General features: G+C 36.8%; 10 protein-coding genes and 3 long non-coding RNA genes across 20 annotated transcripts; 4 read left to right on the forward strand and 9 right to left on the reverse strand.

Moving 5' to 3' along the window:
- The first annotated feature begins 37244 nt into the window (after positions 1-37244).
- Positions 37245-37860, forward strand: LOC147643085 (uncharacterized). Its single transcript, XM_086836671.1, has one exon. The coding sequence runs from the start codon at positions 37390-37392 to the stop codon at positions 37735-37737; it is 348 nt and encodes a 115-aa protein (XP_086692797.1). The 5' UTR covers positions 37245-37389; the 3' UTR covers positions 37738-37860.
- Positions 37861-43837: 5977 nt separating this feature from the next.
- LOC147643086 (uncharacterized) lies at positions 43838-46302 on the reverse strand. Its single transcript, XM_086836875.1, has 4 exons — positions 46078-46302; positions 45319-46019; positions 44895-45248; positions 43838-44645 (listed from the first exon to the last, which is right to left on the reverse strand). The coding sequence occupies exons 1-4, from the start codon at positions 46300-46302 to the stop codon at positions 43838-43840; spliced, it is 2088 nt and encodes a 695-aa protein (XP_086693001.1).
- Positions 46303-48704: 2402 nt separating this feature from the next.
- LOC147643087 (uncharacterized) lies at positions 48705-56181 on the reverse strand. Its single transcript, XR_015272544.1, has 4 exons — positions 56092-56181; positions 49278-49547; positions 49038-49224; positions 48705-48974 (listed from the first exon to the last, which is right to left on the reverse strand). It is a non-coding gene; the product is annotated as an uncharacterized LOC147643087 (long non-coding RNA).
- A 9058-nt stretch (positions 56182-65239) lies between these two features.
- LOC147643088 (uncharacterized) lies at positions 65240-66467 on the reverse strand. The gene is made up of 2 exons (XM_086836876.1): positions 65322-66467; positions 65240-65257 (listed from the first exon to the last, which is right to left on the reverse strand). The coding sequence occupies exons 1-2, from the start codon at positions 66465-66467 to the stop codon at positions 65240-65242; spliced, it is 1164 nt and encodes a 387-aa protein (XP_086693002.1).
- A 6953-nt stretch (positions 66468-73420) lies between these two features.
- On the forward strand, positions 73421-150701 carry PRY (polycystine-related-Y). 7 transcript variants are annotated; one of them, XM_086836665.1, is made up of 6 exons: positions 73421-74162; positions 74216-74367; positions 74425-74638; positions 74692-75326; positions 120076-122566; positions 122626-122666. In XM_086836665.1, exons 1-5 carry the CDS (start codon positions 73553-73555, stop codon positions 122557-122559), a joined length of 4095 nt encoding a protein of 1364 aa, XP_086692791.1. In that variant the 5' UTR covers positions 73421-73552; the 3' UTR covers positions 122560-122566; positions 122626-122666. The 7 variants fall into 7 exon arrangements, with proteins under 7 accessions (XP_086692791.1, XP_086692792.1, XP_086692795.1 ...); XM_086836666.1 differs by having other exon boundaries at positions 73421-73760; positions 73830-74162; positions 120076-122666; XM_086836669.1 differs by lacking the exons at positions 120076-122566; positions 122626-122666 and adding an exon at positions 150590-150701.
- mia (meiosis I arrest) lies at positions 77335-79571 on the reverse strand. Of its 2 annotated transcripts, XM_020956595.2 has the most exons (4): positions 79063-79571; positions 78159-78993; positions 77927-78096; positions 77335-77861 (listed from the first exon to the last, which is right to left on the reverse strand). In XM_020956595.2, the coding sequence occupies exons 1-4, from the start codon at positions 79254-79256 to the stop codon at positions 77435-77437; spliced, it is 1626 nt and encodes a 541-aa protein (XP_020812254.1). In that variant the 5' UTR covers positions 79257-79571; the 3' UTR covers positions 77335-77434. The 2 variants fall into 2 exon arrangements, with proteins under 2 accessions (XP_020812254.1, XP_020812253.1); XM_020956594.2 differs by having other exon boundaries at positions 78159-79568.
- Positions 129379-134631, reverse strand: LOC147643089 (uncharacterized). Its single transcript, XR_015272543.1, has 2 exons — positions 132841-134631; positions 129379-129887 (listed from the first exon to the last, which is right to left on the reverse strand). It is a non-coding gene; the product is annotated as an uncharacterized LOC147643089 (long non-coding RNA).
- Positions 150702-178186: 27485 nt separating the features above from the next.
- On the forward strand, positions 178187-193619 carry LOC147643090 (uncharacterized). The gene is given in 5 exon segments (XM_086836877.1): positions 178187-178979; positions 179081-179236; positions 179239-179445; positions 193280-193371; positions 193452-193619. Coding segments are annotated over 5 exon segments (1416 nt in total).
- Positions 193620-201446: 7827 nt separating this feature from the next.
- On the forward strand, positions 201447-201920 carry LOC147643091 (uncharacterized). The gene is made up of 3 exons (XM_086836878.1): positions 201447-201493; positions 201581-201610; positions 201682-201920. Exons 1-3 carry the CDS (start codon positions 201448-201450, stop codon positions 201918-201920), a joined length of 315 nt encoding a protein of 104 aa, XP_086693004.1. The 5' UTR covers position 201447.
- Positions 201921-211743: 9823 nt separating this feature from the next.
- LOC147643092 (uncharacterized) lies at positions 211744-212341 on the reverse strand. The gene is made up of 2 exons (XR_015272546.1): positions 212260-212341; positions 211744-212203 (listed from the first exon to the last, which is right to left on the reverse strand). It is a non-coding gene; the product is annotated as an uncharacterized LOC147643092 (long non-coding RNA).
- Positions 212342-217098: 4757 nt separating this feature from the next.
- Positions 217099-217680, reverse strand: LOC147643093 (uncharacterized). The gene is made up of 4 exons (XM_086836879.1): positions 217662-217680; positions 217545-217574; positions 217250-217473; positions 217099-217197 (listed from the first exon to the last, which is right to left on the reverse strand). The coding sequence occupies exons 1-4, from the start codon at positions 217678-217680 to the stop codon at positions 217099-217101; spliced, it is 372 nt and encodes a 123-aa protein (XP_086693005.1).
- Positions 217681-266061: 48381 nt separating this feature from the next.
- Positions 266062-269259, reverse strand: LOC147643094 (uncharacterized). The gene is given in 3 exon segments (XM_086836880.1): positions 266062-266088; positions 266144-267873; positions 267909-269259. Coding segments are annotated over 3 exon segments (3108 nt in total).
- Positions 269260-279649: 10390 nt separating this feature from the next.
- On the reverse strand, positions 279650-280501 carry LOC147643095 (uncharacterized). Its single transcript, XM_086836881.1, has 5 exons — positions 280483-280501; positions 280366-280395; positions 280071-280294; positions 279923-280019; positions 279650-279801 (listed from the first exon to the last, which is right to left on the reverse strand). Exons 1-5 carry the CDS (start codon positions 280499-280501, stop codon positions 279650-279652), a joined length of 522 nt encoding a protein of 173 aa, XP_086693007.1.
- Positions 280502-288358: the final 7857 nt, after the last annotated feature.

Below are 288358 nucleotides of genomic sequence, written 5' to 3' on the forward strand. Positions count from 1 at the left end.
AAGTTGCAATACTATGAATTTCACAAGATTTTGCAATGCTATACATATATACATATATATATAATACTACACGTATTAATTTAACTTCTATATGGCATGGAATGGGCCTATAACCTATTGGATTATGTAGATAATAAACACCGTTTAGACGTTGATGCACTATGGTCAGTACATTCAAGTGGCCCGTATGACACCAGGCACGTGCCTGTTTGGGTTAGGTGTTAGTAGGCGCGATGGAAAATATAGGACAGAACACGAGGAAATTGACTACCGGCGTGCTGCCAGATTGTTAGGTTGCATGCTTACTAAGTGTGTTAGTATTAAAGATTTTAATTTGGGAAGGGTATCTACGTTAGAGATTAGTGTGTACAAATCATTATAATTTGCACATAGCACTCTAAAAGGTTCATGCAGTTCAAAGGAGGTTCTACAGTGGCGCAACACTAATGGGATATAGAATCTAGTAGTTCTACATGGTACATGGAAATTAAGCTGACTCAACAAGTCAGCACTTTCCCCATCACCATGGATAAGGTCAAAAATAAAGGTTATCCCTAGCATCGTTCTACGATTGGCTAAGGACGGAAAGTTTATTAATAGGAGTCTACTAGAGTAGGAAGGTAATCTTTGGTTTGCATCCCAATTTAAACCGCGTAGAGCGAAAAGTAAAAAGTTCTTTTGAACCGACTCAATGCGTTTACTATGGACGCCGTACTGAGGGCTCCAAACGCAGCATCCATATTCTAAGATAGGACGAACTAAGGAAGTATATAAGGATTTAGTAACATAGGCGTCATTGAATTCCTTCGACCACCGTTTAACAAATCCAAGCACACCCCTGGCTCTATTCACCATAGATGAAATATGATCAATAAAGTCAAAGTTTGGGTCCAAGCGGACGCCCAAATCATCAACAGAATTAATTCTTTCCAAAGAGCAGCGTGTAAGTAGCAAGCTTAGGAACGAAACGAAAGAATGTCATTAGCTTGCATTTCGAGCCATTTATATTTAATAAGTTTACACAGCACCAAGTTTGTTAATTATTGAGATCTGTTTGTAAATCCGACTGGTAGGCAAAGTCATTATATTGCACGCAAAGCTTGACGTCATCCGCGTACATAAGCACTCTGGAGTTAGTCAAGACTTTGGGCAGGTCATTTATAAATAATGTAAACAATAAGGGTCCCAAATGGCTTCCTTGCGGGAAGCCAGATGTAACCCTTAGAACATTGGATAAATTATTCTTGAAGAGGACCTTTTGCGTCCTGCCATTCAATTAACTTGAGATCCAATTAAGAAGATCACTTGGAAAACCCATTGAATCGAGTTTTCTAACAAGGAGAGAATGGTTAACAGAGTCAAATGCTTTACTGAAATCAGTATATATTACATCTGTCTGACAATTATTATGGAAGCCCCTTATAATATAGGAAGAGAGCTCCAAAAGATTTGTTGTTGTTGATCTTCGCTTAATAAAACCATGTTGACATGAAGAAATAACCGATCTACAAAGTTGTTGTAAGTGACGGGTGATAATGTTTTCAAATAATTTTGGGATGGCCGACAACTTAGAGATTCCTCTATAATTGCTGGCATCCAGTTTGCTACCTTTTTTGTGGAGAGGAATAATAAACGATTCCCTCCAAATAATGGGAAAGTGGGAGCTTTCTAAGGACAAGGTAAACAATTTCAGAAAGGGATAGCATAGGGCGTCGGCACAATACCTGAGCACACAGCCAGGAATTCCGTCGGGACCTGGCGAATAAACTGGCTTGACACGATGAAGATCTAAAAGTAGAGAGCTTTCGTTTAGGCTAGGACAGAAAATTAAGTTTGATTTGGGTATGTCGTAGGAATAAGTCTGGTGTAAATACGAAGAGCATGAATAGGTTGTTTGAAAAAACTGCGAAAATAGATCGGCTATTGCCTGATCATTATTTGCGGTAGTATTTTCAAATGATAGCGAGGAAGGATTTGTTTTAGACTTACATTTAGTGTTAACGAAATTATAAAACTGTTTTGGGTCCTGTGAGAACTGGGCCCTACAACGAGTTAAATAGTTTTTATAACACTGCGCGTTCAGCACGGTAAAGTTTGACCGAGCTGATAAATAAGATGAAAGGGCAGATTGAGAACCGGTGATTTTAAATTTAGCATACAGTCTAGATTTTTTATTTTTAAGTCGGCTCAACTCTTTAGTAAACCACCGCGGTTAATTCGAGCTTGTCGGATAGTATAACGGAACACATTTAGTAAAAAATGAATTCATGGCACTGTAAAAAATATCCACGGCAACTGCCATGTCAGTGCACACGTATAAATCGGACCAATTGAACTCGTTTATTTAATTATTCAGCCGTTCAAAGTCCGTCTTGCGAAAACTTTATCGGCCTTTATCGGCTGGACGGTCAGAAATATTCTGTACGTCACACCCGATATCAAGGTTCACATCGAAAGTTGGGTGATAAGGATCTTCGGGCTGCGTCACAGGCGCCACCCTTGCTAAACTGACTCTCGCAGGATCAGAGACGAAGCAAAGATCGAGCAAGCGCTGTAAGAAATTTCGAACATGGTTGACTTGAGACAGCGAAATGTTGATCAAGCCAGCGATAAAGTCATGTTGTGTAGGTGTATGGAGAGTATTGGTGGAATTATTTGAGCACCAAATAGCACCAGGGATATTAAAATCTCCTAGAACTACCAACTGGTCTCTATCCAAAAGTCTACTGGAAACCATCTGAATAGCGGAAAGGTGATTCCAATAAATAGGAAGTTCCGACAGTGGAGGTATGTAGGAACAGGTCATAAAAATTGAGCTACCTTTGAAAAATAGCTTCACACAGAGGAAATCAACAACGTTGCATTCCTCGAAGGTTAATAATTCTGACGTGAGTGAGGAGTCCAGCGCTATAAGAACTCCACCCCCGCGTCTGTTAGGGCGATCTAGCCGATATACCGTAAACACAGCTAGAAAAACTTCGGAGCTCAGAATCTCCGGCTTTAACCAGGTTTCTGTGAGCACAATAACCTGAGATGCAAACGAAAGGCTATCAGAATACAAGTTAGGAAGATTACTACGTAAGCCTATTGCATTCTGATAGGAAATACCTAGGGAGTAAGTTAGTTTGTTGGGTCGGGATTGGAAGACGTAGAAGGCGCAGTGGTATGATCAGGCCTGGGAATAGTTATTCCTACAGGCCGCTTTTTCTGTTTCTTCGCTTCGAACTCCTTAACAACAATGTGCTCTGGCCAGAAGTTGGGAGAGCAAATAGTGTTAAAGAGCTCGTTAGGGACATTTATTTTGAAAGATGAAATGTCCCTAGCGTAAGAAAATTTGAACTTTTTCACCTTTATCTTAATTTTTTCGGCTCTGGTTTTGTCTTGTATAAAGGCGCGAACATCTTCCGATGTTTGCTCAGGGGAGAGCCGCGAGACAAAAATATGTCTCGTCGGTGGAACCGCTATAAGGGCTTTTGGCAAGGCAGATTGGTTATCTGCGGTGCCATTGTCGGCCGGTATTCCGGGCCTAACACCCTGGGCAGATATATCGTTAAACACGGGACTTTGAGGGGTCAATATTTGCGACCCCCAGGGGATAAAACAGAAATCACCGGCGGTACGGCCACTCCCGCTGCACATTCGGGTACCGAATCTTTTCTAGCGCTCGATCTCAGCACTCTTGGAATTAATGCTGAGGTCGAGGGCTGTGCCGAGGGAGGCTGCTGCTGAGAGCCCGTTGCAGGTAGTTGGGGTCCGTCTACATGCTGCCCACCAGTAGCAGTTTTTTTGCGCCTAGGAGACTCATTTAACGCGTAAGGCTATTAAATTGGGTTTCCAGCGCCAAGAACATATCACGAGTTTTACAAAAACTCGTTAAAATGCCCTTAAAACCGCTTTTTGTTTGCCGCATGAAAGACATCATCTCCCTTTCTACATCGCGACAAGCCTCACAACAGTAACGCAGGCCGGTGTTTTTTTTTCATTGTCCACCGTCCAAGCTGCAACTCCAATACACTTGGCGTGCATGACGTTGTCGCACAGCCAGCAGCCGATGGTAAGGTCACGTGCAGAAATAGCCTTCTTGCAGGTTTTGGCGAAACAGACAACATTTACGGACATTATAAGGACTTACCCCTGTACTTGTACTTGGAAAAAAAAACACCAGAGCTATGAAGATAAGAAGTGAAGAGTCATAGCGAGAGCGAGAGAGCGGGAGAGCGTATGAGATCAGATAAAATTAGAAGTGCAGCGGCACAGCTAAAGCGAGAGAGTGGTAGAGCGCGGGAGATAAGTAGATAGCAAAAACGTTTGGCTAGGTTTGATAACACCCGCCTTTTATTTATTTTCTTATTATCTTTCAATTTAACTGCAAATTTAAACTCATCTTTAAAAGGTTCCCATTGAAGCCCCAAAGTTTTTACAGATTCCGTTTCCTCTATGCTCAATATATTTTTTTCGCCGGCATTTTCAACTGTACCAATAATATCTTTCTGGTTGGAGATCCATTTTCTTAAATTCATTCCTACTTTCTTCAGCTCCATTGAAATCAGGCATACTATTTTCTTGAACTCTTCAATGCTGTCTGATCCAGTCATTAAATCATCCATATAGAAATCGTTTATAATAACCTCTTTAATTAACTGATCCTGACATCGATTTCCTATCACAGCTAACACTATGGTTGCTAAATACGGAGCTAATGCCGAACCATATGTAACTGTGGTCAGTTTAAAATCCTGTTTTTTGTTTTTGGGGGAATTTCTCCAAAGTATATGCAAATATTCTTGATCTTTTTCCGAAATATTAATTTGTCGATACATCTTTTCAATGTCTGCTGAAACTACATACTGCCATTTACGCCATTTTAAAATAATATCGAAAATATCTCTTTGCACTCGAGGTCCAATCCACATAATGTCGTTAAGGCTTTATTATTAGTTGTTTTTGCAGACGCATCAAAAACCACTCTTAACTTTGTTGTTAAACTCTCATCCCTAATAACGGCTTGATGCGGCAAGTAATATTTTCCTTCTGACTTAGATTCAATCATATGCCCTAAGTCTATATATTCAGTTATAAACTTACAATATTGTTGTTTTAGATTTTCATTTTTACTTCATTTTTTCTCTAAATTTAAAAACCGTGCCATCGCTTGGTTTTTGAATCCCCCAAAACTTGATCCTCTTTAAAAGGAATTGATACTACATATGGACCTGACGAATCTTTTTTGGTTGTTTTCATCAAGTTTTCATCGGATATCTGAAATTCTAAGTCATCCGTACTCTCTTCTTCTAATTCCCAAAATCTATCCATATCTTTGCACTCAATCATGGTTGCAACTATTGTGTTATCGCCTTTCGATTTTGTGCAGCCTGACACTATTTATTCAAATTCAGTATTTTGACCTAGGAGTCCAACTATTTTTTTTATTCCATTTTTAAAGATGTGTGCATATAGATCTGCTCCTATTATTAGGTCCACCCTACCTGGCTTGTTGAATTCGGGATCAGCAAGTCGGTATTTATTCCACTTTGCCGTGTCAATGTTAATCATTTGACCTGGTAGTGCCTTCATTAATTTTGGTAGGATTATCGCATCTACCTTCAAATTATTTTTATCCTATTTTTGTGTTTTGATTTTGTAAATTTACTGTGTGCCTTGAAGTGCATGTTTTACTTGTGGAAACCCCACTAATTTCTGTGTATTTTTTAATTCTCGGTAATTGGAGAATTTGTGAAGCTTCCCCTGAAATTATAGTACTTTGAGACCCACTGTCTATTAAAGCTCTTAATTTTTCGAAGCCACCATTGCCTGATTTCACTTCAATCAGGGCTGTAGCTAACAACGCCTGCTCCGTTGTTCTACACGTGTTCACTTTCTCTTGGATCCTAAAATGGAGAACCATATGGTGAGGTTTGTTACAAGTCACACATAGCTGCTCACTTGTGCATCTTTTCAAATTTTGATGCCTCAGACATCTTGTACAAATATGATTCCTTTTTGCCCAGTCAGTTCTTTCTGCTCGGTTCATTTTTTAAATTTATAGCACTGGACTAAATAATGCCCTGGTAATTTACAACATGCACAATTTTCGCTATGATTATTAGCCATTGTACTAATATCTTTCTTTACAAGCTTATCTCCCTGTGAAAATGATGATATAGAATTAAGTCTTTGTTCTAAAAATTCCATAACATCAGAAAGTGCCTTTTGTCTTTTTGACATGACTTTCATAAAAATTTAAATAGTCTTTATTAAAGTTTCGCAGAATAATGAGCGCAAACACGGCATCGACCTCTTCGGATAAGTGTGCTTTTAACTTTATAATGTATATATAACTTTATAATATATATAGATTCATTAATCGTGTCAATGAATCTTCTAATTTGCTTATCCGATTCCAAACTTAAATTTTGCATATCCATAAGCCTATTCATATGATCTGAGAATATTTTTATTTTGTTCTCATACCGCTTGGTTAAACACTCCCAAGTGGCTTCGTAATCACATTCCTGGCTTCTCCTTTTAATGCTGACTTCAGATAATTAAATTTTAGAGGGGGCTTAAATCCTCTCTTGTGTGGATGAGCTCTGTAAATAGCTCATAAAACAGATCCCATTCTTTGGAATCACCAAAAATTGTGGGAATCTGGATTTTAGGCAGGGTTGGTAATTCCTCCGCCTTTACCATCATCGACACATCAGCATGCGTATTTACTCTGCTGCTTATTGTTGTAATTTTAGGTTGAGTAACACAAATAGTTTTATTTAGGAGAAGTTTTAATGAGAGATTAGGCTTTTTGCTGTTTATTTATGTTCTAAGCGATGGAGAGGTGATGGTACATACAAAGACTTAGGGATGCTACTTATTCGATAACAATATATATATATTCGTAAATTATACGATCACTGTGGTAATGATATACCAGGGATGTCGATCAGTGCGCTGCCAATTGTATTTCCAATATTTCCCCCCAATTGCATAGGTGTTGATCGACGCAATGTATACCCAACGATGTTTTGCAGGTGTTGTGCTTTGAAGCCTCAAGTCCTTTTGTCAATATGTCCGCTGGCATTTCGGTCATTGGAATGTAGTTTACAGATATAGTTCCTTCTTCAACAAGCTCACGGATGAAATGGGGTCGGATGTCAACATGCTTGGTACGTTTGTGAAATACCGGGTTGCGTGTAAGTTGACCTGCTCCTTGATTGTCGTTGTGAATGACAGTTGTACTCAGTTGGCCCAAAACCTCTTCTAGAAAGCTTCTTAGATGAACTGCTTCTTTCGAGGAATCAGATACGGCCATGTACTCTGCCTCTGAGCTTGAACATAAAAGCAAAACCTGTGAAGGATCTGCGATCGTCAATGTTGGCGGCCCAGTCAGCATCTGCGTATCCTACTAGGTCTCGTCCACTTCGTTTGTACAACAAGCAATGGTTTTGGGTGCCTTTTAAATAACGTAATACCCTTTTTGCTGCAATCCAGTGTTGTTTCCCAAAATTGGTATTATATTGGCTCAGTGCACTTACTGCAAATGCTATATCAGGGCGCGTTGATACTGCCAACCACATCAAGGCTCCTATCAGACTCTGATATGGCAAACTGGAGATTTCTTCCTTTTCGCTTTCGGTGGTTGGGCACATTTTTGTCGACAATTTTTCACTCGTGTTAATTGGAGTATTTACATTCTTGCAGTTCTCCATGTTGAAACGTTTCAAGATGTCTGCTATGTACTTCGTTTGAGCCATAGTACACTCTGTCTTGTCCTGGCTTTGTTTAAATTCGATGCCCAAACAATACGATAGTTTACCCAAATTCTTCATCTGGAACTTGTTGGACAATTGGTGTTTCAACTGGGAAAGCATTCGGGTGCTGTTGGTCGCTATTATGAGGTCATCTACATAAAGCGATACGATCAAGATTCCGTTTTCGTCACGTTTCAATTACACGCATTTGTCGGCGGCAAGTGGCTTAAGGTTCAGTTCTTTGAGTTGATTATCCAGCTTTTTGTACCATTGGCGCCCATTTTGCTTTAGGCCATATAAGGCTTTTCTTAACCTGCACACCTTCTCGGGCCCATATATTTTCTTATCTTCTTCTGTCAAGATTTCTTGAAACTCAGGTGGTACGCTAATGTAAAGCTCTTCCGCAATGTCTCCATTTAAATAGGCGCTGTTAAAATCGAATTGATGAATATCTAATCCGAGTTCCGTAGCTAAAGCTATTAAAATTCTTATTGAGCTCATTCGGGACACTGGAGAGAAGGTCCTTTTGCAACCAGCCGAGCTTTTCGGCAACTTATCTTTCTGTCGGGCAAATATTTGGTTCGAAGTACCCATTTTGTTTCGATTACTCTGTGATTTTTTTGAGGATCAACTACTTTCCAAGTATTGTTCTTTTTCAATGACCTAAACTCGTTTATCATTGCCTCCTTCCATTCGATATTATTCGGACCTTTAAATCCTGCGCTTGCAGTTGGTTCATTTGGGTTTGTTGCGAGTGATGTAGCTTCATAAAAAACATCTTCTTGGTCGGAATCGGGCTGCTCGTTGTGTGTTTCGGTTCTGTCTGCAATTATTTGATTGTAAATTAATTTTGAACTTCGTTCCCAAAAAGGTTTGTGAAAACGACATCTCGACTTTTAATTATCGTTCGAGTTTTCACATCATTACATATCCAACGAATACACATTTCTTGGATTTTGAGCTAAATTTACTCTTCGACCGTTTGTCCAGCGAGTACGCAATTTGACCAAACTTCTGCATATGCCTGATCGTTGGGATGCGATTATTCCACAGTTTGAATGGTGTTTCTCCAAGCAGACTTCTTGAAGGACATTTATTTCTTATGTAATTTGTTTACAGCCTCGGCCCAGTAACTCGCAGGCAGTCTGGCCTGTACCATCAGGCAGCGAGCCATTTCGACAAGGGTACGGCTCTTACGTTCGGCTGAGGAGTATATTCTACAGAATACTCGTGCTTTATTCCTTGGGTTGTGACATAATTTTTGAACTCATTGTTAGTGTACTCAGTGCCGTTATCTGATCTTATTGTTTTTAGTTTCTTTCCAGTTCGCCGTTCAACGAAATTTTTAAATTCCTTAAATTTCTGGAACACTTCAGATTTGCTCTTGATAGTGTAGAGCTCGCACCATTTTGATGAGTCGTCTATGAATGTCACAAAGTAACGGCTGCCTCCGTGACTGCTTACACGCATGGGCCCGCATACGTCGCTATGGATTAGTTCTAGCACATCTCTTGTCCTTGAATTTGATACCGGAAATGGCTTTGTAGACTGCTTCCCCTTGATGCATATTTCACAGATGGGGAGACTCTCCGTTAGGTTTATCCTGGCTCCTTGTACTTTGCCTTTTCCAATCAGTTCTTTTAGATCGGATTAATTTAGGTGGCCGAAACGCTCATGCCAATCTTGTATGCTGTTTTTCTTCATTAAGGCGATCTGGTTGCTTTCATGTGCTGCTTTGATCTGGTACAAATCCAAATTTCGGGGAGCGGTGAAAACTATTTCTCCCCCTCTAGCCCTAACTATCTCAGCTTTCTCCTTCTTGAAAATGACGTTGAAACCGTGATCGCATATTTTTGAGACCAATAATAGATTGGTTCTTAGATCCGGTACGTAGAGCGTGTTTTTCAGGCTGGCGCTGAACTTCTTGTTTGGAGAGAACTGGACGAATCCATATCCTTTTATTTCTGTGGCCTCGTCATTTGCCAGTTTGAGCATTGGGCCTTCTGCGGGCTCTAGATTCTCAAACATACTTGTCTGTGAGCACATGTGGGATGTTGCTCCAGAATCTAGACACCAGTTACTGCAATCAATGTTTGTATGATTAGCTATGTTTATATACATGCTATCATTCTGGTTCTTTATTGGCTTTGACCTGCACTCAGCCGCACGGTGACCGACTTTTCCGCAGCTGTAACATTTAAACTTGAACTTTTGATTAGTATTTCATTGTTTCGGTTTGCTGGGATTATACTTCTTGTGCACTAATAATGCTCCGGGCGTCGACTCGTTTGGATTTCTGTTTCTTGCCTCGTATTCGTCTAATAACTTTATTTTTAGGGCCTCCGTTGAGATTAGGTTTTCCTGAGTTTCGATCGCGATTCGGAACTGTTCGTATTCTTCTGGGATACTGTATAGCAGCAAAATAGTTAACAAATCGTCGATATTCAAAAGATTTACTTCGTTTATTTTGTCTACCAAATCAGAAAACATAACTATATGGCTTCTCATGTCTTCGCCTGCATTCATTTTTAGTAAAATCAGGAATTTCAACAGTGCTGCTTTACGGGCTGGCCCCGTGGACTGGTAAGTGCTATGCAGCTTCCTCCATACGTCGTTTGAAGTTTCGCAGTTTTTGGTGTGCCTTAGCTCCGACGTTGACATCGCCAAAATGAGATTGGACTTGGCCTTTACATCTTCGTTTATCCACAGCCCGAAGTTATCTTCGGGTTTTAAATGAGTACCGTTTACATACTTCCACGAGTCGTTTTTTATTAATAAGGCCTGGATTTGTATTTTCCAGGTGTCGAAATTGTCTTTGCACAAAGGCTCTATGCGTATACTAGCAAGACTAATATTTGTTTTACTTTGCGTTTAGTTATGCTTCACAAGTAACCATTTACGAAGCTACACAAGCAACGATTTTTACGAAGCTACACAAGCAACGAACACACCTCCATATTTTTTGTTTGTTTTTGTGTTGCCAATCAGGCGCCTTTCATAGCGTCCTCGGAAGTCTTAACTCTCGCATGTCGGCAATTTCATCACAAATTGAAATTTGCCATTTAATTTCATTAGTTTTGCACTATCCTTGTTCTAACTATTTTCCTGCGCAGTGGAAGCGTGCTGGGCCCAAACCCTGTTGTAATTTTAGGTTGAGTAACACAAATATTTTTATTTAGGAGTAGTTTTAATGAGAGATTAAGCTTTTTGTTGTTTATTTAAGTTCTAAGCGATGGAGAGGTGATGGTACATACAAAGACTTAGGGATGGTACTTATTCGATAACAATATATATATTCATTCGTAAATTATACGATCGCTGTGGTAATGATATACCAGGGATGTCGATCAGTGCGCTGCCAATTGTATTTCCAATACCTTTTTATTGCAGCTAATATGTTTTGCGCATCAAACGCAATATCACATATTTCCTCCTCCAAAACCGAACTTTCAAAACAAGTATTCACCTGTTCTATTAAGTTCTGTACTTTTCTAAATAAGAACTCAATTTTGTTCTTCCTTATATTCAGAAAATCTGGACTATTATCTAAGAGAGTCGTCGCCTCATTTAGATATTCTTTTAACTTGCCTACCTGACTTCGAAATGTCTGCTCTATTCTGGATGCGTTTGAACTTCCTAGCAACTCAATATCTTTTTCCGTGTTTTTGGAGGTTTTTGCTGTGGGTACAAACTGAACCGCTGGCTTATTATTTGAAGACTCTTTTTCAAATCTTAATTTGATTTGAGCCAACACCATCATTATTATCATAATCATTATAATCATGATCGACAACGCCGATCTTTAAAAGGACAGAATGATTCGCGATGAAGAGTTTTTGAAGCTCTTCCGACCTTATTATGTCTTGTTCTGTTATTCCTACGTTTGCTTCTAACTGCCTTATTTCCATAATAATTCCGGAATGAGCCTTTAACAATTCTAATGTTTTTTCTGACATCATTTTGAAATTGTATGTATATATATTTTTTTTTATTTAAATTTAGGTATTTGTGTATCTGTATGATTCAATATGTTTATATCTATATATGTATATGTATATTATATGTATAATTTTCGCTTATCTGGATTGGATGTTGACAATGCTGCTCCTGTTGCCGGCCTCTTCTTTCTTCCATCCGCTGACTTCCGTTGGTACTGTTTGGCTTCTTTAAAGATGATTTTATTTATATATTTTATATATATATTTATTTAGTCTTTTTATTTATTTATTTTTTATTTTTTTGACTATCCGAACTCTTTTCGGTTACGTCCAGGCTCCTTGCCTTGTTATTTTAACTTTTTAATTGGCACTTAACAACCGTCGCGTTAGGTATTTTTCTTTTTATTTATTTATGCACTCTTTATACTGATGTTTATAGACTCAAGCACGCCTTACGAACTTTTCGTTTTTAAATTTGTAAGCTACCTTTAGCTCAACTACAAGGTGCTTGTTTGTTAAAACAAAAAATATTCTTTTGTATCTTTTTGCTTTTTTATTTTATTCTCTGTTTCTTACCTCGTGGGGGAAAACAAGAAATCTTTATTTTCGGTGCCTTAATATTTTAAGGTGCTATTTTAAAACTCTGAACCTCTTACTACGGGGGAAAGTTGCAGGGCGGCAGAAGGACGAAAATGTTAGAGAGACTGTAAATGAAACACGCGTCTAACACTGTTGAGTTGATATTTCAAACTGAATTTAATTTCTTAAAGTCCTAGCTAAGGTAGCTAACTAGACTAGAGCTAACTCTCTAGACCCACGGATCGGTATATCCCCGACCGCGGGGAAACATTCTATCTCTCTTATCTTTAACATGTGGTGACCACTCGCAGGAGGTCATATAACCCACCAAGTGTTCCAGGTATCTAGTTGAGTTGGGTATGCACACATGTGCTAGAGTGCAGGATATCTGCACGCCAGACGAAACACCTTGGTGTAGCTACATTTCTCTTGCCTATACATAAACAAGCTCTTATCTCTCTGATATAAGTATCCAAATGTGTGTTCTTTCTGAACAGTCGAAGATGTCCGACTAGTTCGATATTCTATTGTGCGGACTGCGGGCATTGGGTCGAACCCAGCCCTGGGCCTCAAGAGCTAGCCCGTCCTTTCCCAAGGAAAAGGCAGTTCCGTAACAAAATCTTCAATTTTCAATTCATCGTCGTCAGCGGGAGGTGCTATTTATAGTGTATGCCGACTTCGAATGTATACTGGAGCCGACGACTATATCAGTTAATGAGAAATCACAAATTATAAATAAGCATATAAATAAGCCTCTTTCATTTGCATACTATATAAAGTGTGCATTTTATTCTAGGTTAGGTAAGTTAGTACTAAAGACAGATGCGAATGTTAGTCGCACTTTCATAGAAAATTTAACATCCGATTTGTCCGAAATTTACCAGAGTCGTATGTCTAATATAGTGCCATTACATATGATTCTTTAAGATAATGCTAAATTTAATGAGGCTCTAATTGTCACATATGTGAGGGTGAATTAGGAAATGATAGAGTGAGTGAGCTCAAAACGAGTGCAACCTCAAATTCAAAACAGGAAATTTCATTCCCGTCTTCCTTCACAATTTCTCGAAGTACGATTTGTGAATGAGCTCGGGGAAACAGAGTGCGAAATTAGGGTAATTCCTTTGAATAAGGATTATATATTTCAATTTCAAAATATATTCCTTTAGGGGATAATGACCTAGAAATTAGTTTTTTTATATTCGATCAGATTCATGTCCTCTAGTCTAGATTCTCTTGCAAACAATTTAAATGATGAGCAGTTGAAAATTTAAAAAACGCTACCCACAAAGTGAAGATTTCTCTCTTCTTCGTAAGAAAGGTGTTTTCCCCTACGAGAATTCAGACTCATTTAAAAAACTAGATCATTTTTCTATCCCATGCCGCGGAAAGTTTTATGGCAGTTAAACAGAAACACACTGCTCGGAGGTTGATTATCTGCATGCATGTAAAATATGGAGTCATTTCAAGTGTGAAATACCTCAGGACTATCTAGAACTTTACTTAAAATCGGATGTTTTGTTGTTGTCCGATATTTTTAAGAACTTTAGAGGAGTTTGTTAAGAAATCCATGAACTCGATCCTAATCATTATCTCACTATCCCAGGCTTGTCTTGGGATGCTATGCTAAAAAGTACACAAATAACCCTCGAATTTCTTACTGATATGGATATGATTAGATATATACAGTACGGAATTCGAGGGGATTTAGTACAAACTAGTCATAGATATTCTAAGGCAAACCATAAGTACCTTAAAGATTTTGATTCTTCGAAAGAATCAGAATACTTAGTGTATGTGGATGGAAATAATTTTTACAGTTGAGTTTAAATGGGTTGAAAGGGAGGTTGTAAATACATTTAATATTGAAAACATTAGTGATGATAGTGAGTTTAGTTATATTCTAGGGGTTGACTTCGAATATCCATACTCACTACATGATTTACATAATGACCTCCTTTTTTGTTCAGCCAACAATTTCCCCTCCATAAATTCAAAGGTCAAAAAGCTAATAGCAGATCTCCGGGATATGGAAAAACTAAATCATTCATTATAAGACATTAAAACAGTGTATGAAGAATGGTTTGACCCTTTACAAAATACACTCAAATATATTGACATCAACACAGAGCATAGGACCAGGGCTAAAAATACTTTTGTGAAAGACTTTTTAAGCTTTTAAACAATAGTATTTACGGTAAATTCCTTGAAAATAATGAAAAGCGTGGTGATGTCCGCTTAATTACTGAATGGGAAGCTGCACCCATTGGTCCACAAGGCGGTCGTCCATAGCGCAACAAAATTTACAGACAATCTGTATGCAATTCAATTGAAAAAGTTACGAAATGTTTGTGATAAACAGCTATACTTAGGTACTGAAACTAAATTATATGGATACTGAATTATTTATTAACTCAATGACAACAAATGATTTGTATGCAGACATTAGGGGTGATGTTGAGTTCAACCTCCGATACCTCCGAGTATTCATATGAATTGGCTAGGCTTTATAATTTTTGTACACTCAACAAAAAGCGCTTAGGTTTCTTTAAGGATGAGTTGAATGGTAGGTCGATGACTGAGTTTGTAGGGTTGCGGTCAAAGATGTATGCATACACATCTGAAAGTGTAGGTAGTCAGCCTCAAAAGTGTGTAAAGAAAAATAAAGGTATAAAACGTAGTAAGAAAAAATAACATTTTAGGGATGCAAAAAGTGTTTATTTAAAGGACAGCAAGAATGTTACGTATCACGATGCTCATGTTTAGGTCTAGAGGACATGAAATAAGCACCATTAAAATTTCGAAAATTGCATTAGATTAAGTTGCGGATTGGGTTGCTAAGATTAGCGACACTTGTGCTGGTCTTAAGATTAGGCTAGTCCACGCCAGGGAGATCCCAAGGAGACCTTGAGCTCGCATCTGGTTACCGAAGGGGCAAACCGACCACGCCAGGGTGATTGCCTGCTTGAGGGCCCAAAGCCCAGACGTCCATACAGAGGACTGGACCATCCTCAAAGCTGAACAGGAGATGAAGGTGAGCCAACCTTTTCTCCTGCTGATAAACCAGTGTTGCCTGCTTCAGTTGGAGGCCAATGATTACAAGGTCCGGTACGGCATCAGGAAGGCCAAGATAAAGGTCTTCTTGCCCGAGCCGGACGAGATATTGGAGACGGTCGATGACACCAACAAACTGTTGGACGACATGGTCATCGACGATTAACCCCCTGACGCTACCCCAACCAACATCGATGTCGAAAATCGTGCAGATTAATCGACATCGGTATGATACAGGAGCCTTGGGCCAGGGACAGTCATGTCGCTGGACTAAAGATCCCAGGATACACTACTCTACGCAAACTCGAATTGTAGATCGAGAGCTTGCATAGTAATTAAGAACCAATTTAATGCTTTTCTCTGTCCCAATCTCAGCACACCTGACCTAACTGTGACCAGATTCGTGACGGCGGATGGAAGCGGAATTATGATCGCATCGGTGTTCACACATGAACACGTACATATACATATATATAAGAATTCTACGTAAACATCAAACCGCTGCAGTACTGTACTGTTAAGCATCTGTATGCATATCTATAAGTTGACAACCGCTTCTCGGACCTTAAGTATACCTGCGATATGGGACCTCCTGCGAGTGGTCACTACATGGTTTTATAGATAATGATATCGGGCAGCGGAAATTCACCGCTTGTACCTGAGGGGATATTTAGAAATAAGAGTCTAGGCGATATTACTGTTAGCAACCTAAGTTAGGACTTTACGGAAATAAAACAGTTTAAAATATCAACTGAACAAATGTAGACGTTTGCTTTATTTGCAGCCTCTCTTACATTTTGGTCAATCGAGCCTTCAAAGAATATTTACTTTGAAAAAACTCTGCAGTTTCCCCCTATATGGTAAGGGACTCTGAGAAGGCCAGCTCCTTTAAGCATAGCAAAATTACACTTGCAGCTAAAGGTAGCAAAAATAATTAACTCTAGTTTCTCCCTATATGGTAAGGAACAGAGTATCACATAAAAAGCAAAAGGATAAACAAGAGTCCTTATTGTTTAAAAAAATAAATGCATTATTTTTCCAACTCAACAAATTGGTGGGTTTAATAAAAACAATTTTGTTAATATTCATTTTTGTGGTCGAAAAATCGGCAAAATACAAAATTAAACAAAAACAAGAAAGGAAGCTAACTTCGGCACGCCGAAGTTTATATACCCTTGCAGATAGAACTTCTATGAATAGGAATCCATACAATATAAATTATATATATTTGTGTTAAAAAACAATGAAGTAATACCTGCTTTCATTTCATTCACCTATACATATTATATTTGCAGTTTTACATTCAAAGACTTGCATTTTTCCTCTACATCAAACGATCGTTTGTATGGCACCTATATGATATAATAGTCCGATTTTCATGAAATTTGACACAAAATTTAAGACTAATATAAAATGCCTATACCTAAAATTTGATGAAAATCAGCTGAAAACTAAAAAAGTTATAAATTTAATTGTATTAATTTCTCGATCGTTCCTATGGGAGCTATATGATATAGTCGTCCAATTTTCATAAAATTTTACACAAAATTTTAGAATAATATGAAATGGTTATATTTCAAATTTGATTAAATTCTGTTTAAAACTAAAAATGTTATCGCCACCGTGATTGTCAGTCTTCCGACAACAGCCACCGCCATTCTCATTCCTCTCAAATTTCTCGATCGTTCCTATGGGAGCTATATGATATATTAGTCCGATTTTCATAAAATTTTACACAAAATTGTAGAATAACATGAAACGGCTATATCTCAAATTTGATGAAAATCTGTTGAAAACTGAAAATGTTATACTTTTTAATTGAATTAATTTCTCGATCGTTCCTATGGGAGCTATATGATATAGTCGTCCGATTTTCATAAAATTTTACACAAAATTGTAGAATAATATGAAATGGCTATATCTCAAATTTGATCAAATTCTGTTGAAAACTAAAAATTTTATAATTTTTTTTGTAAAACTTTTCCGATTATTCCTATGACAGCTATATGATATAGTCGTCCGATCCGGCCCGTTCCGACATATATACGAGTGAGAGTATATAGAAGACTAACTGCAAAGTTTCATTCAGATAGCTCCAAAACTGAGAGACTAGTTTGCGTAGAAACGGACAGACGGACAGACGGACAGACGGACATGGTTAGATCGACTCGGCTGTTGATCCTGATCAAGAATATATATACTTTATATAGATCCGGCCCGTTCCGACATATCAGATAGCTTCAAAACTGAGAGACTAGTTTGCGTAGAAACGGACAGACGGACAGACGGACATGGTTAGATCGACTCGGCTGTTGATCCTGATCAAGAATATATATACTTTATATAGTCGGAGGTGCCTCCTTCACTTCGTTGCAAACTTCTGACTGAAATTATAATACCCTGCAAGGGTATAAAAAGTGGAGGCGTGCTAAGGCTTTAACATTAACAGTGAGTGTAAATGTGAAAAAATAAAAAGTTCCTAAAATAACAAAAATTGATAAATAAATAAATACCATAAGAGCATAAAAATACTTAACTGACGTTAAGTTAAACTGGAACTTAGTGCCAACATCAAAAATAAAGTTCCAAATTCAACACAGACACCTCCAAGCCAAGACTAAAAAACAACAAACAAAAAGAAACTGAAACCAAAAGAAAACGACATTAGAAGGAAGGATGATCGCAACAATAACAAAAGCAGCAGCATCAACAACAAGAAAAGAAGCTAACTTCGGCACGCCGAAGTTTATATACCCTTGCAGATAGAACTTCTATGAATAGGAATCCATACAATATAAATTATATATACTTGTGTTAAAAAACAATGAAGTAATACCTGCTTTCATTTCATTCACCTATACATATTATATTTGCAGTTTTACATTCACAGATTTGCATTTTTCCTCTACATCAAACGATCGTTTGTATGGCACCTATATGATATAGTCGTGCGATTTTTATGAAATTTTTCACAAAATTTAAGACTTATATAAAATGGCTATACCTCAAATTTTATGAAAATCTGTTGAAAACCGAAAAAGTTATAATTTTTAATTTTATTAATTTCTCGATCGTTCCTATGGGAGCTATATGATATAGTAGTCAGATTTTTATAAAATTATATGCAAAATTGTAGAGTATAGTTAAATGGCTATATCTCAAATTTGATCCAATTCCATTGAAAACTGAAAAAGTTAAACAATTTTTTATAAAAATTTTCCGATCATTCCTATGGCAGCTATATGATATAGTCGTCCGATCCGGCCCGTTCCGACATATCAGATAGCTTCAAAACTGAGAGACTAGTTTGCGTAGAAACGGACAGACGGACGGACGGACATGGCTAGATCGACTCGGCTGTTGATCCTGATCAAGAATATATATACTTTATATAGTCGGTGGTGCCTCCTTCACTGCGTTGAAAACTTCTGACTGAAATTATAATACCCTGCAAGGGTATAAATATAGCAGCAACTTCAAAAATAGCAACAACACCAACAGCAGCAGCTACAAAAACAGCAGCAGTAGGAGACGACAACGGTAACGACAAGGAGCAGCAGCTAAGTTAACTCAGAAAAAAAAAGTATACATATACATATACTTATTTAAATACGCGCATACATATAAGAAAACGCAAAGGCTGGAAATAATAATATTATAAACCCTTTCAAACAGATTTTGCAAGTTGCTATATTGATTAAAATGTTGTCCGAAAAAACGATTGAGTTGGAAGTTAGAAAGTTGGAAGCAAACCCAACGATAAATTCCAACGAATTCGCAAAGCTAGAGGAGTTTAGGAATATTTTCGTTTCTAATCATACAGATTAATTGAAGATCGGCGTTGTCGATCACGAGTATTTTAACTGAAAACAGTATGATTTGATTACGATGGTTTTGGCGCAACTAAAAATTAAATATGAAAAGGCGATAAGTAATCCCAGTGAGCAAATAATGCAAAATAAAAACCCTGAGAAAATGGGTAGTTCAGGGAAAAATTTGAAATCTGCCGTTCAACAAAAAATAATGGCCAATGAAAACCCTGAAAATATGGGTAGTTGGAGACACAAATAAATTCTAAAAATGCGAGTGACAGACTTCCTTAATATAAAGAAAAATAAAATAGAATTCCTTTGGAATAAGGTGGTTAACATAATCGTGCAAGTTAATACCTATTTCGAAAGTTCGGTGTTCGATGAAGAAATAAGCGAACTGGATTTCGATAAACAAAATATTTTAACAGCCATCAATAGCCGACTCACCGGTATAAATAATATTTTTACCAACTCCCAAAAATTCAAATTCCCACCTTCTTTGGGGATTCCAAAAAATGGAATTTGTTTAATGAGCTCTTTACAGAGCTCATTCATACAAGAGAGGATCTCAGTCCTTCTCTTAAATTCAATTATTTAAAGGCAGCATTAAAAGAAGCCAGGAATGTGGTTACCCATTTGTTGCTTGGATCTGGAGAAAATTATCAAGCCCCTCGGGATTTCTTAACCAAGCGGTATGAGAATAAAAGACAAATTTTCTCAGACCACATAAATAGGCTTATGGATATGCCAAATTTAAATTTAAAATTAAATAGTCAGTTTATGTAATAAAACTAAAGGCACAATTATCCGAAGATGTAGATGCAATTTTTGCGCACATTATCCTTCGAAAATTTAACAATTAGTCAATTTATTTTTACGAAAGCCATGTTAAAAAGACAAAAGAAATCCAATCACTGTCTTATGTCATGGAATTTTTAGAACAAAGGCTCAATTCAATTTCTTCATTTTCACAGGAAAACAAATCTGTTAAGAAAATTGTAACAAATATTACTTCTTACAAAAATTATAGTGAAAATTGTGCGTGTTGCAAGTTACCGGGACATTATTTAATTCAATGCCATAAATTTAAAATAATGAGCTCAGCAGAAAGGTCTGATTGGGTAAGAAAAAATCGTATTTGCCTTAGATGTCTTAGGCATTCATTTGATAAAAAATGTACAAGCGAGCAGCTTTGCTTGACTTATAAGAAGCCCCACCATACATTACTTCACTTTACAGGGCATAAACAGGAAAAAGTGAATACCTGTAGGACAACAGAGCAAGCGTTATTAGCCACTGCCCTGGTCCAAGTAAAGTCAAGGAATGGGGGGTTTGAGATATTAAGAGCTTTGATTGACAGTGGGTCGCAAAGTAGAATTATACCTGAGGAAGCTTCACAAATTTTGCAATTAACTAGAATTAAAAGTTATAGACAAATTAGTGGTGTTTCCTCCACTAAAAATTGCATTTCTAAGCATAAAGTGAATTTGCAAATTAAAAGAAATGAAAGCAAAGGTAATTTGACAGTAGATGCGATTATTCTTCCAAAGTTGATGAAGGCACTACCAGTTCAATTATTAAATATAGACACTTCCAAGTGGAATAAATTCCGGCTTGCTGATCCAGAATTTAATAAGCCAGGTAGAGTGGAACTTATTATAGGAGCAAATTTATATTGGGTTAAAGAAAATAGACGGACTCCTAGGTCAAAATACCGAATTCGGTTGGATTGTATCAGGCTGCACAAGATCTAAGGACAACATTACGATAGCTGCAACCATTAATTCTTTCCAAAGAGCAGCAGTTCAGCGTGTAAATAGCAAGATTAGGAACGACACGAAAGAATGTCATTAGCTTGCATTTCGAGCCATTTAAATTTAATAAGTTTACACAGCACCAAGTTTAAAAATTATTGAGATCTGTTTGTAAATCCGACTGGCAGGCAACGTCATTATTTTATATATTATATTATATAAATATAGTCAAGACTTTGGGCAGGTCATTTATAAATAATGTAAACAATAAGGGTCCCAAATGGCTTCCTTGCTGGACGAAAGATGTAACCATTAGAACATTGGATAAATAATTCTTAAAGAGGACCTTTTGCGTCCTGCCATTCAAATAACTTGAGATCCAATTAAGAAGATCACTTGGAAACCCATTGAATCGAGTTTACTAACAAGGAGAGAATGGTTAACAGAGTCAAATGCTTTACTGAAATCAGTATAGATTACATCTGTCTGACAATTATTATGGAACCCCTTTATAATATAGGAAGAGAGCTCCAAAAGATTTGTTGTTGTTGATCTTCGCTTAATAAAACCATGTTGACATGGAGAAATAACCGATCTACAAAGGTGCTGTAAGTGAGGGGTGATAATATTTTCAAATAATTTTGGGATGGCCGACAACTTAGAGATTCCTCTATAATTGCTGGCATCCAATTTGCTACCTTTTTTGTGGAGAGGAATAATAAACGATTCCCTCCAAATAATGGGAAAGTGGGAGGTTTCTAAGGACAAGGTAAACAATTTCAGAAAGGGATAGCATAGGGCGTCGGCACAATACCTGAGCACACAGCCAGGAATTCCGTCGGGACCTGGCGAATAAACTGGCTTGACACGATGAAGATCTAAAAGGAGAGAGCTTTCGTTTAGGCTAGGACAGAAAATTAAGTTTGATTTGGCTATGTCGTAGGAATAGGTCTGGTGTAGATACGAAGAGCTAGAATAGGTTGTTTGAAAAAACCGCGAAAATAGATCGGCTATTGCCTGATCATTATTTGCATTAGTATTTTCAAATGAAAGCGAGGAAGGATTTGTTTTAGGCTTACGTTTAGTGTTAACGAAATTATAAAACTGTTTTGGGTCCTGTGAGAACTGGGCCCCACAACGAGTTAAATAATTTTTATAACACTGCGCGTTCAGCACGGTAAAGTTTGACCGAGCTGATAAATAAGATGAAAGGGCAGATTGAGAACCGGTGATTTTAAATTTAGCATACAGTCTAGATTTTTTATTTTTAAACTCTTTAGTAAACCACGGCGGTTTATTCGAGCTTGGCGGATAATATAACGGAACACATTCAGTAAAAAATGAATTCATGGCACTGTAAAAAATATCCACGGCAACAGCCATGTCAGTGCACATGTATAGATCGGACCAATTGAACTCGTTTATAAAATTATTCAGCCGTTCAAAGTCCGTCTTGCGAAAACATTAGAGTTTATTGGCTGGACGGTCAGAAATATTCTGTACGTCACACCCAATATCAAGAGTCACATCGAAAGTTGGATGATAAGTATCTTCAAGCTGCGTCAGAGGCACCACCCTTGCTAAACTGACTCTCGCAGGATCAGAGACGAAGCAATGATCAAGCAAGCGCTGTATGAAATTCCGCACATGGTTGACTTGAGACAGCGAAATGTCAAACAAGCCAGCGATAAAGTCATGTTGTGTAGGTGTATTGAGAGTATTGGTGGAATTATTTGAGCACCAAATAGCACCAGGGATATTAAAACCGAATCTTTTCTAGCGCTCGATCTCAGCACTCTTGGAATTAATGCTTAGGTCGAGGGTTGTGCCAAGGGAGGCTGCTGCTGAGAGCCCGTTGCAGTTGGGGTCCGTCTACATGCTGCCCACCAATAGCAGTTTTTTTTTGCGCCTAGGAGACATAATCTCGAATATTATCTTGTTTTTCGGATGTGACATCATCAAATATCATAATGGAATTGTTTTTTGCATCTTCCGGTGACTAAACACTATCATTTGACGAAAATGTGTAATATCCATTCCTCGTATTGGTTGGTTGGTATAAACTCTTTAAAAATACATAAATATTTTCAAATTTTAAGCCATTTGGACTTTCGATTAAACTTATCATTACATTGGTTTTCCCAAAATTGGATGGTCCAACAATTAAAGCTCCTATTGTGTTCGGTAACAATGAAATGTGTCGTGGATGAGTAATTTCCCCATGTACGCCACCTTCAATGTTTCTTACTGTGATACTTTTATTTTGTCTTAATAAACGCATGATTTAAAGATATGTTAATTGAGGTTGATATAAAATGGGGAAACATTTTTATAATATAATCAGTCATAAATCAACCGTGAAACAGGGAACTGGTCTCATAAATAATTTAATAAACACTTTACCCTTTGAGGCTCATATACCTAGGTACAATTACTGTGGACCTGGCACAAACCTTGAGAAACGATTACTTCGTGGTGTCCGAGGAATCAATGGTTTAGATGAGGCTTGTCGGGAACACGACATAGCATATTCAAATAGCAAGGACTTGACTGAACGACCTAAAGCAGATTCCATCTTAATTGATAGGGCTCGGGATCGTGTAAAAGCATTGAATAGCAGTATTAGTGAAAGAGCTGCAGCATATTTTGTGACCAACGTGATGAAGCTAAAGAAAAAATTTGGGATGGGAACAAAGCTGCAGAAAAAGAAAGTTGTAAAAAACTCTTGCCTCAATCATCAGAAAGGAAACAATCGAATTGCGAAAGAATAAACCTCTTGACTGAATGAATGAAGTAAAAGTGGCTCGCTCTGCAGTATCTAACTCTATGGGGTGTAGCAAAAATGTTGTAATTCCACGGGTTGTAGCAGTCCATAAAATTGGTGGCTTTTTACCATTGGTACCTATTTTAACTGCCCTTAGAGCTGTGGGTAGTTTAGCATCAGGTAGCGCTGCAATTGTAAAGTCTATTAACAATGCAAAGATGGCAAAGGCACAACTTTAGGAAAACCAGAGGTATAGTTGAAAAATGAAATCGGTAGCGTAAGTCGAGGGATTGTATTTACAAACATACCAGAAAGATTACGGTATATCATTTTCACAAAATAATAATATCAAAAAACAAAAACGCAATATAAAAGCTACTAAATGAGCTACCTAACAGAGAGTTATCGAATTTTTATGCATTGAAGTTCACCTTTATTAAAATATTCCTAATTTTCGAGGAGTTTATATAAAAGATGAGATACCGAAATTACATCATCATTTTGAATGTGGAATAATAAATTTAGCAGACTCGACATCAGAAAATCTGGCGAAAACTGAAGAAGTTATAATTGTTAATTTTATTAATTTCTTGATCGTTTCTATGGCATCTGTATTATATGGTAGTTCGAGTTTAGTAAAATTTTACACAAAATTTTAGAATAATATTTGATAAAAATCTGTTGAAAACTGGAAAAGTTATAATTTTTAATTGTATTAATTTCTTGCTCTTTTCTATAGCAGCTGTATGATACAGTCGTCCGATCCGGCCCGTTCCGACATATATACGAGTGAGAGTACATATAGGGCTAACTACAAAGTTTCATTCAGATAGCTTCAAAACTGAAAGACTAGTTTGCGTAGAAACGGACAGACGGACAGACGGACATGGCTAGATCGACTCGGCTGTTGATCCTGATCAAGAATATATATACTTTATATAGTCGGAGGTGCCTCCTTCACTGCGTTGCAAACTTCTGACTGAAATTATAATACCCTTCAAGGGTATAAAAATAGACAATTTTTTCTAAATTTAAGGGTAAGCTGTCTTGAATTAAGAAAATCTGGCTTGAGATACAAGAATATATTTTCTTCTTTTCGGGATGAATTTTATATTTTTAAAGGCTAGTCGCCTTGAAGACAAACACAATTTTTTGTTGCTGTTTTTTTTCTTATATTTTTTTTTACACTTACATACATATATTTATATAAAGATTTTTGCACTTAGTACACATATAAATATCTAATCTTAAAAATAAAATTATGGTTTAAACAATTTTCTATTTCCCAGATTGTGAGTTTCGTTGGGTGGGAATTTGAGATCTTTTAGCTTAACTATTTTTTTCCCCTATAGTTTATGAAACTTCATAACTTGTGAAGTGGTCATTTAAATTAACTTCCATTTCATCGCAAAAAAACGATATTTCTTTGTAATAGGTACAAATTTTTAAAATTGCGTACACTTTTATATATGGCAGAAATGTATATACAATCATTTTTTGTTTGTAAATAATATTTCTTTGTTTAATATAAGAATAGCAAGTGGCGTTTTCTAAATGTAAAAAAGAATTACCAAGTTCATTCCTATATATAGAATTTGTAGTCAAGCACTTAGACTTGCTTAATATTAAGTCTTTAATATTGAAATCTTGAATTAGGCCTGCAAAATTTACATTACATTATTACATTTTTCCGTGAAGTTATATTTTTAGCATATGTTTTTAATGCTTTATGCCTGGCCTCAAAAGGAAGTGTTTACAAATCCTTAATTAGCCCTGATTCCTGAATAATTTTATAATATTGTAATAAAAAATGGTGTTTTGGCTTGAGATTGTCATTAAATAGAATAGTATATTCCCTGTTGTGATATTTTATTATTTCTTTTAAACACTTCAAGTCATTTACTGTATATTCTGAGTATGTTATTATGTCAATTAATTTGAGCAGATTTTTAACGAATTTCCAATTTTCATCATCGATCGCAACTAAGTCACCGACCATTATTGGGAAGAATGTTGTAAAGGAAAGCAGCTCACGGGCAGTGTGTAACGAATCGCTACACTAAAAACAAATGTCACAGGCAAGATGTTAGCTCGAGATCGGAGCGCACGCAAGATATTTTTCCGGCTTCGGCTCGTCGGCTACGGGAGTGATGGTCTTGCTCAGATCTCGGGTTGCCTTTGCATAATTTTAAACAGAAATAAATGCGTGCTACAACAAGCTTAAACCGGGACAGAGATACAGACAACACATGAATAAAAGTTGAGGAAAATTTAACTCTCTTCGGCTTACTTGCCCTTTTTAGCACTCCTGGTGTTCTGGAGGCTCTAGTTTGCCCACCCTTCCTATGGTCGCTCCCATCCTCAAAGCTATATAGCTTGAGCGACCCCTTCGACAAGTGCTACCCTACATCACAACGCATGCCAGCTGCGGCCAATACTCGACATTTTAAAACATTATAATAATTTTATTTAAAACTAGAAAGATATAAATTCATTACTTAAACTAGAAAACGTAGATAGACAATTAAACATTAAAACTTAGAATACCAATGATAAATAAATATACGCCCTTTGACTCAATTTCGGGCCTTAATTAAAATGATGGCAAAACAATTTTTGGCAAGTTGGAGAAAAATATTATTCGCGCCGTCTGAAGTTAAATTTACATGTTGCAATAACAAAAATAATAATTGGAATTGGAGAAGCATAAAAGATCTCAGCATAAATAGCCTTAAGCGCAAACGCCTTATGTATCAGCGTTCCTCTATTCTTTCCCTTTCCCTCTTCGTTTTCTGCCGTTGGTTCGGTTGAATTTCGATCTTTCTTTTACGTTAACGGCTCAAGATTTGGGACATTTTTTCATTCCAATTCATTTCTTTTTCTTTCTTTCTTGTACTTGAAATTATTTAAATTATTACTTCGACACTCACCATTTTCTTAACTCCACCGATGAAAGCGCTTTCCTCGGAAGCTAGCTGAAAATTGGGATGAAAATGATACATGCAAAAAGAAGAAATTCATATCCCTAAAAGAGATCACGAAGATGGGGGGAAACTATAAAAAAAAGACGCATACGGCCCGCGCTATTTAAATCGATCTTCTCATTAACTTTCACCGGAATGCAACGAATTAACATTTCTCTTTGCCGCACATTGCTCTTTACATATGCCTATGTTCATTTCACATCATTCTTTTTTCCTTGCAATTTTTCCGAAATTTAACCTAACTTAAAATTTATATTTTTTCTTACGCTAATTTTCCATACTATCTTCACTGACACTGGAACAAAATGGGGGTCGAAAATTCCCTTTTTCTTCACAATAGTTCGTCGCGATGAGGCAGGAGGCTCGAATTAAATGTACTTTGGCCGGGATCGCATTGCGGCGGCGAGTTCAAAACGCCCGAAAGAATTACATTAAACTAATCGCAATGCTTTGCCGAAGCCTACGCCTACACCGACTCTGGCATAAAAGCTCGTACGATTGCTACCGAATTCTCTGCTTAGTTGTGCTCTCTAGAGCTGTTCGCCAAGGGGACAAAGGTCGTTCTACCGCATTCGGCGATTAATTATTCTTCAACCCCATAAAATTATATAAAAAGTAATATTTTCCCCAGCTCTAGTGAGCGGGGCGACGGGGAAGTCCTCCTCCTAGAATTCAGATCCAGGCGTTTAAAAGAATCCAAGAAGCTGCGCCGGCGTCGTTTCGTTGCCTGCCCCTCGCCTCTCCTCGGGCCTTCGAGCGGTACAAACTGCAGCCTTTAAAATTCATAAATAAGTTCACGCTGCCTATGCTTTTCCCTATCTGTACGCTCACCTTTCTATTCGCGGCTCAGTGGCCAATAAGCAAAATTGTATTCTCAACACTTTGAACACTCGCGATTACTTTTTTTTCGAATTTTTGTCGCCAGTCGCCAAATATAGGAGTCACTACACTTCCGCAGCCAAAAATGGAATGCTGGAAGATGACGCCGGAAAAGTGGCGGTAACCCAATGTGAAAGTGGGGGAAACGGGGAGACCGTTGACAAATGCCTCTGTTACTCTCTCACCCGATCTTTCGTGCCCTAGCCGACCTACGCTTGCTACACTGGCAAAGCCGCCTTTCGACATATGATCGACCAACAGATGGCGCTAATAAAAAGTATCTTATACCGAGCAAGCGCTACAAGTGGCTTTTATATTACATTTTTTTAAATTATTTAATTGGTAAGGTGGACAAATATTTCCGATTTCAGATGTTCCATATTGAAAATTTTTCTTCCTTAAGTTCAATGTTTCTAGTCAAATGTTTTTTTACTTATGTAATGCAGAATAATTTTTGAAATATCATATAGTAAAATACCTTCCAATACGTCATGAAGAATATCTACCGAAAAATAATTGATTGCTGAAAAATAAGGGAGCACACTCGTGACTTTATTCCTGTAAGTGTGACGTCAGATTTTCCTAAGTCCTTTTTGTAATTATCTTCAGTTCGAAATGTTTCAAATTTGACTTCATATACTATTGCAGTTTCTTCCTTACTCAATTTACAAAATGTACAAAAATTATGGCTAGAAATTGATGTAGTTAAACCTAAAACGCTGTTAAGCCCCAGATTATCTCCTAAAATAAACCCCAGAATAAAATATAATTTGTGTAGCTCACCGTTAACTGTTACTTCTACCCCATCATTTTCTAGATCTTGTAAGAGCTCTATTAAAATGTACAAACACCGTGAGTAGCCTAATGACTTAATATCTGCCGAATTGAATAGTGCAGCGCAAAAAATATTATTATATTCTATTGGAGCTGTGGGAAATGACAAATATGTATGTAGAAAATAAAGTAATCTATATATTTCTCTCTGTTACAATGCACGCTTGTATACATATGTATAAGAAAGATACCACAAAGAATATATATTTGTCTTACTCTAAGGGATACAGAATAAGAAAATATGTATACTCATTTTTTGTTTCTCCTTTCAACTTCAAAGTCTGTCGCGAATAAAATTCCGCAGCATACACACGGTGTTCTAATTTGTCGGATAGAATTCTTTCGCTCAAGAGGTTATGGGCCCAGGCACTGGAGAATTCAAGTTAGGCGGTGTGTGACTTGAGATTAAGAACAATGACTACTCTTTATCAAATTGATAAGTTAGAGGAGACGAACTATGTATGACACATGTAAAAAAATACATATGCGATCTGTATTGGTGCATTCCGGTTTGTGGGGGGCTACGTCTGGAGAACTAACTGAAACGAATGTTCCAGAACGACAAGAGTTTGAGGCCTTGGACAGTAAGGCGTTGGCAACAATAACATTGAGTGTTAAGACATCTCAATTGGCCTACAACAAGAATTGTTTGACGGCTGTGGAGGCATGGACCAGGTTGAAGGAGGTTCATCAACCAAGCGGGCCTGTACGAAAAGTACAGTTATACAAGAAACTGCTTAACAAACGGATGAAGCAGGGGCAGAGCATGACGACCTACATAAGTGAATTCGTGGAAATTCTGGATAGTCTAACTGGAGTTGGAATAGAGCTAAACGACGAACTACGCAGTACAGTTTTGCTATCGAGCCTTCCAGATCAATTTGAATATTTCGTGGTCGCTATAGAGACACGAGATCAGTTGCCTTCGTTCGAGGTTCTCACCATAAAGTTAAAGGAGGAGAGTGAATGAAAAGGAATAGCAGATGAACGACTCGACAATACTAAGGCATTCGCTGCAACACAGAAGCACAACTCACAGACGATCCTATGGACAGAAGAAACGAAAAACCATCGTTTGTTTCAAGTGTGGTGATCAAGTGCACATTAAGTACCAGTGTCGAAGTGAGAGTGAGGGAGATCACCGCATGACACCAAGAAATGTGAATCGCCAAAGCAGCTTGCTGCACGCCTGTGACGTCAACAACATTGACAATTCAACATGGTGTTTGGATAGTGGCGCAACAAGTCATATGTGTTGCACAAGAGAGCTATTCACAAAGTTTAAGAAGCACACTGAAAAGATCGGACTGGCCGATGCCAGTCCAGGCCAAAGCTGGTTTCCTTCCAGAAGGTATAGGTGACGTCAAGATACAGACCGTCCTATGCATGTTGACACTTAAAAACGTTCTTTATGTTCCAAAGATGACCGAAAATTTTTATTTCGTGAGCAGTGCTGTAAAGAACAGGTAAAAGGTGAACTTTGACATATTTCATTTCATCTTTCCAAGTGAACGGACGTGTTTTTTTTCTTGCGCTCTCGTTTTGTATTAAAGATTGATTCTAACCACCGGGGTTAACTTAAATTTTCTAATTTGTGTTTATAACTTCCCGTTCACTTCGCGTGTGCATGCAGCTATTCTAATTTGTGTACATAATTGGCTTTATTTTCCAATTTAGTTGTGCTGCTAGTGTTAGCTTTTGCATATTTTGCATTCCTTTTTGTGCCTTCTTCGTCTAGCTTTTGTTTGCGCCGTCGCAACAGCTAAACGTTTTATCTATCCATCTCCCACGCTCTCTCACTCTCTCGCTTTAGCTGTGCCGCTGCACTTCTTATCTAATCTGAACTCATTCGCTCTCCCGCTCTCTCGCTCTCGCTGAGACTTTTCACTTCTTTCTTAATTGCTCTGTTTTTATTTTTTCAAAGTACAAGTACAGTGGTAAGTCTATACAATGTCCGGAAATATTGTCTGTTTCGTCAAAACCTGCAAAAAGGCAATTGTTGCAGGTGACCTTACAAACGGCTGCTGGCTGTGCGACAACGTCATGCACGCCAAGTGTATTGGAGTTGCAGCTCGGACGGTGGACGATGTAAAAAAAAACATCGGCCTGCGTTTCTGTTGTGAGGCCTGTCGCGATGTAGAAAGGGAGATGATGTCTTTCATGCGGCAAACCAAAAGCGGTTTTAAGGGCATTTTAACGAGTTTTCGTAAAACTCTTGATATGTTCTTGGCGCTGGACACCCAATTTAATAGCCTTACGCTATTAAATGAGTCTCCTAGGCGCAAAAAAAGTGCTACTGGTGGGCAGCATGTAGACGGGCCCAAACTACCTGCAACGGGCTCTCAGCAGCAGCCTCCCTCGGCACAGCCCTCGACCTCAGCATTAATTCCAAGAGTGCTGAGATCGAGCGCTAGAAAAGATTCGGTATCCGAATGTGCAGCGGGAGTGCCCGTACCGCCGGTAATTTCTGTTTTATCCTCTGGCGGGTCGCAAATATTGACCCCTCAAAGTCCCGTTCACACAAGTATATCTGCCCAGGGTGTTAGGCCCGGAATACCGGCCGACAATGGCACGGCGGATAACCAATCTGCCTTGCCAAAAGCCCTTATAGCTGTTCCACCAACGAGACATATTTTTGTCTCGCGGCTCTCCCCTGACCAAACATCGGAAGATATTCTCGCCTTTATACAAGGCAAAACCAGAGCCGAAAAAATTAAGATAAAGGTGGAAAAGTTCAAATTTTCTTACGCAAGGGACATTTCATCTTTTAAAATAAATGTCCTTTACGAGCTCTTTAACACTATTTGCTCTCCCAACTTCTGGCCAGAGTACATCGTTGTTAAGGAGTTCGAGGCGAAGAAAAAAAAAAAACGGCCTGTAGGAATAACTCTTCCTAGGCCTGATGATACTACTGCGCCTTCTACGTCTTCCAATCCCCACCCAAAAAACTAACCTACTCCTTAGGTATTTCCTATCAGAATGCAAGAGGCTTACGTAGTAAGCTTCCTAACTTGTATTCTGATAGCCTTTCGTTTGCATCTCAGGTTATTGTGCTCACAGAAACCTGGTTAAAGCCGGAGATTCTGAGCTCCAAAGTTTTTCCAGCTGTGTTCACAGTATATCGGCTAGATCGCCCTATCAGACGCGGGGGTGGAGTTCTAATAGCGGTGGACTCCTCACTCACGTCAGAATTATTAACCTTCGAGGAATGTAACGATGTTGAATTCCTCTGTGTGAAGCTATCTATCAAAGGTAGCTCCATTTTTATTACCTGTTCCTACATACCTCCACTGTCGGAACTTCCTATTTATTGGAATCACCTTTCCGCTATTCAGATGGTTTCCAGTCGACTTTTGGATAGAGACCAGTTGGTAGTTCTAGGAGATTTTAATATCCCTGGTGCTAGAATAATTCCACCAATACTCTCAATACACCTACACAACATGACTTTATCGCTGGCTTGTTTGACATTTCGCTGTCTCAAGTCAACCTTGTGCGGAATTTCATACAGCGCTTGCTTGATCATTGCTTCGTCTCTGATCCTGCGAGAGTCAGTTTAGCAAGGGTGGTGCCTCTGACGCATCCAACTTTCGATGTGACTCTTGATATTGGGTGTGACGTACAGAATATTTCTGATCGTCCAGCCAATAAAGTCCTATGTTTTCGCAAAACGGACTTTGAACGGCTGAATAATTTTATAAACGAGTTCAATTGGTCTGATCTATACATGTGCACTGACATGGCTGTTGCCGTGGATATTTTTTACAGTGCCATGAATTCATTTTTTACTGAATGTGTTCCGTTATATTATCCGCCAAGCTCGAATAAACCGCCGTGGTTTACTAAAGAGTTTAAAAATAAAAAATCTAGACTGTATGCTAAATTTAAAATCACCGGTTCTCAATCTGCCCTTTCATCTTATTTATCAGCTCGGTCAAACATTACCGTGCTGAACGCGCAGTGTTATAAAAATTATTTAACTCGTTGTGGGGCCCAGTTCTCACAGCACCCAAAACAGTTTTATAATTTCGTTAACACTAAACGTAAGCCTAAAACAAATCCTTCCTCGCTTTCATTTGAAAATACTAATGCAAATAATGATCAGGCAATAGCCGATCTATTTTCGCGGTTTTTTCAAACAACCTATTCTAGCTCTTCGTATCTACACCAGACCTATTCCTACGACATACCCAAATCAAACTTAATTTTCTGTCCTACCCTAAACGAAAGCTCTCTCCTTTTAGATCTTCATCGTATCAAGCCAGTTTATTCGCCAGGTCCCGACGGAATTCCTGGCTGTGTGCTCGGGTATTGTGCCGACGCCCTGTGCTATCACCTTCTGAAATTGTTTACCTTGTCCTTAGAAACCTCCCACTTTCCCATTATTTGGAAGGAATCGTTTATTATTCCTCTCCACAAAAAAGGTAGCAAATTGGATGCCAGCAATTATAGAGGAATCTCTAAGTTGTCGGCCATCCCAAAATTATTTGAAAATATTATCACACCTCACTTACAGCACCTTTGTAGATCGGTTATTTCTCCATGTCAACATGGTTTTATTAAGCGAAGATCAACAACAACAAATCTTTTGGAGCTCTCTTTCTATATTATAAAGGGCTTCCATAATAATTGTCAGACAGATGTAATCTATACTGATCTCAGTAAAGCATTTGACTCTGTTAACCATTCTCTCCTCGTTAGAAAACTCGATTCAATGGGTTTTCCAAGTGATCTTCTTAATTGGATCTCTAGTTATTTGAATGGCAGGACGCAAAAGGTCCTCTTTAAGAATAATTTATCCAATATTCTAAGGGTTACATCTGGTGTCCCGCAAGGAAGCCATTTGGGACCCTTATTGTTTACATTGTTCATAAATGACCTGCCCAAAGTCTTGACTAACTCCAGAGTACTTACGTACGCGGATGACGTCAAGCTTTGCGTGCAATACAATGACATTGCCTGCCAGTCGGATTTACAAACAGATCTTAATAATTTTCAAACTTGGTGCCGTGTAAACTTATTAAACTTAAATGGCTCGAAATGCAAGCTAATGACATTCTCTCGTGTCGTTCCTAAGCTTGCTACTTACACGCTGAACTGCTGCTCTTTGGAAAGAATTAATACTGTTGACGATTTGGGCGTCCGCTTGGACCCAAAACTTGACTTTATTGATCATATTTCGTCTATGGTGAATAGAGCCAGGGGTGTGCTTGGATTTATTAAACGGTGGTCGAAGGAATTCAATGACCCCTATGTTACTAAATCCTTATATACTTCCTTAGTTCGTCCTATCCTAGAATATGGATGCTGCGTTTGGAGCCCTCAGTACGGCGTCCATAGTAAACGCATTGAGTCGGTTCAAAAGAACTTTTTACTTTTCGCTCTACGCGGTTTAAATTGGGATGCAAACCAAAGATTACCTTCCTACTCTAGTAGACTCCTATTAATAAACTTGCCGTCCTTAGCCAATCGTAGAAAGATGCTAGGGATAACCTTTATTTTTAACCTTATGCATGGTGATGATTTGTACACACTAATCTCTAACGTAGATACCCTTCCCAAATTAAAATCTTTAATACTAACACACTTAGTAAGCATGCAAGCTAACAATCTGGCAGCACGCCGGTAGTCAATTTTCCTCGTATTCTGTCCTATATTTTCCATCGCGCCTACTAACACCTAACCCAAACAGGCACGTGCCTGGTGTCATACGGGCCACTTGAATGTACTGACCTTAGTGCATCAACGTCCAAGAATGCCAAGGTGATGCAAGATGGAGAATGCATAGTGAAAGCAAAAAAGATTGGTGACTTATACGTGTTTGAAGGTGGCTAAAGTAAATGTTTTGCCGTGCCAGTTGTTGATGGGATTTTGATACGTAAGAGATATGGTATCTAAAGGGATAGTTCAAGGGATAGATAATATCCGGTTGCCAGAGAGTATTATTTGCAAAACGTGTATGGCTGGCAAAATCCATGTCCAACCTTTCCCAGCAGCAGCAAGTAATCGGGCTAATGAGCTTTTGGATCTGATACACGCAGATGCTTGTGGACCTTTCCCAACACTATCTCTCGGAGGTTCCAAGTATTTTCCGACTTTCATTGACGATAAGTCCAGGAGGATTTTTGTTTACTTCTTGCGTGGGAAAAACGAGGTACTATACAAGTTCATCGAGTTCAAGAATCTTGTGGAACGACAGACAGGAAGAAAGCTTAAGTGCCTGCGGAGTGATAATGGCGGAGAAATTGTCAATAAAGAGTTAGACGCATGTCTGAGGAAGCATGAAATTGACAGACAGCTAACAATAGCGTATACTCCCCAAGAAAATGGAGTTGCGGAACGGGCAAATCGTACGCTAGTGGAAATGTCGAGATGCCTTCTGTTCCAGGCGGGACTCGGAGATAATTTTTCGGCAGAAGCTGTCAACACTTCGGTTTATCTGCGAAACCGCTCGCCTACCAGCGCATTAGAAAGTATGACTCATATGGAAGCGTGGACGGGTAAGAGACCTTGTGTAAAATACCTAAAAGTTTTTGGATCTTTTGCAGTTGCTCTGGACAAGGGTCCGAGGAAGGGCAGCAAATTTCAACCTAAGGGCAGAGAGTACATTATGGTTGGGTACTCAGTAGCAACCAAAGAATATCGGCTATATGAACAAGCAGCGCAACAATTGGTGGAAAACCGGGATGTTTTGTTTGATCAAAATCATGACGTGACATCCAAGGGTGATGCTGTGACGATCGAGCAGGAGGAACAAGAGGAGGCCCGCCAGCAGCAGGAATTCGGAAGCCATGGCAACCATGGCTGCCAACCAGACTTGGCAGGTCACAGATTTACCCAAAAATCAGTGAGCAATTGGATGCAAGTGGGTGTTCAACGTAAAGCGTGATAAAGATGGCCAAATAGAACGCTTCAAGGCTCGATTGGTTGCAAAGGGATGTTCCCAGCGTTTTGGTGTTAATTACCAAGAAACTTTTTCACTGGTATGCCGATTGGAGAGTTTGCGTTTTATTATAGCACTTGCGGCGGAGCTCAAGCCACATCTTCATCAAATGGATGGGTGTACCGCGTATCTAAACAGCGATCTTAGTGAGACGGTCTACATGAAGCAGCCAGAAGGGTGCTCAGATAAAATGAATCATGATAAGGTATTGCTGTTGAAGAAGGCAATATATGGTTTAAAGCAGTCAGGAAAGGCCTGGAATGAGAAGCTGAATGGCGTATTGGTGAACAACGAGCCATATTTGTACAAACAATGTGGAGAAGGTAATATTGCACTTATCCTTGTATATGTTGACGATTAGCTATAAGCAAGCTATAAGTAGCTTACCAATCGCATGAGGATCTGCTGAAAATCAAGAGCAGCATATCACAGCCATTCAAGTGCGTTGACAAAGGTAAGCCTAACCATTTTCTGGGCATGGAAATCGAACGAGACGGCGATCTCGGAGCGATAATTTTGGGACAGAGGCAATATATCAAGGACTTATTGCATGAACGATCTGTTTGTAGTTCCCTTACTAATGGCGTTGTAATGTATTTTTTAATTTCACTTTGCAACTTGAATACGTCTTGACGAGGAATACTTAGTTTTGCGCATAGGGATACGGTAAACTTTTCGGTGTTATTCAGCAAATTTGTACTAGTCGGTTTGCAGTTCAAGGGCACATCTGTACTTAAATTGATTTCTATTTGGAACTCAGAGATCTCATTTGTACTCGATTCGGATGATTGGCTTTGGAATATTTCGGATATTTGTAGAAAATTAAAATACATTATTATTTTGGAGGCTATTGCAGTGAATGTTTTTGTTCTGTATGTTTGTGCAACGATTTAATACTGGAAAATGATTGATTGCACGTTAAAAAACAGCAAGGTAAGTCATTGAGGACACTAAAAGTATGAAATTCTCGCATATGGGAAAGAAAATCATAACTAATAGAGAATTTATAAATAAAAACTTATAGCCTACAATGACTAGGAAGTCAAAATATATACAAAATATTAAGCAACGCTGTTCTTTAATACTATATTTTTAATGTCATTAAAAGGCTCTGAAAGGGCCCTGCCTTGCAAATCAGTGCTTAACTCAATTTTATATATTACTCTTTGAATAAATGTCCAAACTAGTTTGCATTCTTGTGAATACTCGATATGCAAAGCAAAATATATCTTGAAGCATATGTCGGGTTTTCCTCAGATTGATTATTATCCATGTTGTTTAATTATTTTCGAACTGTGCCAATTCTTGCAAGTTCCCTGGCGTCTGTACGTGTTGCTCGCAAAATTACTACTGCCGCTTCTTATTTCACAATCTGACGATCTGCCTCTCTCATATTGCAAACATATATAGTCATCTCTCTCGCACTAGGCGAACGAAGCGATCGGAACGATCGAGGCATGGCTTTCGAGCGCCGGCCTGGAACTAGCGGCGCACAAAACGGAGGCAGTCCTGATCTCGAGCAGGAAAGCGGTGGAAACGGCCGAGATCCGGGTCGGTGGAACCGCGATCAGATCGCAGAGGGCGATCAAATACCTCGGCGTCCTAATCGACACACTGCTGTCATTCAGGGAGCACCTGGAGTATGCCCAGAAGAAGGCCAGCGGGACGGCAGGACGTCTCGCCCGCATACTGCTCAACACCAGAGGGCCCAAGCAGATCACCAGGAAGCTTCTGACGAGCGTCGTAACATCACAAATATTGTATGCGGCGCCGGTGTGGGCAAAAGCAGCCGCGACGAAATCCTATATGCGGGGCGTTGAGGTCACCTACAGACTGTGCGCTGTTAGGGTGGCGAGCGCGTTCAGGACGGTTTCGGACGACGCCGTTCTGGTGATAGCCGGCATGGTCCCCATGAGGGAGCTGGTCCGTGAGAAGGCGGAGGTTCGGTGTGCGCTGAGAAGTCACGAAGGACCAGGAGGCGGCGCTAAGGCCGAGGCGAAGAGCGCGGCTAGAGGAAGGAGCTACGAGAGCTGGCAGGCGAAGTGGGACGCCTCGTCCAAAGGGCGCTGGACGCACAGGCTGATCCCCAACCTAGTGGCATGGATGGAGCGGAAGCATGGTCAGGTGGATTTCTACCTGACCCAGGTTTTGAGCGGGCATGGTTGCTTCCGTAGCTACCTCAAGAGGTTCGGTCATGACGACGAGGATGGTTGCCCGGAGTGCGGTTCTGGAGTCGCGGAGGATGTATACCACATAGTTTTCGAATGCCGCAGATTCGACGAGGAGAGGGCCGCCCTGGAGGAGGTAGCAGGAGCGGAGATCAGGGTGGACACGCTGGTGCCGATGATGTTGGAGAATCCCAGGTTGTGGGAAGCGACAGCAGCATTCTCTGCCAAGGTGCTGAAGGCTCTCAGAGTGCTGGAGAGGGGTAGAAGGGAGCGGACGGGCTAAGAGGCCTACTATTGTGCGAAGCATTGCTTTCCGGCCGTACCGCACAATAAGGGCCCTTGCCTCGTTCCTAGTCTCTAAGTATTAATGTTACGTTAGGTGTTGTTTTATAAATAAATACGAATATAAAAAATCTCTCTCGCACTAACAGCACCAGGGACCTCGCACAGCAATAGCTCTCATAGTTTCTCCTCTCAATGTTCTCTATCCATACTAATTTCACACGACCAAAACAAGGATGAGGATAGAAAGCAATAGCAACTAATAAACATAGAGAACAAAGAGCAATGATGAAAGAGCGAATTTACAGTTAAACTACATTCCATGTCACGACAAGGCCATTCTGACTAACACACGTCCTCGTGTAGTTTTTGAATTCATTTGATTTATAACAAGATTTTTTTCTTCTTCTTTTCTTTAATTACATTTCAGCAAAATACTTTCAGACACATTCATTTTGTTACATAAATCTTACATTTGACTTATTATAAAATTAACTCAACTTATTTTATTTTTATTATTTTATTTTTTTTTTTTTTTTTTATCGTAAATCGGTCTTCTGCCAATACACCATTGTTTACATCAATTTCATCGTCTCTCTTAGACGGATAACCATTTCATCGTCAAATCTGTTTGATAACACGTCCCACATAGACGGTTCATACTTCGCCTCACATGGACGGTTCATACTTCGCCTCACATGGACGGCTCACACATCGTCTTGTATAGACGGATCACACATCATCGCACTTTCTGTCCCAATTGGACTTTCTGGCAGGCTCAAATCAATTTCTTCAATATCTAATTCTCTGGGTATTTGCCCATCTGGCATTTTTCGAACATCATCATGACAATATTTATACAAACGATTATTTTTCAATGACTTCAATGTGTACCTGTCGCCATCCAATACTTCTACAACCAAGAACGGGCCCTTAAATTTCGGATCTAAATTAGTTTGATGCCTTTCTTCGCTTCTTAACAGCACATAATCACCCACATTGTGCTTAACAACAGTCGCTTTACTTCTATCAAACCTGATCTTATCATAAGTGGCCAAGGATTTCATATTTTCAGATGCACGAGCTCTAACACTCACCAAATCGACCTCACACTCAGTTTCACAAGGGGGAACTAATCCTAAAGGTCGAGCTTCTTTTCCAATCAGCATTTCTAGCGGGCTTGCCTCGGTTGCGCGACTAATTGTACATTTCAATGCGAGTTGTACCTCGCCAAGAGCATTTTGCCACGATTGACCACTTGATTCAACTGCAGTTAATAAATTCTTTAGCGTGCTCATCACGCGTTCAACTTGACCGTTCGCGCGGCTCGCTCCTGTTGCAATTAAGTGGAGCTTCATTTTTTACGAAGAACAGAATTCCGAAAACTTGGAACTAGAGAAGCACCTGCCCTGGTCAGCTATAACACGAGTAATACAAGGAAATAGAAGACTTTATGGCTTTAATACTGCTTTCAGCATCTAACTTCAAAGTGTGATATAAATAAACGAATTTTGTGAAAGCATCAATTTGTACAATGACATACTCTTTCAGATCGCTTTTGCCACTTAGCTTTCCTGTTATGTCAATATGAACTGTATGCCAAGGTATATTAACTTTCGGAATAGGATGAAGTTCTGCTTGGATTTTTCCAGTAGGAGATTTGGCGGATCTGCAAGTTATGCAATTAGAAACAAATTTACGAACATACTTATTCATTTTGTCAAACCAATAATATTGATAAACCTTATCAAGTGTCTTTTGCCATCCCAAATGCATGATTGATTCGTGTACTTGGTTTATAACTGACCATTTAAATGCTCGCGGCACAACAGGGAGACAACGTGTTTTACCAGCTCTTTGTACTTTAGCCAAATCCTCAGAGAACTCGTTCGAATTTAGTTTATTTACAATTTCAACTATATCAGGATCTAAACGCTGTTCGGCAAGAAGCCAATCACTAGATATCTCAGCCAAGTTTATACGTTTTTCAGGGACTTTCTTTAATATCAAGTTGGAATCTGGCGATAACGGATTCCTTGATAAAAAATCAACATGGGCCATACGTTTTCCTTCTCTGTATTCAATCTCAAAATTGAATGATTGTAAGTAAGCCCACCAACGATGAACCCTGGGAGTCAAATCACTTTTAGTGCGCGAGGCTTTTAGCGAATTACAGTCGGTATAAACCACAAACTTACGCCCAAGTAAATAAAGCCGAAAATGTTTCACGGACTCAACAACAGCTAAAGTCTCCAGTTCATATGAATGATATCTAGATTCTGCAGAGGAGGTTGTTTTACTGTAATATTCAACCACGTGGGGCATATTTTGAATTCGATGTAAAAGCATAGCACCATACCCAAGAGCACTTGCATCTGTGTGCAACTCGATTGGGTATTGTGGATCAAAAATTACTAAGACTGGCTCATTTGTCAGAATAGTCACAATATTCTTTCTGGCTTTCTCCAACTCATCCGTCCAGGTAATATTGCCTTTTCCTGAGGAAATAGAGTACAAGGGTTTCATTATCTGAGAGAAATTGGGAAAAATTTACGAAAATATGATGCCAGACCGACAAACTGTCGTACACCAGAAACTGTTTGCGGAGGGGGCAAAGAGCTCAACGCTATTATCTTGCGTGAATTTGGTCGAACTTCCCCAGCTCGAACCTCATATCCCAAATAATTGACAGATGTTTTTAAGAAACTACATTTAGTCAAATTAAATGAGAAACCAGCTTGAATAAGGACATCTAAAACTATTCTCAGTCTCTCGAAGCCCAACTCTTTTGTTGGTGATACTACCAAAATATCATCCATGTAGACTATGACATACGAGTGAGCCAAATCCCCAAGTGCTTTCATAACTGCTCGCTGGAACACCGATGGCGCATTTTTGAGCCCAAACGGCATAGTCAAAAACTCGAATTGGCCATCAGGAGTCACGAAAGCAGTGCATTCCACAGAGTCAGCATGTATAGGAATCTGATGGAACCGGCTTGCCATGTCCAAACATGTGAAATAATTAGCGCCACGAAGTCTATCTATTTGGTCGCTAATTAGCGGCAAAGGGTATTTATCTGAAATTGTATTGGAATTTAATTCTCGATAATCGACACACAAACGATCCGAGCCGTTCTTCTTTTTGACAAGCAAAATTGGACTGGCAAAAGGGGAACAACTAGGGCGAATAATATTACACTTCATTAACTCATTCAATTTGCCACGAACTATTTCCCTTTCCTCAGGACTAAGCCTATAAGGACGCCTCTGAACTGTTTTGTTAGGGTCAACTAAACGAATTTTCATTACTGTACTGTACCTGTACTGACTCGGGTACACGGTGTCCCTTTAATAAATGCTGTAGAATATGTTTCAAGTAATTTAATCAAGTCATTTTTGCCATTGGCGTTTAAATCGGTATCAACATTGGTTAAACTGGCAGGCTCTTCAATTGTGGAGCAAACATTTACATTTTTTGATTTTACAATTTCAAACTTGTTTGATGATACAATAGCATTAAAGCCCTGATTGAGAATCTCTCGTCCAATTATTATATCGTCTTTCAAAATTTTATCTTGTACAACATGAAATAATATTTCAATAATGTTTTCGTTAATTAAAACTTCACTTAAAATTTGCAATGTGCTGCATATGCCAGCATCACCTATACCCTTTAACACTACAATATTGCTAATATATGCTAATTTCTTACTGATATTTTCGCTTATCAAAGAACACTCTGCTCCAGAGTCAAAACTAATTGGGTAGATCTCACCTCGTTGTACCATGTTTCCTTTTGGTTGCGACACAATACATTGGTTGACTGTCTTCTGTTGTTGGATCGCTCCTTGTTTGGATGTTGATCCATTGTTGGAACACTGGCTTGAAATATGCCCTGGTTGGCCGCATCGGTAACAAGTAACGCTCGACTTTTCACGTTGTGATTTCGTCTCGCCGCTGTGTCGCATTTTAATTCGGCATTCCGCAATTTTATGTCCCGCTTTTCCACAAAAATGACATATTACAGACAGAGTTCTTCTTCTTTTGTGGTCAGATCCAGATCCAGCAACATCATCGCGGCCGGCATGGCGCTTCTTATCAAATGTGAATGCCTTCAATTCCGATTGTAATTGGCTTCGTGTATGCACATTGGATGTAAGAATAACACGTTGCAAGCGATGATCTATATTTGCCATGTGCGCAAATACAACAGAGACAGCAATTTGCTCAGCATTCATATTTCGCCACTTCGAAGACAGGGCTGTCACCAACCGACTTGCGTAGACTGCATGACATTCGCCGTCAGTCGGGCGACTATTCAGAAAATTTAGGAACATAGCCGCTGGCGTTTCGTCACTTGCGAAGCGTTGTAGAAACAATTCTTGGAACTCCTTCCATTGCATGCCTGGGTACGAAATTTGTGTCAACCATTGCGAAGCAGTGCCATCCATGGAATTGCTAAGTGCCATAATTAGCTCACTGCCTTCCAAAGGCCGCTCCGATAATATTATGTTAGCGTCTGCGCCAGCAGTTTCAGGGTTGTATTTCGGCAAATTAACGCCACGTTTTTGCTGGTCGCGACCCACAGTATGCATAGTTTTTGCAAATTCCATCAAACTTCGGCTTTGCATTTCCAAGATAACGCGCCACTGCTCTTCCGAAAATGTAGGGGGTGGCACAGATCCCACTTCTGATGTCGGGTTTTCCTCAGATTGATTATTATCCATGTTGTTTAATTATTTTCGAACTGTGCCAATTCTTGCAAGTTCTGTACGTCTGCTACGTCTGCTACGTGTTGCTCGTCTGTACGTGTTGCTCGCAAAATTACTACTGCCGCTTCTTATTTCACAATCTGACGATCTGCCTCTCTCATATTGCAAACATATATAGTCATCTCTCTCGCACTAACAGCACCAGGGACCTCGCACAGCAACAGCTCTCATAGTTTCTCCTCTCAATGTTCTCTATCCATACTAATTTCACACGACCAAAACAAGGATGAGGATAGAAAGCAATAGCAACTAATAAACATAGAGAACAAAGAGCAATGATGAAAGAGCGAATTTACAGTTAAACTACATTCCATGTCACGACACATACATACATCTATACTTTTTTGGAAGCTTTGCAAACAATAAAAAATTCCAGTTACATAAATGTAAAAATTTGTTAAATCAAAAATACCACTTCCGATGCAGCAAATGAAGGGTTGAAGTTTTGTTCCTTCAGCGTAGCAATTTTCTGTTCGCTCTTTTATATATCCTTGGAGCTCAGCTGCAGAAAGCTTCACCACGTGGAACGCATTCCTGGAATCGGCGAAAGTGTGCTTTGCTGCTGTTTTGTTACCTTTCGTTTTCTTTCCTCTTGTGGTAGGTATTAAAAATGTGTAGGGGGCGTCCTGCCGCAAGATCCTGGATAAATGTAGCCCAAGTGAAATTTCCCACGTCGCAAGCGAAGTTGAAGAGTAAGGCGGGGGCGTCGTGGGTAATTCAAATCGTCAGCTTTATTGCGCTGCATACATGGTACTAAATACAAGCTTAAACTAAAACCGAGCTCCCGGCCGCTTTGCTCTCCCAAAACGAGCGCGGGAGATCGCCGACGGTCGGCAACTTAGACCTGAGAGTCGGAGCGCGAGAGCAAGGGAGGCGCGCGCGGCAGAGCTCAGAAAGCTCCGCGAGCAGAGGCGGCACAGTGGGCCCCCCCCCCCCCTTGCAATCGCTCGGGTTGCAACAAGGTCGTTGCGGCTATGGTTGGTGGCAGGCTCCGGAGACGACCCATCTAAAAACGGTGCTTTGGGCCACTGGCAGTCCGTCCTGGATTTTAACGAACCCTGGCTGCATCACTCGCGGATACATGTCCGCGCCGAGGACCACAGAGATCGTAGCCGGTAAGTAAAAACGCTCGTCCGCCAACGTGATGTCCCGGAAGTGGGTCCGCACCGATTCAGGCATGCTTCTATCTTAGCCAAGAGGGTGGACAGCTCTTCAAGGGTGTATTTCCATGTTGCCGTTTTGACACCTGCTTCCCACAGGCCTCCCATGTGGGGGGCTCCCGGAGGAATGAAATGCCAGATAAGCTGTTGATGGCTATAGGCACTCGTTACACCCCCTTTAAGCCTTGAAGAAAATCACGGGAGAGTAGCGTCGCAGCCCCTACAAAGGTCTTCCCGTTGTCCGACTGCACTTGACGGGGGCATCCTCTTCGGGACACGAACCGAGCGAAAGCGGCGAGGAATTTCTCCGTCGTAAGGTCCGAGGTAGGCTCTAAATGGATGGCCTTAGTTGAGAAGCACACGAACACCAAAACATATCCCTTTGTAATGAGACAGGCCCGGCCCGTGTAGTTTTTAATGTCGAAGGGGCCGGCGTAGTCCATACCGGTGTAGGTGAAGGGACGCGAGAACGACGTCCGTTCCTTGGGCAATTCTCCCATGAGTTGCGTCTGCACCTTCTTCTGGTGAATGACACACACTTTACACGAACGGATGACGAACTTCACCAGATTCCTTACCCTCGGAATCCAAAATTTGGAGCGGATCAGACAGATCATTAGCTGATTACCGCCGTGCAGTGTTATGCGATGCGTAAAGTGGACAAGTAGTCGGGACAAACGGCAATTGTACGGAAGGATTAGCGGATGCCGCTCGTCATATTGGAAAAGATCGGAGGTCGTGCCCCGGCCGCAGGCTCTCATGAGCTCCTGTGCGTCAATAAACGGGTTCAAATTTTGAATGGGACTGGATGCCGGTAGTGGTCGATCGTGGCTTAAGCAGCTGATCTCAGGGGTGAACGCGCTGCGATGCGCAGCCGCCACCAGCAGTCGTTCGGCCGAGGCAATCTCGGTAGCCGTCAGGGGATCCTCAGCCGGAACCTTCGTCAACCAGGGGGTCCCATGCCACCACAGCTGACTGTTTGCGAGGTCTTGAAGCGTTAAAGACCACCCACACCTTGGTGGTCGTACTTTCGGGTTTGCAAACCGCGATCATGTGCCCCAAGTCAAGGTATTCCCGAATCACCGCGTCATACCTGGCTTTTAGGGGCGGGTCCCTTTTCAGGCGCTGCTCATTACGCAGGAATTGGGCAAGAGCAAAGGATCGTGAAGATGCTAATTCAGAACCATGGTCTCAGGGTCACGCAAGGGAAGCGACACGACATACCTGCCACAACCGTCCCTCTCAATAGTCCGGACAAAATTGAGTTCGCAGACTTCATCCGATTTTGGGCCGATTCGTGTTGACACTTCCTCCACCTGCCAGAATTTGGTCAGGAGCTTATCCAGCGAGTCGGCCGGGGCGCAGGACACTCGTGTGGAAAAGGCAGACAGACTGCGGGGAGTGGCCGGAGACAAGGGCCCTGTCAACACCCATCCAAAAATGCTCTCCTGGCCGAGAAGCGACCCGCAGATGTTAGCCTTGAAGTTGCCGAGGAGGACTGACAGGAGAATGTCAGCTCCCGCGGAATCGGGTACGAGGGCAGATTGCCGGACAGCTGCGGGAGAACGTAAGCTGCGGCTTTAAGTTGTAACCCGGGTCTGACTGAATAGAAAAATGGCACATTTTGGTGGACTGAGCGGACACAGACTGATTAAGGCCGGAAACTTGGGCTTGGATCGTCTTGAAGGGAAGCTTAACCAGGTTGAACAGCCGCTCCGTAATGAAAGTCGCCTCGGACCCCGAGTCTATTAAGGCTCGCGCTTGGAAACTGCACCCCAAATGGCACACAGTGATAAGGGCGGTGCCCAACAGGACGGCTCCTGAGCCGGAAGCGAAACACACCTGTACATCTGAGTGCTCGTCTGTATCTCCCGTCCCTCTGGTAGTAGGCCCGGGCCGGGGCCTGGTCGACGCCAACGGATTTGGACCGGTTGCAAACGGATTACCGCGGTGCAGAAGCGTGTGATGACAGCTGTGGCAGGTGGAGCAGCTGTGAGCACTGGGGCAGTCCCGCTGCTGATGCCCTCGTGCAAAACAGTTCAGGCAGAGCTGCTTTCTCTTAATGTATTCGGAACGCCCACTCACGTCCATCTCAAGGAACCGTGGACATAAGCGCACGGGGTGGTTATCTTGGGAACAGAGATCGCACCCCTTGGAGGCTGGAGCCACTCGGGTCTCGTACGAGTTGAGCCTGCGAACCGGAGCGCTCGTGGGTGCCAATCTGACATCGTCGATGGCCTCCAGAGTGCTATGACGCTCGGTCAAGAAGGCATCCAACTCCTTCCAGGTCGGGATCTCGGCTTTGTTGTGGATGGATTGTTCCCACAGAGAAAGGGTTACTTTGGGAAGCTTTGAGGAAACCATATAAACCAACAGACAATCCCAAGCCTCAACTTGAATGGAGGACATTTCCAGCGCGGTCAGGCAGCTTGCCTTGCAGTTCCTTCAGCGCGACTGCCGATTCTTGAGGGACAGCCTGGATGTTGAAAAGGATTTTCAACTGGCACATGTAGGGGGAGAATCGTTCAGTCTCCAGGGCGCCCGGAGTGTGGATCGTAGCCTCGAAGTGGCTAACCCGATCTGTGGTGGCAATGAAGCGCTTGAGAGCGGCATCTATCGCATTCTGAGCCATTTTTGCAGCTGACCGAGTTGTTACCGGCGAGGAACCGCGAATGGTATCGACAGACTCGTCGCTTTTTGCCCTTGAGATGGCCGTAGTAGCCCTTGGCTTCAATTGGGACGCCCGCGGAGATGCGGATTGGGACCTGTCCAAACGGATGGATGGGATCGGACGCGGTTTTTGTCGTCTCCCGTGGGCATTCTCGGAATAGAATGCTGTAGATCAGGACTTGTCGACTGTAGGACGAGAGGACGGTCACACTAACGCGCAGTCTGGGTCGCCCAAAACGGATAAAGTGGAGAAAAGAAAAAAAATAGATGAACCTCGACCACAAGGCTTGACGCTCGGATCGAGGAAGCCGACTGAAATGTCAACAACCGCCTCAGTCGCAGATCGTGGGGGGGGAGTTCGGATTCGAGTGGTAATGGGAATTGTCTCGCAACCCGAACACAAAATAATTTTTTTTTTTTAATTTTTAATTAGCCGCGAATGTCTCTGGTTTGAAACCGTGTGGAATTAAAAAAAAACTCGATTTTTTTTAGCTGAACTGCTTGCTGGGTGATGCCGTCGGCAAAGCAGTGTATATTTGAGGAACCCAATAATTAAACGGCCAAACCAACAACAACTCGCCGGCTGTGACGACTAAGTGTAAATATAATTAAACACCTGCCGTTGCAGTAGCAGATCGTGTGGGCGGGAGTTCAGATTTTTTTTCTCTTTTGTATTGGTAACTGTCTCGCAACCCGAAAACAAAATAATTTTTTTTTTTAATTTTTAATTAGCCGCGAATGCCTATAGTTAGAAGCCGGAAAGGAGGAATTAAAAAACTCGATACTTAGTAGCGGAACTGCTTGCTGGGTGATGACATCGGCAAGGCAGTGCGTATGTGAGGGGCCCAAGAATTAAACGACCAAACTAACAACTCGCCGGCTGTGGCGGCTAAGTGTAGAAACAATTAAACACTTGCCGTTGCAGTCGCAGATCATGTGGGAGGGAGTTCGGATTTTAGTTGTGTTGGTAACTGTCGCGCAACCCGAAAACAAAATAACTTTTAATTTTTAATTAGCCGGGAATGCCTATTGGTTGAAGCCGTAAAGGTGGAATAAAAAGAACTCGATTCTTTGTAGCGGAACTGCTTGATGTGTGATGCCGTCAGCAAGCAGTGCGTATGTGAGGGACCCAAGAATTAGGGCAACAACAACACGGCCGTGTCGGCGGCTAAATTGACGACAATAAAAAAAAACAAAAAAAAAAACAACCCTCGTTTGTGTTTGGGTTTTGCTGCTCCGCTCAGAGTAGTGCGAAGCTTGCCCGATATATGTACGTATGTAAAATGATTGATCGCGCGTAGCTTGCCCAATAAATATGTATGTATTGTAAATTTATATAGATAAAAGATGGGATAATTTTAAATCCTTGGTTCATTTTATTTTCTTTAAAAATTTGTAGGTGGCGGATTTTGTTTCGTCGGCATTGTTCGGCTGTGGAATGTATCAGTGCAGGTGCTTGTACACGCTCTAGGCACAAAGAGGAGACTAGAAAAAAAAAAGACAAATAATTACTTGATATGCCCTTATGCGGGCGTGTGTATATGTATATGGATGTAATAGCTGGGAGATCGGTGCTCAGCGCAGAATAGCGCGAAGCTTGCCCAATATACATATATGGATGTATGTAGAATATGTAGGGTTTGTATTGGCACAGTGGAGCGTCGAGTAGTGGACTGTATTGAATTGTGCGAACAAAAAAAATTTGTAGAGAAAATTAGCGAAAAGAATAGCGTGACAGCGGCGGACTGTTCGGCGAGCAGGGTGAATTCCGCAACAAGCGCACACCGGCTGCCCGATATTAATTATGCCTTTCTTTTGGTAACACAGTTTCCCTGTTCACGGAGGACTTTTTTTTTTGTACGGAAATATTAGCACAAGTGTAGAATGCGTGTGTGTGTATGTTTCTGCACATAGGCCTAGACCGTTGGCAAGTGGATGAGCAACGGGGAATCGAAGAGACGGCGAGGAAGATGGCGGCGCACACAAAACGGACACGGATGGAAAATTTCGAAGTTCGGAGGCGAATAGCAAGTGAAATTTCTCACCGCCGCGGTGTCAGGAAAAAAACTCGGACGGGGAGTTGACACGAAGAAAAACAATAAATTTTTCAGCGGTGCGACCGAATTTAAATATTCGGCCCACTGTTACAAAACCGGCAGCGAGAACGAAAAACGGAAGAGGTCGTACTTATCTTGGCGGCCAGTTGCCGGGAACTGCTGGTAAGACGGCGGAAGGATATCCTGTAGAAATTCGGCTCGAAGGACCAAAATGTGTAGGGGGCGTCCTGCCGCAAGATCCTGGATCAATTTAGCCCAAGTGAAATTTCCCACGTCGCAAGCGAAGTTGAAGAGTAAGGCGGGGGCGTCGTGGGTAATTCAAATCGTCAGCTTTATTGCGCTGCATACATGGTACTAAATACTAGCTTAAACTAAAACCGAGCTCCCGGCCGCTTTGCTCTCCCAAAACGAGCGCGAGAGATCGCCGACGGTCGGCAACTTAGACCTGAGAGTCGGAGCGCTAGAGCAAGGGAGGCGCGCGCGGCAGAGCTCGGAAAGCTCCGCGAGCAGAGGCGGCACAGTGGGCCTCATCTAAACACAGCATGAATGCACATCCATATAAGTATTTCCTTTGAAGCTATGTGGAAAGTAAAATATATATAAAATTCTTATAATAATATAAGAATATGAAAATATATACCTTCTGACTGCAACTCTATGCCACTTGAATAACTTAAACTTTGTTGTTATATATTTTTTTCGTTTTCTGTGTTGTTCATGTTGGTCTTCCTTCTGTATTCTTGCATTTGGCTTTCACATTGTTCATAGTAACTACTATACAGTAAGCCGCCAGGTTTTTTCCCAGTGTTCTTGAGATAATATGTTTCCTAGAAAATAAAATTTTAAAAAAATTCATAATTTGTATAAATAATATACTTACAACTGTCTCCGAAGCAAAAATTTGCACTATTTGCATACAAACGTCATGTAGGATAGTTTGCCTCGGGTGTATACTGTTTGCAAGAAAATAGTCCACGATAACACGGGTTAATTCCTTTCTGGTTCGTGCGTTTAGGGTTTTTAGGTCTCGAAAACTATTTAGGATTAGTTTTCCCCTGTCACTCTCGGCAATTATTTTGCCTATTTCCACATGTGAAGTCGACTCTAAAACAAAACTTTTTGGTGCGGGTTGAGGAAAACCGACTTCACTCTGAAAAAAAAAAATTAAGAATTGTCTGAATCTGATCGCTAAAAAGAGTGCGAGACAAAAAAACACGAGGCCATGACGTCATAAACACAATGACGCAATTATGCAGCAACACATATACATATACATACATATGTACATGTATGTAATTTTGTGTTCTTCCGTTTTTTACGTCTTTAAATAAAGGATACAAGTGCGTACATACATATGTATATAGTGAAGTGTTTTAAAATTGTGAGTCGAACGAATGTCCCGTCAGTTGACTAAGGACAACGCTAAGTTGAATTAAAACAAACGAATATTCCGCTTCACGTCTTTATTCAATTGATCTCAGCTTAAGACTAAATTATTGTGACAAAAATCTTACTTCTACTGCCCTTTGTTTACAAGAGTTGGGGAGCGAGATCGCCCGCTTGGGATATTGATTGAAGAATTATTTATGTTATAGAGAAGGAGCATTGCTTGCTCCGGATGTGGATTGTTTACATTGGTTCAGCGTGGGATCGCCTACGCTGCAGATTCATATTTCTTGGAACTTAACAGAATTTGTGAATATGTCACTTCCCTCCCCTTAAAAGGGTTGCCTATGATTGGGCTGGCATTTCAGGGTACAATGCAGGCAACTGATTTTGTACCGGTTCTATTTCTTGTTGTGGTTCTTGATTATTTTTTGCTTGTTTTCTAAATTTTGTATATAAAAAGGTAAGTGGATTTTGTGTATACAATTTTGATAGGACAACAAAAATAATAAGAACGATAACAACTAATATTATAATTACGTAAAGTGTGGTATTATTTTCTGAAATTAGTTTTAAAACGTCATTATGTTCTACTATTTTTATCTTAGTAACATTAATCGGTGAATACAATGCTGTTAAATCAAATTCTGGACTTAACGAATTTTCGCTTAAAATAACATTTCCAATTTTAACTCTACATTGTTTTATTCTAATAATTTTACTTCCATTTATTTTAATATCGCCATTTAATTCTTGACAATTTTGTTCGATTGTAGTTTCAGTTAGATTCCATGTAAGTATAATATTTGGTTCTACATATTGAATCATTTCTTTTGTAGGAGTTGGTATAAAATTACAAATTGGATTTTTACGCTTAATTATATTTTTAATGCATTCATTATTAACTTCTTTATTGTCTTGATTATAAATTTTATTCTTATCTTCAAAATATGATTGTTGATCTGAATAGTCTAACTGATATCCATTATGGTCGGGATAAGGAATTATTTTAATGGTGTTAATGGTTTTGTGGTTAATAGGGATATGTGAAATAAGTAACAATTCGTTATTTTTGTAGTCAATCCACGTAGATGTTTTGATTAAAAGTATATTTTGGCTGTTAATGCGTTCTAGTTTGTCGTAATTGAGTAACTTTGGGTTAAAAAGTGAATAATAGAAATAACATCATCGTACAGAAGATTCCTGTGGAAGTTTAACGGTATTAGTTTTCTTTTGTTTCTTAAATTGTGTTTTGTAGTATTGGGTTTCCCTATTTCGATTGGTAATTTTGTAATGGTCTTCGTCTATTTTTTCTACATTTTTATTTGCTTTAAATGGATTTTCTAATTTTCCCTTTTGGAGTGGACCTTTTCTGTATCTAGTGTCAATGTTAAATTCCTGTCGATCTTCATTTATTTTATCTATTTTCCTTTCTTTAATATTTTGAGTGTTTAATATTAGATGTCCAGCGTATAAGAATATTTGAGCAGGTGTTTGTCCAGTGGTGTCATGTTTTATTTTATGATTGTATGTGTAAAGAATTGTCTTTATCTTGCTTAATTTTACTTCTTCATCATCGGATGAGTTGATTATTCGGATTTTTTCATTTATTGTCTTATGTAGTCTTTCGACGTCTGCTACACCGGTTTTTGCCGTGTTAAGTTGTAATTCAATTCCTTCTGCTTCAAGCCATCGCTTTAGAGTCAAGCTGGTGAAAGCTCCGTCTCTGTCTGCCTTTAGTAATTTGGGTTTACCTAACTGATTAAAAATGCGCATTAGTGCGTTCCTGCATTCTATCCAATCCTTTGATTTAATATGTTCAAGTGTAGCGAATTTTGAATAAATGTCAATGCAACTGATGTAATGTTTTCCCTCAGATGAATAAATATCTACCACAAATTTGTCTCGACAATGTTCAGGGTTGGGTGTGATTTTAAGAGGCATTTTGGTATTTCTGTGTTCTGTTTTAGCCAAATTGCATATGTTGCATTCATTTATTATATTCTGAATTAATAGTTGGCTATTTGGAAAAAAGTGATTTTCTTTGAATAATTTAGTCAATTTCTGTATACCTGGATGTAAAAGTTTTTCATGTGATTGAAGTATAATTTCTTTGAATTCGGCGTATGAACAAACATTCTTTAATAAGTGGAGGCTGCGAATTACTTTAGTGTAAGTGGTATTAATAATTTCTCTGTGTGCTCTTTGAATGATTTCAAAATCTACATCGCTTTCAATATGAATAGTAATGTTTCTATGAATAAAATGATCAAGTAAAATTTGTTTGGCTTTGTCGAGTGTCATTACATTATATTGAATTGTTGTAATGGAGTTACCGAATATTGTTGAATGCTCTACTTTATTGTTATCGGATTTAATGAAAATTATTTGTTTTTTGAAATAGTTTATTGGTTTTTCTGTTAAATGAATTAGGTTACTATTATCTTCTTCTGCACTATGTTGAGTAACTTCACTATGGTGATTTTCTTCAATTTTAATTCTTGATAATGCATCGGCAACTGAATTTTCTTTCCCTTTAATATAGTCTATTTTAAATTGGTATTCGTTTAACTTGGCTTTCCATCTTTGTAACTTGGCATTTGGTTCTTTTAAAGTATGCAGCCATCTAAGAGGTTGATGGTCACTAGCAATGAGAAAATGTCGTCCTAGTAAATAATGTCGAAAAGTTTTAGTGGCCCAAACAATGGCAAGTAATTCCTTTTCGATAGCACTGTAATTTAATTCATGTTCATTAAGTGTTCTGCTAATAAAGGATATAGGATGACCATTTTGAGAAAGTACGGCTCCAAGGGCTAGATTACTGGCATCTGTGGTTAAAGTGAATTTTTTTTCGAAATCGGGTAATTGGAGAATTGGTTCTCTAATTATTAATGTTTTAAGTTTTTTGAATGCTTCTATGAAGTCGATATTTTGTGTACCTATTTTTGCTAATTTTTTTAAACATTTGGTCATTGGTTTTGCTATGTCTGCGTAGTTTGGGATAAATTTACGATAATAACCGGTTAATCCAAGGAAAGCTCTGATCTCTTTTACTTTTGTTGGAATTGGATATGAAACTATGGCTTTAACTTTAAGGGGGTTTGGTTTTATACCATTGGGGGTTACGATGTGACCAAGAAAACTAGCTTCCTTTTTTAAGAATTCACATTTGTCTAACTGTAACTTTAAATTTGCTTCTGCAAGTTTGGAAAAAACTAGCTGTAATGAATTTAAATGTTCGGTAAGGGATGTGGAAAAAATTATTATGTCATCTAAATACACTAAACAGTGTTTATTAAGCAACGGTCGAAGGATATTATTCATACACCTTTGAAAAGTAGCAGGTGCATTTCTAGGGCCAAATGGCATTCGAAGGTATTCGTAATGACCGCTTTTGGTGGAGAATGCAGTTTTAGGTATTGATTCTGAGTCCATTTCTATTTGATGAAATCCCTTTGCCAAATCGATAGTTGTAAAATATTGGCATTTACCTAGTTTACCAAGGATTTCGTCCATGTTTGGTATTGGATATCTGTCGGGAATAGTTATTTCATTTAGCTTTCTATAATCAATTACTACTCTATACTTAATTTTTCCAGATGCATCAGGTTTTTTGGGTACTACCCAGGTAGGACTATTGTATGGTGAATTACTTTCCCTAATTAATCCCTGATTAAGCATTTCCTGTACTTGGTTATCAACTTCAATTTCGTGCGCTTGAGCAAGTGGGTACTGTTTTGAATAAATTGGGGAGTTATGTGTTGTATTTAGTACGTGTTTAATGGTATTTGTAAATGTTAGATTGTCTCCTTGGTTGGTTCTATTGGCTTTTGGATATAAAAATTTTGGTTCTTTTCTGACTTTGAAGTTATTAATTTATATGTTTTATCAAAAAGGGTAACTGTACTATTTTTGTAATTTATAATTGATTGTGCATTTTTCAACAATTTTCTGCCAATTAGTATATCATAATTATTAGAAAAATTGTGTATATAAAATGGTTCAGTTGTTTTAAAAATACTATTGCTGGGTAACATAATTAAATTGTTCAATGTAATGGGGCCATTTGATGTCAAAACTTCGCTTATAGTATTTTGAATAGGAAGGCAAAATATATTTTTATTTATCATATTTATTGTGGATCCTGTGTCTATAAGGCAATTGTATGTGCAACCTTTGTATGCTATTTCTATGTATTGGTGTTGTCCGGGGCTGTTAACCGAAAATTTTCGTTTGGTTCTGAGCTATTTAGATTTTGTTCATCTTTATTTTGGGTGTATTGGACCTGTTGTTGCTGTTGTTGTTCATTAATCAACCTATGGTATTGATTGTGGTCATAATACTGTTGTTCATAATAATTAGGTTGTATTTCTTCGTATTCGTGTTCGTGTGCGTCTTGAAATCTTAATTCGTCAATAGACATTTTGGTTTGTTCACTGTCCGATGGTCTTAGTCGTTTGGTAACCGGAAAGTTAGTATTTTTAGATGAAGAGGGTTGTTGTTGTTGAGGGTATGTATTTCCTTTAAAATGTGCTGTTTGAGGATTTTGAATTTTATTTGAATATTGTGGAAAAGGATTTTTGTGAGTAAATGATTGTGTGTTCATGTATTGGTTGGGTCCGAAATGATTTGGCCACATAGTTTGGTTGTTAGGTATCTGTTGTGTATAGGTGGGTCTAAACGATTGTGTGTATTGATTAAAATTAGGTTGGAATGGTTGAGAATATTGTGGGTAACTTGGTCGATATTGGGTTTGTGTATTTGTATTGAATTTGTGTGGTTTAGAATTTTGATTAGGGTTTGAGTTTTTATTACGATTTTCTGGAATTTATTTAATTCAAAATTAACATGTTCTTCATATATTCCCTCATTTTGTGCGATAGTGATTAATGATCTTAAGTCTTCAATGTTATGATGAGCCAAAATAGTGAATAATTGTATTGGTAATTTTCTGATCAATATTTTAATGGAATCTTTAATCGCCTGAAGATAAATAAGAAAGTCTGGCTGGTTACCTTCTAGATGCAATTTCGAAATTAGTATTTGACGTCGTCTTTCTGCTTCTTCGCAGAATGCTCTCAGATTTCCCTTGTAAGGTGTCTCCCTGAAGTTCTCCAGCAGTTTGTAGTTCGGTGTTTGGGGTTTAAATTCTGCAACTAGTCTCGATCTAAGGGTAGGCCAATCTTCAATGTTCGGAAGGCCCAATGATCGTGTTACGTGTCCGTCCAAGTTTCTTTCGATGGCTCCAAGAAGAATCCTCTGTTGTCGCACATCATTAGTTTGGTAGAGTGAAATTACATAGTCCACTCTGCTGACGAAAGTGTAGAGAGTTTCTGGATCACCCTTAAAAGGCATGATGTCTTTTAGTTGCCGACGAGCTTCAGCAAGGTTGTTGTCGCTTAGTGCAACGATTTGGGGTGCGGCGATAACTGGTTGTGCCATTGTTACAGTAAATTTGTTGTTATGGTAAAATAAAAATTTATTTTAGTTTATTTTTGATTTCACTTTTTAAAGTTGAAGTGTTTGTTTAAATTAATTTTCTTAAAATTTATTTGTTTTTATTAACTTTTAGGTGCCGTTGGACTTATTGTGTTTTTGTTTTGTTTTGTTCTTCCACTTTTTGTTGGACAACCGAATTGGAATTATAATCCAAGTTGAAGTGTTTTAAAACGTTTTGCGTAATTATTTTTCAAGAACTGAATTATAAAATTTAATTTATTTTTCACTCGAGGTTCTTTTTTTCGGATACTTTTTGTATCCTACCGACTGCGCCAGTGAAGTGTTTTAAAATTGTGAGTCGAACGAATGTCCCGTCAGTTGACTAAGGACAACGCTAAGTTGAATTAAAACAAACGAATATTCCGCTTCACGTCTTTATTCAATTGATCTCAGCTTAAGACTAAATTATTGTGACAAAAATCTTACTTCTACTGCCCTTTGTTTACAAGAGTTGGGGAGCGAGATCGCCCGCTTGGGATATTGATTGAAGAATTATTTATGTTATTGAGAAGGAGCATTGCTTGCTCCGGATGTGGATTGTTTACATTGGTTCAGCGTGGGATCGCCTACGCTGCAGATTCATATTTCTTGGAACTTAACAGAATTTGTGAATATGTCACTATATGTGTATGTGTATATTTGTGCGCATATCTTAAATTCTGATGTTGCTATATACATATGTATATACGTGTTGGTGCATAATTGCATCGTCTTTTTTGACACATAGAACCCTAACCAAAGACAACAGAATTTAAAATATGCGCGCAAATACTACTTATTGCAAATAATATAGTGTAAACTCTACGGACTTTTATTTAATTGAAACTGCGATGGATGCTTTAAAATTAACAATCTTTAATATTTGCACTTATTGTCCATGGCGTCTCCCTTTCTAAAGTGACCGTCCACTGGCGTCTCTTAAAATCTAGCTTTTACATCGAGGACTTATCGATATACTTAACGATATCTTATAATAATATGGTTACACTAGGGCGCGTAAATACGATGTTTACATTCGGGCAACCTGACATTTGATCGACCTCGATCATAAGCACAATCCTATAGTCTTAGTACACAGTTGCAACCACTGTTTCAGCCTAACAGCATCAAGGATTCCTTTGTATGGGAATTGCGTCAGCTGACAATTATCTATATCTCTTATTTCATAACGGTCGTTGGGAAATACCCGATTTATCTTATATGGGCCGCGATACTTAGGTGCAAACTTTTTACAATGCCCTGAAGTCACATCGACATTACGGATAGCAACAAAATCGCCTACATCATACAACGGAGGTGCCTTATGCCTTAATCTGTGTGCAGATTCATTTCGAATTTGTGACTGGCGTATTCTATTATTTGCCTCGTTCCTTATCCCTTACAGTATCCAAACATCGCGTTTTTGTCAAACTAAGCTTATCTTCCAAATACTCAGTTAATTCATCCAATATTGGGCCACGCTGCTCGCATCCGAATAGTAACACACTAGGGGTCTTTCCGGTACTACACTGAACGGAGTTGTTTATAGCAAATTCAACACGGTTAAGTAACTTATACCAGTCGCTTTGATCCAAAGGCTCTGATAGTTTTCCCAGCATCGGGGTTAGAACACGGTTCACCCGTTCAACTTGCCCATTTGCCTGCGGGGCCGCCGTAGCCACTTTAATATGCTCTATATTCCTAGACTCAAGGAATGCTTTAAACTCAAAGGAAGTGAAACAGGTGCCTCTATCAGAAATAATTCTCCGGGGTCGACTATAATATTCGAAATATTTCTCTAAGGAACAGTTCACTTCTCTAGTACTAGTAGAGTTGACAGGATATAATTTCACAAACTTCGTAAAAGCATCAATGATAACTAACAAATGTTTCCTCTTCGAATTAATGGACGGAAGGGGACCTAGGTGATCAATATGAATTGTATCGAACGGGATTGGAGCTTTAGATATACTATGAAGCGTTTTGTTATGAATACCTTTAGGAACTGAATGTAGAATACATTGTAAACAATTCTTGATAAACAGATTATTGGATTTTTATCTTCCCAAATGTATTCCCTAGTCCACACTTCACTTTTAAATAAATTATAACGCAGGATTGATTTGGTTTTCTTTGATTTTAATTTTGGACTTATTTCGTTCACACTGCAACACCATCACCAGCCAACCGGAAAAGAGACAGATCAATAGTGTGACCGTCGTACGTTTTCATTTACATCTTAAAATACTAGAAAAAGGATAAATACTTAAATGATATTTTTGTCTTAGGAACAGGGGTATTCCTACACGCCCCCTCAAAAATAGCATTTAAAAATTATTAATAACATAAAGAATTCATTTGAAATGGGTGGTGTGCATTCTGGGGAGTATTACAAAAATTGATCCAGCATTTGCTGCGAGGATTGGGAAAACCCAGATAAAACCCAATCAGATCAATGTATTATATAATAAAATTAACTTAATACGTAGTATTCATAACGTAAACATTTTCAAAACAAAATATTAAACAATAGTAACAGAATAATGAAATTAAAAATTTAACAAGGAACTTCAGTTACAAAACTTTTGGGATATTGTGCAAAATATAAATATATATATATGTATATTACATATCTAATTATATATGTGTTTCTTCATTGTTGTTGTCGTAGAGTTTAGTCTTCTTGTAGTCCAATGTTTGCTCTTAGGTCCATAAATCTTCCAGAAGGTAATGGCTTCGTGAAGAGATCTGCCAGCTGTTTTTCTGATGGAATATACTCAATGGAAATAATATTATTCTCTATTTGCTCTCTCGAAAAATGATACTTAATATCAATATGTTTTGACCTCTTATGACAAGAGGGATTGCTGGCTATACTAATACAACCCTGGTTATCTTCAAGTATTTTAATTGGCTTATCAAGTTTCATATTTATGCTTTCTAAGAGGGATTTAAGCCATAATGCTTCTCTTACGGCTTCAAAAAGGGCCATGTATTCTGCTTCAGTGGACGAATCTGCTACAGAATTCTGCCTCTTTGTATTCCAACAAATTACATTTGAATTAAACATTTTAAAAAGATAACCAGTTGTACTTTTTCTGTCATTCTCATTTCCGCCCCAATCTGAGTCAACATAGCCAACAAATATATGTTCATAATTTAAATTTTTCTTAAAAATTAATTTCATATTAATATTTTCTTTGAGATACCTTAAACCCCTTTTTAAACACTGCCAAAGTTCTATATTATTTTTGTTAGTATATCTACTTAGGATATTAATGGCAGTAGCTATATCAGGGCGTGTACAAAGCATTAAGTACATTAAACTACCAATGAGATTGCGACAAGGAGCCTCGTATTTGTCGTCTGAATTTAACATTTCATAATCTAGGTTACTCGGAAGAGGAGTATTCACAGATTTGCATTCTTCCATATTGAACTTAGTTAAAACCTTTTTAATGTAAGCAGACTGGCTTAAGGATATCTGATCTTGGCCTATTTCTATTTTCATTCCAATAAAGTATCGTATTTCGCCCAAGTCAGTCATTCTAAATTTTGTCATTAGGTATTGTTTAAAATTTTCTAACCCTTTTATGTCAGATGTTGCTATAACTAAGTCGTCCACATATAATAATATATAGATATTATTCTTAATATCGCCTCTATCTTGAACATATATACATCGATCAACAGGTGAATTCTTAAATCCACGTTCTTTTAATGCCTGCTCAAATACTTGAAACCAGCATCTAGCTGCTTGTTTTAGACCATAAATTGCCTTGTTTAATTTGCACACATGCTCATAATTGCAAACAATTCCTTGAGGTACTTTCATGTATATTTCTTCTTTCAGTGTACCATTAAGAAAAGCAGTTTTAACATCCATGTGATGTATATTAAAATTGTATTGATTTGCAATAGATAAAATAAAACGGAAACTCGAAATTCTAGCAACAGGGGCGAAAGTTTCATCGTAATCTATTTGATATTTTTGTGTAAAACCGCGTGCAACTAATCTTGCTTTATATCTAACAGGATTTCCCATGTCATCATGCTTTAAAGTAAATACCCATTTACAATCTACAATATTTTTATTTTGTGGCCTCTTAACAATAGTCCAAGTCTTTTTTAATTCATGAGCAGAAAGTTCGACCCTAATGGCTTTTTCCCATAACGACCTATCTTTTCTACTCTGTACTTCATCGAATGAATAAGGGACTTCGTTAAATACAGTATGAGCATTCATTATAAAATTATTTAAATTTATTTCATCTTCATTGTAAGATATATATGGTTTATTTTTCAATCTATCACTTCTTCTAGTTACATCGTTAGTAACTTTATTTGTGATTTCATTTATTGACATCTTTCTTGGCTGCTTAACTTCCTTACTCTCATTCAGGAAACTGTCTTTATCGCTGTCCTTACTTTCGTTCAGGATCTCTCGTTCAAAACATTCCATACTCTCATTCTGGAAATTTTCATTCTCATAATCCTTACTCTCATTCAGGAAATTTTTATTCTCATAATCCTTACTCTCATTCAGGATTCCTTGTTCACAACATTCCATACTCTCATTCTGGAAATTATACTCAACACCTTCCTTACTTTCATTCAGGAGGTTACTCTCCTTACTCTCTTTCAGGAATATAATATTTTCATTGTCCTTACTATCATTCAGGATTTCACTTTTAGCAGCTCTAGAATTAACCATATTTGTCTCATCTACAATTTCATCTCTAGCAACCATGAATTTTTCATTTTTGACATCCCATAATTTTAAACCATTTGGTTCGTATCCGACAAATATAGCTTTAAATGATTTATCGTCAAATTTTTGTTTTCTAATTTTATTGTGTACATACACAGTCGAACCAAATATTTTTAGATATTTCAAAATCGGTTTTCTATTATGCCACATCTCATAAGGTGTTGTAGCACGATTTGCAAGTGACCTACTTGGAATTCTGTATATTATATATGCTGCTGTCAACACAGCTTCACCCCAAAAAGATTTATCTAACTTTGCACCATTGACCATGGCACGAGCCTTTTCAGTTATTGTTCTGATCATTCGTTCTGAAACTCCATTTAACTGTGGAGTATATGGTACAGTCAAATGGTAACTTATTCCTTTCTAAACGCAGAACTCACGCATATCACTAGACAAATATTCTCTACCACTGTCAATATATAGATTTACAACTTTAAGATTAAAGTGTGCTTTACTTTTTGCCACGAAATCTTTAAACATAATAAATACATCCGATTTATGTTTTATTAAGTAAGTTACACAATAATGAGTAAATTGATCTATAACACGAAAGGAAGCTAACTTCGGCACGCCCAAGTTTATATACCCTTGCAGATAGATCTTCTATGACTTGGAATCCCAACAATATAAATTATATTTATTTGTGTTAAAAAACAATGAAGTAATACCTGCTTTCATTTCATTCACCTTTACATATTATATTTGCAATTTTACAGTCACAGATGTGCATTTTTCTCCACATCTAACGATCGTTTGTATGGCACCTATAAAATATAGTCGTCCGATTTTCATAAAATTTTACACGAAATTTAAGACTGATATAAAATGGCTATACCTCAAATTTGATGAAAATCTGTTGAAAACTGAAAATATTATTATTTTTAATTGTCTTAATTTCTCGATCGTTCCTATGGGAGCTATATGATATAGTTTTCCGATTTTCATTAAATTTTATACAAAATTGTAGAGTATAGTAAAATGGCTATATCTTCAATTTGATCAAATTCCGTTGAAAACTGAAATTGTTATAATTTTTTTTGTAAAAATTATCCGATCATTCCTATGGCAGCTATATGATATAGTCGTCTGATCTGGCCCGTTCCGACATATATACGAGTGAGAGTATATAGAAGGCTAACTGCAAAGTTTCATTCAGATAGCTTCAAAACTGAGAGACTAGTTTGCGTAGAAACGGACAGACGGACAGAAGGACAGACGGACAGACGAACAGACGGACATGGCTAGATCGACTCGGCTGTTGATCCTGATCAAGAATATATATACTTTATATGGTCGGAGGTGCCTCCTTCACTGCGTTGCAAACTTCTGACTGAAATTATAATACCCTGCAAGGGTATAAAAATCACATAGTAATTTTTATCGTCAATAGTTGTTTTTTGTTATCGGACCACAGACATCAGAATGAATAATATAAAGAGCTCTATTTATATGTTCTTTATTTTTATATTTATCAAAGCGTAATCTGGCTTGTTTCCCGTTCAAACAAGCTTCACATATATCGTCGGTAGGATTAACATTATTAAGGAGACTATTATCACTAAATAAATTGTTTCTTTTTATTTTTAACATTTTCCCTTTGCTTACATGTCCCAACCGTTCCTGCCATAATTTATATAAATTTGTATTTTTGGTAATAATATTAAATGCTTTAAATTTAATAACTGGCATATTGTACGCACCTGAGTTTTCAGCAATAGTAACACCGTTTTTTATCAACTTCATTCCATTTTCGTCGAACACAACTGTCACTCCAGCATCTTGTAGTCGTTTTATTGAGATCAAATTTTCTGCAACTTCTCTGCAGTAGAGTACGTCTTCCAAAGTTATTTGATAGTTGCTTTCCAAACGGACGATCCCACGTTTTGTTGCATAAATATACTCTCCATGCTTGGCAACAGCAATCTTTATTGGAGTTTCCAGGTCAACATGGTCCACAAATAAAGCTTCATCATTTATAAGGTGGTCAGTAGCACCCGAGTCAAGAACAAAATTCACATTCGCGTTTAAATTATTATACGTTTTATTTTTTTTTTTACACTTTTTAGTATGAATGCGAAGCCTGGCTTGGTTGTTGCAGCGTGCGCTTGTTTATTATTTTCTTCATTATTATTTTCATTATTTATTTGTCTTTTATAGCCATAACAATCTTTTTTCATATGTCCTAACTTTCCACAGTGGTGACATTTTATATTATTCGGTTTATGTTATATTTCCCAATATATGGTTTGCGGTTATTATTATTTGTATTATAATTTTTATACCCTTGCAGGGTATTATAATTTCAGTCAGAAGTTTGCAACGCAGTGAAGGAGGCACCTCCGACCATATAAAGTATATATATTCTTGATCAGGATCAACAGCCGAGTCGATCTAGCCATGTCCGTCTGTCCTTCTGTCCGTCTGTCCGTCTGTCCGTTTCTACGCAAACTAGTCTCTCAGTTTTGAAGCTATCTGAATGAAACTTTGCAGTTAGCCTTCTATATACTCTCACTCGTATATATGTCGGAACGGGCCGGATCGGACGACTATATCATATAGCTGCCATAGGAATGATCGGATAATTTTTACAAAAAAAAATTATAACAATTTCAGTTTTCAACTGATCAAATTGAAGATATAGCCATTTTACTATACTCTACAATTTTGTATAAAATTTAATGAAAATCGGACAACTATATCATATAGCTCCCATAGGAACAATCGAGAAATTAAGACACTTAAAAATTATAACATTTTCAATTTTGAACAGATTTTCATCAAATTTAAGGTATAACCATTTTATATCATTAACCATTTTATATATTATTTTGTGTAAAATTTTATTAAAATCGGACGACTATATTATATAGGTGCCATACAAATGATCGTTAGATGTGAAGAAAAAATGCACATCTGTGACTGTAAAATTGCAAATATAATATGTAAAGGTGAATGAAATGAAAGCAGGTATTACTTCATTGTTTTTTAACACAAATAAATATAATTTATATTGTTGGGATTCCAAGTCATAGAAGTTCTATCTGCAAGGGTATATAAACTTCGGCGTGCCGAAGTTAGCTTCCTTTCTTGTTTGTTTTAAATTTATAATTATTATCGTTTTTATAATAATTTTTATAATTGTTTTGGAAATTATTATTTTTAGCCTCAACCTGCATAACTTTTTTACTAGTGTCGTTGTTAGCGTTTTTCATTTTAATTTCATGGTCTAGTAAACGATTCTTTACAAAAGCTTATGTAATATATATATATATATATATATTTTCTTCTGAAAGTGTCTCAATAGCTGTTATTACCCCGTCATATGATGCTGGCAATGTGAGTAATAAATGAGAAATTTTATCCGTTTCGTCTACCTTAGCTCCTGACGCTACTAGTTCTCCAACTAGTTCATCGAAAATTATGAAATGGTTTACTAGTGCCATCTCACTCTTAACTTTGAGCGACAATAACCGTTTGCGCACAGATAATTGCGACGGGAGACTTTTTCTTTCATACACGGAATCTAGACTTCTGAGTATTTCGCGTGCTGTGTTGTTGCTTGTCGCGAAATTTAGAAAAGAGTCACTTAAATGTTCTATCGCTGTACTTTTAGCGCTCCTCTCTGCCTTCATCCAACTTTCATCAGCTTCATCAGGAATCTCACCATCAATCACTTTTAATATATGTACATACATATGTATGTATCTTGCTCAGCAAGAAGTGCGTTAATCCTAAACGTCCACACAGAATATTTATTTCCATCGAAAGGTTTGATGTTTCGCTTCGTTGTGTCCATTTTGTATATGTATTCACGTGTCTGTGTTCGGATATAAAAGAAACTTTTTCTGCACTTTAATTTTATATAAAAATGAAAATAAACCAAGACAGGAATGTAGCGTCTTACTATCAACTGGTTCCGGATAGTTCTTTATAGCCGTTAAATGTGTATCATTAGGCAAAATTCCTTGAACGCTGACATTGTAACCTAGGTAATCTATTCTCTTCTGCAGAAAAGTACTTTTTTTGAAATTTATCTCAAGGTTAAACTCAACTAGTCGGCCTAGCAATCTTGCTAATATCGCTTTATGTTCCTCCACAGAGTATGATGCTAAGGTAATATCGTCCATATAAACGACTATCTGCCGATTCTTGACAAAGTCTCCCAAAACGTCAGAAATAAATCTCTGAAAAACAGCTGGACCATTCTTAAGGCCAAAAGGCATTCTCAAGTATTCGAACTGACCATCTGGGGTTACAAAGGCAGTATACTTTACAGATTCTTCCTCAACACTTATATGGTGAAAACCACTCTTGAGATCTATAACTGAGAACACGGATTTACCCTCAAGGTATTCTAAACAATCTTCGATAAGGGGTAACGGGAAATTATCTCTAGCTGTCTTCTTATTCAGTCCACGGTAATCAACGCACATTCTTACATTTCCATCTTTTTTCTTAACTAAAACTAGCTGAGGCATAAGGCGAATTACTCGGTCGGATGATTCTATTGGCCAAAAGTTCATTAACTGTATCGGAAACTATTTCTCTCTCTCGATATGACAACCTTCTAGGGACACAGTAAAATAGCGTTGAGTCTGTAAGACGAATGCACATCCTGTATTTTGGCGTACCATAACTTTTAGAAAACCTATCACTATATTGGCTCTGTATTATTTTACTACAGTCTCGCATCAAAGCACAACCAAATTCTCCTCCTACGTTAACCAAGTCATTTTCATTTGAGGATATTCTACAATTCGCAAACTCGTGCATCCATTCCTGGAACACCTGAGGCTTCACCGGGGTTGCAATTGCGTTTACAGATAATTGCCTATCTTTGTTTTTAACTATGTTCTTGTTTAAATTCAGCTTGTTAGTAAATAGGGATGCACAGATCGGATCTGATGATAACTTAGTATTACTTTTTACTGGTAATTCATGAGATACTTTTTTTTTAACAGTTTTTCTTACAACTAATTTAAGTGACAAAAGTTTGAGTACGTCTATGCCTAGTAGTATAGGTGTTGGTAATATGAAATCAGGAATGACAAAAGCTTCAATGCTATAATTCTTATTCTTAAACAAAAGTAAGATCTCTATTTTTCTAAATGTCAAAATTCTTTGGCCGCTAAGGTCGCGAAAACTGCTATTCACCAAGCGCTCATTCTTCACTACTTGCGGAATAACACCCCTGCTTACGAAACTCACTGGGCTTCCGGTATCTAATAATGCAAAAATGTTATCAATATCAGTGCATCCCTCTTTACTAGGTAATCGTATGCTTACTAATTGAATAAAGGAATTTCCTCCAATGGAATCGTCGTCACCTTCCTTCTCGTCCTTCCCGTCACTAGTTGAGAGGACAGCTGTTCTCCTACGGTTTGGGTACTGCCGATATTGGTGCCCAGTCTCGAAACAATGGAAACAAGCTCCATCCGGGCGCTTCGGCTTCTGACACTGACTGCTGAAGTGTCCCATTAATCGAGAATTGAAGCATCTTACGTTTGCGGTCTCTCCTCCAGAACTCATAGATCTAGTTACAGGTGACGGTCGCAAAGGTATAACCGGACGCAAAGGTACTACCGGTGTCTTCCGCCTGTTTTCCACGTGCACAAGCTGGTATCGCATCATCTTCTCACGTAACTCATCAAGGGAAGTGCAATAATAGAGAAGAGCCGCACATCCGGTATGATCCTGTAGCCCATCAACAATATACTTTATGATGTCTGTGTCCTCAAATGCTCCTTGCTCAGCAATACTACGCATCGCAATGAAATATTGTAGAACCGACTCATCCTTGAGAATTATACGGTTCTGCAACTGCTTTGCCACCTGGTGATTGGACATTTGGAATCCAAAGGTTTTCTTCAGCTGCTCACTAAGTTCCTTCCAAGTCGCGGGTTTCTCCAGCATGATGTACGAGCGAGCCGTGCCCTCCAGCACTCGATTACTCAACAGCCAACGCTGCAAGTCGTTTAATCCGTGTATAGCTGCCACCAGTTCAAACTCACGGACCCATGCATGAACAGACAGGTTATCATCTCCAGAATATCTTCGCAAATTAGCCTCAAGGTCTCTGATATCCAACGCCGATTTGCCTTCCGAGGCGGAAGCAAGATCCTTTCGTGCCGTATACAGCTTAATCTGGTTCATGATTTTGACCATCTCGTCTTGGTCTTCCTCCTGCTCGCACACACCATCCACCACGGTTTCGCACACGCCATCCACCACGCTCTCGCAGACGCCATCCGCCACATTCTCGCACACGCCATCCGCCACGCCTTCGCACACACTTTGCTCCTCCGCATCTTTCAAGGCGTCATGATCTCGGTCCGCAAGCATACTCCTCACCATTCCTCGCAACTGGTGAATGCTCTCCTTCCCGGTTAGCGGCACACGTTTCTCGGAAAGCCATTCAGAAAGCCCCTCCATCGTCAGGTTGAGTATCTCAGCGTATTTCATCATAATATTGCTTTGGGCGAACCCCACACCTGATTTGTAAACTCTACGGACTTTTATTTAATTGAAACTGCGCGGGATGGTTTAAAATTAACAATCTTTAATATTTGCACTTATTGTCCATGGCGTCTCCTTTTCTAAAGTGGCGTCTCTTAAAATCTAGCTTTTACATCGAGGACTTATCGATATACTTAATGATATCTTCTAATAATATGGTTACACTAGGGCGCGTAAATACGATGTTTACAATAGTTAATATTGAATTACTTACATTGCGCCTGAGTTTTTCAAGGTAATTAAAAAACTCCACGCCTACACCAACAAGCTCCGTTGGAGTTTCCCCACGCAGTTTGTCCCAAGTAAGGCACTTTATTGCATTAATTGTGAAATTCCGTTCTTAATTTTTTATTAGGTTAAGAATATAAATCTATATAAATACCTTTAAGTAAACAAGAATAATAAACTTACCTTCAAAAATATTGAGCAACACACCCCCTTTTAATTTTTTTAAAAATTGCTCGATGAATTTTTACACGCAACTTAACACTTTAATCTTTTTAAACGCACTGAAAACTCGAAGCTATCCCTTACCCTTTACACGAACTGAAAACTCGAAGCCCTCCCGAAGTTTCTTCGAAAAAGAATACCGAAAATATCTTCTCCGTCATTCTCCTGCCTTCCCCTTTCAAACTTAATTCTGTGTTCTGTAGGTTTAGGGCGAATTCGACATGGTTACACGAAAAATTGACCTGCGCGTATATTGAGAAAGAAGTTAAACAAATAAAATCAGGAAAAATCGACCTAGATTTTAGAAAAAAATGTAAATTAACCCTAAAAAATTGTGTTAATGGTGGCTTGTCTTGATTTTCTTAGTTTAAGGGCGAATTTTTTTAGGGCGATTTTTCTTAAATCTAGACAAATATTTTATGAGTGCAGACCTTTTTAATAGTTTTGACAAATTTTTTTAAGAGTATAAGTTTGCCATCCGATCAAGCTTAAAAAAGACTAAGAACAGCTTCCTGAATTCAACTGATATTTTTGAGCAAAATTCAATTGATCGGAAATGCCGATCAGGCATTTCGATTCTCTCATACAAACACGATATATGATTGTGTCTTATTTGGAAAAGGAATCGACGCGTTTTTATAGGGCGAAAACAGCGTCGAAACTATTGGAATGTGATGATGTGGAACCACCCCACTTATATGTAGCGTCAGTGTGTAGAAACGCGAAGTACGAAGCGGCAAAGAAGCAATATCGGAAAGCCGATGCATTAGATGCAATTTCAGACATAAAACGAAGCTAAAAGGAAAATAAATAGTGTGAGCCGTTGGTAAGAATATTTGGTCTCCACATCAAATTCGAATTTATAACCAGCAGGAAGCAAAGCCGTCCATGTGGATTAAACTGGGACCCACAAGTCTTCTTCCATAATATGCAAACAGGCTACGACTTTTAAGCCTCCCCACCCTAAAGGATCATCGAACCTGCCACGGCATTATTTTTATTCTTAAACTAATTAACGTTCAAATTTGCTCCTTATACCTTGTAAGCAAATTACGACACGCTGTCCCTGTAAGGCCTCGTCATTTTCGTCCAATAGCCCTTAACGTCTTTAAGACGAACATTGACGAGCATGATCCTTTCCGTGTTCTATGTTCCATGTACAATAAGTATTATTTTCTGTTACATGTTGAATTGTCCATCGAGTTTACAAAATTTGTTAAATTACCTATCCTTACCTCTGCCCACTTGATGTGAGTCGGAGCACATCCTTAAAAAACCCTCCCTTTGTTGTGCAGAGGTAAGAGTATAATTTAAGAATGGAAGTCATTGCTATGTATTTTTATAAATAAATAAATAAAAAAAAAACCTTAGATGCATCGGGAGGCAGATTCCTCGAGTACGTCCACGTAGATAAAAAAAGAAAACCCATCATATTTTTCTCCATATTGCCGTTCTGCAATCAACGTTGGTCAGTTTGTTGTGTTCTCGATTCTTACCGAGAAACAGGACGTGGTGTCAATAACGGCTTGGTTGCTGCGTTGGATCCAAACGGGTGAGCAGTATCCAAAGGAAGTGGTAATATTATTAAAATATAAATTTATTTATATATAAATTTATTATTTATAATGAGTTAAAACTTATTGCAGGTGTGTGATTCGTCAAGAGCTCTGCTATCAGCTTGTTGCCTGGCTTTTGCAACATTCGACACTGTGGAGGCATATGCTGATGCGTGTATGTCGGATAACTTGCCCAGAGCATATGTATAAAAATTTATATAAAAAATTGGGCTGATTTAAAAAAAAAATGAGAAGAAGCTCGTTTAAAGGTTTTATTTATTTGAAATCGGACAACTAACTCTGGCCCCCAATCCAAATGATGCCCGAAGTATAACTACAAGCCCTGCTAATTATTTCGAGGTGCAAGAAATATGGAGAAGAGGCTACTCTGCTGAAAAGCTCATTAAAATTTATTGGAAATTATGGAACGCAGCAATTGCAGGAGGAAATTAGTTTCATTATTTTAGATTCAGAATCAATAAATCTGCATTCAGGTAAATTAATTCATATAATTCTTTGGCAAAGATATACATATATATCTTACATTTTTAAGAAACAAACATTGGCAATTTTTTAATTTTTTGTAACTTTTTAAATACACACCCATTCATAGGTTCAACGGAAAATACCTTTGACGACGATTCCCCCCAGATACCCCATCAAGTTATCTGTTTCGTTGGGCTGCATCAATTAAGCTCGAAGTTGACGAGATAGTAAGTAAAGAAGAAGGCGACGACATAAATCCTCGCAAATGCGAGCACTTCGCGATAGACTCCTTAAAAAAGTAAGGACAATTCCATTTTGGTCATCCATTGCTTAGCCCGAGTTCGGCTATGGAAGGATTCCAGCCATCAGCGCACCGGTGGAAGTCGAATTTAAGCCAATAAAAATAGAGGTACTGAAAACCAGATGCCGTTTTGTCCTGGCTACCGAAAATTTAATTTCTTATTACGATGGAAGTACAAAAATAATTGCCTTTCCCTAAAAAAAGATCTCACTAAAAATGAAGATAAACCCCTTAAACATGACTTGGAAACAACTCAACCTAGTTTGATACGAGACCCCCTTTCCATCAATCTTTCATCTTTCCAAGTGAACAGACGTGTTTTTTTCTCGTGCTCTCGATTTGTGTTAAAGTTTGCAAATAACCACCGGGGTTAACTTAAATCTTCTATATGATATAGTAGCCCGATTTTCATAAAATTTTACGAAAATTGTAGAGTAAAATGTATAGTAAAATGGCTATATCTCAAATTTGATCCAATTTTATTGAAAACTGAAAAGTTAAAATTTTTTTTTTTATTTTCCGATCGTTCCTATGGCAGCTATATAATATAGTCGTCCGATCCGGCCCGTTCCGACATATATACGAGTGAGAGTATATAGAAGGCTAACTACAAAGTTTCATTACTATAGCTTCAAAACTGAGAGACTAGTTTGCGTAGAAACGGACAGACGGACATGGCTAGATCGACTCGGCTGTTGATCCTGATCAAGAAAATATGTATATACTTTATATAGTCGGAGGTGCCTCCTTCACTGCGTTGCAAACTTCTGACTGAAATTATAATACCCTGCAAGGGTATAAAAAATCAACTTCTGGACCATAGTGCATTCTAAGGAACCTCCCTTAAGCTTGCTGATCAACAAAATTCGCCGCTGCATGTCTGTCAATCTATGAAGGGCCGAAATACTGTCCCACTGTCAATCCACGATCGCACACACACCTTGCTACCGAAGTCCATTAGCATTTCTCTGGCCATGTTAAAACCAGGTGATGCAAAACTCTCTGTTGCCATTTCGCCATCTCGCTGTACGTCGCCTCTGCCGTCCCCTCGTTGTGTGTTCTGGAAACTTCTGGTAGGTAGCTATTCAAAGTTCTCGGAACTGTTGTTGTTGTCGTCGTTGTTTCGTCGCGCACCACTATCGCCAACTCCACCGCCTAGCTGTCCTGCCTTCTCGGAACCATGCCGAAGTCGAGCATTTTCGTCTCTTCCATTCCCGCCGTCTTCGTTGCTCGGCAGCTGCCGACATTGGCGCCGATCTGGCGATTCAAATCTGCCAGAATTTTTCTCGCCTTGGCAATTTCCTCGCGCAATTCTCCAAGAGTTTCTTTGGCGATCTCCAGCTTACCGTCGCTTTCCACGTCCGTGTCACCTAGCTGTTCCATCTCCACACTCTCTTCCGGAGCACTGCCCCGAATTTCAATCGGGACCTTGGCTAGCCTTGCGAACAGCTCCACTTTTGTGCCCCTCGTGGGCAAATTCAACAGCTCCAACCACCGTTTTTATTGCACAACCGTTATGTCCGCTATGTTCAAATCCATTATTTTATTTTAGTTTTTCAAATGATGAGAAAAATTTTGATTCTGAATCCCACTTCTGATGAATGTGACCGCCTTTTCGTATTGAACACTTCACTTTCGTTTCTTGGTTTTATTTATTCTTTATTATTATTTCTTGTTCTTATTTATTATTATGATTATTGTTAAATATACAGTTTTGATATTTCGTTTTGTCTTTTCTTTTCTCTTGCCTTTTTTACTTCTTCTCTTGTTCAGTTTCTCTCACCAAATGATCTGCCGCTCTCAGCAACCACTCAAACAACCCCCATTCTGTCAGCCAGTCGCTCACCCATGCTCCCTCTTTACGGAACGTAACATCACAATTAGAGTGACCAGAGCATACTTCTCTTAACTGGCCTGCTACAATATATATGTAGATAGATACGCTCTTAAGTTTTAGATCACTGGATTAATCTTTATATTTCGTGTTAACTTTTCGTTTGCAGTAGTTTATAATAGTTGCTAATTTTTTGTGCATTTTATTTTTGAGGCAAGGAGAAAATGAGCGCGGTAGAGAGAGAAGAGGCTGAAAGCGTTCCCAAATGTAGGTTTTGTGATAAAGATCTATCCATGTCCGTCACTTACAAATTATAAAACGCGACGAGTTTCGCAAGAACTGCATCACTTCGTATTCTAGGCGGCATAGGAAATGTCCGACTTGCGGGGTTCTCACAATTCAGAGTCCTTCTGGAAGCAAAGCAAAGATAGACTCGCCACCGCCTGGTAGGAAGAGGATCGCTCTGAGGCAGATATTGGCAGCATTATGACACAAGCCATACAAGGGATGCGAGATAAATTGCTTACGCAGCTAAGTCAGCAAATTTCACAAATAATAGAGGCGAACTTAACTGTGGGCTTAAGTGTCGATAATTTTATATAACGAATAGAGGCGTTGACCCATCAGACCTGGGATGGAAATTTTTTCTTGTTATGTGGAAATGATAGTCTTTTGTTCGATGGCCAGAGATTGTAACAGGTGATTCCATAAGACCGCTCCTGTTCTTCGTTGAAATATTTTCCGTCAGGCTCTTCGGAAGCAACATAGGGATACTCGAACCGATATCGTTATCAGGGACGCAATGCGTGACAGGAGGCAAAGAAAAACAAGAAAGGAAGCTAACTTCGGCTCGCCGAAGTTTATATACCCTTGCAGATACATAGAACTTCGATGACTTCCTGGATTCCTTCCATACAATATAAAATATATATATTAATGTTAAAAAACAATGAAATAATACCTGCTTTCATTTCATTCACCTATACATATTATATTTTCAGTTTTACATTCACAGATTTGCATTTTTGCTCCACATCTAACGATGGTTTGTATGGCACCTGTGTGATATAGTCGTCCGATTTTCATAAAATTTGACACAAAATTTAAGACTGATATAAAATGGCTATATCTTAAATTTAATGAAAATCTGCTGAAAGCTGAAAACGTTATAATTTTTAATTGTATTCATTTTTTGATCGTTCCTATGGCAGCTATGTAATATAGTAGTCCGGTTTTTTTTTATAACTTTACACAAATTTGTAGATTAAAATAAAATTGCTATATCTCATATTTGATGAAAATCTGGTGACAACTGAAGAAGTTATAATCTTTAATTTTATTAATTTCTTTTATTTCTTATAAAATGGCTATGTATCAAATTTGATGAAAATCTGTTAAAAACTGAAAATGTTATACTAATTAATTGAATTAATTTCTCGATCGTTCCTATGGGAGCTATATGATATAGTCGTCCGATCCGACCCGTTCCGACATATATACGAGTGAGAGTATATAGAAGACTACATGCAAAGTTTCATTCAGATAGCTTCAAAACTAGAGACTAGTTTGCGTAGAAACGGACAGACGGACAGATGGATATGGCTAGATCGACTCGGCTGTTGATCCTGATCAAGAATATATTTACTTTATATGGTCGGAGGTGCCTCCTTCACTGCGTTGCAAACTTCTGACTGAAATTATGATACCCTGCAAGGGTATAACAAGAAGATAAATTTTATAATGCAGTAGTTTCACTCATGGATGGACTGGAAATTTCTCTTTCGGATATGTATATATTTTGGGCTAAAAAGGCGTTTGTAATTTCATCTATGCAGACAAGTGCTTTACAGTGCACTTCTGCAGCGGTTCGTTATGTTGCTATAAAATTTGTTTATAGACAAATGTGTATATGATCATGTGCGGGCAAAGTCAAAAAATTGTACACACATGACTAAGATGTCCAGCTGATACCAGATGAAGTGATCTGGGATCTTAATAGATGGCTCGCAGCTAACGTGACTTCATCCTCCTACATCAGAAGGTATAAGTTTGTAGGGAAATCCTTATATTCCTTATAAGCTTGTGTATTCAGAACGCCTACTGCCTATACTGCGCACTTAATTCACTTGCCGATAATCGAGTAGTTTCTGCAATTTATTAAAGATTTGCAATTTATACATATGATATGCAAAGCCGGCTGGTAAAGCTTTATGTGAAATCAGTTTTGTATTGAAACATAAGTCGGTGTGGTGGCAACTCGACTTAGAAACACATATACAAGTTATTTAATAAACACAACAAATATTTTTTTTTGATCGCAGCATCATATTCCTAAAACATTACCAGTACGAACAAAATAATATTATTTCAAATCATGCAAAAAACATATTTCTATCTAATTACCTTTATATTTTTGGATGTATTTGCTTTGTTTTCAAGCCTTAATGTTTTTACTAATCGACTTCATGTACACGGAAATCCAAAAATTATCATTACGTTGCAGTCCTTACCCAATAAATGGTTTACAACTAAGGTAACCTTAAATGAAAGGATTTTGGTTGATTATTTCCAGACGAATACAAGTGAGCGAAAAGAATCTTTGGTTTGGTATAAAACGAAAAACTTAACAACAACTCTATCTTTTTTTGGAGTAAGATATGATGCTAAGTTACCGTACGAAAAGTGTTTTTTTCATCTATGCAGAGCTAATTTTTTATCGAATGGTTTCTTTAATATTAATGTCCTTATAACAAATGACGGCTCATTTGAAAAAGAAAATCAAAGCACAACTTACACAATTATTAGGCCTAACCTGCTTACTTCATGTGAGCCACAAATTGACATTTCTCGTTGTCACGATTCAAATCGGCCGTTACATTATGAAACATCGAAAGTGATTCTCTTAAGAGCTTTTTTCTTAAAACATTGTCCAATGGACAACTTTATTCAATACTATTGGACTTTGCACGATAGTACAGAGTCAGGTAAGTCTTTAGGAGAAAGAAAATATTGCAAATAACATCTTATTTGTTTAAAGAACTATTCGAATTTTTGGGTGCGACTTCAAAACCAGAACTAAAGGTTGCCGGATATCGCCTCAACTTTCGTCAGCAGTCACCGCTAAACCGAATGGTATTAATTCGCCTTAATGCGAAAATTCTAGGGCGTCGAGCTCCACTTACTGCCAGGGTGAGTTTTTGAGTAGGAAACCATGAAATTATTATGATTTACAACTTTGACTTACAGTGTTATCTTACATTGGCTTCCCAACGATTATTTGCATCTATTCGTGGTGGAAATTATAGAGAAGTATTTCGTGGGAAGAGTATAAGTATTAACGGTAGTCCAAGCAGAGACTTGGCTATGCCTAGGACTGGTTCACAACACTTGGCTTACTGGTGGTCATGTTCTTCAACTAAAAAGCAGAAAAAAAAATCTTGTCATCGAAAAATGGGCACATGTAAGACTATAATGTGTAAATGAACAACATTTAAAACAAATTTTCGTCCCCAGGCAGTCGGGTTATTATACCAGCTTACTCTCAACCCAATAACCAGACCTTAAAGATAATATTACTTATAAGGTCTGCATTTGATCCACTTCGCACAGCTATTGCTAGGCAAACCATAGTTTTTTCCTCTTCGCGTCATCTTATACATTTGAATATTCTATGTGTTAGCAACTGTAATGGAAAAAAGTATACTGTAGAATTTCCTATTCATCTGAAAGGGCAATGTTCTCGTTGCATTAATAAAAATATTAGAACATGGCAGTGGAAAGTGGACAATACACGAGTGGAAGGCGCTTCTAAAAGACTTATATTTAACGTTATGGACTCAAAAAAGCGTAAAATCACAATAAATCTCAATGTGAAAGCTGTAAATCGATATAATCCAAATATTATTTATCACGGAACTACTTTAGTGACCATGGAAAAAAACATAGGTCCATCAAATAGTAATTGCACCATAAGCCCTAAAACCGGAAAAGCTCAAGAAACCCAATTTTATTTACAGTGTAGGCTGAGCCAAGCTCGGTTCAAGCCCCTACAGTATTGCATTGGTGTTAACAATTTCCTTGTCGACGAATGCAGGACAGATGATAAAATACTAGTGCGACTTCCACCGACGGAACGTATTACAGTTATGGTATGTACCACTCTGAATATTCAAAAATTTGCAACAAGTGAATCTATGTTATATAAACACATATCTTACATAAACACATTGTGGTAGGTTCAAAAGGTTATTCTTACAATTAACTCTATCCAATTTTGTTGTGGAAAATTTTAACAAAAAAAAATTATAACATTTTCAGTTTTCAACTGAATTTAATCAAATTTAAGATATAACCATTTTATGTTATTCTACAATTTTGTGTAAAATTTTATGAATATCGGACTTCGATATCATATAGCTTTCATTGAAACGATCGAGAAAATCATACAATTAAAAATTAAAGCTTTTTCAGTTTTCAAAAGATTTTCAACAAATTTGAAATATAGCCAATTTATTTACAATTTTATTTTACAAATTTGTGAAAATCGAACTACTATATTATATAGCTGCCATAGGAATGGTCGGAAAATTTTTACAAGAAAAATTATAACATTTTTAGTTTTCGACAGAATTTGATCAAATTTGAGATATAGCCATTTCATATTATTCTACAATTTTGTGCAAGATTTTATGAAAATCGGCCTAATATATCATACAGCTCCCATAGGAACGATCGAGAAATTTATACAATTAAAAATGATAACTTTTTCAGTTTTTAACAAATTTTCATCAAATAATAATCTCTTTCAATAATCCAATAAAACAATGTACTACAAATTAGATATTTGATTGGCTGTAATCACAAAATCCGTGTTAATTGTTGCGCTGGGCAAATCCTCTGAAGAAGATGAATATAAAAAGTGACTTTCGAGCTACCGGAATAAATAGTATGTGCTTACCCCAATCGCCACATTTACTGCTCAGGATCACGAAGAAAATAACAATGGAAAAAAAAGGACGAAATTTACGTGGATATTTTAGAATTTATTTCCTATTTTCAGCCGAAGATAAAGTGTAAATGGTTCATTTAACTCCTAATGTATGCCTGACTTTATGCCATCTCTGCTTAAATTTTGCCAATATTTTGTTTTATGGATGAAAAGAAGAAAAAATTCAGATATAAGTAAGATTTTAAGGAATCAAAAATCACGGACATAAGTATATTCAAACGACCGTAGTGAGAAGGTAAATTTGTGGTGCGAACTGGAACGAGCAGCGATGAAACTCAAAACTCTCAAAATTCCCTGATTCATTACCGAAAATTTAATTATGAAAAATTGCCGAGGTGAAGGTAAAGGAACTCTAGAGGAAGTCCTTGATGAAAGCGAATTGGAATACCCTTTATAAGAAGAAAACTGGAATGTAAAAAATAATACATTAAAGCCCCCTGAACCTTATGCCAAAAAAGACGACGGAACGGAACATATTTTTTAGAAGAAACTTTAGAGAAACCAAGAACAAAATATCTAATGTTGAATTGATTTGTTATCGACCTCATCGACGAAAGTGGGACGAAATATTGATTTATGGCGTGGAACGGGATCTGTCTGGATTGGCAACCAATTATTTCAATTTAAAAATACTTGTTCTTTCGATTCGCTGGTAAACCTTTTCATTACCGCATATAGACAATTTCTATTACAAAAACCAATTGGATAATTGCTCCACAGAAAATTTAACAATAGCAAAAATATATGCACTCGAGGGAAGATCTTTTAGTCTCTCTTTTTTCGTTGAAAAACACCAGATGCAATGCCAAACGAATAAGGAGACTTTTATTGATCAAGCTCTGAAGAGAATACAGAGCGTCGAGTCGCAGATCCAATAAAGACAATTAAGAATACGGAAGCAAACTGCAAGCAATATGGTGACCACCAGATCCGTTAAAGGCATCCTGGACCACATGTTAATGTTGACATTAAATGTTTCATTGAATACATCATTCGGGCACACCAGGAACGGCAACATTGTGACAATTAGCATAAAAAATTTTGAGGTTTCCTTGGGGCTGAATATGACAAGGAAGTAAGTTCTCAAGACACTCGATATAACTTCTCTAAGTTGCTCTGTGAATGGTGGAAAATCTTTGTAGTTTCTTTCATGCAGCGCTAAAGTTTAAGTTTTAATTTAGCATACATAATATGAGATGTATAATGTATTGACACCTATAATACTTTAGCTGCTGTTACTTTCTGGCTTTACAAACACAAGTCGTCGAGGTCGGAATCTTGCTGTGCCGATTTGGCAGCTTCCTCCAGCTTTCTCCAGTTTTCGCTAATTTCCACATCCACTTTAACATGGGACACGAATACTGCCGCACGCAACATCGGTCCCAAAAATCCGTAAGTGGCAGCAAACGCCTCGGGAGGATCTTGTGGAGAATAATTCAGTAATGGGGAGCACATCTTCATCAGTCGATGGCTGATGAATTTTGCGGCCAAAGTGTGTAGGCTGGCGCTGGAATATGCCATGCTCTCCTTTAGGTGCGGCTCAATGCGTTCGGATATATATTTTAGTTTTGGCAGAATACAGGTGCGTACTGCTTCATCGCCGATCTTTCCCAGTCCGATAACGGCACCATACATCGTGGTAAGAGACTGTTTCAAAAGAGCCTGTTCGTAGATGCTGCAAATAAAAAAATTATGTTAAACCACAAATGCTCCTGAATTTGCGGACCACCGGGATCTCACTCAATAACCCTTAGAAGGAGTCTGTTGTCAGAGCCATCGTAGCTCCGGACAATATCGGCGGCTATGCTCCCACAGAATTCCCTCAACGACCAATGATCCGCCATGCCAATAGAGGGGATCATTTGCTTGGTCAACAGGCAGGATAGAACAGCTGGCAGGATTAAATGAAGCTGCAATTCGATAGATGCACTTTTAAGATGCTTCTTCTGACCATCTAGTTCCAAATACTCACATAATTGTCTAAATTCAAATTTTCGTTCGACAATAGGGCGTTGACCATACGCATCAAAAAGAAAAGAGATACTGTGTTCTCTTCCGCCACGTTGATTAATACGACGTCCGCGATGAACAGGCTTAGGTTGGGCAGCAGCACAATAAACGTGGGATCTGTGGACAAAGCCTCCAGCCCAAGCTCACGCGTGGCAACCGAACCGAGCACCATGGACTCTGTGACCTTATGGTAGAGATATACCTGCTCCTTGGTCACCGGGAGGTTTTTGCAAGGCATCAGCAGAGCCAGCTCCTGACTAGTCCAACCAGATCGCTTCTTCCTCAGATAGGCGGAGTCGAGGGATGATTTTAAAGGAATGTCAATGCCGTCAGGATTATCTGGTTTGTTAGGACAGGTGGAGTCGAGGGACGTATTTAAGGGAACCTCAATGGCTCCAGAATTATTAGGTTCGGAAAGACAGGCGGAGTCGAGGGACGAATTTAAAGGAATCTCAATGGCTCCAGTATTATTTGGTTCGGAAAGACAGGCGGAGTCAATTGACAAGTTCAAAGGAACCTCAATGGCTCCGGGATTATCTGGTTCGGAAAGATAGGCGGAGTCGAGGGACGAATTAAAAGCAATCTCAAAGGCTCCAGGATTATTAGTTTCGGAAAGACCGGCGGAGTCTATTGACGAGTTCAAAGGAATCTCAATGGCTCCAGGATTATCTGGTTCGTAAGGAGAGGTGACTTCGACGTCCATTGGGCCAACCTCAGGAATGGACACGGGGGATTCGGTTCTGGGTTCTTCAAGTTCCTCCAACACATTCCAATCCAGGATCCCTTCCAGGAACAGCCTGGAGAATACGTCAAGGCAAAGGGTCTGAGCAGCATGTTGGATGTGGAACCGCCGCACGCGATCATACCGAGTTCGGCGCGAATATTTACCCGCCTCATTCAACAGATTTTTAATGTCTTCAGTGACTTCGAACGATAGGCACTTGATTTCATTTTCACCGAGTTCCTGTCCCGTGCTTTGCAAAGATATCGAGTTCAGGGACCACTTAGAGAACGATTGCTTTTCGCGGACGATTACCTCGTTATCTATAATATAAGCCATTTTTCTACTTTACTTTTAAAACTGTCAAAACTTTTCATAGAGATGGTATTTTGTGTTCCGATAGGCGTTTGCAGTGCGATTGCAGTAGACCGACAATCAAATTTTCAAAACGATTAAAATAGTTTAGTTTACTACCAATTCTGTAACAGGCTAGTTAATATAAGTATGTTCTGGTCACACGAATTGAGATGATACACTCTCTCATGAGAGAGCACGAGAAGTTGACTCTCTGTTAAAATGAGGGTTGATTTGGAAGTAGCTGAGAGCAGGAGATCACTGTTTGAGAAGACCTGAATAATAAAAGCCGTGTAAAAGTGAAAACGACAAGGAAAACTTGTATTTTAAACAGAAAAGGAAAGAATAAAAACATTTATAACGTACAGTGACTAAAACTAACATTTGTTCACAATCCTTAACTTTATATAAATAATAAATAATAATATTAAAAATATATTTTAATCAAATCAATATCTTTCCCTTTCCCTCTTAGTTTCCTAGCTCTTACCGAATATGGGTCCTTTGGAATTTGTATATTGACTTGAATTTGCTTTCGCTTTGAATAATATCACATGAAGCCGAAATTGACTCAGTTATAGTCCACTTTTAAGTCGCCATTAAAATTACATTCAAATTACCATCGTCCTATTGAACCTACAGAAGTTGACAAACCACCACCTATTACTGTAATTAAACAAAACCAAAATCAACTTTATGCTACCATGTCCATGCATTAAATTGAAAAATATTAAATACAAAATATCTCCATTGGTAATAAAATTTTCCTGCAAGCAGTGATTTGAGCTGATCACAGAAAAACCCAAGGAACTTCATTGGGAATTCTATACATACTATCGTATAAACCTGTTAAGTCTGGAATGGATAGACTCCCAGCAAAAACCAATATAGGCTTACAATGCATAAATGTTAATACTGTTAAAAGATCTAAGTCTGACAACTGTACATTGTTTATTTTATAAACAAAAGCATTACAATATAACAACAAGATGTAGATCTACCACGTCAAAATTAAATATCAAAATAACACACAATTTTACAACTGTCAATTAATTGGACATGGCCTAAATAATTGTTGAGTTAAAACTTCTTGTGCTCACTTAGACATTAGCTGAGAATCCAAGCAACTTAATATGTGCCAACTGCAAGGGCAATCATCCATCCACTGATAAGACCTGCCCATGCTGTCCTATCTCACGTTGAGTTCAAAGAACTCCGAAGTCCACTCTCTTCAGCAAATAATAATATAAGAATCTATTGTATCATCATCCCTTTGCCACTTATAAAGATGCGCTCAGGAGTGCATCCACGTTACCAAATACCCAAACTGACTCTTAATTAAAAGACTTAATAAATAATCTCAACACATGCTCCAATAAGGGAGAACAAAGTCAAGTAATATTAAACTTAGCAATCAGTATATGCAAACAAATAACTCTTGTAAAACTTTTAATATTATGGCGTGGAACGCCCGTTCTATAATACATATATGTTATATTAAGTTCTAAGGAGATAACAAAGTTCATGTAACTACAATAAGTAAATCATGGTTTACTTAAGATGAAAGATCTACCAAACTATACTGTTTATAGACGATATAAACAAGGAAAGGCTCGGTGACCAATAAAGAGAAGTCCTCCGTTGACAATTGCTTTGGTTGCTCTCTCACACCCAGTCGTTCGTGCTCTATATACCTTATCTTGCTATAGTGGCTACGCCGCCTCTCGACATTCGACTGACCAACAGATGGCACTAACAAAAGTATCTTTCGCCGAGCAAGCATTGCATGGTCAACTTACAACTCAAACTCACTCACAAAAATAGTCAACAATGGCTTTCGTGAAGCAGTGCAGGTGCAGGATGGCACCTCAGAACTTAGTGAGCTCTTTGATGTCATGGAAAACTACCGATCTAGCTGGAAAACCGAAGAAAAAGACAAACCAATGAATACGTACCTGACAATACAGTGAGTGAAGCCCCACTTCGACACTTCAGAAAAGGACCGCCAGTAGCCCGAGAGGAGGAAGAAGATGAAAAATAAACAGGAAAACGATGGTTTTCAGACAATCAAAACACAAAACACACTGACACAAGTCAGATACAGTGAAGCAGGGAACAAAAGGAAAGACTAGCACAAGAATGCATACTTGCCCAGCAGCCGTCTTAGTCAGACCGCCAGAGGGAAGAAGCTATGCTGAGGTGTTGTGCAACCTGCGCAAAAACCTTAAACCTTAAGATATCAGATAGCAATATACTATCGGTCAGAAAAAACGAAGGCAGGTGATATGCTCATGGAACTTGCAAAAGGTAGTGAAACGGTCAAATTATGTAAAAATATTAGGGACACTTTTAAAGAGTGCGGAACACTGAAGAGCATGAGGAAATTGGTCAAACTGGAAATCAGAGACATCGACAGCATCACATAAGAAGATGAAATAATCTCAGCAATCAGAGAAGGTATAGGCGACACGTGCCAGAAAATCATAATCCACTTGACAGCAGTAAACAGCTCAGAACAAAGGCGAGCGTTTGTTACGTTACCAACGGAAGACGCGCTGAAGATACTGACGGGAAAACCAATAAGAATAGGGTGGACCGATCCCGCGTTAAGCGTTGCATCGATATAAAGAGATGCTTCAAATGTTTCGGGGCTGGACATTTGCAAAGGATTGCAAAGGACCGGATAGGAGAGACCTCTGCATTAGATGTGGTGAAAGTGGTCATAAAATGAAGACCTGCGCTAAAGCTCCGAGATGCTGTATCTGTACATCAGAGAACAGGAGCGACGTTAGACTCCTCCCTGGGACGGCGCACTACCCCAGTGTAGCCAGGAAAGGAAAGCCATTAAGATTCTTCAAGCAAATATGCATAGAAGCAGAACGGAAAATGACCTGCTGCACCAAATTGTGCTGGAAAACCAAAGTGACGTTGTTATCATAAGCGAACAATATAAGAAATGGAACGAAGGTGTTTGGCTAGAAGACGGCGGCAATTTAGATCCCCGAACCTACCACTCTTTCACACAGAGGCGACAAAAACGGATAATGACATGCTCTAACACAAATAAGAAACTGGACGATATTCAGCTGTAATTTGACCCCAAGTGACGACATTCAGACTTTCCAGATGAAACTTGAATGTATTGAAGACAACTTTAAGTCAAGGGCTTAAGAATGGGGCATGGCATCAACTGACTCTCGAGGCCGTAGAGTCCTAAATATGGCTTCAAGTATCGGAATGCTAACAGCAAATGTAGGGGCAATGCCGACATTCAATCGTGTAGGGACGAGGGCACAATCCCCGACATAACCCTAGTGACAGAAAACTGCGCGCATAAAATAACCGATTGGAAAGTCCTCAACACCTACAACGGATATGACCTTAACTATACAATGTTTAACATAGCAGAAAACGAAGTGACTACAGTAAGACCAACGAGAAAAGGATGGACCGTTAACCGACTAGACAAGGCAAGGCAGATACAAGAAAATGACCACAGAAAGAACCGACAGAGCGGCGGTAACGCAGTTAGCAACAACATGGCAACCATAAAACAGGCCTGCAACGCTGACAAGAAGCGTATTGGTGGACAGAAGAGATAAAAGCTCTTAGAGAAGCGTGTATTATAAACTGACGACGCATCACGAGGGCTAGAGGAAGGGGGATTCTTACAGAACTTGAGGACCAATTTAAGAAATCCAAAAAGGACTAAAATGCTGCCATCCGGAAAAGCAAAACAACAACATGGCAACGTCTCTACAACGATGTCAACTCTGACCCATGGGGGCTAGGGTATAAAATCGTGATGAAGAAGCTGAGAGCAAAAAGCACAAAACCAGAACTGGAGGAAGAACAAATGGACCATATAGTCAAAACATTATTTCACACTCACACAAATAGCAAAGCGAGAACTACTCCACCAATAGCAGAACAGATCGAACTCTTAACAGTGGACGAGCTACTGAAACCTTAAAAAAGGAAGAAGGCCCCAGGGCCCGACAACATCCCAGCAGAGGTCCTTAAAGTGATCGCGGAGAGTAGACCCCAAATCCTGCTGGATATTTATAACGCTTGCATTACCAGCGAGAAATTCCTCGACACTTGGAAGAGGCAACGATTAGTTCTGATAAGTAAGGGCAAAGGAGATCCCTTAACCCCATCATCTTATCGACCACCATAAATGCTTGACACTACCGGGAAGCTACTAGAGAAAATAATCAATCCACGCCTATCAGCAGCTATCGACAGAGGTGGGGGTCTTTCCCCGATGCAGTATGGCTTTAGGCCAGGCAGGACGACCATTGGAGCAATAGAAGAAGTCGTTAAGCAAGCGCTCAGTAGCCAACAAGGCAACAACTTCTCGAGGCCGGTAGTTCTCCTAGCAACACTGAACGTTAAAAACGCATTCAACAGCGTTAAATGGAGCAACACAATTGTTTTAAGTACTTTGAATAAAATACGTCGGAGCTGGCCGGATCGAACAACTAGATCATAAATCTGCCAAAGTCACAATAGGAAAATTTGTGAAAACAAAATAAAAACTTCCAGTTTCCGTTTATTAGAATCGAAGTTGCCACAAAATCCTTAAGCTACATGTAGAACAAAATGTAAAACTGTGAATGGAAATTTAGTAAGTGTATGTAGATATAAATAACGTAAGAAGGCATTACGTCGTGGAACAAAGCCCAGTGGCGCCACCTAATAGTTATTTGAAGAGCTTTGAGTAAAGGCTTCGGGGCGGTAAAGCACCACCTTCCGGCAGGCTCTAGAAATTCTTAGAGCGAAAAGGAAAGTAACGGTTCAAGTTCCTCTTTTCACCCGTAGGCGTTAAGACTTAAGGGCGCGGAAAAATATATTAAAAATAAAATAAAAAATTTCAGAGTGACTGAAAGAGCTCTGGTTCTATAATATCCAGTTATTGTTTGCAGCACTTATACAATGCAAAGAACGATCGAGAGTATATGTAAGCCCGAACTAGTTAAAGGTTACTTTGAATTCAGATGCGCAAAAAAATGAAAAGGTCTGGAACATAAAAACATAAAGATTTGCCATAAATAAATGTCATTGTTTTCGGTATTCTAAATTAAATTCTAGAATAATATGAAATGGCTATATCATAAATTTGATCAAATTCTGTTGAAAACTTCATTCAGATAGCTTCAAAACTGAGAGACTAGTTTGCGTAGAAACGGACAGACGGACAGACGGACATGGCTAGATCGACTCGACTATTGATCCTGATCAAGAATATATATACTTTATATAGTCGGGGGTGCCTCCTTCACTGCGTTGCAAACTTCTGACTGAAATTATAATACCCTGCAAGGGTATAAAAACGGACTACTATGTCACATAGCTGCCATACAAACGATCGTTAGATGTGGAGCAAAAATACAAATCTGTGAATGTAAACCTGAAAATATAATATGTATAGGTGAATGAAATGAAGCATTGTTTTTTAACATTAATATATATATTTTATATTGTATGGATTCCTAGCCATAGATGTTTTATCTGCAAGGGTATATAAACTTCGGCGTGCCGAAGTTAGCTTTCTTTCTTGTTAGTATTTATGTTCTCTTTTAATGAACGTCAAAAATGTTCAAATGTTTTGCATTTTTATTAAACTTATTATTTGTGCACTCCAACAGCATTTAATATTACTCATTCATTTAATTAAAGTCGATGCTCCATAATTTTTGTTAACTGTTTGCACATGGGGAATCATATTTTTAGGTGTTAAAAAATTAGCTTTATAATGTTTGAATTTATGTAGCCAATTGTCCTTAGTTAGGATGATTCCCTGGGGAGGTTCTAAATAGTCAAAAAGGTGCCATTAGTACAATTATTGAAGACATAATGGTCTTGGGTAGAGCCCTTCCACAACCAACAGCAGAGAGCAAAACATTTTATTATCGTATGTGCCAGTTTTGTTTTTCATCGTAGCACGCAGCTCAAAGAAGCTGGGTAAGGAGTTTTTTTTCGAAAACCCAAAAGTTGACTTTTTTCAATTCTTTTTTTTTTTGAGATCGCAATAACTTTGTTTTCTCACGTTTACCTACCCTTTAGAATTTTGAAAAAAATTTCAAGTTTTGAAAATTTTTTAAATTATATTGTGAAAATTTGTATTTTGATAATTTGAAAACTGGAATCGTTTGCCCATTGGTAGCCCATGTTTGCCCACCAACTATTTTATTTTTGCCCACGACCAGTTTAAAAAATATGAAACTTCAAAAATGTTTCAAAATCTCTTAGTTGCCTAACCCTTAAAACTAAATTATAACGTTTTCCCACCCCCCTAAAATTAAATAAATAAAAAAAAAACGATTGCCCGTGTTTTAAAACTAAATAAAGTTGCTTGCACACCCCTTTAACATTATTTTTTTTGTAAGTCGTTTCCTCACCCTCTAGAACAAAATATTTTTAACAAAAAACGATTGCCCATGCCCAAAAACAAAAAATATCGTTTGCCCACCTTTTAAAATAAAAAAATATCGTTTGCCCACTCTCTAAAACTAAATTTTTTTTAAGAATAAACGTTTTCCCATCTTTTGAAACTGTCTTAAATCGTTTGCCCACCCCTTAAAACTAAATATTCTCGTTTGCCCCTTAATTTCAAATAATTTTTAAGAAAAAACGTTTGACCATGTCTTAAAACTAAATATAATCGTTTGCCCACGCCTTAGATATTTTTATTTTAAAACATTTTCCCACCTCTGATAATAATATCACCTAATCTGTTACGTTTACAATTGTTTAATCCCCAATATCGGTTGCAGAAAGTACTTGTTACGGAAAAAAACACAATATTTGCCGGGACAAAAAAGTACTACTATCACAAACATGAGGCAGACATTTTTTGCTGCAAATTTTAGATCGCGAAGTTTTGTGGTTTCCCGCGCCTCTCTTAAGAAATTCCAGTCGATTTTTTTTTTGTAAATCTTCAAGGATCGCTGATCGCAAGCGAGAATCGTCTGGGACGACTTTATGTGAAATTAATTATAATTAAGTGATACCAAAACAATGCCTTCCAAGCCACAAGTTAACGTGCCCGTCTTAGTGGATGCACTTTGCAGACTGTATATTTTTATGGAAACTGGAGCGCTAAAGCCTAAAAACGACCGTGTGTGACTTGGAGCCAGTAAACATTTACAAGGAGTAGTAAGCGCAAAAACACTCAATTTCTATGCCAGGGTCAATCAGAATAATATCTTAACTGTGGTGAATGAACTATGTGGAATGCAGCAGTTGGATACCACTGCTAATAATAGCACTGACTCCACTTTTAACAACACATTTCCTGAAGATGACCAAGAGTTCCAGATCGTCCAAGCATCAAAAAATGGACCGCTGCCCATTCTGTACATTAAAGTGGAGTTGGACGAAAAAATGTGGAGATCAATTGCTCCTGAAGTGCATAAAAAAGTTCTTGAGATCACGGAGCTATCTGCAACGGATACCGTAGCAATTTTGCTATGTGAAAAAAATTCTCTTCCATGTGCCTTCAACTTCAAAAAAGCGAAAATTTCGGATAAGGTGGACAATATCTGGTTGAAAATAAGGGATATTGCAATGAATGCAGTTCAATTTTAAAAAGACTATGCCGTGTGGAACCAGATGAGCAGTGCGGAATTTTGATATCTATTTCCGTACCAGATACACGCGGTATTCCCCATAATAAAAAACGAGCATAATATACCCAAGCTACCAAATTTCCGCAAACTTCGTGAAGAGGCGACTTACAGGCACCTAGGTATCACCAAGAATCGTGATACAATTTCATCCTTATACCTAAAGAAATATGAGGGTGAATTGGATGGGTGCATTCTCGATATAGGATTGGATGAATTTTTCTGCATGTATTGCATAGAAGCTCAAATTAAAACATACGCCTCAAGAATAAAAAACATTAACAAAATTTCGGTCGACGGTACTGGAAGCGTTGTGTTGCCAATATTGAAGCCGAATGGAGAAAACAGCTATGTTTTCGTATGCCAAATTGTTATGGAGGGTGACGACAGTATATTTACAGTGTCTCAGATGCTCAGATGGCTCTCTTAAATGGAATAAGCTTGAGCTTCAACGAATGCAGGCTTAATAAATATGTATATACATATATGTATGATTCAAAATTACACTGCCACAACACTACATTCGCCTCGACATTGCTCACCTAACAAAGATGACATGCAGAAAAAACGTTTTTAAATTAAAATTGCAGAATTTAAAGGATTTTTATGTAAGCAACAACATGTGAGACACTGGAGTCATATAAGGAATTAATTCAGTCCGTATTGATTTTTCACTGAGCAATTCTTCTGGAGAAGATGAAACTAGAGAATACTTATCGAGCTACAGAAATGAAAACTATCTGCTCACCCAAATCGCCACATTCACTGCTCCGGACCGTGAATAATGATGATTATTTACAGGAAGGGCCGTCAGCCGATAGGGTGCACAGGGGGATCAACGGATGACTGTGTCATCTGCCGTAACTGTGTACACCATCGGTAGTGCAACTATACTCTCCAAGCGAGGGCGGCTGGAAGCAGGTCCCCAGTCGAGGCTCGACCGGAGATGCTGACCAATTGTAGTCGGGCGGACTTAGGCTGTCTATAATCAAGCCTCCCCTCAAGTCAGGTGTGTGATGCGACCCGTGCACACTGACTTCCAAGTTCGCAGCTGAGGGGTAATTCCAAGCTGTGTCTGCACGAAGCCTTCCCAGGGCCAGGCAACCCTGGGTCGTAAGTGGGCTTGCCGCAGTTTTGGGGCGAAGCTGCGGTCGACCTGTTTTCAAAGCCCCAAACCCCCTCTGGCCCGCTGCGCTTGCCAGGTCGAACAAAGCGGGCGTTCATGATATGCAATGAATACTTCAAACCGAGCTTCGGAACTCCTGGGAGAAAAAAACTGTCAACGAAGGACGAGAAGGAGATGCAGAGGCTGAGACTGGTCGCTGCATCTCACATTGTATCGGAGACCGACGAAGAAGAGTCGCAATCCGAGGGGAGGGCGAGTAGCACTCCCCAATCGAAACACACAGGTGGGGCTCAGCTGAGCACCACCTCAGAGATAGCGAAATTGTCTCACCATCAGAGACGAGCGAGGGTTAACAGAGCCCGCTTCGTTCTCGGCAAGATTGCCAAGAACGAGGCTGAGGGCAAAACTGACCCTCGGAATGCCGAGGACCAGGCCAAATTCCTTGCGGAGATCGCGGAATATGAGAATTACAAAGCGGCAAACCCGGCGGCGTTCCAGACCTCGAAGGTAAAGCGTATTCGCTCACAGGAAGTGAGCGAAAGCGCACCTAAGAGAGCGAAGGACCCACAGGGTAAGCCGCGATCGACGAACTTTGTCAGCCAGGCAAAGAAGTTTAGCGAGGTGGCCAGAGACAGTCTGGCTATGGGACTGGTGGACGAGCTCCATGACGACGGTCGCCTGCTGTCGGAGAAGTGGGAGGAGATCGAGGCTAAATTGGCCGACATGGTGACCGACAGGTTGGTTAGCATGCCGACCGGCCCCATCCCCTCCTTCGACTCCTCAGACGTGGTCAGAGGGCACCGGGTCATCAGGTGCGACGACGGGTTCTCCCGAAGCTTCCTGGCGGAGTGTGTGGCTAAGATCAGCGACACATGGGCTGGCCTTAAGATTAGGCTAGTCCACGGCGGGGAGATCCCAAGGAGACCCAGAGCTCGCAGATAAGTTTGTGGTCCAACATATTCGCTGCATCGAATCTGTCTGCAAGCTGGAGCGAGCAGCGGTGAAACGCAAATATCAAAATATGACCAGTTTTTTTTAAGGAAAATCCTATTGACAAAAAATACATAGGTGAAAGTAAAGGACATTTAGAGGATGATCACGATGATGACAACGATGTGGAATACCTATTAAAGGCAGAACACTGGAAGGTTAAAATCAATACAATAAAGCCTCCAGAATCTTATGTCGAAGAAAATGAAAATGAAAATATTTCTCAGACAGGAGACTTGACAGAAAAAAAAGAAGGAAAATAGAAAAGAAATTGCAGCAAAACAAAGGGTTTCACTTAAGAAATGCTCTAATGTTGAATTAATTTATAATCGGCCTCTTCGACGGAAAAGGGACGAATTATTGCAAAATGGCGGCGCAAAGGAACCTGTCTGGATTGGCAACCAATTACTTCAATTTAAAAATACTTGCCCATTTGATTCTCTGATGGAAATATTAGCGATCGCTTATTTGGATAATTCGTATTACAAAAACGAATTGGATAACTGCTTCAACAAAAATTTAGCAATAGCACTGGTAAAATATGCACTCAAGGGAGTCTCATATAGTCTCTACAGAGACAGGGGAATGGTCCTTAAAAGTTTTTTCGATGAAAAACAGCAGATAGTGCAATACGACTCGAATATAGGAACTTTTATCGATCAAACCTTAAATGGAATATCAAGTTCTTCGAATCGCCGATCTCATAAAAACAGGGAGGGTAAGGATTGCAAGAACAACGGATCGTTTCACCATCGCCTGAAACTTACATATCCCGAAAAAGTTGGTCAACTAGAAGTTCACAATGTACTACTTTCCTTTGTTAATAAATTCTTTGAGAAGACGAAGGAAAAATGCAAACAATGTAGTGGAAAACAGATCCTTAAAAGAGAGCCTGGACCACATGTCATTATTGACATAGAATTTGTAATGGATGCGTTTCATCGAATATATAATTCGGGCGTACCAAGAACGGCAAGATTGTCCAATTACCAACTGAAATTTTGATACAGGAAAAAATTCGTTTTGAGTGCTGCCATACAATTTATTCCAGCTTCAGATGGTGGGATCGGCCATTACATTCCTTATTTCCGAAGAATTACAGGCTCTTAGGAAATTCATAACGATATGTGCAGGCAATGGAGGAAATTTAAATCTTAAAATACGGAAATGACAATCCATATCATTATTTATACGAGGACAAATGAAGTTAAATATTTTTATATTATTACTATAAATTAAAGAATTTATTTTTTGTTCAAATGAAATAGTTTTAATTTTGGGACAAAAAAACATTGCATTAAATACAAAGAACTTTATTAATTATTTTATTTATAATTTATTATTTATTAATAAATAAAAAAATATTATAGTAATAATTAACTACTATTGTTTTTCTTAAAAATATTTAAAATTAAGGGGTGGACAAACAATTATGATTAGTTTTAAGGGGTGGGCAAACGATTTAAGATAGTTTTATACTTAAACAATTTCTTATCATACCTTATTTATAATACAATTTTCAAGAAAATAATGGTCGAATAATAATAAAATAATGATAGAGTAGATCCAGGTTAAACCTAGTGGCTTGCCGAAACCCTAACTATTTCAGCTAATCGTCGAGATAGATTGATCTTTCGCCGATGGAGAAGATGAGTAAGTTTTGTTTCGGATGAGTGAACAAAATCTTAAAAGTGAGAGTAATTTAAAATAAAATTTTAAGTAAACAACTACAGAAAAAATAAATCGTAATTTCTTATTTTATAATTTCTTTGCAATCTTGTATAAGAACCTCTTCGATATTTATCCTTAGATAATACTTGTACTTTATGTAAGCTTTAATTATTGTGTTTGTATCATTTTATCTTTCCTCTCTCGTTTTGTATTAAAGTTTGAATCTAACCACCGGGGTTAACTTAAATTTTCTAATTTGTGTTTATAACTTCACGTTCACTTCGCGTGTGCATGCAGCTATTCTAATTTGTCTATATATTTGTTTTTATTTTCCAATTTAGTTGTGCTGCTAGTGCTAGCTTTTGCATATTTTGCATTCCTTTTTGTGCCTTCTTCGTCTAGCTTTTGTTTGCGCCGTCGCAACAGCTAAACGTTTTATCTACTTATCTCCCTCGCTCTTCCACTCTCTCGCTTTAGCTGTGCCGCTGCACTTCTTATCTTATTCGATCTCATTCGCTTCCCGCCCTCTCGCTCTCGCTGTGACTCTTCACTTTTTTCCTTATAGCTCTGTTGTTTTTTTTTTTCCAAGTACAAGTACAGTGGTTAGTCCTTATAATGTCCGGAAATATTGTCTGTTTCGTCAAAACCTGCAAAAAGGCAATTGCTGCAGGTGACCTTACAATCGGCTGCAACGTTATGCACGCCAAGTGTATTGGAGTTTCAGCTCGGACGGTGGACGATGTAAAAAAACATCGGCCTGCGTTACTGTTGTGAGGCCTGTCGCGATGTAGAAAGGGAGATGATGTCTTTCATGCGGCAAACCAAAAGCGGTTTTAAGGGCATTTTAACGAATTTTCGTAAAACTCTTGATATGTTCTTGGCGCTGGACACCCAATTTAATAGCCTTACGCTATTAAATGAGTCTCCTAGGCGCAAAAAATGCTATTGCTGGGTACCTGCAACGGGCTCTTAGCAGCAGCCTCCCTCGGCACAGCCCTCGACCTAAGCATTAATTCCAAGAGTGCTGAGATCGAGCGCTAGAAAAGATTCCGGTACCCGAATGTGCAGCGGGAGTGGCCGTACCGCCGGTGATTTCTGTGTTGTCCCCTGGGGGGGTCGCAAATATAGCGGTTCCACCGACGAGACATATTTTTGTCTCGCGGCTCTCCTCTGATCAAACATCGGAAGATGTTCTCGCCTTTATACAAGACAAAACCAGAGCCGAAAAAATTAAGATAAAGGTGGAAAAGTTCAAATTTTCTTACGCAAGGGACATTTCATCTTTCAAAATAAATGTCCCTAACGAGCTCTTTAACACTATTTGCTCTCCCAACTTGTGGCCAGAGTACATCGTTGTTAAGGAGTTCGAGGCGAAGAAAAAGAAAAAGCGGCCTGTAGGAATAACTCTTCCCAGGCCTGATGATACCACTGCGCCTTCTACGTCTTCCAATCCCGACCCAAAAAACTAACCTACTCCTTAGGTATTTCCTATCAGAATGCAAGAGGCTTACGTAGTAAGCTTCCTAACTTGTATTCTGATAGCCTTTCGTTTGCATCTCAGGTTATTGTGCTCACAGAAACCTGGTTAAAGCCGGAGATTCTGAGCTACGAAGTTTTTCTAGCTGTGTTTACGGTATATCGGCTAGATCGCCCTATCAGACGCGGGGATGGAGTTCTTATAGCGGTTGACTCCTCACTCACGTCAGAATTATTAACCTTCGAGGAATGCAACGATGTTTAATTCCTCTGTGTGAAGCTATCTATCAAAGGTAGCTCCATTTTTATTACCTGTTCCTACATACCTCCACTGTCGGAACTTCCTATTTATTGGAATCACCTTTCCGCTATTCAGATGGTTTCCAGTAGACTTTTGGATAGAGACCAGTTGGTAGTTCTAGGAGATTTTAATATCCCTGGTGCTATTTGGTGCTCAAATAATTCCACCAATACTCTCCATACACCTACACAACATGACTTTATCGCTGGCGTGTTCAACATTTCGCTGTCTCAAGTCAACCATGTGCGAAATTTCTTACAGCGCTTGCTTGATCTTTGCTTCGTCTCTGATTCTGCGAGAGTCAGTTTAGCAAGGGTGGCGCCTCTGACGCAGCTTGAAGATCCTTATCATCCAACTTTCGATGAGACTCTTGATATTGGGTGTGACGTACAGAATATTTCTGACCGTCCAGCCAATAAACTCCTATGTTTTCGCAAGACGGACTTTGAACGGCTGAATAATTTTATAAACGAGTTCAATTGTTCGAATAAACCGCCGTGGTTTACTAAAGAGTTGAGCCGACTTAAAAATAAAAAATATAGACTGTATGCTAAATTTAAATTCACCGGTTCTCAATCTGCCCTTTCATCTTATTTATCAGCTCGGTCAAACTTTACCGTGCTGAACGCGCAGTGTTATAAAAACTATTTAACTCGTTGTAGGGCCCAGTTCTCACAGGACCCAAAACTGTTTTATAAATTTGTTAACACTAAACGTAAGCCAAAAACCAATAATTCCTCGCTTTCATTTGAAAATACTACCGCAAATAATGATCAGGCAATAGCCGATCTATTTTCGCAGGTTTTTCAAACAAGTTATGCAAACTCCTCGTATTTACACCAGACTTATTCCTACGACATACCCAAATTTTTTCTGTCCTAGCCTAAACGAAAGCTCTCTTCTTTTAGATCTTCATCGTGTCAAGCCAGTGTATTCGCCAGGTCCCGACGGAATTCCTGGCTGTGTGCTCATGTATTGTGCCGATGCCCTGTGCTATTCCTTTCTGAAATTGTTTACCTTGTCCTTAGAAACCTCCCACTGTCCCATTATTTGGAAGGAATCGTTTATTATTCCTCTCCACAAAAAAGGTAGCAAATTGGATGCCAGCAATTATAGAGGAATCTCTAAGTGGTCGGCCATCCCTAAACTTTTTGAAAACATTATCACCCCTCTCTTACAGTACCTTTGTAGATCAGTTATTTCTTGATGTAAACATGGTTTTATTAAGCGAAGATCAACAACAACAAATCTTTAGGCGCTCTCTTCCTATATTATAAAGGGCTTCCATAATAATTTTCAGACAGACGTAATCTATACTGATATCAGTAAAGCATTTGACTCTGTTAACCATTCTCTCCTCGTAAGAAAACTCGATTTAAAGGGTTTTCCAAGTGATCTTCTTAATTGGATCTCAAATTATCTGAATGGCAGGACGCAAAAGGTCCTCTTTAAGAATAATTTATCTAATGTTCTAAGGGTTACATCTGGCGTCCCGCAAGGAACCCATTTGGGACCCTTATTGTTTACATTATTTATAAATGACCTGCTCAAAGTCTTGACAATCTCCAGAGTGCTTATGTACGCGGATGACGTCAAGCTTTGCGTGCAATACAATGACGTCGCCTGCCAGTCGGATTCAAAAACAGATTTCAATAACTTTCAAACTTGGTACCGTGTAAACTTATTAAACTTAAACGGCTCGAAATGCAAACTAATGAAATTCTCTCGTGTCGTTTATAAGCTTGCTACTTACACGCTGAACTGCTGCTCTTTGAAAAGAATAAATTCCGTTGATGATCTGGGCGTCCGCTTGGACCCAAAACTTGACTTTATTGATCATATTTCGTCTATGGTGAATAGAGCCAGGGGTGTGCTTGGACTTATTAAACGGTGGTCGAAGGAATTCAATGACCCCTGTCACTAAATCCTTATATACCTCTTTAGTTCGTCCTATATTAGAATATAGATGCTGCGTCTGGAGCCCTCAGTAGTAAACATCCATAGTAAACGCATCGAGTCAGTTCAAAAGAACTATTTTCTTTTCCCTCTACGCGGTTTAAATTGGGATGCAAACCAAAGATTACCTTCCTATTCAAATAGACTCCTTTTAATAAACTTACCGTCCTTAGCCAATCGTACAACGATGCTAAGAATAACCTTTATATATAACCTTATCCATGGTAATGTGGAAAGTGCTGACTTGTTGAGTCAGCTCAATTTCCACGTGCCACGCAGAATTACTAGATCTAATATACCACTTATCTTATGCGCCACTGTAGAACCTCCATCGATCTGCATGAGCCTTTCTGAGTCTTATGTGCAAATTAAAATGATTTGTACACACTAATATCCGACGTAGATAGTCTTCCCAAATTAAAAGAGAGAATCGTCTGGGAGAACTCTATGTGGAATTAATTATAATTAAGTGATACCAAAACAATGCCTTCCAAGCCACAAGTTAACGTGCCCGCCTTAGTGGATGCACTTTGCAGATTGTATATTTTTATGGAAACTGGAGCGCTAAAGCCTAGAAACTACCGTTTGTGGCTTGAAGCCAGTAAACATTTATAAGGAGTACTAAGCGCAAAAACATTCAATTTCTATGCCAGGGTCAATCAGAATAATATCTTAACTGTGGTGAATGAACTATGTGGAATACAGCAGTTGGATACCACTGCTAATAATAGCACTGACTCCACTTTTAACAACACATTTCCTGAAGATGACCAAGAGTTCCAGATCGTCCAAGCATCAAAAAATGGACCGCTGCCCATTCTGTACATTAAAGTGGAGTTGGACGAAAAAATGTGGAGACCAATTGCTCCTGAAGTGCATAAAAAAGTTCTTGAGATCACGGAGCTATCTGCAACGGATACCGTAGCCATTTTGCTATGTGAAAAAAATTCTCTTCCATGTGCCTTCAACTTCAAAAAAGCGAAAATTTCGGATAAGATGGACAATATCTGGTTGAAAATTAAGGGATATTGCAATGAATGCAGTTCAATTTTAAAAAGACGATGCCTTGTGGAACCAGATGAGCAGTGCGGAATTTCGATATCTATTTCCGTACCAGATACACGCGGTATTCCCCATAATAAAAAACGAGCATAATATACCCAAGCTACCAACTTTCCGCAAACTTCGAGAAGAGGCGACTTACAGGCACCTAGGTATCACCAAGGATCGTGATACAATTTCATCCTTATACCTAAAGAAATATGAGGGCGAATTGGATGGGTGCATTCTCGATATAGGATTGGATGAATTTTTCTGCATGTATTGCATAGAAGCTCAAATTAAAACATACGCCTCAAGAATAAAAAACATTAACAAAATTTCGGTCGACGGTACTGGAAGCGTTGTGTTGCCAATATTGAAGCCGAATGGAGAAAACAGCTATGTTTTCGTATGCCAAATTGTTATGGAGGGTGACGACAGTATATTTACAGTGTCTCAGATGCTGTCGGCCAAACATGATATTGCCAGCATACAATTCTGGCTAAGCAGATTCATTTGAAAACCCGGCAATTTTCCCCTGGAAGTGGTATCCGTTTTTTCACTGGCTCTCTTAAATGGAATAAGCTTGAGCTTCAACGAATGCAGGCTTAATAAATATGTATATACATATATGTATGATTCAAAATTACACTGCCACCACACTACATTCGCCTCGACATTGCGCACCTAACAAAAATGACATGCAGAAAAAACGTTTTTAAAGGAAAATTGCAGAATTTAAAGGATTCTTATGTAAGATGCATTGCTGTAGCAACAACATGTGAGACACTGGAGTCATATAAGGAATTAATTCAGTCCGTCTTGATTTTTCACTGAGCAATTCTTCTGGAGAAGATTAAACTAGAGAAACTTATCGAGCTACAAAAATGAAAAATATCTGCTCACCCGAATCGCCACATTCACTGCTCCGGACCGTGAGGAAAATAATGATGATTATTTACAGGAAAAAAGAAGACGGAGGAAATTGACGGGGATATATCAGATTTTATCTGCAGTATTAAAAGCTCAGCCGAAGATGAAGCATCAAAGTTTTGATCCTTAAACTGCCGACCGAACCCATACTATTTACCTGAGCTGATGCCACCTCTCCTTAAATTGTGTCGATACTTTGTATTATGGACTAACGTGATGAAGAAACAATTCGGCTCTAATTATAAGCATATTAAGCAAATTTCACCGACCAGTTCGTGCAGATAAGTTTGTGGTCCAACATATTCGCTGCATCGAATCTGTCTGCAAGCTGGAGCGAGCAGCGGTGAAACGCAAATATCAAATGACCAGTTTTTTTTAAGGAAAATCCTATTGACAAAAAATACATAGGTGAAAGTAAAGGACATTTAGAGGATGATCACGATGATGACAACGATGTGGAATACCTATTAAAGGCAGAACACTGGAAGGTTAAAATCAATACAATAAAGCCTCCAGAATCTTATGTCGAAGAAAATGAAAATGAAAATATTTCTCAGACAGGAGACATGACAGAAAAAAAAGAAGGAAAATAGAAAAGAAATTGCAGCAAAACAAAGGGTTTCACTTAAGAAATGCTCTAATGTTGAATTAATTTATAATCGGCCTCTTCGACGGAAAAGGGACGAATTATTGCAAAATGGCGGCGCAAAGGAACCTGTCTGGATTGGCAACCAATTACTTCAATTTAAAAATACTTGCCCATTTGATTCTCTGATGGAAATATTAGCGATCGCTTATTTGGATAATTCGTATTACAAAAACGAATTGGATAACTGCTTCAACAAAAATTTAGCAATAGCACTGGTAAAATATGCACTCAAGGGAGTCTCATATAGTCTCTACAGAGACAGGGGAATGGTCCTTAAAAGTTTTTTCGATGAAAAACAGCAGATAGTGCAATACGACTCGAATATAGGAACTTTTATCGATCAAACCTTAAATGGAATATCAAGTTCTTCGAATCGCCGATCTCATAAAAACAGGGAGGGTAAGGATTGCAAGAACAACGGATCGTTTTACCATCGCCTGAAACTTACATATCCCGAAAAAGTTGGTCAACTAGAAGTTCACAATGTACTACTTTCCTTTGTTAATAAATTCTTTGAGAAGACGAAGGAAAAATGCAAACAATGTAGTGGAAAACAGATCCTTAAAAGAGAGCCTGGACCACATGTCATTATTGACATAGAATTTGTAATGGATGCGTTTCATCGAATATATAATTCGGGCGTACCAAGAACGGCAAGATTGTCCAATTACCGACTGAAATTTTGATACAGGAAAAAATTCGTTTTGAGTGCTGCCATACAATTTATTCCAGCTTCAGATGGTGGGATCGGCCATTACATTCCTTATTTCCGAAGAATTACAGGCTCTTAGGAAATTCATAACGATATGTGCAGGCAATGGAGGAAATTTAAATCTTAAAATACGGAAATGACAATCCATATCATTATTTATACGAGGACAAATGAAGTTAAATATTTTTATATTATTACTATAAATTAAAGAATTTATTTTTTGTTCAAATGAAATAGTTTTAATTTTGGGACAAAAAAACATTGCATTAAATACAAAGAACTTTATTAATTATTTTATTTATAATTTATTATTTATTAATAAATAAAAAAATATTATAGTAATAATTAACTACTATTGTTTTTCTTAAAAATATTTAAAATTAAGGGGTGGACAAACAATTATGATTAGTTTTAAGGGGTGGGCAAACGATTTAAGATAGTTTTATACTTAAACAATTTCTTATCATACCTTATTTATAATACAATTTTCAAGAAAATAATGGTCGAATAATAATAAAATAATGATAGAGTAGATCCAGGTTAAACCTAGTGGCTTGCCGAAACCCTAACTATTTCAGCTAATCGTCGAGATAGATTGATCTTTCGCCGATGGAGAAGATGAGTAAGTTTTGTTTCGGATGAGTGAACAAAATCTTAAAAGTGAGAGTAATTTAAAATAAAATTTTAAGTAAACAACTACAGAAAAAATAAATCGTAATTTCTTATTTTATAATTTCTTTGCAATCTTGTATAAGAACCTCTTCGATATTTATCCTTAGATAATACTTGTACTTTATGTAAGCTTTAATTATTGTGTTTGTATCATTTTATCTTTCCTCTCTCGTTTTGTATTAAAGTTTGAATCTAACCACCGGGGTTAACTTAAATTTTCTAATTTGTGTTTATAACTTCACGTTCACTTCGCGTGTGCATGCAGCTATTCTAATTTGTCTATATATTTGTTTTTATTTTCCAATTTAGTTGTGCTGCTAGTGCTAGCTTTTGCATATTTTGCATTCCTTTTTGTGCCTTCTTCGTCTAGCTTTTGTTTGCGCCGTCGCAACAGCTAAACGTTTTATCTACTTATCTCCCTCGCTCTTCCACTCTCTCGCTTTAGCTGTGCCGCTGCACTTCTTATCTTATTCGATCTCATTCGCTTCCCGCCCTCTCGCTCTCGCTGTGACTCTTCACTTTTTTCCTTATAGCTCTGTTGTTTTTTTTTTTCCAAGTACAAGTACAGTGGTTAGTCCTTATAATGTCCGGAAATATTGTCTGTTTCGTCAAAACCTGCAAAAAGGCAATTGCTGCAGGTGACCTTACAATCGGCTGCAACGTTATGCACGCCAAGTGTATTGGAGTTTCAGCTCGGACGGTGGACGATGTAAAAAAACATCGGCCTGCGTTACTGTTGTGAGGCCTGTCGCGATGTAGAAAGGGAGATGATGTCTTTCATGCGGCAAACCAAAAGCGGTTTTAAGGGCATTTTAACGAATTTTCGTAAAACTCTTGATATGTTCTTGGCGCTGGACACCCAATTTAATAGCCTTACGCTATTAAATGAGTCTCCTAGGCGCAAAAAATGCTATTGCTGGGTACCTGCAACGGGCTCTTAGCAGCAGCCTCCCTCGGCACAGCCCTCGACCTAAGCATTAATTCCAAGAGTGCTGAGATCGAGCGCTAGAAAAGATTCCGGTACCCGAATGTGCAGCGGGAGTGGCCGTACCGCCGGTGATTTCTGTGTTGTCCCCTGGGGGGGTCGCAAATATAGCGGTTCCACCGACGAGACATATTTTTGTCTCGCGGCTCTCCTCTGATCAAACATCGGAAGATGTTCTCGCCTTTATACAAGACAAAACCAGAGCCGAAAAAATTAAGATAAAGGTGGAAAAGTTCAAATTTTCTTACGCAAGGGACATTTCATCTTTCAAAATAAATGTCCCTAACGAGCTCTTTAACACTATTTGCTCTCCCAACTTGTGGCCAGAGTACATCGTTGTTAAGGAGTTCGAGGCGAAGAAAAAGAAAAAGCGGCCTGTAGGAATAACTCTTCCCAGGCCTGATGATACCACTGCGCCTTCTACGTCTTCCAATCCCGACCCAAAAAACTAACCTACTCCTTAGGTATTTCCTATCAGAATGCAAGAGGATTACGTAGTAAGCTTCCTAACTTGTATTCTGATAGCCTTTCGTTTGCATCTCAGGTTATTGTGCTCACAGAAACCTGGTTAAAGCCGGAGATTCTGAGCTACGAAGTTTTTCTAGCTGTGTTTACGGTATATCGGCTAGATCGCCCTATCAGACGCGGGGGTGGAGTTCTTATAGCGGTGAACTCCTCACTCACGTCAGAATTATTAACCTTTGAGGAATGCAACGATGTTTAATTCCTCTGTGTGAAGCTATCTATCAAAGGTAGCTCCATTTTTATTACCTGTTCCTACATACCTCCACTGTCGGAACTTCCTATTTATTGGAATCACCTTTCCGCTATTCAGATGGTTTCCAGTAGACTTTTGGATAGAGACCAGTTGGTAGTTCTAGGAGATTTTAATATCCCTGGTGCTATTTGGTGCTCAAATAATTCCACCAATACTCTCCATACACCTACACAACATGACTTTATCGCTGGCGTGTTCAACATTTCGCTGTCTCAAGTCAACCATGTGCGAAATTTCTTACAGCGCTTGCTTGATCTTTGCTTCGTCTCTGATTCTGCGAGAGTCAGTTTAGCAAGGGTGGCGCCTCTGACGCAGCTTGAAGATCCTTATCATCCAACTTTCGATGAGACTCTTGATATTGGGTGTGACGTACAGAATATTTCTGACCGTCCAGCCAATAAACTCCTATGTTTTCGCAAGACGGACTTTGAACGGCTGAATAATTTTATAAACGAGTTCAATTGTTCGAATAAACCGCCGTGGTTTACTAAAGAGTTGAGCCGACTTAAAAATAAAAAATATAGACTGTATGCTAAATTTAAATTCACCGGTTCTCAATCTGCCCTTTCATCTTATTTATCAGCTCGGTCAAACTTTACCGTGCTGAACGCGCAGTGTTATAAAAACTATTTAACTCGTTGTAGGGCCCAGTTCTCACAGGACCCAAAACTGTTTTATAAATTTGTTAACACTAAACGTAAGCCAAAAACCAATCCTTCCTCGCTTTCATTTGAAAATACTACCGCAAATAATGATCAGGCAATAGCCGATCTATTTTCGCAGGTTTTTCAAACAAGTTATGCAAACTCCTCGTATTTACACCAGACTTATTCCTACGACATACCCAAATTTTTTCTGTCCTAGCCTAAACGAAAGCTCTCTTCTTTAAGATCTTCATCGTGTCAAGCCAGTGTATTCGCCAGGTCCCGACGGAATTCCTGGCTGTGTGCTCATGTATTGTGCCGATGCCCTGTGCTATTCCTTTCTGAAATTGTTTACCTTGTCCTTAGAAACCTCCCACTGTCCCATTATTTGGAAGGAATCGTTTATTATTCCTCTCCACAAAAAAGGTAGCAAATTGGATGCCAGCAATTATAGAGGAATCTCTAAGTGGTCGGCCATCCCTAAACTTTTTGAAAACATTATCACCCCTCTCTTACAGTACCTTTGTAGATCAGTTATTTCTTGATGTAAACATGGTTTTATTAAGCGAAGATCAACAACAACAAATCTTTAGGCGCTCTCTTCCTATATTATAAAGGGCTTCCATAATAATTTTCAGACAGACGTAATCTATACTGATATCAGTAAAGCATTTGACTCTGTTAACCATTCTCTCCTCGTAAGAAAACTCGATTTAAAGGGTTTTCCAAGTGATCTTCTTAATTTGATCTCAAATTATCTGAATGGCAGGACGCAAAAGGTCCTCTTTAAGAATAATTTATCTAATGTTCTAAGGGTTACATCTGGCGTCCCGCAAGGAACCCATTTGGGACCCTTATTGTTTACATTATTTATAAATGACCTGCCCAAAGTCTTGACAATCTCCAGAGTGCTTATGTACGCGGATGACGTCAAGCTTTGCGTGCAATACAATGACGTCGCCTGCCAGTCGGATTCAAAAACAGATTTCAATAACTTTCAAACTTGGTACCGTGTAAACTTATTAAACTTAAACGGCTCGAAATGCAAACTAATGAAATTCTCTCGTGTCGTTTATAAGCTTGCTACTTACACGCTGAACTGCTGCTCTTTGAAAAGAATAAATTCCGTTGATGATCTGGGCGTCCGCTTGGACCCAAAACTTGACTTTATTGATCATATTTCGTCTATGGTGAATAGAGCCAGGGGTGTGCTTGGACTTATTAAACGGTGGTCGAAGGAATTCAATGACCCCTGTCACTAAATCCTTATATACCTCTTTAGTTCGTCCTATATTAGAATATAGATGCTGCGTCTGGAGCCCTCAGTAGTAAACATCCATAGTAAACGCATCGAGTCAGTTCAAAAGAACTATTTTCTTTTCCCTCTACGCGGTTTAAATTGGGATGCAAACCAAAGATTACCTTCCTATTCAAATAGACTCCTTTTAATAAACTTACCGTCCTTAGCCAATCGTACAACGATGCTAAGAATAACCTTTATATATAACCTTATCCATGGTAATGTGGAAAGTGCTGACTTGTTGAGTCAGCTCAATTTCCACGTGCCACGCAGAATTACTAGATCTAATATACCACTTATCTTATGCGCCACTGTAGAACCTCCATCGATCTGCATGAGCCTTTCTGAGTCTTATGTGCAAATTAAAATGATTTGTACACACTAATATCCGACGTAGATAGTCTTCCCAAATTAAAAGAGAGAATCGTCTGGGAGAACTCTATGTGGAATTAATTATAATTAAGTGATACCAAAACAATGCCTTCCAAGCCACAAGTTAACGTGCCCGCCTTAGTGGATGCACTTTGCAGATTGTATATTTTTATGGAAACTGGAGCGCTAAAGCCTAGAAACTACCGTTTGTGGCTTGAAGCCAGTAAACATTTATAAGGAGTACTAAGCGCAAAAACACTCAATTTCTATGCCAGGGTCAGGGTCAATCGGAATAATATCTTAACTGTGGTGAATGAACTATGTGGAATACAGCAGTTGGATACCACTGCTAATAATAGCACTGACTCCACTTTTAACAACACATTTCCTGAAGATGACCAAGAGTTCCAGATCGTCCAAGCATCAAAAAATGGACCGCTGACCATTCTGTACATTAAAGTGGAATTGGACGAAAAAATGTGGAGATCAATTGCTCCTGAAGTGCATAAAAAAAGTTCTTGAGATCACGGAGCTATATGCAACATATCTGAATGGATACCGTAGCCATTTTGCTATGTGAAAAAAATTCTCTTCCATGTGCCTTCAACTTCAAAAAAGCGAAAATTTCGGATAAGATGGACAATATCTGGTTGAAAATTAAGGGATATTGCAATGAATGCAGTTCAATTTTAAAAAGACGATGCCTTGTGGAACCAGATGAGCAGTGCGGAATTTCGATATCTATTTCCGTACCAGATACACGCGGTATTCCCCATAATAAAAAACGAGCATAATATACCCAAGCTACCAACTTTCCGCAAACTTCGAGAAGAGGCGACTTACAGGCACCTAGGTATCACCAAGGATCGTGATACAATTTCATCCTTATACCTAAAGAAATATGAGGGCGAATTGGCTGGGTGCATTCTCGATATAGGATTGGATGAATTTTTCTGCATGTATTGCATAGAAGCTCAAATTAAAACATACGCCTCAAGAATAAAAAACATTAACAAAATTTCGGTCGACGGTACTGGAAGCGTTGTGTTGCCAATATTGAAGCCGAATGGAGAAAACAGCTGTTTTCGTATGCCAAATTGTTATGGAGGGTGACGACAGCATATTTACAGTGTCTCAGATGCTGTCGGCCAAACATGATATTGCCAGCATACAATTCTGACTAAGCAGATTCATTTGATAACCCAGTAATTTTCCCCTGGAAGAAGTATCCGTTTTTTTCACTGGCTCTCTTAAATGGAATAAGCTTGAGCATCAACGAATGCAGGCTTAATAAATATGTATATACATATATGTATGATTCAAAATTACACTGCCTCAACACTACATTCGCCTCGACATTGCTCACCTAACAAAGATGACATGCAGAAAAAACGTTTTTAAATTAAAATTGCAGAATTTAAAGGATTTTTATGTAAGCAACAACATGTGAGACACTGGAGTCATATAAGGAATTAATTCAGTCCGTATTGATTTTTCACTGAGCAATTCTTCTGGAGAAGATGAAACTAGAGAATACTTATCGAGCTACAGAAATGAAAACTATCTGCTCACCCAAATCGCCACATTCACTGCTCCGGACCGTGAATAATGATGATTATTTACAGGAAGGGCCGTCAGCCGATAGGGTGCACAGGGGGATCAACGGATGACTGTGTCATCTGCCGTAACTGTGTACACCATCGGTAGTGCAACTATACTCTCCAAGCGAGGGCGGCTGGAAGCAGGTCCCCAGTCGAGGCTCGACCGGAGATGCTGACCAATTGTAGTCGGGCGGACTTAGGCTGTCTATAATCAAGCCTCCCCTCAAGTCAGGTGTGTGATGCGACCCGTGCACACTGACTTCCAAGTTCGCAGCTGAGGGGTAATTCCAAGCTGTGTCTGCACGAAGCCTTCCCAGGGCCAGGCAACCCTGGGTCGTAAGTGGGCTTGCCGCAGTTTTGGGGCGAAGCTGCGGTCGACCTGTTTTCAAAGCCCCAAACCCCCTCTGGCCCGCTGCGCTTGCCAGGTCGAACAAAGCGGGCGTTCATGATATGCAATGAATACTTCAAACCGAGCTTCGGAACTCCTGGGAGAAAAAAACTGTCAACGAAGGACGAGAAGGAGATGCAGAGGCTGAGACTGGTCGCTGCATCTCACATTGTATCGGAGACCGACGAAGAAGAGTCGCAATCCGAGGGGAGGGCGAGTAGCACTCCCCAATCGAAACACACAGGTGGGGCTCAGCTGAGCACCACCTCAGAGATAGCGAAATTGTCTCACCATCAGAGACGAGCGAGGGTTAACAGAGCCCGCTTCGTTCTCGGCAAGATTGCCAAGAACGAGGCTGAGGGCAAAACTGACCCTCGGAATGCCGAGGACCAGGCCAAATTCCTTGCGGAGATCGCGGAATATGAGAATTACAAAGCGGCAAACCCGGCGGCGTTCCAGACCTCGAAGGTAAAGCGTATTCGCTCACAGGAAGTGAGCGAAAGCGCACCTAAGAGAGCGAAGGACCCACAGGGTAAGCCGCGATCGACGAACTTTGTCAGCCAGGCAAAGAAGTTTAGCGAGGTGGCCAGAGACAGTCTGGCTATGGCACTGGTGGACGAGCTCCATGACGACGGTCGCCTGCTGTCGGAGAAGTGGGAGGAGATCGAGGCTAAATTGGCCGACATGGTGACCGACAGGTTGGTTAGCATGCCGACCGGCCCCATCCCCTCCTTCGACTCCTCAGACGTGGTCAGAGGGCACCGGGTCATCAGGTGCGACGACGGGTTCTCCCGAAGCTTCCTGGCGGAGTGTGTGGCTAAGATCAGCGACACATGGGCTGGCCTTAAGATTAGGCTAGTCCACGGCGGGGAGATCCCAAGGAGACCCAGAGCTCGCAGATAAGTTTGTGGTCCAACATATTCGCTGCATCGAATCTGTCTGCAAGCTGGAGCGAGCAGCGGTGAAACGCAAATATCAAAATATGACCAGTTTTTTTTAAGGAAAATCCTATTGACAAAAAATACATAGGTGAAAGTAAAGGACATTTAGAGGATGATCACGATGATGACAACGATGTGGAATACCTATTAAAGGAAGAACACTGGAAGGTTAAAAACAATACAATAAAGCCTCCAGAATCTTATGTCGAAGAAAATGAAAATGGAAATATTTGTCAGACAGGAGACTTGACAGAAAAAAAAAGAAGGAAAATAGAAAAGAAATTGCAGCAAAACAAAGGGTTTAACTTAAAAAATGCTCTAATGTTAAATTAATTTATAATCGGCCTCTTCGACGGAAAAGAGACGAATTATAGCAAAATGGCGGTGCAAAGGAACCTGTCTGGATTGGCAACCAATTACTTCAATTTAAAAATACTTGCCCATTTGATTCTTTGGTGGAAATATTAACGATCGCTTATTTGGATAATTCGTATTACAAAAACGAATTGGATAACTGCTTCAACAATAATTTAGCAAAAGCACTGGTTAAAAAATATGCACTCGAGGGAGTCTCATATAGTCTCTACAGACTTAAAAGTTTTTTCGATGAAAAACAGCAGATAGTGCAATGCGACTCGAATATAGGAACTTTTATCGATCAAACCTTAAATGGAATATCAAGTTCTTCGAATCGCCGATCTCATAAAAACAGGGAGGGTAAGGATTGCAAGAACAACGGATCGTTTCACCATCGCCTGAAACTTACATATCCCGAAAAAGTTGGTCAACTAGAAGTTCACAATGTACTACTTTCCTTTGTTAATAAATTCTTTGAGAAGACGAAGGAAAAATGCAAACAATGTAGTGGAAAACAGATCCTTAAAAGAGAGCCTGGACCACATGTCATTATTGACATAGAATTTGTAATGGATGCGTTTCATCGAATATATAATTCGGGCGTACCAAGAACGGCAAGATTGTCCAATTACCGACTGAAATTTTGATACAGGAAAAAATTCGTTTTGAGTGCTGCCATACAATTTATTCCAGCTTCAGATGGTGGGATCGGCCATTACATTCCTTATTTCCGAAGAATTACAGGCTCTTGGGAAATTCATAACGATATGTGCAGGCAATGGAGGAAATTTACATCTTTAAATACGGAAATGACAATCCATATCATTATTTATACGAGGACAAATGAAGTTAAATATTTTTATATTATTACTATAAATTAAAGAATTTATTTTTTGTTCAAATGAAATAGTTTTAATTTTGGGACAAAAAAACATTGCATTAAATACAAAGAACTTTATTAATTATTTTATTTATAATTTATTATTTATTTATAAATAAAAAAATATTATAGTAATAATAAACTACTTTTGTTTTTCTTAAAAATATTTAAAATTTAGGGGTGGACAAACAATTATGATTAGTTTTAAGGGGTGGGCAAACGATTTAAGATAGTTTTATACTTAAACAATTTCTTATCATACCTTATTTATAATACAATTTTCAAGAAAATAATGGTCGAATAATAATAAAATAATGATAGAGTAGATCCAGGTTAAACCTAGTGGCTTGCCGAAACCCTAACTATTTCAGCTAATCGTCGAGATAGATTGATCTTTCGCCGATGGAGAAGATGAGTAAGTTTTGTTTCGGATGAGTGAACAAAATCTTAAAAGTGAGAGTAATTTAAAATAAAATTTTAAGTAAACAACTACAGAAAAAATAAATCGTAATTTCTTATTTTATATTTTTTTGCAATCTTGTATAAGAACCACTTCGATATTTATCCTTAGATAATACTTGTACTTTATGTAAGCTTTAATTATTGTGTTTGTATCATTTTATCTTTCCTCTCTTGTTTTGTATTAAAGTTTGAATCTAACCACCGGGGTGAACTTAAATTTTCTAATTTGTGTTAATAACTTCTCGTTCACTTCGCGTGTGCATGCAGCTATTCTAATTTGTGTATATAATTGGTTTTATTTTCCAATTTAGTTGTGCTGCTAGTGCTAGCTTTTGCATATTTTGCATTCCTTTTTGTGCCTTCTTCGTCTAGCTTCTGTTTGCGCCGTCGCAACAGCTAAACGTTTTATCTACTTATCTCCCTCGCTCTTCCACTCTCTCGCTTTAGCTGTGCCGCTGCACTTCTTATCTTATTCGATCTCATTCGCTCTCCCGCCCTCTCGCTCTCGCTGTGACTCTTCACTTTTTTCCTTATAGCTCTGTTGTTTTTTTTTTCCAAGTACAAGTACAGTGGTTAGTCCTTATAATGTCCGGAAATATTGTCTGTTTCGTCAAAACCTGCAAAAAGGCAATTGCTGCAGGTGACCTTACAATCGGCTGCAACGTTATGCACGCCAAGTGTATTGGAGTTTCAGCTCGGACGGTGGACGATGTAAAAAAAACATCGGCCTGCGTTACTGTTGTGAGGCCTGTCGCGATGTAGAAAGGGAGATGATGTCTTTCATGCGGCAAACCAAAAGCGGTTTTAAGGGCATTTTAACGAATTTTCGTAAAACTCTTGATATGTTCTTGGCGCTGGACACCCATTTTAATAGCCTTACGCTATTAAATGAGTCTCCTAGGCGCAAAAAAATGCTATTGGTGGGTACCTGCAACGGGCTCTTAGCAGCAGTCTCCCTCGGCACAGCCCTCGACCTAAGCATTAATTCCAAGAGTGCTGAGATCGAGCGCTAGAAAAGATTCCGGTACCCGAATGTGCAGCGGGAGTGGCCGTACCGCCGGTGATTTCTGTGTTGTCCCCTGGGGGGGTCGCAAATATAGCGGTTCCACCGACGAGACATATTTTTGTCTCGCGGCTCTCCTCTGATCAAACATCGGAAGATGTTCTCGCCTTTATACAAGACAAAACCAGAGCCGAAAAAATTAAGATAAAGGTGGAAAAGTTCAAATTTTCTTACGCAAGGGACATTTCATCTTTCAAAATAAATGTCCCTAACGAGCTCTTTAACACTATTTGCTCTCCCAACTTGTGGCCAGAGTACATCGTTGTTAAGGAGTTCGAGGCGAAGAAAAAGAAAAAGCGGCCTGTAGGAATAACTCTTCCCAGGCCTGATGATACCACTGCGCCTTCTACGTCTTCCAATCCCGACCCAAAAAACTAACCTACTCCTTAGGTATTTCCTATCAGAATGCAAGAGGATTACGTAGTAATCTTCCTAACTTGTATTCTGATAGCCTTTCGTTTGCATCTCAGGTTATTGTGCTCACAGAAACCTGGTTAAAGCCGAAGATTCTGAGCTCCGAAGTTTTTCCAGCAGTGTTTACGGTATATCGGCTAGATCGCCCTATCAGACGCGGGGGTGGAGTTCTTATAGCGGTGGACTCCTCACTCACGTCAGAATTATTAACCTTCGAGGAATGCAACGATGTTGAATTCCTCTGTGTGAAGCTTTCTATGAAAGGTAGCTCCATTTTTATTACCTGTTCCTACATACCTCCACTGTCGGAACTTCCTATTTATTGGAATCACCTTTCCGCTATTCAGATGGTTTCCAGTAGACTTTTGGATAGAGACCAGTTGGTAGTTCTAGGAGATTTTAATATCCCTGGTGCTATTTGGTGCTCAAATAATTCCACCAATACTCTCCATACACCTACACAACATGACTTTATCGCTGGCGTGTCCAACATTTCGCTGTCTCAAGTCAACCATGTGCCAAATTTCTTACAGCGCTTGCTTGATCTTTGCTTCGTCTCTGATCCTGCGAGAGTCAGTTTAGCAAGGGTGGCGCCTCTGACGCAGCTTGAAGATCCTTATCATCCAACTTTCGATGAGACTCTTGATATTGGGTGTGACGTACAGAATATTTCTGACCGTCCAGCCAATAAACTCCTATGTTTTCGCAAGACGGACTTTGAACGGCTGAATAATTTTATAAACGAGTTCAATTGTTCGAATAAACCGCCGTGGTTTACTAAAGAGTTGAGCCGACTGAAAAATAAAAAATATAGACTGTATGCTAAATTTAAATTCACCGGTTCTCAATCTGCCCTTTCATCTTATTTGTCAGCTCGGTCAAACTTTACCGTGCTGAACGCGCAGTGTTATAAAAACTATTTAACTCGTTGTAGGGCCCAGTTCTCACAGGACCCAAAACAGTTTTATAATTTCGTTAACACTAAACGTAAGCCGAAAACAAATCCTTCCTCGCTTTCATTTGAAAATACTACCGCAAATAATGATCAGGCAATAGCCGATCTATTTTCGCAGTTTTTTCAAACAACTTATGCAAACTCCTCGTATTTACACCAGACTTATTCCTACGACATACCCAAATGTTTTCTGTCCTAGCCTAAACGAAAGCTCTCTTCTTTTAGATCTTCATCGTGTCAAGACAGTGTATTCGCCAGGTCCCGACGGAATTCCTGGCTGTGTGCTCAGGTATTGTGCCGACGCCTTATGCTATCCCTTTCTGAAATTGTTTACCTTGTCCTTAGAAACCTCCCACTGACCCATTATTTGGAAGGAATCGTTTATTATTCCTCTCCACAAAAAAGGTAGCAAATTGGATGCCAGCAATTATAGAGGAATCTCTAAGTGGTCGGCCATCCCTAAACTTTTTGAAAACATTATCACCCCTCTCTTACAGCACCTTTGTAGATCAGTTATTTCTCGATGTAAACATGGTTTTATTAAGCGAAGATCAACAACAACAAATCTTTTGGAACTCTTTTCCTATATTATAAAGGGCTTCCATAATAATTTTCAGACAGACGTAATCTATACTGATATCAGTAAAGCATTTGACTCTGTTAACCATTCTCTCCTCGTAAGAAAACTCGATTTAAAGGGTTTTCCAAGTGATCTTCTTAATTGGATCTCAAATTATCTGAATGGCAGGACGCAAAAGGTCCTCTTTAAGAATAATTTATCTAATGTTCTAAGGGTTACATCTGGCGTCCCGCAAGGCACCCATTTGGGACCCTTATTGTTTACATTATTTATAAATGACCTGCCCAAAGTCTTGACAAACTCCAGAGTGCTTATGTACGCGGATGACGTCAAGCTTTGCGTGCAATACAATGACGTCGCCTGCCAGTCGGATTCAAAAACAGATTTCAATAACTTTCAAACTTGGTACCGTGTAAACTTATTAAACTTAAACGGCTCGAAATGCAAACTAATGAAATTCTCTCGTGTCGTTCATAAGCTTGCTACTTACACGCTGAAGTGCTGCTCTTTGAAAAGAATAAATTCCGTTGATGATCTGGGCGTCCGCTTGGACCCAAAACTTGACTTTATTGATCATATTTCGTCTATGGTGAATAGAGCCAGGGGTGTGCTTGGACTTATTAAACGGTGGTCGAAGGAATTCAATGACCCCTGTCACTAAATCCTTATATACCTCTTTAGTTCGTCCTATCTTAGAATATAGATGCTGCGTTTGGAGCCCTCAGTAGTAAACATCCATAGTAAACGCATCGAGTCAGTTCAAAAGAACTATTTTCTTTTCCCTCTACGCGGTTTAAATTGGGATGCAAACCAAAGATTACCTTCCTATTCAAATAGACTCCTTTTAATAAACTTACCGTCCTTAGCCAATCGTACAACGATGCTAAGAATAACCTTTATATATAACCTTATCCATGGTAATGTGGAAAGTGCTGACTTGTTGAGTCAGCTCAATTTCCACGTGCCACGCAGAATTACTAGATCTAATATACCACTTATCTTATGCGCCACTGTAGAACCTCCATCGATCTGCATGAGCCTTTCTGAGTCTTATGTGCAAATTAAAATGATTTGTACACACTAATATCCGACGTAGATAGTCTTCCCAAATTAAAAGAGAGAATCGTCTGGGAGAACTCTATGTGGAATTAATTATAATTAAGTGATACCAAAACAATGCCTTCCAAGCCACAAGTTAACGTGCCCGCCTTAGTGGATGCACTTTGCAGATTGTATATTTTTATGGAAACTGGAGCGCTAAAGCCTAGAAACTACCGTTTGTGGCTTGAAGCCAGTAAACATTTATAAGGAGTACTAAGCGCAAAAACACTCAATTTCTATGCCAGGGTCAGGGTCAATCGGAATAATATCTTAACTGTGGTGAATGAACTATGTGGAATACAGCAGTTGGATACCACTGCTAATAATAGCACTGACTCCACTTTTAACAACACATTTCCTGAAGATGACCAAGAGTTCCAGATCGTCCAAGCATCAAAAAATGGACCGCTGCCCATTCTGTACATTAAAGTGGAATTGGACGAAAAAATGTGGAGATCAATTGCTCCTGAAGTGCATAAAAAAAGTTCTTGAGATCACGGAGCTATATGCAACATATCTGAATGGATACCATAGCAATTTTGCTATGTGAAAAAAATTCTCTTCCATGTGCCTTCAACTTCAAAAAAGCGAAAAATTCGGATAAGATGGACAATATCTGGTTGAAAATTAAGGGATATTGCAATGAATGCAGTTCAATTTTAAAAAGACGATGCCTTGTGGAACCAGATGAGCAGTGCGGAATTTCGATATCTATTTCCGTACCAGATACACGCGGTATTCCCCATAATAAAAAACGAGCATAATATACCCAAGCTACCAACTTTCCGCAAACTTCGAGAAGAGGCGACTTACAGGCACCTAGGTATCACCAAGGATCGTGATACAATTTCATCCTTATACCTAAAGAAATATGAGGGCGAATTGGCTGGGTGCATTCTCGATATAGGATTGGATGAATTTTTCTGCATGTATTGCATAGAAGCTCATATTAAAACATACGCCTCAAGAATAAAAAACATTAACAAAATTTCGGTCGACGGTACTGGAAGCGTTGTGTTGCCAATATTGAAGCCGAATAGAGAAAACAGCTGTTTTCGTATGCCAAATTGTTATGGAGGGTGACGACAGCATATTTACAGTGTCTCAGATGCTGTCGGCCAAACATGATATTGCCAGCATACAATTCTGACTAAGCAGATTCATTTGAAAACCCGGCAATTTTCCCCTGGAAGAAGTATCCGTTTTTTTCACTGGCTCTCTTAAATGGAATAAGCTTGAGCTTCAACGAATGCAGGCTTAATAAATATGAATATACATATCTGTATGCTTCAAAATTACACTGTCTATAATCAAGCCTCCCCTCAAGTCAGGTGTGTGATGCGACCCGTGCACACTGACTTCCAAGTTCGCAGCTGAGGGGTAATTCCAAGCTGTGTCTGCACGGAGCCTTCCCAGGGCCAGGCAACCCTGGGTCGTAAGTGGCCTTGCCGCAGTTTTGGGGCGAAGCTGCGGTCGACCTGTTTTCAAAGCCCCAAACCCCCTCTGGCCCGCTGCGCTTGCCAGGTCGAACAAAGCGGGCGTTCATGAATTGATATGACCTCCACAAACCGAGCTTCGGAACTCCCGAAACTCTGCACTCTTAGGTAATTATGTATTTTTTTTTTAGATTTTGATTTCGATTTGTTTTCCATATTTTCCTTTTTCAGATGCAATAAGTCAAGTTGATGCAACGGAGCCACCCGCCAAACTCTTGACTAAAAGCCTTCGTTGCGCAAAAAATTTGGAGTCGCAAAACAAAAAAAGGAAAAGGAATGAAGACGTCTTAGAATGTGGTCCAAGCGCTTTTCAATACCTTAATATTTAATTGTTTATGTTAATTATTATTATTATTATTATTGTATTATTATTATTTTTAATTTATTTTGTATTATTAATATAAGAGCTATTTTTAATTTGTTTATTTGTATTATTTTATGCATAATTTTAATTGAAAAAGTAACATATTTTTAAGATGATATGAAACAAGAAATTAAGCTAACTTTGGCACGCCGAAGTTTATATACCCTTGCAGATAGAACCTCGATGACTTCCTGGATTCCTTCCATACAATATAAAATATATATATTAATGTTAAAAAACAATGTAGTAATACCTGCTTTCATTTCATTCACCTATACATATTATATTTTCAGTTTTACATTCACAGATTTGCATTTTTCCTCCACATCAAACGATCGTTTGTATGGCACCTATATGATATAGTCGTCCGATTTTCATGAAATTTGACACAAAATTTAAGATTTATATAAAATGGCTATACCTCAAATTTGAATATCAGCTGAACACTGAAAAAGTTATAAATTTAATTGTATTTAATTCTCGATCGTTCCTATGGGAGCTATATGATATAGTAGTCCGATTTTCATAAAATTTTATGAAAAAATGGTAAAGTGTAGTAAAATGGCCATTTCTCAAATTTGATCCAATTCTATTGAAAACTGAAAAAGCTAAAATTTTTTTTGTAAAAATTTTCCGATCATTCCTATGGCAGCTATATGGTATAGTCGTCCGATCCGGCCCTTGAGTGAGAGTATATAGAAGACTAACTACAAAGTTTCATTCAGATAGCTTAAAAACTTAGAGACTAGTTTGCGTAGAAACGGACAGACGGGCATGGCTAGATGGACTCGGCTGTTGAAGCTGATCAAGAATATATGTATATACTGGTCGGAGGTGTCCCCTTCAAAGCGTTGCGTTCTGACTGAAACTTTAATACCCTGCAAGGGTATAAAAACGAAACATCTGGCTTATTATGCGATAAGTCCCATGTAACAGCAAACCCGTTTTTACCGCCTTCCAGTCATGCTGCACAAGTAAAAGTACTTCATCATTCATATTCTTCTTGGACGTTGATGCACTAAGGTCAGTACATTCAAGTGGCCCGTATGACACCAGGCACGTGCCTGTTTGGGTTAGGTGTTAGTACTAGTAATTAGTTAGTACTACCGGCGTGCTACCAGATTGTTAGCTTGCATGCTTACTAAGTGTGTTAGTATTAAAGATTTTAATTTGGGGAGGGTATCTACGTTAGAGATTAATGTGTACAAATCATTATAATTTGCACATAGCACTCTATAAGGTTCATGCAGTTTAAAGGAGGTTCTACAGTGCACTATGGGCCAGGAAGTTCATATTTTGGCCAAAACTCTGTAACTTCTAAAATAAATTTTTTAGAGACGTGAAATTTTGCATGCACATTCTCAAAACATTGAATTTTATGTGTTCAAAAATGAGTAATAGAAAATATTTTTTTTTATGAAGATAATCCCTACCAAAGTTGAAAAATATTTCCTTTTTTTTTGTTTTTCATAAAAAATAAAAAACCAGCAATTCGATTTGGATCTTACTTTACAGAAATGAGTATTTACTAAATACTATTTAGACAATATTTATATATTATTATTAGAAAAAAAATATATTTGTTGCATTAAATGCAGTAGTTTTTAAGTTTTAAGCCCCTTAAGTTCAAATTTCTAGTCTCAATTACATAAACGTCTTTGAAGCAATCTACTGCAATTGTTTTTTACTTCCAATATGGTCTCTATTACAACAAAAACAAAAAAAAAAGTAGTTTTTAAACCAATATTTTTTTTAAGTTATCACCAAAAAAAATCATTTTTATAGATGCTTGTAAAATGTGGCACTAAAAGTATGCCAACAATTTTTTAAATTGTACTTTTGCTTGTCAATGCTTGCAACTGCAACACTAATGGGATATAGGATCTAGTAGTTCTACATGGTACATGGAAATTAAGCTGACTCAACAAGTCAGCACTTTCCACATCACCATGTATAAGGTTAAAAATAAAGGTTATCCCTAGCATCGTTCTACGATTGGCTAAGGACGGAAAGTTTATTAAAAGAAGTCTACTAGAGTAGGAAGGTAATCTTTGGTTTGCATCCCAATTTAAACCGCGTAGAGCGAAAAGTAAAAAGTTCTTTTGAACCGACTCAATGCGTTTACTATGGACGCCGTACTGAGGGCTCCAAACGCAGCATTCATATTCTAAGATAGGACGAACTATGGAAGTATATTAGGATTTAGTAACTTAGGGGTCATTGAATTCCTTTGACCACCGTTTAATAAGTCCAAGCACACCCCTGGCTCTATTCACCATAGACGAAATATGATCAATAAAGTCAAGTTTTAGGTCCATGCGGACGCCCAGATCCTCAACGGAATTTATTCTTTTCAAAGAGCAGCAGTGTAAGTAGCAAGCTTAGGAACGACACGAGAGAATGTCATTAGCTTGCATTTCGAGCCATTTAAATTTAATAAGTTTACACAGCACCAAGTTTGAAAATTATTGAGATCTGTTTGTAAATCCGACTGGCAGGCGACGTCATTATATTGCACGCAAAGCTTGACGTCATCCGCGTACATAAGCATTTTGGAATTAGTCAAGACTTTGGGCAGGTCATTTATAAATAATTTAAACAATAGGAGTCCCAAATGACTTTCTTGCGGGACGCCAGATGTAACCCTTAGAACATTAGATAAATTATTCTTAAAGAGGACCTTTTGCGTCCTGCCATTCAGATAATTTGAGATCCAATTAAGAAGATCACTTGGAAAACCCTTTAAATCGAGTTTTCTTACGAGGAGAGAATGGTTAACAGAGTCAAATGCTTTACTGAAATCAGTATAGATTACGTCTGTCTGAAAATTATTATGGAAGTCCTTTATAATATAGGAAGAGAGCGCCTAAAGATTTGTTGTTGTTGATCTTCGCTTAATAAAACCATGTTTACATCGAGAAATAACTGATCTACAAAGGTGCTGTAAGTGAGTGGTGATAATGTTTTCAAAAAGTTTAGGGATGGCCGACCACTTAGAGATTCCTCTATAATTGCTGGCATCCAATTTGCTACCTTTTTTGTGGAGAGGAATAATAAACGATTCCTTCCAAGTAATGGGAAAGTGGGAGATTTCTAAGGACAAGGTAAACAATTTCAGAAAGGGATAGCATAAGGCGTCGGCACAATACCTGAGCACACAGCCAGGAATTCCGTCGGGACCTGGCGAATACACTGGCTTGACACGATGAAGATCTAAAAGAAGAGAGCTTTCGTTTAGGCTAGGACAGAAAACATTTGGGTATGTCGTAGGAATAAGTCTGGTGTAAATACGAGGAGTTTGCATAACTTGTTTGAAAAAACTGCGAAAATAGATCGGCTATTGCCTGATCATTATTTGCGGTAGTATTTTCAAATGAAAGCGAGGAAGGATTTGTTTTAGGCTTACGTTTAGTGTTAACGAAATTATAAAACTGTTTTGGGTCCTGTGAGAACTGGGCCCTACAACGAGTTAAATAGTTTTTATAACACTGCGCGTTCAGCACGGTAAAGTTTGACCGAGCTGATCAATAAGATGAAAGGGCAGATTGAGAACCGGTGAATTTAAATTTAGCATACAGTCTATATTTTTTATTTTTCAGTCGGCTCAACTCTTTAGTAAACCACGGCGGTTTTTTCGAGATTGGCGGAAAATATAACGAAACACATTCAGTAAAAAATGAATTCATGGCACTGTAAAAAATATCAGCGGCAACTGCCATGTCAGTGCACATGTATAGATCGGACCAATTGAACTCGTTTATAAAATTATTACGCCGTTCAAAGTCCGTCTTGCGAAAACATAGGAGTTTATTGGCTGGACGGTCAGAAATATTCTGTACGTCACACCCAATATCAAGAGTCTCATCGAAAGTTGGATGATAAGGATCTTCAAGCTGCGTCAGAGGCGCCACCCTTGCTAAACTGACTCTCGCAGGATCAGAGACGAAGCAAAGATCAAGCAAGCGCTGTAAGAAATTTCGCACATGGTTGACTTGAGACAGCGAAATGTTGAACACGCCAGCGAAAAAGTCATGCTGTGTAGGTGTATTGAGAGGATTGGTGGAATTATTTGAGCATTTGGAAACTAGTCTGCCAGTTTTGAAGCTATCTGAATGAAACTTTGCTGTTAATCTTCTATATAGTCCTATATAGTCGGAACGGGCCGGATCGGCCGACTATATCATATAACTGCCATTGGAATGATCGTAGAGCGAAATGCCAGACTTTGAATGTAAAGCTATAAAAAGGTGAATGCAGTATATATAACTTGGGTAAATGTTAATATTTTAATTTATTTTTAATTAATGTTTTATACAATTTCTGCAAACAGCAAGAGCTTCCTTTCATGTTTTAAATCTAGTAATACAAAAGTTATTTCTAACTAAACAGGTCTACAAAAATCGGGGAGCGTGCTTCGTTGGAAAGCGAAGTTTCATTACCAAAGTTGAAAAGGAGTGGGCGGATGGTGTCCAAAAATCTGTAGCCGTCGTCAAACCAATAATTCGTCGGCGGCCGATGGCAGGGGTTGATTGAATGTTGTTGTTGTAGTTGTTTCACATGGTGTTCTTCCAGAAAATAAAAATCCGAGCACGGAGCTCTGGGCGACGGGCAATCCCTCGTCCAATTTCAGGAACCCCGGTTGGATCAGCTTTGGATACAAGTCAGATCCCAACACGAGGGAGATTGTCGCTGGACGATGGAACAAGGGATCAGCGAGACGGATGTCATCAAACTTCGCCAGGGCGGCGTCGCTCAGAGTCCGTGTAGGAGTTCTGATCTTGAGGCTGGGATCGAGCCTCAAAATCACCTCGAGGCTGAAACTGCCAGTCCGGGACCGGATGGTCGCCGAGCAGACCTCGTCTTCTCCTACGTCCACGGTGGGTAGTCTATACGCCGCCGCCAGCGACCGATCAATGGAGCTGACCGCCATGCACGGGTCAATCATGGCCCCCATCTCAAAGGTCGACTTCCCAGTATCAAGCACGACGCAGGCCGTCGGGAGCACATGGATGACTTTTTGGTGCAGCAACGCTGCCAGCGACGAGGATGGAGTGGAGGCCGCAGGACGGGTTGCCTCGATGGCTGGCGACGAAGACCTGAAGACGGTCATCACGGACGGCCGCGGCTCCCTCGCCCGAAGCGGAGCACGCTGGCGCGCCGTGCGTTTTGAAGGAGGTGCTGGTGGCGATGAACGAAGCGGCTTCTCGTGCAGATGTGGCTCTCGCCACACTTTTTGCAGCCATCGGTGCTGCGACATGTGCCCTCCGAATGTTGGTGGGCGAGGCAGTTCGAGCAGTACTTGTTGATCAGTACTGCTCGAAGGCGCTTTCCAGCGCTCAGTTTCAGGAACCTCTTGCACCCAGTGTTTGTAGGGGAGCGATCCTGCCGCTAAAGATTCTATACTGGAAAATAGCTCCCGCGACGCAGTCAGAAAATATACAACCCGTAGTGGTTAAAATCATAAGTCGGGGAAGTCGTGGAGCTCGAAATGAGTGCTTCCGCTTTATTACGCATCATACATAGAACTCACTAGCTTAAACATAAGGGCTGCGCTCCAGACCGATAAGCTTAGCTGAACAAAAGTAATTTGCTGAGTAGAATCCGAACTTGACGCATAAACAAGACCATCATCAGATCAGAAATTTGAGATATTCGAAGTTATGTTACTAAAAAAATAGTTATTTCCTGATCGTTTGATTTAACACTATTTTCACAGACTTTTCCGAAGTCTTCGCTAAGGTCAGCTTCTCAAATTTTTTTATTCTTGAAATGTGATTGTTTATTTCTATAGTGCATATACAATAATATCGATTAAAAAGTACTCGGTGGTTTTTAGGGATCCTTAGACGAAACTTTTATTATATTTCGCTTTTGCTCGCTTTCAAATTGAAGATGTCTCACTAATTTGAAACTCGAGTGCAAATACCGCAATATTCGCCTAGTTAACGCTACTGAATTTATCTAATCTCTTACCACCATACTCAAGTATATGTCGTCTCTTTTGTGTTTCTCCACCTGAAAATCATAGTCATAATCTTTATAATGTACTTATGAATTTTTGTTTTTTTATACCCTTGCAGTGTATTATAATTTCAGTCAAAAGTTTGCAACGCATATATATACATAAGTTAAAGATTATTAGTTATTTTTTTATTAAAAAATAATCTTTATTGTTTTGAGTTGGATTAAGAACTGAATTTGTTTAAGCTCGTTTATATAGGCTGCTTCTTTGTCAACGATTTTAGGAACTAGGTTGTTAACACATATGTATTCCGGATCAGCATCAACAGCCGTATCGATCTGGCCATGTCCGTCTCTCCGTTTTTACGCAAACTAGTCCCTAAGTTTTAAAGCTATCTAAATGAAACTTTGCAGTTAGTTTTCTATAAACTCTCACTCGTATATACATATGTCGGAACGGGCCGGATCGGGCGACTATATTACATATGTAGCTGCCTTAGGAACGAACTCAAAATTGTTAGAGCAAAAATGATTACATTTTCAGTTTTAACAGAATTTTATCAAATTTGAGATATAGCCATTTAATATTATTCAACAATTTAGTGTAAAATTCTATGAATTTCGGAATACTGTATCATATATCTGCCATACAAACGATCAGTTAGATGTAGAGGAAAATGCTAGGCAATGAATGTCAAACTTTAAATATAATATGTATAGGTGAATGAAATTAATGCAGGCATTACTTCATTGTTTTTAACATAAATATATATAATTTATATTGCATTAATTCCTGATGATAATGATCACAATTCTAACTGCGAGGGTTTATAAACTTCGGCGTACCGAAGTTATCTTCCTTTTTGTATACTTTTTTTTTGTGTTTTTTCCCATAATCCAACAATATTTAAGGCTGTGAATTAACAGTCTGATTCAAAAGACTATAAGTGAAATAATTTTAATAATATATATATATATAATAATAACGATTGTTTTGAATACAGATATGTGATAATTTTAATGTATGTCATGATGTTACTGTTTATGTTGATGTACGTCGATTTGAAATTGAAGATACAGATATCGCATTTAATGAAGCTTTATCCCAAGCTCGATATTTATTGGAATTTGCCGATTGGGGAAAAGCGTTTTTGCTATTATATCAAGTGGCAAAGTTGATAACATCAAACGAACGTCTCACACCTTTTATCAAAACTCTTTATGAATACCACCCACATACGACTGCACAGCTAACCCATCTAGTCCGTCTTACAAAACGAGTAGTCTTATCCCTAGAACCGCTTGATGATATGGATGTGAGTGCAATTGCCAGAATGCTGAATTTAATTTCATCGACATTCAAGGTAGTTATCGGAAGCAATGAACTCAACACTTTAATGGACAATTATTATGAAACGATGGTAAATGAACTGTGGGATATTCTTAATAAATTTAATTCTGAGTGGGAATATATACCGAAATCTCAATGTCGTGCGGAGTCTGAATCATGTTTGAACATTGATAACTTTAGAAACAAATTGGAGCAAATGTCAACTCTACGTCCGGACGTCTTAGAACATATTAACAATTGGTTACATGCGCAGTGGAAGTTAAGTAGTTGCTTATTTTATGTGGGAATGGGAACAGCCCGGCGCCTTCATCCCGAGGAAGGGCCGAAACTATTAGAACGGTCAACTTTTAATATCAGAATGGAAAGTTTTGATCTCGATAATGAAGGAAACATCGAATTTGAGTCCGCTGACTCAATGCATACGATTGTATTTACTCAAAAACTTCTTCAAGAAATACGTCAACGAATTCGAACTGATGAAATTCTCATTTTTGTTAGAAGTCATAAGCATAGCCAATATTGGTGGTATCCTGAGCAAGATGCCCAAACTCAAGTGCTTGCGGTTAATGCATTTTCAGAAAATTATTTTTGGCAAAAGACTGAGGAGGTTGTAGAGCCTTTTCAATATATTTCAAAATTAAAAATGAATTTTTCTGCTGGTGAATATGCAAGCGATGATCAAAATTCTCAACGTCTTCAACGCGGAATAGATTTCGATGACCCTGAGGAAGATGTGGAAAACGTCATACACGATAATGTATATACATCGTTCGAAGTTCGTATGTATAGAACCGAACTATATGCACATTCAGTGATTGGAATAAAATTTACTCATGCGGATATAGACTATTGTGTATTGATTCGGATGACTAACGTCCCAAAGTTAGAGGATATAGAAACAGATTTTACTTGCCTCGTAAAATCTGATATGAAGGAACCAACAACATTCTTACTACGAAATCATTGTACAAAATCACAGCCTGTATATATTTATGTTCGTGCTGCCAATTTATCAGAGTTGTGGGATAGATTCAATGAAAACGGAGCATTTTTCTCATTCACTACGGAAGTCCGGAGCTGTAGGGTTTGGAAATATGAACGTCCCGAGCCTAGTTGGCAAAACTCCGCTTGCTTTCCAGAAATGAATAAAAGCATATATTTTGGGATACATTGTAAGTGTAACTATATAGGCGACTTTGATGCTGATGCAATGCCAATTATCGCACTACCAATGAACCTAAAATGCCATATAGAACGTCCGGTCATTGGATATAATTATAAAATGATCATTTTCTTTCTGACCATTATCATTTTTGCAGTTGTATTTATATTTCTTAGTATGAAACGTATAAGGTATTTGGATAAAAGATTGTATGTTGAAATATATGAAAGGAAAAAGTTTTGTTATCGCGGTGATATCCTGATCAAGTTTACTTTCGGAGGAAGATATAATGCCGGTACTTCAGCTAATATTATATTTTCATTTAATTCATTCGGCAAAGTATTGGAAGTAATAGCATACCAAAACCCAATGATTCGAAATTTTGAAAGAAACCACACCATTTATTTCCGACTTCGTCGACAGCTTATTAAAATTCCTACACAAATTGCAATAAGTCATGACTACACTGGAATTTATCCCCATTTCTTTTGTCGAACGGTTATAATATGCGATACCCTCACTGAAGAGACACAAAGTTTTCGTTTTCAACAGTGGATCAGACGCTCAAGTAAAGATACCCAATTTAAATCCGCCAAAACAATTTACCGCGGAACAACAGCAGATTCAGATTTACATGAATGGAAGCCAAGATTTTCAAAATCAATGGAAAACTATATGGGTAACTGGTATTTATTTCAACCAATTATTGGTCCATGGCGCTTTGGAATAGATCGGTCGGTGCTCTGTAGATGGGAACGCAGTTGCATATTTTTTGTAAAATTATGTTTTTCCATCTGCATCGTTGTCATATTTTTTGGAAAGACAGAACCGATCGCATGCGACCCCAGTCCACAAAAATACAATCATATTGAAGTAGTTATAAGGCTTTGCTTTATATGTTATATAATAAGTGCTTTGGTTCAGATAGCAATGGAAACCGCTTTTAAAATAGTTGGAATTTATTATTATGTATAAAAAATCGGTAATATATTATTAATTTGCACTTGACATCATAATAATCTCTAACAAATTCTGACAAAGCCCTGTATAGTTATTTTTAAATACAAATTTTAAATTATAAATATGATTGGTTTAGTTATTTATACAAACACAATGAAAGCTTGTATCAATGAAAATTGGGAAATAACCCCGGAATGTTTGGAAAAAAGTTTGCAGCGCAGTGATTCTATAGAACAGGTATGTTAAAAGAAATAAACAAAAAAGTATTATACAATGTGTAGATAACACATTTAAATCATTGATTAATTGTTAATAAACTGTTGTTGATGACAGCCTAGGACATTTCCATTCATCAGTATTTTGTATGGACATTCATTGATGATTCATCAATGTTGTTGTTGATGAGTCTTTGATGACATACTGATTAATGGTACTGCAAGGTAATTATAAGATCCCTAGAGCATTGTTGATTTGAAAATCATCGAAATAAGTATTGTAAGGGATAGCTATATTTGTATCTAATGTTTGCTTTTTCGTCTTAAATATTTCCCAATCGCTGTTGGCTTAGCTCTGGAGTTATGGTCCTCTAAACGTTTGTAGTGTGCAACCATATAGTTCGTCGGGGGTTGGTGAGGATCTGGGCTGCTGGGGCACGCTATAAATTTCCGGCTCTAGCTCGTCGGCTTTGGGGTTGCAGGTCTTGCTCACCCAGATCTCGTTCGACGACTACACATAATTATTAACAAGACAAGAAATTAACGTGCTGCGACAAAACAATAGCTAGAAGTTAATCGGAAGGACGATTAACAAAATTCACACTAAGAAGAAAAGTCAGAAGAAAAGCGGAAGTAGATAAAACAGAACAGATGTTACTATGCTCGCTTTATACCCACCCAACCTAAGATCACCTGCCGCAAGAGCACGGCTCTGGTTACCCTTTGGAACCCTACGACCGTGGAGTCATCCTACGAGTCGGTAAATTACGCTTTTTAAGCTTCCATGATTTCAAAAGTTAAAACAGGTTTAATAAAATAATTTTAAAACTTAAAGCTAACAGAGAAGGTAAATATAAGCTAAAATTAAAATGTAGAATATAAAAGAGGTGCATATGTGTATATGTGAGTGTTTAAAAATTGTAAAAAAAAAATTTAAAAGAGATATTTTCTCATCTTAAAAGTTTAAATTAAATCGAAATTGTATGCTTAAGTGTTGTTTTACTTCATGTTTTTTTTTTTAACTATTAAAATAAATAGCTTTCATGTCTCTTAATTTTTTAATTTCAGTTGTTGCAATAGTTTATGTAGATTTCATTTAGTGTATTTTAAATTAAATTATTTTAAATTGTTTTCGTTTTCAAATATTCTCATTTTTCTTGGCAATAACTTTATTCAAAACTCACTCAAGTTATCTTTCGGCGAAGATCGATCTCCCTCGACGATTTGCTGAAAAAGGGGGTTAAAGATCGAATGGCCAGTTCACCCTATTTTCATTATGATACACTATTATCTTCGCTATGCAACAAGAGAACTCCATTTGTAATTGTATTGGATTGTGAAGGCATATTAATTTTAAATAAATGTGTGTTAAATTAAAGTTAAGCATAAAACTAAATTAAATTAAAAATGTTTGCAAGTCAGCATTAATTCACATCATTTTTGGCTTCATTAAATTTTAGGCTAGTCGCAAGCAGAGGTATATGTCGAGCATAAATTTTCCAAATTCAAAAGGCCAACATTAGCAACACTTTTGGGCCAATAATCTCACTTCAGAAAAAAGGAAGTAGCCAAAATGGGCTTAAAGGGTAAAACCCCATTTAAGGTTCTTTCACACTTGCACTAATATACTCTAAGGAGGTTAGATCACAGAGGGCGAATGAAGGTTAACCCGCTTGGTCAAAGTCATTTGGCATTTCCCCGGTTACGTAACAGAATTTCACAAAAAAAATTAATCTTCTCTTCAGACGCGAAGCTGGCCAGAAATGGGTTACGCATCCGCGCTGTTGGCCAGATTTTTATTGAGAATCAGCTCCTCCTGCGCTGGTTGCCTAGGGACTTAAATTTCTGCTGCAGGTCCCAATCTGTAAATTTGTTGAATTCACCATAAGCACTGCACAAAACGAACACTGCGTTTGAATAGTTACCCGCTGGCTGAGCCCTGGTACCAAAAATTAAGAATTTTCAGTGAAAGGTCTTCTCGACCTTTGGCACTGGCCGTGGATGATTGCTGCTTCGCTGCCTCCACTTTTTAAACCTTCCTGGTCTGTATGACAAAAAGGTTACTCACTGTGCCGAAAACTTTGGCACTCCTATACTCACTTTTAGGTAAAGCTTTCAGCAGCCACTTCAGTTCAGGAGCAGCGAAAAATTTCCTAATTGGACTCTAAGCTTCTCTTTTGTAACGCAACTCTGAGCTCGCTGTTATATTTACCCGAAACGCGTTTTGGGCTAAGTGCAACTCTTGACTTCGGTACGTGCATTCAAGCTTGTCTTAAGCTTCGTTACGTTACCGTCTAACTAGCTTTTCGTTATTTCCAAAAATGGTATAGCTAGGCTTAGAACTCACATAAAGGGTCTTCTGTTCTTTACGTTACCGTAATGTCCTTTACGTCATTAACAACACTAGCAAAGCTTGTAGAGCTGGAAAACAATCGATGTCTGGGGCCATCGATGTTTTCGATGTTTTTGAATCGATGTTTTCAGTTAAAACAAAAAATTAAAAATTAACAAATTTATTTATTTGAGATCATTGTTTTTGATTTTTGTTGAGGAAAAGTAGCTTATCCACTATATTCGATTTTAGAGCGCATCTCCTGTCGGATACAATCTGTCCACCTTTGCTGAACGCTCGCTCAGAAGCGCAGGAAGACGGTGGTACGCAAAAATACTTCTATGATAAAATCGCTAAGGCTGTCGTATCCTTTGTATGCTCCTAAAATTTAGAGAAAATTATTTTTGTTATATTAACCATGTGAATAATTATATTACACTTATTATTACCTTCCAATAATCAAGCGGATTCACTTCTTCAGCTTCATGCGCCGTATCAAAATATTGACGCAAAAGTATAATAGCGTCAGCTTTATTTCTTTGATTTCATTTTATCCTCTAGCTTTTGGCTCATAAAGGAAAAGCGTTTGGGTTGTGGTGGTGTTGGCTGTGGACGTGGTGTTGTTTTGGACAAAAATGTGGATACTTCTAACTCTAAGGCTTTTTTAGCCTGCTCAGCATTTGATGGCTGCAGGAATCCATCCTTTTGAAACGTGGGTCCAAAATGGTTGCAAGCCTTGTCGCGGTATGCTCCTCGTACGGTGAAAATCGCTCTGGCATTCGGACCCTTAGGTAGTCGACGACTAGTTTAGCCTCTGGAGATATGAAAGAGTTCATTTCAAATATTTGTTTGCGCAGCTCACAGCATGTTGGAATGATCAGTGATATAGTCACTTTTGTGTCTGCAGAAACGGATACGGTTGCATCCATAGTGGCCTATGAGCCATCGATGTTTAGAAAATTTAAGAAACATCGATTGTTTTCCAGCTCTAAAAGATTGGTTTAGACCTCACGTAAAGTATTGCATTCTTTTAGGCCAACTTTATTTTTCAGGGTCTTCAGGGTCTTTCGAAATTAGATGAAAAAGGAGTGCATCAGAACCTTTAAAAGAGCTACGAAATGGCGATGCAACAAACTATTTATACCTTTGCAGGATATTTTAATTTAATTTAACTAAAGCCGCGAGTACTGGGCTGCATATAGCCGGTGCTCGATTACTAGCTATACCGCCACGGTCACCATCCCGTCGGGAGAGTTATGCGTTCGCACCGGAATGGTGCCTAGCTCCGCGCGGGACGGCTGCTCTTGACCGTGGTCTGGACCTCAGATGGATGTACTTGTGAGGTCACCGGCTTCCACTCCGCTGTCGTATCCTGAAATAATTCCTCCAACACTGGCTCCATGTGTCCCATCCGGACGGCAACGGTGCCGGGTGTCAATCCTAGGGCCCGGTCGAGTAGGCTGGTCCATGAGCGTGGCGGAGCAGTGGCTTCGCCTCCGGAAGGGGCTGGTGTTGGTGTGCGCACCAACGGCGGCATCACCTCGGCCGGGAATGACTTCGCCACCCGGGACTCCATTCCATGCGATGGAATTTCGCTGGTGTTTCTTTGCCTCACTGTCGCTTGATTCCGACTCCCACTGCATCGCCTTGCCTGTAGGGAAGGGTAGTTCGGTGCAGGGCTCGGTGGCGACGTGGAAAGCCATTTCGATGTATCCAGGTCATTGGTGATGAAGCGAACTTTGGGGGAATCTCGCCCAATGATTCCATCCGTCCGGTCGCCGAGAAAGACTAGGAGTGTCAAGTTTTGCCCCAGTGCTGGCAACAATGGACAGGCTAAGGCGGCCTTCTCTGCCACCTACTCCATCTCCTCAACGGGGCCCAGTCTAAACAGTCAATATATTTATAAAAGTGCTGTAGTTTTAACCCTTGAGAATTTAAAATCTAAACATGGTCTTCGGCACATGCTCGTGATGGCTTTTGCTTTAAATACCAATTTTTTTATTGTGTATTTAAATCACAACCCTCATCGGCATGTTCCTCTACGCTAGCTACATCAAAATCACTAACTCATATTTCATCTATTTTCATAGGTAACTCCAATGGTTCCCTATTCTCTCTTGTGCTAGGCCCAGCTTTTTCATCTATTGCCTCGCTTTGTATTTCGCTAGGTCTCTTATGCGCACGCCTCAAAACTCCTTCCTTGTTTTTGCTGTTAATTTGGCAATATGCTTAGAGCCAACCATTTTTCCCTTTGTTAATTTTAGTTCGGGCAGTTAAAATTCTATATAAGAGTATTTTATTTTATTTAGTTATGTTTTTGTTTGTTTATGTTGTGTTTGTATATATGATTTATTTTTAATATAAATAAATAATCAAAATAAAAATATAAATTTAAAAATTGTGTTTCTAGCAAATTTGGTGTGTAACAGGCCAATTAATATAAGTATGCTCTGGAGCAAAGAGAAACGACAATAAAAGTGTTAAACATAATTTAAAAAGAAATAGAAGATATAATATAAAATAAAGGAAAATAATAACATCTTTAATTTCAAAAATAAAATTTTATAAATTAAATCATAAAATGTTACATGGTATAAATTACACTTTCATTTATTTTCCTTAAAATGTTTATTATTTTAAATATTTTCTTTTAATTCTTTTTTTCGTAATCAACACCATGTTTTTATACCCTTGCAGAGTATTATAAAATCAGTCATATCTTTTGGATTCAGGTTGGATTCAAGAGGCCTCCATCCTGAATCATTAAGGAATTTTCATACAAGCCATCCGGATTCTAAATGGAATCAGAAATCAGGCAGTAATCGTAGGGGAATTTTTAGTATAATCAGATAGGACTCTCAAGGGAATACCAGGCGGAATCACCAAGGAATCGTAGTGGAATTCGTTTAGATCAGATAGAAATCTAAGGTGAATTTCTATAGGAATCGCAGAGGAATTCCTGCAGGAATCTCAGAGAAATCTCCTTGGAGTACAATTCAAAATCCACCAGGATTACCCAATCAATCCCATGCTATTTCTTCAGGATTATCCTCCCCCTCCATAAAATATTGCAAAAATCAATATAAATACATTTAAATTTATTTATTTTATTTTTTATTCTTTTTTTACGATTATTATTTTTCACACAACTTAACGCGTGAGCCTGGACCTTCTCTGCTGGCTGGCTCTGGTCCTCCAAGCTAGAAATACTTTCTGTAAAGAAAATCAGTGGAAATCAGTTAATGTATTCTTTCATAATGAAAAAAAAAAAATAAATAAAATAAAATAATAAATAATTTTTTTTCCCACAGTAAAAGCAGGTCCTCAGTCAGCATAGTTTTTATAGACTTTGTTATAGTCCTCTTCAGAAGTTTGGTTACAGCGGTGATCTGCAAAAATATATATATTCTATAAATATTTTATTTATAAATATTAATTACACATAATTCTTTATTCTCTGGGCCTAAACTAAACTCCAGATCGACTAAGGCCTGCTCGTCCTTTAAAGGGAACTCAAAGTTGACTGGATTTTTAGGTCTTTCCCTTAGGGAAGACCTCCAGCAATGCAGTCAACCTTGGGATCTGCTGCGTGCAGGACGCCAACTCCTTTGATGTTGACTCTAGCGCCTGTGTATTTTTCTCCAAAATCTTACTTTGGACCTGCATCTTCTGTTCAAGCTCCTCGACCTTTTGAACTAGGCGATCCATTTCATTTTTGCTGCCTTTCTGAGGCTCCATTAAAAAACCATCCTCTAAAAAATGAAATAAGGGGAAAAAAACTTAAATACGTTTAATTTTAATTGATTTACTTACCTTTAATATCAAACGCCAACTTTTGAATTTGTTGCCGGTGGCTCCATTTTAAGCGTATCTAAAAAAATATATATACATATTTATGATTTTATGTGTTCTTTTCTTTTTTTGAATAAAATACTCTTTTTTGTCATCGGACAGTGGAAGGTTAATCTTCTATAGATACATTAAGCTCCGTCGCTTAAGGCATGCCCGATTCATATTTAAAAATTCGCCTACGGACTAAACACTAAAAAAAAAAAATAAATAAATAAAATTAACAAAGGGAAATCTAAGGAAAATGTAAAAATGGAACTAATACAAATTTCCCCTTATATGGCATCGCTATTGCTTTTCTAACCTTATCTGATAGCCGAAATCTTTCTAAATCTGATGCCATATATAAGCCACCTTCGCAAACACCTAAAGCTAAGGAGGACACAGGCTCTTTTATTGTAATTTAGTATTTAGTTCCTAAATAAAAGTCGGTGTAAGTCGATTCACTTTGATTTTTATTATTTTATTTATATGCGCGCACAACCAGCCTTGTCAGTAGAAAAAGGAAACAGTGATGATAGAACTTAATATCGATAACGATTTATAAAGTAGAGATCAGGCAGTGTGACCGCATTTGTAATGTTGGTTTTGATAACATATTCCAACACGCCCTCCTCAAAATTAACATTACAAGTTTTTTATAAGTACTGGTGCGCATTCTGGGAGTTACAATAAAATGATTCAGCATTTGCTGCATGGATTGGGGAAAACCCAGAAAAACCCAATCAAATCATTGTATAAGATATGGTAAATTATAAAATTCTTACTTCAGTAAACAATAAACTACATTTTGGTACTATTTCATTTGGTTAAGTTAGATTAAATCATATATGTAGGATTTCCTAAAAATTAGTTTTCTTGAATTTAAATTAGTCCCATTTTGCTTCTTAGGGTGTTGAATCTTCCGATAGCCAGCGGCTTTGTAAGGATGTCAGCGAGTTGATTTTCTGTGGATATATACTCAATAGAAACAATATTATTCTCGACCTGTTCTCGGGAAAAATGATATTTTATATCAATGTGCTTTGATCTTTTATGGCATGATGGATTATTAACAATATTTATGCAACCTTGATTATCCTCAAAAATGGTTATAGGTCTTTCTAATTTTATGTAAACGCTTTCTAGAAGACTCTTCAACCATAAGGCTTCTCTTACAGCTTCAAACAAAGCCATATATTCAGCTTCAGTTGACGAAGCAGCTACTGAACTCTGCCTTTTTGTATTCCAACAGATTAAGTTGGAATCAAACATTTTAAAAATGTAACCTGTTGTACTCTTTCTATCGATTTCATTACCGCCCCAATCAGAATCAACATAACCTGTAAATATGTTTTCGAATGCTATATTTTTCTTGAATACTAATTTCATATCAATGCTACCTTTAAGATATCTTAAAATTCTCTTTAGGGATTGCCATAACTCAGAATTATATTTATTTGTGTAACGACTTAAAATATTTACTGCAGTAGCAATGTCTGGTCGTGTACATAACATAACATACATTAGGCAACCAATTAAATTGCGACAAGGTGCATCATAATTCTCCTCAGAATTCAATAATTCATAATTAAGTTTAATTGGGAGCGGTGTACTGACTGCTTTACAATCTTCCATTTTAAATTTATTTAAAATCTTTTTAATATATGCTGATTGACTCAAATATATTTCTTTTTCACAGAATTCTATCCTCATTCCAATAAAATACTTTATTTGTCCCATATCAGTCATTCGGAATTTGTTCATTAAATATGCTTTAAAACTATTCATCCTCTCTATATCTAATGTGGCTATCACCAAGTCATCTACATATAGTAGTACATAGATGTTATTATTGATATCTTTCTTATCTAAAATATATATACAGCGCTCAACAGGTGAATTTACAAATCCACATTCTTTTAGAGATTTCTCAAATACTTCAAACCAGCATCTCGCTGCTTGCTTAAGTCCATATATTGCTTTATTTAATTTACATACTTTATCTTTGACACATGCTACTCCTTCAGGAATTTTCATGTAAATTTCTTCTTTCAGTGTTCCATTTAAGAAAGCAGTTTTTACATCCATGTGATGTACGTTCAAGCCATGTTGAGTTGATATTGACATTATGAAAAGAAAACTTGAAATTCGGGCAACTGGTGCAAATGTTTCTTCATAATCTATTTGATATTTTTGCATAAACCCACGTGCAACTAATCTTGCCTTATACTTTACAGGGTTTCCAAATTCATCGCATTTTAAAGTAAATACCCTTTTACTGTCAACAATATTTTTGTTTTCAGGTCTTTTAACAATGCACCATGTATTATTCAATTCATGGGCATTTAGTTCTACATTAATAGCTTCTTCCCAGGCACGCTTATCACTTCTACTTCGAATTTCATCGAATGTGCTTGGAATATCACTAAAAATGCTGTGAGCATTTAATATACATTTATTAAGATCTGTTTCATCTTCATTATAGGATATTTTTGGCAAGTTCTTTAATCTATTACTTCGTCTAGTGGAAACTTCAACAAGTTGTTCTACGACATCAGTATCAATATGATTTTCTTGTTTTGATTTTGATTCCGTACTTTCATTCCGGATAAAATCGCTGTATTTCTCCTTACTCTCATTCAGGACAATTGATTGGTCTCCTTACTATCATTCAGGAATTTCAATTTATTTGAGTTTTCCTTACTCTCATTCAGAACCTTCGTATAGTCGTCTTCCTTACTATCATTCGGGAAGTTTAATTTGTTTGATTTCTCCCTACTATCATTCAGGACATCTGTATGGTTATCTTCCTTACTATCATTCGGGAAGTTTGATTGACTTGATTTATCCTTACTCTCATTCAGGACATCTGTATCATCATCTTCCTTACTATCATTCGGGAAGTTAAATTGACCATATTGCTTACTCTCATTCAGCAATTCAATATCGTTCAGAACAGCTCTAGAATTTATCATGTTTGTTTCGTCAATTATTACATCTCTTGCAATAATAAACTTTTCATTATTTAAATCCCATAATTTAAAACCATTTGGTTCATAACCAACTAGTATTGCTTTAAATGATTTTTCATCAAATTTTCTCTTTCTGTTTTTATTATGAACGTAAACTGTTGACCCAAAAATCCTAAGATTTTTTAAACTTGGCTTTCTATCATGCCACATCTCATATGGAGTTTTTTCAAAATTACCAAGTGCTCTAGTTGGAATTCTGTTCGTTAGATATGTGGCTGTTAGCACAGCTTCACCCCAGAAGGTTTTATCTAATTTTGCACCATTTACCATAGCACGCGCTTTTTCTGTGAGAGTCCTTATCATCCTCTCCGAACTCCATTTAACTGCGGTGTATATGGTACAGTTAGATGGTAACTAATCCCTCTCTGGACACAAAATTCCCGCATATCTGTTGACAAATATTCCCTTCCATTGTCTATGTATAAATTTACAACCTTTAGATTAAAATGCGCCTCACTTTTTGCAACGAAATCTTTAAACATGTTAAATACATCAGATTTATGCTTAATTAAATAAGTTACACAATAATGTGTAAATTGATCTACAAAAATTACAAAATAGTTCTTGTCATCAATTGAAGTAGGTGTGATGGGACCACACACATCTGAATGCATTACGAAAAGTGCTCTTTTAATATAATTTTTATTTTTTTGTTTTGCAAAAGGTAATCTAGCTTGCTTTCCATTAAGACAAGCTTCGCATATCTCTGTAATAGGTAGAACCTTGTCTAAAAGTTTATTATCATTAAAGAAATTCTTTCTTTTTATATCTAACAATTTCCCTTCACTTATATGACCTAGCCTTTCATGCCATAATTGATCTGTATTTTTGTTTTCCATATTTAATGTAAATGCTGCAAACTTAATAATAGGTATATTGTACATACCGGTATTCTCAGCAACTAACAACCCATTTTTGGATATTTTCATTCCGTTTTTGTTAAATTCCACTGTCATCCCAGCCTCTTGGAGGCGCTTCACCGAAATTAAGTTGTCAGGAACTTCTGGGCAATAGAGGACATCTTCCAGTGTTATTTGTCGTCCATTATACAGACGCACTATTCCACGCCTTGTTGCATAAACAAATTCTCCTTGCTTTGCCACCGCAATCTTAATGGGAGGCTCCAATTGGATTGAATCCATGAAAAGGTTTTTGTCATTTACAATATGATCACTGGCACCAGAATCCAATATGAAGCTGACATTCTTATCGGAATTTGTCAGATTCTGATTTGCACGTTTAAGCATAAATGCAAAACCAGGCTGAGTTGTCGCGACTTTTGCTTGTTTTTCATTTTCTTTATTTTTATTTGAATTTATTCGTTTATAACTGTAGCAGTCCTTCTTAACGTGTCCCTCTTTTCCACAGTAGTGGCACTTAATATTTGTTTTCTTAAATTGTTTACGCCCAGTATTATTTATCCCTTTCTTGTAATTATTTTTAAACGGTCCACTTCTAACATTCTTTCCGTTAAAGGAACTAACTGTATTCATTATCTTTCTACTAGTATCATTAGAATCATTCTTAATTTTAATTTCATGATCTAACAATCTGTGTTTCACAAATGCTAATGTCAAATTTTCTACAGCCAATGTTTCAATGGCAGTGATTACTCCGTTATATGATGATGGCAAAGTCAGCAATAAATGCGATACTTTACCCATTTCATCAATTCGAGATCCTGCGGCCATTAATTCATTGACAATTTCATCGAATATTATAAAGTGATTTGAAAGTGTCATCTCACTTTTAAGTTTAAGAGATAATAATTTTTTTTGAAGCGACAATTGCGATGCAAGACTTTTTCTCTCATAGGTATCATCCAAATTCTTAAATATTTCTCGCGCAGTTTTGTCGCTTGTCGCAAAATTCAAAAAAGAGTCACTTAAATGTTGAATTATTGTGCTTTTTGCACGTCTTTCTGCCTTTAACCAATCATCATCAATTTCATGCGGTAATTCCCCATCTAAAACTTTTAAGACCTCTAGCTCTTCCAGGAGTGCTCTTACTCGAAATTTCCATATCCCATACTTTTGCCCATCAAACGGTTTTATATTATTCTTTGTCTTATCCATATTTTCTTTTTAAATTTGTATGTATGACTTGTAAATGTGAACTACGAAAATGAAGTATGTATTTGTGTATTTGTGAATTTCATAAGAACCACTCTATTTCATCAGATTTCAAAGAACTTTAAAATGAAGTATGTATATGTGTATGTGTGAATTTCACAAGACCAATTCTATTGCATCCGATTTAGAAGAACTGAAAAAAAAATTAAGTATGTATATGTATGTGTATGTGTGAATTTCACAAGAACTATTATATTCTTCAGATTATTTATATCTAATAATATTATTATATTTCACCAAGAATACTATATTTCACAAGACCTATAGAACCGTCTCTGTGTATGTGTGAGTTTCACAAGAATCAAATTAATATATTAAGTTTTCTTCACTTTCTCTTCAATAATATGTTTTAGTGAGGGCTGGGCCCATAACCTATTGTAATTTAGTATTTAGTTCCTAAATAAAAGTCGGTGTAAGTCGATTCACTTTGATTTTTATTATTTTATTTATATGCGCGCACAACCAGCCTTGTCAGTAGAAAAAGGAAACAGTGATGATAGAACTTAATATCGATAACGATTTATAAAGTAGAGATCAGGCAGTGTGACCGCATTTGTAATGTTGGTTTTGATAACATATTCCAACATCTTTAAATAAACTATTCAATTCTTCTGCCTAAAATACAAATACCGTCTGCACCCTCTTCAAAACTATCTACCTCAATTGGGATGTGTTCTCCTACATAACAAAACTATCAGGCCTTTTATTTTTGAGTGTACATCACTTCAACTGTAAAACGCTTCCTAGTAATTGGTTTGGAAACTATATTCATTATTAATTTTATTATATAAAATTCTAAGTAATCATTTTCGCATGACACCCAATTTAATAAGTTGCATGAAGTCCAGAGAAACTTGAGTTACCATTTTAATACCAAGTTTTTCTAAAGAGGACTGTTTTTTTAAATATTCTACTTTATGATGGTGACGGTAAGTCCTGTAACAAAAGTTCTCATCTGATATCAATTCACCACGTTCAGTACTGAATGTCAATACAGAATCTACTTTTTTTAGAAATCACTCTACTCACCTTTTGTGAAATTATATCTAAATATTTGGGATTGAATTTGATATTATTATATTTAATTTTCAACTCTTTAACAAAAGCACTTCTAATTGCTGTCACACGTCAACTTCAAATGCAAAGGGAATAGGGAGAAACAAAGCAAAGCCGAAAACAGCCAACCGAAAATTCTGGCGCTTTCCAGGGTATAGTCCTCCCAAACGATGCCTTGTAAATATAACCACACAAGGCAGATTTTTTAAGTTGAACATTTTGTCTTTGCCTTAATACGTGTCAATATACCATACGATAAAATAAGTAAACATCAATTGAATAAAATCGTAAATATTTATTAACATACCAACTAATTCTAAAAAGGGTATTCTGATGTCGATTATTTCCCCCTTCCCACCATTTCCATCTCTGTCTAATTTGCTAATCTGTCGCATGCCGAAAACAACAAATATGATGTCAGAACTTCGGCAGTAGCCGAACACAGGTAGAATTTTCATTGCCTACTTTGTTTCCGAGTTCTCTTACCGAAACTCATGGATTTGTTTTTGATTTTCGGACATGACACCAGTAATCGGACAGGAAACGAATTTGGAAGATAACACAAAGCGTACATACATACATAAGTGTTTCTAGAGGCTACACTCATAAAAATTTTAACCCGAAATCGCCCTAAAAAGTACACTTTTCGCCCTAAAAATGGATCCAAAAGCGAGTCGCCCTAAAAATTTAAGAAAAATTTGCCCTAAAATCGGAAAAGAAACTTCCTCAAATCTAAGGCGATTTTTCTTAAATGTAGAAAAAATGTCCTTGTTTTTAGGGCGATTTTCCCTAAATATGTGAAAATGTTTTTAAAATTAAAGGTACATTTTTCTTAAATTTAGAAAGATTTTTCTTAGTTTTAGGGTTATTTGACCACTAAAATGCGACTTTTTTTTCTAAATTTTATTTCTTGAACTAAGAAAACTGGCCCGATATATAAGAATCTACATATTTTTTTGATTTTTTTTCTTCTAAATTTAATTTCTCGAATTAAGAAAACTGGCCCAAGATATTGGTGATTTTGGGGTGAATTTATAATTTTTAAAGGCCTTGAAGTAAAACACTTTTTTTATTTGTATTTTATTATATTACAGAGAACTGCATTGAGTATGATCGGGTTGGTTCAATCAACAACGCTCAAGCCGATCAAAACTCTACACAGCGCATCGTTACAACTTGTTCGATCGAGCTTCGCGCACAATACGAACGATCTCGTTCAATCGGCTTGCTTGGTCTGTTTGCTGATTCAAACAGATTGATTCGTACCGGCATGATGATCGAAACTGATTGTGTAGGAAAAGATCGATGAAGCCCAACGAAGCATAAAAGCTCAAGCTTCACTCATGTTGCGCTTGACTTGATTGTGAATGATGCAATCAGACCGAAAATATGTACATACATACATACATATTTATGTGTGCGAGGAAATAAAGTTACGATGCATAGAATTAACTTAATAATATTACTTAGTTTATTTATTCATTTTTTACCCTTAAAATTAAAATTCAATAAAGGATGTAACTTATTATTTCATGCTTAAAATTAATAAACAAACTTAAAATACTATAAAACACAAATTATCACTTTTTACTTTCTTCCAAAAATACTAATTAAAAACAAGAAAGGAAGCTAACTTCGGCACGCCGAAGTTTATATACCCTTGCAGATAGAACTTCTATGAATAGGAAACCATACAATATATATTATATATATTTGTGTTAAAAAACAATGAAGTAATACCTGCTTTCATTTCATTCACCTATACATATTATATTTGCAGTTTTACATTCACAGATTTGCATTTTTCCTCTACATCAAACGATCGTTTGTATGGCACCTATATGATATAGTCGTCCGATTTTTATGAAATTTGCCACAAAATTTAAGACTTATATAAAATGGCTATACCTCAAATTTGATGAAAATCAGCTGAAAACTAAAAAAGTTATCAATTTAATTGTATTAATTTCTCGATCGTTCCTATGGGAGCTATATGATATAGTAATCCGATTTTCATAAAATTTTACACAAAATTTTAGAATAATATGAATTGGCTATATCTCAAATTTGATTAAATTCTGTTGAAAACTAAAAATGTTATCGCCACCGCGATTGTCAGTCTTCCGACAACAGCCACCGCCATTCTCATTCCTCTCAAATTTCTCGATCGTTCCTATAGGAGCTATATGATATATTAGTCCGATTTTCATAAAATTTTACACAAAATTGTAGAATAATATAAAACGGCTATATCTTAAATTTGATGAAAATCTGTTGAAAACTGAAAATGTTATACTTATAATTGAATTAATTTCTCGATCGTTCCTATGGGAGCTATATGATATAGCCGTCCGATTTTCATAAAATTTTACACAAAATTGTAGAATAATATGAAATGGCTATATCTTAAATTTGATCAAATTCTGTTGAAAACTAAAAATGTTATAATTTTTTTTGTAAAACTTTTCCGATCATTCCTATGACAGCTATATGATATAGTCGTCCGATCCGGCCCGTTCCGACATATATACGAGTGAGAGTATATAGAAGTATATATAGTATTCAGATAGCTTCAAAACTGAGAGACTAGTTTGCGTAGAAACGGACAGACGGACGGACGGACAGACGGACATGGCTAGATCGACTCGGCTGTTGATCCTGATCAAGAATATATATACTTTATATAGTCGAAGGTGCCTCCTTCACTGCGTTGCAAACTTCTGACTGAAATTATAATACCCTGCAAGGGTATAATAATGATGCATTTTTTGGTTTAAGATTTAAGTTTTGAAAGTTTTATAAAAAGAATTCAAGAATAACAAATTGTCCACTGAACATGGTCCGAGCCTATTTCTCTTTTCCGTAATAACGTTTCCCGCTAGGGAAAACGATCGCTCAGCGGCTGCGTTGCTGGCGGGAATCGAATGAACTTGCAAAGCTAATTTTTATTATTTTTTTTTTTAATTATTTTGCCACCAGCCAATTAAATTGAATTTTCATCCACTGAAACTTTTTTCTTGCAATATTTTATTTATTTATTTATTATTAAAGATAGTAAAGTTTATAAAACTAGACTAACTTAGATGGTAAAGCGCTGGCGGCAAGGCCTTCGGCTTATAAGGTTAATGATAGTCTTTAAGTCTATTAATTTAATTTCATATTGTTGGTTGTATTAAGGCTACTTAGTTGGTAGATTATATTTATGTACATTTTTGGTATGATTAAATTTTGTGGTATAGGTTAGAACTTTTTAGGAAAATTAAGAATTTTTCTAAATTATCGGGGTTGAGTTTGTTAAGGAGATTTAATGGGTTTGTATTTTTGAAGATAGACAGCTTAGTAGGAAGGAGTGATGGTCATGAATTTAATAGGTGGGGTAAGGTATTGTCGCCTTGGCAGAAGGGGCAGGGTGGGGTTTGGTTTTGATTAAAGTAGTGCTCGTGTGTAAGTTTTGTGTGGCCTAGTCTAAGGCGTATTATTTTAATTTGATCGAGCCTGCTCGGTTTGGGATGGAAGGATCTGCAATAATTGTCGATGTTCCTTGCAATATCTTTCGAACTCTTCTTCGGGCTTCTCTGTCGTTTGCAAGTTTTTTTTTTTTAATCTTTTATTAAGTGTAGAATCCATACAAACAATAAGTATCATAACAACACATATAAGTTACATAAAAAGAAGGCCCCACCTCGTGTGTCATACACTAGGATTTAAATCAGCTGCATATGAATGATCTGGTTACTGCTGGATGGTTTTGGCAAATCCTAATCGTTTAAGCCTTCTTATAGGCCTGGCCGGTAGCAAAGCCCTAGCTAGAGCGCTGCGGTGGTTGCCAAGTCGATCTCTGTATCGGCTAGTGTGCAGCTGGATCTGATCTTCCACATTGCGTAGGTTTAGATCTCTGTGTAGGGTGGATCCACGCACATACCATGGGCAGTTTGTCATTGCTCGTAAGGCACGGTTTTGAATGACCTGGATGCGCTGGTAGTCGTTTGCAAGTAATTCTGTTTTATTAGCTGGGGATAAAAGAAAGTGTCGTTTGCTCTATTTCCAACTGAAACTTGGCTGCTAGAATCTGTGGTGCTTTCTAAATCAAACGAAAAATTTGTTGCAGATGATTCCGATAAGGCAGTACTTGGACAACTTTCTGTCAATATGCCAATGCAAAATTCTTTAATGTCATATAAGTCATTTGGCTGCATATTTACAGCAGGGGGATAGAGGAAATATTCAACTTTGTGCCATATTCCGATGTTCGGGACCCATATATCATCAATATTATTAATAGTTTTTTCTTTTAGATCTGATATAATTGGTATTTCATCGATTGTTGGCTGGCATAGATTTGTAACGTTTAAAATTGATGGCAATACAATAAGACATCTGCGAGCTCTGTGGTGGCAGAAAACGACTTCTCTAAAACATTGTTAAACAAATGGCTGCTGCAGTTTAATCGAGTATTGTTTCCCAAGGCTTTTACAATATTTGTTCCTCTATCTGTTATAAACTTAATTTTTTCAATATTTAATGTGTCAAATTCATTAAACAAACTTTTAAGTTTTCTTAAGATATTGTTGGCCGTTGACCTTTCGAAATCCATTGACTTCATTCCCAAAACTAGGTCAAAGAATTTAAATCCTTTTGGTAGAGAAATGTTACTCCTAAAAAGTTGCGCTTCACATAGTTATCCGACCACATATCAATTGTTGCTGAAGCGTCACCACTGCTCACAATCTTATTGATTTCAGCCTTAAATTCCTCCTTCTTTTCATTACCGCATTTCGAGACTTTCCGAGAAATAGTAGTTCGATCTGGTAGCATGTCTTCCACGTCAACGTGCTATCCGTAGGTTGCGCCGATCTTAATAAAAAACTTTACTAGTTTTACAAAACCAGAACCGCGCACTGCTGAAAATGGCCGACAGTCCTCGGTAATCCAATTTGCGCATTTTTCAGCGGCCTCAGTTTTGTCCTGCGGTGTAACTGTGTTTAAACTTAGTGATTGTTTTATATTTACTTAAGTTTGAGGTTTGGCTTGCGCTGTACTTTAACACGTTTGAACATGCGCGACAGAAAACAAATTCTTTTAATGTAGTTGTTTATAAATGAATCCACTAGTGTTACTGTTTTATATATTTATTGGTTAATTTTCCTTTACCGAATTGATTAAGACGACCGCGATGCGTTTGATTGCATTGAGAGCAAAAATGTGAATAAAAAAGCTTGCACATCATACGTCAAGTTTAGTCGAAGATGTAAACAAGTTACAGTTAGGAGTTAGAAGTCTATGGAAAATTACTAGATAAGCTCTATAACATGTGCAGCGGCGGAAAGCTCGAATTGATTCCGCTGATAAGCGGCGGACAAATCAAGAAAACAACAAAAATATATGTATACAGGGTGTCTCGTTCCCAAACAGTAGTGTTATCCGGTTTTATTATCTCTGTCAGAATGCTCCAAATAAAACTTCTTCCTTCGCGTTGGTCAGATAAGGTATAGTTTCCACTTAATATTTTGTCAGTAATGCTCTCCGCCGATTCTGTCTCCATAATTATGCTAATTAGGCAACCGATCAAACTGAACTTAGGACCGTACACGCGAATTTTACCATACAACGAAATAAGTTGCTTTGGATTGAATCAAACCCGGTATGACTAAACAGAACGAGTCTGATCGGCCTGATTGCAAGCAGCAGTCTCGAACATTCTTTACCACTCACACAAAACTTTCGATCAACAAAAATCATAACGATAAACAGGCTAGGGTTAGGGTTCCACGTGTTAAAAAATATGTTGCAATCATTCATCAACACGTATGTAGGTATCCTTTAGGAATCAGGTCTGAATAAGGTTGGAATGGACTGGACTCCATCCTGAATCATTAGGGAGCTTTCATACAAGCCATATAGGAATCTGCATACAGTAGGCGTTAGCAAACCTGAATTCGGACTACCTGAGGAATTTTCAGGGAATCATAAAGGAATCCTGCTTGGAATTTGTCATGAATTTCGGCACGAATTCCCCCCTGAATCAGAAGGGATGTGAACAGAATCATCCAGGAATTTGAGACGGAATCAGGCAGTAATCGTAGGTGAATTTATAGTAGAATCAGATAGGAATCACCAAGGAATCGTAGGGGAATTCGTTTATGAATCAGGTATGAATTGTAGGAGAATTCACAGCGAATTTGGACACTTAACTCCGAGGAATACCAGGCGGAATCAGCAAGGAATCGTAGGGGAATTTGCTTAGGAATCAGGTATGAATTGTAGGGGAATTTGCTTAGGAATCAGGTATGAATTGTAGGGGAATTTGCTTAGGGATCAGATAGGAATTCCTGCAGGAATCTCAGCGGAGTACAATTAAAAATCCACCAGGATTCCCCAAGAATCCCATGGTATTTTTTCAGAATTATCCTCCCCCTCCATAAAATATTACAAAAATCAATATAAATATATTTATATTTAATTATTTTATTTCTTATCCTTTGTTTTACTATTATTATTTTTAACACAACGCGTGAGCCAGGACCTTCTCTGCTGGCTGGCTCTGGTCCTCCAAGCTGGAAATACTTTCTGTAAAGAAAATAAATGCAAATCACTTAATATATTCTTACAATATGAACCTTTAAGGAAGACCTCCAGCAATGCAGTCAATCTTGAGACCTTCTGCGTGCAGGACGCCAAAATTTCACTTTGGTCCTGCACCTTCTTGTCAAGGTCATCGACCTTTTGAATCAATCGTTCAATTTCATTTTTGTTGCTGCTTTTGTCATAAACACCATCATCTACAAGAAGAAATAAGGGGGAAAATTTAAATACATTCAATTTTAATTGATTTACTTACCTTCAATATCAAACGCCAACTTTTGAATCTTTTCCGGTGACTCCATTTTATGCGTATCTACAAAAAAAAAAAAAATATTTATGATTTCATTTATGTGTTCTTTTCTTTTATTTGAATAAAATACTCTTTTTTGCCATCGGACAATGGAAGGTGAATCTTTTAAATATACTTTAAGCGCCGTCGCTTAAGACATGCCCGATTCATATTTAAAAATGCGCCTACGGACTAAACACCTCCGAAAAAAAAAAAACAAAATAAAATTAAGAAAGGGAAATCTATGCAAAATGTAAAAATGGCACTAATACAATTTTCCCATTATATGGCATCGCTATTGCTTTCCTCACTCTGTCTGATACCCTAAATCTCTCTAAATCTGATGCCATATTTAAGCTACCTACGCAAATACCTAAAACTGATGAGGACACAGGTTGTTCAAAAAAACTTTTCAATTCTAAAAATCTTCTGCCTAAAATACAAATACCGTCTACATCCCCTTCAAAACTATCTACCTCAATTGGGATGTGTTCTCCTACATACCAAAAACTATCTGGCCTTTTATTTTTGAGTGTACATCGCTTTTTTAAAACGCTACCTAGTAATTTTATTTCATCTAACCCCACCTGAATATCACTCTCCTCAACTATCTTCCTATTAATCTGCTGAAGGATTTGTGTTGGCTTTCGGACAAACCGCTTAAGAGTTTGGAGATAATTGTCGGATGAGTAGGAAGAGCCTGAAACCGGATCACCGATTTGCTGTATAGTCTCTTTTACATGAAATTAGCCATGAACGTTGTATGATACACTGCTTTGTCCAAAATGATGGGAAAATTCGTTACAAATAAGTCCAACATATTTTGGACAGTATTGATGTTGGACTCTCGTTGCAAGTGAGAGGACAACATCCTGTATGCACAGTGCAGCAAAAGGAATTCATAATACTGGTCATCATGAATTGTATCTCTAAGAGCTACAACACCAGTGTATAAAAGGAATTGTCTAAATTCCGTTGATTTCCAATGCGTAATATCATCCAATGTTCTTGGCTTTCGAGCAAACTCTGCTGGAACGTACCTTCTCATCGATTTTAAACATTATGATATTTTTTTTTACTTGGTTTGGAAACTTTATATTGAATATTAATTTTATTATTTAAAATTTTTAATACAAATTTTCGCATGACACCCAATTCAATAAGGTGCATGCAGTCAAGAGGAATTTGAGTTACCATTTTAATCCCAAGTTTTTCTATAGCGGACTGTTTTTTAAATATTCTACTTTATGATGGTGACGTCCTGTCAGAAAAGTTTTCATCTGTTATCAATTCACCACGTTCAGTACTGAATGTCAATACAGAATCTACTTTTTTTCCTACTTGAGTGCATTTACTACAGCCATGGCTAGACGTATGTCCAGGTGTGCCTGTAATAAATGCACGAGCAGGTGCATCGCAAACGATGGCTCTGATTTCCAAACCAATTTTTTTATTTAAAATGGTTAAACTGTTTTTAATCATTTTGGACAACTCGGACGAAAATTTTGACAAACAAACGTCACAATTAGTAGGCTTAGTATGGCCCAAAAAACTCCAATTGGCAAAACGGGACGGCTTTGGACATTTTTAATACGAATAAGATTGGGCCATAACTAACTTAAAAATGGGAAGACCGTCAATGCTTAAATCGATGTTAAGTACGTCCGGCAATTGGGGAAATACCGACAATTTACTTAACTGCTTTGATAATCCGATATGTAAATAGGAGCCGCCAGCTATTTTACTTATATCGGTTAAATTTATAAATGGGCTTTACTTTTAACCCTTAAGAATTTAAAATCTCAACAAGGTCTACGGCACATGCTCGTGTTGGCTTATGTTTTAAATACCAATTTTTTAATTGTGTATTTAAATCACAAGCCTCATTGGCATGTTCTGCTACGCTACCTACATCAATATCACTAACTCCTATTTCATAGATTTTCACAGGTGGCTCCAATGGTTCCCTATTCTCTCTTGTGCTAGGCCCAGCTTCTTCATCTACTGCCTCGCTTTCTATTTCGCTAGGCCTCTCATGAGCAACCCTCAAAATCTCTTTCCTAGTTTTTGGTGCTAATTTAGCAATATGTCTAGAGCCAACCATTTTTCCCTTTCCTAATTTTAGTTTGGGCAGTTGAAATTCTTTAAAAGAGTATTTTAATTTATTTTATTATGTTTCTAGTATTTCTACCAAATTTGGTGTGTAACAGGCCAATTTGTATAATTATGCTCTGGTCACACCATTCGATGAGGTGCGCTCCCTCGAGAGAACATATTACTCTCTCAAGAATGCGCCTCTCAGAAAAAAAGGGCTGAATGCGAGCTACCTGCGAAGCAGACCACTGGACTGTTTACGAGAGCAAAGAGAAACGATAATAAAAACAAATAGAGAAAAGGATGCAATATAAAATAAGGGAAAATAATTACATCTTTAATTTCATAAAATTTGACATTTGACAAATTTGTCATGACACAATTACACTTTCATTAATTTTTTTTTATTTACTTTTCATTATTTTAAATATTTTCTAAACAATATTTTTTTCGCAATCAACACCATCACTTTAAACATTAAATTTTGTAGAAATGCATTTTTTAAATTTATGTGTATATATAAATCATATTTTTTTTACGTGTAGCTGCTGTCTTTTTATGTTATGTTAAAATATAAATATATTGCACAATTGGATTCCATTAAATGGTGTTTATGGCGTATGTTTTATGCTTAACTTCACTAGCATTCATTTACCGCGCATGAGCAGGTAGATTTAAACACACAAAATGATGTACATATGTACATATGTATGCCGATGCCGCGAATGGACTTGCACATGCGCTGAATAAACACCGAACCCAATAGTGCAATATATAAATTGCAATGGAAACGAAATCACTCTACTCACCTTTTGTAATTTTTTTCCGAATATTTAGAATTCAATTTAATGGAAAAAAAACACTTCTAATTGCTGCCACACGTCAACTTCAAATGCAAAGGGAATATGGAAAAGCAAAGCAAATATGAAAATAGCCGACCGAAAATTCTGGCGCGTGACAGGCTATAGCCGACCCAAGCGATGCCTTGTAAATATTATAACGCAAGGCAGATTTTTTCGTTTTGAACATTTTGTCTTTGCCTAAAGCAAATTCTTAATACGTGTCAATATACCATATACCATATATACCATACGATAAAATTAGTAAACACCAATAAATAAAATCTTAAATATTTATTAACATTCCAACTAATTCTAAAAAGGGTATTCTGATGTCGATCCGATACACTTTTATTTTTTGACACACATTTTATCCCCCTTTCCACCATTTCCATCTCTGTCTAATTTGCTAGTCGGTTGCATGCCGATGCTCCGAATCCCTCGGAAAACAACAACAAATATGATGTCAGAACTTCGGCAGTAGCCGAACACAGGTAGAATTTTCATTGCCTACTTTGTTTCGGAGTTCTCTTACCGAAACACATGAGATTTGTTTTTGTTTTTTGAACATGACACCAGGAATCGGATAGGAAAGGAATTTTGGTACTGATGGGTTACTACAAACCAATATATCAAGTAGTGGTTTCCTAACATTTTAATTGGAAACAATAAAATAAATTAAGTGTAGGCATTTGTCTTTAAGGTGGTAAGTTGAAATGTGTTAATCTTGTGGATCGTGCATTTGAGCAACAAGTGCAAGCCAGCAAGAAGTGTATTCACAGAAATTAAGCGAAGAAAGACACAATATAATAAGAGCAAATTCCCTATACGAAGATCATTGGCATCATACAATCGTTTCGCATTCCCACTGAGAACTACAGTGATGATGAAAATTTAGATATTGGACCAATGACGACTATATGCAATGCATTGAAGTTCAAAAGAGAAACGGCTGGATTGTGCTGCGCAAGTAGAAAAGTTAAACTGGATTAATCACCAAACGAATTGTTACATAAAACGAAGCCATCTGATAGCGAAACGGAGTTCGCCGGTTATCCTAATATTTTTATAAAATAAAACCAAATTTCTATAATAATATTAAATATCTATATCTCGAATTTTCTGCAAATTTGTTGAACACTTAAAAAATTACTAAAGATCAACTTAAAATTATGAGAATTGGCTGCTGTGGCCTACCGCTCGATTAAGTATGTACAGTTTTGATGTTACATATGTATGTATGTATATGATGGGCTTAAAGACTAGATTATGGGTGGATTGGCTTTGTGGAGGAATGAGAGGATTTTCATAGAACTTTCTGTTACTGGGCCTGCAAGGAGTTGGGTTGGATTTTTGCAGAAGGATGTGATTCTGTGTTGGGAAAGTGCAGTGCAGTCGATTAATATGTGTTGTATGTCTATTGTGGCATTATTACATAAGGGGCAAGTGTCTTGGAGAGTTCTATTCATATAGTGGGCTGCTATGAGTGGATATTTGTGAGCTTCCTTGGCTGCATAGTCGGCTCTCTCGTTGCCTTTTATGCCTATGTGGCATGGGATCCAGATTAGTTCAATTTTAGAGGAGTTTGGTGCTTATTTTTCTGATTGTGGTGGGGTAGTAGAAGTGGTTGTTGGAGTTTGTTATGGCTCTTAAGGAGGATAGGGAATCAGTGCATATAGCGTACTTGCCTGAATTTTTACTGCAGAATTGGCTAGCTTCAAGTATGGCTAAAATTTTACTTGTAAGAACATACGAGTATTGGGGTAGGTGTCCGGTTTTAATGGTATTCGAGCTAAAGCTTACAATGTCGTTGGCCTTTGAGCCGTCGGTGTGGTGGAATTGATACTTGTGAAAGGAGTTTTTTATAGAGTAGAAGAGTTGGTAGGTAGTGGTAGGTCATGGGGGTGTGGTGTTTTTGTTGTAATGGGATAGGGATACTTGTATGTTTGTGGCTTTTAGGATTATTTCTGGGTTGTATTTTTTGTATGGGTAGTTTTTAGCTGGGGAGAGTTTGAGGGATAGGGCATTGCAGGAGTCAATGATTTTATCCATTGTGCTGGGGTGGGTACCTGTGTTTTCTTTTCGTTTGTTTGAGGAATTTTCCAATTGGGAATTCATGAGAGTGGATCAGCTAAGTTCAAAGTTCGTCCGTTTCAATAGAGCTTGATTTTGATTCGATCAGAAGATTGTTCGTTGGCGTTGGTACTGAAAGCCCCAAGGGCTGCCCTTATTGCTGAGTTTTGGGAGGATTTGAGCCGATTTACCATGGAGGTTGGGGCTTTCCCGTAGATGGGTAGGCAGTAATCTATTTTGGATGGGGTGGATGGATGAGGAATTAGTTCGTGATTTGGATGAGGGAGGCTGTGTTGCAGTTGTATTTCCTTTAGGAGAGGTGTTTAATGATGTTAAGAGGACGGGAGAGGGATGTTTATAAGTTGTTGTTGTTGTTGTTGTTTATGTGTGAATTCCAGTTATAACGATTGTTAATTGTCCGGCCAAGGATTTTTGTGGAGTCGGTGGTAGGGATGTTGATGGAGCCAGTGATTATTTTTGCTGTACAATTTCTTTTCCGGCATATGTGTAGAAGTTGACATTTATCTAGAGAAATCGATGATCCACAGGAGGAACACCATTTTCGGATTTGCTGGAATAGGGTTGTAAGGTTATTTTGAGGGTTTTTGATCCGGTTGTGTTGGATTATTAGATGGAAGTCTGCCTACGCCGACAGTGAACTTAATGTGCTTTGAAAGGGAGATGATGTTTGTAAGGGAGTTGTAGGATATTAGGAAGAGGATGACTGAGATAGGGGATCCTTGGGGATACCGTTATCGAGGGGGGAGCTATGGGAAAGGGATGTTCTGTTTTTGACTATAATTTTTCGGTTAGACATGAAGTTGTGGACGTAGTTTATTATGCGGGGGCCTAGTTTCCATTCCTTCAACTGGCGGATGAGGGTGTGGATGTCAACTTTGTCGAAGGCTTTAGCGAAGTCGAGAGATAGTATTGATAAATGTTTTTCTGATTACAAGGTGGTCAATATATATATTTTATATGGTCGGAGGTGACTCCTAAACTGCGTTACAAACTTCTGACTGAAATTATTTTATATTTATAATATTTTTATAGAATTTTGGAAAAAATTGTGAGAAACCAATAGTTCCCCACAAACCTATGTACATACATATTTATATATATTTTGGACATTTTAGCCAAAACGTCCCTTTGGATATCTATTTGTTTTCCAAACGGCTTTGTTGTTTCGATTGAGCTTGATGTAGATAATTTTGAGTTAACAACATCGTACCAATCATTTAAAACTTTGAAAAGGTAAGCGGTTTCGCATGCGTTGTCTACATCATATCCTATCGCGTAACATCGCCTTATAGAACTTGAAAAACAATTGAGTTTAAGTTAAGGTGACTGTCTATGATTTTAAAAATAATTAAAACATCAGACTTTGCGCAGTGGTCAATGACTGACTGGGCCGTCGCCTCGGTCAATTTGCTCCTTTTGACGACCAACCCAGAGTCGATATAATGGTTGCGGACCAACTTGATCAAGTGTGGTGTATCCGCAAATACATATATGTTAAAACTAGCATAGGCTGGATGGCTAAACAAGGTTTATGCTATAAAAAAAAAAGATTTTTAATTTAGATTATTTTTACTTGTATTATTACTTACTCTCTGAAATGCCGAGCTGTCGCCATAATTTCGATTTCCCGGACCCAAATCAGAGATAGCTACTATGGGATAACCCCTTTTTAATACGCTTTTATTGTATTTAAATGTAACGGAATCTTTGAACACTATTTTCAAGGGTTTCCAAATATCTGATAAACTTGAAACTTTGCATACTTCTCAAGGACCGATGACAATGCAATAATTTGATAATACATTTTCATTATCCTCATTAGGATCGTCAGGATTGACAAGTTCTTTTATAGATCCTCCGTAAAGGAGAAAGAGAGACAAAGCTTGCGCGCGATCTGCGCATGCCTGTTGGACAAGCTTATGTCGCACTTAGTCGTGTAAGAACCTAAGCGGTACTTGCATTGAAGAACTTGATTGCTCAAAGTTAACAGGATAAACCCCATGAAACAAAGAGGCCTTAAATGAAATAATAAGATTAGAAAATAATTCGTAAGATATTTCATAATTACATTTCCGCAATAATTGATTATTGATAAATCGAACTAAAATCCGAAAGATAACTGATTGCTTAAAAAATTAAAAAAAACCACTCGTTTATAGGTACCCACACTAAAAAATAGAAAATAAATAATAGTTAAAAAAAAAAACACGTTTTTATAAATAACCGAACTAAAAAGAAAAAAATAAAATAAAAATTACAAACAAAATTATTAAATTCAGAGCAATAGTATATAATTATAAACAAGATCAACTTCACTACTTTCCCAATGTACCAATCAGTTTCATCATTTATTAGGAACATCATACTCAAAACAGAATTTTCCAGCCAGATGTAATCCGAATCTGAAAATATTACTTGTGATATTTCTCAACTTTTTATTTAAAATTATCAATTAAATGTAATACCTTATTTCCAAAATAGAAGATAATGTGTCCATTCCTCATTTATATAATTTTCTCATTTATCATTTATTATCATTTTTCCATTTCATTTTTACTTCATTCGTCCTCCACCGGCTGCTGCTCCTCCTTAGTCGGCATCTGCTGCTCTGGCAGAGGGCGGAGCACCTCCATAATTGCCCGCCGAACACGGCGTTGGTCCTCTATGGCATAGCTCCGAGAAATAATATTCGCATATGCTACTCTCTGTTGCCTATTGAGGCCACCGCGTTCAGCTCGTCCAGCATGACCGCCGCCGCCTCCACCCCGTCCACCACGACCGACAACAACGCAACCGCGTCCATCAAGGCTGCCGATTCCAGTGTAAAAGTAAAAGTTGTTCATTGTCTATACAAAAAAATACATTCGATACAGACGTGCCTTGGGAACAAGCTCCACGAAGGGAATCAGCTTCGGCACAGTCACGGGACGTGGTCTAACTCGATCGAAGAGTCGCACAGGGGGCCCGCCACCGTGGATAGGTGGGTTTCCATGATGAACGGCTAAGAGGAGTTGGTGAGCTGGGCCTCAGTGCCCATTCCGTCCGCGGGAATCCCATTGACGTGGGAGTTAGGAACAAAGTATTGTATTTTTACAGTTAATGCTTGTTTTTTGTCTTGCAAGCCTGTTCAATATTTTCAGCTATGCTTATAATTTAACCATGAATTGTTTAACAAACGAACAAAGGTTGCAAATTATTGAATGTTACTATAAAAATGAGTGCTCGGTTAAGAAAGTTCAGTTTCGTCGACCTTCTCTGTCGGCTATTTAAGGTATTGTGATGAAATTTCACACCAAATTAACCCTTATTACATTTTTTTTGTGGGAGGGACAAGCCCAACAATTGGAGCATTAGAAGCCAACATCGAAGCTTTCATGTGCGAAATACCGGCAGAAATGTTGTTGCCTAAATTGGACTAAGCGGACGGAGCATTTAAGGCGAAGTCGCGGCAAACATTTAAATAAAATTATCTCTAAACATTAAATTATATTGATCGAACTATCGATTCAAATAGAGATTTCATTAATTTTATGTTTAATTTCATTTCAGGATTCCCTCCGGACATAGCGGGTTGCCCACGGGTGACGTGGTCGCCGAACCTGTGCCCCGGATGCTTCTCATATATTGCCACTATTCGCCCGGATTGTGGCCAAAATCGGTCAAAAATGTTTTTAAGAAAATGAAAAATAAAAAACAACAATTGCATAATAAAAATTATGGATTAAGCTATTTTTCCTCAACATTTAACTACCTTCTGTTTAATGGTTCCGAAATGGCAGCTAATCAAAGTGGATATTAGTGATGTATTTTTATACCCTTGCAGGGTATTATAATTTCAGTCAGAAGTTTGCAACGCAGTGAAGGAGGCTTCTCCGACCATATAAAGTATATATATTCTTGATCAGGATCAACAGCCGAGTCGATCTAGCCATGTCCGTCTGTCCGTCTGTCCTTCTGTCCGTCTGTCCGTCTGTCCGTCTGTCCGTTTCTACGCAAACTAGTCTCTCAGTTTTGAAGCTATCTGAATGATACTTTGTAGTTAGCCTTCTATATACTCTCACTCGTATATATGTCGGAACGGGCCGGATCGGACGACTATATCATATAGCTGCCATAGGAATGATCGGAAAATTTTTACAACAAAAATTTTAACATTTTCAGTTTTCAATAGAATTGGATCAAATTTGAGATATAGCCATTTTATTATACTCTACAATTTTGTATAAAATTTTATGAAAATCGGACTACTATATCATATAGCTCCCATAGGAACGATCGAGAAATTAATACAATTAAAAATTATAACTTTTTCAGTTTTCAACAGATTTTCATCAAATTTGAGATGTAGCCATTTTATATTAGTCTTAAATTTTGTGTCAAATTTAATGAAAATCGGACGACTATATCATATAGGTGCCATACAAACTATTGTTTGATGTAGAAGAAAAATGGAAATCTGTGAACGAAAAGCTGCAAATATAATATGTATAGGTGAATGAAATGAAAGCAGGTATTACTTCATTGTTTTTTAACACAAATATATATAATTTATATTGTATGGATTCCTAGTCATAGAATTTGTATCTGCAAGGGTATATAAACTTCGGCGTGCCGAAGTTAGCTTCCTTTCTTGTTTTATTATTATTATTATTAGTTTAATAGCAAAAAAAATACAAATTTCCTGCCCCTGTGCGAGCAGGTATAGTCACATCAAAATACTTTAATTTAACTAGTAAAATCCAAAATTAACAAAAAAAAAAAAATGATTTGTATACAAATATTAGACAAAGTACTTTACAAACAAATTTAAAAAGAACAGGGTGTTTCCCCCCATTTTTTACAAGTTGCAATTTTGAACTATGTGTACCTCGACGTACAACCTCCGATCAAATTGAAAAAAAATTTAAAAACAATTTAGAATGTTTCGCTTTTACGTATAATTTCAAACTTATCTCCATTTTGAATTTAAAAATATGGCAATGACTTCTTTGTTCTAGCTATTGAATGTAGCCGGCTGCAAAGTTGCATCACACTTCCTTGCGGCGCGCTTTATCGCGGCTTGCGAAGTGGAAGCCTCAACGTCCATTTCTTCCCCGTCGGTTAGGGTTTAAAGCTGGCAAAAAATCTATAGTGACCCTATCGATGTTTTCGAGGCTTTTTTCGGGAACCATCGATACTATCGGGATAATATCGAATTCAACAAATTTTGTAATATAGAGGTTATTCTTTATAAAAAACCCTACACAGCAGGGGTATTCCTTATAAATTCGATTAAAATTTTATTTTATTTATTATTTATTTTTCCATTTAATTCACTTAATTTGTCAAACTTAATAATTTTAAAAGTAAAATAAAAAGAATATCCAAAAACATAAAAACGTTGCTTCGTTAGTAGCGGTCCAGCCGCTAGACTTGAAATCTATCTTAGAATTACACATTAGATTCGGTAATCCACCAATTTTTGTTTATGAACAGGAGCTGGTCAACTATGTTTGACTTTAGTGATGACCTGCGCTCGGAAATTATTTGGCCTGCCTTCGAAAACATCCTCTCAGACTCCGTTGAAGTCGCTGGGACACACAAAGCTTTTTTGGCCAACTTCGCCAAAGCTGACTGGTCACTTTCATTGCTCTGTAAAACATAACATAATTTTTGAAAAGTAACAAAATTAAGCAGAAAAATCGCTACTTACTCTCCAATACTCTAGTGGATTGCTGGAAATATCAGAGTTTATTCCTTCGATCAGGTGCTCTTGACATGCTGAGGACGACGGGCGATAGGAACTCATTTTGTAGCTAAAATTCTTTCCACGATTTTAAAAGCACTATTCCCTCTAGTGCTTACTTCTTGGATCAGACTGTATGCATTGTCACCCTGAGCTTGCTTGAATTTTTCGTAGGCTATAGTGCTACATTTAAAAATTGTACAATTCTTTTGCATTTGGTCAAAACATGCTTTATCGAATCTTCCTCCAAGCAATCTTGCACCACTAGGTTGAGGCAGTGAGCAAAGCATGGAAAGTGACGCTTTTGTAAAATTTCGCACGACTTAATCATTGCGCTGGCATTGTCTGTCACTATGGCGTTTACTTTTGACTTTAAGTTCCATTTGGAGAGCACAACTCGAACCGATGCTGCAATATTTTCAGCATTGTGGTTAAATGGGTCCATCAATTTTTCTGTTGACAAAACAGCGGCGTTCAGCTCAAATGAGTCATTAATGAAGTGTACTGTAACTGTGAGGTAGCCATCGTTGGCCCTTGACGTCAAACCATCCATGGTAATGGCACATTGGTCCACTTTGCTCAGTATGAGTTGGAGCTTTGATGTCAAATCGGCACAGACATTCTTCATGTGGACATTTTTAAATGTATTCCGACATGGAATGGTGGATCGAGGTTCTAGCAGATTAACAAAATGGCGAAACCCCGAGTCCTCTACAATTGAGAGTGGTTAGACGTCCATGGCTATCATTTTCATTAGTGCCTTATCTAATTTTTGCTTACGAGCGAAATTAGTGTCGTATTGATTGTCAACTTTTAATAACTTGGAAATTGAGCTTGTGGGCCCACTCTCCAACGACTGATAAGATGGATTCGCACGCGTGAGGTGATTACTCAGATTTGATGTGTTGCCACTGATTTTGTATGTCTAATCGCAAAGGCGACATTCAGATTGCTTACCGTCGTTCGTCTTTTTAAAATGGTCCCATACCATGCTGCTTTTCCATGTGCGCTTTCTTGTTGTGCTAGGTCCAGGTAAATCCTCGCAGATGTTGCTGGGCTGCTTTTCCTTCTCCATGTCTAAAGTAAAAGCTTTTATATACTTTGAACATCCTACTTACTGCTTAAAGTGTTTCAGACGGGCACCACTGTAGAACCACCAGTCACTGACTACTGTCTAAAGAAAAGAAAGTCTTATTATAAATCTAATATTACAATTATAAAATTGTTTCTTACCGCATAGCTGCGAAAACACAAGAAAAGTAGTGGTAGAATACGACGGCGATACTATCGTGATAGTTTCCAAACCATCGATAGTGCAATCTGGCTCCTTACCATCGATACTATCGATGGTAAAATCGATGGTTTTCCAGCTCTATTAGGGTTATGAAGCGATTACCAGAATTGGCGTAGTAGCTTGTTTTCTTATGGTAGGACTTGGGAGAGAGAACGGTACCTGCTCTGTTTTTTGCTGCTCCTTTTTTTGGCTTTGCGGACTAAGCAAGAAATACATAGAGAAGTCAAACAGAACAAAAAGGTACTATCATAAAATCGGCTGAGCCGAAATGTCTAGAACCCCAGAGTCAGTGTTACCAACTTTTCAGGTCATGGAAAAGCTAAACCAACCCTTAAAAAAAGCTAGAAATAGCTAGACAATTTTAATGATAGCTAAAAAGTAACGCTAGAGTATTGAAACAATATTTTTTATTAATTATTTAAGTATTTTTGCCAACATATCAAGCTCTTCAATTATCTCCTCTTCTCCAGCTGAATTAAAATTTTTTCATATTTTTGTTTCGAGAAGTTTAGGAAAAATTGAATAATTATAAAAATATATTTTGACACAATATTTAAAAATAATTACGCATTCTTTGTACGGATATTTATATGAGAATCTCATAACTAAGCCAAAACTCCATTAATTTCGATACGGAAATCAGTTATGTAGTAGTAGTTTTTAATAATTTTATAAGTCTGCACAGTCAAATTAAAAATTTAAAATATTTAAAATTTTGTCAAATTTTCAAAGAAATGTTCATTATAACAAGAAAATTTAAAAAAAAAAAATGTATAAAAGTTTTTGTTCTTTTTTTTATGCCCAGAAAGATCCCCTTTTTCTTGCTGATCAAACGACTCCTTCACTGCGGTTTAAGCTTCTGACTGAATTTATGATACTCTGCAAGGGTATAAATATTCGCATCCTTTGGGTCGATATTTGTATGCCTATTTTACTACGACCAACAGTTTTAAAAACTCACAACCTAAAAAAAGGAATTCATTTCGATCGAAAAGCTGTTCTGTGCTAGTTTTTAATAGGTTAATAAATCTGCATACTCAAATTGAAATTTTAAGATATTTCAATTTATGTCAATTTTTATACCCTTTCAGGGTATTATAATTTCAGTCAGAAGTTTGCAACGCAGTGAAGGAGGCACTTCCGACTATATAAAGTATATATATTCTTGGTTCAGGTTCAACAGCCGAGTCGACCTAGCCATGTCCGTCTGTCCGTTTCTACGCAAACTAGTCTCTCAGTTTTAAAGCTATCTGAATGAAACTTTGTATTTAGCCTTCTATATCCTCTCACTCGTATATATGTCGGAACGGGCCGGATCGGACGACTATATCATATAGCTGCCATAGGAATAATCGAAAATTTTTACAAAAAAAATTTTAACTTTTTCAGTTTTCAATAGAATTGGATTAAATTTAAGATATAGCCATTTTACTATACTCTACAATTTTGCATAAAATTTTATGAATATCGGACAACTATATCATATAGCTCCCATAGGAACAATAGAGAAATTAATACAATTAAATTTATTACTTTTTCAGTTTTCAGCTGATTTTCATCAAATAGCCATTTTATATTAGTCTTAAATTTCATGAAAATCGGACGACTATATCATATAGGTGCCATACAAACGATCGTTTGATGTAGAGGAAAAATGCATATCTGTGAATATAAAACTGCAAATATGATATGTATAGGTGAATGTAATGAAAGCAGGTATTACTTCATTGTTTTTTTTAACACAAATATGTATATATAATTTATATTGTATGGATTCCTATTCATAGAAGTTCTATCTGCAAGGGTATATAAACATCAGCGTGCCGAAGTTAGCTTCCTTTCTTGTTCAAGATGGTTTTTTCACAATAAAATTAAAAAAAAATTTTTTTTTTAATTTTGTTTCCTTTTTTTATGATTCCCCTGTTCATGCTGATCAAGAATATATAAGGTTTGTAGGGTCGGAAATGACTCCTTCACAGCGTTTTAAGCTTCTTACGTTAAATATGAAATTCCTTTAGCTCCCACCCCTTTACGCTTTCGTTTTTCTTCTCCTTTTAAAACGCCAATATGGCGTCGCGGTCTTACCAGTGTTGCCAGGTATTGAGCTCGCAAATAGGCTAGATTTTGGGTAAAAATAGGCTAGAATAGGCTAAAATTCAGAAAAATATGCTGAAAAATAAGCTATATATTAAAATCCAATAATATCAACCAAATTAAAGTAATTTTCATGTTTTTATTATATAAAACACGTTAACAAAATTTCAATATCGTCGTTCTCCCCGTCATTCAAATATTTATCTTTTTTTTTTAATTTGGGCAAGATACTTTTGTGGCAACGAATAGGTATGACAGCATTCATTGTGTCTTTGTAACCCATATCTGTAACATTGAAATATATTATTATTAAAATATAAATAAGTTTGACACAATTTAAAAACAAACCTTATGCTCAATAAAGCATTCAAGCTTTTTAATGCCATTTTATTACGCAATTTTGACTTCACTATATTCATTCACTTAGGTGACCAACCGGCTCAATAGCACAATGCTGGGCTATAAACATAGCTACCGCAGCTTCTTGGCGACAAGTTTCTGACAATTTGACCGGCTCGAAACAAATTTAACTTTGTTTCACTAAACTTGATGTATTTTGTGCATGTTTTTTTGTCGTCATGTGCGCTCTTATTTGGTCAATTTTACAGTTAATACTGCATTTGCAGTACTTGCAATAAGCCTTGTTATTGTCTGAATTATGTCGGCTAATCCAATCTTTAAAATCGGGCTGCAGTAGCCGGCAATCCCGAAACTTTTGCAATACACTTCTTTTGGCATTTTTAATTTAATAATACAAACTTTGAAATTGCGTGTTCAGTACCGAAACAGAGTGCAAGTAAACCGTAAATAGAGTTGTTTTTCGATGAATTTTTGACCACACTATCTATATAAGTTTGGCAGCCGCGAAAAGTTGCCACCTGTTTCATATTTTACAGCTGATAATAAATTTAAATTGGAGCTCAAAAGCAACTATTTTAGAAAAAAAATAAGGATTAATATAAGATTTAAAAAAAGGACAGATTTTCGGATGAAAAATTTAGAAAAAGAACAGATTTCAGGTATGCGGATGATTCTCAATTTTTACCGGATGAAGCGTTAAAAACAGGACAGATCTGTCCGGAAAAAGGACAAATTGGCATCACTGGTGCACATGCTGCACACCACATTTGTTATCCGAAATTCAAAAACAAAATTTTTTTATAAACTATATAAGTATGGCCATAGCATGAAGTAGTCGTTTCTGGAAAAAAATTTTTTGGACAAAGGGGAGCACTTTGAAAAAAAAATTTTTTTTTGACAAAATTTTTGTTTAAAAATGTATTACTTTAAAACAAAAAATCATATCGAAAAAATCCTAAGTCATGCAATAGACGGCGTTATAGAGATGTGTAAAAAATTTGAAGGCGGTTTTTGAGAAATCATGTACACCGTTTAAAAAAAAAACGCAGTTTTGAGAAAAACGCAAAAGGAGCTAAAGAAAGTACTCTAAGGTCTACCGGCAGCGCTCACTTATGATGGCTGTAGAATAAACTATATTCATAATCGCCTACGAGTCGGACGTGTTTTTCTCTCGCTCTACCCTCGCTTAAAGTTCTCACCGTGAATATTTATTCTAAAAAGCCCAAATTTTTGGCAAATGATCAGTGTTTTGGCTATTCTTTATTTACCCACAATATCTGGATCATCTCATTTAAGTCAGTGACTTTAATTTCCGAAAACATCATCGGCGAAAAATATTCTTTCGCCCTTGTTTTCTGCGCCGTGTGTTTATCGCTTATTGCTGCGCTGGTCTCAGTGTTGTTGTTGCTGCAAGTGATCTGCAAGCCGCGAACAATCACACAATCTCATACTTTCTTGAGCTGAGATAAAAGCTTACATCTTTCTCTCGCACTGTTTTTGTTTTGATCGGTTCCTTCGCCACTCAAGTCAATTTCCTTTTTATTACTTGCGCGTTGCTTCATACGACTTATTATTATTTTGAACATAATGTCAACTTGCTGTGCCACGGATTGCCCACATAGCCGCAAAATTACTTCGCGGCAGGCCACCGTTTATTGTTGGCTGTGCACTAATGCCGCACACCCTGGCTGCGCCGATCTTGGGCATGTTGGCCCGCGCATCGCCGACCGCATACGAGATCACGCTGGCTTGGATTGGACGTGCCCGAGCTGCCTTCATATTAAATCCGAAATGCGGATTTTTATGAGACAAACTCATTTAGAGTTTCAATCTTTGGCGGCTGGGTTCAAGGATTTGGCAAGCCGTTTCCAAAAAACGGAATCTTTTTTTAAATCCATGAAACTGATAAGTGTCACGCCAAATAACAACACGGGACATATTCCTAATAATTTTTTGCCTGTTGCAGACCCTGCGAGCCCTCTTTTGCTGTTTAGCCCACGCAACCCACCAAATGGTCATACCACGGGTGTTGCTGATGACTCAGCCGCCGATGTCGCCGCGTCGGGTCAAGCAGCAAATGCTTCCCCTTGTCCTGGACTAGCTGATATCGTCGCATCTCCAACCATGCAGCCAGTCAACATGGATCTGGCGTCTACGTCGCATGCTGCCGCAGCAAATAAAGCCCTGCCGGCCTCAAACCATCTGAAGAATGCTCACTCTGTGATTGGCCCGGCGGTCATCATCGCATCTCCTCTGACTTCTAGTCCCAGAGTTCAACTTTCAACTATCTCTGGTGTCGCCCCAAGGAGTCCGGCGCCTCTTGCCGGCGTTGCCCCAAAAAGGCTAGTTTTTGTCTCTCGCCTCAATCCAGATGCAACCGCGAAAGATGTCGCGATCCACTTGAGCAACAAATTGAATGTTCCTTTAACTGAATTCTCTGTCTCAAAGTTCAATTTTAAGCAGAAACGAGATATTTCCTCTTTTAAAATTGCACTTTCCGACACGTTATATAGTAAGGATCTTGATGCTTCCGTATGGCCCGTACATGCTATTGTTCACGAATATCTTTACAAGAGCAACCCACCCAACCAGGCCTCCAAAAAACTAATTAACTCGTTTTCTTTGCATTATCAGAATGCTCGTAGTTTGTTAGGGAAACTTAGCAAGCTGCACGCTAATAGTGCCTCCTTCGATGCCAACGTTATTTCCTTCACCGAAACGTGGCTTAACTCCTCTGTTTCCGATTGCGAATTATTCGCTGGCAACTATATTGTCTATAGGCGTGACGGCGTGGCGGCGGCGTTCTTATTGCCGTGAAATCTGACCTTATTTCTGAACTGGTTCCCACAACATACTCAGATAATATTTTGGAGTTTGTTGCGGTTCGTGTTCAAGTTCACGACTATTCTCTCTATGTATCATGCTCTTACATCCCACCCCGGTCTGACGCTACTATTTATCTACAGCACCTGTCCTTAATCCAGGGAATTCACTCAACTCTGGGTGTTAATGACCATTTAATAGCTATGGGCGATTTTAACCTTCCTTCCATATCTTTGTTGCCATCACCAGACACCAATTTTCTGGTTCCTACTGCAGCTCATGACTTAGTCCAAGGTCTTATTGACCCTTCTTTGGGCCAATTGAACTACGTCAAGAACTGTAGTGATAAAATCTTGGACCTTATCTTTGCGTCCGAGTTCGCCAACGCCCTTGTCTCAAGAATTGACCCTATCTCCTATCCTGAAGATGCTTATCATCCCACTCTGGAGATAATTCTTGAAGCGTCGTCTCCTTTACTTCCTAGTCCAGAAGTTGAACCGACAACTTTTCGCTGCTTCCGCAGAGCTAATTTCAATGGCATTAACTCCTATTTATCCCTAGCTGATTGGACTTTTTTGGATTCTCTAGACGACCCCAATAACATGGTTATGCGCTTTTACGATATTTTATATTCTGCCTTTGACATTTATGTCCCATCCTTTCCTTCACCTGACGCGCCTTACAAGCCCCCATGGTTTTCTCGTCGACTATCTTACCTTAAAAACTTGAAGTCGAGGCTTCACAAGAAATTCACTAGGACTGGGTCACAGGTGGACCTTTCTAGATACTTGACAGCTCGCACAAAATTCTTAGCCCACAATTCTGTATGCTACAGAAACCACCTAAATCGGTGTAGGGATGAGTTCCAGGCTAATCCTAAGCAATTTTACGCGTTTGTAAATTGAAAACGAAGATCCCAAAATTTACCTTCTTGTCTTCATCTCAATACTGAGTCCGCGTCTAACGAGCCTGATATAGCGAACCTGTTCGCAAAATTTTTCCAGTCTACGTACTCATCCATTGGCTACAATACAACCTCTTCGTATCCTTATTCTCTTCCACTTTCTAATTCCATTTTCATGCCCGCTATTTGCGAAGACGATGTTTTTCAGAACCTCAAGACACTAAAACCTTCCTTTTCTTCTGGTCCTGATCGCGTTCCTAGCTGTGTTTTGAGACACTGTGCTGGTGCTTTATGCCGACCTCTGTCAATTCTTTTTTAGATGTCGCTTCGTCTTTCATTTTTCCCAGAAAGTTGGAAGGAATCTTTCATCATTCCTCTCCATAAAAAGGGCAGTAAATCTAATATCGAAAACTACAGAGGTATTGCAAAGCTTAGTGCTATTCCAAAGTTATTCGAACTTCTGATTACTGCGCAGCTGCAGCACCAATGTCGGTCAATTATGTCCCCCTCTCAGCACGGCTTTATGAAAAACAGATCAACGTCTACTAACCTTCTAGAATTTTGTGCTGTCATTAGAAACGGTTTCAAATTAAATTTTCAAACAGACGTTATCTTCACCGATTTCAGCAAGGCTTTTGACTCGGTAAATCACCTACTACTACTTAGAAAACTTACGCTTCTTGGTTTCCCTGCTTTATTGACTAACTGGATTGCAACATATTTATCCAACCGTAGTCAACGTGTTGCCTTTAAGCGCTCTCTCTCAAACCGGGTTTTTGTTTCTTCTGGCGTTCCTCAAGGGAGCCACCTTGGGCCACTTCTGTTCGGCCTCTTTATCAATGACTTGCCTGAAGTGGTTCTACACTCAAGTGTGATGATGTACGCAGATGACGTCAAACTTTGTTTGCCATTGACGAATTCTCATTCACACAACCTTTTGCAAACTGACCTTAATAACATGCAATCCTGGTGCATTAATAATCTCCTCTTTCTCAACAACTCCAAATGCAAATTTATGTCATTTTACCGGAAGAATTGCCTGCTCGCCAATTACTCTATAGGTGCGTGCGATCTTGAACGCATTTATACGGTAACAGATCTCGGAGTCCTATTTAACCACACCCTTAATTTTAATGACCACATTGGTCTAATTATTAAGCGATGGTCAAAGGAGTTTAATAATCCTTACACATCAAAACTTCTTTATATCTCACTCGTTCGCCCTATTCTTGAATATTGTTCGTGTGTGTGGTCACCTCAATATGCGAAGTATCAAGACCTTATTGAATCTGTTCAGAAACAATTCCTTTTGTTCGCTCTACGTGGATTACACTGGGATCCACATCGTCATCTTCCATCGTATGCCGACAGGCTAAGACTTTTAAGCCTTCCCACCCTAAAGGATCGTCGAACCTGCCACGGCGTTATCTTTATACTTAAGCTTCTCAATGGTCAAATTTGCTCCACGTATTTATTAAGCAAATTACGTCTCGCAGTCCCTGTAAGGCCTTCTCGTCATTTTCGTCCAATAGCCCTTAACGTTTGTAAGACGAATAATGACGAGCATGATCCTTTCCGTGTTCTATGTTCCATGTACAATAAGTACTATTTTCTGCTACATGTTGAATTGTCCTACGAGTTAAATGTCCAAAATCTGTTAACCTACCTATCCTTACCTCTGCCAACCTGATGTGAGTCGGAGCACATCGTTAAAAAACACTCCCTTTTGTTGTGCAGAGGTAAGGGTACAATATAATTTTAAGAATGGCAGTTCATTGCTATTTTCTTTTTATAAATAAATAAATAATAAATAAGTAATGAGATAATTTTAAGCCCGATATCTTTAAATGACCGTAAGAATATCGGCATCAAGATTAAGTAAAAAAATTCGATTTTTTAAAAATGTCAGGGTAGTCTGCCCCTTAAGCCTTCTAATTTCTAAGCTGTTACCTGCAAGATTAATTGCTAGAGTGTTTTCATGGCTTTGTAATTTGTTTACGTATGCTATACTGTATTTTCTAATTTTATCTTTTACAAATGAGTTATTTAAGTCATTATATTTGTTTGCATTTGTCACAAAATGGAGCATTTACAATTCTTCTTAACATTTTTGATTGGAAGCGCTGGAGTTGCTGGCTGTTCCCCACAGTTGCATATCATACGTCCAGATAGGCTTGAGAATCGCTTTATATAACAGTATTTTGTTGCTATGATGACTTGCGAATTTCGAGCCAGTAACCAGGTCATTTTGTTAGCTTTTATAGTTAGTTGTTGTCTCTTTGCCTTTATGTGGTTCTTCGAGGTAAGCCTGCGATCAAAGTGCATGCCAAGATATTTAACAGTGTCACTTTGTGGAACTACTTATTTTAATTTTTTTTCTGACAATATATTTCCCAAAAAGCATTTTGTCGATGAATCATCGATGAATTGTTGATGAATAATCGATGAATCATCAATGAATTGTTAATGAATTTTTATTGATGACAGCCTATGACATGCCCATGTTAAATTCATCAACAGTTTGTATGGCCTGTCATTGATGAATCATCAGCACCCCCTTGACTGTTGATGAAACGTTAATGAATTACTGATGACAGGTACTGAAGGGTATGTTGTTGTTGTCTATGCAAGTGATTTCTTTGATTTGTTTTGATTATGCTTATGTCAATATCTATGTATGTATGTACAAATTTGGGCGCGCTTAGCAAGTGAAAAAAACTTAAATTAAAATAAGTAGTAAATATAGTTAAATATCTTTAATAATTTGCCCCCCAATTCAAGTATTGCTGTGACGTCATAAGCAAGTAAGCCGCCGCCGCGGCGCACTGGCTGTGGCCGTCTAAAATCTTTGAAAAAGACACTGCATGCTGAAATTTGAACACGCATACAAACGTGCGAGCGCTTGTACACATATACACAGAAACGAGAGCACAGCGCAAAGAAACGCACCCCTGCTCATCGCTCCACGGTCGATCTGCCACTGAAAAGTGAATTCTTGTTGTGCTCGGTTTCGAACAAATGCTTCGAACTCGAAAAAGCCGAATGACTGGCTACCAGCCCCTCAGAATCAGTTCCAATTGGTATGAATAATGATAATACAGAGTCTCGGAAACCTACATCTGCGGTAATCAGCCTAGATGACCAACTGGGAACAAGTGCTGGAAATAACCATTCTACTAGAGTTACCGGCACGATATGTGGAAGGTACTTTAGCGGCAAATTAGGGCTGGGTGTCCACATGTCACGTCTTCATAAAAACGAGTTTGATGAACTTTATCGGTGTTAAGACACACATCTAAGATGGAGTGAGGAAGAGAAGTGGATGATGGCGAGAAAGGAGTTCGAACTCCCAGCAAGTGGTGCCTTAAGGCATGCCATGTTTGTCTAACTACCACCTGGAAATTTTTCCGGCACGCAATGCACCCCACATTCTGACGAGGCCTCCCTGGAGGCCCCGAAACAGGATATATAGTAGGGACAAACATAAGAGGAGATGCATAAAATCCTTGCTTAATGGAGCTGATAAGTCGATGATGCCAAATAGAGAATGTATGGAACCCTACTGGAGAGAAGTGATGACACGGCCTAGACCATGCTCGTGCGGATATACAGTATTTCCCATGAAACATTAGCACGAGAGGGTATGGGCCGCAATTTCAGAGCGAGATCTAAGGGCTAATAAAGTGCCATTGTCTTCATATCCGGGACCTGACTGCCACAAGTATTCCAACGGGAATTATACTACGCAAAATGAACCTTATTCTCTGGTGTGGCCGTCTACAACAACCATCTAGACTGGCCAGAACCGTTTTCATTCCGTTAACGGTGACGGCAATGCGACCGCAAGACTTTCGTCCCGTTACAGTCCCCTCGGTTCTGGTTCGGCAACTAAACGCCATATTGGCATCCCGGTTGACTTCATCAATCAACTGGAACTCGCGACAGCGAGGGTTCTAACCTACCGACGGGTGTGCTGATAATGCGACGATGGTCGCATAATTTTGAGGGAAAGCCATAAAAGCTGTAAATCTTGCTACATCGCGACCCTGGATGTTAGCAAGGCGTTTGATTTACTGTCACACGCAGTAATTATTAATACCTTGACAGCATATGGACTACCGAAGAATATTGTCGACTATATACAGAGAACGTACGAGGTTGGTGGCACAACGCTCAATTGAGACGGATGGAGTTCGGATGTAATCAAACCTGTCCGTGGAGTGAGGCAAGGAGATCATCTCTCTGCGATACTATTTAATTTAATGGACAGGTTACTTAGGTCCTTATCGAGGAGATTGGTGTCAAGGTCGGAAATGTCATGACAAACGCGGCAGCATTCGCAGATGATATAGTGCTATTTGCGGAAACTCCGATGGGCCTTCTGAAATTGTTGGACAAGACCGTGGAATTCTTAGGAACGGTCGGACTCACCCTGAATGCTGATTAGTGTTTTACTATTGGTATTAAGGGGCAGCCTAAGCAGAAGTGTACTGTTGTGACGCAACACAACTTCCGCATAGGTCTGCGCGAGTGTCCTTCATTGAAGCGCACGGACGAGTGGAAGTATTTACATAGGTATCTGTTTTACTGCAGAAGGAAGGGTCCGGTACAATCCAGCTGAAGTCCTCGGTCCGAAGTTGTTGAGATTGACTCAGGCCCCTCTAAAGCTTCAACAGAATTTGTTTACCAATAGAAATGTCCTCATCCCACAACTCTTACACAAGCTAACCCTTGGGAGTGTGACGATAGGCGTTCTTAGAAATTTCGATAAATTGTAACGTTTTTATATCCGGAAGTGGCTTGATCTTCCGTCCCCTCACAATTGTGTGGAATCCGTGGTGGTCAGCTCTTTCTTAAATAATGAAATGCAGAGGGACCGAGTTCGCTTACGGGCGCGAAAAGTAGAACTGCTATCATGCCTTGAAATAGAATCGGACTGGGCAAACAGGTTGCATATGTCTGTTGATGGCGGTCTCCGTAAGGCGGGTAAATTCCATCCGCAGCATGGATGGGTCAGCCAGCCTACGCGTTTGCTAACAGGAAAGGAATAATTGAACGGAATCAAATTGCGAATTAATGTACAAAAGTAAATTTTTTAACTTTCACCAAATTCGTCCGAATAATTTTTTTAATACTTAATTAAATGTATATAATTATTATATAAACTATTTTTCTTGTCGTCGCAGTAGAAATAAAAAAATCAAAAGAAGGTACTTAGCGAAATCTGTTTCTCACTCTTTGGAGAACAGTGAAATGCCGCTTTATTCAAGTACTGATATTCTGCGAAGTTCGAAATCAAATTGTTTTTTTCTGCTTTTCTTTTGTTCATAGTTTCGTTAAGGTATGATAAACAAAATTAGAGCTTTATTTAAACGGTATTTTAAGCACAATCCTTATCTGAACAACAGAGCTTTTTCGTTGGTTATTTTCAATTGATTTTTGTGTTTAAAGGAGAAGAAATTTGGTTTCTTATTAAAGTTTGAGCTCGAAAATTTCAGAATAAGTAGATTTCAGTGCTGGCTATTACATTCAGTTGAAACATCGTGCGTATGTCTACCGAACTTACGAAAAAACAAATTTATGATATTTGGATTGCAAGTGATAAGAACAAGCGTTTGAATGCGGTTTGTGATTTTTTTTTTTTTTTTTTTAATTATCATCGTTTGGTTACATTTTCTGAAGGCTCCAAAAAAGACTTAAAGGCTTTTCTAAAAAATCTGTGTTTACAATTTGAAATAAAATGGAATCAATGTTATCGTTATGAGGAAAGGTTTAAAAAAAAAGTAATTTGAATTTACCAAACACGGTATTGCAAGAAATTTCTCTTTCATCTAAGCCTGGGAAACCACAAAATAAATTCGAGGATTGCTGCGATCGCACCAAAAGAAGAAAGGTACAAGATCTTATTGATTCTACCAGCCCTAATGAAATTGCAGTTGCAAACCAAGTTAACCTATTTAAGGAAGGTAAACGCAACTCTGATGCAATAGTACCAACAAAAACGGAAGCACGAAATTGAAAAATATCTCCGACGTGGATACGGACAAGGGTAGTAACTGGACGCCAAGTCGGAAGGAACGGATGTTGCGGATTTACCTCTAGCTAGTATTAATTTGGAGCTGAAATGAGTCCTTTACCTAATGTCTACCGACGAACAAAAAGTTGAATTTAAGTATATCTATTATGCATTTAGGCTCTAAGTTTTTCTGAACTTCATCTAATTTAACTAAAGGCTCATTCATTGCGAATAGTTTGTAGCTAGAATAGGTTTACTATCATGAACAAAAGCACTTATTTACATTTTTTGACATTTCTTATGCAAGATTTATGTAAAACAAAACACCAAACAATATCCGATGTATTTAATGGGGGGACATTTTATTTTTATTTCATTTATTTATTATTTATTATATTATATATATTTATTTTTTCTCCTCCACCGGCTGCTGCTGTTGTTGCTGCTGCTGCTCCTGATCGGCCGGCATCTGCTGCGACGGAGGCTCCTCTTCCGGCAAAGGGCGGAGCACCTGCATAATTCCAAGCTGAACACGGCGTTGCTCGTCTCTTTCGTAACTCTGTGATATTCTGAAGGCATATGCCTGCCTTTGTTGTCTGTTAAGGCCACCGGGTCCACCTTCAAGTGCTCCGCCCCCTCCACCGCGTCCAGGGACTATTCTATTTTTTTTTCAGGAGTGCAAGGTTTTTGTTCCACCAGGGAACAGTGTGGGGGAGGGAGAAGGTGGTGTTCTGAGGTATGGATAGGTGGGCAGATTGGATTAGGATTTTTTTAAGTGTAGCTGCTTTTTTGTTTGAGTTACTACTGGGTTGAGTATGAGTGGAGTGTTTGGAAATATGCGTTCTAAAAAGGTCCCAATTGGCATTTTTAAGATTGAAGGAGGGTTTGGATGTGAGCGTTGGGGATGAAAGTCTAGGGAATATTGAGATTAGAATAGGGAAGTGGTCACTTCCGTGTAGATCATTGAGGACTCTCCAGTAGATCTCTGGGGAGATATTGGCTGTGGCGAGAGAGAGGTCAATGTGCGTAAATGTATTGTGTGTCGCATAGTGTGTTGGCGATTTGTCATTCAGTAATGTGTAGTTGGATCTGTCGATGAATTTTGCAATTGTGTTGCCTCTGGAGTTGGATCTAGGGGAGCCCCAAAATGGATGTCAGCTGTTAAAGTCTTCTAGTACGATAGTACGTTTGTATCCGTGTGCAAGTTTCTGTTTGCAGTCTTTTTCATAGATTTCGGACGGCCACAGCCAGTGCGCCGAAGATGCGGCTCACTTGCTTATGACGTCCCAGCAATACTTAGCGGCTAGCGCTTGCATTGGGGGACAAATTATTTAAGTTATCTAACTATAATTACCACTTATTTTAACTTAATTTTTTTTGTCTGACAATATATGTATTTCCCAAAAGGCATTTTTGACCGACCAGAAATTATTATTGCATTCCATATTGTATTAAAACATTTTTATTTGTTTCAGTACATTTGCATATTTAATAAATTATAATAATTAGAGTGTAATTGTATAATTAATTAATTAGTTGTAAACTGGAAAATAATAGATTTATGGTAAATTTATGACATTATTTTTCAACTATGAACAGAACGTACTCACAACAATACACGCGAAATCGTCTTCTGTTGAGGTAGGCTCTCAAAGTTGACCAAATGCGTGTTGGGTGCCTGCATGTATGTATGTACATATGTGTGTTCATACCCTGCAGTACCGCGTGTCATCAATAGCCACTGTCATCAACCCGTCATCAACGCGCCGACTGCGACTTCTATAGAGTCGACGCTCTGCCGACTGCGACTTCTACCGAGTCGCCGCTCTGCCTGCTGCGACTTCTATAAAGCCGACGCTCTGCCGACTGCGACTTGTACGGAGCCTACGCTCTTATGTTGCCATGGTGATTCTCTCTCTCACTGCCTCACTCACTCTTCAAACGAGCGAGATGAGCCAAAAGCAAATAAGATAACAATTTAAATCGAACCAACTGTTTCGCACCCTAGAAATTTATAATTTCTATGTGTATAATATATTATCATTAACAATTATAATGATGGTATTAGAAATAAATATTCTTTTAATATAATACGCGAATGAAAAAATAATTGCATATCGAAAAAATAGTTTGAGTTGCAATAACATTTTAAGTAAATTTTTGACTAATCGGATATATCCTTCATACCCTATTTCCAATGGAAGCAGAACACTCGGACACAAGTTAGCCCAACGGGACTTTGTAAAACGAAATGAACAATAAGAGAAAAAAACCGACTTGAGGAACCGTTTTCCCGGATCGTTGTTCGTTTTGTTGTTGGAGGCACGGGCCTTTTTTTCCCTTTCCTTTTTTCGTGTTTTCACTTTAAGTTAAACAGTGAGCTAATAAGGAGTGCGCAGGCCAAATTGGGAGAAAAAAAATTATTATTATATATGTACATACATATTGTTTGCAGTATTCAATAATTGAAATTATATCAGGTGAGTTTTATTTAAAGATTTAAGCAAGTTTAATTAATTCTGTGTTATATTTTGTGTACATCTTCCCCTCCTCCCACTTCGTGTCTGCATGCAGCTATTGATATATATATATATATATATATATATATATACAGTATGTCAAGAAACTGTTTACACACTGAAAATTAAGAATATTTTTTGACTGCTGCATTTATATATATAAATCTATTTATATTATATGTATATGTATCACAATAGCTGCATTTCTTTATATATATATAAAGAATATATATATAATATGTAATATATAATATATATAATACAATATATAAATATTATATATATATATTTATATATTTATATATATATATTATATATAAAATATATATATATATATATATATATACATATATATATCTATATACATATATATATATATACATATATATATATATATATATTTCCAATTTTCATTCAGTATGTCAAGAAACTGTTTACACACTGAAAATTAAGAATATTTTTTGACTGCTGCATTTATATATATAAATCTATTTATATTCTATGTATATGTATCACAATAGCTGCATTTCTTTATATATATATATAAAGAATATATATATAATATATAATATATAATATATAATATATATAATACAATATATAAATATTATATATAAATATATATATATATATATATATATATAAATGCTTTTTGGGAAATATATTGTCATATAAATATATATATATATAAATATATATATATATACATACATATATACATATATATATATATATATAAATATATATATATATACATACATATATACATATATATATATATATATATACATACATATATACAGTTCGTGACTGCATGCAGCTATTTCCTTCATTTTTATTTTATACCAAAAAATCAAAATTAATGTAATTAATTTTATTTATATATATATTTATTTATAATATATAAATATACATATAAATTTTTTTTTTTGGGAAAATTTTTTTTTTGCAAATGGGAGCACTTTGAAAAGAAATTGTATTTTACACGAAATTTTTTATTTAAAAATATTTAGCTTTAAAACAAAAATCATATAAAAAAAATCCTACGTCATGCCATAGAGGATCCTGATCAAGAATACATATACTTTATATGGTCGGAGGTGCCTCCTTCACTGCGTTGCAAACTTCTGACTGAAATTATAATACCCTGCAAGGGTATAAAAACCGTCCAATTTTCAGGCGTTCTGGGTGGTCTACCCCCTTTAAAAATATTAATAGGAAAATAGGAATGTTCTGGAATTTTCTTCCATTTTGTACTACTTTAATTTAACCCTTTTTATTTGTTGGAGTCCGTTAAGTCACTTTCTTTTTCAAAAAATCTCAAAAAATCCCAAAAATGTTTTATTTATATTCATAACTGGCCTTTCCACAGGAGTGTCAATGACTTCTTTGCAAATAAACAGGAGCAATGTCCTGCACAGCTGCGATTTAAGTTTGAGTTCCTTTTCGTGGTGCAGTTTATATTCATTTCTTTTTGGACAAGTGACGTCATTCAGACCTAATTTCTCCGCTCTTCTGCTCAATTCAGGACTTTCCTCACAGTCTTATGGCAACCTGTTTTTCCGGAATCATTTTTTAAGTCCAAAGCCAATTGTCGAAGGGTTGTTGGCGGGTTTTTATCGATCTGTATCAAAATTTTAGAATGGTCTCGTCTGGAGAGCTTTGGTGGTCTGCCTGTAGAATTGTACAGGTGGCGTCTATTTTTCTTTTCACAAACTGTATGTCCTACTTAGGATGGCGAACGGTACAATATTGAAATCACTGAAAACCTGTCTTCTGGCCACAATCACAAATATGGTTTTACAACTTCCTTTTACAATATATATTTAAGTAACACAAGTTTGCAGACTTTTATTTTCGTTTTCTGGAAATACCCATGTTCAAAATGAACATTAATATTAAGTAATTAATAATAATTAATTATTAATTTATACAAATTTAAGAATAGAAATTTATTTAAATTTTAAATTAAAAGCTTTTCATTTGTTTTCATCGTATTCTTTTTTTCAGGTTTTAAGGGAATAAAAAAATTTTAAAATGATTGGAAAAAGGCAAATGCGTAGGTTAGTTAAGAAAGAGCAGGATAAATTGAAAGAAAGAATAAGACTTGCAGCAGCTGCAGGAACCTCCAATCATATAGAACTAGGAGTCCTAGAAGAAAATTTAGAATTTCAAAATGTAGAAGTAGAAGACGTTTTAAATGAGGAAGGAATAGATGCAGAAATGACAGATATTGGCAAAGAAAATGATTTAAATGCCGAATTAAAAGAATGGTATTTAAAACATAAGCCTACAAGAAATTGTGCGACAGATTTAATAAATATTCTTAATCGTCACAATTTAAAAATAAAGCCATTTTATAGATTTAATTGCAGTAATAAACCTGATATTATGCAAATAAATGGGGGCTGTTATTTGCATATCGGTTTAAGCAAACAGTTAGAAAAGATTGCAGCTTTAGAAGATATACCGGAATACCTAAGTATTGATGTCAATATTGACGGACTTCCGTTATTTAATAGTTCTTGTGCCCAATTGGGGCCAATTTTAATTCGAATTAATAACATTCGAAATCTTCCTGTTCTGCCAATAGGTGTTTTCATGGGGTATAACAAACCTCTTGATAGTGATGATTTTTTAAGTAAATTTATCACCGAGTTGTCCGATATGATCCAGAATGGGATCACTCTATTAAATAAAAAAGTAATTCTTAAGCTTAGGGCAATTATTTGCGATGCTCCTGCAAGAGCTTACGTAACAGGCACTCCTGGTCACACATCCAGCCATGGATGTACAAAGTGCTTGCAGGTTGCAACAAAAATTAATTCAGTTTTAACGTTTAGCACAAAGTGTGAGGATACAATTTCCGACGAAGATTTTCGTACCAGAAAGCATCCTAGCCATCACACTTTGAAATATTTAAATGTACAGTCAGTCCACTTTTGAAAAACTTGGAGTTTTAATGGTAACACAAGTTCCTCTTGATTGCATGCATCTGGTCGAACTAGGTGTAATGCGAAAATTTGTGTATAGATTGTATAATAACAAAGTTGCAGAAAAATTGAGCAACATTGAAAAGGGAACTGTTTCAAAAACATTGACGTCAATAAGTAGGTATATTCCAAAAGAGATTGCACGCAAGCCGAGAACCTTGTTGGAGCTCCCAAACTGGAAAGCTACAGAATTCAGACAGTTTTTATTGTATACTGGGATTGTAGCTCTTAAGGATACAATAAAAAAGATCATTTTTATGCATTTCTGCTTTTGCATTGTGCATATATATTGCTCTGCTCTGAAAAACAAGGGCCTCAAAATATTAACGTTTCTCACAAAATGTTAAATGTTTTTGTTGAAAATTTCCCATTGATTTTTGGCGAGAACAGTGTTTCATACAATGTTCACGGCTTGCTTCATTTAAGCGATACAATCAAAGTAGTCGGAGATCCGATTAATGGTTCGTCTTACGCCTTTGAAAATTATTTGCAGACCCTAAAGCGTTTTGTCCGAAAACCCACACAAATTCTAGAACAAATATACAGGAAAATTTGCGAAGAGAAATTAGTGAAAAAAGAAGAGCAACACATTAAAATAGAAGGGAGAATTTTGAAATTAAAAGGTTGTCAGCTTAGCGGGAAAAGTCCCGATAATTTTTGTTTTGTTCAGGATATAGTTCCTATTAAAATATATTCCTTAGTTGAAGAGGAGGGAGAAATTTTTATTATAGGAAAAAGATTCTCTGAGCTCTTTAGTTTTTATGATGAGCCAATAAGCTCCTTTGATGTGGGTATATGCGAGGGTATTTTAGAAGAGGATTCCGCTTTAGAAAGGTTTTCTGTAACTGATTTTTGTAGCAAAGCCATTGGAATTCCTCATAAAAATAAGATAGTTTTAATACCCTTGCTGCATTATTATTAGGCGTTTATTTCAATAGGAGGTGTTTAGTCCGTAGGCGTCTTATAGGACGAATCGGGCTTATATGAGCGAAATCGTTCTATATATCTTTAGAAGATTCACCTACCCGGTTCAGAAACCGAAAAAAACCTTACCTAAGTATTACTACTTCCTATTTCTTATTTCTTATTTCTTTTTTCTTATTTCTTATTTCTTATTTCTTATTTCTTATTTCTTATTTCTTATTTCTTATTTCTTATTTCTTATTTCTTATTTCTTATTTCTTATTTCTTATTTCTTATTTCTTATTTCTTATTTCTTATTTCTTATTTCTTATTTCTTATTTCTTATTTCTTATTTCTTATTTCTTATTTCTTATTTCTTATTTCTTATTTCTTATTTCTTATTTCTTATTTCTTATTTCTTATTTCTTATTTCTTATTTCTTATTTCTTATTTCTTATTTCTTATTTCTTATTTCTTATTTCTTATTTCTTATTTCTTATTTCTTATTTCTTATTTCTTATTTCTTATTTCTTATTTCTTATTTCTTATTTCTTATTTCTTATTTCTTATTTCTTATTTCTTATTTCTTATTTCTTATTTCTTATTTCTTATTTCTTATTTCTTATTTCTTATTTCTTATTTCTTATTTCTTATTTCTTATTTCTTATTTCTTATTTCTTATTTCTTATTTCGTATTTCGTATTTCTTATTTCTTATTTCTTATTTCTTATTTCTTATTTCTTATTTCTTATTTATTAAGCTTTATTATGAGTTCTCCAGCAAAGAATTCCTCAATGGATCATGTTATGAGCCGTAAGTATTCACAGGCAGGCAAATCAGCATGTTCTATGTGTATGTCTCTGATATTTTAGTAAATAATGATTTCGTTTGTTTCTACAGAGAACGATGCCTTATGGGTAAAAATTGATAGTAAGTATTTTATAAAGTTCATTTAAAATTTTTTAATAATTATTACATATGAGAAAATTTTAATCATTTAGGTCTACAGAAAGATGTGAAGGAGATGCGGCCTTGCAGCGATGACGGATGCCATCGGTTCCCTAACGGCCTATGTGAAGGTCGTTTTCACGGAAAAGGCGCAGGAAAACAGTTCTCTGGAGTTCTCCTTTCCTTTAAAAACGGAAGAAGACCTCCAGAAAATGGATTCCTTAATGAATGAGGAATCATTGCCGAAACTTGTAAGTATTTCTTAACGTTTAACCTTTTGTATATATTTTTTTTTCTTTTTAGACTAAGACGATGGTAGACATATTGAGGAAGGGAAAAGTAAACAAAACAATAAAAGATATCCTAGGCGAAGCAATTTACCTAGAATACAATATAGATGGTGCGAAGAGTAAAAAATGCCTTCGAGACCATAAGAAGTTTTACTCTGCACTCTTAGGTAATTATGTATCTATTTTTTTATGCCCTTGCAGGGTATTATAATTTCAGTCAGAAGTTTGCAACGCAGTGAAGGAGACACCTCCGATTATATAAAGTAAATATATTCTTGATCAGGATCAACAGCCGAGTCGATCTAGCCATGTCCGTCTGTCCGTCTGTCCTTCTGTCCGTCTGTCCGTTTCTACGCAAACTAGTCTCTCAGTTTTGAAGCTATCTGAATGAAACTTTGTAGTTAGCCTTCTATATACTCTCACTAGTATATATGTCGGAACGGGCCGGATCGGACGGCTATATCATATAGCTGCCATAGCTAAAAATAGCGGAAAATTTTTACAAAAAAATGTTTAACTTTTTCAGTTTTCAATAGAATTGGATCAAATTTGAGATATAGCCATTTTACTATACTCTACAATTTTGCATAAAATTTTATGAAAATCGGACTACTATATCATATAGCTCCCATAGGAACGAACGAGAAATTAATACAATTAAATTTATAACCTTTTCAGTTTTCAACTGATTTTCATCAAATTTTAGGTATAGGCATTTTATATTAGTCTTAAATTTTGTGTCAAATTTCATGAAAATCGGACCATTATATCATATAGGTGCCATACAAACGATCGTTTGATGTAGAGGAAAAATGCAAGTCTTTGAATGTAAAACTGCAAATATAATATGTATAGGTGAATACAATGAAAGCAGGTATTACTTCACTGTTTTTTAACACAAATATATATCATTTCTATTGTATGGTTTTTTATTGATAGAAGTTCTATCTGCAAGGGTATATAAACTTCGGCGTGCCGAAGTTAGCTTCCTTTCTTGTTATATTTTGATTTCGATTAATTTTCCATATTTTCCTTTTTCAGATGCAATTAGTCAAGTAGATGCAACGGAGCCACTTGCCAAACTCTTGACTAAGAGCCTTCGTTGCGCAAATATTTGGAGGCGCAGAATAAAAAAAGAAAATGAAACGAAGACGTCTTGGAATGTGGTCCAAGCGATGTCCAGTATCTTAATATTTAAGTGTTTGTGTTAATTATAATTATTATTAATATTGTATTATTATTATTTGTAACTTATTTTGTATTATTATTATTTTAAGATCTATTTTTAACTTTATTATTTAAATTATTTTATGCATCATTTTAATTTAAAAAGTAATTTAATTTAATTTAATTTTAAGAATATTTGAAAAAAGTGAATAAATTGAAATATAAAATCACTTAATTATGTTTTGTAATTGATTTATTGCTCATGAAAAATCGATAATTTGTTGATGAAACATCGATGTTTTGTTGATGAAACATCGTTGAATTGTTGATGAAACATCGATGAATTGCTGATGAAACATCGATGAATTGATGATGATTCATCGATGTTTCATCAACAAAACATCGATGAATTGATGATGCGTTGTTGATGAAACATCGATGAATTGATGATGATTCATCGATGTGTCATCAACAAAACATCGATGAATTGATGATGAATTGTTGATGAAACATCGATGAATTGAATATGATTCATCGATGTGTCGTCAACAAAACATCGATGAATTGTTTATGAAACATCGATGAATTGATGATGAAACATCGATGTTTTATCGCTGTGTCATCAACAATACATCGATAATTTGATGATGAATCATCGATTTGTTGTTGATGACTTTCTATTGATGACAGCCTAGGACATGCCCATGTTAAATTCATCAACAGTTTGTATGGGCTGTCATCGATGAATCATCAACAGCACCCCCTTCGCTGTTGATGAAACGTTGATGAATTACTGATGACAGGTACTGCAGGGTAAAAGTGATTTGTGTGTCACTTTTTGTTTTGTTTTGATTTTCCAAGATTCTTTGATTTGTTTTGATTATGCCTATGTCAATATCTATGTATGTATGTATGTATGCATATTTGGGCGCGCTTTTGTTTTAGCGCACTTTTTTGTTGTTGCTTCTGCAAGTGATTTTCTTCTTGCTTTTTTGTTTTGTTTTGATTTCTATTTGTTCTAGAGCTCATAATTGGGCGCGCTTTTGCTACCGCGCTTTTCATCTTCAGTGGTCGACTAAATTACATCTCGGGCGTATTTGCGAAAGTTTAAAATTCGTGTGTGGATAATTGGTGAAGTAATATTAATTAAGAACTATGCTTAAAGCAAAGTTATGTGATGGCAGGAAAAGTGGGTTGAAGTGCGCTATAGATTCATGCATGCGAAGCTATAGAGACAGCACAGAACATTTCCCCGTCCGCCTTTTTAAGTTCACCAAAAATGAAGTTATGCGTCGCCAGTGGATCTCAAAATGTAAATTGCAAAGCGGCACCAATGTTAATGTTAATGTGATTTGCCATTTTCATTTTGAGTCAAAATACATTGGCCAAAAATATTTAAAAGCAGGGGCTATACCGACTCTGTGCTTGAGTGATGAGCCAAATCTAAATTTAAATATATTTCAAGAAGAAGAAGACGTGTTTTCGTTTAAAGAAGAAAGCGTGGCGGACAATGATATGTATATTTTTCAAAGTGCCCGTAGGCCCTCGGCAGCAGGAATGATGGGCACTGATATTGTTGAAAGCCCGACAATAGATTGTGAAACCGACAGCTCCATTTGTGAAATTAATAATAATAATATTGTATACTGCGCGAATTGTTTAAAGAAAGAGCAAAATGAATCTAATATATAAAATTCTCGTGTCACAGTTTTCGTTGCCATACTCCTCCGAAACGGCTTGACCGATTTTGATGAAATTTTTTGTGCTTATCCGGTATCTATGAGAATCGGCCAACATCTATTTTTCATCCCCCTAAATGTTAGGGGTATTCCACCCCTAAATTTTTATTTTTATTTTTTAGACAAAATTTTTAATTTCTCTTTTTTTATGATACAACATACAAAAATACATACAATCCTCAATTTTCACCCTTCTACGATCAACCCTTATTTTTTAATAGCTATTTTAGTAATTTAATCATTTATCCTCTCCGGTCGAAAACTGATCAATCGTCATTTAATTAGTTATCCCCGCCAGATTGCTACAGGTGTCACTTCTGACCCAGTAAACAGCAAGGAGTAGGGATGAGAACGAAGCCGGTCCCCTTTCTCTCTCACTCCCTACACAGTTGTCGGCCATCATTATTGTTTATGCATCAAGTGTAGTAGTAACGTTGACAATTATTATTTTGCTATCTCAGTGTAACTCTCATATTAACTTTTAATCATTCCTATTTTATCAATAATAATAATTAAATTATTAATTTTGAGTGTATTTTTCACGATTACTTAATCAAGTGATTTTATAACCTCAAAAGTACTCAACACGTGACACGAGCTTTCAATAACAACGGATTTTGTGTTGTAAGTATACTTTTTTTTATTTATATCGAAAATGTTGTTGATATTATAAAAATGTAATTTTAATTTAATTTTATTAAAAAAATGTAATTGAACAATTAAGATTTTCACAGTTTCCAAAAAATCAATCATTATGAATCTTTATTTTGAAATGTCAATGGAAATATTGGTTGTATGAAAAAAGTATAAGAGACAATGTTTTCATAAAATTTAATTTTTTACTTTTGTTTGAAATTTTTTTACATAAAAATTATATTTTTGTTATAATTTCATAAATTAATACTAATCATTTCAAAACTGCGGCAAAAATCCTGGCCCTAATTATACTTTTAACATTTTTCATCATTAAATAATTTAATTAATTCTATTTATGTATGTTTTGTACAGTGAGCAATGCCAAGAAAACGCAAAGGGACTGATTTGAGCCGCAGTACAAGCAAAGCTCGAAAGTTGCGAAATAGCAGATCCGAAAGAACAGAAGAACAAATCCAGCAACAAAATACTGATGCACGTGTCAGAATGACGCGATTGCATCAAGAAGAGCCAGAAGATACACGAGATGAACGCAATGAAGTCAGAAGATTAGAACAACGACAATTACGCCGTTTCACAGTCAATAGACGAAGAACAAATGACCAACAACGACAACAGGTACATCGAGCATTTATATCTGATTCATTCCTGCGTCTAGCATTCCAGTATGAGCCCGATATTGAATATTATGCTCATTCAAAAGTGGTAATTGGTGCTATGGACAAGGAATGTCCGCATTGTCATGCTCTGAAATTCAAAAATGAGCCAGCTGGGATGTGTTGCGCGTCAGGAAAAGTGCAACTACCTGAAATTGAAACACCACCTGAACCATTGAACGGCTTACTTATCGGCACGGATCCAGATTCTAACGTGTTCCTAAAGTCAATTCTAAGATTCAATTCATGCTTTCAAATGACATCGTTCGGAGCAACAGAAATAGTTCGAAATACTAATGCAAATGGTCAACAATTCAATTCTACATTCAAAATCAGAGGCCAAGTTTATCATAAAATGGGCTCACTGCTGCCAATGCCAAACGAACCACATAAATTCTTACAAATCTACTTTATGGGCGGCGAGGATTCCGGAAGCGCACTTGCCAATCGCGTGAATGCACGTTGTAATTATAATAACCTTGATTCACTTTATGCCAGCCGCATCGTCAGCGAGCTAGATGCTCTTTTGAACGAGCACAACGTGTTGTTGAAAATATTCAAATCACATATGCACCAATTACAAAGCGATAATCACGCTATCGTCATTAATCCTGATAAAACACCAGCTGGAGAGCATATTCGTAGATTCAATGCACCCGTTGTTGATGATGTTGCTGGAATCATGGTTGGCGATTGTACAGCTGCACGAGAAATTGTGATTCGTAGAAGAAATAATAATCTTCAGTTCATTGCTGACACACATCGTTCATATGACGCTCTCCAATATCCGCTAATATTCTGGAAGGGACAAGACGGATATTGCATAAACATAAAACAACGAGATACCGTATCAGGTACTTCATTGATTATTAATTTGATCATTAATTATTTAACAAAACAATTAAATTATTGAACGTAATAAATTTAAATTATTTTTTATGAACAAATATTACAGGAGCTGAAACAAACAAGAACGTTAGCTCAAAGGATTATTATGCGTACCGATTAATGATTAGACGTGGCCTGGACAACGTCATTTTACGATGTCGTGAGCTTTGTCAACAATTCATGGTCGACATGTACGCGAAGATTGAGAGCGAACGACTACGATACGATATAATCAACAAAAGCTGCGCGCGGAAGAGTACATTCATTTGCGAGACGCTATCAACAACAACGCCGACGTCGCCGAAATTGGTAACCATGTCATTTTACCATCATCGTACGTAGGCAGTCCACGTCATATGCAAGAATATATACAGGATGCTCTGACTTTCGTGCGCGAATATGGACGACCATGTTTATTTATCACGTTCACATGTAATCCAAAATGGCCAGAGATTACATCTTTGCTACTGCCTGGCCAAAATGCAATACATCGCCATGACATTACAGCACGTGTGTTCAGACAAAAGTTGAAGTCTTTAATAAGTTTCATTACTAAATCACATGTATTTGGTCCCACACGTTGCTGGATGTATTCGGTTGAGTGGCAAAAGCGAGGATTACCTCATGCACACATTTTGGTTTGGTTCATCGACAAAATCCGTCCTGAAGAAATCGATAGCATCATTTCTGCGGAAATTCCAGATCCATCCACTGACCAACTGCTGTTTGATATTGTTACAACAAACATGATTCATGGTCCATGTGGTACTCTTAATAGTTCATCGCCTTGCATGGCTGATGGAAAATGTACTAAAAATTTCCCTAAAGATTTTACCAATGATACGGTCACAAATGTCGACGGATACCCAATATATCGTCGAAGAAATCCTGAAAATGGCGGACAATCATTTATTAAAAATATCATCAATAAAGAGGTTGATATTGACAATCGTTGGGTGGTGCCATATTCGCCTCTGCTGAGCAAGACATATAATGCTCATATTAATGTTGAGTTCTGCAGTTCTGTGAAGAGCATCAAATACATTTGCAAGTATGTCCATAAAGGCAGTGATATAGCTGTGTTTAGAGTGGAAAATACTAATGTGAATGCTCCTCCAGTGAATAAAAACGATGAAATAACGCTCTACCAAATTGGTCGGTACATCAGCTCCAATGAAGCTGCTTGGCGTATCTTCGGTTTTCCAATTCATGAACGGGATCCAGCAGTTGTTCAGTTAGCCATCCATCTTGAAAACGGTCAGCGTGTATTTTTCACGAACGAGACAGCGATTGATCGTGCAATAAATCCACCTAAAACTACACTCACTGCATTTTTTGAATTGTGTTATCGTGCGGATGATTTTGGTGCCTTTGCACGAACATTACTCTATTCACAAGTACCACGCTATTTCACATGGACTCAAACAAAAACATGGATGCCCCGCAAGCAAGGCTCACCAGTTGCTGCATGTCTCAATTTATTTAAATCAAACGCCTTGGGGCGATTATTTACAGTCAATCCAAGACACACGGAGTGCTTTTATCTTCGACTGTTGTTGGTTAATGTTACTGACCCATTATCATTTCAAGATATACGTAAAGTGAATGGGCAACAATATCCAACGTATAAAGATGCATGCCTTGCACTCGGCTTGCTGGAAGACGACAACCAGTGGGAATGCATGCTTGCTGAAGCTGCATTGAACTGTACAGCAATACAAATTCGTCTACTATTCGCTATAGTGTTGACTACATGTTTCCCAGCCCGAGCACAGATATTATGGGAAAATCACAAAGATTCAATGACTGATGATATATTGCATCAACATCGTATACGGTGCCACGATCTAACCATAACATTCAGCGACGAAATGTACAATGAAGCATTGATTGCTATTGAGGATCTTTGCATTGTCATTGCCAACTTACCACTTAGTAATTTCGGTATGAATTCGCCAAATCGAACTGCATCTGATTTAATGAATACTGAAATGAATCGTGAACTGCAGTACAGTACTGTAGAAATGGCAGCGATTGTTGCCCGCAATGTCCCACTAATGAATGAGGAACAAAGAACCATTTATGATCGCATTATGCTCGCAGTTTCAGCTGGACAAGGTGGGTTCTTCTTTTTGGATGCACCGGGTGGAACTGGCAAAACATTCGTTATTTCGCTAATTCTTGCTGAAATACGATCAAATAATGGCATCGCATTGGCCGTTGCATCATCGGGCATTGCAGCAACTTTATTGGATGGAGGTAGAACAGCTCATTCAGTATTTAAGCTGCCACTAAATATTCAGAATAACCCTGACGCAGTATGCAACATTAAGAAACAATCGTCCATGGCCACTGTGCTGAAACGGTGTAAACTTATTATTTGGGATGAATGTACTATGGCACACAAACATTCACTTGAGGCGTTGAACAGGACATTGAAAGATATTAAAAACAGTGACAAATTATTTGGCGGAACTCTGTTGGTCCTTTCAGGTGATTTCAGACAAACACTTCCAGTCATTCCACGTTCAACATACGCTGATGAGATCAACGCTTGCTTAAAATCATCTCCATTGTGGCGTAATGTTGAAAAAGTACAGCTAAAAATAAATATGCGCGTTCAAATGCTTCAAGATCCATCCGCTGAAACATTTTCAAAACAACTTTTAGATATCGGTGATGGAAAAGTTGCTATAGATGAAACTGGATACGTAAAATTACCGACCGATTTCTGCACAATCGCTGATTCGCAAGATACTCTCATTGAACAAATATTTCCCGATGTACACACACAGTACATAAATCATGAGTGGCTTGCAGAAAGAGCGATTTTAGCGGCAAAAAATGTAGACGTTGACAATTTAAATCTGAAGATACAAATGTTGCCAGGGAACTTGGTATCATATAAATCTATTGATACAGTTTGCGACGACAGCGAAGCAGTAAATTTTCCCACAGAGTTTTTGAACTCACTGGATTTGCCAGGCATGCCACCACATAATTTACAATTAAAGGTTGGATCTCCAATTATCTTGCTTCGTAATTTGAACCCGCCCCGGCTGTGCAACGGTACGCGATTAGTCATTCAAAAATTAATGAAAAACGTGATCGAAGCCAGGATTTTAAATGGCAACTTCAGAGGTGAAAATATACTCATACCACGGATTCCTATTATACCTACAGATGTGCCAATTCAATTCAAACGTCTTCAGTTTCCGATTAGATTGGCATTTGCAATGACTATCAACAAATCCCAAGGTCAAACGATGTCTGTTTGTGGATTAGTTTTGAGAACACCCTGTTTTTCACACGGACAATTATACGTGGCATGCTCTCGAGTGGGTAAACCATCCAGTTTGTTTGTGTTGGCTAAGGATGGACTAACAAAAAATATTGTTCACGCTATAGCATTAAGAGATTGATATTGTTTAATAGTGTTACTGTCGTAATTGTTTAATTAATGATATATAATTTTAAGGAATAAATTATAATACCTTAAAAATAATGTTTGCCTTTTGTTATTTTTATATTCCCTCATCGTTCACAGCGCTCCATGCTTATTTCACGCATATACCACATTCTTACATACATACAATATACACATTCTAACATACATACATACTTACAATAAGTAAGCTATTTTTTGTCTACACTAGAAATTACTAGGAAATTATTTATATGGCAAAACAACGTTTGCCGGGTCAGCTAGTGTTACTATAAAAATGAGTGCTCGGTTAAGAAAGTTCAGTTTCGTCGACCTTCTCTGTCGGCTATTTAAGGTATTGTGATGAAATTTCACACCAAATTAACCCTTATTACATTTTTTTTGTGGGAGGGACAAGCCCAACAATTGGAGCATTAGAAGCCAACATCGAAGCTTTCATGTGCGAGATACCGGCAGAAATGTTGTTGCCTAAATTGGACGGACGGAGCATTTAAGGCGAAGTCGCGGCAAACATTTAAATAAAATTATCTCTAAACATTAAATTATATTGATCGAACTATCGATTCAAATAGAGATTTCATTAATTTTATGTTTAATTTCATTTCAGGATTCCCTCCGGACATAGCGGGTTGCCCACGGGTGACGTGGTCGCCGAACCTGTGCCCCGGATGCTTCTCATATATTGCCACTATTCGCCCGGATTGTGGCCAAAATCGGTCAAAAATGTTTTTAAGAAAATGAAAAATAAAAAACAACAATTGCATAATAAAAATTATGGATTAAGCTATTTTTCCTCAACATTTAACTACCTTCTGTTTAATGGTTCCGAAATGGCAGCTAATCAAAGTGGATATTAGTTATGTATTTTTTTATTATTATTATTATTAGTTTATTAGCAAAAAAAATACAAATTTCCTGCCCCTGTGCGAGCAGGCATAGTCACATCAAAATACTTTAATTTAACTAGTAAAATCCAAAATTAACAAAAAAAACGTACAACCTCCGATCAAATTGAAAAAAAATTTAAAAACAATTTAGAATGTTTCGCTTTTACGTATAATTTCAAACTTATCTCCATTTTGAATTTAAAAATATGGCAATGACTTCTTTGTTCTAGCTATTGAATGTAGCCGGCTGCAAACTTGCATCACACTTCTTTGCGGCGCGCTTTATCGCGGCTTGCGAAGTGGAAGCCTCGACGTCCATTTCTTCCCCGTCGGTTAGGGTTTAAAGCTGGTAAAACATCGATAGTGACCCTATCGATGTTTTCGAGGCTTTTTTCGGAAACCATCGATACTATCGCGATAATATCGAATTCAACAAATTTTGTAATATAGAGGTTATTCTTTATAAAAAACCCAACACAGCAGGGGTATTCCTTATAAATTCGATTAAAATTTTATTTTATTTATTATTTATTTTTCCATTTAATTCACTTAATTTGTCAAACTTAATAATTTTAAAAGTAAAATAAAAAGAATATCCAAAAACATAAAAACGTTGCTTCGTTAGTAGCGGTCCAGCCGCTAGACTTGAAATCTATCTTAGAATTACACATTAGATTCGGTAATCCACCAATTTTTGTTTATGAACAGGAGCTGGTCAACTATGTTTGACTTTAGTGATGACCTGCGCTCGGAAATTATTTGGCCTGCCTTCGAAAACATCCTCTCAGACTCCGTTGAAGTCGCTGGGACACACAAAGCTTTTTTGGCCAACTTCGCCAAAGCTGACTGGTCACTTTCATTGCTCTGTAAAACATAACATAATTTTTGAAAAGTAACAAAATTAAGCAGAAAAATCGCTACTTACTCTCCAATACTCTAGTGGATTGCTGGAAATATCAGAGTTTATTCCTTCGATCAGGTGCTCTTGACATGCTGAGGACGACGGGCGATAGGAACTCATTTTGTAGCTAAAATTCTTTCCACGATTTTAAAAGCACTATTCCCTCTAGTGCTTACTTCTTGGATCAGACTGTATGCATTGTCACCCTGAGCTTGCTTGAATTTTTCGTAGGCTATAGTGCTACATTTAAAAATTGTACAATTCTTTTGCATTTGGTCAAAACATGCTTTATCGAATCTTCCTCCAAGCAATCTTGCACCACTAGGTTGAGGCAGTGAGCAAAGCATGGAAAGTGACGCTTTTGTAAAATTTCGCACGACTTAATCATTGCGCTGGCATTGTCTGTCACTATGGCGTTTACTTTTGACTTTAAGTTCCATTTGGAGAGCACAACTCGAACCGATGCTGCAATATTTTCAGCATTGTGGTTAAATGGGTCCATCAATTTTTCTGTTGACAAAACAGCGACGTTCAGCTCAAATGAGTCATTAATGAAGTGTACTGTAACTGTGAGGTAGCCATCGTTGGCCCTTGACGTCAAACCATCCATGGTAATGGCACATTGGTCCACTTTGCTCAGTATGAGTTGGAGCTTTGATGTCAAATCGGCACAGACATTCTTCATGTGGACATTTTTAAATGTATTCCGACATGGAATGGTGGATCGAGGTTCTAGCAGATTAACAAAATGGCGAAACCCCGAGTCCTCTACAATTGAGAGTGGTTAGACGTCCATGGCTATCATTTTCATTAGTGCCTTATCTAATTTTTGCTTACGAGCGAAATTAGTGTCGTATTGATTGTCAACTTTTAATAACTTGGAAATTGAGCTTGTGGGCCCACTCTCCAACGACTGATAAGATGGATTCGCACGCGTGAGGTGATCACTCAGATTTGATGTGTTGCCACTGATTTTGTATGTCTTATCGCAAAGGCGACATTCAGATTGCTTTCCGTCGTTCGTCTTTTTAAAATGGTCCCATACCATGCTGCTTTTCCATGTGCGCTTTCTTGTTGTGCTAGGTCCAGGTAAATCCTCGCAGATGTTGCTGGGCTGCTTTTCCTTCTCCATGTCTAAAGTAAAAGCTTTTATATACTTTTAACATCCTACTTACTGCTTAAAGTGTTTCAGACGGGCACCACTGTAGAACCACCAGTCACTGACTACTGTCTAAAGAAAAGAAAGTCTTATTATAAATCTAATATTACAATTATAAAATTGTTTCTTAGCGCTTAGCTGCGAAAACACAAGAAAAGTAGTGGTAGAATACGACGGCGATACTATCGTGATAGTTTCCAAACCATCGATAGTGCAAGCTGGCTCCTTACCATCGATACTATCGATGGTAACATCGATGGTTTTCCAGCTCTAATAGGGTTATGAAGCGATTACCAGAATTGGCGGAGTAGCTTGTTTTCTTATGGTAGGCCTTGGGAGAGAGAACGGTACCTGCTGTTTTTTGCTGCTCCTTTTTTTGGCTTTGCGAACTAAGCAAGAAATACATAGAGAAGTCAAACAGAACAAAAAGGTACTATTATAAAAACGGCTGAGCCTGGAACCCCAGATCACCCGAACGAAATGTCTAGAACCCCAGAGTCAGTGTTACCAACTTTTCAGGTCATGGAAAAGCTAAACCAACCCTTGAAAAAAGCTAGAAATAGCTAGACAATTTTAATGATAGCTAAAAAATAACGCTAGAGTATTGAAACAATATTTTTTATTAATTATTTAAGTATTTTTGCCAACATATCAAGCTCTTCAATTATCTCCTTTTCTCCAGCTGAATTAAAATTTTTTCATATTTTTATTTCGAGAAGTTTAGGAAAAATTGAATAATTATATAATAATAATAAAATATATTTTGACACAATATTTAAAAATAATTACGCATTCTTTGTACGGATATTTATATGAGAATCTCATAACTAAGCCAAAACTCCATTAATTTCGATACGGAAATCAGTTATGTAGTAGTAGTTTTTAATAATTTTATAAGTCTGCACAGTCAAATTAAAAATTTAAAATATTTAAAATTTTGTCAAATTTTCAAAGAAATGTTCATTATAACAAGAAAATTTAAAAAAAAAAAATGTATAAAAGTTTTTGTTCTTTTTTTTATGCCCAGAAAGATCCCCTTTTTCTTGCTGATCAAACGACTCCTTCACTGCGGTTTAAGCTTCTGACTGAATTTATGATACTCTGCAAGGGTATAAATATTCGCATCCTTTGGGTCGATATTTGTATGACTATTTTACTACGACCAACAGTTTTAAAAACTCACAACCTAAAAAAAGGAATTCATTTCGATCGAAAAGCTGTTCTGTGCTAGTTTTTAATAGGTTAATAAATCTGCATACTCAAATTGAAATTTTAAGATATTTCAATTTATATCAATTTTTATACCCTTTCAGGGTATTATAATTTCAGTCAGAAGTTTGCAACGCAGTGAAGGAGGCACCTCCGACTATATAAAGTATATATATTCTTGGTTCAGGTTCAACAGCCGAGTCGACCTAGCCATGTCCGTCTGTCCGTTTCTACGCAAACTAGTCTCTCAGTTTTAAAGCTATCTGAATGAAACTTTGTAGTTAGCCTTCTATATCCTCTCACTCGTATATATGTCGGAACGGGCCGGATCGGACGACTATATCAAATAGCTGCCATAGGAATAATCGAAAATTAAAAAAAAAAAAAAATTTTAACTTTTTCAGTTTTCAATAGAATTGGATCAAATTTGAGATATAGCCATTTTACTCTACTCTACAATTTTGCATAAAATTTTATGAATATCGGACAACTATATCATATAGCTCCCATAAGAACAATCGAGAAATTAATACAATTAAATTTATAACTTTTTCAGTTTTCAGCTGATTTTCATCAAATAGCCATTTTATATTAGTCTTAAATTTCATGAAAATCGGACGACTATATCATATAGGTGCCATACAAACGATCGTTTGATGTAGAGGAAAAATGCATATCTGTGAATATAAAACTGCAAATATAATATGTATAGGTGAATGTAATGAAAGCAGGTATTACTTCATTGTTTTTTTTAACACAAATATGTATATATAATTTATATTGTATGGATTCCTATTCATAGAAGTTCTATCTGCAAGGGTATATAAACTTCTGCGTGCCGAAGTTAGCTTCCTTTCTTGTTCAAGATGGTTTTTCCACAATAAAATTTGAAAAAAAATTTTTTTTTAATTTTGTTTCCTTTTTTTATGATTCCCCTGTTCATGCTGATCAAGAATATATCAGGTTTGTAGGGTCGGAAATGACTCCTTCACAGCGTTTTAAGCTTCTTACGTTAAATATGAAATTCCTTTAGCTCCCACCCCTTTACGCTTTCGTTTTTCTTCTTCTCCTTTTAAAACGCCAATATGGCGTCGCGGTCTTACCAGTGTTGCCAGGTATTGAGCTCGCAAATAGGCTAGATTTTGGGTAAAAATAGTCTAGAATAGGCTAAAATTTAGAAAAATATGCTGAAAAATAAGCTATATATTAAAATCCAATAATATCAACCAAATTAAAGTAATTTTCATGTTTTTATTATATAAAACACGTTAACAAACTTTCAATATCGTCGTTCTCCCCGTCATTCAAATATTTGTCTTTTTTTCTAATTTGGGCAAGATACTTTTGTGGCAACGAATAGGTATGACAGCATTCATTCTGTCTTTGTAACCCATATCTGTAACATTGAAATATATTATTATTAAAATATAAATAAGTTTGACACAATTTAAAAACAAACCTTATGTTCAATAAAGCATTCAAGCTTTTTAATGCCATTTTATTGCGCAATTTTGACTTCACTATATTCATTTGCCTGAACACACGTTTCACCTCTGCATTGGACCATGGCAGCAGCGTGACCGAATATGGTATTTTAAATGCTTTTTGGTATTTTATCAGCTCGGATTTTGCCCAAAAGTATTTTAATGGTATATAGGTATTTTGTAGCATTTTTCTTAGATTTTATGGTATTACATGGTATTTTCGGTTTGGTCAACCTCTCTCTTTTTCTTGAATCCAAACAAGTCTTAATTAATCATGAGTAATAAACAAAAATATAGAGCTGAGTGGGAGACTATGCCGGAGAACCAAAAATGGCTGGGCAATGGAGCGCAAATATGATGGATGCGCGGTGCAAAGCCAGACGGACATGTTAAGTAGGCTGGCGTCACTTACGCAGCACGCGGCTACCCAAAAACATAAAGACAACATGAACTACTTCTGTTGAAAATCAAAGGTACAATGTACTGGCACCTGTGATGAAGGAGCAACTGATCTCTAGCATGAAACGGTGCGTTTCTGCAGCGGGAAGGCCTGTGTTCTCCATAATCATTGATGAACAACAAATGTTGTGCACAGATCTCAACAAATTAAATTTAAGCAGCTCTGACGAAGAAGACTAGTCAATTTAATGAAATGTAATATTCTGATCTTAAAAGAAACGTACAAGACTCGACAAAGTTCCTTTATTATTTTATTTTAAAAACATGTTACTCGATGACTGGACAAAAAAGTTCCTCTATTATTTTATTTTAAGAAAGTGTTACAAAATGAATTTAAAGTATTTAATTAATTTTAAGACTTAAATATATATTGGAATATGGAATTGAATACGAATGCATATTGTTTTAGTTTAATGCTGGACTGAAATATTATTAATCTTGTAAAATGAAATAAAAAACAAACATTTTTTGCAATGGGAAAAACCTTATTTACATATTACATATTATAATTTGAATTTCTAGGCGATTTATTTGTTATGGTATTTATAGTGGTATTTTATAAAATATGAAATAGTATTTTGTAGTATATTTTTGAGACAAAATTAGTATTTCTCGTTTAGTTCGGCGCGGTCACGCTGAGTTCACTTTTCAGTGGCAGATCGACCGCGAAACGATGAGCAGGGGTGCGTTTTTTCGCGCTGTGCTTGCACGTTTGTATGCGTGTGCAAATTTCCGTATGCAGTATGCGCCGCCGCGGCGGCTCACTTGCTTATGACGTCACAGCAATACTTAGCGGCTAGCGCGTTATTGGAAGACAAATTATTTAAGTTATCTAACTTAATTACTACTTTTTTTAACGGTTTTAATTACAATCTGTCTAAACGATAGACAAAAAGCAAATTTTTTAACAATGACATTTACAGGAAAAGAAAGCAGTATTATATTACATACTATTTACAGTTTTACAATTACTGGAGATCGAGGACATGTTTTTTCTTTTAAGGGGCTAGACCGCCCTGAACGCATGAAAATGGGAGGGTTTTTCAAAAATGCATTTTGACTAAGTTATTAGGAATACACCTTTTTATTTATTAGTACCTCAAAGTACATATGTTAAACTAAAAAACACTTATTGAAAGAAAAAAATATTTACTAATGGCGGAGATATAGCCAGTCAAAAAACGATTTATTTTTGGGAATGGTCGGATGGTGCACATCAGTGATGCCAATATTTAAAAAAAAGGACAGATTGAGAAAAAAAAAAAACAGGAAAAATAGTATGAAAATATTATAAAAAGAATAGAAAAAAGGACAAAAAGTTTGTTTACAGTAATTTTATAATATTGTTATTAAAATAATAGTTTTAAGGCATCTTCGATTATTTGGTGCACTTGGTTCTGTGTAATTTAACCTTCTTCGCGACAAAATGTGTTTTCAAGAATTCACTTAGGTGACCAACCGGCTCAATAGCACAATGCTGGGCTATAAACATAGCTACCGCAGCTTCTTGGCGACAAGTTTCTGACAATTTGACCGGCTCGAAACAAATTTAACTTTGTTTCACTAAACTTGATGTATTTTGTGCATGTTTTTTTGTCGTCATGTGCGCTCTTATTTGGTCAATTTTACAGTTAATACTGCATTTGCAGTACTTTGCAATAAGCCTTGTTATTGTCTGAATTATGTCGGCTAATCCAATCTTTAAAATCGGTCTGAAGTAGCCAGCAATCCCGAAACTTTTGCAATACACTTCTTTTGGCATTTTTAATTTAATAATACAAACTTTGAAATTGCGTGTTCAGTACCGAAACAGAGTGCAAGTAAACCGTAAATAGAGTTGTTTTTCGATGAATTTTTTACCAAACTATCTATATAAGTTTGGCAGCCGCGAAAAGTTGCCACCTGTTTCATATTTTACAGCTGATAATAAATTTAAATTGGAGCTCAAAAGCAACTATTTTAGAAAAAAAAAATAAGGATTAATATAAGATTTAAAAAAAGGACAGATTTCCGGATGAAAAATCTAGAAAAAGAACAGATTTCAGGTATGCGGATGATTTTCAATTTTTACCGGATGAAGCGTTAAAAACAGGACAGATCTGTCCGGAAAAAGGACAAATTGGCATCACTGGTGCACATGCTGCACACCACATTTGTTATCCGAAATTCAAAAACAAAATTTTTGTATAAACTATATAGGTATGGCCATAGCATGAAGTAGTCGTTTCTGGAAAAAAATTTTTTGGACAAAGGGGAGCACTTTGAAAAAAAAATTTTTTTTTGACAAAATTTTTGTTTAAAAATGTATTACTTTAAAACAAAAAATCATATCGAAAAAATCCTAAGTCATGCAATAGACGGCGTTATAGAGAAGATGTGTAAAAAATTTGAAGGCTTAGCGGTTTTTGAGAAATCATGTACACCGTTAAAAAAAAAAACGCATCAAGATTAAGTAAAAAAATTCGATTTTTTAAAAATGTCAGGGTAGTCCCTTAAGACTTCTAATTTCTAAGTTGTTACCTGCAAGATTAATTGCTAGAGTGTTTTCATGGCTTTGTAATTTGTTTACGTATGCTATACTGTATTTTCTAATTTTATCTTTTACAAATGAGTTATTTAAGTCATTATAGATGTTTGCATTTGTCACAAAATGGAGCATTTACAATTCTTCTTAACATTTTTGATTGGAAGCGCTGGAGTTGCTGGCTGTTCCCCACAGTTGCATATCATACGTCCAGATAGGCTTGAGAATCGCTTTATATAACAGTATTTTGTTGCTATGATGACTTGCGAATTTCGAGCCAGTAACCAGGTCATTTTGTTAGCTTTTATAGTTAGTTGTTGTCTCTTTGCCTTTATGTGGTTCTTCGAGGTAAGCCTGCGATCAAAGTGCATGCCAAGATATTTAACAGTGTCACTTTGTGGAACTACTTATTTTAATTTTTTTTCTGACAATATATTTCCCAAAAAGCATTTTGTCGATGAATCATCGATGAATTGTTGATGAATAATCGATGAATCATCAATGAATTGTTAATGAATTTTTATTGATGACAGCCTATGACATGCCCATGTTAAATTCATCAACAGTTTGTATGGCCTGTCATTGATGAATCATCAGCACCCCCTTGACTGTTGATGAAACGTTGATGAATTACTGATGACAGGTACTGAAGGGTATGTTGTTGTTGTCTATGCAAGTGATTTGCGAATGTCACTTTTTGTTTTGTTTTTCCAAGTTTCTTTGATTTGTTTTGATTATGCTTATGTCAATATCTATGTATGTATGTACAAATTTGGGCGCGCTTAGCAAGTGAAAAAAACTTAAATTAAAATAAGTAGTAATTATAGTTAAATATCTTTAATAATTTGCCCCCCAATTCAAGTATTGCTGTGACGTCATAAGCAAGTAAGCCGCCGCCGCGGCGCACTGGCTGTGGCCGTCTAAAATCTTTGAAAAAGACTCTGCATGCTGAAATTTGAACACGCATACAAACGTGCGAGCGCTTGTACACATATACACATATACACAGAAACGAGAGCACAGCGCAAAGAAACGCACCCCTGCTCATCGCTCCACGGTCGATCTGCCACTGAAAAGTGAATTCTTGTTGTGCTCGGTTTCGAACAAATGCTTCGAACTCGAAAAAGCCGAATGACTGGCTACCAGCCCCTCAGAATCAGTTCCAATTGGTATGAATAATGATAATACAGAGTCTCGGAAACCTACATCTGCGGTAATCAGCCTAGATGACCAACTGGGAACAAGTGCTGGAAATAATCATTCTACTAGAGTTACCTGCACGATATGTGGAAGGTACTTTAGCGGCAAATTAGGGCTGGGTGTCCACATGTCACGTCTTCATAAAAACGAGTTTGATGAACTTTATCGGTGTGAAGACACACATCTAAGATGGAGTGAGGAAGAGAAGTGGATGATGGCGAGAAAGGAGTTCGAACTCCCAGCAACTCCCATGCCTTAAGGCATGCCATGTTTGTCTAACTACCACCTGGAAATTTTTCCGGCACGCAATGCACCCCACATTCTGACGAGGCCTCCCTGGAGGCCCCGAAACAGGATATATAGTAGGGACAAACATAAGAGGAGATGCATAAAATACTTGCTTAATGGAGCTGATGAGTCGATGATGCCAAATAGAGAATGTATGGAACCCTACTGGAGAGAAGTGATGACACGGCCTAGCCCATGCTCGTGCGGATATACAGTATTTCCCATGAAACATTAGCACGAGAGGGTATGGGCCGCAATTTCAGAGCGAGATCTAAGGGCTAATAAAGTGCCATTGTCTTCATATCCGGGACCTGACTGCCACAAGTATTCCAACGGAAATTATACTACGCAAAATGAACCTTATTCTCTGGTGTGGCCGTCTACAACAACCATCTAGACTGGCCAGAACCGTTTTCATTCCGTTAACGGTGACGGCAATGCGACCGCAAGACTTTCGTCCCGTTACAGTCCCCTCGGTTCTGGTTCGGCAACTAAACGCCATATTGGCATCCCGGTTGACTTCATCAATCAACTGGAACTCGCGACAGCGAGGGTTCTAACCTACCGACGGGTGTGCTGATAATGCGACGATGGTCGCATAATTTTGAGGGAAAGCCATAAAAGCTGTAAATCTTGCTACATCGCGACCCTGGATGTTAGCAAGGCGTTTGATTTACTGTCACACGCAGTAATTATTAATACCTTGACAGCATATGGACTACCGAAGAATATTGTCGACTATATACAGAGAACGTACGAGGTTGGTGGCACAACGCTCAATGGAGACGGATGGAGTTCGGATGTAATCAAACCTGTCCGTGGAATGAGGCAGGGAGATCATCTCTCTGCGATACTATTTAATTTAATGGACAGGTTACTTAGGTCCTTACCGAGGAGATTGGTGTCAAGGTCGGAAATGTCATGACAAACGTGGCAGCATTCGCAGATGATATAGTGCTATTTGCGGAAACTCCGATGGGCCTTCTGAAATTGTTGGACAAGACCGTGGAATTCTTAGAAACGGTCGGACTCACCCTGAATGCTGATTAGTGTTTTACTATTGGTATTAAGGGGCAGCCTAAGCAGAAGTGTACTGTTGTGACGCAACACAACGTCCGCATAGGTCTGCGCGAGTGTCCTTCATTGAAGCGCACGGACGAGTGGAAGTATTTACATAGGTATCTGTTTCACTGCAGAAGGAAGGGTCCGGTACAATCCAGCTGAAGTCCTCGGTCCGAAGTTGTTGAGATTGACTCAGGCCCCTCTAAAGCTTCAACAGAATTTGTTTACCAATAGAACTGTCCTCATCCCACAACTCTTACACAAGCTAACCCTTGGGAGTGTGACGATAGGCGTTCTTAGAAAATTCGATAAATTGTAACGTTTTTATTTTCGGAAGTGGCTTGATCTTCCGTCCCCTCACAATTGTGTGGAATCCGTGGTGGTCAGCTCTTTCTTAAATAATGAAATGCAGAGGGACCGAGTTCGCTTACGGGCGCGAAAAGTAGAACTGCTATCATGCCTTGAAATAGAATCGGACTGGGCAAACAGGTTGCATATGTCTGTTGATGGCGGTCTCCGTAAGGCGGGTAAATTCCATCCGCAGCATGGATGGGTCAGCCAGCCTACGCGTTTGCTAACAGGAAAGGAATAATTGAACGGAATCAAATTGCGGATTAATGTACAAAAGTAAATTTTTTAAATTTCACCAAATTCGTCCGAATAATTTTTTTAATACTTAATTAAATGTATATAATTATTATATAAACTATTTTTCTTGTCGTCGCAGTAGAAATAAAAAAATCAAAAGAAGGTACTTAGCGAAATCTGTTTCTCACTCTTTGGAGAACAGTGAAATGCCGCTTTATTCAAGTACTGATATTCTGCGAAGTTCGAAATCAAATTGTTTTTTTCTGCTTTTCTTTTGTTCATAGTTTCGTTAAGGTATGATAAACAAAATTAGAGCTTTATTTAAACGGTATTTTAAGCACAATCCTTATCTGAACAACAGAGCTTTTTCGTTGGTTATTTTCAATTGATTTTTGTGTTTAAAGGAGAAGAAATTTGGTTTCTTATTAAAGTTTGAGCTCGAAAATTTCAGAATAAGTAGATTTCAGTGCTGGCTATTACATTCAGTTGAAACATCGTGCGTATGTCTACCGAACTTACGAAAAAACAAATTTATGATATTTGGATTGCAAGTGATAAGAACAAGCGTTTGAATGCGGTTTGTGATTTTTTTTTTTTTTTTTAATTATCATCGTTTGGTTACATTTTCTGAAGGCTCCAAAAAAGACTTAAAGGCTTTTCTAAAAAATCTGTGTTTACAATTTGAAATAAAATGGAATCAATGTTATCGTTATGAGGAAAGGTTTAAAAAAAAAGTAATTTGAATTTACCAAACACGGTATTGCAAGAAATTTCTCTTTCATCTAAGCCTGGGAAACCACAAAATAAATTCGAGGATTGCTGCGATCGCACCAAAAGAAGAAAGGTACAAGATCTTATTGATTCTACCAGCCCTAATGAAATTGCAGTTGCAAACCAAGTTAACCTATTTAAGGAAGGTAAACGCAACTCTGATGCAATAGTACCAACAAAAACGGAAGCACGAAATTGAAAAATATCTCCGACGTGGATACGGACAAGGGTAGTAACTGGACGCCAAGTCGGAAGGAACGGATGTTGCGGATTTACCTCTAGCTAGTATTAATTTGGAGCTGAAATGAGTCCTTTACCTAATGTCTACCGACGAACAAAAAGTTGAATTTAAGTATATCTATTATGCATTTAGGCTCTAAGTTTTTCTGAACTTCATCTAATTTAACTAAAGGCTCATTCATTGCGAATAGTTTGTAGCTAGAATAGGTTTACTATCATGAACAAAAGCACTTATTTACATTTTTTGACATTTCTTATGCAAGATTTATGTAAAACAAAACACCAAACAATATCCGATGTATTTAATGGGGGGACATTTTATTTTTATTTCATTTATTTATTATTTATTATATTATATATATTTATTTTTTCTCCTCCACCGGCTGCTGCTGTTGTTGCTGCTGCTGCTCCTGATCGGCCGGCATCTGCTGCGACGGAGGCTCCTCTTCCGGCAAAGGGCGGAGCACCTGCATAATTCCAAGCTGAACACGGCGTTGCTCGTCTCTTTCGTAACTCTGTGATATTCTGAAGGCATATGCCTGCCTTTGTTGTCTGTTAAGGCCACCGGGTCCACCTTCAAGTGCTCCGCCCCCTCCACCGCGTCCAGGGACTATTCTATTTTTTTTTCAGGAGTGCAAGGTTTTTGTTCCACCAGGGAACAGTGTGGGGGAGGGAGAAGGTGGTGTTCTGAGGTATGGATAGGTGGGCAGATTGGATTAGGATTTTTTTAAGTGTAGCTGCTTTTTTGTTTGAGTTATTACTGGGTTGAGTATGAGTGGAGTGTTTGGAAATATGCGATCTAAAAAGGTCCCAATTGGCATTTTTAAGATTGAAGGAGGGTTTGGATGTGAGCGTTGGGGATGAAAGTCTAGGGAATATTGAGATTAGAATAGGGAAGTGGTCACTTCCGTGTAGATCATTGAGGACTCTCCAGTAGATCTCTGGGGAGATATTGGCTGTGGCGAGAGAGAGGTCAATGTGCGTAAATGTATTGTGTGTCGAATAGTGTGTTGGCGATTTGTCATTTAGTAATGTGTAGTTGGATCTGTCGATGAATTTTGCAATTGTGTTGCCTCTGGAGTTGGATCTAGGGGAGCCCCAATATGGATGTCAGCTGTTAAAGTCTCCTAGTACGATAGTACGTTTGTATCCGTGTGCAAGTTTCTGTTTGCAGTCTTTTTCATAGATTTCGGACGGCCACAGCCAGTGCGCCGAAGATGCGGCTCACTTGCTTATGACGTCACAGCAATACTTAGCGGCTAGCGCTTGCATTGGGGGACAAATTATTTAAGTTATCTAACTATAATTACCACTTATTTTAACTTAATTTTTTTTGTCTGACAATATATGTATTTCCCAAAAGGCATTTTTGACCGACCAGAAATTATTATTGCATTCCATATTGTATTAAAACATTTTTATTTGTTTCAGTACATTTGCATATTTAATAAATTATAATAATTAGAGTGTAATTGTATAATTAATTAATTAGTTGTAAACTGGAAAATAATAGATTTATGGTAAATTTATGACATTATTTTTCAACTATGAACAGAACGTACTCACAACAATACACGCGAAATCGTCTTCTGTTGAGGTAGGCTCTCAAAGTTGACCAAATGCGTGTTGGGTGCCTGCATGTATGTATGTACATATGTGTGTTCATACCCTGCAGTACCGCGTGTCATCAATAGCCACTGTCATCAACCCGTCATCAACGCGCCGACTGCGACTTCTATAGAGTCGACGCTCTGCCGACTGCGACTTCTACCGAGTCGCCGCTCTGCCTGCTGCGACTTCTATAAAGCCGACGCTCTGCCGACTGCGACTTGTACGGAGCCTACGCTCTTATGTTGCCATGGTGATTCTCTCTCTCACTGCCTCACTCACTCTTCAAACGAGCGAGATGAGCCAAAAGCAAATAAGATAACAATTTAAATCGAACCAACTGTTTCGCACCCTAGAAATTTATAATTTCTATGTGTATAATATATTATCATTAACAATTATAATGATGGTATTAGAAATAAATATTCTTTTAATATAATACGCGAATGAAAAAATAATTGCATATCGAAAAAATAGTTTGAGTTGCAATAACATTTTAAGTAAATTTTTGACTAATCGGATATATCCTTCATACCCTATTTCCAATGGAAGCAGAACACTCGGACACAAGTTAGCCCAACGGGACTTTGTAAAACGAAATGAACAATAAGAGAAAAAAACCGACTTGAGGAACCGTTTTCCCGGATCGTTGTTCGTTTTGTTGTTGGAGGCACGGGCCTTTTTTTCCCATTCCTTTTTTCGTGTTTTCACTTTAAGTTAAACAGTGAGCTAATAAGGAGTGCGCAGGCCAAATTGGGAGAAAAAAAATTATTATTATATATGTACATACATATTGTTTGCAGTATTCAATAATTGAAATTATATCAGGTGAGTTTTATTTAAAGATTTAAGCAAGTTTAATTAATTCTGTGTTATATTTTGTGTACATCTTCCCCTCCTCCCACTTCGTGTCTGCATACAGTATGTCAAGAAACTGTTTACACACTGAAAATTAAGAATATTTTTTGACTGCTGCATTTATATATATAAATCTATTTATATTATATGTATATGTATCACAATAGCTGCATTTCTTTATATATATGTATATATAAAGAATATATATATAATATATAATATATATAATACAATATATAAATATTATATATATATATTTATATATTTATATATATATATTATATATAATATATATATATATATATATATATATATAGATATATATATGCCTTTTGGGAAATATATTGTCATATATATATATATATATATACATACATATATACATATATATATATATACATATATATAAACATATATACACTTCGTGACTGCATGCAGCTATTTCCTTCATTTTTATTTTATACCAAAAAATCAAAATTAATGTAATTAATTTTATTTATGTATATATTTATTTATAATATATAAATATATATATATTTTTTTTTGTGGGAAAATTTTTTTTTTGCAAATGGGAGCACTTTGAAAAGAAATTGTATTTACACGAAATTTTTTATTTAAAAATATTTAGCTTTAAAACAAAAATCATATAAAAAAAATCCTACGTCATGCCATAGAGGATCCTGATCAAGAATACATATACTTTATATGGTCGGAGGTGCCTCCTTCACTGCGTTGCAAACTTCTAACTGAAATTATAATACCCTGCAAGGGTATAAAAACCGTCCAATTTTCAGGCGTTCAGGGTGGTCTACCCCCTTTAAAAATATTAATAGTAAAATAGGAATGTTCTGGAATTTTCTTCCATTTTGTACTACTTTAATTAAACCCTTTTTATTTGTTGGAGTCCGTTAAGTCGCTTTCTTTTTCAAAAAATCTCAAAAAATCCCAAAAATGTTTTATTTATATTCATAACTGGCCTTTCCACAGGAGTGTCAATGACTTCTTTGCAAATAAACAGGAGCAATGTCCTGCACAGCTGCGATTTAAGTTTGGGTTCGTTTTCGTGGTGCAGTTTATATTCATTTCTTTTTGGACAAGTGACGTCATTCAGACCTAATTTCTCCGCTCTTCTGCTCAATTCAGGACTTTCCTCACAGTCTTATGGCAACCTGTTTTTCCGGAATCATTTTTTAAGTCCAAAGCCAATTGTCGAAGGGTTGTTGGCGGGTTTTTATCGATCTGTATCAAAATTTTAGAATGGTCTCGTCTGGAGAGCTTTGGTGGTCTGCCTGTAGAATTGTACAGGTGGCGTCTATTTTTCTTTTCACAAACTGTATGTCCTACTTAGGATGGCGAACGGTACAGTATTGAAATCGCTGAAAACCTGTCTTCTGGCCACAATCACAAATATGTTTTTACAACTTCCTTTTACAATATATATTTAAGTAACACAAGTTTGCAGACTTTTATTTTCGTTTTCTGGAAATACCCATGTTCAAAATGAACATTAATATTAATTAATTAATAATAATTAATTATTAATTTATAAAAATTTAAGAATAGAAATTTATTTAAATTTTAAATTAAAAGCTTTTTATTTGTTTTCATCGTCTTCTTTTTTCAGGTTTTAAGGGAATAAAAAAATTTAAAAATGATTGGAAAAAGGCAAATGCGTAGGTTAGTTAAGAAAGAGCAGGATAAATTGAAAGAAAGAATAAGACTTGCAGCAGCTGCAGGAACCTCCAATCATATAGAACTAGGAGTCCTAGAAGAAAATTTAGAATTTCAAAATGTAGAAGTAGAAGACGTTTTAAATGTTGAGGAAGGAATAGATGCAGAAATGGCAGATGTTGACAAAGAAAATTATTTAAATGCCGAATTAAAAGAATGGTATTTAAGACATAAGCCTACAAGAAATTGTGCGACAGATTTAATAAATATTCTTAATCGTCACAATTTAAAAATAAAGCCATTTTATAGATTTAATTGCAGTAATAAACCTGATATTATGCAAATAAATGGGGGCTCTTATTTGCATATCGGTTTAAGCAAACAGTTAGAAAACATTGCAGCTTTAGAAGATTTACCGGAATACATAAGTATTGATGTCAATAATGACGGACTTCCGTTATTTAATAGTTCTCGTGCCCAATTGTGGCCAATTTTAATTTGAATAAATAACATTCTAAATTTTCCTGTTCTGCCAATAGGTGTTTTCATGGGGTATAACAAACCTCTTGATAGTGATGAATTTTAAAGTAAATTTATCACCGAGTTGTCCGATATGATCCAGAATGGGATCACTCTATTAAATAAAAAAGTAATTCTTAAGCTTAGGGCAATTATTTGCGATGCTCCTGCAAGAGCTTACGTAACAGGCACTCCTGGTCACACATCCAGCCATGGATGTACAAAGTGCTTGCAGGTTGCAACAAATATTAATTCAGTTTTAACGTATAGCACAAAGTGTGAGGATACAATTTCCGACGAAGATTTTCGTACCAGAAAGTATCCTAGCCATCACACTTTGAAATATTTAAATGAACAGTCCGCTTTTGAAAAACTTGGAGTTTCAATGGTAACACAAGTTCCTCTTGATTGCATGCATCTGGTCGAACTAGGTGTAATGCGAAAATTTGTATATAGATTGTATAATAACAAAGTTGCAGAAAAATTGAGCAACATTCAAAAGGGAACTGTTTCAAAAACATTGACGTCAATAAGTAGGTATATTCCAAAAGAGATTGCACGCAAGCCGAGAACCTTGTTGGAGCTCCCAAACTGGAAAGCTACAGAATTCAGACAGTTTTTATTGTATACTGGGATTGTAGCTCTTAAGGATACAATAAAAAAGATCATTTTTATGCATTTCTGCTTTTGCATTGTGCATATATATTGCTCTGCTCTGAAAAACAAGGGCCTCAAAATATTAACGTTTCTCACAAAATGTTAAATGTTTTCGTTGAAAATTTCCCATTGATTTTTGGCGAGAACAGTGTTTCATACAATGTTCACGGCTTGCTTCATTTAAGCGATACAATCACAGTAGTCGGAGATCCGATTCATGGTTCGTCTTACGCCTTTCAAAATTATTTGCAGACCCTAAAGCGTTTTGTCCGAAAACCCACACAAATTCTAGAACAAATATACAGGAAAATTTGCGAAGAGAAATTAGTGAAAAAAGAAGAGCAACACATTAAAATAGAAGGCAGAATTTTGAAATTAAAAGGTTGTCAGCTTAGCGGGAAAAGTCCCGATAATTTTTGTTTTGTTCAGGATATAGTTCCTATTAAAATAGATTCCTTCGTTGAAGAGGAGGGAGAAATTTTTATTATAGGAAAAAGATTCTCTGAGCTCTTTAGTTTTTATGATGAGCCAATAAGCTCCTTTGATGTGGGTATATGCGAGGGTATTTTAGAAGAGGATTCCGCTTTAGAAAGGTTTTCTGTAACTGATTTTTGTAGCAAAGCCATTGGAATTCCTCATAAAAATAAGATAGTTTTAATACCCTTACTGCATTATTATTAGGCTTTTATTTCAATAGGAGGTGTTTAGTCCGTAGGCGTCTTATAGGACGAATCGGGCTTATATGAGCGAAATCGTTCTATATATCTTTAGAAGATTCACCTACCCGGTTCAGAAACCGAAAAAAACCTTACCTAAGTATTACTACTTCCTATTTCTTATTTCTTATTTCTTTTTTCTTATTTCTTATTTCTTATTTATTATTTATTATTTATTAAGCTTTATTATGAGTTCTCCAGCAAAGAATTCCTCAATGGATCATGTTATGAGCCGTAAGTATTCACAGGCTGGCAAATCAGCATGTTCTATGTGTATGTCTCTGATATATTAGTAAATAATGATTTCGTTTGTTTCTACAGAGAACGATGCCTTATGGGTAAAAATTGATAGTAAGTATTTTATAAAGTTCATTTAAAATTTTTTAATAATTATTACATATGAGAAAATTTTAATCATTTAGGTCTACAGAAAGATGTGAAGGAGATGCGGCTGGATGTGGAGCTTATAAAAACTTCCCTTGCAGCGATGACGGATGCCATCGGTTCCCTAACGGCCTATGTGAAGGTCGTTTTCACGGAAAAGGCGCAGGACAACAGTTCTCTGGAGGTCTCCTTTCCTTTAAAAACGGAAGAAGACCTCCAGAAAATGGATTCCTTAATGAATGAGGAATCATTGCCGAAACTTGTAAGTATTTCTTAACGTTTAACCTTTTGTATATATTTTTTTTTCTTTTTAGACTAAGACGATGGTAGACATATTGAGGAAGGGAAAAGTAAACAAAACAATAAAAGATATCCTAGGCGAAGCAATTTACCTAAAATACAATATAGATGGTGCGAAGAGTAAAAAATGCCTTCGAGACCATAAGAAGTTTTACTCTGCACTCTTAGGTAATTATGTATCTATTTTTTTTTGCAACGCAGTGAAGGAGACACCTCCGATTATATAAAGTATATATATTCTTGATCAGGATCAACAGCCGAGTCGATCTAGCCATGTCCGTCTGTCCGTCTGTCCGTCTGTCCGTCTGTCCTTCTGTCCGTCTGTCCGTCTGTCCGTTTCTACGCAAACTAGTCTCTCAGTTTTGAAGCTATCTGAATGAAACTTTGTAGTTAGCCTTCTATATACTCTCACTCGTATATATGTCGGAACGGTCCGGATCGGACGGCTATATCATATAGCTGCCATAGGAATGATCGGAAAATTTTTACAAAAAAATGTTTAACTTTTTCAGTTTTCAATAGAATTGGATCAAATTTGAGATATAGCCATTTTACTATACTCTAGAATTTTGCATAAAATTTTATGAAAATCGGACTACTATATCATATAGCTCCCATAGGAACGAACGAGAAATTAATACAATTAAATTTATAACCTTTTCAGTTTTTAACTGATTTTCATCAAATTTTAGGTATAGGCATTTTATATTAGTCTTAAATTTTGTGTCAAATTTCATGAAAATCGGACCATTATATCATATAGGTGCCATACAAACGATCGTTTGATGTAGAGGAAAAATGCAAGTCTTTGAATGTAAAACTGCAAATATAATATGTATAGGTGAATACAATGAAAGCAGGTATTACTTCACTGTTTTTTGACACAAATATATATCATTTCTATTGTATGGTTTTTTATTGATAGAAGTTCTATCTGCAAGGGTATATAAACTTCGGAGTGCCGAAGTTAGCTTCCTTTCTTGTTATATTTTGATTTCGATTAATTTTCCATATTTTCCTTTTTCAGATGCAATTAGTCAAGTTGATGCAACGGAGCCACCTGCCAAACTCTTGACTAAGAGCCTTCGTTGCGCCAAAAATTTGGAGGCGCAGAATAAAAAAAGAAAAAGAAACGAAGACGTCTTGGAATGTGGTCCAAGCGATGTCCAGTATCTTAATATTTAAGTGTTTGTGTTCATTATAATTATTATTAATATTGTATTATTATTATTTGTAACTTATTTTGTATTATTATTATTTTAAGATCTATTTTTAATTTCATTATTTAAATTATTTTATGCATCATTTTAATTTAAAAAGTAATTTAATTTAATTTAATTTTAAGAATATTTGAAAAAAGTGAATAAATTGAAATATAAAATCACTTAATTATGTTTTGTAATTGATTTATTGCTCATGAAAAATCGATAATTTGTTGATGAAACATCGATGTTTTGTTGATGAAACATCGATGAATTGGTGATGATTCATCGATGTGTCATCAACAAAACATCGATGAATTGTTGATGAAACATCGATGAATTGATGATGATTCATCGATTTTTCATCTGTGTGTCATCAACAATACATCGATGAATTGATGATGAATCATCGATTTGTTGTTGATGACTTTCTATTGATGACAGCCTAGGACATGCTCATGTTAAATTCATCAACAGTTTGTATGGGCTGTCATCGATGAATCATCAACAGCACTCCCTTCGCTGTTGATGAAACGTTGATGAATTACTTACAGGTACTGCAGGGTAAAAGTGATTTGCGTGTCACTTTTTGTTTTGTTTTGATTTTCCAAGATTCTTTGATTTGTTTTGATTATGCCTATGTCAATATCTATGTATGTATGTATGTATGCATATTTGGGCGCGCTTTTGTTTTAGCGCACTTCTTTGTTGTTGCTTCTGCAAGTGATTTTCTTCTTGCTTTTTTGTTTTGTTTTGATTTCTATTTGTTCTAGAGCTCATAATTGGGCGCGCTTTTGCTACCGCGCTTTTCATCTTCAGTGGTCGACTAAATTAGATCTCGGACGTATTTGCGAAAGTTTAAAATTCGTGTGTGGTGAAGTAATATTAATTAAGAACAATGCTTAAAGCAAAGTTATGTGATGGCAGGAAAAGTGGGTTGAAGTGCGCTATAGATTCATGCATGCGAAGCTATAGAGACAGCACAGAACATTTCCCCGTCCGCCTTTTTAAGTTCACCAAAAATGAAGTTATGCGTCGCCAGTGGATCTCAAAATGTAAATTGCAAAGCGGCACCAATGTTAATGTTAATGTGATTTGCCATTTTCATTTTGAGTCAAAATACATTGGCCAAAAATATTTAAAAGCAGGGGCTATACCGACTCTGTGCTTGAGTGATGAGCCAAATCTAAATTTAAATATATTTCAAGAAGAAGAAGACGTGTTTTCGTTTAAAGAAGAAAGCGTGGCGGACAATGATATGTATATTTTTCAAAGTGCCCGTAGGCCCTCGGCAGCAGGAATGATGGGCACTGATATTGTTGAAAGCCCGACAATAGATTGTGAAACCGGCAGCTCCATTTGTGAAATTAATAATAATAATATTGTATACTGCGCGAATTGTTTAAAGAAAGAGCAAAATGAATTATATTATAGAAATAAATATTGGAAAGTAACAGAAGATTTAAAAAAAGAGAAGCAAAAGTCTAAAGTTTATAGCAAAAAGATAAGGCAGCTAAAAATGTTATTGCGAAGCGAAAGAGCCATGAAGCTAAAATATTTAAGAGATAGAAAAAGTAAGGGCAATATAAATAAAACCATTGATAGGATTGGTTTATCTGGAAGTACAAGTACTGTTTGAAAGATGCTGATAAAGAACTAAAAAACCTGGAATGAAGACGAAAGACTTATTGCGCAAACTATAAATTTTTATTCCGCCAAGGCCTATAGTTTTATGAGAGATGACCTTAAATTAAATCTGCCGTCAAAATCGTCGCTAGTGAGATGGGCTCCGGTTCGACACATGGTTCCGGGATTTAATGAACATTTTTTAAATATATTAAAATCACTTATTTTAAAAATGGACAGTAGGAGTAGAAATGCCGTACTAATTTTTGACGAAATTTCAATTAGAAAAGGTCTGCAATATAACTCCCTTCGAGATGAAGTAGAAGGCTTCGTTGATGATGGCAACGAAAAAAGTAACACATTGTGCAAGCCGATATGCGTTTTCATGGTGAAAGGATTGTATGACAACTGGAAATGTTTCTTGAGTTATGTCGCAACTACCAATAGCCTTAAAGCTCGTAAATTACAAGATTCAATAACAGAAAATATTAATGTGGACAAGAGCTTAGGCCTCAGTATAAGAGCGGTGGTATGTGACCAAGGATCGAACAACCGAGGAGCGTTTACAAAATTCGGGGTGAAGGAAGAAGAGCCTTTTAAATCTGTTGAAATTCAGAAAATTTACACAATATATGATATCCCCCACTTATTTAAATCGCTTCGCAATATTTTGATGAAAAAATTGTATAATGACTCCAGATGGCGAAGTTTCATGGAAAGTTATTGTTAAATTGTTTGAAATTGACACAAACAACTCGTCAACTCGGTTATGCCCAAAGCTATCCCGGAAACATTTAGACCCAAATTCCTTCCAAAAAATTAAGGTTAAATATGCTACGCAGGCATTTAGCCAAACAATCGATTCTGCCTTAAAGATGCTTATTGGAAATGGCGCATTTAATGACTGCGAAGAACAAGCACTTGCAACAGAAAAATGTATTGAAAAAATTAATAGGCTCTTCGACTGCTTGAACAGCAATAATATATATAGTAAAAATCCGTCATGCAGAAAAATAGTGATACAGAAAAATACATTATTCAAATGAAACACTATTTAAAGAAATGTAAATACCCCAACAAAGTTTATTGTATAGACGGATTAATTCTTTCCATAAATTCAGTTTTGATGCTTGCGCAAGATGTCTGGAGTGAAGGCAATGTATATTTTCTGATATTGTCCCGTCTTAATCAGGATGCCCTGGAGCACTTATTTTATTTAATAAGAAGTAGAGGCGGTACAAACGACAATCCAATGGTGTTTGAGTTCAATGCCATAATTTCAAAGATGTTGTCAATGAAGGTTATCTCTTCTAAATGAACCACTGGAAATTGCGAGCCAGATGATGATGAAATGATCATTAATGCAGTTGAAAACGTAAATGAGGAACAGAAATTACAGAAATACAAACAATAATTTGAAACTAAAAGCCCCACAGGACGATTTTTTTTAACTTATTAAGCGGCAATATAATGTATTTCACACATTTTTTGAAGAGTTTCCTCATTCTAGAAATATAACAGAAACCTTAACAATTAAATGTATTGCACAGGCGGAAACCGAAGAAAAATACTCAGAATGATATTCGAAGGATAATGATTGTTATGAACACAGAAAGCACATTTTAAATTATTTATTGCTTGTCCTGCTTAGGTAAAAAAGTGTATGGCTCTCAGAAAAATTATGTGGGAGATCTGAGAGGCTGAAAAGCATAAGAAAAATAGACATAGACAAATAGACATCCTAAGAACGAATAACTCACAATGAACTTAAAAATCAGGGTCGGTACATCCATGCTTATTATTATTTTTTTTTTTTTTTTGGGAACTAGGAGATTTTTAAACTACGTTTAATTATCTCAAGTCGATTCGGAGGTCATAATTTGATGGCCCCATAATTATTACAATGGCCGCCCCAACAGAAACGAGAACACAGCTCAAATAAACGCACCCCTGCTCATCGTTCCACGGTCGATCTGCCACTGAAGAGTGTATTCTTGTTGTGCTCGGTTTCGAACGAATGCTTCGAACTCGAAAAAGCCGAACGCACTCTGGGGTTCTAGAGTCTAGACATATCGTTCGGGTGCTCTGGGGTTCCAGGCTCAGCCGTTTTTGTGATAGTACTATTTGGTACTGTTTGATTTCTCTCTCTCTCTCTATGTATTTCTTTCTTAGTGGTACAATATAATTTAAGAATGACAGTCATTGCTATTTACTTTAAAAACAAATAAAAAAAAAGTAAATAAAATAATGTCCATAAATAAATATATATAAATGTACAGTTATTCTGGCAGGCTCCAGTTTAATGCCGACAAAATTACGAACATACCCTTTTTAGCTGAATTATGCAACTGGGCACAAGGCCCCCGGCGCCACGGAACTTACGATTCAAAATAAAATAATATATATAAATGTCCCATCTACAAATATACTACTTGTTAAAATAATAAATACATTTATATTTTGGTTTCTTGACAAGAAGAAAATTTGTCTCAAGTCCCGTAAAAATTATTTAATTTGCTCCAATAAAGTTTACTTCTCATTTGGAAATACATTGCGGGCTTTTCAAAAATTCGAGTTGCAACATGCCACATACGAGGAGCTCCGCTACCACAAGGTACCCATGGGCGACGGAAATCCCGGGGGTACACCGGTGTGTTTGTAAAATTTGTGTTTGGCCCACTGGTGTTCAGAGGGTTTTCAGTCTCGGGTATCCTTTTTGGAAGTCACCATCTCATTGATATCAATATCGTTGAAATAGTTAAATTATTTAATTTTGGTTGCTACACAATGTTATATTTTCGAGACTTGTTGAAACTTAATATATTGGAATCTTCAATACAATTTTACAGTTTATGGAAACTGAGCTTTCTTCCTCGATGTTCTTAATCAGGTCATCGAATTCCTCTTGTGTCACCCAAAAAATGCAATTTTTTTATGGAGCTAGAGGTGGTATATTCCTGCTTCTTGATTTTCCTATACCTATATTTGCGAAAAGTGTGCTCAATTAATGTTCAATTCATTATATTTAATTGAAGTATCCAAATACTCTTCTGGTTAAGTCTTAAAGGCATTTCGGGGGCTGAGTTAATTGTGATGATAGTGTTGGTGCTGTTGGCGGGATTATATTAATATTGTTGACTTTGAATCTATAGTACGTGCGTTACATGTACGATAGCAGTACCTAAAAGAATCCCTTGCCGGTAGGATGAGTTCTCTCGCTTCAAAAACTGTTATACAGATACATCCTTTAGTCAGCTGACGTTATGCAAACGCAGTTTGCAGACAAGTATCGAATGAATGCTTGCCACAATGCAAGCAAATGTCAGCAGGGGAATCACCCAGGCAAAGCAGTTGTTGAAAAACTTCCTTTTCAAACAAAAATGCCGGCTGCAAATTTGTCATGGAGTTATTCAGCATGTAGCATTTTGCAAACTGCAATATTAAAATGCCACAATTGTACTCGTCTTTTTGAGTATCGTGTTTTATAGGGACGCAAGTATAATTCATTTTGCTTATACGGTCTAACATATCTTTGTAATATATTATGAACTTTTCGGCCATTGTTGTTTGACCGAAAGGATCTAAATACATAAACTCTTGTTAAATTATATCTACAAAGCATATACTAAAATGATTTTGGTAACAGTGATGCATAACTAAATGACCAGCTGATTCATCAAAAGCTATTTTAATTTTAGCCTCATTCTGAAAACCATAATCATTAAGTTGACACGGAAGGTTAAAATGTAGCGTCATTTAACATATAAATAATAGCAGTTAAAGCGGCATCTAATACAAAGTTATAGAGCCACTTTTTGTTCTGACTCTATGTGTAGACCGAAACAGAGTCTTACAATTTAGAACGTAAAAACGTTTATTTTCCGTCAAAAACGTCCTTGATTCAAACGATTCAAACAAAAACATTTTTGAAGTTTTCCTCCATTTTAAACATATTTCCCTTTTTAGAGTATGGTCAACAGACATTGAATTTAAATTTAAGTCGATATTTTGCGGGTTATTTAATTCTAGTTCACAGACTGTATCTGAAAAATCTCTTTTGAATAACCCTTTCTTCAGTTTCTTGTTACCTTTTTTTTGCCAACTTTGACAGTTGACAATTTTTTATTTGACAACATATCGACTGTATATCCCTTTTTTTAAAACAAACTTTCTTGCTTTTGCCTTAATAACAGTACCAAGAATCAAAGGGGAACGAGACAATTCTGGATGTGCAAGTTCAACTTGCCACACCACAGAATTGGAAAAATCATTCATTTTACGAATGAATCTTCCTAGTCTCAGCCCCTGCTTATTTTTTATCACACTGTGTTTCAGTGTCTTAAATAGAGACTCTTCAGGACCATTACTGGGTCTTTTATTGCTAAAATCAATAAAAATTCCCATTACATTGGTCCAAAATGGCGCATAAACAATATATTTTCCTAAAATAATTTCTGACATTTTAGGATGATAGAATGATAAACTTATCTCTAATACTTGAGATTTAATTATTTCGAATCGTTTATAAAATTCACTTTTACCAGCATTGGTTTTAAGTGTGTAGTAAATATTCTTTCGAATTGGCTTGCCATTTGTCTCATGCTCTCTCAAATCGAAAGCCATCGAGGTACTACCTAATAAGTATGAATTAGCCTCACGTACCTTGTTGTTTATAACTGGAGATAAAAGAATGGTTACTATATTAAAGAACCATTTTTCTAATTCACTAACAGTACCTATATTATAAGCCAGACCCAGGGCATTTCATAAGAAATCTCTTAATGCAACATTTGACAACCCAACAGTTTTGTCAATGTCTGAACACATTATTTTTGCATAGTGGCTCGTGCAAAACTGAACGCATACTGTCGGAAATGTCTCTCTTTTTTGGTACACAAAATTAAAACACAAGCTATTGTGTGCTGATATCCAAGTCATTAAATTCCTTTAGAACTGCTTGGATGATCGCAAAGCTGACATCTGTTATTGAATTTATTTTGTCGAGAAAACCTATTAAGCTCGCATAGAAAAAGGCCAATATCATAGGCGGAATGGTTCGACGAAATAGAATTGGGCACGGGATACACGATGTGTTGCTCTGGAATATGTGCCACCAATAAGTAGAGAAAAATTCTTTTCCCTACAAATTTCATTGGCTGCACAACAGATCCTGTTGCATCTATATGCAACGTATCCTTTTTGATGCGGCTGAGGAACAGACTAATGTGGTCTTTGCTCCATAAGTACAGCTCAAACCTAGTTGATAGGTGCTGAATATAATGTCCAAAATTGTTGCATTTCATGTCAAATGCATCTTTAAAGCGATCTTTTTCAAAGTCCTCTTTTGCATTTTCTTCTGAAATGAGGTTTCTATAATATGATAAATTATCATTTATCATTGGGTCATTACCAACTAATGCCCAATTTGTACTGGCTTTATTTAATAGTTTATTCCTGTATTTAAAAGCAGTGATGCCCTTTATTTCCTGCTTGACAAGAAACCGATTTATGGCCCTACACTGAGTTGTTTTCATTGATTTTATGGAATGTGTCAAGTTTAACTTAGTCGAAAAAACTTGAACTGATCCACTGTAAGACCCTTTGAACATGTAAAAATTACAAGAAGGATCTGAGCAATACGCATAGGCCACAAATGATGTTTGATTAAGTCTTATCGACTTAAAATTTATGGAGCATGCATTATTTATTGAGTAAAAATTCTCCCTCAGGCATGTCCCTCGACATGCCTTGCGAAGACATTTTAATCTCGCTTCAATAAGGCTTTCTTCTATCGGGTTGGGTGGGGAAATTGAAACTATACTACTTGAAAGATTTTCTAGAGCTTCAAAGTGGCCTTTTAAAATAGTAAAAACGGGATCAGCACTTGCTTCTATTTCATCTTTTTGCGATGAAGCTGGGGATGGTACTTTTATATTAGAATCTTTAACTTTAACTTTGAAATACAAGTTTGCTCCATTTATGAGTCGTACTCTTGCTTTCAAACCAACCGCCATTGACTTCAGATATTTGTTTATATATTGTGAAAAAAGCATTAAAATCGCTATTTGATAAATTCCCTGATATGCCTATAGCCCCAGTCTCAATAGACTGTCTGAAAATGAAATAATAAAGTTATATATATATATTTTTTTTAATAAATAAAGTTTTGTATTAAAACAAAATTAAAAACAACAAAAACATTCAGATCTCACAAAGGAAAGCTAAACCAATATTAACACACAATTCATCCCCCCTTACCCTACAACTAACGCTAGAAATCAACTTAAGGTCAAAACACCAGGGATAGACCGTATCAGCTAACAAATTATAAACAGCGCTATTTTCATGAAATGAAAATCCAAATTCTAGAATAATAAAAAGGGCTATATCTAAAATTTTATGAAAATCTGTTGAAAACAAAGATATGAATTGCATTATAATGCGCCTGTAGTTTTAGTTGGTCGGCGCTTTGGACTTCGTCATGGCTTAAACGGCATCCACATGCGCTGAACTCGATTGCCAACGATGGCCCAGAGTGCACTGCCACGTTTCATGTTTCGTGTTGGCCATTTGTTTATGTCGAACGTCCAATCACCCACCGCTTAATGTCAATCAATGATTGAAGTTCGACTTGGCCTCGTGCCACTGATGGAAGTTGAAGCTTACATTTCAGCGCATCGGTAAAAATAATAATGTTGCGGATTTACCTCTAGCTAGTATTAATTTGGAGCTGAAATGAGGCCTTTACCTAATGTCTACCGACTAACCATCAGTTGAATTTAGGTATATCTATTATGCATTTAGGCTCTAAGTTTTTCTGAACTTTATCTAATTTAACTAAAAGCTCATTCATTGCGAATACTTTGTAGCTAGAATAGGTTTACTATCATGAACAAAAGCACTTATTTATAAACATTTTTTGACATTTGTTATGCAAGATTTATGTAAAACAAAACACCATACAATATCCGATGTATTTAATGGGGGACATTTTATTTTTATTTCATTTATTTATTATTTATTTCATTTATTTATTATTTATTATATTATATATATTTATTTTTCCTCCTCTAGCCCCTCTTCCTCCTCCACCGGCTGCTGCTGTTGTTGCTGCTGCTGCTCCTGATCGGCCGGCATCTGCTGCGACGGAGGCTCCTCTTCCGGCCGGACGGAGCACCTGCATAATTCCAAGCCGAACACGGCGTTGGTCGTCTTTTGCGTAACTCTGTGATATTCTGAAGGCATATGCCTGCCTTTGTTGCCTGTTAAGGCCACCGCGTCCACCTTCAAGTGCTCCGCCTCCTCCACCGCATCCAGGGACTCCACCGCCTCCACCTCGTCGACCGCCGCCGCCTCCACCTCGTCCTGGGAGACCGCCGTCGCCACCACCGCACCCAGTCTGACTGCCGCCAAAGAAATAGAAGTTCATTTTCTGAAAAAGAAAAAAATTAAAATAAACTAAATTAAAAAAATATATTGTGCGCTTACTTTAAAACGCGTGCTTAGTTCGTAAAAAATTGGATTTACCTGAATTTAGTTCCCGGCTTATTCATCGATAGGGTGTGGGAAGCGGCCCTATCGATATATCGAAATATATAATTTATATATTATATATACAATACTGAAATGCTTGGAATGTCAATTCCATTCATGTGGCATGCATATTTCATACAATTGTTTAAATGGCCAATCGGAATATTTTCTGCCGGGCTATTCATCGATAGGGTGTGGAAAGCGGCCCTATCGATATGAATGAGTTGGAAAAAGAAAACGCTGATTTCTCAAAATCTGACGGTTAGATTGAATTAAGATTTAATTCGAAATTAGAGAATATTTTGCACGAGTTCATTTAAGAGAGTAAGATTTTTGTAAAAGTTAGCGTCGATTTTGGTTGTCGGCGAGCGGCATAACATGCCGCCGTGGTATATACTAAAATAATCTAAAAGTAACAAAATAGATAAATTTTCCTTGATTTAGATGAAAATCACACTGAATTGTTTTGAATGGCTCTTCTATTTATTGGACAGTCACTTTTCTTAATATTTTATTCAACAAATTGTTCCATGGTTCTGTAACTTGTTGTGCCGCTAGTTCTTGTACTATTGTGTTCTCTCCAAGTTAGGCCGTTGGAGTTTATTACAACTTTGGTAGAGTTAAGAGAACAGTGTATTTTGACTGTGACGCTGATGGTAAGAGCGAAAGCTTTGAGCTGCATAAGTTTCAAAGCCTGTACGCTTGTTTTTGTTTTGATGAGCAGCGATCCGTTGCGAAGTTTCTTGCACTCTTCAATTGCGCCGCCACAGGCAAAATCAATTTGTTTTGTCAGATCTGAAGATAACTAGATATTAAGGTCCTGGGGATTTCAAGAGCTGTCCAGTTGTTACAGCATTTGTTGGACAGCGGTTTTCGGTTCTTTGTATTGCATTGGCACTCGCAATTTTTTATTTTTTTTTTTATTTTACTTGTTTGTTTTCTGATCGCAGTTAAGCCGGAGAAGTAGACGTCTGATCTCTATAAGAGTTAGATTGCTACTGCTATTGCTTAATATGCATAGTAAACCTTTGTACACAAAAAACAAAAATTTAAGGATAAACAAATTTGTAGATGATTTTCAAAACGCTGTAATAGAATTTTTATTTGCTTTTTTCAACATTACCATTGGATCAGATATCTCGTTTATCCAGCTTTTAAATACTTTTTTAAAACTCCTTGATACGAATATCGAATATCGAGCTTTGATTATCAATATTTTTGCAACTAATTATCGTACAGTACGTTAACTTGAATACATTTTCCTCAATGATGAGCCATTTTTTTTTTTTTTTAATTTTTAGTTTCTGATTCTCTATTTTACTCGTTCAAAATTTAAAAAAAAAATTGCTCTCGGTTTTTCTGGAGAACCTGATTTAATAACGGGTATCGCAACCCCTGTTTCCAATAAAAGCCCTTGGACGATTAACTATGTATATTGATGCGACGAGCAATCAGTGAGTGTGAAATAGTATCCCAATATCTACTCGAGGTTAATTCATTATTGCTATCGTGCCATTTCATTTGGTACATGCATTGTGGACCTCTGCTTTTTAGCTGCAATTCATTTTCAATGACAGAGCTTCGTTTATAATAATCAACATACATAACACACTCTCTACCTGCACTCTGCACTTATTTTCTCGTCTTACCCATCTTTTTCAAAGAACCAAAAAAAGTTACATCGGATAGGCCCATTTCTTGAAACTCATATCTAGGCGAAATTCTTGGCAAAATTATGACGAAATGATTGTGCAGTGTATCTTAGAGACCCTAATGTTATGATACTCTATTTGCAAGAATATGAAACACCGAAGAATAACATGATCACTTCTGGAACAAGTCCGACATCAACAGCATTAAGAAAATACAATACGTCAGTGACAGGATTACAAATATAATTGAGGCATTAGAAAATCACACGCACCTCATTTGTAGGTTGCAAACGTCCAACAATTTTAAAGTTAAAAAACTTTGCGAAACGAACATTTTAGATACAATTCCCATTTCAACATTAATTAAAAGAATTGCCGACATTTTTATGATTATAAACCACATAAAAAATTAAAATAAGAAAAAAAAATGTTTAAGTTAAACGGTTTTATGTTAAACATACATTACAATGTTTAAGATAAGTGTACTAAAAACTAAAAAATAATAAAATATAAACAGTCGTGGGAATTATAAACATATGCATAGACTACACTAAAATCACTAAGCAAGAAATACATAGAGAAGTCAAACAGTACAAAAAAGTACTATCACAAAAACGGCTGAGCCTGGAACCCCAGAGCACCCGAACGATATGTCTAGAACCCCAGAGTGCGTTCGGCTTTTTCGAGTTCGAAGCATTCGTTCGAAACCGAGCGCAACAAGAATTCACTCTTCAGTCACTGAAGTTCAGTGGCAGACCGACCGTGGAACGATGAGTAGGGGTGCGTTTCTTCGCGCTGTGCTCGCACGTTTGTATCCGTGTGCAAGTTTCTGTTTGCAGTCTTTTTCATAGATTTCGGACGGCCACAGCCAGTGCGCCGAAGCTGCGGCTCACTTGCTTATGACGTCACAGCAATACTTAGCGGCTAGCGCTTGCATTGGGGGACAAATTATTTAAATTATCTAACTATAATTACCACTTATTTTAACTTAATTTTTTTGTCTGACAATATATGTATTTCCCAAAAGGCATTTTTGACCGACCAGAAACAAATCAACAATTCATCTATGTTTCATCAACAATTCATCGATGTTTCATCAACAAAATATCGATTTTTCATCAACAATAAATCAATTACAAAACATAATTAAGGGATTTCATTTTTCAATTTATTGACTTTTGTCATATAATCTTAAAATTAAATTACTTTTTAAATTAATATTATGCATAAAATAATATAAATAATCAAATTAAAAATAGTTCTTATAATAATAATAATACAAAATAAATTAAAAATAATAATAATACAATATTAATAATAATAATAATGAACATGAACACTTAAACGTTTTTTTTTTTTTCATGGGAGCTTGCTCAACCAATTTTAAGCACCTGTGCTAGAATTCCAGAATTTTAGTCTGAGGATATCCTGTATTTCGAAATATACTCACCGATTGTTCCTTCACGGTGATCGGTACCAATATTCGCTTTCAAAATCTCATAACGAGATACATCGGCAGGTGTGAATTTAAATGATAAATCTTTTAGGTAGAAGAACCAGAGCTTCGGTTCAAGAGTTGTAGGCCGCGATGTTTGAATAGCTCCGTTGGACTCTGCATCATCTGTTAAGTCCTGCGGTTTCGGTTCATTAACATGTCCGAAGATCATTCTGAAGCTTTCCAAAGTAGAATGAATAATCCATATGGCTAGCCTTGTTGTTAATATAATTGATTCATCCAAGAACATTAGCGCGTTAATCGATCTTGTGCTTCCCAATAATGCGCCGACGCAGTGTACGAAAAAATACATTGACTGGTTATATGATGATGAATAGGCTGACTTCATTCTTAGTCCAAAATCAATTTGATAGGGGAAATATGAGTCTTGATTATCTAACTCATCCAGACCAATGAAGATTTGCTTATAATTCTTTGCCACGGTTTCAGTGAAACACCAATATCCGATGTTGCAGCAACTGGTGTATCCCAATACATTGGAAAGATGTTGAATTGATGTTAGTCCAGCACAATCTCTAAATCGTGATAAGACTGTTCCCAATCGTAGGGGAGCCAATGGGTGTGTTTTGTTCTTGTACATGAACATGTCAAATGCTGCTACTAAAGCCTGAAAGGCAGGGAGTTGCACCCAGCTGGAATAAGCGACATCAATAGATTCAAGGTGATATGAGAACTTATTCCCTCCTCCCTCTACGAACCCTCCCATGACAGACCTTATTTTTTCGATTATCAAGGACTTGTGAGCTGGGTGTCCAGCCCTGGTGATGGGATAGATGCTCAGTATATAGAGCGCCATGGCATTGACCTCACCAGCTTTCAATGTAGAGGTTCCTTGAGTTCCCGCCGGAATGGCTGGACCAGCAACCAGCTTGTAGATGTTTGCTGGGGTAATCACTGCACCCTTCCCAGCTATGGTCACCCCATATGAGGTCCAATCATCATCCAACGGCTCACTTTGGAGCGTGAGGAAGAATCTATGCAAAAAGCACAGGGCCACGTCACTCCGAAGGTCATGACCTTCCAGGCCTTTCTTAACGATCTGGCACAGAGTACCCCAATTGTAGGTGGAAGAGTGCGGGATGGTGATTCGGGGTTTAGTCCCCTCTGCTTCAAACCACACATGCGGCTTCTCAGCAGGAAGCTCTAAAGCTAAACGAACCGGGATAGGTAGAAGCTCAGAAGTTGCGATCTCATTCAGGACATGTGCATTTAGAAGGTTCTGGTTGATGTTACGATTCAGGGTCACATCGTAATCTCTGATCACTTGAGAGGGTGGAGTTACTGGATCCATAGCAGCTCTAAGTCAAACTTTGTCAATTATGATACGAATTGATGATTTTTGTTATTGTTTGTTAAGATATTGAAAAGCGCTTGGACCACATTCCAAGACGTCTTCATTCCTTTTTCTTTTTTTGTTCTGCGCCTCCAAATTTTTGGCGCAACGAAGGCTTTTAGTCAAGAGTTTGGCAGGTGGCTCCGTTGCATCAACTTGACTAATTGCATCTGAAAAAGGAAAATATGGAAAATAAATCGAAATCAAAATCTACAAAAAAAATACATAATTACCTAAATGTGCAGAGTAGAACTTCTTATGGTCTCGAAGGCTTTTTTTACACTTCGCACCATCTATGTTATATTGTACTCTAGGTAAATTGCTTCGCCTAGGATATCTTTTATTGTTTTGTTTACTTTTCCCTTCCTCAATATGTCTACCATCGTCTTAGTCTAAAAAGAAAAAAAAATATATACAAAAGGTTAAATGTTAAGAAATGCTTACAAGTTTCGGCAATGATTCCTCATTTATTAAGGAATCCGTTTTCTGGAGGTCTTCTTCCGTTTTTAGAGGAAACGAGACCTCCAGAGAACTCTTGTCCTGCGCCTTTTCCTTGAAAACGACCTTAACAAAGGCAGTTAGGGAACCGATGGCATCAGTCATCGCTGCAAGGGAAGATTTAATAACCTCCACATCCTCCCGCATCTCCTTCACATCTTTCTGTAGACCTAAATGATTAAAATGTTGTCATATGTAATAATTATTAAAAAAATGTAAATAAACTTTATAAAATACTTACTATCAATTTTTTCCCAAAAGGCATCGTTCTCTGTAGAAACAAACAAAATCATTATTTACTAAAATATCAGAGACATATACATAGAACATGCTGATTTGCCAGCCTGTGAATACTTACGGCTCATAACATGATCCATTGAGAAATTCTTAGCTGGAGCACTCATAATAAAGCTTAATAAATAAAAAATAAGAAATAAGAAATAAGAAATAAGAAATAAGAAATAAGAAATAAGAAATAAGAAATAAGAAATAAGAAATAAGAAATAAGAAATAAGAAATAAGAAATAAGAAATAAGAAATAAGAAATAAGAAATAAGAAATAAGAAATAAGAAATAAGAAATAAGAAATAAGAAATAAGAAATAAGAAATAAGAAATAAGAAATAAGAAATAAGAAATAAGAAATAAGAAATAAGAAATAAGAAATAAGAAATAAGAAATAAGAAATAAGAAATAAGAAATAAGAAATAAGAAATAAGAAATAAGAAATAAGAAATAAGAAATAAGAAATAAGAAATAAGAAATAAGAAATAAGAAATAAGAAATAAGAAATAAGAAATAAGAAATAAGAAATAAGAAATAAGAAATAAGAAATAAGAAATAAGAAATAAGAAATAAGAAATAAGAAATAAGAAATAAGAAATAAGAAATAAGAAATAAGAAATAAGAAATAAGAAATAAGAAATAAGAAATAAGAAATAAGAAATAAGAAATAAGAAATAAGAAATAAGAAATAAGAAATAAGAAATAAGAAATAAGAAATAAGAAATAAGAAATAAGAAATAAGAAATAAGAAATAAGAAATAAGAAATAAGAAATAAGAAATAAGAAATAAGAAATAAGAAATAAGAAATAAGAAATAAGAAATAAGAAATAAGAAATAAGAAATAAGAAATAAGAAATAAGAAATAAGAAATGAAATAAGAAATAAGAAATAAGAAATAAGAAATAATAAATAATAAATAATAAATAATAAATAATAAATAATAAATAATAAATAATAAATAATAAATAATAAATAATAAATAATACCTAGGTAAGGTTTTTTTCGGTTTCTGAACCGGGTAGGTGAATATTTTAAAGATATATAGAACGATTTCGCTCTATAAATGCCCGATTCGTCCTATAAGACGCCTACGGACTAATAACCTCCCATTGAAATAAAAGCCTAATAATAATGCAGCAAGGGTATTAAAACTATCTTATTTTTATGAGGAAGCCATTGGAATAATGGCTTTCCTACAAAAATCAGTTACAGAAAACCTTTCTAAAGCGGAATCCTCTTCTAAAATACCCTCGCATATACCCACATCAAAGGAGCTTATTGGCTCATCATAAAAACTAAAGAGCTCAGAGAATCTTTTTCCTATAATAAAAATTTCTCCCTCCTCTTCAACTAAGGAATCTATTTTAATAGGAACTATATCCTGAACAAAACAAAAATTATCGGGACTTTTCCCGCTAAGCTGACAACCTTTTAATTTCAAAATTCTCCCTTCTATTTTAATGTGTTGCTCTTCTTTTTTCACTAATTTCTCTTCACAAATTTTCCTGTATATTAGTTCTAGAATTTGTGTGGGTTTTCGGACAAAACGCTTTAGGGTCTGCAAATAATTTTCAAAGGCGTAAGACGAATCATTAATCGGATCTCCGACTACTGTGATTGTATCGCTTAAATAAAGCAAGCCGTGAACATTGTATGAAACACTGTTCTCGCCAAAAATCAAAGGGAAATTTTCAACTAAAACATTTAAAATTTTCTGAGAAACGTTAATATTTTGAGGCCCTTGTTTTTCAGAGCAGAGCAATGTATATGCGCAATGCAAAAGCAAAAATGCATAATATTGATCTTTTTTTATTGTATCCTTAAGAGCTACAATCCCAGTATACAATAAAAACTGTCTGAATTCTGTGGCCTTCCAGTTTGGGAGCTCCAACAAGGTTCTCGGCATGCGTGCAAACTCTTTTGGAATATACCTACTTATTGACGTCAATGTTTTTGAAACAGTTCCCTTTTCAATGTTGCTCAATTTTTCTGCAACTTTGTTATTATACAATCTATATAAAAATTTTCGCATTACACCTAGTTCGACCAGATGCATACAATCAAGAGGAACTTGTGTTACCATTGAAACTCCAAGTTTTTCAAAAGCGGACTGACTGTACATTTAAATATTTCAAAGTGTGATGGCTAGGATGCTTTCTGGTACGAAAATCTTCGTCGGAAATTGTATCCTCACACTTTGTGCTATACGTTAAAACTGAATTAATTTTTGTTGCAACCTGCAAGCACTTTGTACATCCATGGCTGGATGTGTGACCAGGAGTGCCTGTCACGTAAGCTCTTGCAGGAGCATCGCAAATAATTGACCTAAGCTTTTTTATTTAATATAGTGTTCCCATTCTGGATCATATCGTACAACTCGGTGATAAATTTACTTAAAAATTCATCACTATCAAGAGGTTTGTTATACCCCATGAAAACACCTATTGGCAGAACAGGAAGATTTCGAATGTTATTAATTCGAATTAAAATTGGCCACAATTGGGCACAAGAACTATTAAATAATGGAAGTCCGTCAATATTGACATCAATACTTAGGTATTCCGGTATATCTTCTAAAGCTGCAATTTTTTCTAACTGTTTGCTTAAACCGATATGCAAATAAGAGCCCCCATTTATTTGCATAATATCAGGTTTATTACTGCAATTAAATCTATAAAATGGCTTTATTTTTAAATTGTGACGATTAAGAATATTTATTAAATCTGTCGCACAATTTCTTGTAGGCTTATGTCTTAAATACCATTCTTTTAATTCGGCATTTAAATAATTTTCTTTGCCAACATCTGCCATTTCTGCATCTATTCCTTCCTCAACATATCATATAGAACTAGGAGACCTAGAAGAAAATTTAGAATTTCAAAATGCAGCTGCTGCAAGTCTTATTCTTTCTTTCAATTTATCCTGCTCTTTCTTAACTAACCTACGCATTTGCCTATTTCCAATCATTTTTAAATTTCTTTATTATTTTTAATAGCTAAAAAATAGTGAAAAGCTTTAAATTGAAAATAATTTCTATTTTTAAATTTTTATAAATTAATAAATATTTATTATTAATTAATTAATATTAATGTTCATTCAAAAGTTGTAAGACTTATAACTTCGATTTACGAACGCGTACGAACGCGAAGATTAACGAATATTTGGTGAAAATTTCAATTGTTTTTAACTTTCAGATTTCGAGAAAATCAAATAACAGTGAGTGGTGTATTTGGGCTGATATCTAAGGCGCGAACTATAAAAATGGAACCAGCAGAGAACCACTCGCTGAACCAGACCATGGAACCATGTTAAGAAAAATACTAAAATCCATAAATATAGCAATTTGTTGAATAAAATATTAAGAAACGAATTTGGTAGGATTTTCATCAAAATCTGGGAAAATTACCTATTTCGTTCCTTTTAAATTGTTTTAGTATATTTTACGACGGACTGTATGCCCCTCCCCGACAAGCACAATCGACGCTAACTTTTACAAAAATCTTACTCCCTTAAATGAACGCGTGCAAACTTGCACGGTATCTCAAACAATAGGGAAAAATATTCTCTAATTTCGAATTAAATCTTAATTCGCTCTAACCGTCAGATTTTGAGAAACTAGCGTTTTCTTTTTGCGACTTATTCATTTCGATAGGGCCGCCTCCCACTCCCTATCGATGAATAGCCCGCCAAAAAATATTCCTATTGACCATTTAAGAATTGTATAATATATGCATGCCCCATGAATGGAATTGACATTCCAAGCATTTTGGTAATGTATATATTATATATTGCATATAAAATATATACAAAATATTTCGATATATCGATAGGGCTGCTTCCCCCACCATATCGATGAATATATCGGAAACTAAATTCCGGTAAATCAAATTTACTGGAATCCTGAAGTGAGCACGCGGTTTTACAGGAATCTTTTTAAAGTAAGCGCACAATATTTGTTATAAAATGTTTATTATTTTCATTTTTTTTTTTGTGCAGAAAATGAACTTTTACTTCTTCGGTGAAAGCGGCAGCCGTCCACCACGTCGCGGTGTGGCCGGTCGTGGTCACAGTCATACTGGGCGCGTTGGTGGAGGCGGCGGCTTCCCAGGACGAGGTGGTGGTGGCGGCGGAGGACTCCCTGGACGCGGTGGCCTTAACAGGCAACAAAGGTTATCATATGCCTTTATGATCGCTCAGAGCTATCCACCAGATGAGAATCGTCGTGTTCGGCGAGCAATCATGGAGGTGCTCCGCCCTTTGCCAGAACAGCAGATTGTTCCACAGCAGCAGCCTCCGTCGCAGCAGATGCCGGTCGATGAGGAGCAGCAGCAGCAACAACAGCATCAGCCGGAGGAGGAAGAGGGGCTAGAGGAGGAAAAATGAAATAAAAATAAAATGTCCCCCCATTAAATACATCGGAATTGTTTGGTGTTTTGTTTTACATAAATCAACAAATGTCAAAAAATGTTTATAAATAAGGGCTTTTGTTCATGATAGTAAACCTATTCTAGCTACAAAGTATTCGCAATGAATGAGCTTTTAGTTAAATTAGATAAAGTTCAGAAAAACTTAGAGCCTAAATGCATAATAGATATACCTAAATTCAACTGATGGTTAGTCGGTAGACATTAGGTAAAGGCCTCATTTCAGCTCCAAATTAATACTAGCTAGAGGTAAATCCGCAACATTATTATTTTTACCGATGCGCTGAAATGTAAGCTTCAACTTCCATCAGTGGCACGAGGCCAAGTCGAACTTCAATCATTGATTGACATTAAGCGGTGGGTGATTGGACGTTCGACATAAACAAATGGCCAACACGAAACATGAAACGTGGCAGTGCACTCTGGGCCATCGTTGGCAATCGAGTTCAGCGCATGTGGATGCCGTTTAAGCCATGACGAAGTCCAAAGCGCCGACCAACTAAAACTACAGGCGCATTATAATGCAATTCATATCTTTGTTTTCAACAGATTTTCATAAAATTTTAGATATAGCCCTTTTTATTATTCTAGAATTTGGATTTTCATTTCATGAAAATAGCGCTGTTTATAATTTGTTAGCTGATACGGTCTATCCCTGGTGTTTTGACCTTAAGTTGATTTCTAGCGTTAGTTGTAGGGTAAGGGGGGATGAATTGTGTGTTAATATTGGTTTAGCTTTCCTTTGTGAGATCTGAATGTTTTTGTTGTTTTTAATTTTGTTTTAATACAAAACTTTATTTATTAAAAAAAATATATATATATAACTTTATTATTTCATTTTCAGACAGTCTATTGAGACTGGGGCTATAGGCATATCAGGGAATTTATCAAATAGCGATTTTAATGCTTTTTTCACAATATATAAACAAATATCTGAAGTCAATGGCGGTTGGTTTGAAAGCAAGAGTACGACTCATAAATTGAGCAAACTTGTATTTCAAAGTTAAAGTTAAAGATTCTAATATAAAAGTACCATCCCCAGCTTCATCGCAAAAAGATGAAATAGAAGCAAGTGCTGATCCCGTTTTTACTATTTTAAAAGGCCACTTTGAAGCTCTAGAAAATCTTTCAAGTAGTATAGTTTCAATTTCCCCACCCAACCCGATAGAAGAAAGCCTTATTGAAGCGAGATTAAAATGTCTTCGCAAGGCATGTCGAGGGACATGCCTGAGGGAGAATTTTTACTCAATAAATAATGCATGCTCCATAAATTTTAAGTCGATAAGACTTAATCAAACATCATTTGTGGCCTATGCGTATTGCTCAGATCCTTCTTGTAATTTTTACATGTTCAAAGGGTCTTACAGTGGATCAGTTCAAGTTTTTTCGACTAAGTTAAACTTGACACATTCCATAAAATCAATGAAAACAACTCAGTGTAGGGCCATAAATCGGTTTCTTGTCAAGCAGGAAATAAAGGGCATCACTGCTTTTAAATACAGGAATAAACTATTAAATAAAGCCAGTACAAATTGGGCATTAGTTGGTAATGACCCAATGATAAATGATAATTTATCATATTATAGAAACCTCATTTCAGAAGAAAATGCAAAAGAGGACTTTGAAAAAGATCGCTTTAAAGATGCATTTGACATGAAATGCAACAATTTTGGACATTATATTCAGCACCTATCAACTAGGTTTGAGCTGTACTTATGGAGCAAAGACCACATTAGTCTGTTCCTCAGGCGCATCAAAAAGGATACGTTGTATAGCCAATGTTGTTCAGCCAATGAAATTTGTAGGGAAAATAATGTTTCTCCACTTATTGGTGGCACATATTCCAGAGCAACACATCGTGTATCCCGTGCCCAATTCTATTTCGTCGAACCATTCCGCCTATGATATTGGCCTTTTTCCAAGCGAGCTTAATAGGTTTTCTCGACAAAATAAATTCAAAAACAGATGTCAGCTTTGCGATCATCCAAGCGGTTCTAAGGGAATTTAATGACTTGGATAGCATACAACAGCTTGTGTTTTAATTTTGTGTACCAAAAAAGAGAGACATTCCCGACAGTATGCGTTCAGTTTTGCACGAGCCACTATGCAAAAATAATGTGTTCAGACATTGACAAAACTGTTGGGTTGTCAAATGTTGCATTAAGAGATTTCTTATGAAATGCCCTGGGTCTGGCTTATAATATAGGTACTGTTAGTGAATTAGAAAAATGGTTCTTTAATATAGTAACCATTCTTTTATCTCCAGTTATAAACAACAAGGTACGTGAGGCTAATTCATACTTATTAGGTAGTACCTCGATGGCTTTCGATTTGAGAGAGCATGAGACAAATGGCAAGCCAATTCGAAAGAATATTTACTACACACTTAAAACCAATGCTGGTAAAAGTGAATTTTATAAACGATTCGAAATAATTAAATCTCAAGTATTAGAGATAAGTTTATCATTCTATCATCCTAAAATGTCAGAAATTATTTTAGGAAAATATATTGTTTATGCGCCATTTTGGACCAATGTAATGGGAATTTTTATTGATTTTAGCAATAAAAGACCCAGTAATGGTCCTGAAGAGTCTCTATTTAAGACACTGAAACACAGTGTGATAAAAAATAAGCAGGGGCTGAGACTAGGAAGATTCATTCGTAAAATGAATGATTTTTCCAATTCTGTGGTGTGGCAAGTTGAACTTGCACATCCAGAATTGTCTCGTTCCCCTTTGATTCTTGGTACTGTTATTAAGGCAAAAGCAAGAAAGTTTGTTTTAAAAAAAGGAATATACAGTCGATATGTTGTCAAATAAAAAATTGTCAACTGTCAAAGTTGGCAAAAAAAAGGTAACAAGAAACTGAAGAAAGGGTTATTCAAAAGAGATTTTTCAGATACAGTCTGTGAACTAGAATTAAATAACCCGCAAAATATCGACTTAAATTTAAATTCAATGTCTGTTGACCATACTCTAAAAAGGGAAATAAGTTTAAAATGGAGGAAAACTTCAAAAATGTTTTTGTTTGAATCGTTTGAATCAAGGACGCTCTTGACGGAAAATAAACGTTTTTACGTTCTAAATTGTAAGACTCTGTTTCGGTCTACACATACAATGAATTTAAATCAATTTGTGTATCACCTCGAATTAGTTTATATATTAACACTGCAGAACAAAAAGTGGCTCTATAACTTTGTATTAGATGCCGCTTTAACTGCTATTATTTATATGTTAAATGACGCTACATTTTAACCTTCCGTGTCAACTTTATGGTTTTCAGAATGAGGCTAAAATTAAAATAGCTTTTGATGAATCAGCTGGTCATTTAGTTATGCATCACTGTTACCAAAATCATTTTAGTATATGCTTTGTAGATATAATTTAACAAGAGTTTATGTATTTAGATCCTTTCGGTCAAACAACAATGGCCGAAAAGTTCATAATATATTACAAAGATATGTTAGACCGTATAAGCAAAATGAATTATACTTGCGTCCCTATAAAACACGATACTCAAAAAGACGAGTATAATTGTGGCATTTTAATATTGCAGTTTGCAAAATGCTACATGCTGAATAACTCCATGACAAATTTGCAGCCGGCATTTTTGTTTGAAAAGGAAGTTTTTCAACAACTGCTTTGCCTGGGTGATTCCCCTGCTGACATTTGCTTGCATTGTGGCAAGCATTCATTCGATACTTGTCTGCAAACTGCGTTTGCATAACGTCAGCTGACTAAAGGATGTATCTGTATAACAGTTTTTGAAGCGAGAGAACTCATCCTACCGGCAAGGGATTCTTTTAGGTACTGCTATCGTACATGTAACGCACGTACTATAGATTCAAAGTCAACAATATTAATATAATCCCGCCAACAGCACCAACACTATCATCACAATTAACTCAGCCCCCGAAATGCCTTTAAGACTTAACCAGAAGAGTATTTGGATACTCCAATTAAATATAATGAATTGAACATTAATTGAGCACACTTTTCGTAAATATAGGTATAGGAAAATCAAGAAGCAGGAATATACCACCTCTAGCTCCATAAAAAAATTGCATTTTTTGGGTGACACAAGAGGAATTCGATGACCTGATTAAGAACATCGAGGAAGAAAGCTCAGTTTCCATAAACTGTAAAATTGTATTGAAGATTCCAATATATTAAGTTTCAACAAGTCTCGAAAATATAACATTGTGTAGCAACCAAAATTAAATAATTCAACTATTTCAACGATATTGATATCAATGAGATGGTGAATTCCAAAAAGGATACCCGAGACTGAAAACCCTCTGGACACCAGTGGGCCAAACACAATTTTTACAAACATACCGGTGTACCCCCGGGATTTCCGTCGCCCATGGGTACCTTGTGGTAGCGGAGCTCCTCGTATGTGGCATGTTGCAACTCGAATTTTTGAAAAGCCCGCAATGTATTTCCAAATGAGAAGTAAACTTTATTGGAGCAAATTAAATAATTTTTACGGGACTTGAGACAAATTTTCTTCTTGTCAAGAAACCAAAATATAAATGTATTTATTATTTTAACAAGTAGTATATTTGTAGATGGGACATTTATATATATTATTTTATTTTGAATCGTAAGTTCCGTGGCGCCGGGGGCCTTGTGCCCAGTTGCATAATTCAGCTAAAAAGGGTATGTTCGTAATTTTGTCGGCATTAAACTGGAGCCTGCCAGAAAAACTGTACATTTATATATATTTATTTATGGACATTATTTTATTTACTTTTTTTTATTTGTTTATAAAGTAAATAGCAATGACTGTCTTTCTTAAATTATATTGTACCACTAAGAAAGAAATACATAGAGAGAGAGAGAGAAATCAAACAGTACCAAATAGTACTATCACAAAAACGGCTGAGCCTGGAACCCCAGAGCACCCGAACGATATGTCTAGACTCTAGAACCCCAGAGTGCGTTCGGCTTTTTCGAGTTCGAAGCATTCGTTCGAAACCGAGCACAACAAGAATACACTCTTCAGTGGCAGATCGACCGTGGAACGATGAGCAGGGGTGCGTTTATTTGAGCTGTGTTCTCGTTTCTGTTGGGGCGGCCATTGTAATAATTATGGGGCCATCAAATTATGACCTCCGAATCGACTTGAGATAATTAAACGTAGTTTAAAAATCTCCTAGTTCCCAAAAAAAAAAAATAATAATAATAAGCATGGATGTACCGACCCTGATTTTTAAGTTCATTGTGAGTTATTCGTTCTTAGGATGTCTATTTGTCTATGTCTATTTTTCTTATGCTTTTCAGCCTCTCAGATCTCCCACATAATTTTTCTGAGAGCCATACACTTTTTTACCTAAGCAGGACAAGCAATAAATAATTTAAAATGTGCTTTCTGTGTTCATAACAATCATTATCCTTCGAATATCATTCTGAGTATTTTTCTTCGGTTTCCGCCTGTGCAATACATTTAATTGTTAAGGTTTCTTTTATATTTATAGAATGAGGAAACTCTTCAAAAAATGTGTGAAATACATTATATTGCCGCTTAATAAGTTAAAAAAAATCGTCCTGTGGGGCTTTTAGTTTCAAATTATTGTTTGTATTTCTGTAATTTTTGTTGAATAAAAATATCTTGGTTCTTGGTCATTTAGATCGGCGGCCTGTTCCACATTTACGTTTTCCACTGCATTAATGATCATTTCATCATCATCTGGCTCGCAGTTTCCAGTGGTTCATTTATAAGAGATAACCTTCATTGACAACATCTTTGAAATTATGGCATTGAACTCAAACACCATTGGATTGTCGTTTGTACCGCCTCTACTTCTTATTAAATAAAATAAGTGCTCCAGGGCATCCTGATTAAGACGGGACAATATCAGAAAATATACATTGCCTTCACTCCAGACATCTTGCGCAAGCATCAAAACTGAATTTATGGAAAGAATTAATCCGTCTATGCAATAAACTTTGTTGGGGTATTTACATTTCTTTAAATAGTGTTTCATTTCAATAATGTATTTTTCTGTGTCACTATTCTTCTGCATGGCGGCTTTGAAAGGATTTTTACTATATATATTATTGCTGTTCAAGCAGTCGAAGAGCCTATTAATTTTTTCAATACATTTTTCTGTTGCAAGTGCTTGTTCTTCGCAGTCATTAAATGCGCCATTTCCAATAAGCATCTTTAAGGCAGTATCGATTGTTTGGCTAAATGCCTGCGTAGCATATTTAACCTTAATTTTTTGGAAGGAATTTGGGTCTAAATGTTTCCGGGATAGCTTTGGGCATAACCGAGTTGACGAGTTGTTTGTGTCAATTTCAAACAATTTAACAATAACTTTCCATGAAACTTCGCCATCTGGAGTCATTATACAATTTTTTCATCAAAATATTGCGAAGCGATTTAAATAAGTGGGGGATATCATATATTGTGTAAATTTTCTGAATTTCAACAGATTTAAAAGGCTCTTCTTCCTTCACCCCGAATTTTGTAAACGCTCCTCGGTTGTTCGATCCTTGGTCACATACCACCGCTCTTATACTGAGGCCTAAGCTCTTGGCCACATTAATATTTTCTGCTATTGAATCTTGTAATTTACGAGCTTTAAGGCCATTGGTAGTTGCGACATAACTCAAGACACATTTCCAGTTGTCATACAATCCTCTCACCATGAAAACGCATATCGGCTTGCACAATGTGTTACTTTTTTCGTTGCCATCATCAACGAAGCCTTCTACTTCATCTCGAAGGGAGTTATATTGCAGACCTTTTCTAATTGAAATTTCGTCAAAAATTAGTACGGTAGTACATTTCTACTCCTACTGTCCATTTTTAAAATAAGTGATTTTAATATATTTAAAAAATGTTCATTAAATCCCGGAACCATGTGTCGAACCGGAGCCCATCTCACTAGCGACGATTTTGACGGCAGATTTAATTTAAGGTCATCTCTCATAAAACTATAGGCCTTGGCGGAATAAAAATTTATAGTTTGCGCAATAAGTCTTTCGTCTTCATTCCAGGTTTTTTAGTTCTTTATCAGCATCTTTCAAACAGTACTTGTACTTCCAGATAAACCAATCCTATCAATGGTTTTATTTATATTGCCCTTACTTTTTCTATCTCTTAAATATTTTAGTTTCATGGCTCTTTCGCTTCGCAATAACATTTTTAGCTGCCTTATCTTTTTGCTATAAACTTTAGACTTTTGCTTCTCTTTTTTTAAATCTTCTGTTACTTTCCAATATTTATTTCTATAATATAATTCATTTTGCTCTTTCTTTAAACAATTCGCGCAGTATACAATATTATTATTATTAATTTCACAAATGGAGCTGCCGGTTTCACAATCTATTGTCGGGCTTTCAACAATATCAGTGCCCATCATTCCTGCTGCCGAGGGCCTACGGGCACTTTGAAAAATATACATATCATTGTCCGCCACGCTTTCTTCTTTAAACGAAAACACGTCTTCTTCTTCTTGAAATATATTTAAATTTAGATTTGGCTCATCACTCAAGCACAGAGTCGGTATAGCCCCTGCTTTTAAATATTTTTGGCCAATGTATTTTGACTCAAAATGAAAATGGCAAATCACATTAACATTAACATTGGTGCCGCTTTGCAATTTACATTTTGAGATCCACTGGCGACGCATAACATCATTTTTGGTGAACTTAAAAAGGCGGACGGGGAAATGTTCTGTGCTGTCTCTATAGCTTCGCATGCATGAATCTATAGCGCACTTCAACCCACTTTTCCTGCCATCACATAACTTTGCTTTAAGCATTGTTCTTAATTAATATTACTTCACCAATTATCCACACACGAATTTTAAACTTTCGCAAATACGCCCGAGATCTAATTTAGTCGACCACTGAAGATGAAAAGCGCGGTAGCAAAAGCGCGCCCAATTATGAGCTCTAGAACAAATAGAAATCAAAACAAAACAAAAAAGCAAGAAGAAAATCACTTGCAGAAGCAACAACAAAAAAGTGCGCTAAAACAAAAGCGCGCCCAAATATGCATACATACATACATACATAGATATTGACATAGGCATAATCAAAACAAATCAAAGAATCTTGGAAAATCAAAACAAAACAAAAAGTGACACGCAAATCACTTTTACCCTGCAGTACCTGTAAGTAATTCATCAAACTGTTGATGAATTTAACATGGGCATGTCCTAGGCTGTCATCAATAGAAAGTCATCAACAACAAATCGATGATTCATCATCAATTCATCGATGTATTGTTGATGACACACAGATGAAAAATCGATGAATCATCATCAATTCATCGATGTTTCATCAACAATTCATCGATGTTTTGTTGATGACACATCGATGAATCATCACCAATTCATCGATGTTTCATCAACAATTCATCGATGTTTTGTTGATGACACATCGATGAATCATCACCAATTCATCGATGTTTCATCAACAAAACATCGATGTTTCATCAACAAATTATCGATTTTTCATGAGCAATAAATCAATTACAAAACATAATTAAGTGATTTTATATTTCAATTTATTCACTTTTTTCAAATATTCTTAAAATTAAATTAAATTAAATTACTTTTTAAATTAAAATGATGCATAAAATAATTTAAATAATGAAATTAAAAATAGATCTTAAAATAATAATAATACAAAATAAGTTACAAATAATAATAATACAATATTAATAATAATTATAATGAACACAAACACTTAAATATTAAGATACTGGACATCGCTTGGACCACATTCCAAGACGTCTTCGTTTCTTTTTCTTTTTTTATTCTGCGCCTCCAAATTTTTGGCGCAACGAAGGCTCTTAGTCAAGAGTTTGGCAGGTGGCTCCGTTGCATCTACTTGACTAATTGCATCTGAAAAAGGAAAATATGGAAAATTAATCGAAATCAAAATATAAAAAAAAAAATACATAATTACCTAAGAGTGCAGAGTAAAACTTCTTATGGTCTCGAAGGCTTTTTTTACTCTTCGCACCATCTATATTGTATTCTAGGTAAATTGCTTCGCCTAGAATATCTTTTATTGTTTTGTTTACTTTTCCCTTCCTCAATATGTCTACCATCGTCTTAATCTAAAAAGAAAAAAAATATATACAAAAGGTTAAATGTTAAGAAATACTTACAAGTTTCGGCAATGATTCCTCATTCATTAAGGAATCCATTTTCTGGAGGTCTTCTTCCGTTTTTAAAGGAAAGGAGACCTCCAGAGAACTGTTGTCCTGCGCCTTTTCCGTGAAAACGACCTTTACATAGGCCGTTAGGGAACCGATGGCATCCGTCATCGCTGCAAGGGAAGATTTTATAAGCTCCACATCCTGCCGCATCTCCTTCACATCTTTCTGTAGACCTAAATGATTAAAATGTTGTCATATGTAATAATTATTAAAAAATTTTAAATAAACTTTATAAAATACTTACTATCAATTTTTTCCCAAAAGGCATCGTTCTCTGTAGAAACAAACAAAATCATTATTTACTAAAATATCAGAGACATATACATAGAACATGCTGATTTGCCAGCCTGTGAATACTTACGGCTCATAACATGATCCATTGAGAAATTCTTAGCTGGAGCACTCATAATAAAGCTTAATAAATAAAAAATAAGAAATAAGAAATAAGAAATAAGAAATAAGAAATAAGAAATAAGAAATAAGAAATAAGAAATAAGAAATAAGAAATAAGAAATAAGAAATAAGAAATAAGAAATAAGAAATAAGAAATAAGAAATAAGAAATAAGAAATAAGAAATAAGAAATAAGAAATAAGAAATAAGAAATAAGAAATAAGAAATAAGAAATAAGAAATAAGAAATAAGAAATAAGAAATAAGAAATAAGAAATAAGAAATAAGAAATAAGAAATAAGAAATAAGAAATAATAAATAATAAATAATAAATAATAAATAATAAATAATAAATAATAAATAATAAATAATAAATAATAAATAATAAATAATAAATAATAAATAATAAATAATAAATAATAAATAATAAATAATAAATAATAAATAATAAATAATAAATAATAAATAATAAATAATAAATAATAAATAATAAATAATAAATAATAAATAATAAATAATAAATAATAAATAATAAATAATAAATAATAAATAATAAATAATAAATAATAAATAATAAATAATAAATAATAAATAATAAATAATAAATAATAAATAATAAATAATAAATAATAAATAATAAATAATAAATAATAAATAATAAATAATAAATAATAAATAATAAATAATACCTAGGTAAGGTTTTTTTCGGTTTCTGAACCGGGTAGGTGAATATTTTAAAGATATATAGAACGATTTCGCTCTATAAATGCCCGATTCGTCCTATAAGACGCCTACGGACTAATAACCCTCCCAAGCGGAATCCTCTTCTAAAATACCCTCGCATATACCCACATCAAAGGAGCTTATTGGCTCATCATAAAAACTAAAGAGCTCAGAGAATCTTTTTCCTATAATAAAAATTTCTCCCTCCTCTTCAACTAAGGAATCTATTTTAATAGGAACTATATCCTGAACAAAACAAAAATTATCGGGACTTTTCCCGCTAAGCTGACAACCTTTTAATTTCAAAATTCTCCCTTCTATTTTAATGTGTTGCTCTTCTTTTTTCACTAATTTCTCTTCGCAAATTTTCCTGTATATTAGTTCTAGAATTTGTGTGGGTTTTCGGACAAAACGCTTTAGGGTCTGCAAATAATTTTCAAAGGCGTAAGACGAATCATTAATCGGATCTCCGACTACTTTGATTGTATCGCTTAAATAAAGCAAGCCGTGAACATTGTATGAAACACTGTTCTCGCCAAAAATCAAAGGGAAATTTTCAACTAAAACATTTAACATTTTCTGAGAAACGTTAATATTTTGAGGGCCTTGTTTTTCAGAGCAGAGCAATGTATATGCACAATGCAAAATCAAAAATGCATAAAAATGATCTTTTTTATATTGTATCCTTAAGAGCTACAATCCCAGTATACAATAAAAACTGTCTGAATTCTGTGGTTTTCCAGTTTGGGAGCTCCAACAAGGTTCTCGGCTTGCGTGCAATCTCTTTTGGAATATACCGACTTATTGAAGTCAATGTTTTTGAAACAGTTCCCTTTTCAATGTTGATCCATTTTTCTGCAACTTTGTTATTATACAGTCTAAGTAAAAATTTTCGCATTACACATAGTTCGACCAGATGCATGCAATCAAGAGGAACTTGTGTTACCATTGAAACTCCAAGTTTTTCAAAAGCGGACTGTACATTTAAATATTTCAAAGTGTGATGGCTAGGATGCTTTCTGGTACGAAAATCTTCGTCGGAAATTGTATCCTCACACTTTGTGCTAAACGTTAAAACTGAATTAATTTTTGGTTGCAACCTGAAAGCACTTTTGTACATCCATGGCTGGATGTGTGACCAGGAGTGCCTGTCACGTAAGCTCTTGCAGGAGCATCGCAAATTATTGACCTAAGCTTAAGAAATACTTTTTTATTTAATATAGTGTTCCCATTCTGGATCATATCGTAAAACTCGGTGATAAATTTACTTAAAAATTCATCACTATCAAGAGGTTTGTTATACCCCATGAAAACACCTATTGGCAGAACAGGAAAATTTCGAATGTTATTAATTCGAATTAAAATAGGCCACAATTGGGCACGAGAACTATTAAATAACGGAAGTCCGTCATTATTGACATCAATACTTATGTATTCCGGTAAATCTTCTAAAGCTGCAATGTTTTCTAACTGTTTGCTTAAACCGATATGCAAATAACAGCCCCCATTTATTTGCATAATATCAGGTTTATTACTGCAATTAAATCTATAAAATGGCTTTATTTTTAAATTGTGACGATTAAGAATATTTATTAAATCTGTCGCACAATTTCTTGTAGGCTTATGTCTTAAATACCATTCTTTTAATTCGGCATTTAAATAATTTTCTTTGCCAACATCTGCCATTTCTGCATCTATTCCTTCCTCAACATTTAAAATGTCTTCTACTTCTACATTTTGAAATTCTAAATTTTCTTCTAGGTCTCCTAGTTCTATATGATTGGAGGTTCCTGCAGCTGCTGCAAGTAGGATTTGTAGAAAAGGGCTTTGAAACTTTTCACCCCGGCTTCCCACAGACCCCCCATGTGTGGAGCCCCTGGTGGTATATGGTCCTCCTTGAGGACTGTATGCTGCATTTACGGACTCTTGGACGAGCTGTAGGAAGTCCTTTGATAACACAGCCGCTGCCAACACAAAGGTTTTGCCATTGTCCGAGTGGACCCGCTGAGGACAACCGCGCCTAGCTACGAAACGAGCAAAGGCTGGTAGGAACTTCTCGGTTGTAAGATCGGATGCGGGTTCCAAATGGATAGCCTTAGTAGAGAAACACACGAATACACACACGTATCCTTTGGTAACGAGACATGCTCTCCCAGTATAATTTTTGATTTCGAAAGGGCCAGCATAATCAATGCCCGTGTAGGTAAAGGGCCTGGAGAAGGAGACTCGGTCTCTCGGAAGGTCGCCCATCAGCTGTGTTTGAAGTCTTTTCTTATATATTGTGCACACTTTACACGGATTCACCACAGCCTTGACAAGATTCTTGATCTTCGGAATCCAATACTTTGACCGGATCAGGCGCACAATCAATTGACTGCCGCCGTGGAGCGTAATCTGGTGAGTCAACTGAATGAGAAGGCGGGCCAGCCTACAGTCGTAGGGCAGAAGGATCGGATGTCGCTCATCGTACTGCAGAGCTTTTGACGCCGTGACGCGCCCACATGCCCTTAGAAGACCGAGTTAGTCAATTAACGGATATAAGTTCAAGATTTGAGATGCCACTGGAAGGGGCCGTTTCTCTCGCAAACACTTGTACTCTTGGCCGTATGCTCTACGCTGCGCAATGGAGATCAGCGCTCGTTCTGCCTCTCGAATTTCTTCACTCGTGAGTCGTGAAGTGGGCGAAATTGAGCCCTTGCGGCAGCGCTTGAAGAATCGTAGAACATACGCCAGGACTCGCAACGCTTTGTCCAGCTTCGAGAAGCGTTCCAGAAACTCGTCAGAGGGGGCCTTACTAAAATGCACCCTGACCGCCCGCTGCTCTAGCTCTGTGTTCGGATGCACATCGCTCTGCACTGGCCAAAGCTCTTGTGGCCCTTGCAGCCACTCAGGTCCATGCCACCACAGTTGACTGTCCGCTAGCTTGTGTAGGGACACGCCTCGACTAGCTAAATCGGCGGAGTTCTGTTCGGATCGAACGTGTGCCCAGCAGTCGACTGGTATTGCCTGGGTTATCTTGGCAACTCTGTTGGCCACAAACGTGGTCCAGTTGCAAGCAGGCTTTCATAACCAGGCCAGCACGATCGTGGAATCGGTCCAGCAGCGTACGTCGGAGCTGGCAGTCGGCATATGTGGAAGAATCGTTGCCACCATGTCGGTCAACAGAACGGCACCGCAAAGCTCTAGCCTGGGAAGGAACACGGTCTTTACTGGAGCGACTCGTGTCTTGGCCGTAAGGAGGTGTGCGAAGGTTTCGTGCCCAAATTCGACGCGCACGTAAATAGCCGCTCCAAAAGCCTTTTGGGACGCATCGCAGAAGCCATGGTACTCAACCTTTATATCGGGCTGGTACCGGACCCATCTCTGAACCCGGATCTGGCTGAGGTCGGAATACTCCAGGAGGAACGATCGCCATCTCTGACTCATTTCGCTAGAAAGCGTATCGTCCCAGCCCAGATCTTGCAGCCAAATTTCTTACATGAAAATCTTGGAGCGCACTATGAACGGAGCGAGCCATCCGGCCGGATCAAACAACCTCGCAATTTGGGATAACACCTCGCGCTTGGTGTAGGAGGTTTCCAGTGCTATTTCTGGAGGGACGAACTAAAATTCGTCGGACCTTCGGAGCCTCTTGCAACTCTTCTATTGAGATTTGGACTTCATTTAGGGAGTTTGCTCCTGCCAAGACGTCATCGACGTACATGTTTTGATTAAGAATCCGACTGGCTTTTGGAAATAGCCCTTGGACATCCTCTGCCAGCTTTTTTAGCACTCGAATGTCACCGAAGGTCACCGTTTGCAACTCGAAGTCTCGGATATCCCCTTCCTTATTTCGGAACAGAATCCTTTGAAAGGGCGTATGCTTCGGATCGACCCAGATTTGACGGTACATTTTTGTGATGTCTGCACTAAATACGTATTGAAAGTACCGCCACTTCAAAATCTGGATAGTTAAATCGGATTGCAGGACTGGGCCAGCATGAAGAATATCATTTAAGCTGGTTCCATTTGAGTTGAGTTGGCTGTTGACTAGGAGTCGCTTGTTCTGGAACCGGTCTTGAAGAGCTTCCCACGCTGAAGCGAAGCCGTCATTTGTCAGCGGGGATTTTGCGACAATGGTCTTTGCTTCGCCACTAGTCTTCGTGAGAAGATGAAACAGCTTCTCGACCGGGGTCAGCCTGGGGTTATTAACATAAACTGCCGTGAACAGGTTCCTGAAAGTGGGCCATCGGAGGTAGTCCCCGTCGAAAACTTCCGTATCACACGGAGGTAGACGACAACCGGACGAAAGTTGGGGTTGAGAGGGAGCTGGAACGGTAGGAGGCGTCACCCTTTCTAGGGTCTCACCAATTTGTGCTGCACATGCCTCATATAACGAGTAGCAATAATATTTTGATTGCAGCATCGGCAATGTGCTGAGGGATCCTTCTAGTGCAATTAAGTCGGAGCAGGTCTCATATTCCTTCTCGACTTTTTCCCATAAGGCTCGCACCTGTTGGAGGCGTACTTGTAGTGTATGCGAGGACGGTGTCGCTTGACCAGGAGTGTTTATCTTTGCCTCAAAGAGGCTTACGCGATCGCGATCGGTTGCTGCCGTTGGCTGGTCGGAGGATGCCATCTTTTTGCTGACCGCGCGTGTCACCCTTAGGAATTCACTCCCGGAAGTGGAGGGGATCTCAGGCTTAACTGCCAGCGACGATTCGCTGGATGCTTTCGCCAATGGACGGGAAATTACAATCCGGGGAGTGGTCTTTGAACTTGGCGACGGAAGCTCCCTTCCTGGAGATCCCGACATACCGGTTCTTCCTTTCGGACTGACTGACTTGGGTGTTGGCCTAGCGCGAGGCGGTACTGGAGTGGATGGGTCGACTTTGGACTCCTTTCCTGGCGCAGATGTCGGTTTCGACTTTCCCCCTATGGGCATGCTCAATTAGGGCCTGACGAAACCGAGACCGCCTGACTGGCGCACTGCTCAACCAGAATACGAAGAAAAAAAAAACACTGTGACAAGGCCTGGACCAGGACGAGCCACCCAGTCTAAATCTCAATTCAGAAAAAAAATACAAATAAACTAAAAAAATAGCTGAAATGCGGCTACCAATGTTAGCTAAGGCAGATAACTCGAAAAAATATCCCTTTAGCCAAATGAGAGAAGGATTGCTCTCTTATTTTTGTTAAATAAATAAAAAAATAGTAGCAGACACTTGGCTAAAATAAAACAAAAAAGGTGGGAATCGGCTACAATAGCGCAACCACCCCAACTAGGGACAAAGACCGCAACACAATTAAAAAAAGAACTTTTCTCGCCAAGCTAATGAAATTAGCTATAGGCCTATTGAGCGGTACTTGACCATCGCTTCCAGCCGACAGCCTCGATTTTAACTTCCGGAATACGACGGATGATCGCAGAAGGGATGTGAGCACGAATCGAGACAGAAAAAAATAAAAATAAATAAATAAACGAAAGAAGAAAAATAAAAAAAAAAATAAATTAAATTAAAAAAATCGCCAAACTGGAAAAAACCCAGCTATAAAATAGCTAACGTGTGTGTAGCTCGTTATGCAGCAATTATGGAAAGTAAAATAAATTTGGATAATTTTTTTTTTTTTTTTAAATCAGTTCACGAAATTTATTTCTTTAAAACTTTTAGGTGGCGGATTTTGTCTCGTCGGCACTGTTCGGCTGTGGACTGTATAAGTGCAGGGTTTGTACACGCTCTAGGCACAAAGAGGAGACGAAAAAAAGAAATGACAAATAATCACTTGATATGCCCTTATGCGGGCGTGTGTATATATGTATGTATGTAATTGGAGATCGATGATCAGCGCAGAATAGCGCGAAGCTTGCCCAATATATATGTATATATGTATGTAGATAATTGTAGAGATCGATGCTCAGCGCAGAATAGCGCGAAGCTTGCCCAATATATATGTATGTATTTATGTATGTAGACTTATTATTATTATTTTTTAATAATGTTTGTGCAAATGTGTTTTTGTGTATAAATATTTCTTTATTATTATTATTTTTTTTTTTTTGTATTATATATAAAAAAAGGTTATATTTTTGAGTGTATGTGTGTGTGTGTGTATAATTTTCCGTATTGTATATTAAAAAATAGGGTTATTTCTTGTGCATGTGTGTGTGTGTGTATATATATATTTTCGTATTGTATATTAAAAAAATTAAGTGCAGTTTAATGACGGACAGTGGTATTTTTGTGTGTGAATAGGCCTCTGGATTAAATAATATATATATATGTACATATATATACATATGCTTGGAACAGCGGATCACAGTGAGACGAAGTAGGGAGCCGATATTGGCAAGCGCTTAAGCACTTAGAAATGAAGAAAATTCACTGTGGCTCAGCATATGTATGTAGGTATGCACTTGAATGTATATGCATATATATATATACATTTATTTATTTGGCACTTTTCACTTTTTTTGAATCGGATGGAAAGAAAAAACGCCGTTGGAAAAAGAATATGGCGACCACGGACGAATGGAAGGCGAGTCGTACTTATCTTTGGAAAAAAATCCGCGATGGGGCACTGGTGCGATCAGGATAGATCAGGCTCGAAGGACCATGAAATGGAGTGGGCGGATGGTGTCCCAAAGAATCCTTAGCCGTCATCAGCCAATAATTCCTCCTTGTTCGTTGGTAGGGTTGATTCAGTGAAGTTGTTGGTGTTGTTCCACTTTTATGTTTTCTCCACAATAAAAAGAGTAGTTGGCTTCAATTTGGTTCGTTTTATTAGGCACTTCATTTACGATTAAATCTAAAACCCCGCTCAAGGGCTGCTGGGACCGGTGGAGTCGCATTCGTCTGAAAGACGAGAGGGAGCGAGCGAAGGCCGGGAGAAGCGAGAGCGAAAGCTCGTGCTCCCACACTGCTGCTCGAAATTAACCGCCCTTGTGGCGCGAAACCTATTCTAGCTACAAAGTATTCGCAATGAATGAGCCTTTAGTTAAATTAGTTGAAGTTCAGCAAAACTTAGAGCCTAAATGCATAATAGATATACCTAAATTTAACTGATGGTTAGTCGGTAGACATTAGGTAAAGCCCTCATTTCAGCTCCAAATTAATACTAGCTAGAAGTAAATCCGCAACATCCGTTCCTTCCGATTTGGCGTTCAGTTACTTCCCTCGTCCGTATCCACGTATCCACGTATACCACTGGGCTGAAATGTAAGCTTCAACTTCCATCAGAGGCACGAGGCCAAGTCGAACTTCAATCATTGATTGACACTAAGCGGTGGGTGATTGGACGTTCGACACAAACAAATGGCCAACACGAAACATGAAACGTGGCAGTGCACTCTGGGCCATCGTTGGCAATCGAGTTCAGCGCATGTGGATGCCGTTTAAGCCATGACGAAGTCCAAAGCGCCGACCAACTAAAACTACAGGCGCATTATAATGCAATTCATATCTTTGTTTTCAACAGATTTTCATCAAATTTTAGATATAGCCCTTTTTATTATTCTAGAATTTGGATTTTCATTTCATGAAAATAACGCTGTTTATAATTTGGTAGCTGATACGGTCTATCCCTGGTGTTTTGACCTTAAGTTGATTTCTAGCGTTAGTTGTAGGGTAAGGGGGGATGACTTGTATGTTAAATATTGGTTTAGCTTTCCTTTGTGAGATCTGAATGTTTTTGTTGTTTTTTATTTTGTTTTAATACAAAACTTTATTTATTAAAAAAAATATATATATATAACTTTATTATTTCATTTTCAGGGCCAAAATACATTTTTTCACAGATGCTTTAAGACAGTCTATTGAGACTGGGGCTATAGGCATATCAGGGAATTTATCAAATAGCGATTTTAATGCTTTTTTCACAATATATAAACAAATATCTGAAGTCAATGGCGGTTGGTTTGAAAGCAAGAGTACGACTCATAAATGGAGCAAACTTGTATTTCAAAGTTAAAGTTAAAGATTCTAATATAAAAGTACCATCCCCAGCTTCATCGCAAAAAGATGAAATAGAAGCAAGTGCTGATCCCGTTTTTACTATTTTAAAAGGCCACTTTGAAGCTCTAGAAAATCTTTCAAGTAGTATAGTTTCAATTTCCCCACCCAACCCGATAGAAGAAAGCCTTATTGAAGCGAGATTAAAATGTCTTCGCAAGGCATGTCGAGGGACATGCCTGAGGGAGAATTTTTACTCAATAAATAATGCATGCTCCATAAATTTTAAGTCGATAAGACTTAATCAAACATCATTTGTAGCCTATGCGTATTGCTCAGATCCTTCTTGTAATTTTTACATGTTCAAAGGGTCTTACAGTGGATCAGTTCAAGTTTTTTCGAATAAGTTTAACTTGACACATTCCATAAAATTAAAGAAAACAACTTAGTGTAGGGCCATAAATCGGTATCTTGCCAAGCAAGAAATAAAGGGCAGCACTGCTTTTAAATACAGGAATAAACTATTAAATAAAGGCAGTAAAAATAGGGCATTAGTTGGTAATGACCAAATGATAAATGATAATTTATGATATTATAGAAACCTCATTTCAGGAGAAAATGCAAAAGAGGACTTTAAAAAAGATCGCTTTAAAGATGCATTTGACATGAAATGCAACAATTTTTGACATTATATTCAGCACCTATCAACTAGGTTTGAGCTGTACTTATGGAGCAAAGACCACATTAGTCTGTTCCTCAGCCGCATCAAAAAGGATACGTTGCATATAGATGCAACAGGATCTGTTGTGCAGCCAATGAAATTTGTAGGGAAAATAATTTTTCTCAACTTATTAGTGGCACATATTCCAGAGCAACACATCGTGTATCCCGTGCCCAATTCTATTTTGTCGAACCATTCCGCCTATGATATTGGCTTTTTCCAAGCGAGCTTAATAGGTTTTCTCGACAAAATAAATTCAAAAACAGATGTCAGCTTTGCGATCATCCAAGCGGTTCTAAGGGAATTTAATGACTTGGATAGCATACAACAGCTTGTGTTTTAATTTTGTGTACCAAAAAAGAGAGACATTCCCGACAGTATGCGTTCAGTTTTGCACGAGCCACTATGCAAAAATAATGTGTTCAGACATTGACAAAACTGATGGGTTGTCATTAAGAGATTTCTTAAGAAATGCCCTAGGCCTGGCTTATAATATAGTTACTGTTAGTGAATTAGAAAAATGGTTCTTTAATATAGTAACTTTTCTTTTATCTCCAGTTATAAACAACAAGGTACGTGAGGCTAATTCATACTTATTAGGTAGTACCTCGATGGCTTTTGATTAGAGAGAGCATGAGACAAATGCCAAGCCAATTCGAAAGAATATTGACTACACACTTAAAACCAATGCTGGTAAAAGTGAATTTTATAAACGATTCGAAATAATGAAGTCTCAAGTATTAGAGATAAGTTTATCATTCTATCATCCTAAAATGTCAGAAATTATTTTAGGAAAATATATTGTTTATGCGCCATTTTGGACCAATGTAATGGGAAGTTTTATTGATTTTAGCAATAAAAGACCCAGTAATGGTCCTGAAGAGTCTCTATTTAAGAAACTGAAGCACAGTGTGATAAAAATAAGCAGGGGCTTAGACTAGGAAGATTCATTCGTAAAATGAATGATTTTTCCAATTCTGTGGTGTGGCAAGTTGAACTTGCACATCCAGCATTTGCAGCCAGCATTTTTGTTTAAAAAGGAAGTTTATATTCGATACTTGTTTGCCAACTGCGTTTGCATAAAGTCAGCCGACTAAATAATGTTTCTGTCCAACAGTTTTTTGAAGCAGTGAATGCCTGTCTTTTTCCCATCCTTTGCATTAGAATATGTTGAAGGGTATAGAAAAAACAAAGCTTCAGGAGCAGCTCCAGTTCAACCTCTGTTCACAAAGGAGGATCTTTTCGAAGCCTTTGCCGTGGACTTATTGGAGGCAAAGGAAGCAATGAATCACTTCGAGGGATTCAATAACAACGGATCCTTCTGATTCACCTCCAGCACTGAGGGTTTTTTTTTCTGAGGGCTTTCGGGAAGTTCCGGTTCAGAAGCGAGAAAACTCATCCTACCGGCAAGGGATTCTTTTAGGTTCTGCTATCGTACATGTAACGCACATACTATAAATTCAAAGTCAACAATATTAATATAATCCCGCCAACAGCATCAACACTATTATCACAATCAACTCAGCCCCCGAAATGCCTTTTAGACTTATCTAGAAGAGTATTTGCATGCTCCAATTAAATATAATGAATTGAACATTAATTGATCAAAATTTTCGTATATATAGGTTTTCATGTTTACTTGTGAAAATCAAGAAGCAGGAATATACCACCTCCAGCTCCATAAAAATATGAAATTTTTTGGGTGACACAAGAGAAATTCGATGACCTGATTAAGAACATCGAGGAAGAAAGCTCAGTTTCCATAAACTGTAAAATTGTATTTTAAAATAAATATTCCAATATATTAAGTTTCAAAATTTTTTTGCACAAATGCCTATACTGAAATACTTCTGGACATTAAAATTGTTTTTTAATCCAGGAATGTCAGTTGTTTGCACACAATCAAATTGTTGTCTCGATTGATATCAATGAGATGGTGAATTCCAAAAAGAACCCGAGACTAAAAAGCCTCTGGACAGCGGAGGGCCAAACACAATTTTTACAAACATACCGGTGTACCCCCGGGATTTCCGTCGCCCATGGGTACCTTGTGGTAGCGGAGCTCCTCGTATGTGGCATGTTGCAACTCGAATTTTTGAAAAGCCCACAATGTATTTCCAAATGAGAAGTAAACTTTATTGGAGCAAATTAAATAATTTTTACGGGACTTGAGACAAATTTTCTTCTTGTCAAGAAACCAAAATATAAATGTATTTATTATTTTAACAAGTAGTATATTTGTAGATGGGACTTTTATATATGTATATAATTTTATTTTGAGTTGTAAGTCCCGTGGCGCCGGGGGCCTTGTGCCCGGTTGCATAATTCAGCTAAAAAGGGTATGTTCGTAATTTTGACGGCATTACACTGGAGCCTGCCAGAAAAACAGTACATTTATATATATTTATTTATGGACATTTTATTTACTTTTTTTTTTTTATTTGTTTATAAAGTAAATAGCAATGACTGTCATTCTTAAATTAGATTGTACCACTAGGAAAGAAATACATAGAGAGAGAGAGAGAAATCAAACAGTACCAAATAGTACTATCACAAAAACGGCTGAGCCTGGAACCCCAGAGCACCCGAACGATATGTCTAGACTCTAGAACCCCAGAGTGCGTTCGGCTTTTTCGAGTTCGAAGCATTCGTTCGAAACCGAGCACAACAAGAATACACTCTTCAGTGGCAGATCGACCGTGGAACGATGAGCAGGGGTGCGTTTATTTGAGCTGTGTTCTCGTTTCTGTTGGGGCGGCCATTGTAATAATTATGGGGCCATCAAATTATGACCTCCGAATCGACTTGAGATAATTAAACGTAGTTTAAAAATCTCCTAGTTCCCAAAAAAAAAAAAAAATAATAATAAGCATGGATGTACCGACCCTGATTTTTAAGTTCATTGTGAGTTATTCGTTCTTAGGATGTCTATTTGTCTATGTCTATTTTTCTTATGCTTTTCAGCCTCTCAGATCTCCCACATAATTTTTCTGAGAGCCATACACTTTTTTACCTAAGCAGGACAAGCAATAAATAATTTAAAATGTGCTTTCTGTGTTCATAACAATCATTATCCTTCGAATATCATTCTGAGTATTTTTCTTCGGTTTCCGCCTGTGCAATACATTTAATTGTTAAGGTTTCTTTTATATTTATAGAATGAGGAAACTCTTCAAAAAATGTGTGAAATACATTATATTGCCGCTTAATAAGTTAAAAAAAATCGTCCTGTGGGGCTTTTAGTTTCAAATTATTGTTTGTATTTCTGTAATTTTTGTTGAATAAAAATATCTTGGTTCTTGGTCATTTAGATCGGCGGCCTGTTCCACATTTACGTTTTCCACTGCATTAATGATCATTTCATCATCATCTGGCTCGCAGTTTCCAGTGGTTCATTTATAAGAGATAACCTTCATTGACAACATCTTTGAAATTATGGCATTGAACTCAAACACCATTGGATTGTCGTTTGTACCGCCTCTACTTCTTATTAAATAAAATAAGTGCTCCAGGGCATCCTGATTAAGACGGGACAATATCAGAAAATATACATTGCCTTCACTCCAGACATCTTGCGCAAGCATCAAAACTGAATTTATGGAAAGAATTAATCCGTCTATACAATAAACTTTGTTGGGGTATTTACATTTCTTTAAATAGTGTTTCATTTCAATAATGTATTTTTCTGTGTCACTATTCTTCTGCATGATGGATTTTTACTATATATATTATTGCTGTTCAAGCAGTCGAAGAGCCTATTAATTTTTTCAATACATTTTTTTGTTGCAAGTGCTTGTTCTTCGCAGTCATTAAATGCGCCATTTCCAATAAGCATCTTTAAGGCAGAATCGATTGTTTGGCTAAATGCCTGCGTAGCATATTTAACCTTAATTTTTTGGAAGGAATTTGGGTCTAAATGTTTCCGGGATAGCTTTCGGCATAACCGAGTTGACGAGTTGTTTGTGTCAATTTCAAACAATTTAACAATAACTTTCCATGAAACTTCGCCATCTGGAGTCATTATACAATTTTTTCATCAAAATATTGCGAAGCGATTTAAATAAGTGGGGGATATCATATATTGTGTAAATTTTCTGAATTTCAACAGATTTAAAAGGCTCTTCTTCCTTCACCCCGAATTTTGTAAACGCTCCTCGGTTGTTCGATCCTTGGTCACATACCACCGCTCTTATACTGAGGCCTAAGCTCTTGGCCACATTAATATTTTCTGCTATTGAATCTTGTAATTTACGAGCTTTAAGGCCATTGGTAGTTGCGACATAACTCAAGACACATTTCCAGTTGTCATACAATCCTCTCACCATGAAAACGCATATCGGCTTGCACAATGTGTTACTTTTTTCGTTGCCATCATCAACGAAGCCTTCTACTTCATCTCGAAGGGAGTTATATTGCAGACCTTTTCTAATTGAAATTTCGTCAAAAATTAGTACAGCATTTCTACTCCTACTGTCCATTTTTAAAATAAGTGATTTTAATATATTTAAAAAATGTTCATTAAATCCCGGAACCATGTGTCGAACCGGAGCCCATCTCACTAGCGACGATTTTGACGGCAGATTTAATTTAAGGTCATCTCTCATAAAACTATAGGCCTTGGCGGAATAAAAATTTATAGTTTGCGCAATAAGTCTTTCGTCTTCATTCCAGGTTTTTAAGTTCTTTATCAGCATCTTTCAAACAGTACTTGTACTTCCAGATAAACCAATCCTATCAATGGTTTTATTTATATTGCCCTTACTTTTTCTATCTCTTAAATATTTTAGCTTCATGGCTCTTTCGCTTCGCAATAACATTTTTAGCTGCCTTATCTTTTTGCTATAAACTTTAGACTTTTGCTTCTCTTTTTTTAAATCTTCTGTTACTTTCCAATATTTATTTCTATAATATAATTCATTTTGCTCTTTCTTTAAACAATTCGCGCAGTATACAATATTATTATTATTAATTTCACAAATGGAGCTGCCGGTTTCACAATCTATTGTCGGGCTTTCAACAATATCAGTGCCCATCATTCCTGCTGCCGAGGGCCTACGGGCACTTTGAAAAATATACATATCATTGTCCGCCACGCTTTCTTCTTTAAACGAAAACACGTCTTCTTCTTCTTGAAATATATTTAAATTTAGATTTGGCTCATCACTCAAGCACAGAGTCGGTATAGCCCCTGCTTTTAAATATTTTTGGCCAATGTATTTTGACTCAAAATGAAAATGGCAAATCACATTAACATTAACATTGGTGCCGCTTTGCAATTTACATTTTGAGATCCACTGGCGACGCATAACTTCATTTTTGGTGAACTTAAAAAGGCGGACGGGGAAATGTTCTGTGCTGTCTCTATAGCTTCGCATGCATGAATCTATAGCGCACTTCAACCCACTTTTCCTGCCATCACATAACTTTGCTTTAAGCATTGTTCTTAATTAATATTACTTCACCAATTATCCACACACGAATTTTAAACTTTCGCAAATACGCCCGAGATCTAATTTAGTCGACCACTGAAGATGAAAAGCGCGGTAGCAAAAGCGCGCCCAATTATGAGCTCTAGAACAAATAGAAATCAAAACAAAACAAAAAAGCAAGAAGAAAATCACTTGCAGAAGCAACAACAAAAAAGTGCGCTAAAACAAAAGCGCGCCCAAATATGCATACATACATACATACATAGATATTGACATAGGCATAATCAAAACAAATCAAAGAATCTTGGAAAATCAAAACAAAACAAAAAGTGACACGCAAATCACTTTTACCCTGCAGTACCTGTAAGTAATTCATCAACGTTTCATCAACAGCGAAGGGAGTGCTGTTGATGATTCATCGATGACAGCCCATACAAACTGTTGATGAATTTAACATGGGCATGTCCTAGGCTGTCATCAATAGAAAGTCATCAACAACAAATCGATGATTCATCATCAATTCATCGATGTATTGTTGATGACACACAGATGAAAAATCGATGAATCATCATCAATTCATCGATGTTTCATCAACAATTCATCGATGTTTTGTTGATGACACATCGATGAATCATCACCAATTCATCGATGTTTCATCAACAAAACATCGATGTTTCATCAACAAATTATCGATTTTTCATGAGCAATAAATCAATTACAAAACATAATTAAGTGATTTTATATTTCAATTTATTCACTTTTTTCAAATATTCTTAAAATTAAATTAAATTAAATTACTTTTTAAATTAAAATGATGCATAAAATAATTTAAATAATGAAATTAAAAATAGATCTTAAAATAATAATAATACAAAATAAGTTACAAATAATAATAATACAATATTAATAATAATTATAATGAACACAAACACTTAAATATTAAGATACTGGACATCGCTTGGACCACATTCCAAGACGTCTTCGTTTCTTTTTCTTTTTTTATTCTGCGCCTCCAAATTTTTGGCGCAACGAAGGCTCTTAGTCAAGAGTTTGGCAGGTGGCTCCGTTGCATCTACTTGACTAATTGCATCTGAAAAAGGAAAATATGGAAAATTAATCGAAATCAAAATATAAAAAAAAAAATACATAATTACCTAAGAGTGCAGAGTAAAACTTCTTATGGTCTCGAAGGCTTTTTTTACTCTTCGCACCATCTATATTGTATTCTAGGTAAATTGCTTCGCCTAGGATATCTTTTATTGTTTTGTTTACTTTTCCCTTCCTCAATATGTCTACCATCGTCTTAATCTAAAAAGAAAAAAAATATATACAAAAGGTTAAATGTTAAGAAATACTTACAAGTTTCGGCAATGATTCCTCATTTATTAAGGAATCCGTTTTCTGGAGGTCTTCTTCCGTTTTTAGAGGAAACGAGACCTCCAGAGAACTGTTGTCCTGCGCCTTTTCCTTGAAAACGACCTTAACAAAGGCCGTTAGGGAACCGATGGTATCCGTCATCGCTGCAAGGGAAGTTTTAATAACCTTCACATCCTCCCGCATCTCCTTCACATCTTTCTGTAGACCTAAATGATTAAAATGTTGTCATATGCAATAATTATTAAAAAATTTTAAATAAACTTTATAAAATACTTACTATCAATTTTTTCCCATTCGGCATCGTTCTCTGTAGAAACAAAAAAATCATTATTTACTAAAATATCAGAGACATATACATAGAACATGCTGATTTGCCAGCCTGTGAATACTTACGGCTCATAACATGATCCATTGAGAAATTCTTAGCTGGAGAACTCATAATAAAGCTTAATAAATAAGAAATAAGAAATAAGAAATAAGAAATAAGAAATAAGAAATAAGAAATAAGAAATAAGAAATAAGAAATAAGAAATAAGAAATAAGAAATAAGAAATAAGAAATAAGAAATAAGAAATAAGAAATAAGAAATAAGAAATAAGAAATAAGAAATAAGAAATAAGAAATAAGAAATAAGAAATAAGAAATAAGAAATAAGAAATAAGAAATAAGAAATAAGAAATAAGAAATAAGAAATAAGAAATAAGAAATAAGAAATAAGAAATAATAAATAATAAATAATAAATAATAAATAATAAATAATAAATAATAAATAATAAATAATAAATAATAAATAATAAATAATAAATAATAAATAATAAATAATAAATAATAAATAATAAATAATAAATAATAAATAATAAATAATAAATAATAAATAATAAATAATAAATAATAAATAATAAATAATAAATAATAAATAATAAATAATAAATAATAAATAATAAATAATAAATAATAAATAATAAATAATAAATAATAAATAATAAATAATAAATAATAAATAATAAATAATAAATAATAAATAATAAATAATAAATAATAAATAATAAATAATAAATAATAAATAATAAATAATAAATAATAAATAATAAATAATAAATAATAAATAATAAATAATAAATAATAAATAATAAATAATACCTAGGTAAGGTTTTTTTCGGTTTCTGAACCGGGTAGGTGAATATTTTAAAGATATATAGAACGATTTCGCTCTATAAATGCCGGATTCGTCCTATAAGACGCCTACGGACTAATAACCTCCCATTGAAATAAAAGCCTAATAATAATGCAGCAAGGGTATTAAAACTATCTTATTTTTATGAGGAATTCCAATGGCTTTGCTACAAAAATCAGTTACAGAAAACCTTTCTAAAGCGGAATCCTCTTCTAAAATACCCTCGCATATAACCACATCAAAGGAGCTTATTGGCTCATCATAACAGCTAAAGAGCTCAGAGAATCTTTTTCCTATAATAAAAATTTCTCCCTCCTCTTCAACGAAGGAATCTATTTTAATAGGAAATATGTATATCCTGAACAAAACAAAAATTATCGGGACTTTTCCCGCTAAGCTGACAACCTTTTAATTTCAAAATTCTGCCTTCTATTTTAATGTGTTGCTCTTCTTTTTTCACTAATTTCTCTTCGCAAATTTTCCTGTATATTTGTTCTAGAATTTGTGTGGGTTTTCGGACAAAACGCTTTAGGGTCTGCAAATAATTTTGAAAGGCGTAAGACGAACCATGAATCGGATCTCCGACTACTGTGATTGTATCGCTTAAATGAAGCAAGCCGTGAACATTGTATGAAACACTGTTCTCGCCAAAAATCAATGGGAAATTTTCAACGAAAACATTTAACATTTTGTGAGAAACGTTAATATTTTGAGGCCCTTGTTTTTCAGAGCAGAGCAATATATATGCACAATGCAAAAGCAGAAATGCATAAAAATGATCTTTTTTATTGTATCCTTAAGAGCTACAATCCCAGTATACAATAAAAACTGTCTGAATTCTGTAGCTTTCCAGTTTGGGAGCTCCAACAAGGTTCTCGGCTTGCGTGCAATCTCTTTTGGAATATACCTACTTATTGACGTCAATGTTTTTGAAACAGTTCCCTTTTCAATGTTGCTCAATTTTTCTGCAACTTTGTTATTATACAATCTATATAAAAATTTTCGCATTACACCTAGTTCGACCAGATGCATACAATCAAGAGGAACTTGTGTTACCATTGAAACTCCAAGTTTTTCAAAAGCGGACTGTACATTTAAATATTTCAAAGTGTGATGGCTAGGATGCTTTCTGGTACGAAAATCTTCGTCGGAAATTGTATCCTCACACTTTGTGCTAAACGTTAAAACTGAATTAATTTTTGTTGCAACCTGCAAGCACTTTGTACATCCATGGCTGGATGTGTGACCAGGAGTGCCTGTCACGTAAGCTCTTGCAGGAGCATCGCAAATAATTGACCTAAGCTTAAGAAATACTTTTTTATTTAATATAGTGTTCCCAGTCTGGATCATATCGTAAAACTCGGTGATAAATTTACTTAAAAATTCATCACTATCAAGAGGTTTGTTATACCCCATGAAAACACCTATTGGCAGAACAGGAAGATTTCGAATGTTATTAATTCGAATTAAAATTGGCCACAATTGGGCACGAGAACTATTAAATAACGGAAGTCCGTCATTATTGACATCAATACTTATGTATTCCGGTAAATCTTCTAAAGCTGCAATGTTTTCTAACTGTTTGCTTAAACCGATATGCAAATAAGAGCCCCCATTTATTTGCATATCAGGTTTATTACTGCAATTAAATCTATAAAATGGCTTTATTTTTAAATTGTGACGATTAAGAATATTTATTAAATCTGTCGCACAATTTCTTGTAGGCTTATGTCTTAAATACCATTCTTTTAATTCGGCATTTAAATAATTTTCTTTGCCAACATCTGCCATTTCTGCATCTATTCCTTCCTCAACATTTAAAATGTCTTCTACTTCTACATTTTGAAATTCTAAATTTTCTTCTAGGTCTCCTAGTTCTATATGATTGGAGGTTCCTGCAGCTGCTGCAAGTCCTATTCTTTCGTTCAATTTATCCTGCACTTACTAACCTACGCATTTGCCTATTTCCAATCATTTTTAAATTTCTTTATTATTTTTAATAGCTAAAAAATAGTGAAAAGCTTTAAATTGAAGTTAATTTCTATTTTTAAATTTTTATAAATTAATAAATATTTATTATTAATTAATTAATATTAATGTTCATTCAAAAGTTGTAAGACTTATAACTTCGATTTACGAACGCGTTCACATATGCACGGTATATAGGCTTACTAGGGGAAGATTAACGAATATTTGGTGAAAATTTCAATTGTTTTTAACTGTCAGATTTCGAGAAAATCAAATAAGAGTGAGTGGTGTATTTGGGCTGATATCTAAGGCGCGAACTATGAAAATGGAACCAGCAGAGAACCACTCGCTGAACAAGACCATGGAACCATGTTAAGAAAAATACTAAAATCCATAAATATAGCAATTTGTTGAATAAAATATTAAGAAAAGAATTTGGTGGGATTTTCATCAAAATCAGGGAAAATTACCTATTTCGTTCTTTTAAAATTATTTTAGTATATACCACTGCGGAATGTATGCCCCTCCCAGACAAGCAAAAACGACGCTAACTTTTACAAAAACCTTACTCCCTTAAATGAACGCATGCAAACTTACACGGTATCTCAAACAATAGGGAAAAATATTCTCTAATTTCGAATTAAATCTTAATTCGCTCTAACCGTCAGATTTTGAGAAACTAGCGTTTTCTTTTTGCGACTTATTCATTTCGATAGGGCCGCCTCCCACTCCCTATCGATGAATAGCCCGCCAAAAAATATTCCTATTGACCATTTAAGAATTGTATAATATATGCATGCCCCATGAATGGAATTGACATTCCAAGCATTTTGGTAATGTATATATTATATATTGCATATAAAATATATACAAAATATTTCGATATATCGATAGGGCTGCTTCCCCCACCATATCGATGAATATATCGGAAACTAAATTCCGGTAAATCAAATTTACTGGAATCCTGAAGTGAGCTCGCGGCTGGCGGCGGAGGACTCCCTGGATGCGGTGGCCTTAACAGGCAACAAAGGTTATCATATGCCTTTATGATCGCTCAGAGCTATCCACCAGATGAGAATCGTCGTGTTCGGCGAGCAATCATGGAGGTGCTCCGCCCTTTGCCAGAACAGCAGACTGTTCCACAGCAGCAGTCTCCGTCGCAGCAGATGCCGGCCGATCAGGAGCAGCAGCAGCAACAACATCAGCAGCCGGAGGAGGAAGAGGGGCTAGAGGAAAAAAGAAATAAAAATAAAATGTCCCCCCATTAAATACATCGGATATTGTTTGGTGCTTTGTTTTACATAAATCTTGCATATCAAATGTCAAAAAATGTTTATAAATAAGTGCTTTTGTTCATGATAGTAAACCTATTCTAGCTACAAAGTATTCGCAATGAATGAGCCTTTAGTTAAATTAGTTGAAGTTTAGCAAAACTTAGAGCCTAAATGCATAATAGATATACCTAAATTCAACTGATGGTTAGTCGGTAGACATTAGGTAAAGGCCTCATTTCAGCTCCAAATTAATACTAGCTAGAAGTAAATCCGCAACATCCGTTCCTTCCGATTTGGCGTTCAGTTACTCCCCTCGTCCGTATCCGCGGTGAATTCTGTGGCGGACGGGTCTCGGGGAAGATTATTTTTACCACTGGGCTGAAATGTAAGCTTCAACTTCCATCAGTGGCACGAGGCCAAGTCGAACTTCAATCATTGATTGACATTAAGCGGTGGGTGATTGGACGTTCGACATAAACAAATGGCAAACACAAAAAATGAAACGTAGCAGTGCACTCTGGGCCATCGTTGGCAATCGAGTTCAGCGCATGTGGATGCCGTTTAAGCCATGACGAAGTCCAAAGCGCCGACCAACTAAAACTACAGGCGCATTATAATGCAATTCATATCTTTGTTTTCAACAGATTTTCATCAAATTTCAGATATAGCCCTTTTTATTATTCTAGAATTTGGATTTTCATTTCATGAAAATAGCGCTGTTTATAATTTGTTAGCTGATACGGTCTATCCCTGGTGTTTTGACCTTAAGTTGATTTCTAGCGTTAGTTGTAGGGTAAGGGGGGATGAATTGTGTGTTAATATTGGTTTAGCTTTCCTTTGTGAGATCTGAATGTTTTTGTTGTTTTTAATTTTGTTTTAATACAAAACTTTATTTATTAAAAAAAATATATATATATAACTTTATTATTTCATTTTCAGGGCCAAAATACATTTTTTCACAGATGCTTTAAGACAGTCTATTGAGACTGGGGCTATAGGCATATCAGGGAATTTATCAAATAGCGATTTTAATGCTTTTTTCACAATATATAAACAAATATCTGAAGTCAATGGCGGTTGGTTTGAAAGCAAGAGTACGACTCATAAATGGCGCAAACTTGTATTTCAAAGTTATAAACGCGCCCTTAAAGATTCAAATATAAAAGTATCATCCCCAGCTTCATCGCAAAAAGATGAAATAGAAGCAAGTGTTGATCCCGTTTTTACTATTTTAAAAGGCCACACTGAAGCTCTAGAAAATCTTTCAAGTAGTATAGTTTCAATTTCCCCACCCAACACTGATAGAAGAAAGCCTTATTGAAACGAGATTAAAATGTCTTCGCAAGGCATGTCGAGGGACATGCCTGAGGGAGAATTTTTACTCAATAAATAATGCTTGCTCCATAAATTTTAAGTCGATAAGACTTAATCAAACATCATTTGTGGCCTATGCGTATTGCTCAGATCCTTCTTGTAATTTTTACATGTTCAAAGGGTTTTACAGTGGATCAGTTCAAGTTTTTTCGAATAAGTTTAACTTGACACATTCCATAAAATTAAAGAAAACAACTTAGTGTAGGGCCATAAATCGGTATCTTGCCAAGCAAGAAATAAAGGGCAGCACTGCTTTTAAATACAGGAATAAACTATTAAATAAAGGCAGTAAAAATAGGGCATTAGTTGGTAATGACCAAATGATAAATGATAATTTATCATATTATAGAAACCTCATTTCAGGAGAAAATGCAAAAGAGGACTTTAAAAAAGATCGCTTTAAAGATGCATTTGACATGAAATGCAACAATTTTTGACATTATATTCAGCACCTATCAACTAGGTTTGAGCTGTACTTATGGAGCAAAGACCACATTAGTCTGTTCCTCAGCCGCATCAAAAAGGATACGTTGCATATAGATGCAACAGGATCTGTTGTGCAGCCAATGAAATTTGTAGGGAAAATAATTTTTCTCAACTTATTAGTGGCACATATTCCAGAGCAACACATCGTGTATCCCGTGCCCAATTCTATTTTGTCGAACCATTCCGCCTATGATATTGGCTTTTTCCAAGCGAGCTTAATAGGTTTTCTCGACAAAATAAATTCAAAAACAGATGTCAGCTTTGCGATCATCCAAGCGGTTCTAAGGGAATTTAATGACTTGGATAGCATACAACAGCTTGTGTTTTAATTTTGTGTACCAAAAAAGAGAGACATTCCCGACTGTATGCGTTCAGTTTTGCACGAGCCACTATGCAAAAATAATGTGTTCAGACATTGACAAAACTGATGGGTTGTCATTAAGAGATTTCTTAAGAAATGCCCTAGGCCTGGCTTATAATATAGTTACTGTTAGTGAATTAGAAAAATGGTTCTTTAATATAGTAACTTTTCTTTTATCTCCAGTTATAAACAACAAGGTACGTGAGGCTAATTCATACTTATTAGGTAGTACCTCGATGGCTTTTGATTAGAGAGAGCATGAGACAAATGCCAAGCCAATTCGAAAGAATATTGACTACACACTTAAAACCAATGCTGGTAAAAGTGAATTTTATAAACGATTCGAAATAATGAAGTCTCAAGTATTAGAGATAAGTTTATCATTCTATCATCCTAAAATGTCAGAAATTATTTTAGGAAAATATATTGTTTATACGCCATTTTGGACCAATGTAATGGGAATTTTTATTGATTTTAGCAATATAAGACCCAGTAATGTCCTGAAGAGTCTATTTAAGACACTGAAGCACAGTGTGATAAAAATAAGCAGGGGCTGAGACTAGGAAGATTCATTCGTAAAATGAATGATTTTTCCAATTTCTCGTTCCCCTTTGATTCATGGTACGGTTATTAAGGCAAAACCAAGAAAGTTAAATGACGCTACATTCATTAACCTTCCGTGTCAACTTAATGATTATGGTTTTCAGAATGAGACTAAAATTAAAAAAGCTTATGATAAATCAGCTGGTCATTTAATTATTCCTCACTGTTACCAAAATCATTTTAGTATATGCTTTGTAGATATTAATTAACAAGAGTTTATGTATTTAGATCCTTTCGGTCAAACAACAATGGCCGAACAATTTATAATATATTACAAAGATATATTAGACCGTATAAGCAAAATGAGTTATACTTGCGTCCCTATAAAACACGATACTTAAAAAGACAAGTATAATTGTGGCATTTTTATATTGCAGTTTGCAAAATGCTACATGCTGAATACCTCCATGACAAATTTGCAGGCAGCATATTTGTTTAGAAAGGAATTTGACCTTGCTGATATTTGCTTGCATTGTGGCATTCATTCGATTCTTGTCTTTCATGTAACACATGTGGACGAACAATTTGTGGTCAATGTGTTTCCCAAAATTACACATCTACATCTATATTCAATACTTGTCTAATATGCAAAGCAACTTAGGCTGTAATAAATCAATGTAATTAATATAACAATTTAACAAAAACATATATATATAATGAAAAGGAGTGTTCCTTTGTATACAGAAATAGATATGAAATGAATAGGAGTATATATACATATCTGGCATACGAATTTTGCGTTTGCATAACGTCAGCCGGCTAAAGAATGTATCTGTACAACAGTTTTTTGAAAATGTTGAAGGGTATAGAAAAAACAAAGCTTCAGGAGCAGCTCCAGCTCAACCTCTGTTCACAGCGGAAAATCTTTTCGAAGCCTTTGCCGTGGACTTATTGGAGGCAAAGGAAGCAATGAATTACTTCGAGGGATTCAATAACGACGGATCCTTTTGAAGCACCTCCTACAAGAGTATTTGGATGCTCCAATTAAATATAATGAATTGAACATTAATTGCGCAAACTTTTCGTAACTATAGGTTTTCATGTTTACTTGTGAAAATCAAGAAGCAGGAATATACCACCTCCAGCTCCATAAAAAAATGAAATCTTTTGGGTGACACAAGAGAAATTCGATGACCTGATTAAGAACATCGAGGAAGAAAGCTCAGTTTCCATAAACTGTAAAATTGTATTTTAAAATAAATATTCCAATATATTAAGTTTCAAAATTTTTTTGCACAAATGCCTACACCGAAATACTTCTGGACATTAAAATTGTTTTTTAATCCAGGAATGTCAGTTGTTTGCACACAATCAAATTGTTGTCTCGAAAAGATAACATTGTGTAGCAACCAAAATTAAAAAATTTAACTATTTCAACGATATTGATATCAATGAGATGGTGAATTCCAAAAAGAACCCGAGACTAAAAAGCCTCTGGACAGCGGAGGGCCAAACACAATTTTTACAAACATACCGGTGTACCCCCGGGATTTCCGTCGCCCATGGGTACCTTGTGGTAGCGGAGCTCCTCGTATGTGGCATGTTGCAACTCGAATTTTTGAAAAGCCCGCAATGTATTTCCAAATGAGAAGTAAACTTTATTGGAGCAAATTAAATAATTTTTACGGGACTTGAGACAAATTTTCTTCTTGTCAAGAAACCAAAATATAAATGTATTTATTATTTTAACAAGTAGTATATTTGTAGATGGGACATTTATATATATTATTTTATTTTTAATCGTAAGTTCCGTGGCGCCGGGGGCCTTGTGCCCAGTTGCATAATTCAGCTAAAAAGGGTATGTTCGTAATTTTGACGGCATTACACTGGAGCCTGCCAGAATAACTGTACATTTATATATATTTATTTATGGACATTATTTTATTTACTTTTTTTTTATTTGTTTATAAAGTAAATAGCAATGACTGCCATTCTTAAATTATATTGTACCACTAAGAAAGAAATACATAGAGAGAGAGAGAGAAATCAAACAGTACCAAATAGTATTATCACAAAAACGGCTGAGCCTGGAACCCCAGAGCACCCGAACGATATGTCTAGACTCTAGAACCCCAGAGTGCGTTCGGCTTTTTCGAGTTCGAAGCATTCGTTCGAAACCGAGCACAACAAGAATACACTCTTCAGTGGCAGATCGACCGTGGAACGATGAGCAGGGGTGCGTTTATTTGAGCTGTGTTCTCGTTTCTGTTGGGGCGGCCATTGTAATAATTATGGGGCCATCAAATTATGACCTCCGAATCGACTTGAGATAATTAAACGTAGTTTAAAAATCTCCTAGTTCCCAAAAAAAAAAAAAAAATAATAATAAGCATGGATGTACCGACCCTGATTTTTAAGTTCATTGTGAGTTATTCGTTCTTAGGATGTCTATTTGTCTATGTCTATTTTTCTTATGCTTTTCAGCCTCTCAGATCTCCCACATAATTTTTCTGAGAGCCATACACTTTTTTACCTAAGCAGGACAAGCAATAAATAATTTAAAATGTGCTTTCTGTGTTCATAACAATCATTATCCTTCGAATATCATTCTGAGTATTTTTCTTCGGTTTCCGCCTGTGCAATACATTTAATTGTTAAGGTTTCTTTTATATTTCTAGAATGAGGAAACTCTTCAAAAAATGTGTGAAATACATTATATTGCCGCTTAATAAGTTCAAAAAATCGTCCTGTGGGGCTTTTAGTTTCAAATTATTGTTTGTATTTCTGTAATTTTTGTTGAATAAAAATATCTTGGTTCTTGGTCATTTAGATCGGCGGCCTGTTCCTCATTTACGTTTTCAACTGCATTAATGATCATTTCATCGTCATCTGGCTCGCAGTTTCCAGTGGTTCTTTTAGAAGCGATGACCTTCATTGACAGCATCTTGGAAATTATGGCATTAAACTCAAATACCATTGGATTGTTGTTTGTACCGCCTCTACTTCTTATTAAATAAAATAAGTGCTCCAGGGCATCCTGATTAAGACGGGACAATATCAGAAAATATACATTGCCTTCACTCCAGACATCTTGCGCAAGCATCAAAACTGAATTTATGGAAAGAATTAATCCGTCTATACAATAAACTTTGTTGGGGTATTTACATTTCTTTAAATAGTGTTTCATTTGAATAATGTATTTTTCTGTATCACTATTTTTCTGCATGACGGATTTTTACTATATATATTATTGCTGTTCAAGCAGTCGAAGAGCCTATTAATTTTTTCAATACATTTTTCTGTTGCAAGTGCTTGTTCTTCGCAGTCATTAAATGCGCCATTTCCAATAAGCATCTTTAAGGCAGAATCGATTGTTTGGCTAAATGCCTGCGTAGCATATTTAACCTTAATTTTTTGGAAGGAATTTGGGTCTAAATGTTTCCGGGATAGCTTTGGGCATAACCGAGTTGACGAGTTGTTTGTGTCAATTTCAAACAATTTAACAATAACTTTCCATGAAACTTCGCCATCTGGAGTCATTATACAATTTTTTCATCAAAATATTGCGAAGCGATTTAAATAAGTGGGGGATATCATATATTGTGTAAATTTTCTGAATTTCAACAGATTTAAAAGGCTCTTCTTCCTTCACCCCGAATTTTGTAAACGCTCCTCGGTTGTTCGATCCTTGGTCACATACCACCGCTCTGATACTGAGGCCTAAGCTCTTGGCCACATTAATATTTTCTGTTATTGAATCTTGTAATTTACAAGCTTTAAGGCCATTGGTAGTTGCGACATAACTCAAGAAACATTTCCAGTTGTCATACAATCCTCTCACCATGAAAACGCATATCGGCTTGCACAATGTGTTACTTTTTTCGTTGCCATCATCAACGAAGCCTTCTACTTCATCTCGAAGGGAGTTATATTGCAGACCTTTTCTAATTGAAATTTCGTCAAAAATTAGTACAGCATTTCTACTCCTACTGTCCATTTTTAAAATAAGTGATTTTAATATATTTAAAAAATGTTCATTAAATCCCGGAACCATGTGTCGAACCGGAGCCCATCTCACTAGCGACGATTTTGACGGCAGATTTAATTTAAGGTCATCTCTCATAAAACTATAGGCCTTGGCGGAATAAAAATTTATAGTTTGCGCAATAAGTCTTTCGTCTTCATTCCAGGTTTTTAAGTTCTTTATCAGCATCTTTCAAACAGTACTTGTACTTCCAGATAAACCAATCCTATCAATGGTTTTATTTATATTGCCCTTACTTTTTCTATCTCTTAAATATTTTAGCTTCATGGCTGTTTCGCTTCGCAATAACATTTTTAGCTGCCTTATCTTTTTGCTATAAACTTTAGACTTTTGCTTCTCTTTTTTATACCCTTGCAGGGTATTATAATTTCAGTCAGAAGTTTGCAACGCAGTGAAGGAGGCACCTCCGACTATATAAAGTATATATATTCTTGATTAGGATCAACAGCCGAGTCGATCTAGCCATGTCCGTCTGTCCGTCTGTCAGTCTGTCCGTCTGTCCGTCCGTCCGTCTGTCCGTCTGTCTGTCTGTCCGTTTCTACGCAAACTAGTCTCTCAGTTTTGAAGCTATCTGAATGAAACTTTGTAGTTAGCCTTGTATATACTCTCACTCGTATATATGTCGGAACGGGCCGGATCGGACGACTATATCATATAGCTGCCATAGGAATGATCGGAAAATTTTTACAAAAAAAATTTTAACTTTTTCAGTTTTCAATAGAATTAAAATTTAAGATATAGCAATTTTACTATACTCTTCAATTTTGTACAAAATTTTATAAAAATCGGACTACTATATCATATAGCTCCCATAGGAACGATCGAGAAAATTAATTTATAACTTTTTTAGTTTTCAGCTGATTTTCATCAAATTTGAGGTATAGCCATTTTATATAAGTCTTAAATTTTGTGGCAAATTTCATGAAAATCAGACGACTATATCATATAGGTGCCATACAAACGATCGTTTGATGTGGAGGAAAAATGCAAATCAGTGAATGTAAAACTGCAAATATAATATGTATAGGTGAATGAAATGAAAGCAGGTATTACTTCATTGTTTTTTAACACAAATATATATAATTTATATTGTATTGATTCCTATTCATAGAAGTTCTATCTGCAAGGGTATATAAACTTCGGCGTGCCGAAGTTAGCTTCCTTTCTTGTTTAAATCTTCTGTTACTTTCCAATATTTATTTCTATAATATAATTCATTTTGCTCTTTCTTTAAACAATTCGCGCAGTATACAATATTATTATTATTAATTTCACAAATGGAGCTGCCGGTTTCACAATCTATTGTCGGGCTTTCAACAATATCAGTGCCCATCATTCCTGCTGCCGAGGGCCTACGGGCACTTTGAAAAATATACATATCATTGTCCGCCACGCTTTCTTCTTTAAACGAAAACACGTCTTCTTCTTCTTGAAATATATTTAAATTTAGATTTGGCTCATCACTCAAGCACAGAGTCGGTATAGCCCCTGCTTTTAAATATTTTTGGCCAATGTATTTTGACTCAAAATGAAAATGGCAAATCACATTAACATTAACATTGGTGCCGCTTTGCAATTTACATTTTGAGATCCACTGGCGACGCATAACTTCATTTTTGGTGAACTTAAAAAGGCGGACGGGGAAATGTTCTGTGCTGTCTCTATAGCTTCGCATGCATGAATCTATAGCGCACTTCAACCCACTTTTCCTGCCATCACATAACTTTGCTTTAAGCATTGTTCTTAATTAATATTACTTCACCAATTATCCACACACGAATTTTAAACTTTCGCAAATACGCCCGAGATCTAATTTAGTCGACCACTGAAGATGAAAAGCGCGGTAGCAAAAGCGCGCCCAATTATGAGCTCTAGAACAAATAGAAATCAAAACAAAACAAAAAAGCAAGAAGAAAATCACTTGCAGAAGCAACAACAAAAAAGTGCGCTAAAACAAAAGCGCGCCCAAATATGCATACATACATACATACATAGATATTGACATAGGCATAATCAAAACAAATCAAAGAATCTTGGAAAATCAAAACAAAACAAAAAGTGACACGCAAATCACTTTTACCCTGCAGTACCTGTAAGTAATTCATCAACGTTTCATCAACAGCGAAGGGAGTGCTGTTGATGATTCATCGATGACAGCCCATACAAACTGTTGATGAATTTAACATGGGCATGTCCTAGGCTGTCATCAATAGAAAGTCATCAACAATAAATCGATGATTCATCATCAATTCATCGATGTTTTGTTGATGACACATCGATGAAACATCGATGAATCATCATCAATTCATCGATGTTTCATCAACAATTCATCATCAATTCATCGATGTTTTGTTGATGACACATCGATGAATCATCATCAATTCATCGATGTTTCATCACCAATTCATCGATGTTTCATCACCAATTCATCGATGTTTCATCAACAAAACATCGATGTTTCATCAACAAATTATCGATTTTTCATGAGCAATAAATCAATTACAAAACATAATTAAGTGATTTTATATTTCAATTTATTCACTTTTTTCAAATATTCTTAAAATTAAATTAAATTAAATTACTTTTTAAATTAAAATGATGCATAAAATAATTTAAATAATGAAATTAAAAATAGATCTTAAAATAATAATAATACAAAATAAGTTACAAATAATAATAATACAATATTAATAATAATTATAATGAACACAAACACTTAAATATTAAGATACTGGACATCGCTTGGACCACATTCCAAGACGTCTTCGTTTCTTTTTCTTTTTTTATTCTGCGCCTCCAAATTTTTGGCGCAACGAAGGCTCTTAGTCAAGAGTTTGGCAGGTGGCTCCGTTGCATCTACTTGACTAATTGCATCTGAAAAAGGAAAATATGGAAAATTAATCGAAATCAAAATATAAAAAAAAAAATACATAATTACCTAAGAGTGCAGAGTAAAACTTCTTATGGTCTCGAAGGCTTTTTTTACTCTTCGCACCATCTATATTGTATTCTAGGTAAATTGCTTCGCCTAGGATATCTTTTATTGTTTTGTTTACTTTTCCCTTCCTCAATATGTCTACCATCGTCTTAGTCTAAAAAGAAAAAAAAATATATACAAAAGGTTAAATGTTAAGAAATACTTACAAGTTTCGGCAATGACTCCTCATTCATTAAGGAATCCATTTTCTGGAGGTCTTCTTCCGTTTTTAAAGGAAAGGAGACCTCCAGAGAACTGTTGTCCTGCGCCTTTTCCGTGAAAACGACCTTCACATAGGCCGTTAGGGAACCGATGGCATCCGTCATCGCTGCAAGGGAAGTTTTTATAAGCTCCACATCCTGCCGCATCTCCTTCACATCTTTCTGTAGACCTAAATGATTAAAATGTTGTCATATGTAATAATTATTAAAAAATTTTAAATAAACTTTATAAAATACTATCAATTTTTTCCCAAATAGCATCGTTCTCTGTAGAAACAAACAAAATCATTATTTACTAAAATATCAGAGACATATACATAGAACATGCTGATTTGCCAGCCTGTGAATACTTACGGCTCATAACATGATCCATTGAGAAATTCTTAGCTGGAGAACTCATAATAAAGCTTAATAAATAAAAAATAAGAAATAAGAAATAAGAAATAAGAAATAAGAAATAAGAAATAAGAAATAAGAAATAAGAAATAAGAAATAAGAAATAAGAAATAAGAAATAAGAAATAAGAAATAAGAAATAAGAAATAAGAAATAAGAAATAAGAAATAAGAAATAAGAAATAAGAAATAACAAATAACAAATAACAAATAACAAATAACAAATAACAAATAACAAATAACAAATAACAAATAACAAATAACAAATAACAAATAACAAATAACAAATAACAAATAACAAATAACAAATAACAAATAACAAATAACAAATAACAAATAACAAATAACAAATAACAAATAACAAATAACAAATAACAAATAACAAATAACAAATAACAAATAACAAATAACAAATAACAAATAACAAATAACAAATAACAAATAACAAATAACAAATAACAAATAACAAATAACAAATAACAAATAACAAATAACAAATAACAAATAACAAATAACAAATAACAAATAACAAATAACAAATAACAAATAACAAATAACAAATAACAAATAACAAATAACAAATAACAAATAACAAATAACAAATAACAAATAACAAATAACAAATAACAAATAACAAATAAGAAATAACAAATAAGAAATAAGAAATAAGAAATAAGAAATAATAATACTTAGGTAAGGTTTTTTTCGGTTTCTGAACCGGGTAGGTGAATATTTTAAAGATATATAGAACGATTTCGCTCTATAAATGCCCGATTCGTCCTATAAGACGCCTACGGACTAATAACCTCCCATTGAAATAAAAGCCTAATAATAATGCAGCAAGGGTATTAAAACTATCTTATTTTTATGAGGAAGCCATTGGAATAATGGCTTTCCTACAAAAATCAGTTACAGAAAACCTTTCTAAAGCGGAATCCTCTTCTAAAATACCCTCGCATATACCCACATCAAAGGAGCTTATTGGCTCATCATAAAAACTAAAGAGCTCAGAGAATCTTTTTCCTATAATAAAAATTTCTCCCTCCTCTTCAACGAAGGAATCTATTTTAATAGGAACTATATCCTGAACAAAACAAAAATTATCGGGACTTTTCCCGCTAAGCTGACAACCTTTTAATTTCAAAATTCTCCCTTCTATTTTAATGTGTTGCTCTTCTTTTTTCACTAATTTCTCTTCGCAAATTTTCCTGTATATTAGTTCTAGAATTTGTGTGGGTTTTCGGACAAAACGCTTTAGGGTCTGCAAATAATTTTCAAAGGCGTAAGACGAATCATTAATCGGATCTCCGTCTACTTTGATTGTATCGCTTAAATAAAGCAAGCCGTGAACATTGTATGAAACACTGTTCTCGCCAAAAATCAAAGGGAAATTTTCAACTAAAACATTTAACATTTTCTGAGAAACGTTAATATTTTGAGGGCCTTGTTTTTCAGAGCAGAGCAATGTATATGCACAACAGTGTTGCCAGGTGATGAGCGCCCATATAAGCTAGATTTAAAAAAAAAATAAGCTAGAATAAGCTAAACAATTTTTAAAAAATGCGAAAAAACACCCAAATATGAGAAAACACGAAACATATAATATATATTATTATATTATATGAATATGTTATTATTAAAGAAAGTCTTAAAAATATGTTTTTAAAGTAAGCACTTAAAACAAATTAGTTAATATTTCATCAATTCCTTCATGTTGTTCGTCGCCGAGTGTTCGGCAATGAACAAACAAAGCGCTGCTTCCTGATCCTGAGTCTTGCAACACTTAGCCGGAAAATTTATTTTTTGCGATTCAGCAACTGATCTCATTGATAAAATGTGCTTTTTCGATGCCGCATGCTGCCTGATTTCAAAAATTTTGGCTGATATTGTCGACTTACAGTAGCAACAATATGCTTTGGTTCCTTCTCCTGGCACTTAAATTCGTTGTTTTGGAGCCAAGCATCCCGAAAAATCTGTTTATATATAACTTTCGGCATTTTGAGGACACGCTTTACCTATTTTCACAACACAACAAAATTATTGGTGGTAACACTTCAGCCAACAAATCGATCTCCGATGACACTTTCGATTAGAAATAAGTTCACGATCACATAAAATTCACATAACCATCGGAAAAAAAGAACAAACTCCAATATTTTCATGCTATAAAGCATATTTTTCGTAAAAAACATTCCGTGGATGTCAAAAATACATAAAAAGCTAAAATATGCTAGATGAATTTTAAAATAAGCTATATTTCAAGCTATAAGCTAGATGGAAATTTTTCAAGCTTTTCTAGTTTCAAATATGCTAGAACTAGCTTATAATAAGCTAACCTGGCAACACTGATGCACAATGCAAAATCAAAAATGCATAAAAATGATCTTTTTTATATTGTATCCTTAAGAGCTACAATCCCAGTATACAATAAAAACTGTCTGAATTCTGTGGTTTTCCAGTTTGGGAGCTCCAACAAGGTTCTCGGCTTGCGTGCAATCTCTTTTGGAATATACCTACTTATTGAAGTCAATGTTTTTGAAACAGTTCCCTTTTCAATGTTGATCCATTTTTCTGCAACTTTGTTATTATACAATCTATATACAAATTTTCGCATTACACATAGTTCGACCAGATGCATGCAATCAAGAGGAACTTGTGTTACCATTGAAACTCCAAGTTTTTCAAAAGCGGACTAACTGTACATTTAAATATTTCAAAGTGTGATGGCTAGGATGCTTTCTGGTACGAAAATCTTCGTCGGAAATTGTATCCTCACACTTTGTGCTATACGTTAAAACTGAATTAATTTTTGTTGCAACCTGCAAGCACTTAGTACATCCATGGCTGGATGTGTGACCAGGAGTGCCTGTCACGTAAGCTCTTGCAGGAGCATCGCAAATAATTGACCTAAGCTTTTTTATTTAATATAGTGTTCCCATTCTGGATCATATCGTACAACTCGGTGATAAATTTACTTAAAAATTCATCACTATCAAAAGGTTTGTTATACCCCATGAAAACACCTATTGGCAGAACAGGAAAATTTCGAATGTTATTAATTCGAATTAAAATTGGCCACAATTGGGCACGAGAACTATTAAATAACGGAAGTCCGTCATTATTGACATCAATACTTATGTATTCCGGTAAATCTTCTAAAGCTGCAATGTTTTCTAACTGTTTGCTTAAACCGATATGCAAATAACAGCCCCCATTTATTTGCATAATATCAGGTTTATTACTGCAATTAAATCTATAAAATGGCTTTATTTTTAAATTGTGACGATTAAGAATATTTATTAAATCTGTCGCACAATTTCTTGTAGGCTTATGTCTTAAATACCATTCTTTTAATTCGGCATTTAAATAATTTTCTTTGCCAACATCTGCCATTTCTGCATCTATTCCTTCCTCAACATTTAAAATGTCTTCTACTTCTACATTTTGAAATTCTAAATTTTCTTCTAGGTCTCCTAGTTCTATATGATTGGAGGTTCCTGCAGCTGCTGCAAATAGGATTTGTAGAAAAGGGCTTTGAAACTTTTCACCCCGGCTTCCCACAGACCCCCCATGTGTGGAGCCCCTGGTGGTATATGGTCCTCCTTGAGCACTGTATGCTGCATTTACGGACTCTTGGACGAGCTGTAGGAAGTCCTTTGATAACACAGCTGCTGCCAACACAAAGGTTTTGCCATTGTCCGAGTGGACCCGCTGAGGACAACCGCGCCTAGCTACGAAACGAGCAAAGGCTGGTAGGAACTTCTCGGTTGTAAGATCGGATGCGGGTTCCAAATGGATAGCCTTAGTAGAGAAACACACGAATACACACACGTATCCTTTGGTAACGAGACATGCTCTCCCAGTATAATTTTTGATTTCGAAAGGGCCAGCATAATCAATGCCCGTGTAGGTAAAGGGCCTGGAGAAGGAGACTCGGTCTCTCGGAAGGTCGCCCATCAGCTGTGTTTGAAGTCTTTTCTTATATATTGTGCACACTTTACACGGATTCACCACAGCCTTGACAAGATTCTTGATCTTCGGAATCCAATACTTTGACCGGATCAGGCGCACAATCAATTGACTGCCGCCGTAGAGCGTAATCTGGTGAGTCAACTGAATGAGAAGGCGGGCCAGCCTACAGTCGTAGGGCAGAAGGATCGGATGTCGCTCATCGTACTGCAGAGCTTTTGACGCCGTGACGCGCCCACATGCCCTTAGAAGACCGAGTTAGTCAATTAACGGATATAAGTTCAAGATTTGAGATGCCACTGGAAGGGGCCATTTCTCTCGCAAACACTTGTACTCTTGGCCGTATGCTCTACGCTGCGCAATGGAGATCAGCGCTCGTTCTGCCTCTCGAATTTCTTCACTCGTGAGTCGTGAAGTGGGCGAAATTGAGCCCTTGCGGCAGCGCTTGAAGAATCGTAGAACATACGCCAGGACTCGCAACGCTTTGTCCAGCTTCGAGAAGCGTTCCAGAAACTCGTCAGAGGGGGCCTTACTAAAATGCACCCTGACCGCCCGCTGCTCTAGCTCTGTGTTCGGATGCACATCGCTCTGCACTGGCCAAAGCTCTTGTGGCCCTTGCAGCCACTCAGGTCCATGCCACCACAGTTGACTGTCCGCTAGCTTGTGTAGGGACACGCCTCGACTAGCTAAATCGGCGGAGTTCTGTTCGGATCGAACGTGTGCCCAGCAGTCGACTGGTATTGCCTGGGTTATCTTGGCAACTCTGTTGGCCACAAACGTGGTCCAGTTGCAAGCAGGCTTTCATAACCAGGCCAGCACGATCGTGGAATCGGTCCAGCAGCGTACGTCGGAGCTGGCAGTCGGCATATGTGGAAGAATCGTTGCCACCATGTCGGTCAACAGAACGGCACCGCAAAGCTCTAGCCTGGGAAGGGACACGGTCTTTACTGGAGCGACTCGTGTCTTGGCCGTAAGGAGGTGTGCGAAGGTTTCGTGCCCAAATTCGACGCGCACGTAAATAGCCGCTCCAAAAGCCTTTTGGGACGCATCGCAGAAGCCATGGTACTCAACCTTTATATCGGGCTGGTACCGGACCCATCTCTGAACCCGGATCTGGCTGAGGTCGGAATACTCCAGGAGGAACGATCGCCATCTCTGACTCATTTCGCTAGAAAGCGTATCGTCCCAGCCCAGATCTTGCAGCCAAATTTCTTGCATGAAAATCTTGGAGCGCACTATGAACGGAGCGAGCCATCCGGCCGGATCAAACAACCTCGCAATTTGGGATAACACCTCGCGCTTGGTGCAGGAGGTTTCCAGTGCTATTTCTGGAGGGACGAACTAAAATTCGTCGGACCTTGCCTTCCAACGAATACCGCGGAGTTAAGAGCCTCTTGCAACTCTTCTATTGAGATTTGGACTTCATTTAGGGAGTTTGCTCCTGCCAAGACGTCATCGACGTACATGTTTTGATTAAGAATCCGACTGGCTTTTGGAAATAGCCCTTGGACATCCTCTGCCAGCTTTTTTAGCACTCGAATGGCGAGGAAGGGCGCGCAGTTGACCCCGAAGGTCACCGTTTGCAACTCGAAGTCTCGGATATCCCCTTCCTTATTTCGGAACAGAATCCTTTGAAAGGGCGTATGCTTCGGATCGACCCAGATTTGACGGTACATTTTTGTGATGTCTGCACTAAATACGTATTGAAAGTACCGCCACTTCAAAATCTGGATAGTTAAATCGGATTGCAGGACTGGGTCAGCATGAAGAATATCATTTAAGCTGGTTCCATTTGAGTTAAGTTGGCTGTTGACTAGGAGTCGCTTGTTCTGGAACCGGTCTTGAAGAGCTTCCCACGCTGAAGCGAAGCCGTCATTTGTCAGCGGGGATTTTGCGACAATGGTCTTTGCTTCGCCACTAGTCTTCGTGAGAAGATGAAACAGCTTCTCGACCGGGGTCAGCCTGGGGTTATTAACATAAACTGCCGTGAACAGGTTCCTGAAAGTGGGCCATCGGAGGTAGTCCCCGTCGAAAACTTCCGTATCACACGGAGGTAGACGACAACCGGACGAAAGTTGGTGTTGAGAGGGAGCTGGAACGGTAGGAGGCGTCACCCTTTCTAGGGTCTCACCAATTTGTGCTGCACATGCCTCATATACCGAGTAGCAATAATATTTTGATTGCAGCATCGGCAATGTGCTGAGGGATCCTTCTAGTGCAATTAAGTCGGAGCAGGTCTCATATTCCTTCTCGACTTTTTCCCATAAGGCTCGCACCTGTTGGAGGCGTACTTGTAGTGTATGCGAGGACGGTGTCGCTTGACCAGGAGTGTTTATCTTTGCCTCAAAGAGGCTTACGCGATCGCGATCGGTTGCTGCCGTTGGCTGGTCGGAGGATGCCATCTTTTTGCTGACTGCGCGTGTCGTCCTTAGGAATTCACTCCCGGAAGTGGAGGGGATCTCAGGCTTAACTGCCAGCGACGATTCGCTGGATGCTTTCGCCAATGGACGGGAAATTACAATCCGGGGAGTGGTCTTTGAACTTGGCGACGGAAGCTCCCTTCCTGGAGATCCCGACAATACGGTTCTTCCTTTCGGACTGACTGACTTGGGTGTTGGCCTAGCGCGAGGCGGTACTGGAGTGGATGGGTCGGCTTTGGACTCCTTTCCTGGCGCAGATGTCGGTTTCGACTTTTCCTCTATGGGCATGCTCAATTAGGGCCTGACGAAACCGAGACCGCCTGACTGGCGCACTGCTCAACCAGAATACGAAGAAAAAAAAACACTGTGACAAGGCCTGGACTAGGACGAGCCACCCAGTCTAAATCTCAATTCAGAAAAGAAAACAAATAAACTAAAAAATTAGCTGAAATGCGGCTACCAATGTTAGCCAAGGCAGATAACTCGAAAAAATATCCCTTTAGCCAAATGAGAGAAGGATTGCTCTCTTATTTTTTTTTAAATAAATAAAAAAATAGTAGCAGGCACTTGGCTAAAGTAAAACAAAAAAAGGTGGGAATCGGCTACAATAGCGCAACCACCCCAACTAGGGACAAAGACCGCAACACAATTAAAAAAAGAACTTTTCTCGCCAAGCTAATGAAATTAGCTATAGGCCTATTGAGCGGTACTTGACAATCGCTTCCAGCCGACAGCCTCGATTTTAACTTCCGGAATACGACGGATGATCGCAGAAGGGATGTGAGCACGAATCGAGACAGAAAAAAAAAATAATAAATAAATAAACGAAAGAAGAAAAAAAAAAAAATAAATAAATAAATAAAATTAAAAAAATCGCCAAACTGGAAAAAAACCAGCTATAAAATAGCTAACGCGTGTGTAGCTCGTTATGCAGCAATTATGGAAAGTAAAATTGGATAATTTTTTTTTAAATCAGTTCACGAAATTTATTTCTTTAAAACTTTTAGGTGGCGGATTTTGTCTCGTCGGCACTGTTCGGCTGTGGACTGTATAAGTGCAGGGTTTGTACACGCTCTAGGCACAAAGAGGAGACGAAAAAAAGAAATGACAAATAATCACTTGATATGCCCTTATGCGGGCGTGTGTATATATGTATGTATGTAATTGGAGATCGATGATCAGCGCAGAATAGCGCGAAGCTTGCCCAATATATATGTATACATATATGTATGTAGATAATTGTAGAGATCGATGCTCAGCGCAGAATAGCGCGAAGCTTGCCCAATATATATGTATTTATGTATGTAGACTTATTATTATTATTTTTTAATAATGTTTGTGCAAATGTGTTTTTGTGTATAAATATTTCTTTATTATTATTATTTTTTTTTTTGTATTATATATAAAAAAAGGTTATATTTTTGAGTGTATGTGTGTGTGTGTGTATAATTTTCCGTATTGTATATTAAAAAATAGGGTTATTTCTTGTGCATGTGTGTGTGTGTGTGTGTGTGTATATATATATTTTCGTATTGTATATTAAAAAAATTAAGTGCAGTTTAATGACGGACAGTGGTATTTTTGTGTGTGAATAGGCCTCTGGATTAAATAATATATATATATGTACATATATATACATATGCTTGGAACAGCGGATCACAGTGAGACGAAGTAGGGAGCCGATATTGGCAAGCGTTTAAGCACTTAGAAATGAAGAAAATTCACTGTGGCTGAGCATATGTATGTAGGTATGCACTTGAATGTATATGCATATATATATATACATTTATTTATTTGGCACTTTTCACTTTTTTTTAATCGGATGGAAAGAAAAAACGCCGTTGGAAAAAGAATATGGCGACCACGGACGAATGGAAGGCGAGTCGTACTTATCTTTGGAAAAAAATCCGCGATGGGGCACTGGTGCGATCAGGATAGATCAGGCTCGAAGGACCATGAAATGGAGTGGGCGGATGGTGTCCCAAAGAACCCTTAGCCGTCATAAGCCAATAATTCCTCCTTGTTCGTTGGTAGGGTTGATTCAGTGAAGTTGTTGGTGTTGTTCCACTTTTATGTTTTCTCCACAATAAAAAGAGTAGTTGGCTTCAATTTGGTTCGTTTATAATCCTCAACATCCGTTCCTTCCGATTTGGCGTTCAGTTACTTCCCTCGTCCGTATCCACGTATCCACGTATACCACTGGGCTGAAATGTAAGCTTCAACTTCCATCAGAGGCACGAGGCCAAGTCGAACTTCAATCATTGATTGACACTAAGCGGTGGGTGATTGGACGTTCGACACAAACAAATTGCCAACACGAAACATGAAACGTGGCAGTACACTCTGGGCCATCGTTGGCAATCGAGTTCAGCGCATGTGGATGCCGTTTAAGCCATGACGAAGTCCAAAGCGCCGACCAACTAAAACTACACGCGCATTATAATGCAATTCATATCTTTGTTTTCAACAGATTTTCATCAAATTTTAGATATAGCCCTTTTTATTATTCTAGAATTTGGATTTTCATTTCATGAAAATAGCGCTGTTTATAATTTGTTAGCTGATACGGTCTATCCCTGGTGTTTTGACCTTAAGTTGATTTCTAGCGTTAGTTGTAGGGTAAGGGGGGATGAATTGTATGTTAATATTGGTTTAGCTTTCCTTTGTGAGATCTGAATGTTTTTGTTGTTTTTAATTTTGTTTTAATACAAAACTTTATTTATTAAAAAATATATATATATAAAACTTTATTATTTCATTTTCAGGGCCAAAATACATTTTTTCACAGATGCTTTAAGACAGTCTATTGAGACTGGGGCTATAGGCATATCAGGGAATTTATCAAATAGCGATTTTAATGCTTTTTTCACAATATATAAACAAATATCTGAAGTCAAGGGCGGTTGGTTTGAAAGCAAGAGTACGACTCATAAATGGAGCAAACTTGTATTTCAAAGTTAAAGTTAAAGATTCTAATATAAAAGTACCATCCCCAGCTTCATCGCAAAAAGATGAAATAGAAGCAAGTGCTGATCCCGTTTTTACTATTTTAAAAGGCCACTTTGAAGCTCTAGAAAATCTTTCAAGTAGTATAGTTTCAATTTCCCCACCCAACCCGATAGAAGAAAGCCTTATTGAAGCGAGATTAAAATGTCTTCGCAAGGCATGTCGAGGGACATGCCTGAGGGAGAATTTTTACTCAATAAATAATGCATGCTCCATAAATTTTAAGTCGATAAGACTTAATCAAACATCATTTGTGGCCTATGCGTATTGCTCAGATCCTTCTTGTAATTTTTACATGTTCAAAGGGTCTTACAGTGGATCAGTTCAAGTTTTTTCGAATAAGTTTAACTTGACACATTCCATAAAATTAAAGAAAACAACTTAGTGTAGGGCCATAAATCGGTATCTTGCCAAGCAAGAAATAAAGGGCAGCACTGCTTTTAAATACAGGAATAAACTATTAAATAAAGGCAGTAAAAATAGGGCATTAGTTGGTAATGACCAAATGATAAATGATAATTTATCATATTATAGAAACCTCATTTCAGGAGAAAATGCAAAAGAGGACTTTAAAAAAGATCGCTTTAAAGATGCATTTGACATGAAATGCAACAATTTTTGACATTATATTCAGCACCTATCAACTAGGTTTGAGCTGTACTTATGGAGCAAAGACCACATTAGTCTGTTCCTCAGCCGCATCAAAAAGGATACGTTGCATATAGATGCAACAGGATCTGTTGTGCAGCCAATGAAATTTGTAGGGAAAAGAATTTTTCTCAACTTATTAGTGGCATATATTTCAGAGCAACACATCGTGTATCCCGTGCCCAATTCTATTTTGTCGAACCATTCCGCCAATGATATTGGCCTTTTTCTATGCGAGCTTAATAGGTTTTCTCGACAAAATAAATTCAATAACAGATGTCAGCTTTGCGATCATCCAAGCGGTTCTGAAGGAATTTAATGACTTGGATATCATAGCACACAATAGCTTGTGTTTTAATTTTGTGTACCAAAAAAGAGAGACATTCCCGACAGTATGCGTTCAGTTTTGCACGAGCCACTATGCAAAAATAATGTGTTCAGACATTGACAAAACTGATGGGTTGTCATTAAGAGATTTCTTAAGAAATGCCCTAGGCCTGGCTTATAATATAGTTACTGTTAGTGAATTAGAAAAATGGTTCTTTAATATAGTAACTTTTCTTTTATCTCCAGTTATAAACAACAAGGTACGTGAGGCTAATTCATACTTATTAGGTAGTACCTCGATGGCTTTTGATTAGAGAGAGCATGAGACAAATGCCAAGCCAATTCGAAAGAATATTGACTACACACTTAAAACCAATGCTGGTAAAAGTGAATTTTATAAACGATTCGAAATAATTAAATCTCAAGTATTAGAGATAAGTTTATCATTCTATCATCCTAAAATGTCAGAAATTATTTTAGGAAAATATATTGTTTATGCGCCATTTTGGACCAATGTAATGGGAATTTTTATTGATTTTAGCAATAAAAGACCCAGTAATGGTCCTGAAGAGTCTCTATTTAAGAAACTGAAGCACAGTGTGATAAAAATAAGCAGGGGCTTAGACTAGGAAGATTCATTCGTAAAATGAATGATTTTTCCAATTCTGTGGTGTGGCAAGTTGAACTTGCACATCCAGAATTGTCTCGTTCCCCTTTGATTCATGGTACTGTTATTAAGGCAAAAGCAAGAAAGTTTGTTTTAAAAAAAGGAATATACAGTCGATATGTTGTCAAATAAAAAATTGTCAACTGTCAAAGTTGGCAAAAAAAAAGGTAACAAGAAACTGAAGAAAGGGTTATTCAAAAGAGATTTTTCAGATAGAGTCTGTGAACTAGAATTAAATAACCCGCAAAATATCGACTTAAATTTAAATTCAATGTCTGTTGACCATTCATACTCTAAAAAGGGAAATAAGTTTAAAATGGAGGAAAACTTCAAAAATGTTTTTACAAAAACGTTTGAATAAGGGACATTTTTGACGGAAAATAAACGTTTTTACGTTCTAAATTGTAAGACTCTGTTTCGGTCTACACATACAATGAATTTAAATCAATTTGTGTATCACCTCGAATTAGATGATATATTAACACAGCAGAACAAAAAGTGGCTCTATAACTTTGTATTAGATGCAGCTTTAACTGCTATTATTTATATGTTAAATAACGCTACATTCATTAACCTTCCGTGTCAACTAAATGATTATGGTTTTCAGAATGAGGCTAAAATTAAAATAGCTTTTGATGAATCAGCTGGTCATTTAGTTATGCATCACTGTTACCAAAATCATTTTAGTATATGCTTTGTAGATATAATTTAACAAGAGTTTATGTATTTAGATCCTTTCGGTCAAACAACAATGGCCGAAAAGTTCATAATATATTACAAAGATATGTTAGACCGTATAAGCAAAATGAATTATACTTGCGTCCCTATAAAACACGATACTCAAAAAGACGAGTATAATTGTGGCATTTTAATATTGCAGTTTGCAAAATGCTACATGCTGAATAACTCCATGACAAATTTGCAGCCGGCATTTTTGTTTGAAAAGGAAGTTTTTCAACAACTGCTTTGCCTGGGTGATTCCCCTGCTGACATTTGCTTGCATTGTGGCAAGCATTCATTCGATACTTGTCTGCAAACTGCGTTTGCATAACGTCAGCTGACTAAAGGATGTATCTGTATAATAGTTTTTGAAGCGAGAGAACTCATCCTACCGGCAAGGGATTCTTTTAGGTACTGCTATCGTACATGTAACGCACGTACTATAGATTCAAAGTCAACAATATTAATATAATCCCGCCAACAGCACCAACACTATCATCACAATTAACTCAGCCCCCGAAATGCCTTTAAGACTTAACCAGAAGAGTATTTGGATACTCCAATTAAATATAATGAATTGAACATTAATTGAGCACACTTTTCGTAAATATAGGTATAGGAAAATCAAGAAGCAGGAATATACCACCTCTAGCTCCATAAAAAAATTGCATTTTTTGGGTGACACAAGAGGAATTCGATGACCTGATTAAGAACATCGAGGAAGAAAGCTCAGTTTCCATAAACTGTAAAATTGTATTGAAGATTCCAATATATTAAGTTTCAACAAGTCTCGAAAATATAACATTGTGTAGCAACCAAAATTAAATAATTTAACTATTTCAACGATATTGATATCAATGAGATGGTGAATTCCAAAAAGGATACCCGAGACTGAAAACCCTCTGGACACCAGTGGGCCAAACACAAATTTTACAAACACACCGGTGTACCCCCGGGATTTCCGTCGCCCATGGGTACCTTGTGGTAGCGGAGCTCCTCGTATGTGGCATGTTGCAACTCGAATTTTTGAAAAGCCCGCAATGTATTTCCAAATGAGAAGTAAACTTTATTGGAGCAAATTAAATAATTTTTACGGGACTTGAGACAAATTTTCTTCTTGTCAAGAAACCAAAATATAAATGTATTTATTATTTTAACAAGTAGTATATTTGTAGATGGGACATTTATATATATTATTTTATTTTGAATCGTAAGTTCCGTGGCGCCGGGGGCCTTGTGCCCAGTTGCATAATTCAGCTAAAAAGGGTATGTTCGTAATTTTGTCGGCATTAAACTGGAGCCTGCCAGAATAACTGTACATTTATATATATTTATTTATGGACATTATTTTATTTACTTTTTTTTTATTTGTTTATAAAGTAAACAGCAATGACTGTCATTCTTAAATTATATTGTACCACTAAGAAAGAAATACATAGAGAGAGAGAGAGAAATCAAACAGTACCAAATAGTACTATCACAAAAACGGCTGAGCCTGGAACCCCAGAGCACCCGAACGATATGTCTAGACTCTAGAACCCCAGAGTGCGTTCGGCTTTTTCGAGTTCGAAGCATTCGTTCGAAACCGAGCACAACAAGAATACACTCTTCAGTGGCAGATCGACCGTGGAACGATGAGCAGGGGTGCGTTTATTTGAGCTGTGTTCTCGTTTCTGTTGGGGCGGCCATTGTAATAATTATGGGGCCATCAAATTATGACCTCCGAATCGACTTGAGATAATTAAACGTAGTTTAAAAATCTCCTAGTTCCCAAAAAAAAAAAATAATAATAATAAGCATGGATGTACCGAACCTGATTTTTAAGTTCATTGTGAGTTATTCGTTCTTAGGATGTCTATTTGTCTATGTCTATTTTTCTTATGTTTTTCAGCCTCTCAGATCTCCCACATAATTTTTCTGAGAGCCATACACTTTTTTACCTAAGCAGGACAAGCAATAAATAATTTAAAATGTGCTTTCTGTGTTCATAACAATCATTATCCTTCGAATATCATTCTGAGTATTTTTCTTCGGTTTCCGCCTGTGCAATACATTTAATTGTTAAGGTTTCTTTTATATTTCTAGAATGAGGAAACTCTTCAAAAAATGTGTGAAATACATTATATTGCCGCTTAATAAGTTAAAAAAAAAATATCTTGGTTCTTGGTCATTTAGATCGGCGGCCTGTTCCTCATTTACGTTTTCAACTGCAATAATGATCATTTCATCATCATCTGGCTCGCAGTTTCCAGTGGTTCATTTAGAAGAGATAACCTTCATTGACAACATCTTCGAAATTATGGCATTGAACTCAAACACCATTGGATTGTCGTTTGTACCGCCTCTACTTCTTATTAAATAAAATAAGTGCTCCAGGGCATCCTGATTAAGACGGGACAATATCAGAAAATATACATTGCCTTCACTCCAGACATCTTGCGCAAGCATCAAAACTGAATTAATGGAAAGAATTAATCCGTCTATACAATACACTTTGTTGGCGTATTTACATTCTTTCAAATAGTGTTTCATTTCAATTATGTATTTTTCTGTATCACTATTTTTCTGCATGGCGGCCTTGAACGGATTTTTACTATATATATATTATTGCTGTTCAAGCAGTCGAAGAGCCTATTAATTTTTTCAATACATTTTTCTGTTGCAAGTGCTTGTTCTTCGCAGTCATTAAATGTGCCATTTTCAATAAGCATCTTTAAGGCAGAATCGATTGTTTGGCTAAATGCCTGCGTAGCATATTTAACCTTAATTTTTTGGAAGGAATTTGGGTCTAAATGTTTCCGGGATAGCTTTGGGCATAACCGAGTTGACGAGTTGTTTGTGTCAATTTCAAACAACTTAACAATAATTTTCCATGAGACTTCGCCATCTGGAGTCATAATGGAATTTTTCATCAAAATATTGCGAAGCGATTTAAACAAGTGGGGGATATCATATATTGTGTAAATTTTCTGACCGTCAACAGATATAAAAGGCTCTTCTTCCTTCACCCCAAATTTTGTAAAGGCTCCTCGGTTGTTCGATCCTTGGTCACATACCACCGCTCTTATACTGAGGCCTAAGCTCTTGGCCACATTAATATTTTCTGCTATTGAATCTTGTAATTTACGAGCTTTAAGGCCATTGGTAGTTGCGACATAACTCAAGACACATTTCCAGTTGTCATACAATCCTCTCACCATGAAAACGCATATCGGCTTGCACAATGTGTTACTTTTTTCGTTGCCATCATCAACGAAGCCTTCTGCTTCATCTCGAAGGGAGTTATATTGCAGACCTTTTCTAATTGAAATTTCGTCAAAAATTAGTACGGTAGTACATTTCTACTCCTACTGTCCATTTTTAAAATAAGTGATTTTAATATATTTAAAAAATGTTCATTAAATCCCGGAACCATGTGTCGAACCGGAGCCCATCTCACTAGCGACGATTTTGACGGCAGATTTAATTTAAGGTCATCGCTCATAAAACTATAGGCCTTGGCGGAATAAAAATTTATAGTTTGCGCAATAAGTCTTTCGTCTTCATTCCAGGTTTTTAAGTTCTTTATCAGCATCTTTCAAACAGTACTTGTACTTCCAGATAAACCAATCCTATCAATGGTTTTATTTATATTGCCCTTACTTTTTCTATCTCTTAAATATTTTAGCTTCATGGCTCTTTCGCTTCGCAATAACATTTTTAGCTGCCTTATCTTTTTGCTATAAACTTTAGACTTTTGCTTCTCTTTTTTTAAATCTTCTGTTACTTTTCAATATTTATTTCTATAATATAATTCATTTTGCTCTTTCTTTAAACAATTCGCGCAGTATACAATATTATTATTATTAATTTCACAAATGGAGCTGCCGGTTTCACAATCTATTGTCGGGCTTTCAACAATATCAGTGCCCATCATTCCTGCTGCCGAGGGCCTACGGGCACTTTGAAAAATATACATATCATTGTCCGCCACGCTTTCTTCTTTAAACGAAAACACGTCTTCTTCTTCTTGAAATATATTTAAATTTAGATTTGGCTCATCACTCAAGCACAGAGTCGGTATAGCCCCTGCTTTTAAATATTTTTGGCCAATGTATTTTGACTCAAAATGAAAATGGCAAATCACATTAACATTAACATTGGTGCCGCTTTGCAATTTACATTTTGAGATCCACTGGCGACGCATAACTTCATTTTTGGTGAACTTAAAAAGGCGGACGGGGAAATGTTCTGTGCTGTCTCTATAGCTTCGCATGCATGAATCTATAGCGCACTTCAACCCACTTTTCCTGCCATCACATAACTTTGCTTTAAGCATTGTTCTTAATTAATATTACTTCACCAATTATCCACACACGAATTTTAAACTTTCGCAAATACGCCCGAGATCTAATTTAGTCGACCACTAAAGATGAAAAGCGAGGTAGCAAAAGCGCGCCCAATTATGAGCTCTAGAACAAATAGAAATCAAAACAAAACAAAAAAGCAAGAAGAAAATCACTTGCAGAAGCAACAACAAAAAAGTGCGCTAAAACAAAAGCGCGCCCAAATATGCATACATACATACATACATAGATATTGACATAGGCATAATCAAAACAAATCAAAGAATCTTGGAAAATCAAAACAAAACAAAAAGTGACACGCAATTCACTTTTACCCTGCAGTACCTGTCATCAGTAATTCATCAACGTTTCATCAACAGCGAAGGGAGTGCTGTTGATGATTCATCGATGACAGCCCATACAAACTGTTGATGAATTTAACATGGGCATGTCCTAGGCTGTCATCAATAGAAAGTCATCAACAACAAATCGATGATTCATCATCAATTCATCGATGTATTGTTGATGACACACCGATGAAAAATCAATGAATCATCATCAATTCATCGATGTTTCATCAACAATTCATCATCAATTCATCGATGTTTTGTTGATGACACATCGATGAAACATCGATGAATCATCATCAATTCATCGATGTTTCATCACCAATTCATCGATGTTTCATCACCAATTCATCGATGTTTCATCAACAAAACATCGATGTTTCATCAACAAATTATCGATTTTTCATGAGCAATAAATCAATTACAAAACATAATTAAGTGATTTTATATTTCAATTTATTCACTTTTTTCAAATATTCTTAAAATTAAATTAAATTAAATTACTTTTTAAATTAAAATGATGCATAAAATAATTTAAATAATGAAATTAAAAATAGATCTTAAAATAATAATAATACAAAATAAGTTACAAATAATAATAATACAATATTAATAATAATTATAATGAACACAAACACTTAAATATTAAGATACTGGACATCGCTTGGACCACATTCCAAGACGTCTTCGTTTCTTTTTTTATTCTGCGCCTCCAAATTTTTGGCGCAACGAAGGCTCTTAGTCAAGAGTTTGGCAGGTGGCTCCGTTGCATCTACTTGACTAATTGCATCTGAAAAAGGAAAATATGGAAAATTAATCGAAATCAAAATATAAAAAAAAAAATACATAATTACCTAAGAGTGCAGAGTAAAACTTCTTATGGTCTCGAAGGCTTTTTTTACTCTTCGCACCATCTATATTGTATTCTAGGTAAATTGCTTCGCCTAGGATATCTTTTATTGTTTTGTTTACTTTTCCCTTCCTCAATATGTCTACCATCGTCTTAGTCTAAAAAGAAAAAAAATATATACAAAAGGTTAAATGTTAAGAAATACTTACAAGTTTCGGCAATGATTCCTCATTCATTAAGGAATCCATTTTCTGGAGGTCTTCTTCCGTTTTTAAAGGAAAGGAGACCTCCAGAGAACTGTTGTCCTGCGCCTTTTCCGTGAAAACGACCTTCACATAGGCCGTTAGGGAACCGATGGCATCCGTCATCGCTGCAAGGGAAGTTTTTATAAGCTCCACATCCTGCCGCATCTCCTTCACATCTTTCTGTAGACCTAAATGATTAAAATGTTGTCATATGTAATAATTATTAAAAAATTTTAAATAAACTTTATAAAATACTTACTATCAATTTTTTCCCAAAAGGCATCGTTCTCTGTAGAAACAAACAAAATCATTATTTACTAAAATATCAAAAACATATACATAGAACATGCTGATTTGCCAGCCTGTGAATACTTACGGCTCATAACATGATCCATTGAGAAATTCTTAGCTGGAGAACTCATAATAAAGCTTAATAAATAAAAAATAAGAAATAAGAAATAAGAAATAAGAAATAAGAAATAAGAAATAAGAAAAAAGAAATAAGAAATAAGAAATAAGAAATAAGAAATAAGAAATAAGAAATAAGAAATAAGAAATAAGAAATAAGAAATAAGAAATAAGAAATAAGAAATAAGAAATAAGAAATAAGAAATAAGAAATAAGAAATAAAAAATAAGAAATAAGAAATAAGAAATAAGAAATAAGAAATAAGAAATAAGAAATAAGAAATAAGAAATAAGAAATAAGAAATAAGAAATAAGAAATAAGAAATAAGAAATAAGAAATAAGAAATAAGAAATAAGAAATAAGAAATAAGAAATAAGAAATAAGAAATAAGAAATAAGAAATAAGAAATAAGAAATAAGAAATAAGAAATAAGAAATAAGAAATAAGAAATAAGAAATAAGAAATAAGAAATAAGAAATAAGAAATAGGAAATAGGAAATAATAATACCTAGGTAAGGTTTTTTTCGGTTTCTAAACCGGGTAGGTGAATATTTTAAAGATATATAGAACGATTTCGCTCTATATATGCCCGATTCGTCCTATAAGACGCCTACGGACTAAACACCTCCCATTGAAATAAAAGCCTAATAATAATGCAGCAAGGGTATTAAAACTATCTTATTTTTATGAGGAATTCCAATGGCTTTGCTACAAAAATCAGTTACAGAAAACCTTTCTAAAGCGGAATCCTCTTCTAAAATACCCTCGCATATACCCACATCAAAGGAGCTTATTGGCTCATCATAAAAACTAAAGAGCTCAGAGAATCTTTTTCCTATAATAAAAATTTCTCCCTCCTCTTCAACTAAGGAATCTATTTTAATAGGAACTATATCCTGAACAAAACAAAAATTATCGGGACTTTTCCCGCTAAGCTGACAACCTTTTAATTTCAAAATTCTCCCTTCTATTTTAATGTGTTGCTCTTCTTTTTTCACTAATTTCTCTTCGCAAATTTTCCTGTATATTAGTTCTAGAATTTGTGTGGGTTTTCGGACAAAACGCTTTAGGGTCTGCAAATAATTTTCAAAGGCGTAAGACGAATCATTAATCGGATCTCCGACTACTGTGATTGTATCGCTTAAATAAAGCAAGCCGTGAACATTGTATGAAACACTGTTCTCGCCAAAAATCAAAGGGAAATTTTCAACTAAAACATTTAACATTTTCTGAAAAACGTTAATATTTTGAGGGCCTTGTTTTTCAGAGCAGAGCAATGTATATGCACAATGCAAAAGCAAAAATGCATAAAAATGATCTTTTTTATATTGTATCCTTAAGAGCTACAATCCCAGTATACAATAAAAACTGTCTGAATTCTGTGGTTTTCCAGTTTGGGAGCTCCAACAAGGTTCTCGGCTTGCGTGCAATCTCTTTTGGAATATACCTACTTATTGAAGTCAATGTTTTTGAAACAGTTCCCTTTTCAATGTTGATCCATTTTTCTGCAACTTTGTTATTATACAGTCTAAGTAAAAATTTTCGCATTACACATAGTTCGACCAGATGCATGCAATCAAGAGGAACTTGTGTTACCATTGAAACTCCAAGTTTTTCAAAAGCGGACTGTACATTTAAATATTTCAAAGTGTGATGGCTAGGATGCTTTCTGGTACGAAAATCTTCGTCGGAAATTGTATCCTCACACTTTGTGCTAAACGTTAAAACTGAATTAATTTTTGTTGCAACCTGCAAGCACTTTGTACATCCATGGCTGGATGTGTTACCAGGAGTGCCTGTCACGTAAGCTCTTGCAGAAGCATCGCAAATAATTGCCCTAAGCTTAAGAAATACTTTGTTATTTAATATAGTGTTCCCATTCTGGATCATATCGGACAACTCGGTGATAAATTTACTTAAAAAATCATCACTATCAAGAGGTTTGTTATACCCCATGAAAACACCTATTGGCAGAACAGGAAAATTTCAAATGTTATTAATTCGAATTAAAGTTGGCCACAATTGGGCACGGGAACTATTAAATAACGGAAGTCCGTCAATATTGACATCAATACTTAGGTATTCTGGTATATCTTCTAAAGCTGCAATTTTTTCTAACTGTTTGCTTAAACCGATATGCAAATAAGGTTTATTACTGCAATTAAATCTATAAAATGGCTTTATTTTTAAATTGTGACGATTAAGAATATTTATTAAATCTGTAGCACAATTTCTTGTAGGCTTATGTTTTAAATACCATTCTTTTAATTCGGCATTTAAATCATTTTCTTTGCCAACATTTGTCATTTCTGCATCTATTCCTTCCTCAACATTTAAAATGTCTTCGACTTCTACAATTTGAAATTCTAAATTTTCTTCTACGTCTCCTAGTTCTATATGATTGGAGGTTCCTGCAGCTGCTGCAAGTCCTATTCTTTCGTTCAATTTATCCTGCTCTTTCTTAACTAACCTACGCATTTGCCTATTTCCAATCATTTTTAAATTTCTTTATTCCCTTAATAGCTAAAAAAAAGAATACAATGAACTCGAATGAAAAGCTTTTAAATTGAAGTTAATTTCTATTTTTTAATTTTTATAAATTAATAAATATTTATTATTAATTAATTAATATTAATGTTCATTCAAAAGTTGTAAGACTTATAACTTCGATTTACGAACGCGTTCACATATGCACGGTATATAGGCTTACTAGGGGAAGATTAACGAATATTTGGTGAAAATTTCAGTTGTTTTTAACTTTTAGATTTCGAGAAAATCAAATAAGAGTGAGTGGTGAAGTTGGGCTGATATCTAAGGCGCGAACTATGAAAGTGGAACCAGCAGAGAACCACTCGCTGAACCAGACCATGGAACCATGTTAAGAAAAATACTAAAATCCATCAATATAGGAATTTGTTGAATAAAATATTAAGAAACGAAATTGGTAGGATTTTCATCAAAATCTGGGAAAATTACCTATTTCGTTCCTTTTAAATTGTTTTAGTATATTTTACGACGGACTGTAAAATCTTACTCCCTTAAATGAACGCGTGCAAACTTGCACGGTACCTCAAACAATAGGGAAAAATATTCTCTAATTTCGAATTAAATCTTAATTCGCTCTAACCGTCAGATTTTGAGAAACTAGCGTTTTCTTTTTGCGACTTATTCATTTCGATAGGGCCGCCTCCCACTCCCTACCGATGAATAGCCCGCCAAAAAATATTCCTATTGACCATTTAAGAATTCCAAGCATTTTGGTAATGTATATATTATATATTGCATATAAAATATATACAAAATATTTCGATATATCGATAGGGCTGCTTCCCCCACCATATCGATGAATATATCGGAAACTAAATTCCGGTAAATCAAATTTACTGGAATCCTGAAGTGAGCTCGCGGCTGGCGGCGGAGGACTCCCCGGACGCGGTGGCCTTAACAGGCAACAAAGGTTATCATATGCCTTTATGATCGCTCAGAGCTATCCACCAGATGAGAAACGCCGTGCTCCGCCCTTTGCCAGAACAGCAGACTGTTCCACAGCAGCAGTCTCCGTCGCAGCAGATGCCGGCCGATCAGGAGCAGCAGCAGCAACAACATCAGCAGCCGGAGGAGGAAGAGGGGCTAGAGGAAAAAAGAAATAAAAATAAAATGTCCCCCCATTAAATACATCGGATATTGTTTGGTGCTTTGTTTTACATAAATCTTGCATATCAAATGTCAAAAAATGTTTATAAATAAGTGCTTTTGTTCATGATAGTAAAACTATTCTAGCTACAAAGTATTCGCAATGAATGAGCCTTTAGTTAAATTAGCTGAAGTTCAGAAAAACTTAGAGCCTAAATGCATAATATACTTAAATTCAACTGTTTGTTAGTCGGTAGACATTAGGTAAAGGCCTCATTTCAGCTCCAAATTATTACTAGCTAGAGGTAAATCCGCAACATCCGTTCCTTCCGATTTGGCGTTCAGTTACTCCCCTCGTCCGTATCCGCGTTAAATTCTGTGGCGGACGGGTCTCGGGGAAGATTATTTTTACCACTGGGCTGAAATGTAAGCTTCAACTTCCATCAGTGGCACGAGGCCAAGTCGAACTTCAATCATTGATTGACATTAAGCGGTGGGTGATTGGACGTTCGACATAAACAAATGGCCAACACAAAAAATGAAACGTGGCAGTGCACTCTGGGCCATCGTTGGCAATCGAGTTCAGCGCATGTGGATGCCGTTTAAGCCATGACGAAGTCCAAAGCGCCGACCAACTAAAACTACACGCGCATTATAATGCAATTCATATCTTTGTTTTCAACAGATTTTCATCAAATTTTAGATATAGCCCTTTTTATTATTCTAGAATTTGGATTTTCATTTCATGAAAATAGCGCTGTTTATAATTTGGTAGCTGATACGGTCTATCCCTGGTGTTTTGACCTTAAGTTGATTTCTAGCGTTAGTTGTAGGGTAAGGGGGGATGAGTTGTGTGTTAAATATTGGTTTAGCTTTCCTTTATGAGATCTGAATGTTTTTGTTGTTTTTTAATTTTGTTTTAATACAAAACTTTATTTATTTAAAAAAAATAATATAATAAAACTGTATTATTTAATTTTCAGGGCCAAAATTAATTTTTTAACAGATGCTTTAAGACAGTCTATTGAGACTGGGGCTATAGGCATATCAGGGAATTTATCAAATAGCGATTTTAATGCTATTTTCACAATATATAAACAAATATCTGAAGTCAATGGCGGTTGGTTTGAAAGCAAGAGTACGACTCATAAATGAAGCAAACTTGTATTTCAAAGTTATAAACGCGCCCTTAAAGATTCTAATATAAAAGTACCATCCCCAGCTTCATCGCAAAAATATGAAATAGAAGCAAGTGCTGATCCCGTTTTTACTATTTTAAAAGGCCACACTGAAGCTCTAGAAAATCTTTCAAGTAGTATAGTTTCAATTTCCCCACCCAACCCGATAGAAGAAAGCCTTATTGAAGCGAGATTAAAATGTCTTCGCAAGGCATGTCGAGGGACATGCCTGAGGGAGAATTTTTACTCAATAAATGTTTAATAATAATAAAATTTTAAGTCGATAAGACTTAATCAAACATCGTTTGTGGCCTATGCGTATTGCTCAGATCCTTCTTGTAATTTTTACATGTTCAAAGGGTCTTACAGTGGATCAGTTCAAGTTTTTTCGAATAAGTTAAACTTGACACATTCCATAAAATCAATGAAAACAACTCAGTGTAGGGCCATAAATCGGTTTCTTGCCAAGCAAGAAATAAAGGGCAGCACTGCTTTTAAATACAGGAATAAACTATTAAATAAAGCCAGTGCAAATTGGGCATTAGTTGGTAATGACCAAATGATAAATGATAATTTATGAATGATATGATAATAAATGAAATGCAAAAATTTTGGACATTATATTCAGCACCTATCAACTAGGTTTGAGCCGTACTTATGGAACAAAAACCACATAAGTCTGTTCCTCAGCCGCATCAAAAAGGATACGTTGTATAGCCAATGTTGTGCAGCCAATGAAATTTGTAGGGAAAAGAATTTTTCTCAACTTATTAGTGGCACATATTCCAGAGCAACACATCGTGTATCCCGTGCCCAATTCTATTTTGTCGAACCATTCCGCCTATGATATTGGCCTTTTTCTATGCGAGCTTAATAGGTTTTCTCGACAAAATAAATTCAATAACAGATGTCAGCTTTGTGATCATCCAAGCGGTTCTAAAGGAATTTAATGACTTGGATATCATACCATACAACAGCTTGTGTTTTAATTTTGTGTACCAAAAAAGAGAGACATTCCCGACAGTATGCGTTCAGTTTTGCACGAGCCACTTTGCAAAAATAATGTGTTCAGACATTGACAAAACTGATGGGTTGTCAAATGTTGCATTAAGAGATTTCTTAAGAAATGCCCTGGGTCTGGCTTATAATATAGGAACTGTTAGTGAATTAGAAAAATGGTTCTTTAATAAAGTAACTATTCTTTTATCTCCAGTTATAAACCACAAGGTACGTGAGGCTAATTCATACTTATTAGGTAGTACCTCGATGGCTTTTGATTTGAGAGAGCATGAAACAAATGCCAAGCCAATTCAAAAGAATATTGACTACACACTTAAAACCATTGCTGGTAAAAGTGAATTTTATAAACGATTCGAAATAATGAAGTCTCAAGTATTAGAGATAAGTTTAGAGGAATCCAAAATGGGCGAAGAAAACCCATTCTATCATCCTAAAATGTCAGAAATTATTTTAGGAAAATATATTGTTTATACGCCATTTTGGACCAATGTAATGGGAATTTTTATTGATTTTAGCAATATAAGACCCAGTAATGTCCTGAAGAGTCTATTTAAGACACTGAAGCACACTGTGATAAAAATAAGCAGGGGCTGAGACTAGGAAGATTCATTCGTAAAATGAATGATTTTTCCAATTTCTCGTTCCCCTTTGATTCATGGTACGGTTATTAAGGCAAAACCAAGAAAGTTAAATGACGCTACATTCATTAACCTTCCGTGTCAACTTAATGATTATGGTTTTCAGAATGAGACTAAAATTAAAAAAGCTTATGATGAATCAGCTGGTCATTTAATTATTCCTCACTGTTACCAAAATCATTTTAGTATATGCTTTGTAGATATTAATTAACAAGAGTTTATGTATTTAGATCCTTTCGGTCAAACAACAATGGCCGAAAAATGTATAATATATTACAAAGATATGTTAGACCGTATAAGCAAAATGAGTTATACTTGCGTCCCTATAAAACACGATACTTAAAAAGACAAGTATAATTGTGGCATTTTTATATTGCAGTTTGCAAAATGCTACATGCTGAATACCTCCATGACAAATTTGCAGGCAGCATTTTTGTTTAGAAAGGAATTTGACCTTGCTGATATTTGCTTGCATTGTGGCATTCATTCGATTCTTGTCTTTCATGTAACACATGTGGACGAACAATTTGTGGTCAATGTGTTTCCCAAAATTACACATCTACATCTATATTCAATACTTGTCTAATATGCAAAGCAACTTAGGCTGTAATAAATCAATGTAATTAATATAACAATTTAACAAAAACATATATATATAATGAAAAGGAGTGTTCCTTTGTATACAGAAATAGATATGAAATGAATAGGAGTATATATACATATCTGGCATACGAATTTTGCGTTTGCATAACGTCAGCCGGCGAAAGAATGTATCTGTACAACAGTTTTTTGAAAATGTTGAAGGGTATAGAAAAAACAAAGCTTCAGGAGCAGCTCCAGCTCAACCTCTGTTCACAGCGGAAAATCTTTTCCAAGCCTTTGCCGTGAACTTACTGGAGGCAAAGGAAGCAATGAATTACTTCGAGGGATTCAATAACGACGGATCCTTTTGAAGCACCTCCTAGAAAAGTATTTGGATGCTCCAATTAAATATAATGAATTGAACATTTATTGCGCAAACTTTTCGTAACTATAGGTTTTCATGTTTACTTGTGAAAATCAAGAAGCAGGAATATACCACCTCTAGCTCCATAAAAAAATGAAATCTTTTGGGTGACACAAGAGGAATTCGATGACCTGATTAAGAACATCGAGGAAGAAAGCTCAGTTTCCATAAACTGTAAAATTGTATTTTAAAATAAATATTCCAATATATTAAGTTTCAAAATTTTTTTGCACAAATGCCTACACTGAAATACTTCTGGACATTAAAAATGTTTTTTAATCCAGGAATGTCAGTTGTTTGCACACAATCAAATTGGTGTCTCGAAAAGATAACATTGTGTAGCAACCAAAATAAAAAAATTTTACTATT

This window comes from Drosophila serrata, unplaced genomic scaffold (genome assembly GCF_035046125.1).
Source record: "Drosophila serrata isolate PLE 108 unplaced genomic scaffold, ASM3504612v1 contig_293, whole genome shotgun sequence".
NCBI lineage: Eukaryota > Metazoa > Arthropoda > Insecta > Diptera > Drosophilidae > Drosophila > Drosophila serrata.

Coding starts and splice junctions, on each gene's coding strand:
- LOC147643085 (XM_086836671.1), top strand. CDS start 37,390: ATGGAGCGGAAGCATGGTCAGGTGGATTTCTACCTGACCCAGGTTTTG.
- LOC147643086 (XM_086836875.1), bottom strand. CDS start 46,302: ATGGCTCAGAATGCGATAGATGCCGCTCTCAAGCGCTTCATTGCCACC. Junction 46,020..46,077: donor TGCCTGACCGCGCTGGAAAT/GTCCTCCATTCA, acceptor GTTTCCTCAAAG/CTTCCCAAAGTAACCCTTTC. Junction 44,646..44,894: donor GAGAGGGACGGTTGTGGCAG/GTATGTCGTGTC, acceptor CCTCGCAAACAG/TCAGCTGTGGTGGCATGGGA.
- LOC147643088 (XM_086836876.1), bottom strand. CDS start 66,467: ATGGAGGGGCTTTCTGAATGGCTTTCCGAGAAACGTGTGCCGCTAACC.
- PRY (XM_086836664.1), top strand. CDS start 73,553: ATGCAAAAAACATATTTCTATCTAATTACCTTTATATTTTTGGATGTA. Junction 74,639..74,691: donor TCATCGAAAAATGGGCACAT/GTAAGACTATAA, acceptor TTTCGTCCCCAG/GCAGTCGGGTTATTATACCA. Junction 75,327..120,075: donor CGGAACGTATTACAGTTATG/GTATGTACCACT, acceptor TTTTGAATACAG/ATATGTGATAATTTTAATGT.
- mia (XM_020956594.2), bottom strand. CDS start 79,256: ATGGCTTATATTATAGATAACGAGGTAATCGTCCGCGAAAAGCAATCG. Junction 78,097..78,158: donor ATTTGAATTTAGACAATTAT/GTGAGTATTTGG, acceptor ATCGAATTGCAG/CTTCATTTAATCCTGCCAGC. Junction 77,862..77,926: donor CTCCTTCTAAGGGTTATTGA/GTGAGATCCCGG, acceptor TTTTATTTGCAG/CATCTACGAACAGGCTCTTT.
- LOC147643091 (XM_086836878.1), top strand. CDS start 201,448: ATGAGTTCTCCAGCAAAGAATTCCTCAATGGATCATGTTATGAGCC. Junction 201,494..201,580: donor AATGGATCATGTTATGAGCC/GTAAGTATTCAC, acceptor TTGTTTCTACAG/AGAACGATGCCTTATGGGTA. Junction 201,611..201,681: donor CTTATGGGTAAAAATTGATA/GTAAGTATTTTA, acceptor TTAATCATTTAG/GTCTACAGAAAGATGTGAAG.
- LOC147643093 (XM_086836879.1), bottom strand. Junction 217,474..217,544: donor CTTTTGGGAAAAAATTGATA/GTAAGTATTTTA, acceptor TTAATCATTTAG/GTCTACAGAAAGATGTGAAG. Junction 217,198..217,249: donor AGGAATCATTGCCGAAACTT/GTAAGCATTTCT, acceptor TTTTCTTTTTAG/ACTAAGACGATGGTAGACAT.
- LOC147643095 (XM_086836881.1), bottom strand. Junction 280,295..280,365: donor CTTTTGGGAAAAAATTGATA/GTAAGTATTTTA, acceptor TTAATCATTTAG/GTCTACAGAAAGATGTGAAG. Junction 280,020..280,070: donor AGGAATCATTGCCGAAACTT/GTAAGTATTTCT, acceptor TTTTCTTTTTAG/ACTAAGACGATGGTAGACAT.